The sequence below is a fragment of the Haliotis cracherodii genome, unplaced genomic scaffold (genome assembly GCF_022045235.1).
Source record: "Haliotis cracherodii isolate W230 unplaced genomic scaffold, xgHalCrac1.p SCAF_15, whole genome shotgun sequence".
Taxonomy (NCBI): Eukaryota; Metazoa; Mollusca; class Gastropoda; order Lepetellida; family Haliotidae; genus Haliotis; species Haliotis cracherodii.
The window spans coordinates 21,174,937-21,427,041 of NW_027266270.1; the positions used below are offsets into that span (position 1 = coordinate 21,174,937).

General features: G+C 39.5%; 1 long non-coding RNA gene and 4 pseudogenes across 1 annotated transcript; 2 read left to right on the forward strand and 3 right to left on the reverse strand.

Moving 5' to 3' along the window:
• Positions 1-18,714: 18,714 nt before the first annotated feature.
• On the reverse strand, positions 18,715-39,587 carry LOC139461583 (G surface protein, allelic form 168-like; annotated as a pseudogene).
• A 23,013-nt stretch (positions 39,588-62,600) lies between these two features.
• LOC139462123 (uncharacterized) lies at positions 62,601-64,702 on the reverse strand. Its single transcript, XR_011653013.1, has 3 exons — positions 64,660-64,702; positions 63,435-63,513; positions 62,601-62,683 (listed from the first exon to the last, which is right to left on the reverse strand). It is a non-coding gene; the product is annotated as an uncharacterized lncRNA (long non-coding RNA).
• A 17,448-nt stretch (positions 64,703-82,150) lies between these two features.
• LOC139462367 (uncharacterized) lies at positions 82,151-194,489 on the reverse strand (annotated as a pseudogene).
• Positions 169,091-171,022, forward strand: LOC139462591 (uncharacterized; annotated as a pseudogene).
• A 25,546-nt stretch (positions 194,490-220,035) lies between the features above and the next one.
• Positions 220,036-222,854, forward strand: LOC139461932 (uncharacterized; annotated as a pseudogene).
• Positions 222,855-252,105: the final 29,251 nt, after the last annotated feature.

Consider the following 252,105-nt stretch of genomic DNA (forward strand, 5'->3'; position numbering starts at 1 on the left):
AAACACCCAGATGTGTAACTCGTTACAGGCAGGACTTGGCATGACGCAACTTGCTGGTACATCTACAAAGAAGCCAACAACTCCACGTAATTGGGTGCACCTGCCCTGCTTTGTTTGATGTCTGTAAATGATTTCAATACTGTCGTGATGTTAGTGATAACTTAGTTACATATCTAGTGATCTTGCAAAGATATAGCACGTTGTACACTCCTGCGTTTCCAATGAAATAATTTAGTTAAATGTGTTATAAAGTGTGAGAGAATAATCGAATTTGCATCCCTTATTACATATTCTTACATACCAATAAAGCTCCAAAATATACTCTAAACGCATCCGAATTTTGTACTTTACCCTATGGTATAAAACTATCACACTTTGACTTTATTCTGTTTAAAAGTGTATATAGATGAATTTGACTTTCACTTGAGGGTTTGTAAAAGTCTCTATACCTCGATTATGCCAAATATAAATTTTCACGTTCGACATTTGTAACATTTTGTTTCGATTGACGTTAGGAGGTTGATTTCAGATGTAAATGCTATGTCGATAGAAGTGGTCGATACGCGTTGTTGGTGTGCATCATATTACAGATCGATATATTTCACGATTGTTGTTTGTTTGTTTAACGCCGCACTCGGCAATATATTTCAACTATATGACGGTGGTCTGTAAATAATCGGTTCTGGACCAGACAACCCAAGTATTGAAATCATGAGCATCGATCTACGCAATTCGAATACGATGACATGCATCAACCAAGTCACCGAGTCTGACCACCCGATCCCGTTAGTCGCCTCTTGTGATGCTACTGTGTATAATGACACCATTCGGGAGATGTGTGGCCCGAAGTCATCCGTCATGTTAGCTGACGATCTATGCCCTCTACGATCCCTTGTCGGTCTAGAAATTCCAGATGGTGTAACGTTACGACAGTTCGAGTATTCCAACAGAATGACATTGACCAATTTGGGATTCACCGCACATAACACCTGACTATCTACAATGATGAATAATGTGTTAACCTAAGTTGTGCCAGGTCAACATTACAGAACAACTTGAAGATCACCCAGCTTGGCAATAAATCCTTGATGAAATCACAACATCAAAATTTTAGACATTTTCCTTCCGAATACATTTTCATTGCGAGAACAAAATCTTCATGTATCATCATGGATGCCTCCTGGCCAACTGATTGTTCATGCGGCAAATTAAGTCATTTGTTGAAACAAAGATATGAGCGTTAATTGTTTTTGCATGCATTTTAGGTTTGTTTGAATAGTTTGTATTTAATAAAAAAATGTATTCAAGGTACATGGTACAAGCCACAAAGTACCTTACTTTCAAATGATTTACTGAAGCAACATCAACGTTGTCATTAACAGCAGCAAGTTCAACAATGAATATTACACCATGTACCAAGTGGAAACTAAAAGAACAATGAAATATGACCTTCCTCACAAATGCTACCAGCAAGAATAATACTGGTAAAAAACCCAGAAAAAATATAGTTAAATTAATCCATTCCTTTACTTGGCTTAAATAACTTTTTTGTCGTTTATACTCAACAATTAATTTGGTGCAGTAGTATTTACAATTATGTTTGTTCGCTCAAGTATAGGTTAATATAAAGCTATATTTAAAACGGAAAATGAATGCGAAAACCTTGCATGTACACGTGGTAAGCTTGGCACAAGGCTTCCTGTGATGGTTTCAAAGAACGTGATGCGACCCTTGTTCAGATTGTTTCATCAGGGTTAGAGCATGCACGGCATAACAAATGGTCATATACGGTGTCAGCTGCATGCTGTTACACATGATGGTACTCTATTATTACGTTTAACTGATCGAAATCCCATTGTTACGGCAGAGGCAAAGGCTATACCCTTAGCCTTGCAACTTATGGAACTTTCGAAAGAAACCAGTTTTATCATTTTTTCGGGTAGTTAATCCTGGTTACAGGCAATCAACAATCGTAAAACAGATCATTTGAATTTGTCCGTGGCTAACAGTGACATAATCTTTTGCTGGCTTCCCACTCATGTAGGCATCAAAGGAAAGTCTGAAGCAGATTCTGCAGCTAAAGCTGCTCTTTGGAAATCGGTATCAAGGTACATTTCGATATATTGATCTAAAACCTGTAATTTGCCAATATGCCAGAAATATGTGGCAACGATTGTGGAATAAGCAACTATTAAATAAGCTTCATGCCATACAACCCTTGATTGGATAACATGCCCTTACTGGATTAAGTCGTCAGGATGAAGTTGTAATTCGAAGATGTCGCATTGAACACAATCATTTTAATCATTCTTTTTCAATTGAAGAGAGAGGATTCCTCTCAATGTATTCCTTGTCATAAGTCCTTTGACTATCAAACAACTATTGTTGGAATGTGTGGATTGTCCACTAATTCGTCAACTTTTCTATACTTCTATACACATTATTTCTAAACTTTTCAATACCAAAAGAAACTTAATTTTAGCATATGTGAAGGATATTAATCTGTATAAGATGTGGATTATATATTTTGAAAGTCAGTTTTTACCGTTTACTGTGGTAATGGATAATGGATCTTCGTCATCATTTTTATATAATGTTTTTATATAAAGACAACACATTTTTTCTAGTCTTAACCTTTCAGTTAAATCATGGCACGTCAGCTTAATATGAGAAATACGTCCGAAATAAGGCAGATCGTCGACGATCGGGAATCATTGATGTCTTGTAACCACAGAGCACGGGTATGGTGTTGACAAATCACGATTAGGGCAAATCTGGAATTCAAATCTTAAGATTCTGACGTACACTTCTGCACAGCAAATTGCATAGAATAAGAACAACAAATCATAGACTACCAGATGTACCAAAATGGAGATGGAAGGTCGGTGTTAAATGTGGCAGAATTTGTATATTATGCAAGATGCAATACGCTACATTATCCTTTTCAATGTCACTCATTAATTGCAAAAGGAAAAAAAAAGTCATCCGCAGCATTCCTCATGCGCCAATCAGCAAATTGGAAAACGTATGATCGTCTTCGACATATAAAATATATACATGCGTTATACTGAACCTATTATGTTGTAAGAAGTTTTATTGCATACTTAATCAGTGTGTATACAGCGATGAGTACTGAGAATAAATCTCTTTTGTAAATCTTTTTATTTTGAACTTCTGTATTCACGTGCACTGTGGCAATCGCTTTTGCTGTATTGATCTGACTGACGTGTGTCTGCGATAGCTATACATAAAACGATTATCTTTATAATAATGATGACGATGATCGTGACAGTGATGACACTATCCTATAACGTTAACATGGAGTACATTATTCATGTAAACGCAATACAGTCAGTAACACAGAAGTATTAACAAATTCATGTCAATAATGTATTCATCATAACTGTAGCATACTCCTCAAACCTCGAATTTTCAAGTTTATTCTCGTTCCTTGGATTATTTTCATGTTCCTACAATTACTTCTCATTACTCCAATGATTATCTCGAAATTTCGACTTTTTGAAAGAAACTTGAAATAACAAGAAAAACACTCCTCCCTCTCTCCGGGGATGATGGAATAACTACTATATCTACAGGACCAACTGAGTTCACTGTTCTTCTCTTAAAGCTCTCAATGCGGCAGGCGAACCCATTCATGATCAACAGGCCCATTGCCGAAGCCATATGAAACTCGCAACAACTGTTTAACGAGTAAGCTTTGCTGGGCATTTAAGCGAGACAAGCACAAATGCTCACCTTGCAAAATATCAAAACGATCAGTGGTTTTCAAAAGGAAAACATCTCGAGTTAAGAAAGTATCGGCCAATTCTTTTTGACACATAACTACCTGAAACGAATGGTTTGTTGTTTTACACCGCACTCAGCAATATGCCAGCTGTATGACGGCGGTATGTAAATAATCGAGTCTGGAAAAGATAATCCAGTGAATAATATCATGAGCGTCGATCCAAGGAATTAAGATTGATGACATGCATCAACCAAGTCAGCGAGCCTGACCACCCGATCCCATTAGTCGCCTCTTCCACGGATCTTCACGGGTCAACTATGTATATAAATTACTGATTTGTGTTTATTCTATATGTAACAGGCGCAATAATTAAACATTTACTGTAATTGTTTTGTAACAAAATATTATCAGCAGACTACTCCTGTCAGTGACATCACATCCGTTGACGTTTGCACCTACTAAAAATATTGCTGTCAGATTTCACGATCTTTACTTTCGTTTCCCTTCTCGTCATATTGAACGGAAAATGACAAATGAAACATTTTTCGATTGAGAAGATCGTCAATTTCGCCAAGGCATATATATACGACATCTTCCCGAGCCAAGAGAATTAACTGACTACAAAAGTCAAGTTTCCACCCTTGCTAGGAAACTAGGTTTGTATTATGGAGTTACATTATGGCTGGACTAACGATTCTATATTTCTTCATATTTAGTTCAATAGTTTATTTAACGGTTATCAAAATAGTAGCACAGTGGTTATAAGTTTTATGTAATCATTTTGTACCTGTTAACAAAGGAAATATGAAAAGTAAAATCAAAATCATTCTCATGTATCCCGTCGTGTCTCGAGGCTCTGGTCTTTGTACGTAACACAACGCTGAGCAGAGCTGTAACATAGGCTTAGATATGTCCAATACGATGATGGACAGTCACGACACTACTTGTTTTGCGCACAGATAAGAACATGTATGAAATCTAACTCCCGCAACGAATCTCCTAAAGTAAGATTTATTATGTGGCTTTAAAAGTGAACTGGTGGAAATATGCATGGTGATTGTAAAGAGCCATGTCGTCGTGGTTGAAATAAAATGTTAGCCCTTTTGTCAGTTATGAGAAAGTACAATAGTACGTTGTGTTGGGTGTAGCTAATTTTAACTGTCTCCTTGTTGTAATGTCGACTTTTTTCCCAGCGCATCGGTACAACAGCACGACATATTGGGGTGACACATCAACGGTGCGTGTTGGAAGGATGTCTGCTGGTATGGCTTTGAGTTGACTGCGCAACTCAAACTCAACTCGTGTACAGAAGTCCAACTACATATTTGAAAGCAATCCAAGGTCAATCCATCGTCATTGACGGATTGAAGCTGAGTAAAGGTGCATTAGATACTTGTACGTACCATTTTACATCAGGTCCTTTCTCCTCAACTTAGTTCCTCTGTCACAGGCCAAGATGTTATTATTCGTGACATCTTATAATTACACAGTACATTTAACTTTTAACTTTTAATGAACAAATGTTATGATATGGAAAACTTTCAATGAAATATATAATGTAAACGCCAGAGAATATACAGGGTCGACTATGTTTGTAAACGCTTGTGTTGCAGGGTCCCATTCAATAAAGCGATCGTGGTGTGACGTCAGTCGTATGTCTATGTTATAGTATGTCAATTATGTTAAGTCAAATTCCACAACCTTTCACTCCTTTCAAAAAGTAGTATTACTCGTTTAGTGTTCTGTATGAATGAAACTATGACGTCACTGCATTCTTGCATGAAGCGGTGCAATGTATGACGTCATGAATTTAATGTCGCTGCACGTAAGCACTTAAGAAAAATACGTGAATGCTCACGATTTCAACTAATGGATAAACAAAATTGCTCACACACATTCCGTTATGCACCCACTTGGATGTGTACGTTAAGTACAGTAATGCTCAAATTGTCCTTTTCTTGCAAATGGAATAAGGTAATGAAATGTTGAGAAACTTAAGGAGGAATATTTCATGAGAATTATTTGCTCATCACTTGCTCACCAGCTCGCTTATAAATGCTGGACTGCCTGCCATGACCGCTTTACCTCGTAACTTACAAAACACTTACCACAAACCTGAGACCACATGGAGTTATAAACACCATATGGGCGGGTGATAGCCTTGTGAAGAACGCGTTGATTCGTCATGCTGAAGGCCTTCTGAAGGCCTGACTCAAAACATTGTTTACACTATGCTGTCTTTATGAGTTAGTGTTTTGTTATGTCACTATTTGAGGCATATCATGCACGCCAAGTAAATACCTTATATGTAACATATCATATAGTATGTGGAACTTTACTTGTATTTATGATATTCGGAGTAGATAGAGGACAGTTTGCTCAATGTTTATCTCATCTCGTGACATGACAACACAACTATTTCCAATAGTAGTGTGGGTATTTGATAAGAAATGACAAATGTTCTATCTATTAAAATAATAATATTGTCCGGAAGTTATACTGCAGTAGCCCCAATACACTCGGTGCCTGCCTCAAGTGCTAGCATTATTACCCTGGTCACTGGATCAGTGTAAGCTTGTACCTTGGTAGGCGCTAGTAAGTTATGTAACAGTGACATTTTAAACTTATTCTAACCAGATACTCAATTTTATTGCTGGGTGAACAGGGGGACATTTCGCACAAAGTCACTTGCCAAAGGAGACACCACTGTGCTTACATGTACTTCAGTGTAAGGCAGGACCGAAGCCCAAGACGCTCTGAGGAGACTCGCTGCCGAAGGCAGTCACCAATCCAACTACTCCCCGAGAACCACGTGTCGCCACCGTCATGAATTAATTTTCATTTCACTATAAAAATAGTTCCGGTTTAAAGTGTCATTTCTCTCGAGTGATATAGCATCGTATCATTCACTGAAGTGAAACATTATCAGATAAATATAGTACTTAATTACTAAATACGCAAGCGTCTGCTAAGTACACATGTTATACCCTCTTCAACTCAATTGACTACTTGATTAATCACCTGTTAAATATCACATCTGTGCAACGGCAAAACAGATACAATACAATGTAAATTTGACGAAAGCCATTGAGGTTTAAGAGTGAGTGAGTGAGTTGGGTTTAACGCCGCTTTTAACAGTATTCCAGTTATATCACGGCGTGTCAGCTTAATGTGGATGAAACCCCGAAGCGATGCAGGTCTCAGACGTTTACCACTTCGGTGAAACCCACGAGCACGGGTATGATCCTGACAAACCTAGAAATATAATTGGGGCCAACAGGGATTCGAACCCACAATCATAGGTTTCTGGCGAGCCCAAGGGATGCAAGTCTGCAGTGCGAATCGCGGCGCCTTAGACGACTGGGCCACCCGTGCCACCTGAGGTTTTTGAACGGTTGAAGTTTTGGTTATCACTTCATCAGTCAAGCTGAATATAGCGAGTTCAAATATCATGTTTTTGATAAGTCAATGTCTGTCCCTGGATATACTTCAAAGACCCGGGAGATCAAATAAAACAATACTGTCAATTATACATTATTTATACATTCGCAATATCACTTACCCTTAAGTCTAAGCCAGAAACAGGTATCCAATCACGCAATATAAATGTTTAAACACAGTTTACTGCAAAATAGATACCGGACACTGATAGTGCCCATCAGGATTTCAGTTTTGTTTTAAAAAGCACTAGCTTAAAATGTATAATTCTCATGCATAACTTTAATATCTGCACTTACCTATCAGATATGAATGCATGCGACAGGATCGTTCAAAAGAAATCATAGATTTTAACTGCACTGTACCATTTTTATACACATGTAATACATTACGTTAAGGGGTTCAATACAAAATCTCTATCAACATGTCTTATCGTAGTTAATGTTTTGTACATTTCCGGTTGAAAGTGGCTTGCACTTTAAAAGAAATAAGGCAGTAAAGTAAAAGACGCATTCATGTTTTTCTGTGAAAATATCCATTTTGTCCGGGTACGTACCTTATTTCAATACATTATGTTGAGCAGGGTTGTCAATGTGTAACAGGCCCAGACAAGTCCTTTGCTCTTTGAATAAAGTCGATGATAAAGAATTACGACACCAGCAGTACTTGTGCGCAGCATAGATATGTTTGAAACTGAGAGCGAACCCGCACTATGAATCTTCAAAATTGTCATGTGTTGTGATTTGAATTGTGATTTAAGGCACACAGCGATCACTGCTCAGAAGCAAACCATGGACACTTTTAAGTCGCAGCACGAATTGTCGCGATGTCTGCCCTTCTCATGAGACCACATTATTAAGGGGATATTTGTTTTATATCCCTGAACGGCAATAAGTCACGACTGAAAGATTACGACTGATCATGAATCGTACATCATGTTTTTTAACCGGTTGTGGCACTTTCAATTGCCTTCTTTGTCCTGATAACGTAACGTTATGTTTTTGTACTGTCGCGGGGGATTTCGTTTGTAATTTCTTTGTTCCGCAGTGTTAAACGAATGCGACAAGACGAGTTTGTCGACAGCATAAACAACCTTTAGGGATTACGTTGTTTTAAGAGAATTGAAATTGCCTTTTTGCAAATTTAGTGTGAAAGTCAAAACGAAGTGAGCTTCGTTTTCTTACTCAACATGATATATTATTAATAGCTGACGTAATGGAAGTTTACCGTGTGGCTCAATATTACTGGCAAAGTACATGTGAAATTGCCCTTGTAAACATGTGTCAGGTCAATTTGGTTGGAAAGCGTTGGTTCAAACCACAATGATAAAAATGTACTTAATTGTAAGGTTGTAGTACACATACACAAAACAATGGATAGATTGTAATTTTGTTATTGTTGGTCAGTTATTAAAACCATTATGTAGCGACAACGTAGGAAAGATACTGTTTTCGCAAAGTATGAATATCCTGATAAAGGATGCGTGAGTGAGTGAGCGAGCTTGGTTTTTAATGCCGTTATTCCAGTTATACCACGAGGTGTCAGCTTAGTGCGGGAGGAATACTTCTCGGACCTGCTTCTCGTCGGACTTACTGACAACACGATCAAGTGATATACGTTCGAACAACTGAATCAGTGAAAGGTAACCTCACTCAGTCATGCACTGGATTTCCATGTGCAAGGTTATATCAACTCATCATTAAATATTTATTTTATTCACCCAATGCGGATGACGGATTGCAGATAGGTTGAGCAACAGTCTTGCTATTACTGTCATAGAATAGTTATAATATACTACCGACAAAAATAAGGGAACTGCTGATATGATAGTGAAGGTGTAATGACGACATATCACTGTTAAATAATTTCGAGTGTGTAGATCAATATCTGGCTTGTCCACTTCGCTCGGCGATAAGTGCTTGACACCTTGACGGGATACTGTTGATTAACTTGCGTGTGGTCGCCCTTTGGATTGGCCCCCATTAACTATTCCGCCCGAAGAGCATCCCCAAGCTGAACCACGTTGAAGGGTGCTGGGTCTCTGGCCTACACCCTCCGCCCGAGGACGTCCCACGGATGCCCTATTGGGGACATGCCAGGGGTGAGTCCAATATCCTCATGCCTTCTCGGTGACGACCTGGGCACGATGTGGTCTGGCATTGTAATCTGACATCTGTGACTCGGAGGTAAAACCTCGATTCCTCTGTAAACATGGTGTAACGCGTACAGCCCGTCCCTGGTGTTGGCAAACCCACCCCTGTCTTTGCCTCCTATGGTAAGCGGTTACGGTCACACTCTTCACAGGACGTTCTGCTTTAATCGGGCTGCATAGAGCCTTTTTACGGAAGATGTTGGAATTTGCCTCCCTGTTATTGTACAGAATTTCCTTTGCTACCAGGAGCAGATTTGAATCTTTTTCATAATACAATTAATGTAAAAACACGATATCATCTAAATGTCGTTTTTTAGGTCCGTCACGCCCACTTCTCATTGCGACCCTGCCCGTTTGACAGTACTGGGTCAACAGTCGAGAAATTACACTTGATTTGCCAAGCATTCGGGCAACTTGGGACATTGCCCTCCTCTCGTTATCGTACTAACATTGCGCTATTTTGTCCGTTTATCGAGATGGTATCTCTGAGACATTTTAAGCGTGTGATATATATATTATAATACTGTGGGCATCCACAGTACATGTTTGGTTTCGACCTTGAATACAGAACAAGTGTATTTTTCGTATCGTAATATGTTGCTTTAGTTTTATCGAGAATATACCATACCACATTGCATGTCTTCATAATTTAAAACACCACATTAACATCAAGATATTTTAGATAATCTCCATGATTGATATCAATGATATACCTGTGTTCTTAAACAGATAAATATAAACTTCCCACAATAATCTCACCCAATGCACGATTTACTGTCGGCCACAAGGACAGAGCTGTAAAGTCATGATATAAAATTAGGTTGTTGAGTATTTCAAGACTGAATGTGAGATCACTATGTTAGGTGTACTGATTGTATGACAGGAAAAGGATCTGTTCAGAATATTTACACACTGTATACGCAGACAATGTAAAGTGTATCTTAACGACGAAGGAGATAGCTCCATGAGTCAGCGAATGTGATGGATTTATTACTGTGTGCATGCTGTGAACTAACAGTTAGGTGTAAATGCAGTTGGGTTGGCCTACCCGACAACATAGCAACAACACTAAACTACACTACACTGTCAACGCTGTAACTTGACGACACTGCTCAAATACAGACACTGAAGTGCTCCATTACTGTACCTGACACATTTGAGTTGGTAAAACACAGAGTAGGATATCAGAACTCTCAACAAAATCTTATCTTGCGCCTTAAAGAAACACCTCGGATTTGAGAAATTATTATATGTTGACAAAATCGTTAACTTTCTTGGACAGGAATTAATGAAATAAGATTCGAGTGTGTTGGTGAACTATTTCTTTACAAAAAGCGATAAAAAACAAAACTATTGGTGGTTCGGTCGCGCCTTTTATGAAAATGCTCTCAGGAAGACGGGTAAGCCAAATGGTTATAGCATTGGCTCTTCATGCTGGGTTCGAATTCCAAAATGGTTACAATGCAATTGCAATTCTAACAATTGCATTGATCTTTAAACACATTTATACATATTATGTAGTAGATTTGATTTGTATTAGTCTATGTGCGGCACCAATATTAATTGAAATACGTTAAATTGAATACTACATCTCAGTGCTATAACCGGGCACTTATGAAGACAGGTACTTATAGCATCACTGCTTATTGTAAAGAATTACATTTACACCATCACAAATGTCTGTTAGTGTCCATGCTTGATTGTAGTTGATATGGAATTATGACAGTCAATACTGCTTACACGTTCTGTTGGCATCAGTGTCATTCACTGCCTGCGTAGTGTTGGTACACCGTTGTGTTGGCGACTAAAGAGAGCCAGGAATTTGGACTGTTCATTACATTGTTGAAAATCGAGAAAATATATGCAAGTGGTTATAATCATGAACACGTTATAGCTATAATACTTGTGTTTCGCCTCCAAACGCTCCTCGATTGCTGATGTGGCATGAAGCAACAATTCCTCCCGCACTCTCTCATTGTCTATCATCACGCCGTAACTACCAAATCGGTAAAGCAATTTTTATTTTGAAACAAACCACGTACAACTTAATTGTTACGATTTGATCCAGCATATAACGGAAAAATACATTTGCTGAGTTAATTAGTGAGTATGGTTTTGAGCCACTTTTAGCAATATTCCACGAATATGACAGCAGGGGACACCATAAATTAAAAGGGCTTCACACATTGTACCCGTGAGGGAAATCGAACCCCGGTCTTCAGTGTGATGAGCGAACTCTTTAACCACTTGGTTACCCAACCGCACCACACACTACATGAACCATGACAGGTTAGGCACTATGTTGTTTTAACATTGCAACTCACATTAATTGTTTTGTAAATCACACTGATGGGTACCGTGCCGTCATCCTTCAAACCACGGCGTATATATTCTGCTGCCCTCTTCTGGTCGTGGATCGCTGCAGGTGAATCAACAAAGCAAAATATATTTTGTTATTTCACAGTCAAGATGGACTGGACAGGAGGTGAGGTGAGGTGAAATGCGTCTTTCATGCACGTGTGTGTGTGTGTGTGTGTGTCTGATTGTACAAGATGCAGGATGTATTCTAAGTATGTTCCTTGTGGAAAAAAACACACTATTTTAAAACCCGGTAATTCGGACGGTGTAGTGTCATATGCATAACTAATGCATTATTAACCTAAATGAGTGCTTGACGTACAATGCCGAATTCACGCAGCTGTACATGTTGGAATATAGATCACGTAACCCAGTTCATCATTATAATTAGCAACCACTCATGTCATAGGTGTATGATGACACAATTAGCCACGTTACACAGACTGACCACCCGATCTTCTTAGTTGGCTAATCAAGAGAACCTATTTTGACTATAAATCTCCACAAAGACTATTAAAATAGTTTCGTCCACATTTAGCAGGTCACGACTGTGTACGATAGATGTTGTTGTGAACATAACAAACATAAGCCAAAACTTCTGTCCTCACGATTCTTGTTTTTTTTTTATTATGACCTCAATTCCATTGCGGTCATAAGTACCAAGCATAACATCAATGCCGAATCCGATATGTAGATGTGATTTTTTTATTTCAACTCACTCCTTCAGCGTTGAATGATACGGAGTTTCAATCTCCCACCTTTGAGAATCTTAATTTTAAGAGAACATAAGCATTCTTCTTCTTGTAAAGGGCACTAATGAATTTCTTTGTGCAGGTATATTGGACGATAAACCGTCATATAGTTTCGGCCAAGGTTTCTTGCCGTCGGAACATGCGACACAGGGTGAAAAACAATCATTGTATGTCTCTTTTCACGTATCATATCATAACAGAGTGCGACCATGCATTTAGTATGTGTGACCTCGAAGTGTCTATTGTCCATTAACCAACAGCACTATCTCAGAATATTAACGTTCTTCGAAATGAACGGTATAATAAAAAGCTAATGTATGCTCAAAATTCGTGCTGCTAACATGTTATAATTTGATAACAACACATATGTTTAAAAACATATCTGGAGTTGGAAACCTGTCCAACGGCTTGGTTCGTCTTGTGATTGTCTACTAAGTGTCTACTTAAGTCCATGTATTACTTGACCCTGTTTATTTCTTAACGCATACATGTATTCCCATCTAATAACACGAACCACTGATGTGTTCAGATTAACTGTCAATCATCATCATTAGGCGATCTTTGAAACGTGAACATATGTAAGCATAAGTTTACAGATGCTTATAGAAAGGTGTTGCTAGCCACGACAGCGTTAATGTGCACGTCTTCGTTTTGTTCAGAAGGATGGGTCAAACTGAATACATTATGTCATGTATATGCAGTCACAACTCTGTTGAAATTTCAGGCAAACATTCAAAGAAGGAATTGATCACAACCAATTATTATGATATGTGTATTAATAGTGTTTACATAATTTCACGAATGTATGTATATGCTACGACGTCTTAGCTGGTACTTACGATCTAAAAGTGTCTATCTTAAACTGGAATGTCGCAAGACGGTGCGATATCGTGTTTAACAGAAAAACGGAGACTGAGGGAAAGGGAAAGCTGTCAATATTATCAGTTGATGATCCATCGTATCCTATTTTTTTACACTTTTTGAGTGAAATCAGAATCAGAATTACTCCCCCCATGAGCTGAAGCAATGTCAATTGAGAATTACGAGAGTATATATTATGGACGCATCAATCACTAAGCGGCCATGTTATGATGATTTGTGACGGCGTCGAAACCATATTTTCATCGCCGTGGAAGTAGGAAAAGTGTAATTTCAGTAACAGTGTTATTGTGTTGAAAATATATATAATCTCTTTGACGTAATCAGTGTGTAGTTATTCTTGAATTATCCCTTGTAAAACGTCTGAATGTATACAAGTTTAGTGTGCTTCATAAATGGTGGATGATGAGGGTTTACGCACCCTGCAACCTCCCCCTGGATCCGCATATGAATACCAACTGAACCTATGGAGGCATGGAGATCCAACGCTAGATAAACTGGATTCACGAGCTCCAAGTCACGTTGCGGAAATCAATATTGCGAAATCTAGTCATCTTAAACATCTAGTATTCGAATTCTGTCCTGGAACATACGTTCTTTTTGATATTCACGATATTTATAATTTTTGAAAGAAATGCAGATATCGCTAAGTTCGTGTCATTGACGAGTGCGAAGATATTCTGAAAATGCCCTTGGTCTGTCTTCCATACACTGAGATTTTACGACTCATTGTAAACTAAATACATGTAGGTCGTGAAACGACGTTAAACGTATTGTGTGTGGTTTGTTGCATGTTGTGACCTCGATGTAGCGACACTATCAGGCTATCGGGACCAGCAACCACTACCCTATGTTTGCAAGTGTCGACTTAACACGATTGTGCAGCGATCAGGTGCTGTGACTCAACTGGGTGTGAGGGGCGGATGGGTAACCTAGTGGTTAAAGCGTTCGCTCATCACGCCCAATGCCCGGGGTCGATTCCTCACATGGGTACAATGTGTGAAGCCCATTTCCGGTGTCCCCCGCCGTGATAATTCTGCAATATTACTAAACGTGGCGTAAAACCATACTTACTCACTGATTGTGTGCCATCTTTCCACAATGACATTGGAATGGTGTTGACTGTGCTGTGACACAATAATCACTCACTCCGTTACGGATATTACAGTGCACGTCAGTTTAGTGACCGTCTCTTTTGGTTTGTTTACAAGCTGATGTCGCATGGCAGGAGTACTGCTGTGCTGCGTCAGGCAATAAATACGTATTTTGTTATGCAAATTGTGTGAATGGCGGCGCTACCGGTAAGGCAGGTCATGCTCACCCTTTTCACGAGTACCTGGTGGAATCACTGATTGTCAGTTGCCCATTCGTATAATTTCCATAAATATTTGCCCTTTACGCCAAGTTAGGTCGGTTATTCTGTTGCATTGACAATGTATAAATTTGGTATTGGAAATGTTGCATATTGTGAAGCCTAAAGACAAAAATATGTAAACATGTTGTATTGTTTAAGTGTCTTCTTCAAAGAAAGAAGTTCAGCACACAGAGTATGACATGTTAGCCTAAAGGAATCTTACCTTCATGTTGCCACATTCATGCCTGGACGAGCAGCGTCCAGGGTAATCTGCCACTTACATGTACTGTTATTAATATTTTCAAATAAATAATACATACATATCACACATATTTAAATATGTTTCCACCACTTCCACACAACCCCGAAGATCCGGATTAGAAGTGGTCTTCAGGAACCCATGCTTGTCGTAAGAGGCGGCAAACGGGATCGGGTGTTCAGGCTCGCTGACTTGGGGGATGCATGACATTCCAACTGGGTATCCCAATGGGGTAGGTTAGTTACAGACCGCAGCCATATAATAACAAACAAGAACGTCCACACAATGGAGTCGAAAATGACCTGTGGCATTACTGGTTTGAAATAACATGAAATTCGGGCGCGGCACCCGTCACAAACACATGCAAAGGCAAGAAAAGTGTTCACCTGAAAACACGGGAACATCATGGTAAAAGTCAAAATAGGGAATTGCATCTGACATCATTCTTGCCGCTGATGTTTCAAATGTAGAAATGTCCTTCATATGTCTACCACAAAACCTTGAATGTTGTAAAACAACTTCTGAGCAAGAGCCGAATGATTGAACTGTCGACAGACATAAAGGACGTCAATTCTGATATCCATAAGTTGTATTCATGTTCGAAATGAGATTTTCTGTATCAAGAGGAGACAAAAGGTTTTTAAATTAGATGCTCAGGTGCTAAATGCACGTCAACATGTGTTGGAGTCCGTTTTTTCCATTTCAGAAGGCATCCGTCCCAGTTGGAAACCGTCAAAAATTGTTTTTAAGATTCGCAGGACTATTTGGAAAAACCAGAGCAATACATGTACAGTAACAAAAATAATATCCCCTCTTATGATGCGTCGGAGAAGTCCGATGAAATTCTGATATGAAAGTGCTTGCCTTGCGTGTTTTGAATAACCAAGCTTCATCCTTCCCACCTGAGGATGTTGCTACAGAACATAGGATACGAACAAGTTCTACCAAACGTGCGAGGCCACTTATGATCAAATTCTACCACAGGAATGGTAAATTGGTAGTTGTTCCATGAGCCCTATATGATAATAACAGTACTTCTAATACTAACTGTACAGTTGCATCAAAAGTAAGAATACCACCTGTAAATGATCAGTAAACAGGGTACATCTAACAGTTGAGGGTGCGTCCACGGCCACAGTCACATTTTTTGTCAATCATCCTACTCTCAAGTGGAATGTCTATTTTGGAATGTTTCCGTTATTGTGAACAACCCTGCCAACCACAGCCTGATGTAACATTTTGACATCAGTTTGATTCCTCAGGAGTAAGTGAAACGTGGGTAAAATCCCGTGCTGTTTCTCAATATATGCATGACAGTATCATTTACAAAGACAGAAAATTCCTCACCATAGGCAAAATGTTCAGAATGTGACAAGTGAGGTTAGAATAAAAGCTGACCTGACTGACTGAGACTATATCGTGGGTACAATCTGTAGGGGTATATCACTCACAACACACTTATTTGAAACATGTTATATACATTTCTGATACATTATCACTGTTCAGCTTGAGACAAGATGATACAAATATTTTTTTATATCTTTTACAGGTGTAACACATGTTACTATATTTTATAATGGATGGGTTATTGGATCAAAACCAAGTTCATCATATATGATTAACATCAATCAGGGAACTATTTTTCAACATAAAGCCAATATGTGATGCTAAACCTACTTCATATCGAAAAGGGGCGGTCGGGTAGCCTAGTGGTTAAAGCGTTCGCTCGTCACGCCTGGGTTCGATTCCCGACATGGGTACAATGTGTGAAGCCCATTTCTGGGGTCCCCCGCCGTGATATTGCTGGAATATTGCTAACAGCGGTGTAAAACCATACTCACTTACTCACTCATATCGAAAAAGACTGTGTTTGCAGAAATTTCCAGCAAGATTCACAAGCAAGTGTTGTTTGTATCATTTGGAAGACATCATTCTGTGTCAAAGATATTTATAACTATAGAGAATATTTTTACTATTATTATTTACAGATCAAAATGCAGCAAGAGGGTTTGGGTGAACCTGGCACTGGTTGGGCTGATCATCAGCCCAGGGCCTCTGCCCCCTCTACACGCAGCCCAGGCAGCGAACTCACCCAGAACTTTTCGGAGAATGTGAAGACTCCCCAACACTGCAACCTTCTGCATTACTCATCTTGTCAGAAGAGCTGTATTGAAAGCAAACCCGGGAATTTTGTATTGATGATTTTCCAGGACGCCCTCTATGTATTCTGGGTCATACCACGAATGGACCTCTGTGTCAAAACCACAAGCATGGCGAAGACGGCAATAAAATGATCGAGCCACACCATCATGTCGCTTAAGATACTGTGATTGTTGGGCATTCACTGACAATGTTTTGGACAGTATCATTAAATTCATTTCGGGTGGGAAGTGACTGGTCTTGAATAGCAAACAGAAAGCCTCCTGTTTCACTTTTCATTCCAACCGACCTCATCCAAGTGAAGGACTCTGTTCTTCTTAACTGACTGTATGCAGAATACTCAACGCAGCGGTCGTTAAGAAAGTCTCATCTCTGTCGATTTGATTCGATATGGCACTTCACTTGGGTGACCCTTTGGTTCAGCCGCGGTACCTGTTAGTCGTGCTGTAGCCTGCTGGTTACTACACATCCAGGTTGAGACCTCTATATTTCGCTCAAGTTAGCAATAGCCACCCAAACTGAAGATTCGCCTCGTTACAACACGGTTTGCTTGGATCCTGTTGTAACAAGACGAATGGGCGTTTGGAGGTGGGATAACTATAACTAATGATTCCGTATATTTTATTGTATATCAGTGATGTCCGAAAAAGACACATTCTCACAGACGGAATGTCACCCGGTTAACTGTTATGGTATAATTTAGTCAGTGACACTTTTAATCCGGAGCCTTTTAACTGGAACAGGAGATAATCGTCATAGTCTTGCCACGAACAGAGCCACAACCATTGTGATGAAACAACCAGAAGTATGAGTAATGACACGGATAAGATAGTGTGTGGGATGGAAAACCACCAGAAGCATTGGCTTATCACACGGCTATGATAGTGTGAGGGATGGAATGTTTCTTGAAATTAATCTGGCTATTTGTGCGTGTTCAACAAGGACGACAGTAAGTAGTCACAAAATACACGTTACACTATTTAGCAAAACCCATTAACTCATCTGTGGTGGTGACAAACCAAGAATGAATATGAGAATCATATTCGAAGCCTATACAATATGATTCTGGTACATCTAAAGGACTCCCCAAATACGTGATAATAAGCAAGAAATAACAAATAGCACAACAACATACTGTTAGACTTTGTGAACAGTACCGTTTATTTCAGTGGAACAATCAACAAGCATTTACTCAACACGTCATTAGGGTACGGAACACGTGGGTTGAGTCATGTGAGTATCCAACAGATTATCACGATCGGCACAGCAGCATACAAGCTGCACATATATCAAAACTAGATCGAAAGATCCACTTTTTGACAAACCACAGGATCTGTATGACCACATGTTATTGTCAGTGGATGACCCACGTCATACAAAAGCGGTCATACAAACATTTTTTTACTTTTATCGAAAAGCCTCAATGTAAATAGATTCTTGTTGATACTCAAATCAGTCAACCCGATTCCGATTGACAATTCAACGAGAACATAGAAAAAGGCGATGGAAAAATTTAAATTCAAGTAACATAAATATTGAAACCATAGTTTCACAATATGCAGCTCTGTTGAGGGGTCACACTCCAGGCCATGCTTGTCATGCAGAACAGGCATACTAACAAGTGGCTCCTGTTATTTTGGTGTCGGTGTCAGCCACAAGGTCTGCCTGAGTGGTACCGGCACACCCGTACTCGGTAGGGTGGAGATGGCAGAGAGACACGTCTCCAGGGTAGTCAGTACACTGTCAGAAACGAAAGATATGTTGGAAACTGTCAGTATTTACTCATCAAACCACTTCAAACGTTTAAGTATGGAAATGAGGAAAACCTAACCGAGACATCGACCCAGCCATATGGCACTGAACAGTGTGTTCAGCAAAGCAGTAGGATGACAATCATGACCAGGTAAACAGGAATGGGAACATCTAGTGTACGTTTACTGAAATGGCCTATTTGTAAAATCACAGTGGAACGTCTTCACTAAAAACAAGGCGCAATCAAGTTACCAATATTACAGCAGTTCTACCTCTTTTTCATCACATTTGACCATTGATATCAATGCGTATAATGAGATCGGTTATGTGTTTGATGAACATTCACTCACTTGCAAAATTTGGCGCTAGTGGAAGCGTCTCCCTTGGCAGCGTCGACCTCGCATGGACACGTTGCAGTTAGGGTTGGAGATATATAAACGATATGAAATTAGTTACTATTTCAGGTTGTAACCATCATGTTAATGCGCATAAACAGTGAACATATTACCCTGACTTACTATAATCAGCTCGCCGTTGGCTCAGGTTGCTTCTTAAAGCTTTTGGAATAAGAATAAAACCTAAGGGTTTCATCAAAAGTGTCAATGATTGATTTCATTGATGCGTTGTGGCATTACAAGCTGACACGCCATGAGCCAACTGACATAATAGGATAACAAAGAACCGTTATCGTACTGAAATTATAGCAGATACATTGATAACATTCGATCACAGGTACTGTCGGCCCCCCAAAAGAAGAGTTTAACCATTACTGAAAAGCACAAATATTCACTGAATGTGTTTGGGTGTATAAGTTGCTTCCCTTAGCCGTGCCAGGATCCGCTGATAACTGATTGGACGATTTCATCAGAAACACAGGTCGCTTTTGGATTTCCTTCTGCATTAAACTGCCACGATGTGTAGGCCTGAACCCACGTGTACACTATATACTTTAAGCGTGTTCAGATATAGTATGGATTGTCTTACATTGGTCGAACTATAAAATCGCCATTTTATAGCAAACTGAAATGTATTTTTCAGCTTATATACTAATCTCCAAGAGCATTTTCTGTATTCCGGTCATTGCAGTGGTAATATATGTCAACCTTAAAAGTTTTTTTCTTATCTGAATGGCCTCCGAGAACTTATGTCTTCTAAAATGACAGTTTTTAACATGATCAATTCATTTACAGTACAACAAAATCGCTCTCTGGCAGTGCTGCTCTTACAGCTTCAGAATTCGTTGCAATGGCGCTCTTGGTCTTAGTGCCGTCACAGCCTGGTCATTAGGCTGTTCTCAGGCAACTCAGCTCAGTTTTCTGAGCAGTATAATAATTGCACAGAAACTTTCAGATTCATGTAATCAAATGTACGTTAACAGATATTCGTTTAATGTTAGGAGTTTCAGATAAATAAATAATGCGTTCCTACATATATCAAACGTACTGGAAACGTCTTTACTAAAACTGTCGATCAGTAGGTTCAACCCACTTCCGAGAACTTCAAAGTCAGTAGTTGTGAGAATGATCCGTGTTTTAATTATACATGGAAATATATGCTGGGAGAATCATTTAAATGTTTTGAATTGTTTTGTTTTTGTTTTTGTTTAATGCCGCATTTAGGGCCTGTAAACAATCGAGTCTGGGCTAAAATACATACCAGTGGTTGATACTATGGGTAATGAACAATGGCGTCTGGGTAGATGACGTACATTGAACCAACTCAACTGCTCGGACCACACAATCTATTTGGTTGCGTTTTACCACAACTCCAGGTTACTGGGGACACATGTAACACATAATTTCCTTATGTTGACGAACAATACAGACTAAATACTTCAAATATATACTCCAGCTGACAAACAACGCAAGTAACGACGCCGGTGAATTTGGAAGACATAAACTGTATGTACATTATGTCATCAAGTGCATAAAATACTGTATTAAACTACTCACTATCAACACCAAAAGATTACCTACATGAACAAACGTATCTAACGATATATGGACTGGATGCAGTTGGTCGCATATTTTGGCTTACTAAAATCACGAGCACTACATTCAAATACGGATTTGGATATGTATTATATCCGATGTTGGAAAATCAACCATGTTTCTGTCTTAACTTAACCAACGGGTTTTGGACTGTGACTTTCAAGAATGACACAGCAATATATTTTAAAAATCTAAACTCCCAAGCCTATTCAACTCTTGAACCAGGACTCCACTCAAAGTGCATTGGCTGTAAACCTTAAAGGATATCTCTAACTCGATCCGATATGGTTGTCATAAAATCAGATTTGAGACAGGAAGACATAACGGTGAAGACCCAGGAGAACGAATATGTATATAATGTGTTTTTATTTTGGATTGGATTATGTCGACATTTCTTGTTCGTGTGCCCCAAGTATCCAAAATTAGAAACTCGCTATCTGATGCGCATGATTTCACTAACCCATCTTTACCTTTGCAAGTCTTATGTCTTCAACGTGTTAACGTACGATTAATCATCGAATATATATATATATCACTATGAAAGTTAAAATGTCGCTCCACCTGTAATGTTTAAAAATATACATTTTCATTGATACGCCAAACATCCTGTCTCTGTATGTCTATAGGCATGTGGCCAAAGAGCTTATGAATAACGCATTATATAACGAACAGTATACATATATTTCCATAATATAAAACGTACGTGGATATTTGTGCATCAGTTGCATTTGGAGCATCATCGAAAGTTCTCTGGCAGATATATGTGTCATCAAACGTTGTAAAAAATGGAATCGGGAATTATATCAACATGCATCATTTAACATGAATAGCTATATACAGGTGTATTTCTAAAATTGCTCTCGAAGGAAATATTATAATTTAGTATTTGCATTTGCATTTGTTTGCAAGATGTTGTAGATGTTACCGACGTAGTGGCAGCTTTCTTCAGATCAGCTATGTCGGTAGTGCTGACTCAGGGAGCAGTAGTCAGTGGATAGAGGCATGCGTACTGGGCCTTGTAAGCACTAGGACAAAGAAGGATGAATACTATTATTGTTAGAGATTAAAACATAAGACTAAGTCTGGTATCGTTACCCTCTCCTCAGACGGGCATTTGGACAGACAGGGGAGGAGGGTCTGACTCCATCTTGATGTGAAAACATGGAACCTTAGGCTATCATTGAATTTCCGAGATAGCTACGCCACATCGATGATTCATCTATTTGATACATGTAAGTGCAACTCTGAAAATAGTCTTTGCGATGTAAGCCTTTTTCTTGTTTTTACAAATATGCCCGGGTCTTTTTCTTATGTCGTGTGTATTCGTGAAGTAGTACCCGAAGTTAGCATGACAAACTAACACATCGTCGCAATGATCCTGACAATATAATATTGATTGATGCCATGTTATGTCAGTGAATTCAACGTTACCATTTCAAAATGCTATCAGATACTCTCCAGACAAAACACAAGCCTTTTTATTCTGCAGAACCAGGTAAAACAAGAACCATGAAGCAAATATCTCTACACTTCGCTCTTACTTCAAAAGTCATAAAGTAACTCCAAAGAAACAATACAGGTAGGTAGGTTGACACATGCATGTACTGTGTCTGAAATAACATTCATGTTCCTGGAAGTAAACACTGCCGCATTAGATATTTTTTTGACAATATATTAAATCTAGCTAACTCACGTGCATCAGTAGATATGTCTGCTTTAGCGAAATCAATCTCACACTGGCAGGCGGTGCTCACAGCTAACATTAACACATAAAGTAGTATTGAAAATGTTATAAATGAGTAATGATGATAAAAGCACAGTACGTTTAAAACATTGTTGTGTGATTGCAATGACGTTACCTTTCGTGGCTATTACTGTGGTGGGCATTCGTATTTATTTTGTTTATTTGTTTAAGTGAAAGAGTTAAGCTGGATGATGTTTGTAACATACCACAGTCTCCTAGATTTGTTATCCTAGTCTCTACGCCAGAAGCCAGAGCTAATACAGTGGTGGAACCATCACAGGCCACAGCTGTCTTCCCCTTCAAGCCCGCAATGTTAGCCGTGGCGCCGCCGTGGATATAACAATGTCAACTTGAAAACCACTGTATTTGGTGGAACAATGAATGTCTTTCAAGGGATATATCTAATTTGCGAGATGTGCTCTTCAACACTCTCACCCATGTCATTGAGCAGAATTGTCCCTTTGTTTGAGATTTCGAAAATAGGTAGAGATTACGTACAAATGGCAGCGGCACCAGCAATTTGGTGGGTCTTCCAGAAGTCTTTCTGACATATGCAGGTGTCCGCAAATCCTGTCTCTATATACCACAACATAACACACATGATTTTCAAATCACATCTGACACCATCAAGCCATCAAACCCCAGCCACTTCCTCCTTTAGTGTTAACACATTCTCCATATCTGCAGGTCAATAAATGCTGCCGCTATGCTGCCACAGAAACAACTCTCTACATATCATATCATATCGTATCGTATCGTATCGTATCGTATCGTATCGTATCGTATCGTATCGTATCGTATCGTATCGTGTCATGGTCACCATCAAGCTCCAGGGCGGTCGGGTAGCCTTGTGGTTAAAGTGTGCGATCATCACGCTGAAGACCCGGGTTCGATTCCCGACATAAGTACAATGTGTGAAACCCATTTCTGGTGTCCCCCGCCGTGATATTGCTGCAATATTGCTACAAGCGGCGTAAAACCATTCTGAATCACTCACTCACCATCGAGCTCTCAATCCTTACCCATCTCCTCCCTTCTTCGTTCACCTTTCATGATTGTATTAAATATCTACACATAGGATGACTTTTTTTACACAAAATTGTCTACACCTAATATGTGCAATTATTTGGATTTCTTATTTTGGTGTATTTTAACATGTAATTCAACATACCTCCACTACAAGTATAGTCGCTAAAAACAGTCTCAATGGCTTGGGCGTCGTCAGCTGCTAGCGGACACCCGGGGTCATCTTTCCCACACGTCTCCAGGCAGGTCAGATAATCCGCAAGTGCACTGTGATGATAAAGCTCTAACGATGTCACTCTGTTATAAATATAGGTTCGTAAAGGAGTTATTTCCTCAGAATGCCCGAGTAAGCGGGCATTCCAGCTTAAGTGTGCCCGGATAAGCGGGCATTCCGTGAAATTTAACGTTTTATAAACTTGCCTTTTGATGTGAACACAATTGTGTTTGATGATTGGTTGAAAGTCAGAAATTTGTTTTAAACATGAAAATTCAATGACGTGAATCGGCCATGCAACGTCACATACCGCGTCAACTTTTGTAACCCACTGTTTTCCCACTGAGCTACTGGGGCAGGTGATGAGAATTTGTTCAGGTTATCATATCATGACTCCATCTGGTCCAGGGATATTCACCTGGTTTGAAAAGCAGATACTTCTAATTGTTGTCCGAGATATTGTTATGCGTCAAAAACATTTTTTTGCCACTTTCTTGTAGACCGATACAGTTACTGCGCGGCAATTATTTTTCTGAATAACAGCTTTAATGGCCATGTAAGCGACCAGAATACTGCCTCACAATATCTGAAACACATAAATATATATATGACAGCCTGGTCACCCGATCCCGTCAATTTCGGTTTGACAAAAACAGGAGATTATCAAAAGTAAATAATTTTTGTGGCCTAGATATTAGTCCCATATGATATGATATTGACCACTGTCAGGGAACAATGTCTCACAAGCATCCAGGTCACAGACCCTGATCACCGAATTCATTCAGTCGCCTCTAACACGCAAACTGACATTAAAACATATTCCAGAAGGTTCACTGCGTTCGCAAACGTATGCTAACCATTGTGTTATATTCGTTGTAGCATGATCACGAGAAGTACATGTGGTTTTATGCGTTCCGAATTAGGTTTTATACCACGAGCCGGAATTTATAAAACAAGGGACGCATAAAACCCCATGTACCCATCAGGATCCTGCTGCCACAAACTTATTTTATCGACATGTTTTAACACGACATTGTTAAAGAATTAAAAACAAAATAAAAATTGATGTAAAACAGCTGTTCGATTTAGCTGAGGCTAAATTGTGCTGTGTCAAATGACTTTCATTGACTCGGAAAAAGCATGCGGCCTTTTGCATTGCAGTGGGTTGGTTATAAGGGATTTATTCTGCCTCTCTGAAATCCAAATGCAGCCTGATTTGCTCGTGGCGGGGTATAAGATATTGATTCATCCGCTGAGTAACCCATTTGCCTCGAAGGCGGGATACATTGATATGTTGTCAAAATCACGTTAACCAATTAGATCTCATAATACACTGTACTTGTGCATACAAGGTACCTCGTATATTCCCAGACGTAATATTCGTAGACGATTACTAAGTGAATCAATTGTTACTAATTTCGAAAAGGTGAGCGCATCCTTCCCCACCGAGTTCACCAGTCACAAACACATGCAAAGTCAAGTCAAATGTTCACCAGAAAAAAACATGGTTTAATTTTCCATCAGTTCTCATATATTGTCTTTCTGTCGATAGGGTTGGGGGGTATGCTGCAGTGACACAACTGTATGTTCCTGCATTAGCAAAAGGGTCTCCCATGATCTCAAACGATTCTGGTTCCGTGTGCCATTCAAATTTAATATAATGAGCTCTGTCAAAATAAAACCTGGACCATTCTTTGATCATGAACAGTACACGATCTTCGTATTGTCTTCTGAACCACTGATGCTGTCTATACCAGGCTAGACGTGCCTGATGATGCATGGAAGCCGAATTTGGCGTATCGCTCAACGTTGGGTCCGGATGTTCTGCCTCTTCAACCGGTTGTACACGGCTCTGCCACCAATTGGTCTCAGCAAAGGAATTTTCCTAGCTGAAAATTTGGCAGTTCAGTAGAGATTCCGTTGAGCCACCAGCCGAATATGATCGTCTTGTTGACGTGACGTCACGCGCGGACAACCGTCTCGTGGCAAGTCATAAAAGTGTTGCCCTGTGTTGATAACATTAAAAGATGATATCGCTTTTCGATGAACATTAAAATGTCTGGTAACGTCCGTGTGCACCATTCCTGAATAGCAGATAACGGAACAAGTACAAACAAACCTGAGGCGTTGACGATCGTCACCATTCAGTGCGTCCCAGGTCAACGACAACAGTACAATTACTTCTTTTCGAAAGAGAGTAAATATTTGGAATACAATACGGATTGTGCGAACCTTTGGCTCTATGGTTTGATACATTTAAGACTATCTCCCATTTCATTTATGAATGGTTTAGACGTGAACGCGTTACAGTCTGAACACTTAGTGTGAGGAGTATTCTTGATATTCTTGACCATCTCACTTCCAATGGCATTATGAAATCTGTTCAAGTCGAAATGCATGTAAAACATGTATGTACATATATGCGTGTAATATTGTCAGTTCTAACTGATGATAAATTTAATTAGTCACTGTAATAGCTTAGTGTTTGAAAGAAGCCAACGTAGAACAAAATTTGTAAACTGTTGTTGAAACTAATGTATTATTATCTTTACGTCTCTTAAAACATAGCAGTAGTTTCAATACAGCTAGAGTCTTGTAGAAAGGTAAAATCGCAATATGTCCCTTATCAAACAACCAAACATAAATCAGAGATTTATAATATTCTCATTTCCATAGAGATAAGTTGATGACCAGCTACAATGACTTTACATCTATGTGTAGCAAGGATCTAATGAACATGCATCCGTGTCAACATATCTGATAAACAAACATTTCCACTTAAATGCATATCTGTAGTTAATAACTTTCGCTATAATTTCTGCTTATACTACATACACATGTCGCATGTACATCTTAGGAGAATACATTCACTTCAACATATGCTTCAAGAGATGTTTGACTGATAGTAGTGAAGATATCTGTTCTGTAAATACAATTAATATATAATCTATCTGTCATTGCTTGTAACACCCTTGAAGATCCGGGTTAGAATGGGTCTTCAACAACGCATCCTTGTCGTAAGAGGCGACTAATTATTATTACGGAATCGGGTGGTCAGGCTGGCTGATTTGTCTGTACACAGACGCTGTGGCGAAGATCAGTGCGTCCCTCAAATGTAACACCCGTCTCCATAGCACCGAAGTGTTGTGTCACATGGCCTAAACATAACAATATGATGCTCGAGATACTCCCCAATATGAATGGTTAAATGTGTGGGCGGGGCTTGACCCTCCTTTATACTTAAAACCAAGCGTGAGAATTCTAAAATCCACTTTCATATAACGGATAACATGACAACACCGAGTGTTTCAAAAACGAACTGTTTGCGCAAGTCAACTGCTATTCTCTTTGAAAAAATATTGAGGGATCTTGTAAATAACGTCATAGAATTTAAATAATTAAGATTCTTATACATGTGTTGTCATTCGTTGAATTTAGGGGTTTTGTCGCTTTTAGTTAAGGGCCTCGAGTTGCAGTCTACCGAGAATGAGAGTTATCACCGAAGTTTAACAAGATCGAGTGTTTGTCTGACCGTCGGCGAAGATCAGTGAGCCCATCTATATGTAAATTCAAAATGTCAACGCCAGCGAAAAATCAGTCTCGATTATCTACCGTTTCAGATTCCATTTGGCGTAAATGCCAAAATAGTGATGAAAATTATATGAATGAATCACTGAAAATGAGTGATTTCACCAGGTGATCGCGAACCGCTTAAGAAAGAAGTGCATTAGGTGTGGCGCCCGCCACTCTCTTTTATCAAAAACGTAAGTGTTCATTTGTTGCCTATACTCCTGCCATACGGCGGCGACCTGTAAACAATCGAATCAGGATCAGACAACTTGGTGATTAGGATAAGAGGCAATGATGCACATCAACGTTGTACGAAGCCATGCTGTCAACTAAACCATCAAACATGACCACCCAATCCATTTGAATGCCCGTGAATGAGGAGATGTAATAACTGCCTGAAGAGGTCATAATATGTCACAGCATTGCACATCATGTTGACAAGCAAGTGCCACATTTAGTAAAGTCCTTGGAATGTCTGCCATAAGCATGTTGGAAGCTTGGTGGTGAAACCTTGATTGTAAAGCTTAGTACATGTACAGATGTGTGTCTTTCCGATTAGTGAAAATGGTACTCCGTAAGCTGCAATTGATGGCATATTGTGAGACACTAAGCGAAAAGCGACGAGTGGAAAACCGAAATCACCCCTCTTATCATACAGCATGCAGCAGAGATGCCATGCACAGATCCAGCTGAGAAACTAGATGTGCTTTCACAGTTGTTTCTTTGTTTTCCAATCCCTGTGATCAGATATTCATCATTTTTACGACTTTGCAAACCGTCCCTAATGACTCGATTGATGTTTTTTTCTGTTCGTACGTGTATTTGATTATTTAGCATGGTATATAAAGACATTTTTGTCTATTATTGAGTGATATGTGGAATATTTATATATATCTACACTGTCAATTATTGTGATGAATTGTATAGATCTTGTTCATAGTGTCTGTGTTCATAGAAACACCTTTAGCAATGTATGGAACTGGTCTGTCATGTACTGAAATCATGGAATATCTATATGTTAGTGTTAAGAAATGGTTTTCAGGTCTGACTGCTCTTTAATGCCACGATGATGTACAAATAATATTTTGTTGCAATTTTCACTCATTGAAACGCTAATTATACTCATTATACCAAATATACCTTATTTTACGTGCCAAATTAGTGTGGTTTATATTGATTGCATTGAACTGCGAAAAAGGAAGCAGTCACCATATATACCTTCTAAAAACTATAAATGACACACGACCGCGAATGTAATTAGTGAAAAATACATTTTGGTCAGGTCAGTTTTCAATACAAGTGCATGTTTGCTTGCTCAAAGCACCTGCCACAAACCACTTACGACTTGCTAGAACTCGGTTAAGGCTAAATTCAAGCTCCATTTGAAATAATCTTTAACTGAAAAGTTTTGATTTAATTCTTGTCCAACATGGCTCTGGGCGAAAGGTGTCACAATAATAGACAAGACTGCCCTACAAAGTTGTTGGTTGTTAGGTTACCGAAATTCAGATATAAGCTGCGAAAAATCGTGATCTACTCTGCTTTGTCAGGCGACAACCCTGTGACACCAGCACCTTTCGGAAGGAGAACTGGATGGCCCACTGACAATTGTGATCACAGATCTCAACCCGCTGGATCACGACTTGGACATCCTTGACAACGCGATACGGAAGTGGGACACACACAGGAGTTGCACCGACCATGCAACAATATTTTAATAAACGTGCCTTACGCTGCACTTACAAACAATCAAGTCTGGACCAAACAAACCAGTGATTGATACTATACACAATCATCCAAGTTGTGGGGATATGACGCCACTTGATCAACCAAAGTCACCGAGATTGACCACGTGGTTCTTTAAAGTAACTGCCAGTGTGTAAGGTGTGAAAACGCCATGTAAGCTCATAGTACAGAATAACTTCGCGTGACAAGCAACATGCTTTATTTTGTAAATTATTGCCTCTGAATGTCTGCTCTTAAATATCTGGAAAGAATCAACCAATCATTGGATGGTGACATCTTAAAATCTTGAAAAGCTTGGTGGTGCGCAAAATATCTTCCCATGAAATTTGAATGCAAGTTGCATGCTCGAAGTGGGAACTTCACGATTGTAAAATCGAAATCATCCCTCTTGACATGGAGCTTGGCGCATGGGTTCGAATCTCGAATTCGCCTCGGTGGCCCAGCCGTCTAAGTCGACGCTCTGCAGAGTTGCGTCCCTTGGACACGCCAGAAACCTATGATTGTGGGTTCGAATCCTGGTTCGCCCCGATTATGTGTCTAGGTTTGCAAGCACTAATCCGTGCTCCTGGGTTTCACTGAAGTGGTAAAAGTCTAAGACCTGCATCACTTCGGGCTTTCCTCCCACATTAAGCTGCCACGACGTGACATAACTGGAATAGTGTTAAAAGCAGCGTTATACCCAACTCACTCACTAATAAAAATGGTAAACGTCTGGGTCCTGCATTTGGGTTTCCGCTCATGTCAAACTGACACAGCATCTAGAATCTGAAAAACTGAGTGAAACCCAAGAGTTTACGCGAGCCTACACGTCGAATGTTAGCGTCTCGGAGTCCCATTAAGGCAATATTCAGCTTAGCAAAACGTGTATACTTTGTACTTCTACCGGAATGCTGATTACAACTATCTATTCATTCAGAACCACATAAGACCGAGGTAGAATAGGTCTTCAGCAACCCAGGCTTGCCGTAGGATGCGACTATGCTTGTCGTAAGAGGCGACTACAGGGATCGGGTGGTCAGGCTCGCTGACTTTGTTCTCATGATCTCAACTGCATGGATCGATGCTCATGATATCAATCACTTGATCATATAGGTGGAATATGGCTGAGTGTGGCGTAAAACTACCAACCAGCCAACCAAAACCATATCAAATCGTATAACTTTGAATTCTTTAATAAACAAATGTTACTTCAATCACAAGAAACGTGAACATCGTAAGTAGACATTATTTCTAAGGATGTTTATACTGCAAGATCAGTCAGGACTAAGGACACAAAACAACAGTATTACCCCTCTGAATAGGTTCACTTCATTAGTATATGATTTTCTAAACCTAATATGAACAATCTTTGAAGAATTGTCCGAAGAGGAAATGAGCATGTTCTCATATACCTACAGTACCGTCCCGATGCTATTTCTGATAACGTGTTGATCTCACAAGATGATATATTTAACCTTTTAAACCTAACACTGGCTGATCACATGATCATAACTCATCATACCGTCATGATCGATATGAAGTTTTGTCATTCGAAGAATCCTCACAATTACTTAAAGAAAAAGCGATGAAGATTACGAAATAAGTATGTCTTAAAGGAGAGTATGGCATTGTGATAACAACTGTAGTTCTTAAAAAACAAACATACAAGTAGATTTCGTGAACAGTACCATTTATTTCAGCGGAAAAATCAACTAGGATTAACTCAACACGTCATATGGGTGCGGAACACGTGGGTTGAGTCATGTGAGTATCGTACATATTTTTACGATCGGAACAACAGCCTATAAGCCGTAGAGTTATCAAAACCGGAACCAAAGATGCCCTTTCAGACATATCAGAGGATTAGTATGACCACATATTGTTCGTCAGTGGTTACATGAATTATGTATGGCCCACGTCATACATTGCGGTCATACAAGCATATTCTTTTTCGGAAAACCTAATTGAAAATAGCTTCAAGTCGATAATCAAATAGGTCAACCCGTTTTCATTGACAATTTAACCCGAAGATAGGAAAACTAATGATGGTAATAAAAATCAAAAGTTGGTGACGACAAATAGAAAATTCAAATAAGACACACATTGCCGTCTTTCCATAATATGTCACATCTACATGTAGAAGAGTTCAGAACAAACAGGAGTTTCAAAGTGCCAGCATTGCGGGCGGTTACAGGAACATGTTTACAAGAACTGAAACGATCAGTGACATCGTCGCAAAGGTCGCGTGATCCGCCCCACCTGCAACGAAAAATACCAAAACGTCATTTCTTGAAAAAAAACATATAACAACCGATGCTGAGTGTCATTAATGAAGTATGTAACCAGTACTGTGTACGTTATGTGCTCATAAACTAACTCCAAGGACATAATCTTAATTAGTTTCATAATAATACAAAAGTGATACTTGTGATTGTGGTATGTATCAAACGAAATATCCCACGAGCAAGATGGCTGAAACCGGACATAATTCGGGTCTAGTGTAGGATTACATAAGTGATGTACACACTCCTAGAAATGCATGGTTTTAGGAACGACACTTACACGTGGCTTCGGTTATCTTGGTGTTGGTGTCAGTCAGAAGATCTGCCTGGGTTGTGGCAGTACACCCTGCCTCGGTAGTGGTGGTGATAGCAGAGAGGCAGGTTTTCAGTGTAGTCAGGACACTTTAAGACATAAGTGTTGGAAACTATATTATTTCCCTCAATTAAGGTAATGACCTCTTCAATCTTTCAGATATGGAAATGTCAGAGTAAACGAGGAAAACTGAAAGTCGACAGTGTTGCATGACGGCGGACAGCACGTTCAGCAAAGCAGTAAGATGACAATCACGTGCAGTTTGACAGGAATAGGTATATCTTTTCCATATTTACTATTTACTTAAGAGATCTTTTTGTAATGTCGCATGGTTACTCCTTGACAGCGATAAGGGATGAATTCCAAAATTAATGCAGTTTAACTGGTTCATTGATATGCTATGAGATAATGTTACGTATTCGTTGATGATTCACTCACGTGCAATATGTGGCGCTTGTGGAAGCGTCTCCCTTTGCAGCGTTGACCTCACACTGGCACGTGGAAGTTAGGGCTGAAAATATATCAAGAGTATATGTAAGTAAATTGTTTACTTACTGTCCCAGGTTGTTACTTTGGTGTATATAAACAGGGAAACGAGCTGTGAATATTATGATTTAGACGGAACAGATACCTTGGTCAACATAAACAGGGAAACGAGTTATACATATTATGATTTAGACGGAACAGATACCTTTTTGTATATAAACAGGGAAACGAGCCATATATATTATGATTTAGACGGAACAGATACCTTTTTGCATAATTAACAGGGAAACGAGTTATATATTGGGTTATGATTTAGATGAAACAGATACCTCTGTGCATATAAACAGGGAAACGAGCTATATATATACTAATTTTAAGGAAAGGGTATGGGCACTCGCATTTCATAAAATGCGCATTGATGTCTAAAATCAAGAGCTCGCATTATTTTCATGTCGCATTAATTTCCTGTTTACAGCATCAAGATTTAGACGGAACAGATACCTTGGTGCATATAAACAGGGAAACGAGCTATATATAATATGATTTAGACGGAACAGTTACCTTGGTGCATATAAACAGGGAACCGAGTTATATATAATATGATTTAGACGGAACAGATACCTTGGTGCATATTAACAGGGAAACGAGCTATATATAATATGATTTGGACGGAACAGTTACCTTGGTGGATATAAACAGGGAAACGAGCTATATATATTGTGATTGTGACTGTCGGAACAGTTCGTGTTGATTAGTTTTGTTCAGAATAAAACTCTGGGGTTTTAACCGAAGTGGCCTTTGGTCTGTTTCCCGTCCACTTTAAACTTACACCGCATGAACTAACTGACATAACAGAATCAAGCGCACCGTAATAATCCTGCAATTACAACAGAGCTATATTGATAACACCTGACCATCGGTACCTCTAGCTCTCTAACAGTAGTGTCTAACCATCAAATTTGTTCTGGTTCGTTACAGTATGACTGTTGCAGTTCTTCTCGCCTCTTTCCTTGAATGACAGGTCCAGTGAACGTGGTTTCATGTTACACTCCGTTGATTGGCACTGACTTTGTGGGCGTGTCGGGTTGTGTGCATAAATGAAACAATCACCTGACACATGTCACATGTATTGCTGCGGTTAGAATGTTTATCACTCTCAGTCATTTCTTTCTACCTTGATTTATATAATTGTATTTCATTAAACTATTGTAGATAACAGAAGTTTGCGTTGTCGAATTTAGTTTATTAGGATCGACTGTGTACTTCTTTCGGTTCCTGGAGGTATTCACACAGTTTGCACATCGGTTTTAGAACGAACTGCAAGAGACTTTATTCCTCAATAAAAAGAGACTACCTGGACAATCGCCGATTTGTAGTGCTGCTCTTGCTGTTTCAGAAGCCGTTGCAATGGCGCTCTTGGTCGTAGTGCCGTCACAGCCTGGTGATTGGGCAGCTCTCAGGCAGCTCAATTCAGCTTTATAAGCGCTATAATAAGTACGTAGAAAAGATCAGATGAATATCATCCCAGGCCAGTACACATACATGCATTTAGTTCTAGGATTTTCAGACAAATAAACGATGTGTTTCCACACCAAGGATGTATTTGATGCGTGTATTACTAAAACTGTCTCCAGTCGATTTCTCGAACAATAAGTGAGTTGTTTTATGTATTTGCTTAAAAGGTATAAGTATCATACAGGGACAAATATCCGGGGAGAGTTATTTTAATGATTTAGATTTTTTATTTGGTTGTTTAACTCCACAGTCAGCGGCCATTACTGGGGCCAACATAAAACCATTAGTTGACACTATTAGACATGTTCCATGGCGTCTGGGGCGATGACACTCAAACAACCAAGTCAACGGATCTGACCACACGATTCATTTAGTTTCGATTTAATTCTCTTAATATACATATAGTTCAACTACTTTCAACGTACGTGCATTTTTCTGCATCAGTGTCTGTTGTTGCATCATCGAAAGTTCTCTGGCAGACACATGTGTCGTCAAAATCTGGGAAAAGGGATTCGAGAGTTGTGTTATTTTTACATGAATCATTGATCATAAACAGATGCATATTTCTAAAACTTATTTAGAATTAATTATTAGTAATGTCAATATTTGCAGTTTACTTACTGCAAGATGTTGTAGTTGTTACAGACGTAGCGACAGCCGTCTTCAGGGCAGCTATAGTGGTACCGCCAGCACAGGGAGCCGTAGCCAGTGGATAGAGGCATGCATACTGGGCCTTGTAGGCACTAGGACAAAGAAGGAAACTGATCTTGAACATACAGAATAAAGTGAGACCATTATGAAGCGAATGCTTTATATTTAGTCTGATAGTATTGCACTCGCCTGTTACAGAGATGTGGACAAGACAAAATGGTGTTGTACTTAAACGCCGTGTCTTAACAATGAAAACTTTAGTTTAACTCACGTGCACTTCTTGGCATTATCAGAGATGTCTGCTTTAGCTGCGTCAATCTCACATTGGCAGGCGGTGGTGATGGCTAACAATAGATAACAAGATGGTATTGAAAAAAAGTGTTCATAAGTAATGATAATGTAATGTCAGAACGTTATAAACAATATGTTTTTGTGTGATTGCAATGAAACCAAATTTCGTGGTTATTAATATTGCAGTAGAATATTCCCTATGTATTGTGTGCTTTTGCCCGTAACTAAGGTTTGCCTCAACAATGCAAGAGACGCGATGAGGCAATACAAAGTATGCAGTTAACAGTACTATAATATACAGTTTATGAACGACAGTTTACCACAAGCTGGAGTAGTTAGTGCTTTCATCCTGTTCTCTACACCGGTAGCTAGGGTTATTACACTGGAGCTGTCATCACAGGCCAGGGCTGTCTTCCCCTTTAAGCACGCGATGTAGGTCTGGGCGGCACTATGGACAACATAAAACGATGATATCAGGAATGACGCTGGAAAAATATATACTACAATGTTACTAGTACGGCATTACATGGAGTTTTTTTGTATTTAGCACTCCATGTGTTTTCATTCATGAGACATGATGTGTGTGGACGCAAATAGTGATTGAGTGAGTGAGTGAGTATGGCTTTACGCGGCTTTTAGCAATATTCCAGCAATATGACGCCGGGGGACACCAGAAATGGGCTTCACACATTGGTGGACGCAAATACGTTTCATAATCGAAAGAATGTAAATACATGATAGTATTTTTGGACTAACAACTTTTATATGTACATCATGCATATTTCTTCGTGTACTTAATGGCTGCACAATTTGAGATTATTTGGACTTATTTGGTTCACGATAGTACTTAATCGATAATAACATCAAAGAAAATATTCAAAAAAACTTATCGGGGGCGGTGCCGTAGCCAAGTGGTTAGCCAAGTTCGTCACGCCGAAGACCCAGTCCGATTCCCCACACGGGTACAATGTGTGAAGCTCATTTCTGGTGCTTCCCGTCGTGACACAGCAGGATTATTGCTAAAAGCGGCAATAAACCATACTCACTCACTCACTCACTCACTCACTCACTCACTCACTCACTCTAACGTGTCTTTTCCTTTCACACAGATACAAACCGTACATAATACAACATAATCCTACTCGAAAGGGACCCACCATCTGGTGCTCTGATAAAAGGGATGTGGCTGATTTTGTGTCTTAAAGATAATATATGTTTTCAGACACTGCTTCAAAACAAGCAATTTCTTACAGTTAACTTTCTTTTACAAAATATCTGTTGTCATGCCATCAAGCAGTAAACGCTTTCATATATTCAAAGATATTACAGGTCCCCTAAAAACATTCATATTTCAAATGATCGATTGACTAGCTATATAGTATACTTTGTTTTACCCTTATCAAATGGCATTATGATATATTACCTGCAAACAGCTGCATCACCTGCGATCTGGTCAGTCTTCCAGAATTCTTTCTGACAAACACAGGTGTCCGTAAATGCTGGAAGTACACATACAAAGAAATTGCAGATAGACATGAACATTAAAAAATGCAAAATGTATATTGTACTCTTCCATGCATCTCTTGTATAATCTTTTTCTTAGATATCTATTATATGTAGATTATATTATTGACAACACCGTAAAGAATATATATGTTACATGCATTTTGTAGAACACGTTAGATAACACCCACAAATTGTATAGGTTATAACCTACCACACGATTTATTGTCAAATTATCTTTCCGCATATACCTTTTCCTATCACCCTATGCAACATAAAATATTCCGTTTATCATCATTCTCACAGCGCAAACTCCACTCACATTTACATCTCGTCGTTCATCATGTAACTATTCATTTCAGCATTAATCTTCTGTCTAATCATAATACCTCTCATACTTCACACTAGCTTGCACGTATCTAGATCTTTATTCATCTCACGGAAGACGTTCTCATTTAAGCCTGTGGTCAGGCCCTTTAGCATCCTAACATTCCTTCTATGTTACGCTGACCGCTCAACACTTTATCCACGTTGCCACTTTAACCATATCATCTTTTAATTCCAAAACCGCCCAATGATTTGTGTGCATACACGTCCATCAACACATCGTCATTGCTCATTCAACCAAATATGTATAACTTATAAACTGCAATGATCACTTCATGGTAAGCAATGAAACTCATCAAACTATAACTCCTTCCAGTTATACTCTGCCTGTTCCTTTGCCCAAAACCTCAAATACACATCTTTGCTATCTATATGATCCATTTTTATCTGTGGTCTCGTCGGGGATTCCCCCTCTTCCTCTGACCAATCTGTCATAGACTTATTATATCTATGCAGTTTATATTCTATTGAAGTGTCGACACATACACATATCAACATACATGAACTACAAGTATCTCCGGTATAATCCGTCTCTATTGTCCCGGCGTCAGCAGCAGGTAGAGGACAACCGTCGTCTCCCTTTGCAGAGGTCTCCAAACAGGTCAGGTACGTCTTCAGTGCACTGCGAAAAAGAAACAATTGATTCGCCTGAACATTATACTTGAGCAACCCGTAGATGCATATACGTATGGTTATTCTTCTCGCTATATGGATGAAATACTGAATGTGAAATAAACAAAATGTTGACTAACTCACATGTTTCGCAAATGCAAGTTCCAGTTGTCTGTGGTAGAAAGCAGTGTGCATACAACCCTTTCACGACCTCATATCACAAACTGAAGGTAAATTTTATACATCTATTGAGATCTGGTTTACTACTTTGATAAGCTTTCCGGTGTTCAGCAAAGTTTCGTATTTCGAAGATTATCCAAGATCAGGGAGACCTTCAATAGTCACCACAAAGGAAAATTGTGAAAAAATACATGATATGATCACCGCACGTCACATCGCCTATACAATAAGCATCTCCCAGTGAGAGTTGAAAACATTTTCCCGAACTTGAAGAAATGACTGGAAAGTCAGATAGCCTGAACACCCGATCCGGTTAGTCGCTCTCCCGACAAACATAGTCGCCTTTTGCGGCAGGCATGGGTTGCTGAAGACCTATTCTACCCCGGATCTTCACGGTACTAGAATTAATCTCACGCTTTTGGAAAATGAAATACATCATGTTACGAAATTGAAATCAAAGCTTCATTTTTATACAAAGCAGTGGGTTCTGCATGATCATGACTGGTGTTACTTTTACGAAAGTTTCCTTAACGTTACGCCTGACATCCTATGCCGACACCAATACCAACCTTAAAGTAGAGCTATTTTGTCATTGATACAATTAATGTGTACAGTGAATCGTCATCACCGTAATGGTAATACACTGCGTGAAGTCTGTGGTTGAGTATGCAACATACTTTTACAGACTCACAAACTTATTGTTTCTTTTTCAATTACGACAATATAGATATTTCTTAAGTTCACTTCATCTTTTAGTTTGTACTTATGGCTTGTATTATCACGGAAACGTTATTAAATTCAGTTAGTCTGTTGCTGTATCTGTTATAAATATGGTTGTAGACATATGAACTAAGCATGTACCTGTACATCATATTAGCTTTTCACTCATTTTACAAATGATAAGTAAAGTATGATGTGCAATTAATATGTCTTGTAAAAGGACTTACGCGCATTTCGCACCGTCCGCGGGTGTGCCATATGTAGATTTACAAGAGTCACACGTGGCTGCCGACGTTGGCGGACAGTAAACTGGAATAGAATGTTACATGAGTTTTAGGCTGATAAAAAGTGTATCAAATCACGAAATGCTCAGATCATGATTTTGTCAAAATGTTATGAATAATGTGGACACAATTTATGGATAACGACTTCATGTAATAGCTCCGTTTCGGTACAGATCTTTATACCGTTGCTTGATTGTGTCTACATTGTCGCAATCAACTTCTTTGAAATACCCATTGAACAATGTTATAAGTAGGTAGATTGAGCTGTTTATAACCGAGTCTCACTGTATTCAGAACTAACATGCTCATGTGCAGCATCATTAAACGCACATTAAAATGAACATGATCACTGAACCGATCACGCTTGTAGCCATTGTGGTACAACCTTAGTACCTGATATCACTCATTGCATTTCTCTTCTTTCTTATTCAATAACCAAACATTCTAACACATCAAGGTATACTCTGACTTGGTTGATGCATGTCATCGATCCCAATTACGCAGATCGATGCTCATGATGTCAATCACTGGATTGTCTGGTCCAGACTCGATTATTTACAGACCGCCGTCAAATATAATTGGAATATTGATGAGTGCGGCGTTAAACAACAAACCAACCAACCAATATGCCAAAGGCATATGTCTTGAGTACCATTGTTATAAATTGTTTGTTTGTTTGTTGCATTTCAATTTGCACGGAATTCAGGTGCATTGGCTTACCATGGCCGTTGCCGTGATGCGTTTTGGCGATCGGTTTTATTGTCATCTGCTTTGTTTTTTATCATCAAATTTCCGGACAAGATAATGTTAAATTTTAGAAACTTTGATATTATCCAGATATTTAAATGACAACTTTTCATGCAATGTTACATAGTGTGACGTTTCTTTTGTGGTTCAGTATATATATATATATATATATATATATATATATATAAGTTCATAATTTACTTTTATGTGAAATATATAACGCCTCCAATTATTCATGAATCATACTGGAGTTCATGCTGATAATAACATCACATTTAAAACTTCTTCTAATTCAAGTACATTTAAAAGAAAACTGAGAGACATCGTTGTTTAGAATTGAACGGCCAATATACAGAGACGGTTAGAACAACATCTCATACATTATTCATAATTCAAGATTCAAGATACATTTTAAGTAACTTCCGTAAATGTAAGAAATCAGAGCGAATGAACAACCTACCAAGAAGAAGCATGGTCACGCCAAATTTCAACATAATTGGAGATGTTTGCGTTAGCACCGTTTCTGCGTCTGGACGGAGAGACACTGCGACGGTTATTAGTGCGTCCCTCTATATGTAACGCGTGTCTCCATAGCACCGTGATGTTGTGTCACATGGTCTTGAGACAACAGTAACGTGATCAAGTTAATTCCCAATGTTAAGGTTTGATTGTGAAGGCGGGGCTTGACACTCCTTTAATCTTAAAACCAATAGTTCCTTTTGAGGGAGTGACGGAGTTGTTTTGCAACGACAGTTTGAATTAATAATAAATTATTAAAATCTCGTATTGACAAGGTAATATAAAAAAGCACATGACGAAAGCGAGTGTTTCCAAAACGAATTGTCTGAGCATGTCACTGAGCGTCTAACAGTTGACGACATATCAATTTGGAGAACATGCCATACAACCGAGGGCAACAGTGTCAACTAAGTCACATAAGAAAACATGAAATGTAGACACACAGGTTTTGCAGTGGTATAGTATCTTCAACGATAATTCCCAGTGGATCTAGTATCTCAGTTTGTTATATGAAATGCATCATCAAGTTATAAACAAGTACACTTCTGTCTATTCGTGCAAACGCCAAAATGTTTTTTTTATCTCTTTACAGGCGTAACATGACACTACATGCAGGTACATGTATAAAGTAGCACGCGATCTGTTCTAACGTGCAAGTGTTTCTATTATTGTCTCTTTGAAAGATCATTTTTAAGTCTGGCGAAGATGATCATGTAATTGAAATAATTAACAATTCTTTTCAATTCTTTTAAGGTAGGGTCATATTTAAGGGCTACGTGTTTTAGTCTTCGAATTATTACCGCAAAGTTTAACATTACCGGGTACGTTTGTTTGAACACCGACGACGATTAGTGCGCCCCTCTATAAGTACATTTTAAACGTCAACGATTATCTTCCGAAACAGATTCTGTGGGGTCTACCTGAATAGCGGTACAATTTAAATGACTGGTTCACTGATAGTCAGTTATGAATATTATGGTGTATACTCTACACGAAAGAAAAGTCACGAATGGAACAACGAAATCATCACTCTTGTCATACAGCTTAGTACATTTTGAATTCCCATGCCCAAATTCAGATAAGACACTAGATGTGGTGTCACAGTTGTTTCTTTGATTTCCAATTATCTTGGCAAAGTTAGGTAATAGGAATTCCCATGGGTGCTATCTATGCCCTGATTTGACAAAGATACTGTCGATACCGAAATCAAGGAACGTATTCATTTGGGTGTCTGAATACTTCTGAGTAGAGGTACTACCTGCCTTAACAGACGTTCCACATTCATTACAAATTGTACCAACAATTTCAAAACACACTGCTTGGAAACAAAATGATTATTGATGTGAAAATACCCTCACTTTATCAATGTATCATGATGGATAGTTGTGTAAAGATTTTAAATTGTTTTTTATGGTCTCTGATTCAAATATTCTTAGAGCCCTACTGATCAAATGCAGAGTAGATCCATTGTAGAGATAGTGCCATCGTTTACAAACAACATATGTACTCAATGTCTCCTTCATTTAAATTTTATTTGGAGCAAAAGTGACAAAACCCTCACCTCACCTCTCTCCATTGTATGATTCCGACTACATCATAAGCATGTATTTATGGATAAGGATGAGATGGCGATGACAGCAGATTATGTTTCTAGGTTTGTCAGCACCATGCCCGTGCTCATAGGTTTCACCGAGGTGGTGAGACCTGCAACGCTTCGGGCTTTCCACCCACATTAAGCTGACTCGCCATGACATAACTGGAGGCGTTAATCCAAATTTATTCACTCACTCAGTCTTGGTCAAATTCCATAAATGTCTTTTGCCAATGAGAACCAATTATCTCGACCATTGGTGCATGTGGCATTATTGATTTTTCATACCGTTAGCATGTACAATGTGGAATAAAATAATATTGAATATAATTGGAATATTTTGATTTGTGACCCAGCTACGACCAGTGTTTTCCTGCATGGTCGATATCACTTTTGAAACCAAAATGCCTAAGAAGTGAAATATCTGTGCTCTCTGAATTCCGATCCGAATTTAAACAGCCACAATTTTGTCCATTAATTAGCCTTTGCTGCATTAATCATGACATAACATAATGCAATACGTATGTACATGCACAGTAATACATTTCTGCTATGTTATGTACATCTGCAGTTGCCAATAGTGCCATGATGAGATGTGCCCCATTATTTGGCCCTGCCCTGCCAGTTGCATCTATCTGTTGCATTCATCAACAATGAGGAAAAACGCTGTCTACAAACTGCTGTCATTTTTTTGCGTGTTCATCTTCGCCAATAAAGGCCTTTCCGATCAAACATGGTATTGCAGGCAATTTCAGGTTGGCTGATAACAAGAGTTATCGCTCCCGACATATCATGCATTGCAATTAACCTGCGTTGCAAACGGATTGTTGCTGTACGTATTCAATGTAATCCTAAATAACGTTATAGATAATTACTGACTCTAAGGCGGATCAACCTTCAACTTTGATACTCTAGTACTGTTGACAACTAACCCTTCCACAATCAAACATGAAAATACACATTCATTATGCTGCGGAGGGACCAATTCTAAACCGAAATTCCTATGGGGTAGTTCGTCATGATGATCATGCCACCGTCCGTTGCCATTATGGAATCTTTTATTGAACTTTATTGCTGCAGATAGATGAGTGATATATTAATATTTATCTAAAATACGATCATTAATAATTCATCAAAAGATAAACAGCTCCAGAAAATATGTTCGACACTGAGGCACGATTCAGTTTAAATATTAATAATCTTAGTTTCTGGGTTTTTCATATTATATGACAGCAGTGAAAATTACAGAGGAGAAGTATATATTTTTCATTATATTTTCCAGTTTGTGCAGAGAATGCGTATGAAGAGAAATTCATCAAATGAATTGTCAGGCAACTAATACCCGAGAACCATCGATTGTATTATGTATTACGGGTTTGGCTATGACATCTCATAAATCTCACTGACAACACGAATGCCCCTTAAAACCTCCTCTGAAACATTTGTTTGCTATTCCATTTTTTTGGAAATTGTAAATACTCCTAATCTCAGTGGATCATAAAAGTTCATAAGACAACACGCAAAAGCGAAAGGAACAGCTTTATTGATATATTGTGAACAGGTGAAGTACATGAAATCAACGTTTATTACATGGGACTACACAGTTAAATCATACATTGTCTTGACCGGGAACGTCAGTTGTCTATGTTTGATTCAAAGACATTGCGATTGATTACACACTAAATCAGCGAACACTTCAAGGCGACGCTCTACTAGCATTTTCAAAGCCAGATTTGTGCCTATGATGTTATGATAAATAAAACGAAATAGTTGAAATCTGATGGACTGAATAAACGCAACTATTTACTGATTACAGATGATATTATGTTGAGATATCGGATGGTTAAAGTAGGGCTTTCTATATCAACAAGCATGCACGAGTACGTGGCTGTTTGTTCTAGCCAAGACTTACGTGTCGTATGCAAGTTTTATAGTGCAAGCCGTTTTAACGACACTCAGACAGAGTATACTGGGCCAACCAGTCTTTGTTTTATCCCCTTATCCCCTGTGCGAGGGTGAAACACTAATAATATTAATAATATTTGTTTTGGTTTCACATTCTTTACAAATACCAAACATCAATAATTGTGATACCAATGGCATAACGGAATCCAACCATATGAAGAACATTCACATTACGTATCAGAATATGTCAGTCAGCTATTACAGGGGAAACGGTTTAGAATATAGGGATTGCTTGACGCAACAACTGTTACAGCCCAAGAATGCCACAAAACTCAAAACATTTACCACGCCTCTAGCTTATTTTATGAAGGGCACGATGATGTGATGTTGGTAACTGTACATTTTCAGAAACGACCAGGTCCATTGCCACAAACACACCTCATATAAAACTGAATAATCTTCCTGTGAAATGCATCTTCCGAAGCAAGGGATCCGGAGTTAACTTACTATGAAAACTGGACTTTTATACACACATCAAACAAAAACGACGAGAAGCATTTCCTTCATTAAAAGAAATCTCCGTTTTATGTTTCTGACTATATCATAAGCAAGTGGTCTTGAATCACTATCAAATAGTTATGATATTAGGTGCTTGCAAATAGGTGAGCGTAACCTGCCCGATCTGTGGCACCCGTCACGAATACACGCAAATGTAAGGCAATTGTTCATCTACAAGAACACGGGTAAATTCGGTACAAGTCAAAGCAGGCCAATGCATTGGGCGGTATATCTGTCACTGATTCTCTGATACATAAATACTGATACTGCCCATGACCCCAAGTCAACGGCCCACAGGGTCAAATCTTCCTGCAGATACAGCCCCCACATCACTCCCACATCACCCCACACCTTCAATATTGCATGTAGGGATTGGCTATTTGAACATAATTGAACATTATAAGCATATGTTAAACGTCATAGCCAATATTAGCTTTGCAAATCCGATTTTGACATATTGTCCTGAACCTCTGGAGACATGGATATACATTTATGGTCACCACGTACATGTATGCCCATGAATCAATAAGTGCGATAGTGGTGTACAAAACGTGTAGTGGTGTGTTAAAACGTTACATGTTTTGAAATAATTGAACTTGGTTGTGAATCATTCATTCATATATATATATATATATATATATATATATATATATATATATATATATATATATATATATATATATATATATATGCATGCTTACATACAGGTTATATCTCTATGTTCTGGTGTGGGTTGGTAGCATGTTTGATATCTTTATATGATGTATGATTACAGGACTTTGATACTGTAAGATGATCGACATTATGATATATCTAACTGATAATATAAAAAAGTCTATGAATGGTTGTTTAACTCACAGTATTCCATAAATTGTCAAAATAAGAAAACAATTACGAAGAAATGATTCGGGTAGCTGGCTGTTTGTAATGTTTTTTTTATCCGATTTAGTGATAAACATATACACATGCACCTCACGTCCCTTTGACAAGCAATTAATAGGTGTCCGGTGACGTTATATCAGTTTCCATACATAGGCTTCACACGCAGATGGGTTGTTTTAGCCTGATGTACATACAGTGAATTGTTGGGGAAAACCAATCTAACTTAATTAATTAGGATCTGCACAATTCAAAAGTGCTTCCTGAAATAATTATTAGATATATAAATATTTACTTTTTTTTATAGAGAAGCATGGAATAAGATAATGTTTCGTTTAAACAAGCATAAAATTCAGCTTCCTTTATATTTAGTTTAATTTTTTAAAGGTTTATTAAAATATTTGTAGCACAGTGGTCATAAGTTTTATGTAATAATTTTGTACCTGTTAACAAAGGAAATATGAAACATAAAATCAAAATAATTATCATTATTATGTATCTCGCCGTGTCTCGAGGCTTTTGTCCTTTTTTACGTAGGATAACGCTGAGCAGAGCTGTAACATAGGCTTATCTATAGCCAAGTCTTATACAATGATTGACAATCACGACACTACTTGTTGTGTGCATAGATAAGAATAACGAATCTCGTAAAGTGAGATTTATTATGTGGGGTTGTCTGGTGGAAATAGGCATTGTGAATGTGTCGAGCCATATCGTCGTGGTGTAAATAAAATGTTGCCCCTTTTTCAGTTCAGTTTTGTTCAGTAAAAAGTACGATAGTACGTAATGTTGGGTGTAGTTCATTGTAACTGTCTCATGGTCGTAATTTTGATTTTTTTTTCCCATGTGAATCTGGACAACACTACGATATTTTGAGGTGACACACCAACGCTTCGTGTTGGAAGGATGTCTGCTGGTACGGCTTTGAGTTCACTGCGCAACTCGAACTGTCGTGTATCAGAAGTCCAACAACATATTTGAAATCAATCCAAGGTCAATCCATCGTTTTTAAAGGAATGAAGCCGAGTCGCGAACGAAAAAGAAAATCGTCAAATATGCGGCGTAATTATATGCTATAGTAAAGGTGCATTAGATATAAACTGACGTCCATCAGAAACTTTAACTTTTTACTCTTGCTCAAAAACAACAAAACATACATGCATGAAGTAAAGTGTATTGAGAAGATCAATATATCAACATAATCAACACTGAAAATGACAATCATACCGCGACCGAGAATGACGTCAGAGCCCCCCAAAGTTGGGTGTGGTACAAAACTCGAGCTTTCAGAATCATGGACAATAGGCAGAGTACATGAACAATCGTTCACGTTCAATTACAAGACATTAGTAGCTTGTGTGACCACCCAATGCCTCAATACACGCAAAAACTCTTCCACGCACAGAAAAAGTCATCTGATGAGGTCACGTGGGATTTGACGCTATTCGTCTTGGAGGGCCAAGATCAACTCTTGCCGGTTGGCTGCAGAGTGGGGTCCTTGTCGAACGATCCATCAAGTCCCAGAGGCTGTCTTTGGGGGACATGTCGGGTGATCGTGCAGGCCACGGCAGGCCGTTGACGCTGTTGGCTGTGAGGAAGTTAGTGACAATTCTGGATGTATGCTGATAAATGACACCACGTGGTTGCTGTTGGAGAAATGGTAGGACAACTGGACGAAGGATGTTATCCATGTAAAGCTGAGCTGTTACGTTTCCGATCACCAGCGGTGTCCTCTCCTGTCCACAGATCCCCCCACACACCATAACACTCCCTCCACCATATGATACGACCTCCTGCTCGCAACACGCCGCCGTTCGTTCACCCCATCGGCGGTAAACACGTTGTCTGCCATCAGCCCTAAACATACAGAATCGACTTTCGTCAGTGAACACAACCCTCTGCCAGTCACGTCGTTGCCAACGTCGTACAGTCCAGGTCCATCTTAATCGCAGACGACGATGTTGCGCAGTCAAAAGATGTCCTCTGTATGGTCTAAAATCCCTGATTCCATGAGCCCTGGGTCTCCTGGCCACTGTCTGTCGACTAACGCTGTGATCTAAGGCATTTGTCGCCGATGACGTCACTATCAGGAAGCGATTTCGGAGGAGCAAGGTATGCAAGTACCGGTTATCATGGGGCGTGGTCACCCTGGGTCTGCCTGTTCTTGGCCTGTCAGCGGCAACACGGGAGCAACCGAAGGTTCGTGCAATATGGCCGTGGGTGGCTCCCATCTGTACCATACCCACGGCTCGTTCACGTCGTTCGACTGTGAGTCGTGGCATTTCTTTTGTGTTTTTTTTTATCACTGTGGATTTCTGACTTGCCGTTGCAATCGTTTTATACCCTTACACGCACGTGCATTTGCAGTTGTCCGTGGTGCACGTGTTTTTCACTTTGTCGCGTGTTATCTCGCAAACATGTAACAGACGATTAACATTTTCTGCATACGGTATTGTTGTATTTAGGTTACGTGTTTTAGAAAGACTTCATCGAAAGAAAAAAATACTTTGTCTGAAATTTATATTTTCAGTTGGAAAAGTTTCTTTTGGACGTCAGTTTACTTATGTACCATTTTACATCAGGTCCTTTCTCCTACCTTAACCTATTATTAGTACTTCTGTCACAGGCCAAGATGTTATAAATCGTCACACCTTATAATTACACAGTACATATAACTTTTAACTTTTAATGAACAATGGAAAACTTTCATTGAAATACATATATAATGTCAACGATAGAAAATAAAAAGGGTAGACTATCCGCCGAAACAAATGCACCGAGTGTAGAGTGTAGGGAAAACAGAGGTGGAAACTGTAGGAATGGTCCACTGAAAATCAGTCATGACACCAGGTTTCTTTTGACAAGGGTGAGCATATTCTGCCCTACCGGCAGCGGCCGCTATTCACATAATTTTACAATTTGTTTTCTGCTTGTTATGGAGATCTTGCGATACGGTCACTTTAATGTGTAATGATGCATTGTCAGGCTCCTCAGTGGTACAATTGTATTATAGTATCTGTAAAATTAAGCAAAACTATCTGTAACACACTTCATGCCAGCCACCAGGCCGGCATGTTCAGATTTTAGTCATCGCTGCGCAGGTGCGCCATGTCACGTGTTGATTACGGCAAGAGTCAATGAAAGAAGCGCGGCACGGTTCGCAGGACATGCTTACCCTTTTCTGGAACACCCGGTGTAATCATTGATTTTAGCGAACCATTCAACTTTTTTCACTGCCATTTTGCCTCTTACACACAAAAGAATCTGTGTCGCAGATACTCGAGCCTGATGCACTTTTATATTACTCCCCCGTTGCAGATATGCCCGTTAAATAACTCCCAGCTGATATTACACAGTGTTTAAAGCAAAGCGCGTGCTTATGAACTGCGGGAACTAGTTTCACTGACACATATTGAAAACTCCCAACACCCCTGGGCGTTTTCGATGACATTGCGTGAAGAGATGATAGGTCACTGAGAGGAGCTTATGCACGTTACATCACGTGGCATTGTTTCACCTGTGTATTTTGCAACAAAATTAGGATATTGTGACATGTTTTTAAACTTGTGGTGTAGAGTCCCGTTCCATAAAGCAATCGTGGCGTAACGTCAGTCGAAAGTCCATGTGTAAGTATGTTAAGTATGTTGAAGTCAGATACATGTACCACAACCTTTCACTCCTTTCAAAAATTAGTATTACTTGTTTAGTGTTCTGTACAAATTAAACTATGACGTCACTGCATTCTTGCGTGAAGCGGTAGCAATTGGTTGGTTGTTGGTTTGTTGTTTAACGCCGCACTCAGCAACATTCAAGCTATATGACGGCGGTCTGTAAATAATCGAGTCTGGACCAGACAATCCAGTTATTAATATCATGAGCATCGATCCACGCAAATGGGATTGATGACATGCATCAACCAAGTCAGCGAGCCTGACCACCCGATCACGTTGGTCGCCTTTTTCGACAAGCATAGTCACCTTTTACGGCAAGCATGGGTTGATGAAGACCTATTCTACCCCAGAATCTTCACGAGTCCGGTAGCAATGTACGACGTCATGAATTTAATGTCGCTGCACGTAAGCACTTAAGCAAAATACGTGAATGCTCACGTTTTCATCCACTGGATAAAGAAATCGCACACACACATTCCATTATGCACCCTCTTGGATGTGTACGCTAAGTACATTAATGCTCAAATTTTCCCTTTCTTGCAAATGGAATAAAGTAATGAAATGTTGAGAAACTTGAAGAATATTTCATGAGAAATATTTGCCCACCACTTGCTCACCAGCTCGCTTAGAAATGCTAGACTGCCATGACTGCTTTAGCTCGTAACTTACAAAACACTAAACAGAACCCTAAGACCTCATGGAGTCATAAACACAATATTCGTCATGCTGAAGGCCTTGGTTTGAGTCAAAACATTGTTTATACTATCCTGTCTTTATGAGTTAGTGTTTTGTTATGTCACTATTCGAGGCATATCATGCACGCCAAGTAAATAACTTATATTAAAAATATCATATAGTATGTGGATCTTTACTTGTATTTATGATATTCGGAGTAGATATTCGGAGGACAGTTTGCTCAATGTTTATCTCATCTCGTGACATGACAACACAACTATTTCCAATGGTAGTGTGGGTATTTGACAAGAGATGACATATGTTCTATTCATTAAAATACAAATTTTGTCCAGAAGTTATATTGCGGTAGCCCCAATACACTCGGTGCATGCTCAAAACGCTAACATTATTATCCCGGTCACTAGATCAGTGTAAGCTTGTACCTTGGTAGGCGCTAGTAAGTTAACAGTGACATTTTTAACTTATTCTAACCGGATACCCAATTTTAATGCTGGATGAACAGGGGCACATTTCGAACAAAGTCACTTGCCAAAGGAGACAACACTGTGCTTACAGTGTAGGGCAGGACCGAAGCCCAAGACACTCTGAGGAGACTCGCTGCCGAAGGCGGTCACCAATCCAACTACTCTCCGTGACCGACGTGTCTCAACTTGATCTGGATTGTGACCACGTGTCGCCACCGTCATGAATTAATTTTCATGTCAGTGTGAAAGTAGTTCCGGTTAAAAGTGTTATTTCTCTCGAGTGATATAGCATCGTATCATTCCCTTAAGTGAAACATTTTCAGATAAATATAATACTTCATTACTAAATACGCAAGCGTCTGCTACGTACACATATTATACCCTCTTCAACTCAATAGAATTCTTGATTAATCACCTGTTAAATATCACATATGTCAAACGGCAAAACAGATATAATACACTGTAAATATGACGAAAACCATTGAGGTTTTTGAGTGAGTGAGTGAGTTTGGTTTAACGCCGCTTTTAACAGTATTCCAGTTATATCACGGCGTGTCAGCTTAATGTTGGAGGAAAGCCCGAAGTGATGCAGGTCTCAGACATTTTCCATTTCGGTGACACCCACGAGCACGGGTATGGTGCTGACAAACCTAGAAACATAATTGGGGCGAACCGGGATTCGAACACACAATAATAGGTTTCTGGCGATCCCAAGGGACGCAACTCTGCAGTGCGAATCGCGGCGCCTCAGATGACCACCCGTGTCACCTGAGGTTTTTGAACGGTTGAAGTTTTGGTTATCACTTTAGTCAATCTGAATATAGTGAGTTCAAATATCATGCTTTTGATAAGCCATTGTCTGTCCCTGGATATACTTCAAAGCCACGGGAGGTCAAATAAAACAACACTGTCAATTGTACACTATTTATAGATTCGTAATATCACTTACCCTTAAGTCTAAGCCAGAAACAGGTATCCAATCACGCAATATAAATGTTCATACACAGTTAACTGCAAAATAGATACCAGACACTGATGGTGCCCATCAGGATTTCAGTTTTGTCTTAAAAAGCACTAGCTTAAAATGTATAATTCTCATGCATAATTTTAATATCTGCACTTACCTATCAGATATGAATGCATGTGACAGGATCGTTCAAAAGAAATCATAGATTTTAACTTCACTGTAACATTTGTAATACACTACGTTAAGTGGTTCAATACAAAATCTCTATCAAATGTCTTATCGTAGTTAATGTTTTGTACATTTCCGGTTGAAAGTGGCTTGCACTTTAAAAGAAATAAGGCAGTAATGTAAAAGACGCATTCATGTTTTTCTGTGAAAATATCCATTTTGTCCCGCTACGTACCTTATTTCAATACATTATGTTGAGCAGGTTGGACAATGTGTAACAGGCCCAGACAAGTCCTTTGCTCTTTGAATAAAGTCGATGATAAAGAATTACGACACCAGCAGTACTTGTGCGCAGCATAGATATGTTCGAAACCGAGAGCGAACCCGCGCTACGAATCTTCAAAATTGTCATGTGTTGTGATTTGAATTGTGATTTAAGGCACACAGCGATCACTGCTCAGAAGCAAACCATGGAAACTTTTAAGTCCCAGCACGAATTGTCGCGATGTCTGCCCTTTTCATGACAGCACATAATTAAGGGGATACTAGCGTGATATCGCGGAACGCCAATAGGTCGCGACAGCAAGATTACGACTGATCATGAATCGTACATCATCGTTTTTAACCGGTTGTGGTACTTTCAATTGCCCTTTTTGTCCTGATAACGTAACGTTATGTTGTTGTACTGTCGCGGGGGATTTCCTTTGTAATTTCTTTGTTCCACAGTGTTAAATGAATGCGACAAGACGAGTTTGTCGACAGCATAAACAACCTTTTGGGATTACTTTTTTTTAAGAGAACTAAAATTGCCTTTTTGCAAATTTAGTGTGAAAGTGAGCTTCGTTTTCTTACTCAACATGATATATTATCAATAGCTGACGTAATGGAAGTTTACCATGTGGCTCAATATTACTGGCAAAGTGCATGTGACATGGCCCTTGTAAACATGTGCCAGGTCAATTTGGTTGGAAAGCGTTGGTTCAAACCACAATGTTAAGTAATGGAGAAACCATGACACCAAAGGAATGGTATGATTGTATAACCGGGTAGGCACAGAAAAGCCGAGGACGCGTAACGTCCGAGGCTTTTCTGTGCCTACCCGGTTATACAATCATACCATTCCTGAGGTGGAATGGTTTTTCCAAGTTATAAACCGCTATCCATTAATCTATGTCTTTTTGGAGCTTATATTTACGCGGTATACGGGTCGCAAATAAGCGCGGTATAACGAGACACGCTTTATAACAGTTGTTATCGCGGGCCTCTGCGCGGACTGCACGTGCAGAAGAGGGCTGTACGTGCAGAAAGAACCGTGTGCGTCGTACCACATGGCATTGTGTCGTTGACTGTTCACACGAGAGGAAAGTTTTCGTCTTGTTCTTGACATTTTTATTTGAAAGGTTTTTCAAGTGCATTTTAGAGAAACTACAAATGCCATCCAGCAATCGGGATTTCATGACAGGTTTTACAATTGCTCCCAAGGTTTTACAATTGTAAAACCTGAGGAGCAATTGTAAAACCTGCTGAGTGGTCTTACTACAAAAGAAAGGTCGTCTGGGAGATGGTTACAACACCATGATAGGTTTATAAATGTACTTAATTGTAAGATTGTTGGACACAAACACAAAACAATGGATAGATTGTAATTTTGTTATTGTGGGTCAGCTATTAAAACCATTATGTAGCAACAACGTAGGAAAGATACTGTTTTCGCAAAGTGTGAATATCCTGATAAAGGATGCGTGAGTGAGTGAGCGAGCTTGGTTTTTAATGCCGTTATTCCAGTTATACCACGTCAGCTTAGTGCCGGAGGTATTTTTCTCGGACCTGCTTCTCCTCGGACTTACTGACAACACGATCAAGTGATATACGTTCGAATAACTGAATCAGTGAAAGGTAACCTAACTCAGCCATGCACTGGGTTTCCATGTGCAAGGTTATATCAACTCATCATTAAATATTTATTTTATTCACACAATGCGGATGACAGATTGCAGATCGATTGAACAACAATCTTGCTATTACTGTCATACAAAAGTTATAATAGACTACCGACAAACATAAGGGAACTGCTGAAATGATAGTGAAGGTGTATACGTAATGACGACATATGGCTGTTAAATAATTTCGAGTGTGTAGATCAATATCTGGGTTGTCCACTTCGCTCGGCGATAAGTGCACGACACCTTGACGGCATACTGTTGATTAACTTGCGTGTGGTCGCCCTTTGGATTGGCCCCCATTCTGCCTGAAGAGCATCCCCAAGCTGAACCACGTTGAAGGGTGCTGGGTCTCTGGCATACACCCTCCGCACGAGGACGTCCCACAGATGCCCTATTGGGGACATGCCAGGGGTGAGTCCAATACCCTCATGCCTTCTCGGTGACGACCTGGGCACGATGTGGTCTGGCATTGTAATCTGACATCTGTGAATCGGAGGTAAAACCTCGATTCATCTGTAAACATGGTGTAACGCGTACAGCCCGTCCCTGGTGTTGGCTAACCCACCCCAATCTTTGCCTCCTGTGGTAAGCGGTTATGGTCACACTCTTCACGGGACGTCCTGCTTTAGTCGGGCTGCACAGGGCCTTTTTAGGGAAGATGTTGGAACTTGCCTTCCTGTTATCGTACGAAATTTTCTATTGTTAACAGGAGCAGATTTGAATCTTTTGCATATTACAATTAATGTAAAACAACGATATCGTCTAAGTGTCGGTTTTTTAAGGCCCGTCACGCCAATTTCTCATTGCAACACCGCCCGTTTGACAGTACTGGGTCAACAGTCGAGAAATTGCACTTGATTTGCCAAGCATTCGGGCAACTTGGGACATTGCCTTCCTCTCGTTGTCGTACTAACATTATGCTATTTTGTCCGTTCATCAACATGGTGTCTCCGAGACATTTTTAAGCGTATAACGTCGTCATCAACATGCTTTCGCACACAGTAAACCGTTATTCTTAAAATATATATATTATAATACGAAATAAAAATGGGCATTCACAGTGCATGTTTGGTTTTGACCTCGAATACAGATCAAGTGTATTTTTCGTATCGTAATCTAGATCTGTTGCTTTAGTGTTATCGAGAATGTGCCATACCACATTGCATGTCTTCATATTTTAAAACACCACATTAACATCACGATATTTGGGATAAACCCGATGATTGATGCCAATGATATAGCGGTGTGCTTAAACAGATAAATATACATGTAAACTTCCCACAATGACCTTATCCAATGCACGATTTACTGTTGGCCACAAGGACAGAGCTGTAAAGTCATGATATAAGACTAGGTTGTTGAGTGTTTCAAGACTACATGTGAGGTCACTATGTTAGTTGTACTGAATGCATGACAGGAAAAGGATCTGTTCAGAATATTTACACACTGTGCACGAAGACAATGTAAAGTGTATCGTAACGACGAAGAAGATAGCCCCATGAGTCAGCGAATGTGACGGATTTATTACTGTGTGCATGCTGTGAACTAACAGTTAGGTGTAAATACAGTTGGGTTGGCCTTCCCCACAACATAGCAACTACACTACACTACACTACACTGACTACGCTGTAACTTGACGAAACTGCGCAAATACTGACACTGAAGTGATCCATTACTGTACCTGACACATTTGAGTAGTTAAAACACAGAGTAGGATATCAGAAATCTCAACAAAATCTTACCTTGCGCCTTAAAGTAGCACCTCGGATTTGAGAAATTATTATATGTTGACAAAATCGTTGGACAGGAATTAATGAAATAAGATTCGAGTGTGTTGGTGAACTATTTCTTTACAATAAGCGATGAATCACAAAACTATTGGTAGTTCGTTCGCGCCTTTAATGAAAATGCTCTCAGGAAGATGGGTAAGCCAATTGGTTATAGCGTTGGTTCTTCATGCTCGGTTCGAATTCCAAAATGGTAACAATGCAATTGCAATTCTAACAATTGCATTGATCTTTAAACACATTTATACATCTTATGTAGTAGATTTGATTTGTATTAGTATATGTGCGGCACCAATGTGCATGAAAATACGTTAAATTGAATACTACATCTCAGTGCTATCACCGGGCACTTATGAAGACAGGTACTTATAGCATCACTGCTTATTGTAAAGAATTACATTCCCACCATCACACAAGTCTGTTAGTGTCCATGTTTGATTGTAGTTGATGTGGAATTATGACAATCATTACTGCTTACACGTTCTGTTGGCATCAGTGTCATTCACTGCCTGCGTAGTGTTGGTACACCGTTGTGTTGGTGACTAGAGAGAGCCAGGAACTTGGACTGTTCATTACATTGTTGAAAATCGCGAATTTAATCTAGCCAAATAATAGTTGTTATAATCATGAACACGTTGTAGCTATAATACTTGTGTTTCGCCTTGAAACTCTCCTCGATTATTGATGTGGCACGAAGCAACAATTCCTCCCGCACTCTCTCATTGTCTATCATCACGCCGTAGCTACCAAATCGGTAAAGCAATTTTTATTTTGAAAGAAACCACGTACAACTTAATTGTTACGATTTGATCCAGCATATAACGGAGTATTGCATATTGCTGAGTTAGTGAGTATGGTTTTGAGCCACGTTTAGCAATATTCCACCAATATGACAGCAGGGGACACCATAAATTAAAAGGGCTTCACACATTGTACCCGTGAGGGAAATCGAACCCGGGTCTTCAGTGTGACGAGCGAACTCTTTAACCACTAGGTTACCCGACCGCACAACACACTACATGAACCATGACAGGACAGGCACTATGTTTTTTTAACATTGCAACTCACATTATAAACAAACTTAACGACAGGACCCCTTAATTGTTTTGGTAATCACACTGATGGGTACCGTGCCGTCATCCTTCAAACCAAGGCTGCCCTCTTCTGGTCGTGGTCGTGGATAGCTGCAGATGAATAAACAAAGCAAAATATTTTGTTATTTCACAGTCAAGATGGACTGGACTGGACAGGAGTTGAGGTGAGGTGAAATGCATCTTGCATGCATATGTGTGTGTGTGTGTGTGTGCATGCGTGTGTGTGTGTGTGTGTGCAGGCGTGCGTGCGTGCGTGCGTGCGTGCGTGCGTGTGTGTCTGCTTGTACAAGATGCAGGATCTGTTCTAAGTATGTTCCTTGGGGAAAACAACACTATTTTAAAACCCAGTTATTAGGATGGTGTAGTGTCAATTGCATAACTAATGCCTTATTAAATGAGTGTTTGACGTATAATGCCGAATTTACGGCGGCTTAACATAAAGTAATCCGGTTTATCATTATAATTAGCAAGCACTCATGCCATAGGCGTGTGATGACACAATTAGCCACGTAACAGAGACTGACCACCCAATTATTATGATAATGTGTATTAATAGTGTTTATCTAATACGACGTCTTGGCTGGTATTTTAAACTGGAATGTCTCGAGACAGTGCTATATCGTGTTTAACAAAACAACGGAGACTGAGGGAAAGGGAAAACTGTCAATATTATCAGCAGATGATCAATCGTATCCTATTTATTTACACTTTTTGAGTGAAATTAGAATCAGAATTACTCCCCCACATGAGCTAAAGCAATGTCAATTGAGAATTACGGGAATATATATTATGGACGCATCAATCACTAAGAGGCCATGTTATGATGATTTGTGACGGTGTCGAAACCATATTATCATTCGCCGTGGAAGTAGGAAAAGTGTATTTTCAGTAGCAGTGTTATTGTGTTGAAAATATATATAATCTCTTGATGTAATCAATGTGTAGTTATTCTTGAATTATCCCTTGTAAAACTTCTGAATGTATACATGTTTGGTGTGCTTCATAAATGGTGGGTGATGGGGGTTTACGCATCCCTGCAACCTCCTCCTGGATCCGCATATACCCACTGAACCTATGGAGGCATTGAGCTCCAACGCTAGATCAACTGGATTCACGAGCTCCAAGACACGTTGAGGAATTCGATATTGCGAAATATAGTCAAAATCATCTTAAACATCTAGTATTCTAATTCTGTCCTGGAACATACGTTCTCTTTGATATTCCCGATATTTATAATATCTGAAACAAATGCAAATATCGCTAAGTTCGTGTCAGTTACGAGTGGGAAGATTTTTTGAATATGTCCTCGGTCTGTCTTCCATACACTGAGATTTTACGACTCATTGTAAACTAAATACATGTAGGTCGTGAAACGGCCTTAAACGTATTGCTTGTGGTTTGCTGCATGTTGGGAGCTTGATTTCGCGGCAATATCAGGCTATCGGGACCAGCACCCACTACCCCATGTTTGCAAGTGTCGAATTAACACGATTGTGCAGCGATCAGGTACTGTGACTCAACTAGGTGTGAGGGGCGGAGGGGTAGTCCAGTATTAAAGTCACGCTGAAGGCCCGGGTTCGATTCCTCACATGGGTACAATGTGTGGAGACCATTTCTGGTGTACTCCGCCGTGATAATGCTGGAATATTGCTAAAAGTGGCGTAAAACCATACTCACTAACTCACTCACTGATTGTGTGCCATCATGCAGCGACGGCGTTGTTCGTTGATTATTTACAGTGTGCCGTTGCATTGTTGGAATGTCGCTGACTGCGCCGTGAAACAATAATCACTCTCTCAGTTACGGCCACGAGTGTGCATGTTGTATTGTTTAAGTGTCTTCTTTTATGATAGAAGTTCAGCAAACAGAGTATGACATGTTAGCCTAAAGGAATCTTACCTTCATGTTGCCATATTTATGCCTTGACGAGCAGCGTCCAGGGTAATCTGCCACTTACATGTACTGTTAATAATAATTTCAAATAAATAATACATACATATCACACATATTTATTTATGTTTCCACCACTTCCACACAACCCCGAAGATCCGGATGAAAAGTGTTTTTCAGGAACCCATGCTTGTCATAAAACGCGACTATGCTTGACTTTGGAGGTGCCAAACGGGAACTGGAGCTCAGGCTCGCTGACTTGTTTGATGCTTGTCATTCCATTTGGGGATCCCAATGGGGTAGATTAGTTACAGACCACAGCCATAGTACAACAAACACGAACGTCCACACAATCGAATCTAAAATAACCCTTGATCCTGTGGGATGACTGGTTTTAGATAACATGAAATTCGGACGTGGCACCTGTCACAAACACATTCAAAGGCAAGAAAATGGTTCACCCGAAAACACAGGACCATTATGGTAAAAGTCAAAATAGGGAATTGCATCTGACATCTTTCTTGCCACTGATGCTTCAAATGTGGACACGTCCACCACAAAACCTTTTAAAAGCTTTACTGCAACCTTGAATGTTGTAAAACAACTTCTGAGCAGGAGTCGAATGATTGAACTGTCGACAGACAAAAAAGACATCAATTCTGATATCCATAAGTTGTATTTATACACAATTCGGAAGGAGATTTTCTGTGTCAAGAGGGGACAAAAGGTTTTTAAATATAGATGCTCAGGTGCTAAATGCACGTCATCATGTGTTGGAGTCTGTTTTACATTTCAGAAGTCCGAGCATCCATCCTAGTTGGAAAATGTCAAAAATTGTTTTAAAGATTCACAGGACTATATGGAAAGATGTAACATAGCTGTCCAGCACTAGGGTCAGTGTGCATCGACTTCGGTCACATACAATTGATAAGATTGCTAGACTCAGCAAATATCCTAATTACTTTGTTTGTCAAAGCAGAGATGTATACGATGATAATTAGTTGTTATCTTGTGCTGGACAAAGCTAATTACTGGCCAACTCTGAAATACACAGAGTTGCCATTTGACCACTCGTTAAAAGAAGATAGGATACCCTGATACCCTATAATGTTTCGCTGACCAAGCCAGTGTCTTGCTGACCAAGCAAGCACACGTGGTGTCAACATGTGGTCATTACAAAGCAGATAGCCTGGACTTAAATATACCTTACGCAGCAGGAATAAGAACTGCTGACGTGCGCCACGATGCAAACTCTAGGCCACCACGTCAACCCAGATACCCTTTAAAAGTAGAGGTGTTTGGGACAGACGGCAGACAGCCCGAGACGAGCAACCTCACCAGCAACACAGTGGAAAAGGTCCCGAGAGCCAGAGCCAGGCATAGAACTATCTTGTACTGATGAAAAAAAACTTCATTCCTGAACAAGAAACGTGTTTTGTTACACGTTAGGGGACTCTTTTGGTGCCGCGACCCGGATTCAGGACAGTAAAAACATCAAGTGCAGGGTAAGTGACTTTTGGTTTTCTCTCCATTGCCTTCTCTCTCTCTGGGACCATTTTCTGAACTGTGTTGTTAGGTTTCGTGTTGTGTTTGCTATTAGCAGTAGGTTTTTAAAGGCTTTGAATAGGAATTATTTGGTAGATAAAATTACTTAGTTCTAACATGGCAGAAAGCATCGAAGCCCTATTCAACCATCTGGCTATGCAGTTAGGGAATTTGCACGAAACGATAATGGCTGGTATCAGGCCACTTTCAGTGACAGTAGAAAACCAAATAGGCCAACTATCACAGGCCATTACATCTCAAAGTCTCTCACAACATGTGAGACCATTTGAGGGAGACCCGAAACAATTCAAAGAATGGATTAAGTCTCTGGACAAGTATGTTAGTTTATCAGGAATTCCCGAAGAAAAAAATAGATTTGTAGCTTTTCAAAGTAGCCGTGGCCCTGTGAGTGATTTTCTTCAGCGATACCTACATGACAATCCAAACCATACTTGGAATGTAGTGAAAAAAGAATTAACTTCACGATTTGCTGAGGTCACTGACCTACAATATGCATTTGCACTGCTACAGAAATTAAGGCAAAACAATGAAGAGAGTGTGCAAATATTTGCGGAAAGGCTGTTAGCCTTGGCAGAGGAAGCATATGTAGGGCATGATCAAAATTCAAATGGAGCAATAGAGCGCCAGTTGGTGGGATTCTTTGTAGAAGGATTAAAACATAACTATTTAAAGATGAAGATAATGAGAGATAATCCCAACAGTTTTGCTGAAGCAGTTACAATAGCCATGAAAGAACAAAATCTGAGGAAAAAGTTTGACTTAAGATTAGGAACCAAAGAACGGGTTGATGGAATAAACAGGGCTGCCCATGAGCCGATGGAGGTAGACCATTATCGATCACCTCGAAAGTGCTACAAATGTGGCATGGGTGGACATAAAACCAGAGATTGTAGAGGTGGTAGACAAACAGTCAATGCAGTGAGCACAGAAAATAGACGGCAAGATAAAGGTTTATGCTGGTATTGCAACAGGCCAGGTCATTGTAAATACCAATGCCCGGAGCTTAATCAACATAGGAATCAAGGACGTGGAGACCGTTGCCATCCTTTAAACTAGATAGGTCTCTTCCTGGGGGAACACAGGCGGAGACGAATCAAAAAGGGGAATTATTTACAATCAATTTGGCGGGAAACCCAAACTCATGTGTTGTATCAGTAGGAAGACGTAGGTATAGGGCATTGGTTGATTCAGGAGCACAAGTATCTCTAATTCACCCAAGAGTATATGGAACTTTAAGAGGTGTTTCAAAGTCAACTTCAGAAAACATTTCTTTACAATCAGTCAATGGAAGTCCACTGGCTGTTGAAGGATGTACAACAATACCCTTTAGGGTAGGGAATCAGCTCATGAAACATAAGTTCTATATTGTTAGTGGTATCAACAGGAATATAATTCTTGGACGAGACTGGTTGACTGACAATGGAGTGAGACTGTACTTTGATCTAGGAAGATTGAAAGTAGGTGATGCTTATGTTCCTTTAGAAGAAGACATACAGATAGCATCAATCCTCAGACTAACTAACAGGTCAATCATTAAGCCCCAAACAGTTAATGTGATAAAGGTTAAGACAAAGAAAAAGTCGTATTTTGACACGACAACATTGTATGAGATCCAGGGTGAAGAGGGAAATTACATTAATTCAGAACCAGGATTGATGGTAGGAAACTCACTGGCCAGGTTGAACAAGCAAGGTGAAATACCAGTCATGTTAGTCAATAATACAAATAAAACATTCCGACTCAGGAAAGGATGCATCCTTGGAAAGATAGAACCCGTGCCTGAGGCTAATGCAGTACTGTTAAAAGACATGACAGATAGGATGAACTCAAAAATGACGGAAAGATATAACAGGATAAGTGAGGCAGATATTGATGTGCCTGTGGAGCACAGGGAGGTCATTACCAAGTTGCTCTATAACCATCACAGCAAAAAAAGTGTAGGTTTCCATCTTCCGGAAACCTTCCGGATACCTTCCCATTTTGGATCCGGCCCGGATACCTTCCGGAAACCTTCCGGAAACCTTCCAAAAAAAATGTCAAAATTTGGGGGGTGCATTTTGTTCACTTAAGTGTGAAACACATAAAAAAAATTAACTTGAAAATACCAAGCAATTTGAAGGTTGTTGAAGGCATCTGGAAGGTTTCCGGAAGGTATCCGGATGCAAATTTTCTTCATGACTTGCTTCTGGTAAATAATGTTAGCCTGTGCATTACAGATACCTGTTGTAATATTCTGTGTTATTTGAATGGTAAATATCCTCCTAAAACATTTTTGGAGAAGAAAATTGTTCAATTTCATATTTTGTCCTTTTTGGATGTTAATGGTATTTAATGAACAAACATCAGTTCTTGTATAATGATATCCTTAAATTTCATGTCCAGACTTCCAGTTTGTACTGAGAAAAAGAAAAAGTCATTGACAATGTGCTCACTTGGGCCTTTGGTCCTAGTGAGATGATAATAAGACTATTTGTAACGGTACATGTACCAAAATACTAACTTCATTGACATTTGCCTCACCCTAGTTTTATGGTACTACAGTAAGCTCTTCCACAGTTACTGTGAATTATTTTATTAAAAGGGATTGACAGTTAATTTGACACTGGAGTTGTAACCACTGCACATATATGTGTATTCAAATAATATAACAACGATGTGCTTAATACTTCACAAATATCTCCAGAAATAGTCATTTTAGTTATAATTGCAGAAATACTTTATGAATGACCCCTTCACTGTTGCCTTGATCTTACACTTCAACCCCTCATGAGTTATCACTTTTGAGTGTGAATTTGACCTTCAATATCAGTGATAAATATTTCAAAAACATTTCAAAGAGCTATCCAGCACATAAACCAAATATGCAGTCCTTTGGTAGAATTCAACATATCATTGACCAAAATATGGAAGTAATGTATCCAGTATATGTATAAGAGTTACTAAGACTTCTGTAGAAAAGGCAATTTAAGGGAAAATGAAGTATATATAGATCACACACGACCTTTTTCCAACTTTGACCCCTGCCCACAGGAAGAGTTAGACCACAAACAAACTTTTGTCTGGTTGTGACTTTAATCTTTGACATAACAGATCAATGTGTCATTAGACGTTTTCAGAGCAAAGGAAACATGTGTTATTTATCTTGAGATGCCCAAGCAATGCATGGTTTCATAAGATAAGTGTGGCTATTAAACTGAGGCAAAATCATGAAACATCCCCAATTACACAGCTGGTAAATGAAACATAAGCAACAATCAAATTATCAATTTCTTTTATTCATATGCCTATAGTATATCGCACATTGAACAGTGTTCACATGATGGTTCCTGATGCAGTATGCAATTTCATCCTATTCTTCAATACTCATAACAGAGTGTGATAACTGTTCGCTTGACAGTACCTACGGATTATGTTCACCAGTTCAGATAACTTACTTTCCCTCAATCCTCCTTTTCTTTCTATATTGCCATGGATGAACAGGAACCAGGATGAGGGGATAACAGTTAGACTCTATCTCTGCTGCATTGTGTTAGTAGAATTGTGAACTTTCCATTTGGTGTTTGGGTCCACATTTAAAGACAATAAGTCCCATTTATCATTCCTTTCAAGTGTTTACAAGAATTTCCTGAATGTCCTGGAAGAATTACACTCCAGCTTGGCATTGGTTTGTCTTCTCACATTAGCCAGACCAGCCTTTGTGTGTCCCAGTACCAGTTGGCATACAATTTCTCGGTCGGCCTCCATTGAAATAACAGGACCCTCATCATCGCTGTCTGCAAATCACCTCTGATATCTGAAGTGGTGCAGCCTCTGTTTAGGACTCCCTTGTCTGGTCCTTCCAGACTGTCAACCTGGAGTACTCATCCAGGGATCTCAAGCAGGACTTCAGTTTCTGCAGCATTATGTAAAAAGATTTTAGCAATCAAAAAGAATTGTTGCCACATGTGCTTACAGATAGAAGGCAGTAAAATCACTTAGGTTGTCATATGTGAGTCTTGTTATATGCTAAACATTTAAGATAATCACATCTCAAATCTCAACCAGGCAAACCAGTGACTAATGTTATGAACTCGGTCCAGACAAACCGATGATAACTATTATGGACAATATCCCACATCAGTGTGGTATGATTACATGTGATCAATGAGCCTACTCAATCACAACCTTATCTATTAATTAGGCTTGGAATGCTGGGAATCTTTATAAGAGATGTCATTTAGTGATTGTTTCAACTCATCAACATGGAAAAATATATATTCACAATCCTTGTCATATAGCCAAACTATTGCTGGATGCAGTGTTAAATAAATGATTTGGCTTTAACACTGCTTTGAACAGTATTCCAGATATATCACCGCATGTTAGTTTGATGTGGGAAGAAAGTCCTAAGTGATGCAGGTCTTTGATGAATCCCACGAGTATGTGTATAATGCTGACAAACCTAGCAACATAATCGGGGAGAACCAGGATTTGAACCCATGACTATAGGTTTCTGCTAAGCCCAAGAGATGCAACTCTGCACAGATAATTGTAGTGCCTTAGATAATAGGACATCCGTGCCTACAGCGATAAGGAAAAACAAACTGAAGACATATTTGCAAAATAACCATATGAACCAAACAGAATAATTTCAAAATATTTACCACTCACTGTTGCTCTTCTATGGTCCTTCTTTGCATTGATGCTGCACGGATGACTGTCTCTTTTATTCATCCGGACATTCTACAAACATAAGTAGCATTCACATCACAGAAATGTCCAAACTGTACATGTTGTACATTTGATTCAAATGAAAAGACCCTGGTTGTGATTCCGACTTAGAACTACCCTAATCATAATAATTCATGTCAAACATTCAGAGATGACATTTATCCCCATATTTAACAAATGTTAAAACAATATTTTGACAACAAAGTCAGGGTCATTCAACACATACATTACATAGGAAATAACTTGTTCGACAATGCAGAGAGATCCTCACCGAGGTGAATGTCATTCCATGAATTATTGCCACATTTTCTTGAAATGCAGATTAATGCAATGCAGTATTACTTTTATTTCTAGGCTATTTGTTTGGCTTTTCCATGGCACTGTTTTGACAGAGATCTAACCTTGATATGACACTTTGTTCAGAAATGATATAAATAAGAGAATACTTTATTATTCCAGAGAAAATTTGGGTTACATAGTAAAAGCACAGAGAAACAAGTATAAGATTCATGATTTAAGTTAAATACACTCGACCCGTGAAGATTCCGGGGTAGACTAGGTCTTCAGCAACCCATGCTTGCCGTAAAAGGCCATTATGCTTGTCGTAAAAGGCGACTAACGGGATTGGGTGGTCAGACTCTCTGACTTGGTTGATGCATGTCATTGATCTAAATTCCGTGGCTCGATGCTCATGATATGAATCACTGGGTTGTCTGGTCCAGACTCGATTATTTACAGACCGCCGTCATATAGCTGAGTGCGGCGTTAAACAACAAACCAACCTAAATACACTCATACATACACACACAAACACAACATCCAAACACCAGGGTTAGAAATTGGCACTAGTCATTTTGACATTTTAAAGGTTTTGCTATATGCTATCATTTTAGGACTAGTGGACTGAAAGTGTTAGTTTCTACCGTTGCAAACACTAATCAACTAATGAATTGAGTGGTCAGACTAGGTTGTCATCATACTCTGAGGGCATGGATCTTTGCTGAAAATAACAATCACTAGATTGCCTGGTCCATGTTCAATTATTTACAGGCTGCCATCACAGAGCTGGACTATTGTGAGTGTGATGTTTCACATTACATTGAAATATACCATGATGAATACATGTAGTTTGTATTTATCACAAACAAAAATACTCACTCAATACTTGGTATCCTCCCTGAGGATGTCTGTGAACCTCCCCACAAACCCTGAACATGCTGAAACAGAAAACAACTAACTTGTCTTTAGCCTTTCAATGTTTCAGTGTGAATTTGTTAAAGATTGATAAGCTGTCATTATTCATTGTAATCCATATCTCACTTTCAGGTGGTTCAGGTGGCAACACATGATTGGAATTGAATGCCACGTTTTGTTTGACATGCACTTTGCAAGATTTATACCCTTGGTAACTAACCCTCATCATCAAATCCCAGCGTTATGTTGAGAATAAGGACACGACCCTTAAAGTCCTGCACCTGTAGCTCTTATGCAATCCCAAATAGAAATACCATGTCACAACAAACACTTGATCATAATAATAACAAAGGGTTTCCGAAAACAACAAAACTAAAAGGGCCCTTGACGTTTACAGTAGTAACATGGAGATCAGGAAAATATCTAAATCAATCCATTCCATAAGATCTCTGTATAGAAATCATGGAACATTATGTCTCGAAGCCCTGCTACGTACCTGGCATCTGCAATCTGCTCTTCCTTCCTTCGGCTGTCAATCGAGTTTTCGAAATACTTGACGTCCTCGTTGTGGATGGATCAGGTGGATTTCGACCGGGATTTCCGAGTTAGAGGTGATTGAGAACAATGTATCGATATACGAGGTAAGCATATCGCAATCAAGGTGTACATCGATTACAGGAGGTTTGAGTGTTTGTTTACATTTGTGTTCCAAAATGGCGCCCTCGGCCATACAGGGAATTATGGGTAGACTTGCTTGTCCCGGAATAACACGAGTTGGTCACGAATGACGAGCGGTCATTTCTGCAGCAGTTACGGAAAGAGACGAGGTTGGCCGATTACAGTTCATACAGGCCATATTGGGAGCCGCGGGGATTTCGACAGTGTGTATTAGGAAGTATACCTATGTGGTGTATGGAATATGCGTTTGCCTACCATGCCAGGCAGTGTGACAAGGGATATCCCAGCGGATGTAATATTCCTACAGCAGAAATGTTTCACAACCTCGATTGCAGGGAGCTGAAGATGTGACATATTCAGACAGAGACCATAATACATAGACTGTTATATGGTCTCTGATTCAGGTAAGGAATATGTTAATAATATTGATCACGTATTAAAGTTATTTATCTTCTGTAAGCCACTTATTCTGTTTTATATATGTTAGTAAATGTGTGATTTAATTTTTTGTAGGATAAGCAATTTACCTAACTTATGTTAATCCTTGCTAATGTATATGATGTAGAAATATGTTTGCTTATTTATATTCCTTTATCTAGATACTCTATAGTGACTCATTTTTTTAGTTCATACCGTACCGACTAAACTTACTTTTGCAGGTGTGAATAATCAAGAACAAATTAAATGACAGGAGTTTTGCAACAGTGAACATTGTGAAGTGGAAGATAAGACATTTGAAAGGTATGGATATTTTCACTTGAACTTGTTGAAGAATACCGTGATGACAACTTTATCATGTTGGGAATTTTGGCGGTGGGGTAGCCTAGTGGTTGAAGTGCTGAAGACCAAGGTTCGATTCTTGTCATGGGTACAATGTGTGAAGTCTATGTCAGGTGTCCCTTGCTGTGGTATTGCTAAAAACAGCGTAAAACCATACCCACTCATTTGGGGATTCCGGGTTGGAATTGGTCCCCATCAACCTATGCTAGTTGTAAGAGAGGGTTATACTATAAAGGGAAATAGTACCTCGCCTACTATTGCCTGGTGAAAACAGCACCTTGTTATTTTTTTTACCTTGAGTCTGAATATGCCCGAATACATGAAATTAAACTTGCATGGTCACTTGTAAACACAAATAACTGAGAAATGTTCAAAAAGGTTTACATTAAAAACTAGCATCTACTTTCCGACTCTGATTTGGAGATGCAACTAAACTTATTGTGAAAATATAATATGCTTTGATTTCTTTGAAGTAAAATAAATGCAATTAAACTTGCAAACATAAATAATTGTTAAATGTTAGTCACCTAAAAATAGTTTACATTAGAAATTAGCCTCTGCTCAAATTTACTCATGATTCTGATTGGGAGGTGCAACTAAACTTATCATTGAAAGATCACATGCTTTGAAGTTTTAAGTAGCTTTACTCAGATTAGCTCAATGTCAAGCTGAACCTGAGTCTGGCGAAAATGTCAAGAAACTGGACAACAGGTATACTATATATGTCATATTTATTTTAGTAAGTAGGAAATAAATAGTAATTTTATAGAAATTTCATTTATATATATTTCGGCCAGGAATCAACATGTCTCTCCAGATAACAGACAACAATTAGTAGCCTTTTTTGCCAAAACAAGGTGCTGTTTTCGTTGGAGAAATCAGTGACATTTTGCTGAGGTGCCGTTTTAGCCTCACCCATAAGAGATAACCTAATAGATCAGGTGATCAGGCTCAGTGACCTGGTTCATGGCATCTGACAGTGACCATCTAACAGTGTGGATTGATGTTCACAATATCAATCACTGGATTGTCTAGAATTTTGGGCCTACCTTTAGAATACAGTACCTAACTTTTCAAACAGGTCACAGTATCCTGTGATGTAATTCGTAGTATTCTGTTGCCTGGCACACTGGCAAAACAATGCATTGTGATGTCAGGGGTCATTGGATGTGCATATATATGCTCTTTTCAGTGGTCTATCGTCTCCACACACTATGTTGTTGCATGAGTTTAAATTATTTGTTAACTAAATATTGTTTTAAACATTTATATGTGAACTGGATGGGTAAACAAGCAAAAACTTATTTGAATACCGCTCCAGAATTAGAATACAATATGATATGACAAAAGTACAGTCAAGGAATACAATTATATACATGTTCTTATTATAGAAACTACGTTGTCGGCGCTGTCAGGTCGCATTTTTAGTAGTAATAGTGTACTGCAATATACGGCAAGGAATAGTATTATAAATTTAAGATGCTATGTACAATCACAAAACCTATTGGATAGCTGAATGTAGTCTTCTACTGATTTAAGAATTTCTAAGTTTATTTTTGACGTCCTTTCAGGATTACCTAATAGAATTGAATTTAGATCATATCCCTTAACATAATAGTACATATTCTGTCTTAAATCATTGTAATTTGGACATATGAGAAAGAAGTGAAGTGCATCTTCAGTGTGATGGCCACAGCTACATGCAGGATTATCTTATAAATATTGCCTGCGGATGCACATTTTATAACAAGTGCTTGTTTATTTTCTATATACTTTTATTTCATGTTTTACTTATTACAGTGGTTAAAATGATTATAAATATAAATTGAAACTAATAATGTGCAATAAGCGGGTTATAGCTGAAACGACACCTTAGCAAAACAGCACTGACTGGCGAAATACTCGCCGAAAGCGAAAACGGCGATTATTACTTGACGAAAATGACACCTTTTTTTTTTTTTACCTTGGTAAAATAAATGAAATTAAACTAGGATTGATAACTTGCAAAGACCAATAATTGTGAAATGTTAAAACAAGTTTACAATAGAAATTAGCCTCTACTCCAACTTATCCTATACCCAACTCAATTTATTGTGATAACATGCTTTGAAGTAAAATATATGGAATTAAACACACATCGTCTCATACAAACACAAATGCATGTAGTTGTTAAACGTTGAAACAAGTTTACCTTCGAAATTAGTCCCCTACTCCAATTTACTCACCGACTCTGATTGGCAGACACAGTCACTTGTTGTTAATGTATTTTTCACTTTAAAGTTTAAAGTACTCAATGTCAAGCTGAAACTGTATTTAAGAATCCTAACATGGTGCAATTTTTCACAATGGCCTTTCGATGTGTCATTTGAACATGTTGAAAGGTTTTACAAGGGATATTTGTAACCCAATACTTTCCGTAACGGGCGACAATGCTCGTCTAAAGAGTTGACTAACGCCATCAGGTGGCGATCAGGCTCGGTGACTTGGTTGATGCATGTCATTGATCCCAATTGTGTGGGTCGATGCTCATGATGTCAATCACTGGACTGTCTGGTCCAGACTCGATTATTTACATATAGCCGGAATATTGCTTGAGTGCGGCATAAAACAGCAAACCAAATCATAAGTGTGGGATGAATGATTTGAAATTAGCAAGTTTAATGTGACCTTCAATCACTACAACCTGATCTGAGTCTTGAAAAGATATGACTTTGATTCAGTGAAAATTTGCATCATGATAGTTTCAACTGTAGATACAGTTAATCTGTTTTTTGTACAGTTTCTGTTTATTCAGTATATATTTTGTTCAAATAAGCTTTGCCTCTTCACCAACCCTATTCCTCTTTTGGAATAAATAGTGTCTAATAATTCAAACACCATCACCATCATCCTAGTGAACACAACAAAGAAATGCACATCAAAAACGTCATTATTATTATTTCTGATCTCTGATAAATTAGAAAAAAACTGTTATCCAGCAAGATACATTTTCTTGGTCCTAAGAAGCATGTTACACAGTAAACTGACTCGATAAGTTGAATAGCAGTTGTAAAGGCACAACTGACTAAGCCGTCACTACTCAATTAAGTAATTAACAGACAATTGCAAGTACTAATACCCACCCGACACTAATTGCCCCGTTAATCCCTAGTCCACAATGAGTTGACATTGAGTTCATTTTGCTAATTAGCTGTTTTTAGAGTAGCAAGGTAATAAACATCAAAGGTGGGGCAGGCTTTGATCATGTGTTCTGTAGAAGAGATGATGTCACTTGTTTTATGTTTATTTAGGATTAGCTACATCCCTTGATGCTACCAAGGCAGCCCTTGGGATTATCAGACAGTTTGGCTAAACACAAACTGATGTCTCCCTTGTAGCACACTATGTGTCAGACACAGACTTTGACCACTCTGTGCAGATGCATATCAATGCATAAAGAACATTGGGTAGATGATTCAACAATGCCACACAAGTCAAAGTTGGGTTTCACTGTATTTAGAAACAGACGATGGATCCAAAACTTTATAACAGTAATTATGATTAATTTAAACTTTGCCAGGCCAATATTTTGGCAGATTTGCATGTTATTGTTAATCTTCATTTAGTTAATTTTCAAAAAAGATAGGATGAATGATAAAATATGATAATGAGTCATGAATATTTGAATTCAGATCAGAACAAACAGGGAGGGTCACCCCAAAATGTGAGAGTCTCTAGGGGAGACTTTTGACAAAATGGACAATAAAATATAAAGTGCTTTGCATTTTCTTTCAGTGAGGGTTGTGTCAAAAATGAATGAGAACATACCGGTAATACATGACCGGCCCCTTTTATGTAATATACATAGTTTTTAGTTGATGGTTCAGGTTGTACTTTTCAGTTGAATTTCTTATCACTGTCTATGATGGACTACCAATTAACGGTAGATATTTAATATCCATAATAACTTAGATAAATGCTTCTACAGTCTCATCCTAATTTGTCAAAATTTGAATTTCAATATAGCTTCCATTAATGAATTAATGAATTTGGTGAGAATATCTATTGTCTGAATTCCTAATATACTTTCTTTTGTATTTGGTGTGCAAGGGTAGCCTAGTGAGTGAAACAGTCTCTGAAACCCGGGTTCAATTCACCACATGGGTACAATGTGTGAAGCCCATAGCTGGAATATTGCTAACAAGCTGCATGAAACTATACCAACTCACTCGCTCATTATGTTGTATTTTGAGATCACTTACATGACATGTGTTTTGATAATTATGAATAGTTGCATTTATGTATTTATGTATAAGAACCTATGTAACTTAGTTTTGCATAGTCTTGTTTACCCTTCCTTACATTTTGATGTAATGCAAACACTCAAGCAAAATTCAGGTGAACCTTGTGGTACTGTTTTCGAAGACCGCATACATTTTTGTATTTTCTGAACACTTTTCTGTTTGCAATGGCTTATTTACATGTTCAAAGATTGGTTAAATATCAGTTGCAAGATAAATTGTCAATACCTCACTGTTTGAGAAAACAACTTTAAACATTTGTAAATATGTGTGTGTTTCATAACTTTTGACTAACAAGTTTCTAAAGATGTTATGAAATGTTTCAGGTACCTGGATTTCACAATCTGACACCAGCTACATTTAAGAAGATCTTGCTCACACAATTCAGACAAGGGACTCGCCGGAAGATGAACAGTACTCCTGATAACAAACAGCAGATTCACCTCAGAAAGTGATGATTCTGAATGAATAATGCCGCATCAGTGTGACTAGGTGCTTTTATTATGACACTAATGAAGTCTGAATGAATTTATGCCAAAGCACTGTGACTATGTCCAGGTTGTGTACACCGATGCTGACCATACAAATCTGAATGACTTTTGTGGTTTACTGCAGAAACATAATTGACTTTAGATATTCTTCTTCAATAAAATTCCTCTGAGATTTGACTAATTTGTTTATTTAGAAAATGGCATTGAAGCGTCTGTTCTGTAAGGCCTTGCAAACACCACTGGTTACTTTATGCTAGTTCCTCTTCTTGCTTGATCAAATTTCAATTTGTGATATGTACCAATGAAATGCCATATAATCAATAAATAAGATTTTTTTCCAAAAACATGATTTGTTTTGCTTCATTAGCATAAAGATATATAATACTGATCAGCCATAACATAGGTGCTGAACAAATATGAAATGTACTAATGCCCTGAATGTTTTCCTACTATAAATACTTAACAAAAGTTGTAGTTCCACCATAGTAGACAAATGACATTGATATTTTTTCTGTACTTTATTTAGGTGTTTTCTATGGATGCCATTAGTCTTATGCACCAATTTGGGACAATTGTATTCTGTTTTATATTCCCATGAAACTACACTGTCCCGATATAACAAGTACTGATACCGTTCCAAACTAATCTGTTAATCTCACCAGGGCCAAATGCCAAAGCACATAGCCAATGACTTTCCATTTTTTTCTGAGTGAGAATGCTGTTTTGCCACTTTTAGCAATATTGCAACAATATCATGGTGGCGGACACCAGCAATAAGCTTCACACATTGGACCCATGTCGCAAAACAACTTGTGAACAATGCATGCCCACATATCTCAGTTTGAGGAGGATATTTACCATTAAAATAACACATAATATTACAACAGGTACCTGTAACTTTTTCTTTTTCTCAGTACAAACTGGAAGTCTGGACATGAAATTTAAGGATATCATTATACAAGAACTGATGTTTGTTCATTAAATACCATTAACATCCGAAAAGGACAAAATATGAAATTGAACAATTTTCTTCTCCAAAAATGTTTTAGGAGGATATTTACCATTAAAATAACACAGAATATTACATCAGGTACCTGTAATGCACAGGCTAACATTATTTACCAGAAGCAAGTCATGAAGAAAATTTGCATCCGGATACCTTCCGGAAACCTTCCGGAAACCTTCCGGAAACCTTCCAGATGCCTTCAACAACCTTCAAATTGCTTGGTATTTTCAAGTTATTTTTTTTATGTGTTTCACACTTAAGTGAACAAAATGCACCCCCCAAATTTTGACATTTTTTTTGGAAGGTTTCCGGAAGGTATCCGGGCCGGATCCAAAATGGGAAGGTATCCGGAAGGTTTCCGGAAGGTTTCCGGAAGACGGAAACCTACACTTTTTTTGCTGTGTATAGGACACCCTTGAACAAGAGGAAGATTGTTGACAAGGCAGTAGAGGACATGTTGGCTGCAGGGGTTATCAAGAGACCTAGATCACCATGGAGTTTTCCTATAGTAGTTGTTGACAAAAAGGATGGATCAAAACGCTTTTGTGTTGATTTTAGACAATTAAACAAAGTCACAAAACAAATATCACATCCTCTGCCAGTAATTGATGATATTTTATCATCATTAGGTAATGCATCCTACTTCAGCTCCCTTGATTTGAAATCAGGATACTGGCAAGTCCTTATGGATGAAAATGACAGTGAAAAGACTGCCTTCTCATGTCATCGAGGACTGTTTGAATTCTCAGTTATGCCATTTGGTTTGAGTAATGCACCTTCCATATTCATGGAGCTCATGAACATTGTACTTCAAGACTGTGAAGCTTTTGCTATTGCATATCTTGATGACATTCTCATATTCTCATCAACCAAAGAAAAGCACATGAAACACATTGGAAAAGTACTAGACAAACTGTGAGAACACAGTCTTAAGTTGAAATTGAGTAAATGCAGCTTTCTAAAATAAGAAACAAATTACTTGGGTTTTATTGTCAACAAGGACGGAGTGAAACCAGATATGGGAAAAGTAGAGGCTATAAGGTCAATGCCCCCTCCTTCATCAGTTAGGGAGGTCAGAAGCTTTATGGGAATGTGTAGCTATTACAGAAGGTCCATACCAAATTTCTCGAAAGTAGCTGAACCCATAATAACCTTGACAAAGAAGTATGCTAAGTTCAAATGGTCCACAGAATGCCAAGAAGCGTTTGACTTTCTGAAGAGCAGCCTAACTGTTGTTCCACTCTTAGCATATCCAGACACCAACAAACCATATGTGTTGTATACGGACGCTAGTGACACATGTGTAGGTGCATGTCTAACTCAGGCATGTGAAGATGGAACAGAATTTCTCCCAGGTATTTGTAGTGAAAAACCCATCTATTTTCTATCCAGTAAATTGAGTGGTTCTCAGATTAGATGGTCTACAATTGAGAAAGAAGCTTACGCTATCCATTATGCATTACAGAAATTAGATCACTACTTACACAATGCAGATTTTGTAATTCGGACCGACCACAAACCCCTTAAATACTTGTTAGAATCACCAATGCAGAACAGAAAGATTCAAATGTGGGCAATAGGCATTAGCGGTTACAATTGTAAGATAGAGTATATCGCAGGTACTGAGAATACTTGTGCTGACCTACTGTCTAGACTTCCAAGTCTAGGAGTGAAAACATGACAGTTACTGACATTGACCTAATCCAAGAAGACAGAGTTGACATCAGTGAGAATACTTTGCAGATTAATGCTCTGAATTCAAATAAGTTTGACCCGAAGATATTTGCTAGTTGTGAAGTTACAGAACAGGAATCCCCTGAAAAAGCCAAAGTAGGCATGTCTGGATACGACATGGTGACTGAACAAGCAAATGATATCAAAATTATGGAAGCAAAGAGAGCCATCAAAACAGGACAGGCAGGCAAAGTAGAGCAAAACAGGATGATTATCATAGAAGATATAGTGTACTTCATATCTGATCCCAATGATGATCCCATAATATGCCTGTGGGTACCAAAACAACTTCAGAGGTTAGTCGTTAAACAGTATCATGATGACAATGGACACATGGGCATAGATAAGACATATGATTCTATCAAACAAAAATATTACTGGCCTAAGATGTACAAACAGACAAAAGTGCGGATAATGTAGCACATCTTTTAATTGAAGAGATCTTCCCAAGATTTGGATGTCCCTTACAAATTGTCACTGACAATGGCACAGAAAATGTAAACAGAGTAATGAGAGAGACATTAGAAACACTAAACATAGATCATATCACTACTTCTTACTACCGACCACAAGGAAATGCTAGGGTGGAGAGATTTCACAGAACCCTTCATGATGTTCTGTCAAAAGAGTTAAAAGACGATCTCACGACCGGGGATCTCTATTTGAACCAAGCATTAGCTGCAGTTCGATTCAATATAAGTGAATCTTCAAAATTCTCTCCTTACTTCCTGTTATACAATAGGGATGTTGTGTTACCAATAGATAACCTATTACATCCTAGAAGAAGGTATGCGGGTGAAGAGCAGCATAGGATAGCACTGCAGCAACAACACAAGGCTTTCACATTAGTACATAGGCATTTAAAGAAATCGAAGCGAAGGCAGAAACATTACGCTGACAAAGGTGCAAAGCCTGTTGAAATAAAGGTAGGGGATCCTGTTTACTATCAGCGTCATTAACGGCAAAGCAAGCTCCAAAGTAAGTGGATCCCATACTATCGGGTAGTGGAACAAAAATCCCCTCTTACTTTTGTAATAAGAAGTCAGTTAGATGGCACAACTATCTAAGCACATGCAGGGAATTTAAGGTTTGCTAAAATCGATGAATGGGAGATACCCATATCGGGAAACTATATAGCCCGTCGAAAGGCAACCTTAGTTGTACCTACAGAAAGTAGTGAAACGGACAGCGACGATGACAGAGAGACACCCCTTGATAAGATAGCTAAGAGGTACAGGAAAGAAAGGGATGACTCTTCTGATGAAGATGATATTCCTCTCATGGAATTATCTAGAAGTATGAGGAGCCGGGTACAAAATACTCTTTTAGAAAACAATGCTGAAATAGTAAACAAAAAGCAAGAGAAAACGGTAAGATTTGCAACACCAACAAAGTACAATAGTGACAATACCATAACAGAGAGTGAAACTAGTGATGAAGAACATGATGATAGACCTGAAGACATGGACACAGAAATGATGCAGGTCAATGTTATTGATAATCAAAAACTAGACACGAGAACGGACAGTAAGAAAGAACACAACGCAAAGACAAGACGACTATTAAAGGCAGTAATCAGCCTATTGTAGTTAGGATTCATCCTAATTATTGATGAAACTAAAAAAAAGGTTATTTTCATTCGTTACAGAATCATGACGACGATATTCCTTTTTCTCCTAGGGTTAACCATTACTAATTCGTTAATAATTCGGGAAAATGTAGTATTTAGGAAAATCAAGGACATTTCAATCATGAGATCCCATTGGCTTGTTACATTTGTCATTGACCTTAAACCGTATGAACGACTTATTGACAAACTGGAGAAGGATATAGAGGACGTTATAAGGGTTACAAGTAGTATAATAAGCCACCATTACAATCCTACAAAGAAGGATATTTTTGTGCTATTCAACGGATTAATCAATCCCTTAAGAAGACACAGATCAAACTTAGAAAAATGTTTCAAGACATTCAGACACTAAGCAAGGGTAGATCAAAGCGATCTGTACTTCCATTTGTAGGAAAAGCCCTGAGCTTTCTATTTGGCACGGTATCAGAAGAGGATTTAGGAACCATAGATAAAAATATTGAAATCTTATTTAAAATTCAGAAAGCTTTATCCCATGTTGCAGAAAAAAGTCTCTCCATACTGAACACTTCCAGAGTAGAAATCTCAGAAAATAGACATATGATCAATGAATTGGCAGTTGATTTACACAATGTGGATGTGAAATTCTTAAATATAACTAGAAGTATAGAGGACAAAATGTTAAATTTTGAGCATTATATGTTAGTGTATTTGGGATGTTCGTTGGTTGTCGGAGAAATTCGTGAAATTATCCAGAAAACAATGTTCTATCTACAACATCTTCAGTTACAGTTAAACATCCTTGCACTAGGAAGATTGACACCCAGTACTATCACCCCTTCTAATTTGAGGAAATTGCTCATTGACATTAGTACGCACCTCCCCTGTACAGTACAGTTACCAGGAGACCCCAGTAAAGAGTTATGGCGTTTCTATAGGACTTTAGAAAGTACTACAGTTATATATGAACATAAAATTCTAGTGATTATGAAAATCCCTCTGTTGGACATTAATGGAAGATATGAAGTTTATAAAACCCATAACTTACCGGTTCCAAGAATTGGAGTTAAACTACAATCAAATAAGTTAGGTGATATGGTTGCGCAATACCAGCTCGAAGCCAGTACACTTGCAGTAAATATTGAACGAACAAAATTTGTATTACTTACCTCGGAAGAACTAGAAGTTTGTACCCAACCACTAACTGGTTACTGTTCCATCCAAAGCCCGGTTTATCCCATAAACCTTAGTAAATTGTGTATAACTGCATTATTTGTAAACAGAGAAGATGATTTAAAACAACAATGTCAAGCTATTATCAGGTTGAACTCCGTTTTACCTCTAGCGGAGTATCTGACAGATGGGATATGGGTAATTGCTACAAAGATAAAATTAGTATTCTCGGTTATCTGCCATGACAATGTAGCAGTGACCTCCACAGTACTTGTTGAGCCACCTTTGGGTATAGTCAGACTTAATATCAGTTGTTATGCTTCTAATGATTACATAATCCTACCCCCGTTTTATCGAAAAGAAAATCAGTTTCACATTAAAGAAGACTTCTTTGATGCGGTCAAAGTATTCAATTTGACTAGTCTTAAATGGTGGGAACCTGTTCATTCCACCCTCAGTAAGACAAATCTAACTAAATTACCAGATCAACTGGAAGATCTGAAAACGATACCCATGGATCAGTTATTAAATGAACTGAGGGGTATGCAGAACCAGGTCAAACAGAATAAGAAATCAAAATGGCCTTATGCACTGTTGGGAGTCTCAATTATAATAAGCATAATAGTAACGGTATTAAGTTATAAAAGGTTCAGAAAATGGTTAACCCAGAGATGGAGAGGTAAGAGAGTTACCAGGGTCAAACCCAGTTACGAGATGGCGCCGATGAATTCGGAGGGAGAGGTTTCTACCCGCAGGCAAGACGTTTGTGCTGCGCCAACCCGTCAGGTAGACAACTCGGGACTCATGGTCAACCCAGGACACCAGGTGGCGACGGCTGAGCCAGAAGGCATGGGTATTGCCCACAGAAGAGGGTTATCTTCTGCGCCATTGAAGGACGAGGAGACGTCAACAGAGGCAACAGTCGATGCAGTACGACGTCTATATCCAGCCTTACAGTGAAGGGTAACAAGGTGTTGGTGGGAGATCGAAGGAGTACTCAGAGTGTGTTGTTCAAGTGAATGATGCTGTGACAGTCGTCTAAACGTAACAAGACTTTGGAAGCCACATCAGTGTAAACTGTGTGCTATGTGGTTTTCCATGTGTACAGAGCCATTAAAATCCAAATGATGGTTGACTGTGTACAGAACAGTTATACTCAAAATGATGATGGACATAGTTCTCCTGGGTGTACAGAACTGTGATACTCAAACTGATGGTGGAAATAGTTCCCCATGTGTACAGAACAATTATAATCCAAATGATGGTGGACTTGGTTCTCCTGTGTGTACAGAACTGTCTTACTCAACATGATGGTGGAAATAGTTCCCCATGCGAACAGAACTGTTATCATTGTATTACACTATAATCATGGAGAGTATCCTCCCAGTGGAATGTGTGACTCTGGGTAGTCAACACAGATATATGATTATACATGTAATAATGACTATTGTTAACTGTTTGACTTGTGTACATATATCAAACCATGCCCAGTTGCATGAATTGTAAGTTTATTTAGAGGACTATAACTGTTAGCAATTAATTGGCTCAAATTGTTAAATTGGTTTTGAATGTGTTAAATTGGCTCGTAGAAATCTCCAAGGGATATTTCTAATTGGTAGGGGGCGAGTGTAACATAGCTGTCCAGCACTAGGGTCAGTGTGCATCGACTTCGGTCACATACAATTGATAAGATTGCTAGACTCAGCAAATATCCTAAATAATTTGTTTGTCAAAGCAGAGATGTATACGATGATAATTAGTTGTTATCTTGTGCTGGACAAAGCTAATTACTGGCCAACTCTGAAATACACAGAGTTGCCATATGACCACTCGTTAAAAGAAGATAGGATACCCTGATACCCTATAATGTTTCGCTGACCAAGCCAGTGTCTTGCTGACCAAGCAAGCACACGTGGTGTCAACATGTGGTCATTACAAAGCAGATAACCTGGACTTAAATATCCCTTACGCAGCAGGAATAAGAACTGCTGACGTGCGCCACGATGCAAACTCTAGGCCACCACGTCAACCCAGATACCCTTTAAAAGTAGAGGTGTTTGGGACAGACGGCAGACAGCCCGAGACGAGCAACCTCACCAGCAACACAGTGGAAAAGGTCCCGAGAGCCAGAGCCAGGCATAGAACTATCTTGTACTGATGAAATAAATCTTCATTCCTGAACAACGAAACGTGTTTTGTTACAAAGACCAGAGCAATGCATGTACAGTAACGAGAACAATATCCCCTTTTATGATGTGTCGGAGAAGTCCGATGAAAGTGATATGAAAGTTCTTGCCTTGCGTGTATTGAATAACCAAGCTGAGAGGATGATTCACCCTTCCAACCCCAGGATGTTGCTACAGCACGTAGGATACGAACAAGTTCTACCAAACGTGCGAGGCCACTTATGACCAAATTCTACCACAGGAATGGTAAATTGGTAGTTGTTCAATGAGCCCTATGTAATAACAGTGCGTCTTATACTAACTGTACAGTTGCATCAGAAGTAAAGTACCACCTGTAAATGATCAGTAAACAGGGTACATCTAACAGTTGAGGGTGCGGCCACGGCCACGGTCACAATTTTTTTCAATCAACCTACTCTCAAGTGGAATGTCTATTTGGGAATATTTCTGTTATTGTGAACAAACCTGCCATTCACAGCCTACTTACATTTTGACATCAGTTTGATTACTCAGGAGTAAGTGAAACGTGGGTAAAATGGGTTGGTTTCTCAATATATGCATGACAGTCCAGTATAATTTATAAAGGGAGAACATTCCTTAGCTTAGGCAAAATGTTCAATATGTGACAAGTGAGGTTAGAATAAACGCTGACCTGACTGATTGAGACTATATCGAGGGTACAATCTGTTGGAGCATATCACTCACTAACACACTCATTTGAAACATGTTATATACATTTCAGATACGTCATCACTGTTTAGCTTGAGACAAGATGATTAAGAAAAATATTTTTGATATCTTTTACAGGTGTAACAAATGCTACTATACTTTATAATGAATGGGTAATTGGATCAAAACCAAGTTCATCATATATGATAAGCATTAATCAGGGAACTATTTTTCAACATAAATATGTTTCAACAAATGTTGCAACTGAAGCCAATATGTGTTGCTCGACTGTGACTGTGATGTGTTTGCATCATTGTTCAGCAAGATTCACAAGCAACTGGTGTTTGTATCATTTGTCAAAGATATTTTTCAAACTTTAGAGAATATTTTAAAACTATTATTGTTTACAGATTAAAATAAAGAAATGCATCAAAGAGGGTTTGGGTGATCCTGGCACTGCTAGGCTGGTTGGGCTCATCATCAGCCCAGGGCCCTTTCCCCCTCTTCACGCAGCCCAGGCAGCGAACTCACCCAGAACTTTTCGGAGAATGTGAAGACTCCCCAACACTGCAACCTTCTGCATTACTCATCTTGTCAGAAGGGTTGTATTCTTTGAAGTAAACCCGGGTACTCTCCCAATGTCAGTCAACAATAATGTGAGCTACCAAACCTAAGGCACCGAGAACAATTGGGAGTCGGACAAACAGGTACTTGGGATGCAAGCGTGACATTTAGCAAGCAAGATCCGCATATTTGCCATGTTTTTCCTCAATCTTGTCAATCACACTCGTGTCAAAAGGGACAGAAAATTCAATAATATAAATGATTTCATTGGATTTATCAAAAAGGACAAGAACGGGTTTGTTGGCTTGGATATGTCTGATACTGTAAACGGGCCTATTCCAAAGAATTTTGTATTGATCATTTTCCATAACGCTCTCTCTATATTCTGGGTCATACCATGAATGGACCTCTGTGTCAAATCCACAAGCATGGCGAAGACGGCAATACGCGAAGACGCAATGATCGAACCATACCATCATGTCGCTTAGGATACTGTGATTGTGCCAAAGCTGGGCATACACTAACAATGTTTTGGACAGTCTCATTAAATTCATTACAAAATCTACATTTCATATTTACATCTAATCACACATGGACGGTTTCGGGTGGGAAGTGACTGGTCCTGAATAGCAAACAGAAAGCCTTGTGTTTCACTTTCCATTCCAACCGACCTCATCCAAGTGAAGGACTCTGTTCTTCTTAACTGACTGTGTGCAGTGAACTCGACCCAGCGGTCGATAAGAAAGCCTCATCTTAGTCGATTTGATTCGATATGGTACTTCGCTTGGGTGACCCTTTGTTTCAGCCGCGGAACCGTTCAGTCGTGCTGTAGCCTGCTGGTTACTACACATCCAGGTTGAGACCTCTATATTTCGCTCATGTTAGCAACAAAAGCAACAGCAACAATGTTGCATATTGGTAGCAATAATATCATCCCGTTACAGTCAGCACCATGTAAGTCCATTGACTGCGACAAGGTAAGTTCTTCCAATATTGAATATTCAGTTCCATGGCATCACATAATTAAGATAGGATTTTCATTTCCAGTGCATAACCTATTTGCGACAGCGTGATATTGTCCATGTCTTCATTCAACTTAGTCACACGGACTTATCCGACGTGTGTCAGTTGAATACACATCTATAGCCACCAGGCCAAAAAGAGATGACGTAGACAGTTTTGTGATGCCACTGATTGGCTCACTCAATGCATACGAGCAAGACCGCGACAGAATTCGAAGCATGCTAACAATCAGTTAAGCCACCAAAACTAAAGATTCCCCTAGTTACAACACGGTTCGGTTGGACCCTGTTGTAACAAGACGAATGACCGTTTGGAGGTAGGATAAATATAACTAATGATTCTGTCTGCATATTTTATTGTATATCAGTGACGTCCGACATTCGACACATTCTCACAGATGGAATGTCACGTGGTTAACTGTTATGGTATAATTTAGTCAGTGACACTTTTAATCCGGCGCCTTTTAACTGGAACAGGAGATAATCGTCATAGTCCCGCCACGAACAGAACCACAACCATTGTTATGAAACCACCAGAAGTATGGGTAATGTAACGGATATGATAGTGTGTGGGATGGAAAACCACCAGAAGCATTGGCTTATCACACGGCTATGATAGTGTGTGGGAAGGAATGTTTCCCCAAATTAATCCGGATATTTGTGCGTGTTGAACAAGGATGAAAGTAAGTAGTCACAAAATACACGTTACGTTATTTATTAAAACCCATGAACTCATCTGTGGTGGTGACAAACCAAGAATGAATATGAGAATCATAATCGAACCCTATACAATATGATCTGGTACATCTAAAGGACGCCCCAAATATGTGATAATAAGCAAGAAATAATAAATGGAACAACAACATACTGGTAGACTTCGTGAACAGTACTGTTTATTTCAGTTGAACAATCAACAAGGATTAACTCAACATGTCATGAGGATACGGAACACGTGGGTTGATTCAAAACTAGAAAGAAAGATGCACTTTCAGACAAGTCACAGGATTTGTATGACCACATGTTATTGTCAGTGGATGACCCACATCAATCAAAGCTGTAAAACAAACATTTTTTTTACTTTTGACGAAGAGCCTCATTGTAAATAGATTCTTGTTGATACTCAAATCAATCAACCCGATTCCGATTGACAATTCAATAACAAAAGGATAACATAGCAAAAGGCGATGGAAAGTAACATAAATATTGACGCCATAGTTTCACAATATGTCAGAAAGGACCTTATATAGAAGGGCTTGGAACAAAGAGGAAGTGCCAGCACTGTCGTTACAGGAACATGCTTACAAGAACTGAAACGACCAATGACGTCATCGCAAAGGTCACATGATCCGCAGCACTCCCACCTGCAACGAAAAAAGAAGAGGTCATTTCTAAAATGTAGATCTTTAGTGTGCTATGTAACAAGGACTTTGTACGTCATGTTGGTATAAACTAACTCTAAGGATATAATCTTTCAAGGTTGACCCGTCACTTATTTCTACAAAAGTGATATTAGTACTTAGGTTTATTTCACATGAAATGGCGTACCATGCGAAATGTGATGGCTGAATACGGATATACGAATGCAGCCCTGTTGCGGTGTCACACTCCTGGACATGCTTGGTATGCAGAACAGGCATACTAACACGTGGCTCCTGTTTTGGTATGAAAATGAGCAAAACCTAACATCGGCCCAGCCATATGGCACTGAACAGTGTGTTCAGCAAAGCAGTAGGATGACAATCAGAAAAACAGGAATAGGAACATCTAGTGTACGTTTACCGAAGTGGCTTATTTGTAAAATCACAGTGGAACGTCTTCACTAACAACAAGGCACAATCAAGTTACCAATATTACAGCAGTTTTACCTTTTTTTCATCACATTTGACCGTTGATGTCAATGCGTACAATGAGATCAGTTATGTGTTTTATGAACATTCACTCACGTGCAAAATTTGGCGCTAGTGGAAGCGTCTCCCTTGGCAGCGTCGACCTCGCATTGACACGTGGCAGCTAGGGTTGGAGATATATCAACGATATGGAATTAGTTACTATTTCAGGTTGTAACCATCATGTTAATACGCATAAACAGTGACCATGTTTCCCTGATTTACTATAATCAGCTCGCCGTTGGCTCAGGTTGATTCTAAAAAGCTTTTAGATTAAGAATAATACCTTAGGGTTTCATCAAACTTGTCAATGATTGATTTCATTGATGCGTTGTGGCATTATAAGCTGACACGCCATGAGCCAACTGACATAATAGGATAACAAAGAACCGTTATCGTACTGAAATTATAGAAGATAAATTGATAACATTCGATCACAGATACTGTCGGCTCTCCAAAAGAAGAGTCTAACCATTACTGAAAAGCACAAATATTTACTGAATGTGTTTGGGTGTATAAGTTGCTTCCCTTAGCCGTGCCAGGATCCGCTGATAACTGATTGGACGATTTAATCAGAAACATAAGTCGCTTTTGGATTTCCTTCTGCATTATATTGCCACGATGTGTAGGCCTGAACCCACGTGCACACTATATACTTGATGCGTGTTCAGATATTGTATGGATTGTCTTACATTGGTCGAACTATAAAATCGCCGTTTTATAGCAAACTCAAATGTTTTTTCAGCTTATATACTAATCTCCAAGAGCATTTTATGTATTCCGGTCATTGCAGTGGTACTTTAATATGTCAACCTAAAACGTTATTTTCTTATCTGAATGGCCTTCGAGAACTTATATCTTCTAAAATGACAGTTTTTAACATGATCAATTCATTTACAGTACAACATTGTTATGACGAACTCGAAGGGAGGGTATTCCTTAGTGTAAAGTGCCTACCTGGACAGTCGCTTTCTGGCAGTGCTGCTCTTACAGCTTCAGAAGTCGTTGCAATGTCGCTCTTGGTTGTAGTGCCGTCGAAACTGGATGATGGCGCAGTTCTCAGGCAACTCAGCTCAGTTTAATGAGTGCTATAATAATTGCGCAGAAACTATCAGACTCATGTCATCAAATGCACGTAAACTGATATTCGTCTAATGTTAGGAGTTTCAGATAAATAAATAATGTGTTCATACATATATCAACGATGTACTGGAAACGTCTTTACTAAAACTGTCGATCAGTAGGTTCAACCCACTTCCGAGAACTTCCAAGTCAGTAGTTGTGTCTTCATTATACATGGAAATATATGATGGGAGAATCATTTTAATGTTTTTTTAATGCCGCATTCAGGGCCTGTAAACAGTCGAGTCTGGGCTAAAATAGAAACCAGTGGTTGATACTTTGGGTAATGAACCATGGCGTCGGAGTAGATGACGTACATTGAACCAACTCAACAGCTCGGACCACACGATGTATTTGGTTGCGTTTTACCACAACTCCAGGTTACTGGGGACACATGTAACACATAATTTCCTTATGTTGACGAACAATACAGACTAAATACTTCAAATATATACTCCAGCTGACAAACAACGCAAGTAACGACGCCGGTGAATGTGGAAGACATAAACTGTATGTACATTATATCATCAAGTGCATAAAATACTGTATTAAACTACTCACAATCAACACCAAACGATAACCTACATGAACAAACGTATCTAACGATATATGGACTGGATGCAGTTGGTCGTAAATTTTGGCTTACTAAAATCACGAGCACTACATTCAAATACGGATTTGGATATGTATTATACACGATGTTGGAAAATCAACCATGTTTCTGTCTTAACTTAACAAACGGGTTTTGGACTGTGACTTTTTAAGAATGAAACAGCAATATATTTCATAAATCTAAACTCCCAAGCCTATTCAACTCTTGAACCACAACTCTACTAAAAGTGCATTGGCTGTAAACCTTACAGGATATCTCTAACTCGATTCGATGTGGTTGTCATAAAATCAGATTTGAGACGGGAAGACATAAAGGTGAAGACCCAGAAGAACCAATATGTATACACTGTGTTCATTTTATATTATGTCGACATTTCTTGTTCGTGTGCCCCAAGTATTCAGAATTAGAAACTCGCTATCTGATGCGCATTATTTCACTAACCCATCTTTACCTTTGTAAGTCTTATGTCTTCAACGTGTTAACGTACGATTAATCATCGAATATATATATTACACTATGGAACTTGAAATGTCGCTCCACATGAAATGTTCAAAAATATATATTTTCATTGATACGCCAAACATCCTGTCTTTGTATGTCTATGGGCCTGTGGCCAAAGAACTTATGAATAACGCATTATATTACGAACAGTATACATATATTTCCACAATATAAAACGTACGTGGATATTTGTGCATCATTGGCATTTGGGGCATCATCGAAAGTTCTCTGGCAGATATATGTGTCATCAAAAGCTGTAAAAAATGGAATCGGGAATTATATCAACATGCATCATTTAACATGAATAGCTATATACAGGTGTATTTCTAAAATTGCTCTCGAAGGAAATATTATAATTTAGTATTTGCATTTGTTTACTCACTGCAAGATGTTGTAGATGTTACCGACGTAGTGGCAGCTTTCTTCAGATCAGCTATGTCGGTAGTGCTGACACAGGGCGCAGTCGTCAGTGGATAGAGGCATGCGTACTGGGCCTTGTAAGCACTAGGGCAAAGAAGGATGAATACTATTATTGTAAGAGATGAAAACATAAGACTAAGTCTGGTATCATTACCCTCTCCTCAGACGGGCATTTGGACAGACAGGGGAGGAGGGTCTGACTCCATCTTGATGTGAAAACATGGATTGGTTGGTTCGTTTGTTGTTTAACGCCGCACTCAGCAATATTCCAGCTATATGACGGTGGTCTGTAAATAATCGAGTCTGGACCAGACAATCCAGTGATTGAAATTATGAGCATCGATCCACGCAGTTGGGATCGATGACATGCATCAACCAAGTCAGCGAGCCTGACCACCCAATCCCGTTAGTCGACAGTCATCCTTTACGGCAAGCATGGGTTGCTGAAGACCTATTCTACCCCAGAATCCTCACGAGTCTCTAGGATATCATTGAATTTCCGAGACAGCTACCCCACACCGATAATTAATCTATTTGATACATGTAAGTGCAACTCTGAAAATAGTCTTTGCGATGTAAGCCTTTTTCTTGTTTTTACAAATATTCCCGGGTCCTTTTCTTATGTCGTGTGTATTTGTGAAGTGGTACCCGACAAAAAACAAATGTGACAATATAAACTTGATTGGTGCCATGTTATGTCAGTGAATTCAACGTTGTCATTTCAGAAAGCTGTCAGATACTCTCCAGACAAAACATAAGCCTTGGTATTCTGCAGAACCAGGTAAAACATGAACCATGAAGAAAATATCTCTTCACTTCGCTCTTACTTCAAAAATCATAACGTAACTCCAAAGAAACAATACAGGTAGGTATGTGGACACATACATGTAGTGTGTCTGAAATAGCATTCATGTTCCTGGAAGTAAACCCTACCGCAATAGATATTTTTTGACAATGTATTAAACTCACGTGCACTTGATGGCATCAGAAGATATGTCTGCTTTAGCGGCATCAATCTCACACTGACAGGCGGTGCTTACAGCTAACATTAACACATAAAATAGTATTGAAAATGTTATGAAAGAGTAATAATGATAAAAGCACAGTGCGTTTAAAACATTGGCGTGTGATTGCAATGATGTTACCTTTCGTGGCTATTACTGTGGTAGGCATTCGTATTTATTTTGTTTATATGTTTAAGTGAAAGAGATAAGCTGGATGATATTTGTAACATACCACAGTCTCCTGGATTTGTTATCCTGGTCTCTACGCCAGTAGCCAGAGCTAATACAGTGGTGGAACCATCACAGGCCACAGCTGTCTTCCACTTCAAGCACGCAATGTAAGCCGTGGCGTCACTGTGGATATAACAATGTCAACTTGACAACCACTGTATTCGGTGGAACCATGAATGTTACAATAGACTCAGATGAACTTATTAATTTCTGTTACGTCTTTCACGGGATATATTTAAGTTGCGAGATGTGCTCTTCAACAAGTATCTCAACCTCATGTCTGTGAGCAGAATTGTCCCGTTTTGGAGATGTCGAAAATATGTAGAGATTACCTACAAATGGCAGCGGCACCAGCACTTTGGTCGGTCTTCGAATGTCTTTCTGAAATATGCAGGTATCCGTAAATCCTGTCTCTATACAACACAAAATAACACTCATAGTTTTCAAATCATATCTGACAACATCAAGCCATCAAACCCCACCCACTTCCTCCTTTAGTATTAGCACATTCATCGGTCTTCCAGAAGTGTTTCTAAATATCTGCAGGTCATTAAATGCTGTCGCTATGCTGCCACAGAAACGACGCTCCACATATCATATCATATCATATCATATCATATCATATCATATCATATCATATCATATCATATCATATGATGGTCACCATAAAGTTCTGGGGCGGTCGGGTAGCCTTGTGGTTAAAGCGTTCAGGACAGGACATGGTATTCTTATCTTGACAAATGTGAAGATCATGAAAACATGCTTCATTAAAGTTCAGGGGCGGACGGGTAGCCTAGTGGTTAAAAGACCCGGGTTCGATTCCCGACATGGGTACAATGTGTGAATCCCATTTCTGGTGTCCCCCGCCGTGATATTGCTGCAATATTGCTACAAGCGGCGTAAAACCATACTGAATCACTCACTCGCCATCAAGCTATCAATCCTTACCCACCTCCTCCCTTCTTCGTTGACCTTTCATGATTGTATTAAATATCTACACATAGCATGACTTTTTTAAAACAAAATTGTCTACACCTAATATATATGCAATTATTTGGATTTCATATTTTGGTGTATTTTAACATGTAATTCAACATACCTCCACTGCAAGTAGAGTCTCCATAAACAGTCTCAATGGCTTTGGCATCATCAGCCGCTAGCGGACACCTGGGGTAATCTTTCCCGAACGTCTCCAGGCAGGTCAGATAATCCGCGAGTACACTGTGATTATAAACCTCTATCGATGTCACTCTATTATAACCGAATCCATTCAGTCGCTGACAACTGACATTGAAACATATTCCAGAAAGTCCATTGCGTTCGCAAACGTATGCTAACCATGACATAATATTAGTTATAACAAGATCACGAGGAGTACATGGGGTTTTATGCGTTCCGAATTTGGTTTTATACCACGAGCCCGACGCATGCGAACGCATGAAACTTGACATTGTTAAAAAATTAAAAAACAAAATTAAAATTGATAGAAAACAGCTGTTCGATTTAGCTGAGGTTAATTTGTGCTGTCATGTGGCGGCATACCAGAAGATGAAGATATGCTGATAGTCAAGTAATTAAATATCAATAACTATGATTTCCAGGGGTCTGGTATCACGTGCATGTAAAAGGTAGCCAACAACATGATGACACCTGAACTGTTATGTTCATGCTATTCTCTCAAAATATATAGGGGTCTTGTAAATAACGTCATAAAATTTAAATATGTAAGATTCTAATACATGTGTTGTCATTCGTTGAATTTAGGTGTTTTGTCGCTTTTAGTTAAGAGAGTTATCACCGAAGTTTAACAAGATCGAGTGTTTGTCTGAGCATCGGCGAAGTTCAGTGAGCCCCTCTTTATGTAAATTCAAAATGTCAACGCCAGCGAATAATCAGTCTCGATTATCTACCGATTCAGATTCCATTGGGCGTAAATACCAAAATAGTGATGACAATTATATGAATGAATCACTGATGGCACCAGGTGATCGCGAACTTCTTAAGAAAGAAGTGCATTACGTGTGGCACCCGCCACTCTCTTTTATAAAAAACGTAAGTGTTCATTTGTTGCCTATACTCCTGCCATACGACGGCGACCTGTAAACAATCGAATCTGGATCAGACAACTTGGTGATTAGGATAAGAGGCAATGACCCACCTCATCGTTGTACGAAGCCATGCTGTCAACCAAACCATCAAACATGATGTGCAGATGTGTGTCTCTCCGATAAGTGAAAATTGGTACCTAAGTAGACTCTGTAAGCTGCAATTGATGGCATATTGTGAGACACTAAGCGAACAGTGATGTGTGGAAAATCTAAATCACCTCTCTTATCATACAGCATCCAGCAGAGATGCCATGCACAGATCAAGCTGAGAAACAAGATATGCTTTCACATTTGTTTCTTTGTTTTCGAATCCCTGTGGTCAGATATTCATCATTGTTACCACTTTGCAAACTGTCCCTAATGACTCGATTGATGTTTTCTCCGTTAGTACGTGTATTTGATTATTTAGCATGGTATATAAAGACATTTATGTCTATTATTGAGTGATATGTGGAATATTTATATATTTCTACACTGTCAATTATTGTGATGAATTGTATAGATCTTGTTCATAGTGTCTGTGTTCATAGAAACACCTTTAGCAATGTATGGAACTGGTCTGTCATGTACTGAAATCATGGAATATCTATATGTTAGTGTTAAGAAATGGTTTTCAGGTCTGACTGCTCTTTAATGCCACGACGATGTACAAACAATATTTTGCTGCAATTTTCATTCATTGAAACGCTAATTATACTCATTATACCAAATATACCTTATTTTACGTGCCAAATTATTGTGGTTTATATTGATTGCATTGAACTGCGGAAAAGGAAGCAGTCACCATATATCCCTTCTAAAAACTATAAATGACACACGACCGCGAATGTAATTAGTGAAAAATAAATTTTGGTCATGGCAGTTTTCAATTCATGTGCATGTTTGCTTGCTCAAAGCACCTGCCACAAACCACTTATGACTTGCTAGAACTCGGTTAACGCTAAGTTCAAGCTCCATTTGAAATAATCTTTAACTGGAAAGTTTTGATTTAATTCTTGTCCAACATGGCTCTGGGCGAAAGGTGTCACAATAATAGACAAGACTGCCCTACAAAGTTGTTGGTTGTTAGGTTAGCGAAATTTCAGATATAAGCTGCGAAAAATCGTGATCTACTCTGCTTTGTCAGGCGACAACCCTATGACACCAGCACCTTTCGGAAGGAGAACTGAATGGCCCACTGGATCACGACTTGGACATCCTTGACAACACGATACGGAAGTGGGACACACACAGGAGTTGCACCGACCATGCAACAATATTTTAATAAACGTGCCCTACGCCGCACTTACAAACAATCAAGTCTGGACCAAACAAATCAGTGATTGATACTATACACAATCATCGAAGTTGTGGGGATATAACGCCACTTGATCAACCAAAGTCACCGAGATTGGCCACGTGGTTCTTAAAAGTAACTGCCAGTGTGTAAGTTGTGAAAACGCCATGTAAGCTCATAGTACAGAATAACTTCGTGTGACAAGCAACGTGCTATATTTTGTAAATTATTGCCTCTGAATGTCTGCCCTTAAATATCTGGAAAGCCTCAACCAGTCCTCTGATGGTGACATCTTGAAATCTTGAAAAGCTTCCCATGAAATTTGAATGCAATTTGCATGCTCGAAGTGGGAACTTCACGATTGTAAAATCGAAATCATCCCTCTTGACATGGAGCTTGGCGCATGGGTTCGAATCTCGAATTCGCCTCAGTGGCCCAGTCGTCTAAGTCGACGCTCTGCAGAGTTGCGTCCCTTGGACACGCCAGAAACCTATGATTGTGGGTTCGAATCCTGGCTCGCCCCGATTATGTGTCTAGGTTTGCAAGCACTAATCCGTGATCGTGGGTTTCACCGAAGTGGTAAAAGTCTAAGACCTGCATCACTTCGGGCTTTTCTCCCACATTAAGCTGCCACGCCGTGACATAACTGGAATAGTGTTAAAAGCAGCGTTATACCCAACTCACTCACTCACTAATAAAAATGGTAAACGTCTGGGTCCTGCATTCGGGTTTCCGCTCATGTCAAACTGACACGGCATCTAGAATCTGAAAAACTTAGTGAAACCCAAGAGTTTACGCGAGCCTACACGTCGAATGTTAGTGTCTCGGAGTCCCATTAAGGCAATATTCAACTAAGCAAAACGTGTATACTTTGTACTTCTACCGGAATGCTGATTACAACTATCTATTCATTCAGAACCACATTAGACCGAGGTAGAATAGGTCTTCAGCAACCCAGGCTTGCCGTAGCAGGCGACTATGCTTGTCGTAAGAGGCGACTACAGGGATCGGGTGGTCAGGCTCCCTGACTTTGTTCTCATGATCTCAATTGCATGGATCGATGCTCATGATATCAATCACTTGATCATATAGGTGGAATATGGCTGAGGGTGGCGTACAACTATCAACCAGCCAACCAAAACCATATAAAATGGTATAACTTTGAATTCTTGAATAAGCAAATGTTACTTCAATGATAAGAAACGTGAACATCGTAAGTAGACATTATTTCTAAGGATGTTTATACTGCCAGATCAGTCAGGAATAAGGACACAAAATAACAGTATTACCCCTCTGAATAGGTTCACTTCATTAGTATATGATTTTCTAAACCTAATATGAACAATCTTTAAAGAATTGTCCGAAGAGGAAATGAGCATGTTCTCATATACCTACAGTACCGTCTCGATGCTATTTCTGATAACGTGTTAATCTCACAAGATAATATATTTAACCTTTTAAACCTTACACTGGCTGATCACATGATCATAACTCATCATACCGTCATGATCGATGTGAAGTTTTGTCATTCGAAGAATCCTCACAATTACTTAAAGAAAAAGCAATGAAGATTACAAAATAAGTATGTCTTAAAGGAGAGTATGGCATTGTGATAACAACTGTAGGTCTTAAAAAACAACCATACAAGTAGATGTCGTGAACAGTACCATTTATTTCAGCGGAAAAATCAACTAGGATGAACTCAACACGTCACATGGGTGCGGAACACGTGGGTTGAGTCATGTGAGTATCGTACATATTTTTACGATCGGAACAACAGCCTATAAGCCGTAGAGTTATCAAAACCGGAACCAAAGATGCCCTTTTAGACATATCAGAGGATTAGTATGAGCACATATTGTTCGTCAGTGGTTACATGAATTATGTATGGCCCACGTCATACATTGCGGTCATACAAGCATATTTTTTTTCGGAAAACCTAATTGAAAATATCTTCATGTCGATAATCAAATAAGTCAACCCGTTTTCATTGACAATTTAACCCGAAGAGGGGAAAACTAATGATGGTGATAAAAATCAAAAGTTGGTGACGGCAAATAGAAAATTCAAATAAGACACACATTGCCGTCCTTCCATAATATGTCACATCTACATGTAGAAGAGTTCAGAACAAACAGGAGTTTCAAAGTGCCAGCATTGCGGGCGGTTACAGGAACATGTTTACAAGAACTAAAACGATCAGTGACGTCGTCGCCAAGGTCGCGTGATCCGCCCCACCTGCAACGAACAATACCAAAACGTCATTTCTTGAAAAACAACAACATATAACAACCGATGCTGAGTGTCATTAATGAAGTATGTAACGAGTACTGTGTACGTTATGTGCTCATAAACTAACTCCAAGGACATAATCTTAATTAGTTTCATAATAATACAAAAGAGATACTTGTGATTTTGGTATGTATCACACGAAATTTCCCACGAGCAAGATGGCTGAAACAGGACATAATTCGGGTCTAGTGTAGGGTTACAGAAGTGATGTACACACTCCTAGAAATGCATGGTTTTAGGAACAACACTTACACTTGGCGGCGGTTATCTTGGAGTTGGTGTCAGTCAGAAGATCTGCCTGGGTTATGGCAGCACACCCTTCCTCGGTAGTGGTGGTGATAGCCGAGAGGCAGGTTTTCAGTGTAGTCAGGACACTTTAAGACATAAGTGTTGGAAACTATATTATTTCCCTCAATTAAGGTAATAACCACTTCAATCTTTCAGGTAAACGAGGAAAACTGAAACGTCGACAGTGTTGCACTAGGACAAAGAAGGAAACTGATAATGTACATACATACTAAAGTGAGGCCATTATGAAATGAATGCTTTATATTTAGTCTGATAGTATTGCACTCGCCTCTTACAGAGATGTGGACAAAACAAAATGGCGTTGTACTTAAACGCCTCTTTTAACAATGAAAATTTTAGTTTAACTCACGTGCACTTCTTGGCATTATCAGAGATGTCTGCTTTAGCGGCGTCAATCTCACACTGGCAGGCGGTGGTGACAGCTTAACATAAATAACAAAATGGTATTGAGAAATAATATAAATGAATAACGCCAACGCCAGAAAAGAACCAGTCTCTATTATCAGCCGAAGCAAATTCCACCAAACGTAAAAGGCTAAAATGCAGTTAAACTTAAAGAAATAGATCCCTGAAAGTCAGTGATGACACCAGGTGTTCGCGAAAAGAGTATGCATGGCATGCTCTACCGTAAGCACCGCTACTCACAATGTTCATGAAAGTAAGTGTTTTTTGTATCCTTACGCTGCACAGATATACTCCTATCATTCGTCTGCGGCCTGTAAACAATTGGAACTCACGAGTGTGAAAACTGTGAAAACGGGAATCTAAAGCTTTTATTGATTCTCCAAGCATCATTTAAAAAAAACAGATGCATATTTCTAAAACTTCTCTCAAATTAAACCTTATTATAAATTAGTTATGCCAATATTTACAGTTTACTTACTGCAAGATGCTGTAGATGTTACCGACGTAGCTGCAGCAGACCTTAGAGCGTCTATGGTAGTACCGCTTGCACAGGGTGCAGTGGTCAGTGAGTAGAGGCATGCGAACTGGGCCTTGTAGGCACTATGAAAAAGAAGGATGGACAGTTCTTTAACTGATATTGTACACACATAATACATGACACCGTCATGAAACGAATGTTGTGTATGACTTATTCTGGTGTTATTTCCACCGCCCCTTACAGACAATTTGGACAGACAGAGGAGGACGGTCTAACTGCACACTGAGGTGAAAACGGAATTCTCAGACATCAGTTGATATCCCGAAGATATACCCTGCACCAGTCAACAAGTGAGTAATGTTTTTGATAAATGGAATTCTGCAAAAATATTCTTTTCAATGTAGACATTTGTGTTGTTTCGGGATCGTACAATTCAGCAGAGTAGATATTTTTGTCCTTCTTTTACATTGTGTGTATTCATCACGTTGTAGCCAAAGTGGGCGTACCAAATTAATATTTCGTCTGAGTGATAATGGCAATCCGTCTAAAATAGTTTATTTCAGTGCCTGGAATGATGTATCCATTTTAATGTATATTGGTTTAGATGTGCATTATAAGTTGCATACGGTCCAAGGGGGACAACTCTTGGTGCATTGCGTGAAAAACGAAAGTGGGAGAAAACTGTCGATGTGTTGCGTTGTAAAATTAAAGCTGTGTTCTGCTGCTATAAAATGGGGGACATGCGGGTTAATCCAGGTCTGATGGAATGTTTAACAACCTTTTGATTCTCCTTGTCACAGATGAAGCTGTAATGTGTACCCTCGTGGGTAATCGTGGCCGGCCAATTTGATTGATGCCATGTAATGTCTTAGAACTCCACGTTGTCATTACTGAATAAATCGAATCTCCTAAATTTTGTCCTTACTTAAAAATCATAAAATAACATCTAAGAAACAATACAGGTATGTAAGGTTGCCTGCTGACTTGGAATTCAGAATTATGTGACAAGTTAATGTCAAACGTTCCTCTTCTAATAACGTGGTGAACAAGTATGGTGAAACACTATACTTGCTGTGCTTTAAATTTGTTTGTGTGTAATGGACGCTGTGGCACCCATGACAGGAATGGGGATTTCAAATCTATTAGCCACGGTTTATCAAGTGGAATTGGTGCAATGTAATCTCCTCTCCTGACTTGTGTTTATTGTGTACAAGGTTCGGCATTGTATCTCTGTCAGAATCTATGTAATTTTCCACGCGTGAAGATCAGGCTTAGAAGTAGACTTCAGCAACCCATACGTTTCGTAAGAGGCGATTAACGGGATCTCATGGTCAGAATCGCTGACTTGATTGATACATGACATCGTATCCCAATTGCGTAGACAGATGTGATCAAACACTCGATTGTTTACAGATTATTTATTTATAGCTGGACTATCGTCTGGTGCGGCGTTAAAAACAAACAAACAAACAAAACTGGATCATTCATGTGACAACAAACAAAACATACTGTGTCTGAAATTACACTGATGTACCTCGAAGTAAACACTACTGCAAGAAACGATTGATTTAATAACCTCGTGTTTTGACAATGAAAAGACTTTAGCTTAACTCACGTGCACTTCTTGTCATCATCAGAGATGTCTGCTTTAGCGGCATTAATTTCACACTGGCAGGCGCTGGTGACAGCTGACAATAGATAACAAAATGATATTGAAACTATTATTGATGAGTGATCATGATAACACTGTCATGTGATTCCAATGAAGTAACTGTTCGCGGCTATTACTCTGGTAGGCATTCATATAAGCGATGTAAGCCGTGGTGGCGTTGTGGATATATCAATGTCAACTTGATAACCACTGTAGTTGGCGGGAAAATGGACGTTACAAAGGCAAATGTGAACTCACTCATTTCTGTTACCTCCTTTACCACATATATTTTATCACGGATATTTAATTATGAAAAGTGACATTCAAGAAGTATCGCTGTATAAGGAGAATGATTCAAAAACATGTATAAATTACCTGCAAACAGCTGAAGCACCGCCCGTTTCTACGTCGGTCGCCCAGAAGTTTTTCTGACATATGCAGGTATCAGTGAATACTGCAATTATAAAACACAAAAGAACACACACTCCTCATGATAATTCATGATCTGGCACTCTCAAGCACTCAATCATCAACCATTTCTTCCCTTCTTCACCAAACTCTGATGGTACCATTTGAATCTTGTACAATACATGTCTTTTTTTTTACATATATCATTTTGGTATATTTTCACATATATATCAACTTACCCCCACTACAAGATGCTGTGCCATAATCAGCCTCTATGGCATCGGAATCAACCTTTGGTAGAGGACAACCGGCTTCATCTTTCCCAGACCCCTCCAGACAGTTCAAATATGTCCCTATCGCTCTGTGTAAGACACATGGTATTGAACATTCTAGTTATTCCAATGAAACAGTATAAACAGACATGTATTTTTTAATCTAAACATGCGCTTGGTGTTTCATTCCTTCATATGTGTCGTCTTCTTATAAATGACTTTTAGTTACACTTCAAATACTTTAAATGTAAATATGAGATATCGGCTATGGTACTGTCCTTTTTAATAAAAAAGACAACATATCACATATCCTATTCACAATGTAGTTGACATATTACTGATGTGGTGACAGTCCGATTCTGAACATAATACTATCATTTCAAACAGAACACCATGGCGACACAAAACCGAACACACGACAATACCTTATTATGACATCACTACATCGCGATGAATCATGTGCGTCACATAATGATGAAAACCAGCGAAGATACGAATAATAATTGCCCGCTAGGGAAATACGACCACACAATCTACATCCCTTCGACATCTTGATATCATCTCGGCAATGGAGCCTGAAACTACGATGAGAAGCCATCTCAATAAACTGAACCGTGCCAGCACCACACCACTACATCACAACACTATTTGGACCACACCAATACATTACACCACTATTTTGACTACACCAATACGTCTTCAGCAACCCATGCTTGCTGTAAAAGGCGACTATGCTTGTCGTTAGAGGCGACTAACGGGATCGGGTGGTCAGGCTCGCTGACTTGGTTGATGAATGTCATCGTATCCAAATTACGTGGATCGATGCTAATGATATCAATCACTGGATTGTCTGGTCCAGACTCGATTATTTACAGACTGACGTCATATAGCTGGAATATTGCTGAGTGCGGCGTTATATAACAAACAAACATCACAACAATATTTGGACCACACCACTATATCAAAACACTATTTGGACCACACAAATACATCACAACAGTATTTGATCTCTCTCTTATTGTAGTGCCAATGATCAGAGATCGATACTTAGACAAAAACAGATGTCACTAAGAAGTTAATATGCATTTTGTTGAAGGGGCTGCTTTTTCAGTTAATATGATATCTGACATAACTTTGACAGTGACCATGACAATAGTAAATGAAAACGGAAAATGTATATCGACAGTATATACTATTCTTTATATATGATTTCATTGTTGTACACTGAATTAAATTTTGGTCTCTTATGATGTTGTTTAACCTTGGATGACTTAACATTGTAACCCTGATCTCTGACGAAATTAAACCAGTGCAAAACGAAATATTTTAACATAATTATCGGTTGATGACCTAACTGACGAATACAACTGATCACATTTTTCTTTGAACTAATGTCATCTGTGAAAGGATTCTCTAAAATATAAGTGCCTCCTGTATCACTTACATGACCCCTGTCCCAACAATATGCTGCTTCAATACAATGACTCTACCATCACACTTTACGAGCCTACATTCTGATTACTACACAAGTGGTATCGAACCTACATCAGACCATGATCACTCCGCCACAGTGATGTATTGAAGGGATAATAATGGAAAGCGAACGTACGAGAAACAATCGGCAGTGATCACTGAATTCGACAATTCAACCTCCATTGCAAATATTAGACTCACACGATGCCACATCCCTCATCACTATCACTAGTACGAAAGAATTAGCCTTTTTCTCTCTCTCACTTTCTCGAGTTTAAAAGAAAAGAGATCTACGTTCGAAATATCTCGATTGGATATGTAGAAGATTCGCCAAAATAATCTATACGTGATATACATACATGAAATTTTATGCAGTAGCCTCATTAAGTTAAAGTACACTTACGCGCATTTAGCTGCATCGTCTGAAGCAGCACCATTGGCTGTACCGTACGCAGTTTTACAAGCGGTACATGTGTCCGCCACAGTTTCGGGGAGGCAGACTGAAAACACCAAAAAAGGAATTGAATGTATTATGTCATAACAATGTTATGGTGTGTTTGGTGACAACAATACAAATCCCAGACAGTTTATTGCGTACGCAAAAGTATGCTACCCTTGACACACATCAATGTATACGAATGCATACACGGTACTAGCGGATACAATATAATCTCGTCTAATTTGGAAAAGGCGATTTTTATGTTTCTTATTTTGGAGAGGATATTTCTCAATGGACACGTTTTCCCGTCCCGTCAATTCAAACAAATTTCATAAACATAGAACGGTTTAGTTTTATGTTGTCTTTCTGCTGAATTATCATTGTTGAAGTATCCATCTCAAAGTTCTGTTTGGAATAATATAACCACTTATGTATAGGTGTATATTGAAGGACATCTTTATGGACAATGATCTTTTACGATGAACATTTGTTAATGATATTCATGCTATTCAAAAAACAATTCTAAATCGATTTGATTAAAACACATATTTTTCTACGCGATCGCATCTATCTGTTATTCAGCATTTATCTAGCAGAGAACAAAAACCTAGGGGATATACAGTGCAAAGTCATGTAAAAACACTTTAATAACAAGGTACTAGATATCTGACTGTAATCGTTGGAATTTATAACGTTGCATTTTGTATGCTTTCAAAACTTATTTCGTTTTAATGAATAATAAATGTAAACGTGTAAAATGATGTAAAAGCATGATCAATCACCAGGGAATGTGAATATAAAACATACTCAGATCTTGACATATCACAATTGAATAGTAAATAGAGATTATTATCCGAGCATGCATCTGTATCGTAAATATCATATATTGGGGGGAAAGAATGGTCCATGCGAGCCTTTTTCTCTTTCCTTTGATATACTATGTATGTTTCTCCTGTATGAATCCTGATAGAAGTGGGTTGGTCGGAAAAGGGGTACGGTTCGAACACTTACTTTAGGATCAGTATATAATAAATAGCACATTTAACGACGGTTGTCAAATACACTGTTTATCACAGCTCTTGATGCGAGGGTATTTACGTCGCTGATAGATTTGACTGTCTAACTGCCAGTTGTATAATACAATCTGTTCATGTCATACGAGCTGAAGTAGGCCTTATTATAGGCTTGTCTTTTTCTGATAAGCTACAGGTTTGCATATATTCGTTTAAGGGTGACATTTGCGATACGATTATACATTAGTTATCTAATAGCTTAGTATATGAAATAATCCACCTAGATCAATATTTGCATTACTTTTGTTGAAACTAAATTATAATATTTCCATCTCTTCAAATCTGGCAAATACAGCTGGTCATATAATATGGCAATGTGGCAGTGAGTGAGAACGCGTCTCTCTCATCAGAGGCTTATGATATTGTAATTTCAACAGAGATTGATGACCAGCTTCAGTGACTACACAGCAAATTGTTTAAAGGAACAATTGGACATGCATCGGTGCCAACGTATCTATTAAAGAAACATTTCTGTTTCTTTTTCTGTAGTTTGTGATATGCAAGAACGAAATAACGTTTCCCAATATGTATTCATCTGAGTTCCAGTATATATGATGACAACAATATACGTGGAACCGGTGTTTTAGCAGCATACCCGTTCTGTTTAAACCATGTGTCATCGGAATATCTTTACTGCAACATCGGCATCAAATGGTTCTTGAATGATAGCAGTGTCCACCCTTTGATTAATATTTTAATAATAAAATACATCTGCGGAATAAGTAATAACCACGGCTAAAATGGAAGTAATAGTGTATTCTGTTAGAAAATGTGTTTCAAATGTATGAAGATCGTAAATATCCAATTGATATATATATACCGTCTGTCGTTGCTCTTTGAACTTGAATCAGTCTGAGTATTATTACTTTTATAATTCATAAATCAACACATTAATTTCTAGTCTATTCTAGTCATTAACTGTCTAGCATAATTGTTATTAATTTGAGCGATTAAAGGACCTACCTAGAAGAAGAACTATCACACCAAATTTCAACATGACTGGTGATGTTTGCCCGAGAACCGTTTCTGCGTCTGGACGGGGATACACTGCGAATGAGATCAGTGCGTCACCCTATTTGTAACGCCCGTATCCATAGCACCGAAATGTTGTGTCACGTGGCCTGAACATAATAGTAATATGATCTCAACAATTTCAATAATAAACATTTAGACATGGGATGGAATTTGATGGTGCTATATCCTCAAAATATTTGCTGATATCAATTGATTAATATAGTAAATCATTTTGACAATGTGTTAACGCCACAATGAATCGTAAAACCAGATTCAATAACATTAATCATGAAGCAACATATAAAATAGTGTTTACGAATCATGAATATGAAGAAACTGGATGTTTCCAAAACAATTGTTTGTGCATGTCACATGCACACGTCGATCAGATGACGGCATACCAACGTGGAGAACATACAGTACAACCAAGGGCAACAGTGTCAACTGCGAGGGAGACAGATCATAGGGAGATATGAGACAAAGACACGCAAGATGTCCGCTGATAAAAGTACTAGCAATGATTCCCAAGGGATCAGTGTATCCATTAGTCCGTTGAATCATAACACCAAGTCATAGACGAGTGCACATGTGTCTGTCACACCCCAAAAAAATCACCCAGATATGTAACTCGTTACAGGCAGGACTTGGCATGACGCAACTTGCTGGTACAGCTACAAAGAAGCCAACATCTCCGCGTAATTGGGTGCACCTGCCCTGCAGTGTTTGGTATCTGGTGAATGATTGCAATATTGTCGTGATGTTAGTGATATAACAAACCACAAACATACAGTATACAGTGTCAAATAAGAAACGCAACATTGCTCACAAGTAACGGGTTTTAGTCTTGAATAGTTTTATAGTTAAAAACCATTTTGGTTTATAGTTGAGCAGGGTTTTTAATGTTGTTATTCTTGTATTTTCGATAGGATTCGAATGTGGGTGGAGAATATCAGATCTGTTTCTAATGAAGTTATGAAAACATGCCTTTATTACCTTGGACTTGCTGGTAAAATGTTTTCATTACTATAAGAACTCTGCTAAAAGTAGAGTCCAGTGTAAAGTAACAAAGTAACAATCTGAATTCATGATGCTGACTTTTTCGGGATAATGGTATTGTATAAAGGAACTACATAAGACCGAATCCTGCTGGGGAACCGTGCAGGTAGCAGAAGTATTGTAAGTCCCCGTGGTCCTTAGCATGGTGGCCTAACTTTGGTTGCTGGCGATGTATAGGCATTTTTTTATATTGTGTTATTAAATCATAGTTTATTCGTTTACATGCGGTCAAACTAGTTCTAAATAACCTAGTTATTTCTACTGTCCTTCGGCTGTCCTACTGTCTAAATGTATTTGTTGTTAATGGTTTGCTTTATCTCGTCACGATATGGCTGAAATATTGCTGATGTGACTCACATACTCACCAATAAGACTGAAATACACATAAAAGCTTTGTTGTGTTGTCTATATAATCGTTTACAGTTGAGCAGCCTTTTCCGGCGTGTATCTGCATCTGCCTTGTCGGTACACGCTGGCCGACAGGATGAATATGGCACTGCAGTTCCGAACTAACTAGCGAAAGACTGGGGAAAGACAACAATATACTTTCTGTCCGAAATACCTGGCTGGAGACTGACTACAATACCATTTCGTAGTGCATGTACATGCGTAATTTGATGTCTGTTGTCGAAACTAAGCTACATATATTAATTACAGTTCTGCCCTTCATACCAAATCGATAACATCTAACATACCATGTGTTAATCTAAATGATACACGACTTTCTAATATTGGTAGAATAAATTGGATAACTAAGATTGTTAGTGGCTGTACCTCGAAGGGGGTTGAAGTAGTGTAAAAGGGTTGTCCCCCGGAGATGGTAAGTAAGTCTACGTCATTCACAGTATATTTATTACTACCACGTTTTTAATCGCGAATATATGTTCTTTTAATTCGGCTAAATTGACAATAATCGCCAACACCTGGTTGGGGGCCATGCAGGAAGCTCAAGTACTGTAAGTCCCCATGGTCTCTAGTAGGGTGATCTACCTTCAGCTGCTGGCTATCTAGCTCTATTTTATAAGGTATTGTTCTGTATAGTAATGTATTTTTATGGTTCCACGCTAGTTTTAAATCATAATCTGTGATAAGTCTAGTTATTTTACTGTCCGTTGTTGACAGGTCTTTATAGTTTCCATGTATTTACTACATATACCCTTTGTAAGTCACGATATGACTGAAATATTGCCGATGTGACTGAATTTTTTATGTCACTCACTCACTGAAACACGAATTTTTCAAAACTATTACACGTTTCACTATCTTACGTTTCCAATTAAATAATTAAATAATGTAGTTAAATGTGTTATAAGTTTCAAAGTTTTTGAAGAGAATAATGGAATACGTATTCCTAAAGGTATATTCTTACCTACCAAAAAAGCTCCCAAATTAACTCTACAGGCATCTGAATCATGTACATTATCTTACATTATAAATCTGTCACACTTAATACTGTTACAGAGAGTATATAGAAGATTTTCACTTACTCATAAGTTTTTATTGTTTCATGATTCTCTAAACTTCGATGATGCGAAATATTGAAAATTTTATTATAAATTGTATATTTATATACTTATCCTATCTCACACTATGCATCTCTGTTTCTTCTTTCGATTCTGAGTGGAAACGTATCTGAAATAAAAGTTTCCAGCTTCTAAAGTTAATTAACCCTGTCATACCTCACATCGTCACGGTCACCTCCCAGATCTGGGTCATGCGCGCTATGCATGCTGGTTGACCTTCTTGCACTGATCACGTGTCTATCCCAGTCAACTCATTCTCTTTCAAGAGCATATAGACTAAGGAATTGCGATGTGGGGATGGACGGGTGGGCATATAACGTGTGAGATAGGATAAGTATATAAATATACAATTTATAATAAAAATTTCAAATTTTTAAACTTATCCTATCTCACACTATGCATTTTATCCCACGGTTGGATGGTGGGGCGCAACTCCCTTGTCTATAGATCACAACCGTAGGATATTTACGAGGAAGCTGGAACTTAACAGTGGTACAATACTTAATACAGTAACACAGTTAAGTGTCGTAAGACAAAAAACAAAAAAACAAAAAACAACACACAAAAACAACAACTCGTAGACAGGATAAGAAGAACACTCTCGAAGAATGTTGAGATCCTGATACGTGAACAACTGAAACACAATAAGTCGGGTACAACATGTGTAACATGTTTAAACGTAATCAAGCGTAATTGCATGTCTAAAACGAACAAGTACGACTTATATTCGAGAGAGTATACATCCAGTCGTCGAATCTACAAGACGGGGTATTCCTATCTCCAGAGGACGATAGGTTGGACCCGCTCGGCATCTCTTTTATCGCTTCGTCAAACCCTCAATCATGTCAGTGATTGAATCGATGGGTAAAAAACGAGAAGAGGAAACGATCAACAATATCCACAAAAGGATCATCGATCCGTTACTCAACACACATACCTAAAGTAGAGGTGTTTGAAATAAGGGATCGGGACACCGAAATCGGCCGCGTCTAATGACGACTTCAAGTTGAAGACCAAGGTCTCTACAGACGAGTGATTATACCCTCCAACCGGATACTCAGTCTGGGAAGCCCGAATGAATACAATAAACACCAATAATCATGACAAATGTTTATTATAAATAGAGATGGATGTAATGTAATGAAAATCTGGTTATACATCTCCCTATCTGCGCAGGTGTGTCTTGGAGATTTGTTGTGCGAGTACCAAGGGTCCGAACTGGTGAAGGCCTTGAACGTCCGTCACTGAGATGTCTCGAAGGTAATGGGATGCGAACACGGTATCGGATTTCCAAAAACATCCCTCCATAATTGCGGTCAAGGAGCAATTACTGTGAAGTGCCATGGTGGAAGCGACAGCACGGGTTTCGTGAGGATTAGATGCGACTGGAGCAGGTAGGCCAGCGAAGGTGTAGGCTCGAAGGATCACTGAGCGTATCCAAAACGAGATTGTGGTACGGGATACCTCCGTAGTAGCTGCCGCAGAGAGTGGGATGAATAATCTCTTACGTAATCGACGAAGTGGTTTCGCTGCTTCCAGATAGATTTGAAGTGCACGTACCGGACACAACGATATGTCTTCGTCAGGGTTTAAGAGGGCAGTCAATGGTGGGATACTGAATAGTCGATCGGGTTGACCAGGGAGTTGATTTTTGGCGATGAAATCCCATCGTAGTCCCAAAAATACTTTCCCATGTGCAGTTCGTTCGAAACGCACTCTGTTGACGTCTAAAGCGTGAATTTCACTCACTCGAGCCGCCGTTGCAAGGGCCAGAAGGAAAACTGTCTTCAAAGAAATGTGTTCGAAATCTTTCTGGGCGAGAGGTTCGTACTCGGCCGACGTTAGATGGCGAAGTATGATGTTTAGATCCCAAGTTGGTGGTCGAAAACGTGATGTTTGGTCCGCCAACTTGTACGATCTGATCAATGATTGTAATTCGGCGATTGTTGAAATCTTAGTGCCCGTTGTAGTTGCGATGACAGAATTGATCGCAGCTAAATAGGTAGCTAGAGTCGAACCTTTTAGTTTACGAGATGATTGAAGAAAGTGAAGGTATTCAGCAATTTGTTGCGGGGATGCCGTGGCAGGTGTGGAAATGTCATGTGAATGATCACAAAACGATTCAAATGCCTTCCATTTATGGTCATATAGTGCTTTAGTAGATGACCTGTGCGCCCCCGCAATGGTCTTGGCCACTCGTTCAGAATAACCCTTAGCTATCAATGATTTCTGTAAATGCGCCAAACGCATAGATTGAGGGTTGTTGGCGACGGATGACGGAGCTGAGAGTGTGGTTGATGCAGAAGATCGTCCCTTAGAGGTAGATGGTAAAACTTTCTGTCTGCGAGACGAATGAGCGTTATGAACCAACTGCGTGTTGGCAAGTAGGGCGCGACCAAAAGTAGAGTGAGGCGATTGGTCGTTAATATCTTCTGTAGAACCCGATGTAGAATGCCGGTTGGGGGAAAGGCGTAAGCATGTAGTCCTTCCCATGGGATTGCTAACTCATCGTGGTCCCAGGCTAGGGGGTCTGGGATAGGACATACGAACCGGGATAGCTGAGTATTGAAGCGGGTTGCGAAGAGGTCGACGTCTGGGCACGGAAATAACTGGCAAATCCACTGAAAAATCACGGGATGTAGACGCCATTCCGTGGGAGATGGTTTGTCGGGTCGGGACAGGGAGTCGGCTATGACGTTGGCGATGCCGGGAATATGTCTCGCTCGAACTTGAATGTTGAGTGAGTCGATCAGTTTGAAGAAGTCGAGTGCTAGAGATAGAAGTGACGTTGACTTGGTGGATCCCATCTTGTTTATGTACCACACGACCGATAGGTTGTCTGACTGAATCATTAGTGTGGAGGACTGAAGGCGTGTTGACCAATGAGACACTGCCAGAATCACTGCTTTGAATTCTAGATTGTTGATGTGAAGCTGGCTTTCTTCTAATGACCACCGCCCTGCCACTTGTAGGTCTTGGCAATGAGCTCCCCATCCGACGGTTGAGACGTCGACGAACAGGTGGAGGGTCGGGCTGAATGGTTGCAAGGAGACTCCTTCGCAGACATTTGATGGAGTTAACCACCATTTGAGGTGTGGATGTAGATGGTTTGGAAGAGATATTAGAACCTGACAATCGTCGTCCTGAAGGAAGGGCTTGAGGAAGCACTGGATTGGCCGTAAGTGAAGTTGACCTCTCTTGGTGAGGGCTTGTGCTGATGTTTGGAGACCGAGAAGTTGTTGCCATTGACGTAAGGAAATTGGCTGTTTGAGTGCCAATGGAACGAGGCGTTGGATTTTCTCCCAACGATCTTGGGATACAAACATCTTGCCCAGACTCGTGTCGAAGAGGGCTCCGATGAACTGGAGACGTTGTGTTGGAATAGTTTCGGACTTTTTTGGGTTGATGATCCAACCTAGTTGATGAAGTAGGCGTTGAGAGAAATCGAGGTGATGAAGTAGAGTTCGAATCCTTGTTGGCTTGAATGCAGTCGTCGATGTACGTTTCGAAGACGATGCCTCGAGTGTGTAGGAACTTGACGATGGGTTTTGTGAGGCGAGTAAATAGCCACGGGGCCGAAGAAATTCCAAATGGGAGCACTCGCCATTGGTAGTGTTGGCCTAGGAACACAAACCGAAGAAAATAGCGGTGCTCTGGCAGGATAGGGACGTGTAAGTACGCGTCTTGTATATCTAGGCTGATCATGAAGTCGCCGGGATGAATAATCGTTCGTAGAAGAGCGATTGATGTCATGCGAAAGTGTGGAGGAGTCTCTAGGTATAGTTTGTTGAAGGTTTTCATGTTGAAGATGAGACGTAGTTGAGGACTGTTTTTCTTGGGAACCAGAAAAATTGGAGAATAGAACCCTGGTGTCATTGGCTGAGTGCCCAGACACTCTATTGCGTTCTTTACAAGTAACGTGTTTATGGTGTCTATGAGAACTGGAAGTTGTTTGGCTGGATACAGATGTTGAGGCGGTTTGCATGTCGTCGGAGGTGTGGTGGCAAGAGGTAGAGGATAACCTGTTTGTAGGAGACGAGACACATATGGGTCGTCTAGGATGGTCCAGTTTAAAGCGAACGTGCCTAGTCTTCCGCCTACGGGAGACGAGAAAATCGGAATGGCTGGAGTCGGAAGGTCCCAGTCGTCCTGCTGTTGTAGTGAGTCATTTGTGGTTAGTGTCTCCTGGCTTAGGAGAGTTAGTGTTTCCTTTAGTCCCTGAAAAGGAGACGGTGCGTCCGCCTGATTTCCCTCCTCGCTGATGTTGGCGTGCTCGGCCACGGCCACGAAAAGAAGCAGACCTTTTACTCAAAACTTCTCTAAGGTCTTGTTGAGAAGGAGTAAAGGTTGGTCGTCTTCTGTCTTTCCTTTGTTCTTCCAGTTGATTTTTCTGGAGACGAAGTAAGTCAACAGTGACTTGCAGGGAAGTGTCTCTTTGGACTTCATGGGCGACCTCCTGTATGCGCCCAGCAAAAAGGGAGGGTGTTGACCATGGCATTTGGTACAGCCTGTTCTTAAATTGATCATCCCATGAGCAATGTTGTAACACCCCCCGTCTACGAAGAGAAGTGATAGATCCCGCATGGTGAGCAAGGAGGTCTAGTATAGCTGTCGTTTTATCCTGGATGAGGGTCACAGCACCTCGAATACAGGGTTCTTCTGTGGAAGATGCATGAGCTAGAGCCAACGAAAGTGCTTCAGTTGCTGATGAAATAGTGGAGACCAACAGCAGGGTCCTTCGAGCAGTGGTGTCGAGGTGAACGAGGTCCCTGTCATCCACTGAAGAAGCTGAGTACGGACGCTTAGGAGCTAATGTTGCAATGTCACCATCTAGTTCGGGAGAAATCGTAGACAAGCCATGAGTCCCTGCATCCGCCAATACAAAGCTTGGAGATTGAAGCCGATCACGAAGACGGCGAAAGGATCCAAATGCTTTGTCTAAATTGGTGGCCATATCCTGTAGGACTGGTCTCGGAGGGAGTGTGATGTTCGGCGACGAGGCTGAAGGCACAACAAATGATGATAAAGTGTCCTCCGTTGAAGTGCTTTTTAACAATTGTAACTTATCTGCTATCCAGATAATAACAGTGATCGGATCCGCTATGTCGAAGCTCCCAGAAGACGAAGCTGGGGAGGTATAGTGGTCTGATGACTCTGATTCTGGTGGTTGATCCACTGAAAGGGATGTAGTGGGTGTCGATGCAGATAGAGGTACCGTAGTTGGTACAGCAGGTGCCTGTTGGGGAAGACATACTGCTGTTACAGCCTGTAACAGAGAACGAATCTGTTCTGCTGGAATAGCAGAAAGTTCGCTAGGGATCCAGTAGATCTCTGCCTATCTTTAGGTGAAGGACATCTACTTACGGTAGCTGATCTGAGTGGTCTATCTCTATGTCGCCGAGGAGAATCCTCATGACGAGAAGAGGAAATGTAGCTTGACCGATAAGGTCTGTAATCTGGATCATGAGGATACCCATGCCATGGAGGGTGGGGATCCCTGTAGTGTGGGTGTCGTTCCAACTCATGTGCGTAGGCACTATATGAAGTAGTGTTCCATGGGTAATCACCACGTTGATGAAAATCAAAAGTGTGAGGGCAATCTCTTAGTCGAAACTCCGGATGGGTGAGTGAAGGAGAAGATCGAGACATGTAGGATGAATGGCTAATAGACTCGTTGTAGCGTTCATCCTCCGAGCCTAGACGTGATGGGTCTGAATAGTCTCTTCGTGAGACATGATAAGGGGATGAGCGATAATCCGCTCGCCTGTCATAAGACGAGTAACGATCTGTAGGTGAACGTCGCATATTCGAGTCTCTCGAATGTCTCCGTTCCTTGGGAGTTTTATGAACTCTCGTGTCCCGTTGAACCTCCTTTGAAGTGTGTCGATACTCAGGAGTCCGTATGTCCTTCGAAGTTCGGTTCGATGATGTTCCTTGAACCTCAGAGGTTCGACGAGGCTCGAATCTCTTTTGTTTGTCCGAAGATGTACGATTCGAACGTGACTGTCGCACCTCGGGAGTACAGCGACGTTCGGAGGTTCGACGATGTTCGAATGTTCGACGAGGTTCGGATGTTTGACGAGGTTCGGAGGGTCGGTTATGTTCGGAGGTTCGATGAGGTTCGGAGGTTCGGGGGTCTAAGTTCGGAGGTTCGGTGTTCGGAGGTTCGGTGTTCGGAGGTTCGAGGTTCGGAAGTACGAGGAACCTTAGATGGTGGGATGTTCGGTGAATCATCTCGGTGTCGAGAGTGAGAAGTCCGTTGGTCCCAGTCTGAATGCCGATCCCCCGATGATTGCACTGAATAAAGTGCACTGACTGTCGATGCTAGTCGATCCCGGGACGAATGTCTATCGTCTTGTGAATCCTCTCGGGAATGGGAGGTTCGTGAACCTTGATCCGATGAGTCGTCATACGACTCCTGGTCTTGAGAGGATCGATCCTGCGAAGATCGTCGTATGGGAGATTTCGAACGACGGACCAAACTTATAGGGTCGACCGAGGTACCAGTACCATGTGTACCCTCCGAAGGTAAAACAGTAGCGAGCTCCATGTTAGTCGTAGAACACGACTAGTCGAAAGTACGAACCTCGGTCGGGTTGGATACGTTGGCTGACGTAAGCCGGTCATCCAAACTCGTGTCTGACGAGAGGACTCGTCGAATGTCCGAGTCTCGGAATGTGGAGGGTACGTTCGGCTTTGAAGGTGGATTCGTGGATACCTTAGACATGTCGTCTGTGAGAAAAGAGTCAGAGACCCCCTCATCGTCTAACGAGATCATGGGACCAGTTTGATCCCTAGTATTCTGGCCCGCCTGTGAGGGTGATCGGGCCGATCTCGCTTTCTTGACCGGTGTTTTCTTGGCTTTCGTGGATTTTTCTGCAGTCTTAGAGAGACGATCTGACACCCGACGCCGACATTTATGCAGGTACAGTTTGAAGGCTTCATCTGGTAGATCGGAGCAGAGCTCGCAACGCTCTAAAAAAGTGCATAATCCACGACAATCCGAACATTGGGCATGAGGGTCAGACGGAGAGAAAACACGTCGGCACAAAGTGCAGACAGGTCTCCGTGTGGACTGCTCGTCCATTATGATGAATAACTATCCCAAACAGGGATATAAGTAAAATTGCAGGCAATTAGACGACAAAAATATGAAGATCGCTTGCAAGCGAAAAGAAAAACCCAAAATGGATTCCTGTAATAACAACACGTCACTACTGCGTGGCGATTTGAAAGAGAATGAGTTGACTGGGATAGACACGTGATCAGTGCAAGAAGGTCAACCAGCATGCATAGCGCGCATGACCCAGATCTGGGAGGTGACCGTGACGATGTGAGGTATGACAGGGTTAATTTACTTTAGAAGCTGGAAACTTTTATTTCAGATACGTTTCCACTCAGAATCGAAAGAAGAAAGAGAGATGCATAGTGTGAGATAGGATAAGTTTAAAAATTAAATTGTACACAAGAAGAACAAGGAGACAAATACTTCTTGAATATTCAACAAGATAGGAATTCCACGCTCATATGTTGGTTGGTTGGTTGGTTTGTTGTTTAACGCCGCACTCGGCAGTCTGTAAATAATCGAGTCTGGACTAGACAATTCAGTGATCTCCTTTTACGACAAGCATAGGTTGCTGAAGAGCTATTCTAATCCCGTTATGTAAAACAACAGAGCCAACATCAGCAGGAAAATGTTGAACAATTCTTCATGAGCTGGTATGATACAAATCTGATGATACAGGTTGCTGAAGAATTTGGCTTTGGTGTTAAAGATCAGTTCAATTATAATCTAGATGTTTTGTAGATAATGATCGCGAGGAGTCAAAATAACCATCCGCCTTGTCTCAGTGGACAGGATATCCTTACTTTTTGTGTGAATAGCTGGCGTTATTAGTGACTTCCTGTGATCCATTGATATAATGTTCGTCTCTATTTTGCCTTTTACGCCCTGTGGCATTGCATAATCGAAACCGCCGTCACAAAGCTGGAATATTGCTGAGTGCGGCGTCAAACAACAAACCAACCAACCAAGCATAATCGAAACTGTTTTTTTTCTCTAACGTTCACATTCGATATTTGTAATCATTTGTTTCGCTTGGCGTTAGGAAGTTGATGCAGTTGTAAATGCTATGTCGACACACGCTGTTGGTGTGCATCATATTACAGGTCGAAACATTTCACGATTTCACGTCTGATATACGACCCATTCAACATTTAGACGCAAGCAACGAGGGTATCTGTTGAGATACAGCGTCACTACTTTATTCAGAGGGTGTGAATTATTAGTCACTTAGTGTGATGCTAAAACAGAAATAGGCATGCAGTAAAATTAAAATTGATATTACAATTAATATACTCTTCAAAACAAGAAACGCAAAACGGATATTTGTGGCCATAAAAGCAAAATTAGCGGACCAAAATGTGCAACATGAAGAGGTTTCATATGTTACAGTGTCAGTGACAAATTTCCCGGGTCAAAATGATCACAAGGACATGTAATACATTAGCCGGGAAACACCTACGATTCCGAAAAACGCACCCAGTGTATTAACACATTGGCCACGCACTGCACGTGCAGCAGCACTATGAACGGTAATAAAGAGCAGGGTTTTTGATTGCCTGGCATCTGCGTTAATCGATAAGTGACAGTTCAACAACATGCCAAGATTAACATGCCGTCATAGGCCGCTTGCAGGCAGGGGAATCCCGATCAGCTGTAGCCAGAGTTTTCAATGTAGCGCCCAGCACCATCACAAGGCTATGGGATCGGTTGCAAAAGCAACATGTGACCGGCCAAAGTCGGGACGACCAAGAGTAACCACCCCCGCCCAAGATCAGTACATCCGACTGCGCCACCTACGCGAAAGGACGACCACAGCCACCTCAACCGCATCCAAAATACCCAGTGTGCGCAGAATCTCAAACCAGACAAAATCGTTTAAGAGCAGCAGGTCTACGAGCAAGATGTCATGCTCGACGCGTCAAACTGAGCCGACAACATCGTCAACAACGACTGCATTGACGTCGTCAACACAGGGTATGGTCTCAGCTGCGATGGAGAGATGTCTGGTTCAGCGACGAATCAAGATTTCTCCTCCGTTGAGGGGATGGAAGAGGACGGGTCTACAGACGTCGGGGAGAACGTTAAGCCGGAAACTGCGTACAGAAAGTGGACAGGTTTCGTGGGGGTTGGTATCTCTAATCATGGCAGGACAGGTTTGGTCCATATCCAGGGCAATCTTACGGCTCAAAGATACATTAACGAAATTCCCCAACCACACGTCCTCCCAATTGCAGCCAGACGTGTATTCCAGCAGGACAACGCTCGACCGCATACAGCACGGGTCACAAGAGCCTGTCTACACAACAACAACGTTGATGTTCTCCCCTGGCCCTCCAAATCCCCGGTTTTGAGCCCGACAGAGCACCTGTAGGATGAAATGTATAGACGGCGTCAACCACAACCAAAGACGTTGCAGCAGTTGGCCGCCATCGATTCCAACGGGGGACATATGCGTTATTGATGATACCTGACCTTCACTTTGGACTGTTCCTATATGCCGATAACTGAGATGACTACAATCACCAAGTGTTCTCTCCACAATATTTTGGCTTAACCTTGTACAGTTCCTCGTATAAATGTTTTTTCCTACCTCACACTAATCTGGCTTTGCTTTTCTCTTTTTGAAGAGTATATTATCTGAAAACGTCGCTTGGAAAATCACAAACTTAATACCACGCTTGTTGTCAATGGCGTTGGTCAAATGAATACCAACACATTCGCGGATTAGGTGTTGTCCCCCTAAGACCTTTTCCCCCTATTCAGAAAAAAGAATGTTGTTTGTTCGTTTAACGCCGCACTCAGCAATATTTCAGCTATACAACGGTGGTCTGGAAATAATCGATTCTGGACCAGACAATCCAAGTATTGATATCATGAGCATCGATCTACGCAGTTGAGATAACCATGTCACCGAGTCTGCTCACCCGATCCTGTTAGTCGCCTTTTGTGCTGTTACTGTGTCAAATGACATCATTCGGGTGATGTCAGGCACGCAGCCGTCCGTCCTGACAGCTGGCGATCTATGTCCTGGACGATCGCTTGCCTTTCCAGATATTCCGGATGGTGTAACGTTACGACAGTTTCGAGAATTCCAACATACTGATTTTTGGGATTCACCGCGCATAACACCTGACTATATACAATACTGAATAATGTGTAGACCTATGTTGTGCCAGGTCAACATTACAGTACAATTTCAAGATCACCCAACTTGGCAATAAATCATTGATGAAATCACAACATTAAAATTTGAGACATTTTCTTTTAGAATACATTTTCATTGCGATAACAAACCCTTCATATAACGAGGTTGCTTCCAGACCAGCGACCAACTGTATATACACGCGACAAATAAAATCCTTTATAAAACCAAAGGGATGACTGTTGTTAACTGCGTTTTTTGTGTGGTTAAGTTTTGATATTTTTCATTTAAGGTATATAGTAAGAGCCACAAACTTCCTAACCTTCACATGATTAACTGAAGAAACAGTGTATTTGAAAGTTGAAATAGTTAATACATAAGTTGTACAATGAATATTACACCCATGTACCAAGTTGCAAATATACGAACAAAAAATGACCAGATGACATACATTGAACGCCTCTGACTGACAGAGAACATACGAGCACAAATATAATGATATTCCAAAATACAATAAAAGCAACCAAACACATTTATTTTCCATAATCATAAGAAATCATTCCTAAAAGAAGAGTCCATTGTATAATTCCGACAATAACATGACCAGATAAGTATTCATCAAGGGTGTTCTCAGACAATAGAAAACACCTGTAAAAAGCACAATATACTTCTTAATTGACGATAACGTCGGTTCAAAATATCATGCTAACAATTGGAATCATAATTTTGAAACGATTTAAATTGTCTGTCACAGTAATACATTGGCGCAAGCTGTCTTAAAAACAAAATATTAAGAGTCACAAGTTTAATGAAAAAAATCTGGTTTTGAAACTGTACCTGAAAAAAATTATCTGGTCTACATACAAAATATGATAATGTAATCCTCTCGGCTGAGGGGGCCTGAGTAGTGTTGGATGCATATCGATCCGTTGTTGTTTAACAGTGTTAAGATCTTTCGTATGACCTTATGATTGTTTACAAACCACCGTCGTACAGCAGGTCCTCGTGGAGTACTTCTGTGCGGCGTCAGGCACCATACAAATTCTAAATGTAATGCAAATTGTGTGAGAGGTGGGTGCAAGCAGTATGGCTGGACATGTTTTATATTTTTGCAACGTCGGTGTCATCGATTTCAGTAATCCATTCATTTAATGACTACCACTATTTGCCTTTTACGCTCTCTGACCGGAGAGCGGAGGGTCGGGAGTGCGGTCTCCGGCCCTGTCATACCTAAAGACGTTACAGGAACGTACTTGTTGTTACCCTGCCTGTCGCTCGGCATTAAGGGGCTAAAATGAGGATTGTCACAGCTCAGAGTCAGTATACTGTGTCTGTGTCGGGCATTCATATTAAATAGTAAAAATAGTTTTCAAAGACAGCATACATCATCACTCAAAGGCAAAAGAAACATCATCATGAGAGTATCCACGCATCACGCTCATGTGGGTTAAGCTATAATTAATTATGTAGCTGTCCGCCTTGGCCTGAAGAGTGAGTGAGTGAGTTGGGCTAATCCCGCTTTTAACAGTATTCCAGTTATATCGCGGCGTGTCAGCTTAATGTGGGAGGAAAGCCCGAATCGATGCAGGTCCACTTCGGTGAAACCCACGAGCACGGGTATGGTGCTGACAAACCTAGAAACATAATCGGGGCGAACCGGGATTCGAACATAGGTTTCTGGCGTGCCCAAGGGACGCAGCACTGCACGGCGAATCGCGGCGCCTTAGACGACTGGGCCACGTGTGCACCCTGGCCTGAAAATGTTCAGCGATTTAGATATTTTTCTGCTAATAAATTACAGTAATCTATTAATAAGATGCCGATAAGGAACATGAATCACGCCAATTTGCTGTTCCACTTCTGACACTTGCCAAGCATGACACAATTACAACGCATTATTTTCACGTGTTTATATTCAGGCTGTTTGTAATCAACATGACAACGTCATACCTTTAAATGTGACTGTTATTTACAAAAAACAATAGATTTGTAACATTTATAATATAATTATGTATATGAGCATTTGCATTTTACATTTTGTTCAAGTGCCACACTGCTACTATAGATTACATGTATGAAGCAAACGATCTTCAGGCTGTTTAGTGTCGTCGATTGCTGAAACATGTTGACAAAGCTCAAGGGGTGAGCAACTTCCCTATATACACAAATGGCAAAGCTTGGAATTGCATTGGTGCATAACAAATGCGACTATGTTCAACAATTATTTCAGTGAGGGATTTTCAATTTCGTTTGCACGGTGAAGTATGCGTTAATATAAATGTATATTTAAAACGCAAATGAATGCAAAAACTGTACTGAACACGTGGTAAGTTTGCACATTGCTTTCTAGTAATATTTCAAAGAACGTGATGCGACCCTTGCTCAACAGTTGTTTCATCAAGCTTAGAGCATTCACGCCCTTGAATATATTATCAATTCTATTATATTCAGATCAAAATAACATTTGAAGCAAAGAAGGTTTGGGTAAGCCTGGCACAGTCAGGCTAGTTGGGCTCATCATCACCTCATCGCAGCCTAGACAGTGAATTGAACTGCTCCCAGGAAGCGCTGCCTGGTCAAACCCACACAGAACATTTCGGAAAATGTGAAGACTCTCAAAGACTGCAGCCTTCTGCATTACCGCATGTTTTCCTGAATCTTGTCAATCATATTAGTGTCAAATGGGACAGAAAATGCAATGATAAAATGATTTCTTTGGATTTATCAAAAAGGGCAATATCACGTTTGTTGGCCTGGATACGTCTGAGGCTGTTAACGGGCCTATACCAAAGAATGTTGTATTTATCATTTACCATGACGCCCTCTTCATAATCTGTGTCGAAGTCACAAGCATGTCGAAGACGGTAATCAAAAGAATCAAGCCAAACCTTCATGTCGCTTAAGAGTCGTGTTTGTGACAAATTTGGGCTTCCACTGACAGTCTCATTAAATAAATTGCATAATCTACTTTTTATTTTTTCATGTTGATGCAAAATCACATATTTGCGGTTTCGGGTTGGAAGTTTTGGTTTGGTTTGTTTGTTGTCTTACACCGCACTCAGCAATATTCCAGCTAAATGACGGCGGTCTGAAATAATCGAGTCTGGACCAGACAATCCAGTGATTAATATCATGAGCATCGATCGACGCAATTGGGATCAATGACATGCATCAACCAAGTCAGCGAGCCTGACCACCCGATCCCGTCAGTCGCCTTTTACGACAAGCATGGGTTGTTGAACACCTATTCTACCCCGGATCTTCACGGTTCTCAGGTTGGAAGTGACGGGTTATGAGCAGCAAACAGAAAGCCTTCTGTTTCACGTTTAAGGCCAGCCTACCTCATCGAAATGAAGGACTCTGCGGGGTTGCTGTTCCTCTTATTTTTCTTCTTCTTCTAATTATTATTAACATCATTTATCATATCAACTAATATAATGTACCATGTCGTTGAAAGATAAATGCAAGTAAATATTGTCAACAACACTGACTTATTTTGTTGCCGTAAAACATAACATGAACTCCTACCTCTCTTCTCACAATTAGGTAAATGTGACCGAGAAACATTGATTTCGTTTGTGCGGCTTCATCTAATTTGAACAGTACCTGCAGACATGAGCAGACATTAACCATACCGGGACACGATCACACACGCTAAGATCACAGTCTCCAAACACCGAACAATTCTAGTTGCCGCTTACGTTTGTTTGTTGTTTAACGCCACACTCACCAATATTAAAGCTATATGGCGAGGGTCGGTAAATAATCGATTCTGGACCAGACAATCCAGATATTTACATCACTGGCATCGATCCACGCAATTGGGATACGATGACATGCATCAACCAAGTCAGCAAGTCTGACCACCCGATGCCGTTCGTCGCCTCTTCCGGCAAGTATTGGTTGCTGAAGGCCTATTCTCTCCCGGAGCTGCACGGGTCAGTTGCCGCTTACAATTGGTTTGTTGTTTAACGCCGCACTCAGCAATATTCCAGCTATATGACGGCGGTCTGTAAATAATTGAGTCTGGACCAGACAATCCAGTCATTGATATAATGAGCATCGATCCATGCAATTGGGATCGATGTCATGCATCAACCAAGTCAGCGAGCCTGACCACCCAATCCCATTAGTCGCCTTTTACGACAAGCATAGTCACTTTTTACGGCAAGCATGGGTTGCAGTAGTATAGGTAATGGGGGTTCTGGCTCACTTCCACTGGAGCAGGATTCATATACCTATACTGCTACTACAGGGGGAATTTTTTATGTGTAAATGACTATGCGATTCAACGATAGTCATGATTTGTATTAAACGAAACATCAATATTAATTAATAATGAATAAAATTTACTATAGCCCACGAGGATATTGGAAAGGTGTAGGAGCAATAAAAAAATTAGCCACCGCGGCTAAGGTATCTAAAGATGTAGCCAAGGATTGGTTAAAGAAACAAGCGATGTGGCAAATATATTTACCGGCACCGCGTTATATACCGAGGAAGAAGTTTGATATTTTTACAACGAATGAAGTTCATCAGGCTGACCTCTTGTTTCTTCCTCACGATAAGGTAAAACGCAAAACGTATAAATACGCTTTAACGGTAGTGGATGTGGCTAGTCGATACAAAGAGGCTGAGCCATTAACCTCGAAAGATTCAACAGAAGTAGCTAATGCACTAGCTAATGCAATATGGCCTAAGCTATTTCAAGTAGATCCCGGTCGAGAGTTTATGGGATCGGTAACTAAACTTTTAACAAAGCACAACGTCAAAATCGTCCGTGGTGAAAGAGAGGCCCACCGTAGTCAAGCTATCGTCGAAAGATTTAACCGGACTCTAGCGGAACGTTTGTTTGGCTATCAGTATGGGATCGAAATGAAATCCGAGCGATTGAGATCAACCGAATGGGTGACACGATTATCAGCCGTTGTATCAGCGCTGAATAATGAAGTGACGAGATTAATAGGGAAGAAACCATCCGATGCGATTAAAATGAAATCCGTGACTTCCGAATCTTCAGCACCGAGGAGAGGCAAAGAACAAAAACTTCCGGATAGAGTAAGGGTAAGATATTTATACCAGGCAGGTGAACTCGAAGGAGGCCTACGTCGTGCAACCGATCCCATATGGTCCCTTAAGACGTATAACATTAGTCGATTGGTTACGAAAGAAGGAGAGCCTATTCTTTATTATCTTCAAGATGGACCGGGTAGGGCATTTGTACGAGAAGAATTGTTCATAGTTCCCGATGGTACGGTATTACCACCATAACCATAAGCATAGGTAGTTACACCATCATTATCAATCCATCTCTTTGTATCTAAGGGGGATAATGATGTCTTGTTCATTCTTAATCCATATATCCTATGATCGTAACTTCTTAAAGAGTTCATCTCGTGTTTGAACGTTCTACCGTTGAATAATGATTCTTTATACTGTTCGTGTTTGATATGCTTTTTTACAACATACTTCTTAACACCCTTGGCTTTTCTTATCTCTCCATTATCGGACTTTTTTATAGAATACATCTTAGGTCTTAATCCTACATACTCCGCTATAGGAGTCCCAGCACATTCATCCTTCATCTTACCTAACACCTTTTTATTTACTACGCTGTGCAGTGGATTATCTTTTGGGTAATCGCTCGTGTCGTACATATCTATTTTTTCTGCCATATCTTTATACACATCCTCGGTTTGTATTTCCATCAACAAAGAATCTGTGTCGGTATATAACACCTCGCATCTATCGCCGTATTGCTTCTTAAATTCGTTGTAATAAAAGTCATACATTAAGTGTTTTGACAAGTCGAGAATACTCATACCGACGTACACCGGTCTGTTGAATTTTATATTACTCTTTTGCATATGCAACGCGGCTAAGTCGTTATCGAATATCTTGCTTCTGTTAAAAGCCGGACTGGCTATAAGTTTCCTGAGTCTTTCTTCCTCATTAGATCTGACTAATTTAACATCAACACGCTTCCTTAGATTCTCCATAGTTTATACCGTAATAATACCGAGTTATTCATGAGCTTATACAGATTCTTTTCGAAATCGCTGGTGGCTATCTTTCTTAAATCTGTGTTCAGCCTTATATAGGGTTCCATCCAAGGGCTTTGATCAAACTTTAGAACTCTGTGTATTTTCTTAAGTTTCATACCTAACGATAGATACAACTGGAGATTTCTGTAGTGAACTATATATTTTGTCTTATCCATCAAATTTGGTACGAGTTTTTCTACGTTAGCTAACCTACTATTACCCATCAATGAACGTTGATATTCCGACATCCAGTCTTTATTAACCATTAATCTTTCGGGAGCTAGCGGATAACTGTTATGATCTTTATGTAAGGAACTCGGATATTCCAAGTCAACTTCTAGTATGTACCCTTTATTCTCATCATTATTATTGATATCATTCACATTGACCCATTCAAAACCACCAGTGGGTAAAGGTTGACTCATAGCCCATCCGTACAAATTGTTAGCGTCGAGATATAATATATGCGTGTCGGGTTTACTCGGATCGTATCCTTCAACTAATTTATTATTAGCCTTAGAATACCTTTTCGCTGTCATCGATATACCCCCTCTTAATCCTTTCTCAATAAACAAGTGCATATCGTAATCTGTGAGTAGTTTTAGTTCTACGCCGGTCTTCTTCAACAATGCATCCCACGATAGTCCGGGACTGGAATAGTACCATGCCGGGTCCAAGCCGTATTGTTTTAAACACGTCTTTCTAAATATCTCGAATATATCGGCGAGTAACAGTACATCGGTTTTTAAGTACAGATCGTGATAATCGCCTAAATTCTTACAACCTAATTTATCCCAGACCGTCAGAGCATAATCGGCATCTGTTATTCTAGATTCTGTTAAGTTACTATAGAATGATTCGAGGGGTGGTAATTCAGTTTCTTCGAATCTAGACCAATCATCCATATATTCATAAGGATATACACCTTTTCTCAGCAACAAATGACGAGTTATCTTATCGGTATATTGATTTGTTATAGCGAAGTCATCGGGATTGTTCGCTTCAGCTAAATTGTCCAGGGAAGATAACAGAAACTGTACGGAGTCTATGAATCTAAGCCCATTACTTTGCTTTGTTCTAGATTTCCCATCCTTGTCCCTATAATGTATAGGTTTAGTCAACGAGAACGAAATGTATTTTTCCATATTGTTAGGAATGCACGTTAAACCGCCGTCGGTCTTTGAGATAGCTTGCATAATGAGATGTGAATCGTATCCTCTAAGGTTATGAAACACAACGGGGATGGGTATTGTTTGAGCATTCATTTTTAGTTTCAAGTTACACTCGTTATGAGCGGCTCCCCGATAATTACCCGTGACGTGACAATGATCTCTTACGGAATCCCCATCCAGAGGTTTATTACAAACGTGACAACTCGTTGACTTCTTGTGGGCCCTCCAATCATCTATCGTCAAGCGCATGGGTTTCTTACACGATAATTCTTCCCTGATTATTCTCTCTTCATTTTGTAAATATTCTAGGAACTTTCCCGCTGCATCGGGACCTCTGTAAATCACGGGAGTGTTTGTTTTCCCATCATACCTTACAACTATATATCCAAACCCACAAGGAATATGTTCTTGAGTTTTGTACGTAAAACTATCTTGATTATTGCGTTCAGTATTTTCTATGGGCTTGATAAGCGCTTCGAAGTCGGCGTAAATTACGTACGGTACTGGCATTTGATTACAATAATGTTCAAATTTTAATATATTTTTCCCCTCTTTAGGCATATCGATCCTGATAGCGGTCTGTCCAACACCTCTACAGTCTTCTTTATGCGCTTCTAATAGATCTTGTCTGCTGTACCCATGCAGGCATCTTTCGCAGAAATATTTCTTTTCCTTATGTTTTGTTTGATCGTATAGCACCCTGTTTAAACTCTTTATCCACGTATAATGATATTTTCCATCTTTTTCGATCAGAAATGAATTGATTCTGGGAATTTGTTCCGGAGCGGAGCTTATCCTGTGTACAACAATTCCTTTAGAATGTCCGAAAACATTTATAGCTAAATTATTTTGCTTTTCCACCTTATCAATTTGTGATATTGGTGTAGGTTCGTCTATACCATCGAAGTTGAGTCCATCGTTTTGGGGATAGCTAGAAGGTCTATCCGCATTTTTGTCTACGGGGAACAATGCAGATCTTATCATCATTCTTAAACAGTCATCGGATTTATTTTTTACGTTAATTATGGCTTTTTTCTTCTTATAATACGGGGGTAAATCTATATAAGATCCACCTTTGAAAGGCATGTAATTCGCTATATCTAAATATAAACTATCGATTCTATCCACACCCCAACCCAAACCTCTATTAGTCCAGCGTTCTAAAGTTTCCTGTATCCTCTGAATTGATGTATCTAATGATGCATCTATAGTATCGGATTCGGTTATAACTTCTTGATTGCTACGGAAATATGGTTCGGTATATTCGGCGCTATCGTCTGCGTTACTTTTACTCAATGTCATTTTAATCGTCAGCTGGTATTTTATACTTTGTAAATCATCTAATTCCTCGTTAATTTTACTCGATATGATGGGCTTAATATCGTTAACATCCATGTTGGAATTAATCTCCATCTTCCAACCTGTTAGATATTTACCAACGCCGGCGGATGTGGGTACAAATATTAATTCTTGTTGTTGTTGATTATCATCCTCGTCTTGTTGATTATTATCTAGTAAAGCGATCAATTCAGCTCTTCTCATTCGAGAATAACCTCTCAGCCCACTGTTTCTCGCTCGAACTCTGAGTTCTCTAACAGTCTGTGGTGGTTCCAAACCGAGTAAGGTAATCAATTCAGCTTTTCTCATTCGAGAATATCCACGTAGACCACGTTGCTTTGCCATAGCTTTTAACTCTCTGACAAAAACCATTGTGGTTGAATGGTATATGCAAAATGGTTCATTTGTCTAATTGGTTGTTTTCATATATCTAAATACGTATCCTCCCCAACCTATTCCTCTCATTGATGTAATCTCTCTTCCTAGCATAAATAATCTGATTCCTGACCCTATCAGCACCGTGTTTCTTACATAAACAATAATGACCTTTGACCCCTATCCCGCATTCAGAACACGTATAGTTTATGTGTCCACGCTTGATGTAATAATTGTGTATACCGCAGTAAACATCAACACAGCGGCGGTTACATAGAGTCGTCTTCCCCATGAGTGTAAACTTGCAGTTATTCATGGTATATACATCTATCATATCACTTGTCTAAATGCAAATTACATCTACACTATTGTATAGCTGAAAATCAATACAGCAGATAACCCAATAATAATAAATGCGACCTCTCGGTCTTTCTGAGCCTCTGACGGTGTATAAAACTGACTCATTGTTGGTCTAGGTATTGGGTCGAGTTTTTTCCCATAAACGAGGTAGTATTCGTGCATGGCGGATTCGACATCCTTAAACGTTTGAATTGAATGTCCTTCCTTAATCAGTTTTTCATGAATAAAGTCTAATCTCTTCATTCTCTGCTGCGTATATTGTAACTGAGCTGCTTGGTATTGTTCTAATGCTTTATTATGTCGTTTACGCTCCTCTTCAACTTCTTTAGCGTTTGATTCCCTCAAACTAGAAAATAAATAATTACTCCCCGAAAAAGCTAGAGCATTAACAACAGCTCCACCGACCATCATCGCAATTGATGCCATATAATATAAATATTCAAATGTTTATATGAATATAAATATTCAAATGTTTAATTACTTCATTATGTCTTCCGGGATAAGTCCTTGTTTGATGAGCATATCCTTCGTTGCCATTGCTAATCCAATATCCAGAATCATCATACCTATATCAAATCCATTAAAATCTAGCTTGGGAGGTGTGGCTTTAGTAATCATTTTAGCCATACGGGCATAGCCAATGGCCAAGCCGGTGACCACCGCTGAATGATACGTTGCGTTTACCAACATTTTACCGTCTGTAACTGGAGTAGTCATGCTTCTTATAGCATTATATGAGGACTAACCTCTAATTGAACTTGTTGTTGCGGCGGGGGTGACGTTTTCTCTTCTCCGGTCTTATAAAAGAACCATACAGCCGCTATACCAGCAACTCCTACTAGTGCCCATGTTTTAATCGGATTTGAATTATTTATTAATTTTGCTTTGCGCGCCAGCCCTCCCTTCCTTCCTGCGGCTATTTTTTGGGGGTTCTTAGTAACTCTGGGTTTCTCATTCACTGGTGGTTCCTCATTCACTTGTTCCGCAATCTGTTGTTGCGTTTCCGCAATCTGTTGTGGTGTCACCTGTTGTGTCTCCATTATTATTAAGTGGGCACGTATGTTTAAATTGACAATACCTAGCCGTTATTAAAGCTGTGGTGAGCGGAGCTAAAAACATTCCGAATCTATGATAAAACTCGCAGCTCACTGAGCTTATAGCGTGTTCGATGAATGGGTCTTTCTCTAGAGATTCGCATAAATACATGCGATGTTCTGCCGGGATGGGGAGAAACGTACTAGCTACGACTGTGTATAGTTGTAATATAGAAGACCCTATAGTTTTAGTCATGGTAGCTCCCAGTCTAGACTCGTAACGCGCGTACAGTTTTTAATCTCTTCGTCGGTCATGTTATCAATTTTTTCGATGGTATAATTTTCTCCCAAATATTGGGAACATTTTCCACCGGCTACCAAAGCCGCGAGTCTTTCTCTATGTTTATCTAAAGATTTATCTACATCAGGCTCTTTGAGCATTTGTTCGATGAGTTCGTCGCATTCCATAATGTAATACCTAAGGAGATATTTAAGTCTAACATAATATAATATGACGTATCCAATACATCCCGTAATAATGAACTGTTGCGAAAGAATGATGATTTCGAACCACATTTTATGTAATATTAACCGCTAATGTTCAATTTGCTATATTTTGCTACATTTTGCTATAATTTTGCCATATTTGCCACAATTTTGCTATAATTTGCTATAATTTTACTATAATTTTGCTACATTTTGCTAAGCAATTGCGTAAGCAGCTGGTTGATCGGTTTTTAAAACGAGTTTACAGTGCTTCGTTGCAGCTAACACTTTTCTGACTTTGTCACGTTCATTCTTGGTATAAATGACGTCATTTTCGCGTAAACATTCCTCGAATGAATCTCGGTCTTTGCAATGAAACAGCGCTACCCATTTGGTCTGCTCTCTGAGATCTTTCAGGACAGAGTTGTATTTTTGAGTAAGTACCCAAACGCTATGTTGAGTATGCCGTCCGGAGAATGCTAAATATGAAAGCATATCCTTCTTTTTTGTTAATTCTTTACTCGCGCTGCAGTCATCTATTACGAAAAGGGTTGATTCTCCTTTGTATTTTTCGTGACATACTCGGAGACAGTCTTGTAAACGATCGCCCGGATCGACTCTGTGTATTCCGTCGTCATTCATTACCCAATCTCTCGATAAGTATGTTTTATTAACGCTTATAGTCGGGCACAGAATAATAATATGATCGAAAACGTCCCGATAATGACTTTCTAAAATATCTAGAATAAAGGCTGTTTTTCCGCAGCCCGTTTGCCCGCATATGATAGCGCAGTGCGGATCTTTAGGTAAAAGATTATCAATAGATTGCTTGCACGAATCTCCCATTTTGTATATTAAGTTGCGCATCCATAATCACGTACAAATATATGTTTAATTTACCAGCCGCTTCGAAGAGCTTCGTTATCTGTATGGTGACACCCTCGCTAGCATTTTCTATTCTCCTCCCACTGCTGTGTAATTGGTCATCGTCCGTTGTTCGCATGTCGAGCCATAGCGCATACTTCGAGGTGAGGTATTCACCCATCGATACACTCCCGAGAGACAGATCTTTCACGACCGCGTTAACTTCCAGAGAACGTTTTATAGAAGGAAGTTTTTTAATCTCATCCCACTGGTGATACGATAGCATTCCTTGACTATATAGTTGATTAGGAACGCCCTCGATAGTCAATTCTACTTTTGTAATCTTGGGATTGTAGAACTTCTCGGTATTTCTTTTAAACGCATCGGAGGGGTCCTCGAACAACATTAAAATACCTTTCAACGACCTCGTGGGGACGTTTAGATTGATATTCCACATCGTATCTTTTTTGTCCCTCGTGATCTTTCTGTGTCGCAGCACGCGATCGTACAAAATGGCTAAACTTCCCGAATACTGGTTCCGAATTTGTCTGGCTAATTCGGGATCCGTTATCATATCGTACTCGAGCGAGATATTGTCAATGGAATAGCTAGCATCTTCAGCAGCTCTGATTACTCTACCGTAGTCATTAAAAGTGAGTTCGTATTCTAACCTATCACCTAGGGATGCTTGATAAAAAGGCATGTGGGAATCTATTAATTCAAAGTCTAGGGGAATATAGAATCGGTTACCTAATGCGTCGGCAACGGCCTGATCTTTTACGACAGTACCATCACCACTAGAAGCATCTACGCGCAGTCTCAATGTGTTCTTATTACAAATACCTTGGTACTGTAAGTTTTTCCGCTCTTTATCCGTTCTCCAGAGATCCATGTAACAATAGTATACATCGCTATCGTCGATACTCAAAACCTCATTACCGCTAATTTTAATGGCGATTTTCTTAACGATAGCACGACCTAAGTTCTGAACCGGCTCCCTGTTAACGTCGGCAGAATTCAAAACAATCGTAAATGCTAGTCGGACAGTTCCCGGAACTAACACATCGTGTGCGCCGAGATTAGGAAAGCGAACCAGAAGCGTTTGATTCTGATCGATGGTACTAGGGTTATTAGTTATAGTTACAGACTGACGAATTGCCTTGACCCCCAATGGATCTCGAAGTCTGCGTTGTGGGTTTAACTTGCGTCCGTATTGCGAAGACATTGTTATATTGAAAACATGTACCCTATGTTTAATATAAAAATGACTAATTTTGAACATAATGACTTTGATCTAAATAACATAACTGATACTAGTACCATCGAAGAGGGTACTGATGAAACCAGCTTTATGATCCCAACCGTAAATGATGAACTTTTACAATCAGCCGTTGATGATTATTACGATGCATTAAAAGATGATAAAAATTATGTTATCCCAATAGGTCGTGACTATTCAAAGTTTATGCTAGATAGTAAAGGAATATTGCGAGTGCGTGACTCTCCGCATATTGAGCTTATGCATTATAGTACTCGTAAGCCCCTAGCCTTGTCTACTATAGCCGGCAGATACAGCCGCGAGTTTGTTCGTGATAAATTAGGTTTTGTAGAATACGGACGACTTCCCGCGAAGACTACTAAGGCTCTTCAGACTATGAGGAAAGAACTCATTAATACAGATGATTTGGAAGCAGCCTCGATGGTGGCCTCGAACGGACTCGGAGAAATCTTAGATACCTATTACGATAATTCAACGTTACAGGTACCACATTCGGAGTTCAGTATTAGGGAATTACGAGGTCTTGACAAGGCAATGCAAACTATGCGTGGAGAACTCATCAATAATACAGCCAAGCTATCCGAAATCGATAAACATATAGCTCAAGAGAAAACAAAACTCGAACAGGCGGGTGATGAATTCAGTAGACGCCGCGTTGCTGAAAGATTGCGTAACCTAGAAGAGGAAAGATTGGCCCGCCTCGAAGCAGCTTCCAGTAATAGAAAGGCACTTCGTTCGCAAATCAGTCGTATTTGAGAAACTATCGATCAAGTCCTCAACGATGACACTACACTGGCCGATAAAATTAAAACATTGTTCAGAGAACAGGGAATAACAATTGCTAGTATTTTAACCGCGTTGGGATTTATTATATCGACTTTGACTCTCTCGTTAACAGGTGGCACAGGTGGTAGTACACCGCCTAACGATAAAAACGGTATAAGAGAGTGGATAAAAAAGCATTTAAAAGCATTAGGTTCAGCACTGGGAAAGCTAGCTGAGAAAGCCGCGGCCGCACTTCCCGGTATAATAGGGAGTGTTGTTTCCTGGCTATTGAATTTATTAGCTAAGACCACCACTTGGCTTAGTCAAAACTTGTGGGGGTTGATCGTAGCAATTGCAGGGCTGTTGTACGTATTCACTAAGAACTATTTAACCACCAAATCAGTTCGCTAAAGACTATTTAACCAAATCATGAGTAAGCCAACCGAGACTCCACCCACTACAAGCGCTGTTTTTTCATCGATATGTTGTTGATTTTTAGCCGCAATATGCGGTGAAACTTGTACATCAGTAGATGTTTGTGCATTAAAAGATGTTTGCGGCTTGACTATTCCCTTTTCACCCGTGATCGTCTGAGTTATTAATTCGACGTTCATATCTGAATTTATACCTGGTTTTTGTTGATCGGTAGCGATAACAATTTTATTATTATAACCGATCACTTGACCGATCTTAAGTTCCATATTACTCGGAGACATGTATAGTCCCGGTGCATAAACAAAGTCCACTTTGGATTGAGTGTACTGTAATGCATCTTGAAAACGCTTTATAGACGATGGTATGTCAACTGGTGAATTAATGGCGTCCTCCACGTTTGAGACAAACTGTTTTTGCGCATCGAGCGCCGTCCCAGAACCGATAATGGACGTTCGTGTTTGCGATTGCGCACCGAGAATTGCCCATACATAAGTTCTTATCGATTCATTAACTCTTACAAATCCTGGGTTAGTAAAATTATTTTCCGTTTTATCATTAAGAAATTCATTCCAAGCGTCTGCGGTATCGTTCATTTGTATAAATTTTTTAACAATGTAAATTAAACCACTCTTAAAACTCATAATATCCCCTCTCCAATCGTTACTATAAAGTTCCCAGCCATGATACCAATGACCGACTTTATACCGATAATCATACATTCTTGAGTAAAGTTTGCTGGCCTGCCGCAACTTATAAAAATTAAGACCAGGTTTATGAAGTTCTCTATATACATAATCGCTTTCTTCTTTGACGGATTTTTTTTCCTCTGTGTAAGGAACACCTAGACCATGGTTTGCTCCTTTAATACGCCAATCTTTACTCGTAGAAACATTAAATTCCTGACAAATACGCTCATACGCGGACCTATCATAATTATTATTTGTGGAATTCCACGCTCGATCCTGCGGTAATGGGGCACTAATTTCTTTAAGTATACGTCTAATCTGATAGTACACGTGAAATGACATAACAGACTTATTCAGTTCAAATCCTGGAGCGTAAAGAGATACGCCACATCCCGTTGTGGCACACCATATGGCAAGTTTAACTGATTCTGCCAAAATTGCATCGGATTGTGAAACCAATCGTGCACCATTTTATCGCTAGTTGCCGTGACTCTGTATTTTTCAAAGATATCAGGGAATTTAACTAAAAATTCAGCACCATAGGCAGTTACTATAATCGATTGATTAGTAATGTAAGTTGATTTCATATTTAAGTTATGATATAGTATCATTGTATATTTAATATGTATGTTACACTCCCGGGAATAACAAATGGCCAGTCTATTGAACTGCTTCAAACTATCGATAACTCGGATGGACAACTCGAAGTAGCTCTATGCGATGTAACGTATTACCAACGGTGGACCAATATAAGTACTGCGAGTGGAAATAATGAGATATTTATAATAGATGGTCAAAATAGAATTAATAGAATTATTACTATACCTGATGGGTATTACAGCATAAGCTCACTCAATGATGAATATTTTAAGTCTGATGAGGAATTTTATAATACTACTAAAATTAGTATCACACAAAATGAGGCCACTGGGGCAGTGACAATCATCAATGGAAACACAAATATACTTATTTGTGAGAACTTAGCATACACACTTGGATTTAATCGGACAATAACATTACCACGCGGCTCAAAAGTGATTGCAAGTATTAACAACTTACCCGATTTAGTTCCCTATAAAGAGTTGTTCATCCATCTTGATCAAATAAGCACGACGGATAATATTCAACTAGAAAGTCCTTCAACTCTGCTCAGAAGTGTTCCAGTGAAAGATGTAAAATACAATAGCTGTAGAACGGAATCTTTCTCGTTATTACAATATAAAAAATTGAAGCGTGGTATTATTTCAGACCTCAAAATTTCTGTATTAGATGTAAAACACCAACCTGTACATATAGGATACTTAAGTGTAACACTCCATATTATAAATAATGGTTGATTCCATATTTAAGTTATGATATAGTATCATTGTATATTTGATATGTATGTTACACTCCTGGGAATAACAAATGGCCAGTCTATTGAACTGCTTCGTACTATCGATAACTCGGATGGACAACTTGAAGTAGCTCTATGCGATGTAACGTATTACCCACGGTGGACCAATATAAGTGCTACGAGAGGAAATAATGAGATGTTTTTATTAGATGAAAAAGAATATATTATTAACAAATCCATTACTATACCTGATGGGTATTACAGTGTATGCTCACTCAATGATGAATTTTTTAAGCCTAATGGAGCTAGTCTCACACAAAATGAGGCGAATGGGAAAATAAAATTAAGCGATGGAAAAACACGTATAAATATTGGTAAGAACTTAGGATTTACACTTGGATGGGGAGGACAAGTAGCAGTTTTCAATGCATCAGATCAGGGACTCTATTTACCCGATTTAGCTCCCTATAAAGAGCTGTGCATCCATCTTGATCAAATCAGCACGACGGATAATATTCAACAAGAAAGTCCTTCAACTCTACTCAGAAGTGTTCCAGTGAAAAATGAAAAATACAATAGCGGTAGAACGGAATCTTTCTCATCTTTACAATATAAAAAATTAAAGCGGGGTATTATTTCAGACCTTAAAATTTCTGTATTAGATGTAAAACACCAACCTGTACATATAGGATACTTAAGTGTAACACTCCATATTATAAATAATGGTTGATGCATCAGGCCCTGGAACGATAAGACAATGTAATACAATTGCGCTTTCCAATCTCGGAGACACAGAAGGATTCTATAAACCCGGTACCAATGGTAAGTTATACGCTTTACACTTACACGATAATGTATACAAGCGGAAAGAAGTCACATTCGCGGGTAATCTAGAAGATTTAAGCGATGTCGACGTTAGTAGACTCCTTAAAACCACTCCGTACAATATTATTTACAACAGTGAGAATAAATGGACTATGGTCGAAGCAAACATCAAGTGGCTACTGAATATCGTCATTACCCCACCTTATGCGATGATGGGTAAGGGACATAATTTAACTAAGATAATAAATAGTGGTATCATACTCGCGGCCTATATCCCGTCAAAACGAAAAAGTGTGTTAGTCACTCCCCTGCCAGAAAAACCAGGTCATATGTTATATAGTCGTCCGGCAATCCAAAATGTTAGTTTAAATTTGGTTACAGAATTCGATAATATTAAAGTTAACTTGAGTGCAATACCTAATATTTCTACGCTTATTATTGAAGTCTTGTTCGGAGATGCACCGGTAGATGCCTTCGAAATATTACCAGGTCTATCGATTAAATGGCTCAAGAAACACGAGCGTCAACGTTGCAGTATTATTCATGTCGGTGCATCACCCGTTACATCCCTCGAGGGGGTTCAAATTATTAAAAGTGGTAGTATTTCTCTTTCTAAGATATTCTTGCCGTATAATATACATTTGATAAGGTTGATGTATACTCTCAAAACATTTAAGCAAGACCAATTAAAGACTATTATATATTCGTAATATACACTATGAGTTTATATCCAGCGCTCGATGAAATGATGGAAACTGTTGATGGATTTCGATTACATCAAATAAGCGACATAAAACATCGAATAGAAAAGGATAGGGAGTTGAGACTTGGATTGTATAAAAAGTATCACAGAGCCGTGAATGCTCTGGACGGAGTTGACACCGCGCTTGTAGCAGCTGGCATGGGACTCGGTGTAGCCGGTGTCGGTTTACTATCAACTATAATCGCCGCGCCTATCGTGCTCGGCATGGAAATAACCGCCGGAGTCTTGGGACTGGCAGGAATAGCGATAAAATTCATTTCTCGTAGGTTGCAAAAGAAAGCATTAAAACACGATAGTATTCGGATACTCGCCGATGCAAAGTTGAACAGCATCGAGAATCATATTTCGACAGCAGTGGCCGATTGTAAGATATCCGAGGATGAGTTTCGTTTAGTGCTGTCGTAACTCACCAAATACAATGAAATGAAGCAGGAGATTCGATCAAAATCTCGTAAGACCAATGGTATTAGCGAAGACGAGAAAAAAAAGTTCATAGAACAGGGGAGGCAACAAGCGCGTCAATTATTCCGTGCCAAAACCAAAGAACTGGTTGGAGATTAAAAATGAATTGCTTACTATCGTGTGATTACATTTAGACAAATGCTTACATAAATATATAATAATGGAAAAAACTATTAAATGGAGAGAATTACCACAAGGTTTTTATTATATCAGTGATGTCAAACCAACAAAATACGGTAATCAATTGTTTCTTATCAATTTACAAAAAGAGTGTAGTTATATAGTCTGGTCTCCTAGTAAAATGAAGGAAGAACTTAATAAAAATGTTGAATATCGCTTTATCGATAAAAATAATGAAGAATATTTTTATTACCATTTAGACTCATCTAAAGCAATGATTGGACCCAGGTATTGGTGAGCTGGAGCTGAATCTCATGACTATCGTTGAATCGCATAGTCATTTACGCATAAAAAATCCCCCCTGTAGTGGTGGTATAGGTATATGAATCCAGCTCCAGTGGAAGTGAGCCAGAACCATCATTACCTATAAAAATTTATATCATTGGCTCCAGGTGGTGGTGAGCTAGAGCCAATTTAACTGAATCTTATGACTATCGTTGAATCGCATAGTCATTTTGGCATAAAAAAGTCCCTCTGTAGTGATGGTATAGGTATATGAATCCTGCTCCAGTGGAAGTGAGCCAGAACCCCCATTACCTATAAAAATTTATATCATTGGCTCCAGGTGGTGGTGAGCTAGAGCCAATTTAACTGAATCTTATGACTATCGTTGAATCGCATAGTCATTTTGGCATAAAAAAGTCCCTCTGTAGTGATGGTATAGGTATATGAATCCTGCTCCAGTGGAAGTGAGCCAGAACCCCCATTACCTATACTACTGTTGCTGAAGACCTATTCTACCACGGGTCTTCACGGGTCTACTATGTAGTGATTTGTGTTTATTCTGTATGTAGTAGCATGTAATTATGTATACATTATCAAGTGTAATTTAAGGTCAGCTCTTATTTTAATACCTAAGTCTTAGCCCTAGTTCAACCACCCAATCCATCCTCCTTCATTATTCCAATAGCACCGTCATCCTTGCGCTTGCCTTTCTAATGTTTCTCTGGTCCCTATTGTCTAGCCCGAGACCCTTACTTTTAGTGACAGGGCGCATTATGGGACTGGTCAGTTTGAATTTACACTTGTATTTGACTCTGCATTGAAGCAAGTTCTCAGTTCATCACTGACATAATTCAGCCATTGTCACAGGTGTGTCCCTTGAAATCAAATGATGTATGATGTTGTGACATCATAGGGCACAGTGCCAGACACTTGGTGAATATAATTATATTTTATATGTATTAATGTTGACATGTACTTAAATTGTATGTTACGTATTATTGTATGTATCACTACTCTCCTATTATTGATAAGCTATGTTTGTCAATTTATTATATGACAAATGTTCTTTAATATTTAGAGTAAAGTAAAATAAAACTAACTACGACTGACCATAGCAATGTATGTGATCATATAAGATTCTAATATTTGTCAATAAGTTATAATGTAATATTTTATTTGTATGTTTAGGTATTGTGCATATTTTAACTCAGTGTATTTATTTCCACGGGGCCTCTGTTCATTCATTCTACTGTATTAAACAACTGGCATCTACAAATCAGCCTGCGTTTGCGTGCTTCATTCACCAAAACCACTCCGACTACATGTATGTAACAGGCGCTATATTTCAAAATTACTCTAATTGTTTTGTAACAAAATATTTTAGAAGCATGTGCACCGCCAACTCGTTGTCAACAAATATTTTCCTAAGCTTTTCATGTTTTTAATCAAGGTGCTCACGTGATCTGATGCACTTTACGATGTAAGACCCGTTTTATCACAATATAGATCTTGATTATCGATCAGATCGTCTTGACTAGGCGCCATTATTTTGTTTGAAGCAAGTGCAAGTGATACGAGAGGTGGGTTCTGATTGGACCATAGGAGGGGCATAGAAGGGCCACAAAGCGTAATAGCAACATGTGGCGCTACGATCGAGGTCAGGAATTCCAGCCTAGTTCGGCAAGGGTGGAAACTGGGCTTTTAGAGTCAGTTAACTCTCTTGCTGGGGTAGATGCTATGTGAAGGCAATCTAAACTTTGTTCATATTAAAATAGCACTAAGTTATGCTGAGGTCGGGCGAAGCGCGCCATGTTTGATTTTCGTACGTCAGCGAGCATCACACGTCAAGGGGTTATTGTTTTTGGATATCGTAAATACTCAACAAAAATACTTGAATTTAGGATAGGTGAATATTTATAAGTCATTAATTGTTTCCTGTAGATTTCATAGAGTGACACGTTAGATTGACCAGAACGTTCTTATATCTGCAACTGACATGATGACCTCTAAATGTTTATTCTGTTTATTGTTTGGATAATAAATTTACTGAAATGGTGCGTTCTGTTTTTTACCGATAGAAAAATCGAATTTATACTCATTTAGAATTAAGATATCAGAGATATGATAACAAATTTAACGATTTAAATAGGTTCCTAAAATGAAACGCAAACCACCTCGAAAAACGTAATTAAGGAAAGATCAAGAAAAAATATAAGATTTGTGTTCGCGTTGGTCTAACTTTAAACTCATCGCACACGCAAGCCTGTTACAGGTAGATCAGAATGACAGTATGCAGTAGGCAGTGTTGTTGTCTGACCTTTTAAAGGCTAACGATACGTATGAGAAGTCGTTTAAACATTGTCTGGTTCTTCTCTGATCCCATCTCCAATTACAGGGCTTTCCATTCAGTAATCGTGTGTCCTCAGGTTTACAGGAGGACATTTCCTAATGTGACTGATCAGTGGCATAAACTATGTCCGATACAATTCCTATATCCTTATTTATTGTACCACATCTTCCTTTGCTGTTTTCGGGAAACAATAAACTTGCCTGAGGATGTGTTTGTGACGAGTGCCACCGGTGGACGAGGTAAAGCTGACATTTGCTGAACACTTGGTATCCACAGTACTCACACTATTAGATAGTGATTACGAAACGTATGCTCATGATATGGTCGGAACCGTATGTATGTTACAGCCGTGGAGCTATACATGTAGGGAGAAACATGTACCTCAAGGTATTTGTTATCACCATTTGTAAGAATGAGTAACAAACAAAGAGCTAGAGCACGATACATGACACATCTTCTTTTTCCAAGATAAAAACAAGACAACAGCGTTATCTCTGTCCCCCGCCATGGGGCACATTAGAATTTTGTTTGTTCATATAGTAGTGAATATATACTATAAAAAAGGTCCTATAAAGCCTGAAGGAGACATAGGTATTTGGGCCGTTTTATTGAACAAACAAATATAAAATGTGGAATTGATACACACCAAAAGGCTCTCTGGACAAAATAAAAGTATCTTCAGTAGTTTCTGAGAAAACGTCCCTATTACACCCAGTATGTATCAAGTAGAATACCATGGAGCAAGGACCGCAACTCTTTAAAAAATAATTACGGCACCGAGTATTTCTTAGGTTTCTTTCATTCATATAATTTCAGTAGTTTCTGAGAAAACGTCTAACCATTGCAGACACTACGCATTAAGTAAAATAACATGGATCAACTCTGTACAAAATAATTTTCGTGACCTTTTTACGAACGCAGTCTTGACAAGTATCTCGCATAAAGGCATGGAAACTTTCATTTATGTAACTTCAGAAATTTCTGAGAACACTTGTCCCCATTTCACGCAGTATCCACAAATCTGAAAAGTACGGAACATGGGCCATAATTAACGCTGTCAAAAATGAATATAGGACAACAATTCTCGAACTCATTTTAGATCATGACCAGGAACATCAGTGTGTAAAATTTCATTTCTCGTACTTAAATAGTTTTTGAGGAAACTTGTACCCTTTGAGAAGCGGGTGGACGGACGGACGTACGTATGGGCGGACCTACGGACGGACGAACTACATCCCGATATCCCCTGCTCCACTTCGAGGTGGGGGATAAGAAGAACTGAAGTACCTACCGACTTTAACACGACCTCCAAAATGCGGTATCTGACTGGATAAATCAAATAGTTAAAAAAAACGCCAACGACCGTATTTTCAGATGCGAAGCAGTCAACATGCTGTAACAAAAATGGATAGACCGGTCGATTCTGTAAATCAGTTTGAGCTAAGACATTTAACATATCCTTTGTTTCTCACGTGTATTCAAAACAATATTCCCTTGAGTTGTGTGCATTTCAAATGTACATGTATATGTAGTAGAGAGTATAAATTATCAAGAACCTAAATACATTTTTTTCAGAATTTAAAGGTATTGATAAAGTAATATTAAACGATCTGGCAAAAGCTGAAAACTCACAGTTGCTTGAGATACTCATTTTCAGAACCCATAGTCATTTATACTCTGTATAGTCCAACGAATCTCCGTTTGGTGTGTATACAAGTCTTACTGTATATCGTTATGTTTTAACTTTCTTGACGACATTGACTGCCTATTTTGGACACTTGTACATTTATGTGAAACTCACGCATTTTGTCTTTACATGTTTTTACGTTCAGAAAGTGTCACTTACACGATTTCATTTCGACTTGAGAGTTACTTTGCTTGTGCAGAGGTGAGTTGCGTGTGGCCGTTAACATGTGCAGACAATTGTAAGGTGCACCGAGGCCTGATCCTGTTGATCTACCAAAGATAATAAACGTATAGATTACACATTTCTGTAACCCTACAGGCGTAACGCACAGTCGAGACTGTTGCAAATGCAGTGGAGGGCCCGACATATCTTTAAAGAACTCTGGACATAATATTTTTCGTTCTACACATGACGAACGACGGGGAAAGAATAGGTCTTCAGCAACCCATGCTTGCCTTAAAAGGTGACTATACCTGTCGTAAGAAGCGACTAATGGGATCGGGTGGTCAGCCTCGCTGACTTGGTTGATTGTATCCCAATTGCATGGATCGATGCTCATGATGACGATCACTGGATGGTCAGTCCAGACTTTATTACAGTCCACCGTCATATAGCTGGAATATTGTGCGGAGTTAAACAACAAACTAAATAAGAAAGCATGACGAACGATGCAAAGTAGATAATATACAACTACAATCATGTATAGTACTATTATCGATACCTCATGTGAGGCATATCAGTGACAATTCCAATATGTGAGGTGAGTTATATTGATTTGTTTGATAACTAGGGTTTTTGAATTCAACATAGGATGGTTATTGAACACTTTCAAAATACACAAAGTAACACTCAATGTTCAAGAACAAGGTATTTTACAATAAATAATCCAGAGACATTAAAGTCTTGGGAATGATTGTTTAATAAGGGCTTGTGTCGTGTCAGTCTCATATTTCTCTTTTGAATGTACAGATCTCGAATAAATGCAGCTTAATACACCCTTGGGGAAAACGTGAACAGCAGGTATGAAGGTGAGATATTATCTTCAGGTATCAATAAATGTAATAGGGTTATTCTGGTTGACTACCTCCTGCAGGTAGCGTCGCTGATAAACCAAGAGACAAGGCATATAGCGTGCCACAAACTTAAACTTGATGCATTTGTGGTCGGAGATGGTAACAGTTGTTGAAATGCGATCTAGGGAAGTCTGTGCACCGAAAGAGACACACAACAGATTGCGATCTTTGTGTTAAGTTGAGCAAATTGCTAATGCAAACCGCTTGATGTCTTTTTATGTCTGACAAGATAGTCTAAATACAATCGTTTGCGAGACATTAAGTTGCTAGTGTAAACAAAGATGACGTCGATCTTTATTATGGCAACGATAATGGTAAACGATTTGGTGAAAGTAGATGGAAACATAACTGGCAATGTAAAGTACATTTTACAAACTTTAAATAATCAGAAATGTTAGGTTGTTAGGTTAGCCTCATAAGCCCCACCTGCGTCAAAGTGTGTACTTGATGATTTAGTAGCAGATGACTTTTTCGACCTGGTTGAAGAATCGCAAAGATTCGTACGCGAAGACCTTGGAGACATTGATAGTTTTCGACCAGAAAATGGAAATGAAAACACCCTGAAGAAAACTGAAAACAATTTAATAACAGTGAAAATCTACCTGGCTGTCGCATTCAACGTACACAGGCAAATTGAAGACATTCACTCAAATAACGTTTTGTGGAAATTTGTGACAGGTGTGGTAAAGGTCCATGGGTCGGAAAATGAGGCGAATTCCATCATGGATTTTGACCAAGCATTGTCAGATCGCTCGAATAAGCTAACTGTGTATACAGAACAGGATTCTCCTCAATTTACCAAACTCCGCGAAATTATCAAATAAAAAACTCAAATCCCTGAAGAAGTGATATGGCTGGGAAAATGCTCAATTTAGCGTGAACTGCTATTTGCTCATTCACTCAAAACGGTTTAACTCGTATCAGTTGATGAAAAGTGCATTTTAGTTTTCAAAATGTATGTTTCAGTTTCAGTAATTCCTTTTAGGTTTCGACTGTCAAGGTTATTGTTTGTCTGTTGAACAAATCACTCCCATTCCTACCCATATCAATCTTTCTGTTACTTTGAGTGAGTGAGTATGGTTTTACACCGCTTTTAGCAATTTTCCAGCAATATCACGGCGGGGAACACCAGAAATGGGCTTCACGGATTGTACCCATGTTGGGAATCGAACCCGGGTCTTCGGCGTGATGAGTGAATCTGTTACTTTGAAGGTCTGATACTTGCGGTGCTCGGTTAAAGAACTGATAGCTGGTTAACCTAATGATCTGCATACTAGATACACGTCAATTAAGTACGATCAATTGTATATGTTGTATACCATGAAGAAGATATTTTATTCCAAGCAAAAAGCTCTCGTACGTAGACAGGAGCAACGAAACTTTTCAGTTCGTGAAATTGGCGTTTATTTCTGTGGAACAACCAGACATGTACATATGATAACTGTACCCGCCATCAAGGCACAAGCACGTAGATTGAAACATGCATCCTTCTGACATTCAGGAAATGAAGTAAGAACTGGTCCATGCATATACTATCATCATCGAACGAATTATTGTGTATGCGTGTACAACATTTACAACGCATTAAACAATCACAATAGCAACAATATATACCATGTGCATGACCACATACCGCAGTTCCCCCGTCATGGACAGTGATCTTATACGTAAACTGGTTGATTAGTTTGAATCAGGGAACGTATTTGTGTGTGTCTGTGTGTGCTGTCCTTTGTATTAGTAATATACGCCTAGCAAAGATTTAATTAGAATTAGTGTGTGTGTGTGTGTGTGTGTGTGTGTGTGTGTGTGTGTGTGTGTGTGTGTGTGTGTGCGTGTGTGTGTGTGTGTGTGCTGTCTTGGGTATTAGAAATCAATGCTTTACATATAAGTACTTAGAATAACGTCGAAACGTAAAATAACTTTGCAAGCCGCGCCTATAAACAGAGGAGTGTCTCGCTAAAGGAACCTGTTGGCTAAAACTGAAACAGCCAGTGATGTCAAAGCAATAGTCGCTAACATGAAGCCGTACTATACATCTTACGTAGTACAATAAGATCATACTTTAAAGCTAATGTGCGGAACCTGTCTTCATGAAAGTTACGAAAGTTGAATACTACATCATTAACTCGTCTGAGAACAAGTACTTATATCATCACTGCTTATTGTAAGGATTACATTTACACCACTAAATACAGTTTCTTAGATGGAACTGTCTCATACATAATGGACGCTGTTTGATATATATAATCAAATATAGTTAAGCAGCTTATGGTCATGTGTAAAACCCTCAGTGGATTGGCGTCAGCGCTGGCGTCTCACTTCGTCAATCTCGCACTGACGCGTGGTAGGCGTGAGGTTGCCTATGTTTGGTTACTCGTTGCTGATTGCTCGTGTTTTAAACACTTGTAAATATTATTGTTAGCCCAAATTTAATTTGAAGAATAACTTTGTATTCATGACGCATATATACATACAAAGAAAAAAAAGTTAAGCACAGCCTAATATATTCCACACAGTGGCAAATAATCGGCATATATATCGCAAGAATGTCTTTTAATTCCATTAGTCGGAATTTTGGGTATAATCACACTGTTGTAAGCCATTTAGTCGAGAAACATGCTCAGACCGGTGATGTACAGGACAGTCCCAGATCCGGAAGTCCTCCTGTGACGACACATCGCGAAGACAGGAACCTGCTTCGTCTCATACACATATAATCCTTTTTAACAAGTACTCAGCTGGGTTGCACAATCGTGGTTTCAGCACCAGAACCGTTAGGAACCGGCTGAAAGCAGCAGGACTGAGGGCTAGACGAGTCATGAAGCGTCCCTTGTTGTCACAACAAAGCGGCTCGTTAAGTATGGTGTGTTTGTGCGATAGAACTGGAATATAAGAACTTGGAGACTTATGAAAGAACGAGAGATTGGAGGCCTACACCCCAGGAACATTCAACCGACTGTTGAATACGGCGGGGGCACGGTAATGGTTTGGGGGTTAATCTTTCATGATTGCCGGTCGGGTTTGGTCACCATAAAGGGCAACGTAACAAGGGATCAGTACATCCGGGACGTTTTGAGGCCAGTCGTCGTTCCTCATTTTGACACCCACCCTCTTGCTACTCGACTTCAGTACACGGATGACAATGCCAGGCCTCATCGTTCACATGCAGTCGTGGATTATATGAGGGACAATGTAATAACGACTCTGACCTGCCAAGCAATGAGCCCAGATTTGAACCCCCTTGATCATGTTTGGGATACTCTGGGGCGGCGCATACAGGCACGAGATTTACGCCAATTGGATTGCATTGCATCAAGAGTGGTTGTTGTTGACTCATCCACAGATCCAACGTCTGACTGGAGGCATGTGACGTAGGGTGGAATGGGTCATCCGGGCACGTGGCGGTTATACCTGCTACTGAGTGAGTGAGTGAGTTAATGCTTTACGTCACATCGGCAATATTTCAGCCATATCGTGACGAGAAGTTAAACAGTTTAACACATATATTGAAACTAAATAAAACCTGTCATCGATGGACAGTAAAATTACTAGAATATCACAGATTTGTATTTTAAAACTAGTATACAACCATTAAAAGATATCCTATATAAAAATAGGCTATAGATCGTCAGCAGTTGAAGGCAGATCACCATGTAAGGGTCCATGGGGACTTACAGTACTTTTGCTACCTGTATGGACCCCAGCCGGATTTACATCATCCCCTCAGCTGTTGGCGATTATTGACAAATTTAGCCTAAGTTAAACGAACATATATACTATGAATAAAAACGTGGCACACATAAATATACTTTGAAAGACGTGGTCTCACATACCCTCTCAGGGGGACAATAATTTTACACTACTTAAACCCCCTTCAGCTACTGAACTGTTTCACGTGTCATGTTTCATGTTAAGTAGATACTTTAAGGAACATTTTCACATGAAACATCAAACCTAAACTCGTTTACTTAATCCTGCAGCTCCATACTTGTTTGAGGTATTGTCTAAGATCAAAAACAGTTACTGTGTTTCCATGATGTTTTGGTCAGTAAATGTCAATCACAACTCACCAATATCTTTTTTATTTGTTGTCAAAGTTTTGTTCTATCCGATGACATTGGTATCGTGTAACTCCTGTGGTCAGTCATTCCATGCCATAATTTTTGCCATGTGTCATGGTTCAGAAATAGGGGTGTGCTGAACATTTTTCTTTGTATATATATATATATGAACTTGTTCTCGTCGCTTGACTGACTTAAACCGTCCATCTAAGCCAGGGAGGGCCCATTAAGCTGGTATTTTAAATAACGACGGAGACTGAAGGAAAGGAGAACCTGGGAATATCATCAGCTGATGATTCATGCTTCCTGTCTGCACCAAAACTTCCTCTTAGCTGATAAAAAGGTAAACATGGGCTTAATTATAATGAGCAATCTTACTCTATTCTTTGTTTTTGGGGGCACATCATCCAAGAACATAACGTTGATCAATATTTGGAAGAACAGTTGAGGAAAGTGTCATGTGTAACTTTATGGTAAATTCTTCAATTAAAATACGAATGACGCAATATTAGCAATTTTAGAGTTGCAGCGCCATTATCAATTAAATCCAGCATTACGAGTATCTATATATTATGGACGCATCAATCACTACACAACGAAATTATGATATTTACTGTCGACACTGAAATGACGATGTTGTTGTGCAGTTAATTTCTTTAATTAACGCCAATAAATCTTCTGAATGTACACATGTCTATGTGCTTCATAAATTGTGAGTGGTGGGTGTTTACGCACCCCTGCAACCTCCTCCTGGATCCGCATATGAATAACAACTGAACTCATTGATGCCAGGAGCACCAAAGCTGTACCGAGTGATTAGCTCCATGACATGTTTAGGAAATCTATATCGGTCATAATCATATCACACATCTACTATTCAAATTCTGTCAAGTACTAGTATCATACGCCCCCTTTGACATTCTCTATATCTTATATCCGAAAAATGACAAATGTCGCCATGGTGTCAATTACGAGCATGAAGATTCTTTCAGAATGTGCTGTGGCTCTCGTACATATAGGGCGATTTTACGACGCAGAATAAACTAAGGGGGTTTGTGAAACGCCCTTAAATGCTCGGTTGTGGGTTGCTGCGTGGTGCCAGGGCGTGCGAGGTCGTGGAGCGAATAGGCTTCCAGGAACCGGCATTCACTACCCTATGCGAGAAGGTCTCAATTAAACACGACAGGGCGATGTTCAGGCGTTGTGACTTTACTGATTGTGTGTCATAATGCCGTGTCATAATGGTTCGTGGATTATTCGCATAATCTCTATTTATAGCTTGAATGGTGCTCAGAAGCTCACGAACGTGCACGTCAGTGTAGCGACTGTTTTCTTGTCTTATTGAAACGGTGTATATCGTGAAAACTTCACATAAATTTAAAAACACGTGTAGTGCTGTTTAAGTGTTATCATGGCACGGCACAAATAATAGACTTTGTCAATTTGGCCAAAACTTTCCACACTGATTTTGAGTTATAAAAGTGTTTTACAAGTGGAAAGAAACTCATTTGCGTAAGTAAACCATCGGGAACATTAAGCAAACAAGGATTTGATGAGTTTCATGACAATGCAATTAAATGGTTATGGCGTTCTACTTTTCATGTAGGGAATCTTTCAAACAAACCATTCTGAAACAGCATTGGCTTGAATCCCTTGAAGTAGCAAAAGATTTGTACTGAAAGCAAAATGTTCAGTATTTGAAAAGGGTGTTGACAATAACGGTGACCTGACTGAGACTAAATATCGTTGGTTGTTTGTGGGAGTATATCACACACTTAGTAACCCATGAACTAATTACAACTGTATGACAGTTTAGTATTAGTGCTTCATTGACTGTTGATGTATTTCCCCTTCTTTATTGTTCTATGCTAAAGACAAATTTTGTTCAAAAACAATGTTTCATACATTTCTTAACTCAGTTTGAGACAAGCTGTGTGTTTGTGTAAATCAGAAGCGCCTGTTATGTTAAAATAGCAAGTGACACTAACATTTCATCTAAGGCGGAAAGAACAGATCTTTACAAAATATAAAACCATGAGCTTGAACATTTTTTTATCCATATAAAAAACACTTGAAAGTGGTACTGGTTTTGTTGAAACGTTGAAGTTGATACGTTTTTCCCTGAATATATATTGTCTTCAATGCATCACAAACCTAACAACCCCAACTCTCCATGCCTGGTGGACAAATGGAAAACACCACTGAACACGAGACTACGCTCGAATTTAAATCTGAGCGAGGAGTGAATAGGACAGGCCAAAGGTTTCAGCAACCACAGTTCAAAGGCGTCTGGCTCCTGATGAGAATAAGATTAATTTAGTACCCGAAACGGGGAATTCCTCGTACATGTGAAAGTGATAACAGAATAAACACACACAGTGCTAGATATAAACAACATAAAACAAAAACCATCAAGGTACAAAGTATCAACAATCTTATCAAAGACGAATTCTGGTTGGGATAAATCGTGGCAAAAGGGATCGTCGACCAGATTTTTATTTGTCTGGTGTTAAACGCCGAACGCAGTTCTATTCAAGCTATATGGAGGCGGTCTGCAAATAATTAAGTCTGAACAAGACAATCCATTGATTGATATCATGAGCATCTATCCCAATAATAATAACCTTGATCCTTTTGCGCAACGTGAGACAACGGATATTCTGCACTGAGATACTCTCTATTTACTTCCGAAACTGGAAGCAAAGACGGACTCAATCGTTGATTAACTAATTGTTCCCTAATTCCCAAATTAATGTCATCACTTTCTTGTCGAATAGTAGTAAGGAATGTGAGACGATCTTACAGTATTTTCAATGCAATAAAAATATGTCTCTCTACATCTTGTATTTTTTCGGTGACTTGTTTAATATCGTCACGGTTTGTTTCACTACCCGTGAGATCAGATGAAATGCGTTCATAAATGACGACATTTGACAAACTTGCACCGAAAAGCACGAGCAGCGTGTGTGGCATGCAACGACAATATTTTAACATACTGCTCCAGTCCTTCGACTGCAGCATGAACCAAAATGCGAACGACTACTAGAACCATTAAATGGAAGAATTGCTCGTTTCGTGAGAGAATTCTGGTGGAAAATGTTAATACGGGGAGTTAACATTTTTATGCCTTTATCGTCATAAAACCTCTTGTTCGGCCTGCTCTATATAATCATATATCGCCGGTATAACAAAGCAATGTGTGGGTTTCACAAAAATCCTTATATTTGGACCTGTTGCCCATTCCAGATAAATCAGGCAATATACATTCAATTGTATGAACCAATTTGTTCTGCGAAATATCAATACGCAACGTATGTACAAATATGTACTCCCCATCAAAGTCAAAATTCCGTATGCACAGACTGACTTTGTTTCTCGATAATAACAAGCTCCATCAGCAAAAATGAAACCCATACTGGTTGAAAACGACTCCTGGATTCTAGAATTCAAAGAAATACTTTCATAAACATAAATATTAACTTAAAATCAATATTATGTATCATCAATGTTTCGTAGAAAAGGTGTGCATGCATTGTGAAACCTAGTAACTGTCGACTGCATTCATATAAGTCTTTTCCTGCAAGAAGTAACCGACTGTATCTTTAAAGTATCATAAAAATGGTCACAAGTAGGTAATGGTAATCTCACACTAGTAAACGTGCGAGTAAGGAACTTCAAATTAAGGTAAAAAGTCTGTATCAACATGTAGCATCACAACATTTTTCCTTATGAATAATAATTTACGTCTCAGCAACATAATACTGAAACTTTCAGATCTCATCACTGTATTTTGAATGCTCCTCATTATATGGAAATATTTTCAACGTCAACGAGGGACTGTGCGGCCTGTAACTTCCCGTAGAAGTAGTAGTAGAATGAATATACGAAATCTGACACAAACATTAGCAGAGTTTAGTTAGTAACCTGCGAATATGAATTGATTTTTTCAATAGAAACCAACACATGACTTGAAGTAATCTGAGTAACCTGAATATACATACACACATATACATGAAGCATAAAAAAAAGCTAACAAAAGGGGACCTTTCTAAATGAACTCACTTCAAATTTGAAGGCAACGTAAGTTTATCCCTTACAAAGAGTGTTGATCAACTCATGTTGATCAGGTTGTACGTTTTCTGAGAGCGACTAGATTGTTTGATTGTAGCCCTTCTGGTGTGTCCTCGTGTTCTTCTCAATTGAACACTGACGGTGAAAGATAAGCTAAGAAAGTCACGAAATGGCCCGTGTTATAGCTCTGCGATCTTTTGTCTGATGTTTAGGGAGATCATACATTTTAGAAAACTGAAGTGTAAGATTCTGTATGCACCTTGTAAGAGACGACTAAAGTGAACGTAGGGTGATTACAGTGTATTATCTGTGTGATTGTGCGTGATTATTGGTTCATTGTATGGTGCTACGTTTCGATAAACCTTGAACTTTTGCGAGTTGTCAGTGACTTCACTGCCATTATTCAGTTCAGTCGTCCAGTTCGTGCTTGGTTCTATTCTACCGTCATGTTTCTTGAGAATGAAGCGCTTGGCAGATGTAACATTTCGATCAGCAGCCTCTCTCCTCCTCAGACATGTCCGCCAGACAGCGGGCTCTGTCGCTAACAATATCTCTACTGGAGTTGCGTGTTTTGTGGGGTGAGACAGCAATCCTGTTATATTCAACCTGATGTTGTTAAAAAAAATAACTGGGTGCTGTCTCCGCGCACACTTCTCAAGGAGCAAACCGCCTCGAAGACGTGAAACGTTCGTAACACCTACGCATACAGATTGGATTGTCTTGGATATTAAAAAAGGATTATGCTTGAGAAGTTCTCCAATTTTAGACCCGATGACTATTAAATTTGCACAAGCTTCTTGCTGCTTGGAAACTAAAGCATTTTCAGGCAGTGTCTAAAACTCAGCAGAGCAAACTGAGAGCACTGAGAACCAGCACATTTAAAAAACAACAACTGTAGAGCCATTAGACTGTAGGCCCAAACATTATAGTTGAAGCAGGGAGACGTACTTTTGCATGATAAATTACAAAACAGAACCAGTCAACCAGAAGCTTTTACCGCTATCACACTGAGCTCCCAGAGACTTTGTGGTGATATATGAAACCTACATTTATCTTGGAAAATATCAGCTTGTAAAACATCTTTTTTGCGAAATGTCAAACACCATTTGAAAGGCGTATAAGGTTTATTAATATGAAAGATCTGTTTATCAGATTATTTAATCAAAGCATTTATAACTTATTCAAGATCGTTTTTAATACAAAATATTCAAGCTTACATGCATAACCTCAAGATTAAGCAGCAAGGAAGCGAAGATAATGACGATTTTCGGCAATTTTAAGATTTCATAGTTGAGCTATCCACTATCTTGTTATCCCCCGCCCAACAAAGTTGGCGGGGGATATAGAAACAGGCTCCGTCCGTCCCTACGTCACGTTTCGTTTCCGGAGCATAACTCAGAAACCGTTCAATATTTTTTCATGAAACTTTGCAGGTCTGTCAAGTACATGCTGAACTGGTGTCTTTTGCTATTTAGAAATTTTAGAAAAAGTTTATTGTTAACGTTTCCATGGCAGCAAGATGGACTTAAGTTTTTTACAATTACCATGACAAGTTCCACCTCGGTTAAAAAAGCTTAGGGTTTGTTTAGATTTAATTATGTCATAAATTCTGCAACAGGGGCGGGGGATATAGCCACGTTAGTGGCAAACTCTTGTTTCTTTTTTATATTCATTGTTAAAGTAATAGGAAGATGATTGTAAAAAGAATTTTAAGTATTTTCTATCATCACATTTTCCCCGACAATGGTGGCTTTCCGCTCGGTGTCATGAGGAAATAGCTCAGTTTTTGAAGATTTGTATAAATAACACATGCGAAGATTCGTTCGATGTTTGGTATCGTTAGAAAGCTCTGATCATCAATGATATTGCTGTAACCTCGCTCAGAGTATTGTCGTAGTTGTAAAGTGCGACTTTATAAGATATAAATTGGATTCTAATGACGTAATCAAATATAATCTTTCGTGATGGGTCAAAAGCAAGCACCCGAGGCAGCCAATGAATCACAGCAATGGGTACCGTCCTCATGTATGATATATTTCAGATGAAGACAAAAGTCTTTGGTCAAATCGTGTTATTTTGAGCGTTTTGAGCGACCTAAAAATATGGAACTTAGTAGACATATCGTACAAGGTTACGACCTGTGACAAAGATTTCTCATGCATATTCGAGGCGACAAAATTTAATGCCAAGATTTCATTTGCACATTACACGATCGCACAAAAAGATGAACAATGTAAATCAGATGTAATTTGACAATTTGATATATGTTTATTGATTATATTTATTACTTTATTTAATTTATGTACGATTTGCTTAAAACGTCATTATATTGCTCTTTGACATATTCGATATGGACCCGTTGTCAAAGCATGTGCCCAGATTATCTTGTTTCAATAACATTGAAATAGTTCATAATTTTAAATCTATTGATACAGAATGATAAATTGGTAGGAAATACGTATTTTTCCGACTTTGTGAAAAGTGATAGATTTAATGAATGAATGACATGACCTTTCGGTTCATGAAACTATATTATTATTTATTTTGACCTGTGGTGTTGAAAGAGTTAACGAGGGGAGTACTCTGAAGCTTCACCCTGTTCAATACCAATCTTAGTGTGTTGATACATTCACCACGCGTACAGCTTAAAATATACTGCAGGATGCAACAGCCTTCTTATATATATAACTATCGCTGAGAGACCACATTTGTCGGCCTTGGGTCTACGGGCCGATGTCTATTTCAAACACACGATTTTTAGGTCATTTCTAATGGAAAAAGAATTTGTAAAGGCCATGATGTAGGTATTTGGATTAAAGGAACCGTGTACGTGGAACCAGTGCTAACAACTACCAGAATCGATTCCTCCACCGACACAAGGAACACAAGGACCCAACCCACGCCAAACCAGTAATGGGGTCCTCGAGACACATGCCACCCTGGGTACCCATAGGGCTCCAAGATAATGTGAAGTCCTGTGTAACATTGTCAGCTGTGTTCGCAGTGGTGTGTTGGGCAAAAGGAACACCGTTCACGCATCCAGTGCCCTCAAAAACAAGAATGCCTTCCTCCACCGACAAAGGGGCGCAACCCACGGCAAACGGGTTGCCCAATTTAGGCGCCTTTTACGACCAGCAGTGGGGTGCTGGGAACACATTCTACCTCGGGTCCCCATGGGGTTCAGGTATGGACCGTCGCTATATAAGTGCAATATTCTTCGATGCGGCGTTAAACCCCATATCACCTCACCTCTTCACAAACAATTAAGGTAGAATTATGTTCCCAAATTAAAGTTTGAAACTTGCACACACACGCTATGCAAGTTTCAACTAAAATAGCTAGGGCCATAACTCTGTAACAATTTAATTGACGGGATCGGTTAGTCAGACTCGCTGACTTGATTGATGCATGTCATCGATCACAAATGCGTGGATCGATGCTCATGATGTAACTCACTGGATAGTCTGGTTCAAACTCAATTAATTACAGACCGCCGTAATAAAGCTGGAATATTGCTAAGTGCGGCGTAACACAACAAACCACAGATCAGCACCGGTTCTGACAATCATCAATGACAACGACGATCTGATAACACTTAACATATCTACACCAAGATCTCCGGATGTCATACCGCTCACAACTAAAGTTGTCAAGGACTTCCTAACTTTTGCTCTTCCAGATGAGGCTATTCAGCTCTTTAAGTCTAAACACAGCCTTGGCATACATGTAACCAGTGACCAGGAGATCTGTGTGCAAGTATTTAACACAGCCTCTAATTCTATCGGCGCGTTTCTTGCTCTACCAGTGTCGCATCTTGGCACAGAATACACAGTTGTCACTCTCCGTGAATCAAATGTTTGCCTATTAATGTTTGTCGCCACTGAAGATGATACGGATGTTACTGTCAACTTCCAGATTGCACAAGGCAAGGTAAACTTTAACAATGTTAACTACCAGTCAGAAGACACATTAGAAATCACCCTTCAAACATATGATACTCTGCAGCTACAATGCTCAGTAGATCTGTCAGGAACGTATGTGACAGCTACAAAACCCGTTGCAGTCTACTCTGGATCTGACTACACTGAGGTTGATTACTACCAACACTATGATGGCAAAGACAACATAGTAGAACAGATGCCACCAATCACAGCTCTGGGATCTATGTATGTGTTGCCACCGTTTCCAGATCTACCCGGCACATATCAAATAAAGGCTGTAAGCATCAGTGATAACAACTCCATTAATGTAAGCGGGAAAACGAATAAACTGGAGAAAGGACAGGTTTTTCTCAGGAAATTGATTCCTGACAACATACACATTATTACATCTACCGATAACATTTTATTGACAGTCATTATCAACAACTTTGGCTATTATGGAATACAAAGGAAGACGACGGTTGATGGCAGCTTGACGGTAGTGTACCCTGAGGATAAACGTCAGATTCTAATGTCACTGGGGCGTACGTTCCGGTTTAGAGCCATAGCTCCAGCAGGCAAAGCATCCATTGAATATATCTGGTTTATTATTGTAACAGATAAGACCTGTGATATCCGAGAAAGCTCCATCGCCTCTAAAGATAATTTTTCAGATTATGGTGTTGAAATGTTTAATTTTCTACCAAAAATAAAGGAGAACGTAGACAAGGACCTTGTCACGCTAACTGGTTGTCCAATATATTCTGGGACATTATGGATGAAGGGAAGGGAAACGGCGTGCATGCTGCCTTGGCGAGGCAACTATGTAAGTAAACACAAGAGGTTTCACACAGGACCCACATTTTTTATGCCAAAATGTTTATGTACAGAATCAAAAAATATATATTACTCGATATAAGAACTATCTGTGACTTTGTTATATACGGATATGGATGATAAATATACCCTGCAAGCATCGAAACGTGATATTAGATGTATATTTCATATTCCATATAAATAATCAACAGATTGATTGTTCAAAGTTGGCACACATCATTGTTATTGACCCAGGTTCCACATGGCACAAATGGAACTGTAGATGTTCAAGGTGAAGGTTCTCAACATCGTGTACAGCCACCATTCGAGTTCAAAAGTGATTGTCATCGTCATCCCATCGAAACAATCACATCCCGAATTGTGGCCTAGTGAATGTTCACACACACTCTGCCTCCAGTGCTTATGCCAACTGTCGGAGGTTCTGTGGTTGATTGGGTTTCAATCTCGAGACCTGGTGGGACAGGATCTGGATGTTGTGATTCCTGAAAAGGGCTGTTATCAGTCTTGCCGTATTAGGTCAGGCGTTGTCTTGTTGGAGAATTACGTTCGCTTGTTGTATAATGGAAAGTACGTGTGGCCGAAGAATCTAATTTGTGTATCGTTGTGCCGATACATTCCCTTGAACTTGATCCAAGTTTGTTCGACTAGTGTAGGAGATAGCTGCCCACATCACCACACTAAAACAACCAATTCTGTCTACCTCCTGTATGCAGCTTAGGGCGTAACGTTCACCGTGACGCCTGCAAACACGACGTCGACCATCCGCACGGCGATGCATAAAAGGTGAATAAACCAAACTTGTCTCCATCACAGTTGTATCCATACACTGTGACGTTGACAACATTGACGCCGCAGGTCCTTCAAAATGACACCTCGAACTGGTCGTCTAGGGCCTAAACGGTTCCGATACGTAGGGCTAATATCCTATGCAATCCTGGTATTGCTAAGGGGTCGTGGGGTAGCCGCGTGGCTAAAGCGTTCGCTCGTCACACTGGAGGGCAGGGTTCGATTCCCTACGTGGGTACAAAGCCCATTTCTAGTGTCCTCCACCGTGATGTTGCTTGAATATTGCTACAAGCGGCGAAAAACCATAATCACTCACTAACTCATAGGTTTTGCCGAAACTGTAGAGAGGACCGTTGTTCTTTCAGGAAAATGACGTAGTCGGCTGGAACTGTCCTGTACTCTAGTAGTGATATGTAGTAGACCAGATCTGGGAAAGTCACGTGTTGTCCCGTGTGTCTGATAACGAATCCACTGCCTTGTGATGGTGTTTGGTGCAACGTGGAAAACCTTTGTATCAACCAAGTCAGAGAGCCTGACCACTCAGCCACATAGCGACGAAACGAAGAATGAATATAGCATGCATCTCATGCGGAATTTGTGCAGGAAGTTTTAGTAAAATTTTCGAATTGCCCATATAAGGCACTCATTCATCATTGCACATTATTGTCTTCCAATAAGTGTATGTAACTGTCAACATTATTAGCTAATGGTCAGTATAATCAACACAAAGTACCCTGTTATCTCACGGTAACTTGCTTCCTTGATACTGGTCTATCAAAGTTGGTTAGTTGGTTTGTTGTTTAACGCCGATCTCAGCAATAGTCCAGCTATATGACGTCAATCTGTAAATAATCGAGTCTGGACCAGACAATCCAGTGATTAATATCATGAGCATCGATCCACGCAATTGGGATCGATGACATACATCAACCAAGTCAGCGAGGCTGACCACCCGATCCCGTTAGTCGCCTTTTACGGCAAGCATGGGTTGCTGAAGACCTATTCTAAAGTGGAGCACTGCAATAGTTTAAACGTCCTTTTTTCACAGTGTCTAGACATTTCCCAACATGTCAAGGATTGTGAACTCTAAATGAATATACTACTGGTAATTGAACTAAAACCTATTCTGTATTTTCTTAACTGGTATGTTCAAGGATACATAGTGCCGCCCCCTTTTGAATTCTAGGATAACATAGGTCCAAAGTATCATATATGGTGGCGTCTTAACGAATGGTGATGCTCTGTGACTTGGTTGATTACGTGGAATCGAACCCAACGGCGTGGATCGTTGCTCATTATATCAATCGCTTGATTGTCTCTTACATCTCAAGTGTGTTTGAAACAATACACCAAACATTTATTACGCCTCAATATTACAGATGGATTCATGAGGATATGGTAAACATAATATAAACATACATGTACGTTTTGATTTTTTAAAGTTTTAAACCGCACTCAGCCATATTCCAGCTATTTGACGGCGGTCTGTAATTAATCGAGTCTGGACTATACAATCCAGTGATTGACATGAGCATCGGTCTACATAAATGGGATACGAAGACTTGCATCAACCAAGTCAGCGACCCCGACCCCGTTAGTCACCTCTTTCGACAAGCAAGGTTTGCCGAATATCAGTTCTAACCCGGATCTTCACAGGTCAAACGAATATGTGGCAATGGTATCTCCTATATGCGCAAACGATTTTGAATTATTACCTATTCGGAAATGTACGTGTACAAGGTATATAATATTTGATTCAAAGTGACATACAGTGAAACCCCATGCATTGTGGTTACTACCCAGAGAGACGGGAAATCACTTGATGGTCATTTTTGCTCAATGTTTTTTTTTATATATAACATAAACATGCAGTATTCAGTCAGTGGTGTATGATTTCAGAGATCGTGGGAGAAAGATGTGGCCGACGGGGCTGAGGGGTTCACCATCTGCAACAGCACATACTGGAGGTTGTATCTACTTCAGCGTGGATTCTCAGTCCGTGTCCTGTTTGATCGTGTGCATTGGTTCGTCAGCCAGTGTTGTGTGCCCATTTTGTTGTGAAGGGACCTTGATTGATGTTCTTTACCCTGGATCAAAATGGCTTGGAACTGTTCCACTACACAATATTTTCTTCCCGTTTGTAGTTTGTATTCGAATATAATTAAGAATTGACTTTCACTTTGTGTGAGTTCATTGGAGTATGAACCTTCATAGAGTGAGGGACAAACTGTATGAACGTCGGAGCTATCTTACGCAGCACAAAGTGAAAGTCCATTCTTATAATCTTTTATCCCAATTTCTTACCTCAAAGGATGTAAGCCAAGATCTAAACACAATTTTATTTAGTACGTCTGACTTCATATTTACACTGACAGTCAAACAACAACCAGCTATGTCGCGGAATAAAATAGTTCCCCCCAAAAAGAGGTGACATGAGCCTATGGATGCAGAACTTGCTCTGCAGAAACATCTTACGCAACACATGTGTTCATATAATATCAGTTAATATCAATGAACTACCTCAGTAAGTCAGCCACAATGACAGCGCGTCTTAATACATTTACATCAAGTACAAGACGTCAAAATGGCCGACACGATAAACGTGACGGGAGCTAGGATTTCCGAAGTTGTTAATGAACCTGTGGCGGTTACATGTGTTAGTCATCATTGATCAACTGACCGATTATTGAAAGGTGATTAAAGATGCGTCAAACAGACACCAAAGTAAATTCGTAGATTGCTGGAGACGGTCACTGTCAGCCTAGACACAGATCGAGGCGATACTGACGATAGTTTGGATGTGCATTTTTTCGTGTGTTCATTAGGATGGGCCGTTACGAGGAATTTCGTGAACGATCATGCAAGTCAAGCTCTCTTCTCTTCAAGTTTCTCAATGTATACTGAAATGCTGAGACCAAGATTAAAGGTTCCAAATGATCAGAACTAATGTTTATGTATGTTTTCGTGCTAGGGAATTCCCAGGGGTTTCCCCAGGAATGTGGAAGTAGTCCGTCAGTGTTTACGTCATTTCATGAACACGGTCTCATGAAAAACGTATGAACGTCAAATCGTGTCGTTCACACACTTATGAACGTCAATTTCGCGGTCATGTGACGACCTCTCGTCCAATGGAAAAGCCGTATATCGTGTAAACATCAAATTAAAAGAAATATTAAGCAATAAATCCATAAGGTGCATATATGTCCAAGTTACTATTTTACGACGCTTCAGCAATTTGTCAGCTACATACACGAAGCAATGAGAAATAAACAGGCTGGGAACAGGTCATCAATACGTGACTCTTATTAAGTCAGTCATGTTTTGTTTGTTTGTTTGTTTGTTTTGTTAAAGACATCTTGTTTCTATCTTCAATGATCAATAAAGACAAATCTTCAAATAAATCTTCTGTATATCTTCAACTCATCAATCAAATCTACATTTCACATGTCAGACATTTTTCCATCCAACACGTGACAATTAACGGGAAGTAACTCTTCCAATATAAAAAGAATAAATGAAGTGCAAGCTTACAAAACAACACTGACACTAAAGTTTAAATTCTAACATGTTTGTTGTTGAACGCCGCACACAGCAATATCCCAGCTATATGACGGCGGTCTGTGAATAATCGAGTCTGGACCAGACAATCCAGTGATTGACATCATGAGCATCGATCCAAGCAATTAGTCGTCTTTTACGGCAAACATGGGCTGCTGAGGACCTATTCTACCACGGATCTTCACGGGGCGTCAGTCATGTAAATAGCATTGCCTTGCTATGATAAAACAAGTGATCAGTTCCATCTCGTAGTTCGTACAAACATTATTCCTGGTCATAATACAAGCATGTCCCTGGCTGCATATGCTTGCCCTACGAGGCGATCGCGACGTATTGGATCAGGTGTTCAGACTACTGAACTTGTTAGATTGCGTGTCATCATGCCGAATACGTGGCTCTTATTTAGTCAGTCATGTTTTGTTTGCTTGTTTGTTGTTTAACGCCTCACTCAGCAATATTCCAGCTATATGACGGCGGTCTTTAAATAATCGAGTCTGGACCAGACAATCCAGTGATTAATATCATGAGCATCGATCAACGCAATTTGGATCGATGACATGCATCAATCAAGTCAGCTAGCCTGACCACGCGATCCCGTTAGTCGCCTTTTACGACAAGCATAGTCGTCTTTTACAGCAAACATGGGCTGCTGAAGACCTATTCTACCACGGATCTTAACGAGTCGTCAGTCATATAAATAGCATTACCTTGTTATGATAAAACATCAAGTGATCAGTTCCGTCTCGTAGTTCGTACAAACATTAACCTCATGATACTTCCTGGTCATAATACAAGCATGTCCCTAGCCGCATATGCTTGCCCTACGAGGCGACTGCGACGTATTGGATCAGGTGTTAATACTGAACTTATTAGATTGCGTGTCATCATGCCGAATACGTTTCTCGTTATATCTACCACTGCTTTGTTTGACTCGATTGTTTACAGGAAGTCGTCATTTAGCTGGACGTTGTCATGACATCAGAAATGGTGAAACACTTCAAGCCCAGGTTAGGAACAGTAACACGTGCCCATATGTATACAAATTGGACAACTATTATCTGAGCAAAGCGGTAGTAAAATCTTGTTAGTTTACATCAGTGTAGGAACTTATGGTAACAGAGGTGAAGCTGATCTGATAATTGGTTTGATACAACAAAAGACATTGCCTCAAATGGTTGTAACTTTCATTGGAATTATAAACGAAGATGTACACACTTGACGGGTTCCCTGAATTCACCAGTACAATACATGTGTTCTATTGATTTCAGTGACCCATTCATTTATTGTTCACCCGCTATGTATTTTGCATCTGTTTCGGCTAATAATCGTTATTGGTTATTTTCTGTCGTTGACGTTTTATGTTATAAAATACCAAAAGCAATGAGAAATAAACGGGGTTTATAACAGGTCATCAATACGTTGCTGACAATGATCATTTCCATCAAAGAAATGCGACAGATAACAACCCAATTTGAACCCAAATATATGGGCATATTTGACCCCAAAACAAACAAAAGCAGAAATGTTAATAGGAGAAGCGGACTCAATGAATTGCAAGGACTGCTACAGCAGTTACGCCGATTTTGTTGCGGAAATGAAGCCACGATTTGAAGCAGTCCTTCCTGTGCGATCTAGGACATACCTAACTTGGTCAACAATGTTTGTTTGATTTTTAAGGTTGCACTCCAATATTCCAAAAGTCGAGTGACAATCCAGTGATTAACATCATGAGCATCGATCCATGCAATTGGGATACGATGATATGCATCTACCAGGTCGGCGAGCCTGACCACCAGAACCCGTTAGTCACCTCTTACGACAAGCATAGTCGCTTTTTAACGCAAGCATGGGTTGCTAAAGACCTATTTTACCCCGGATCTTTAGGGGTCTCTCTCGTATGTACGTATAAATTGTTGCAGTCATACTAAGCTGAAATACCGCCGATGTGACTTTAAATCTTAAATCACTCACTCACTCTACAACAACTCCTCAGTAGCCGAACCACAAAAGGCTGTGTCTTGACATTGAAGAATGATCATGACTGTTTTTGAAAGCGAGCTTTCTACACTCAGAAATTATACGCCCTGACTCGTGGCAATATCTACAATTAGGCTCTGACGAAAATGCAGAAGAGTCTTTAGATCCAACTGGAGTTGAACTTGACTTTTTGTCAACAAACTCAGAACCAGACTTTATAGAACTAGATCTAGGAGGGGATGAACTATCCTTTCCTGATTTGTAATCCTGCGAACTCCTGCCTGTAAACCGTGACGGCTTAAAACTATCCCTGTGAGTTAAAAAAAATAATGAGCACCCTTGGTAACTGATCAACTTTCTGCTCATCAAGATATGTTACGAATGTCGGTTGACACGCAAGCGACTGAGCTTGTCGTAGGAGGCGACTAACGGAATCGGGTGGTCAGACTCGCTGACTTGGTTGATGCTTGTCATCGATCCCAATTGCGCTGATCGATGTTCATGATATTAATCACTGGATTGTCTGGTCCAGACTCGATTATTTACAGACCAACTTACGTAAAACCAGTAAAACCAACTGCCGCAAACCTCAAAATCACCTTTGACCTCGTGTGTGGTACACCACCTGTAAAACTAGAGTTTCCTTCACCCTTGCAAACTCTCCAAAAGTAGGGCAGTCTGTTTTCCTGGCATACCTATACTTTTGCCTGTAAGTTTCTATTCATAGGCTTTGTCGAAAGGGTCGATTAACGGGATCGGGTGGTCTGGCTCGCTGACTTAGTTGATGCATATCATTGTATCCCAATTGCGTGGATCGATGCTCATGATGATGTCTGGATTGTCTGGTCCAGACTGGTTTAATTACAGACCACCGTCATGTAGCTTGAATATTGCTGAGTGCGGCGTTATACAACAATCCAACCAATCAACCATCATGTGACTGGACGCATATTTGAGAACATTTAGAACATGGCTGGCTTGTAATACTGGTTTGATAGTTTTTTCATCCAAGTTGAATATTACTCATTCAAGTTTGTAAGTAATGTTAAATTTAGTATCTTTAGAGGCGTGTCCATATTTCATTTCTGTTATTTTATCATTCCAAACCAAATCATGATGTAAACCTAAAGCAGATTTATGGTATATATTTTTATGACTTGTGAACAAGTTACCTTAGATCAAGTACGCAAATGTGTTTTGCAACTGTACATGTATATGTATATTCCTAAAGCACCTGTGTAGGTGCGTATGCGTATCTGTATTTTAATTAACAGTTTGCAGGTACAGGTTACTGTAATTTATTGCCCATTTCTAATATCCTTTATATAAAGGGTTTTACCACGAGTGTTTTAATATGGAAAATACTGACACTGTCACTTCAGATGAAAATCCGATCTATTTTTGACTGAAACCCAGCATAGGTTTTTAACGAGAAGTTTTCGTCACATGTTTACCAGAAATAGAGCCAAACACAAATGGATGACGCCACTAGAAGCATGGACACTAACGACATAATGATAATGATTCTGATGCAATGTTTCCTGAAATGATTTTGGATATTTGTATGTGCTGATCAGGGATAACAGTTAGTATTCACTGACTAGACGTTTCACTACTGGGCAAAACCCATGAACACATGTATGGTAGTGACAAATCAAGAACCATTATCATTGCAAATCAGAGATTCGAAGCCTTATATCTTATGACTCTACAACACCTCAGGGAAGCGACTATCAACAACAAATGGTGGCGCCTTGGCGCGCGTGACTGGCTTACTAGTGCCACCAAAAGTATGCGACAACAATTGCAGGTCTTGAAAAACAAACATACAGGTAGACTTCGTGAACAGTACCGTTTATTTCGATGGAACGACCAACAAGGATTAACTCAACACGTCATTCGGGTACGGTTTGAGTCATGTGAGTATCCTACATATTTTTTACCTTCGGAACAACAGCATATAAGCCGTAGAGTTATCAAAACCGGAACCAAAGATGCCAGGAGTTTGGAAGTGTCAACATTGAGGGCCAGTACATGTACAGGAACATGTTTACAAGAACTGAAACGACCAGTGACGTCACCGCAAACGTCACGCGATCCGCAACACTCCCACCTGTAACGGAACAACAATAGGTCATGATATAAATATAATACATAATATAAGCCGGTGTTCAGCATTCTTATTTTAATATTGAATATGACTTTGTACGTTATGTAGGCATAAACTTGCTCTAGGAATATCGTGTATATTGTGTGTATAAGTCTCATATTTCTACAGAAGTTATATCAGTGATTTGGTTTGTTTCAACACATGAAATGCCGTACGATCATGATAGAACTACGTTTCTAATCTAGGTGCATATAGACATGGAAACGAGCCACATATTCGCCGTTGATGTTCAGAATAATACCCTCTGGTTTTTACCGAAGTGGTCTATGATCTGTTTCATTGAAACTTCCTGGCCACTTTATGCTGAAATATGGTTAAATATTGTTGTTTGTTGTTTAACGCCGCAATATTCCAGCTTTTTGACGACGTTCTGTAAATAATTGAGTCTGGACCAGACAATTCAGTGATTGACATCCTGAGCATCGATCCACGCAATTGGGATACGATGACAGGCATCAACCAAGTCAACGTTAGTCGACAAGCATGGGTTGCTAAATACCTATTCTACCCCTGATTCATCACGGGTCTCATAGGTTAAAACGCATCTTTATTCTCCTGTATTGCAATACAGAAACAATTAATACCACCGAACCACAAGTACCAATGGCTCTCTGATAGTAGAATATAACTATTAGTAAAACACTCAAATATATTTAAGTACTGGGTTTGGCCAAGATCTGCAAACAATTTATTCCAGAATGTCGCCAGAGACATACATCACTTATGGATTTTCTCGTACATTAAACTCAGACACTGTGAAAAGGCGGAACCATTGTTCAAAGAATCGAAGAGACACAACTAACGTACATGTACATCAATGATGGCGTGTTTTGCATTAAGGACTGTATTCCTTAATGTAAAGTGCCTACCTGGACAATCCCTTTCTGGCAGTGCTGCTCTTGTTGTTTCAGAAGTCGTTGCAATGGCGCTCTTGGTCGTAATACCGTCACAGCCTGGTGATTGGGCTGTATGAGCGCTAGAATACATAGTTACGTAGACACGGTCAAAGGAGTATCGTTACTGGCAGGTAAACTGATATACGTTTAATGTTAGAATTTTCAGATAAACAAATTAAGTTTTCCTTCAAGGATGTATTGTAAACGTTTTACAAAACCTGTCAATGGGTAGGCTCAAACTGATTTCCAGAACTATGAGAAGTATCATCTGTGTCTTCATTAAACAGGGAAATTCTGTATATGCGGGAAGAGATATGGATTGTTTGATTGGTTGGTTTGCATCGGGGACGATGACACTCAATCAACCAAGTCAACGGATCTGACCACAGTATTCATTTAGTTTCTCTTTAATTCTCTTAATGTACATATAGTTCAACTATTTTCAACGTACGTGCATTTGTCTGCATCAGTCCCTTTTGGTGCAGCATCGAAAGCTCTCTGGCAGACACGTCAAAAGCTGTAAGAAGTGGGAATCGCGAGTTAGAATAATTTTACATCCATCATTTATTATGTATGGATGCATATTTCAAAAGCTCCTTTCGTATGAAACACTATTGGCCATGTCAATATTTGTATTTTTTTACTTACTGCATGATGTTGTAGATGTTACCGACGTAGCGGCTGCCGTCTTTACATCGCTATGGTGCCAACACAGTGAGCAGTAGTCAGTGGATAGAGGCATGCGTACTGGGCCTTGTAGTCACTAGGACAAAGAAGGAAACTGATATTGTACATACATAATACAAACGGAAAACGGAATTCTCAGACATCAGTTAATATCCCGAGCATGTACCCTGCACCAGTCAACAAGTGAGTAATGTATTTGATAAATGGAACTCTGCAAACCTATCCTTTCCAATGTAGGCATTTTCGTTGTTTCGGGGCGGTACAATGCAGTAGAGTAGAGATTTCCTTTGATTGTAGAGATGTTTTTGTCTCATTTATTTTACTGCTCTTCTTTCGTTGTGTGTATTCGTCACGTTGTACCCAAAGTGGGCGTACCAAATTGACATTGTGTCTCAATGATAATGACGTTTTGTCATTTCAGGATAAAATAGAGTACTTCAGTGTTTGCGTGGATGATTTATCCATTTAATGACTATTGGTATAGATGGGCATTTAACGTAGCATATGGTCGAAGGGGAACACCTCGTGGTGCATTGCGTGCAATTGGAAAGCGGAGTTGTCCAAGGGAGACAACTCTTGACGTGTTACTCCAGGTTGGCTGGAATGTTTAACAACCTCTTGATTTTCTTCGCCATTGTGGAAGCAGCTTTGTTTAACCTAACATTGTTCGCTCCTTCGATAAGTGATCCATACATTATTTTGTACAGAATGTACTTACTCACTATGGTATATACTGTTCTCTGAAGTTTATTTTTGAGGTTGGATGTTTGGTCGTTAGAACTTGACGTCAATTTGTTACAGTTTCATCCTACTGTCGAAAAAGGTATGTTGGTCGATGGGTCGATCTTTGCTTTTCAGTCGGTTATATACTTGCAGGCTTGGTATTGCAATTTGAGTTGGCGCACGATGCTGCTAACCATCGCGGGCCATGTTGCATACTGACACCCGGCAGTCCCCCTTTGGGGTCTTGTCATTAATGCTTGTATGGTTTGTCTAGAAATGTTGAATAATTGCAAGTATTGAAATTTGGGTGGGCTCTCGATGTTGCTTACCCTCGCGGTCCATTATGCATATTGACATCCGGTACTCTTTGGCTTACCCTTTGGGGGGACTAGTCATTAATGCTTGTATGGTTTGTCTTGAGATGTGTGCATCCTCTTGAGTCTTGTACTGTCTGTTCTATTGCCGTCGGGGCTGTAGTTTGTACAATTGTGTTTAATGTCCAGGCTGTTAGTTATTAAAAAAAACCTACTAAATTTATTGATGCCATGTTATGTCTGAGAACTCCTCGTTGTTATGACTGAATAAAGCGATCTTACTCAATGTTGTTCTTAAAGCAAGAAATAATTTCCCCTCTCTCCCCTGTGAACATTCATGCTTATAATTAGAGACGCCTAATGGGGTCTGGTGGTCAATCTCACTGACTCAGTTGATGCATGTCATCGCATCCCATTGCGTACATCAATGCTTATCATGTCAAAAACTGGATTATCGGGCCCAGAATCAGTTATGTACAGACTACCGTCATAAGGTGGACTATTGCTAAGCTTGTTTGTTTGTTTGTTGTTTAACGCCGCACCCAGCAATATTCCAGCTATATGACGGCGGTCTGTAAATAATCGAGAATAAGTGCTCCGCTAAACAACAAAAAGACTAACAAAAACGGATCATTCATGTAACAAGAAACAAAACGTTCTGTGTCTGAATTTACACCCATATTCATCGAAGTAAACACTGCCGCAAGAAAAGATTGATTTAATAACCGCCATGTTTTGGCAATGAATGAACTTGAGCTTAACTCACGTGCACTTAGTGGCATCAGAGGAGATGTCTGCTTTAGCGGCATTAATTTCACACTGGCAGGCGGTGGTGACAGCTGACAATAGATAGATAACAAGATGGTTTGGATAAAATCATCAATAAGTCATGACAATATAATCTCAGTACGTATAAAACATTGTAGTTTGAAGGCAATCAAACGACATTTCGCGACTATTAATACTGCATTCGTATTTGTTTAATTGTAAGCGAACCTTTATGCCGTTCTGCTATTGGTCCGTGCGTGTTAACATGACTAACTATTATGACTCAACGCATAGTGAAAGAGTTAAGCTAGATGATGTTTTGAACACACCACAGTCTGTGCTTCCGAGAGCTGTTATCTTGGTCTCTACGCCAGCAGCCAGAGCTGCTACAGTTGTGGAGTCATCACAGGCAAATGCTGTCTCCCCCTTCAAGCACGCAATGTAAGCCATGGCGGCGCTGTAGAAAAAACAATGTCAACTTTACAATCACTGTAGTTGGCGGAAAAATGGACGTTACAAACGACGAAAGTGAACACACTACTATATATGTTACCTTTTTTACTAAACATATTTAATTTACGAAAATGTGCTTCCATCATCATGTCTACAATATATTCATATATGAGGAGAATCGTCAATTTTTCAAGATATTAAACAGCATGTGGTGATTACCTGAAGATGGCTGCATAACCAGCACTATGATCGGTCTATCAGAATTCCTTCTGACATATGCAGGTGTCCGTAAATGCCGCTTCTATACAACACAAAAAGAGCACACTACACAGCAAATAATAATCTGGCAACATCTCCCAACCCTCAACCATATATATAAAATAATAAACTCCACGTTAGTCCAACATCTTCTTTATATCAGAAACTGATATAAAGAAGATTTTGGACTAACGGAGACTAAACGTCTTTATTATTTTATTATATACATGTACACCGAGTGAACATTTGCCTCATGTTTGTATATATATTCGTAAGTCTAGGGAACATAAGAATGTTTTAGGTTATTATTATGGTTTATATATATATATATATATATATATATATATATATATATATATATATATATATATATATATATATATATATATATATATATAAAAACATACTCCCGTGTTTTTCTTTGTTTGTTAATGAGTGCTAACAAGTGTGGCTGAAAACACGTGCTGTATTATGGCCACGTGACCAGTTGCACATGAAAGAAAACTTTTGCCACTAAAGTGCTGTGCATATAATGTTGATCGGTTCACCTGCACACAGGTGTTATCTGAAGACAATACGTGGCCATTACTGTTTCAATACACAATAAGGGCCCACAATGAAAACTGGTCAAAATGTTAAAATTTTAGGATTGTGAAGTTTTTAATTTGGTTCGGTATATATTTGGAACTCTCCGGCTACTTTCAAATGTACAATATATGATATGTTACCGGTTATTCTCATTTGACTCAATGTGGTTGAAAAATGACGATGTGGAGTCTGTGCATTACACTATAATGTCACACAATGACAACTTGACATTGGACGACGATAGGATCTTATGACATCACTACATCGCGAAGAAGTACCTGCATCACATTATTTCAATGACGTATTACCAGTGACAATACGATAAAAATTCACATAACGGCAATGAAACCTTGGCAAACTACGGTTCTTCGACATCATGAGTGAGTGAGTGAGTTGGGTTTAACGCCGCTTTTAACAGTATTCCAGTTATATCACGGCGTGTCAGTTTAATGTGGGAGGAAAGCCCGAAGTGATGCAGGTCTTAGACGTTTACCACTCTGGTGAAACCCACGAGCACGGGTATGGTGCTGACAAACCTAGAAACATAATTTGGGCGAACCGGGATTCGAACCCACAATCATAGGTTTCTGGCGTGCCCAAGGGACACGACTCTGCACAGCGAATCGCGGCGCCTTAGACGACTGGGCCACCCGTGCCCCCTCGACATCATGAAATCAACTCGGAGTTAGGCAGTTCGCCCCTATGATATTAAAAGAAAGAGATATCAAGACAAAATATACCATGCAAGCACCACAGCAATATATCCGAACAATATTTGCAGAACGATGGTTTAAAGGTGTGGGTTTGTGACCACATTGATGGCGCTCATCACTGACTGCTTGTAGTGAATGAATGTCTACAGACAGATATGTAGAATTCTCCAGACAGGTTAAATATGTCACTATTACACTGTGTAAGCGACATAATATTTACATTATTATTCCTATTGAACAATAAAAATAGACACAAATTTTGTAAACTAAACATGAGTGACTGAGTGAGTGAGTATGGTTTTACGCTGGTTTTAGCAATATCACGACAGGGGACACATTTGGTTGAAATAATGCTGTTGTTTAGTCAGAGCGATTCAGTGCATGAAACATTAATATCACCACAGGACAAGATTGATAAGACAAGATCCGGACACGTCACAATACGATATAATGACATCACTTCATCGCAATGAATAACACGCGTCACATAATATTTATGTCGTTATGACCAGCGAAAATACGAATAATAACAAAGATTCGGCAATAGGGCAGTTCACCATTAGGACACTACGATGAAAAAACATTACAGCAACCGTGCTAGCACCACATCACAACAGTATCTAGAAAACTGTACAACATTCTGTTCAGTCCTGAAATTGGATTCCTGACGGCGCCCATCAATGGTCGTTTATTGTAGTGCCAATGAACAGAAATGGATATTTTGACTTAAAGAGATGACACGAAGATGTTGATTATGCATGACATCGAAGGGCTGCGTATTTAGTAATAACCGCATGTGCCCCTGGCAGACAATGTGACAATCGTAAGTGCAAAAATAAATGTTGGAAAATGCAAGTTGATTGGGTGACCGAACTGACGAACACAAGTATCCTTTTGTTCTCACCTTTGAAATCAAGTACTTTGTGAAATTGATTACATATTTTAAAACATGAGTGTCTCCTATATCCCACGTATGACCTCTTCCACGGCAAACTCTTGTGTCAATACTTGATACTACCATGTCATTTTCGAATCCCGGATTCTGATTAGTCCACATGTTATATCGAATCTACTCCATGCCATGATTTTGTTGATGGCTCCGACACGATTGGCTCCGTTACGGCGAAGTATTACAGGGAAAATAATGGGAAGCAAACATAAGAGAAATAAAACCAATCGCCACTGAGCACTGACACTATGATGGAAAAATGGAAATACATCTTAAACCTCAAATTGAAAATAATTGAATAATTCATACGTGATATATAAATATGAATTCTCATGAAGTGTTGACTCACGCGCATATTGCTGTTTCATCTACGGCAGCCGGCTTGTCTGTATCATACGTAGCTTTACAAGCAGCACATGTCTCCGCCACAGCTGTTGGGAGGTAAACTGAAAACAAACCAATGATGTAATTGAAAATACTTAATTCATGACAATGGTATGGAGTGTTTGGCGACTTGAAAACAAATAGCAGAAGGTTTATTGCGAATGAATGACGTATGCTACCCTTGGCATACATCAATGTGAGCATCTGCTCTACTTTGCTCTATCGTTTGACTTCTTTGAGATTATGTTCTATTTTCTATCTCACATATAAATCCCGATGAAAGTGATTTGATTCAAACACATGGTTTGAGAAATAAATACAAATCCTAGACGCCAGTGAATAACCAATCTCACACCATGATTAATCGCAAATAAATCACACAGAAACACATTATGTCATGAAGAGAATATTTAACGATAGGTGCAAAATATGCTATATACCTCATCACGTCTCGTGACAGGATTTATGTCGCTGACAGATATGATTATTTCAATGGCAATTGTATAAAAATGTATGTTCCTGCAAACAGAGCTTATGCATGGCCTTATTGTATACTCTTGTCCTATTCTTACCAGCTGCGTGGTTTATAAACATTTACAACTATGCGTGTACAATAATACACAATGTATTCGTGAAATGTTTATAGTAAGCGAACGACGCAATATTGGATCAATATTGTTATTTATTATAACCTGTTGACATCGATCACGCCATTAAATGCAGCTTTAAGTTGGTAATGACAGAAAGGGAAGATGTGTCCCTTAAAACCTAACCAGACATGCATGTCACACAATATTGATTTTTTGTCACTGACAGATTTATGACCAGCTTCAATAACTATACATCTACGTTTCTTTAAACGTTTAAAGGGCAACTAAAGTTACAAACAATTTGTAATTTTACAGATTTTGTCAATTTCCGAGACACAATAATTCATTATATTTTTAGAATGTATTTGAATGTCCAAGTAAAAGTGACGAAATCACACACTCCGTAATCATCTTCCAAAACAAAACTAATAGGGGGCAGGGTCTTCATATTAAATTGTGGTCAAGCATTTGTAATTAAGTATGTTCCGACTATATGAAATATGTGCTTGTGAATCATTATCAAACAGTGATGATGCCAGTGAAATGTCCTCCATGTGTCTTAGGCCTTGGATGTTGTAACACTTATCAAACAACTTTTGAGCAATAGCCGAATGAGGGTTTTTTAAATCTTCGTCGAAATTCGCCCGACTTCTGTACCTCAAAAGTTATGAAATATAGAAACCAATGGATGAAGTTGCTGGAATATTGATTGACAGAAGGGGAATCCTTACTATTTGTCACTCTGAATGTTTATGTAAGGATCAAAACATGAAATAGATGAGGCGCTTTTTAACAATTAGTTAATTATATCAGAACATCGATAATCCTGAAGCTTAAACCTAGTGGCCTAATTCCCTTTTGCCGTGTGAGCAACACAGTGGTGTAGATATCTAGTCTGAGACAAATATTGAAATAAACAAAGTTATGTTTGCCCAATTTATGATAATTATACGTAAAGGTGTATTCTCCTGTTTCGAAATGTGTTTCTAATATTCGAAGATCGTGATGTTCTATTCATACTTGATTGCTAGGAAGACTTAACTTATTCTGAATATTGTAACTTTTATTATTCGTAAATCAAAACACTAATTTAAATTGTCTGACGGAAAGGTTATTAATTTAATAAAAATAAAACCAACAAAACCCTTTCCATATCTAAAAATCTCTAAAAACAGAGTCTGTTGTACGATTCCGATTACATCATGGGCATGTGATTATGAACCACTATCTAACAATACAAGGTGTTCGCGAAAAGGTGAATCTATCCTGCCCCACCGGTTGCACCCATCACAAACACATGTCAGGATATCCAATTGTTCACCTGAAAAAAATTGGGAACATATGGTACAGGTCAAAATAGGGAATTGCATCGGACATAATTTCACTGATGTGTCAAATTGAAAATGTCCCCTACAAGTCTGCCATAAAATGTATTGAAAGCTTTACTGAGGCCTTGAATTTTGTAACCTTGATCAAACAACATCTGAGCAACAGCTGTATGTCGCTCTTTGAATTCTTGGTACAAAGAGGATGCACGATTGTACCTAAAAAGTTGTGGAATGTGGAAACCAAGCGCTCGAGCTGCAGGAATATTGCTTGACATAAAGGGAAAGCTGACAAAGGAAAGTTAAAGTAATCCCTCTTGTCATACATTCTTGTGGAGAGTGTTTTGTCACTTTGAATCTTTATGCATATGTCGAAATATGAAACAGATGAAGCGGTCTCTCTGGTCTCTTTTATTTCTAGTTCAGGTCGGTAAATCAATGGCAGGGAATTGGCTATTTGAGCAATGAAGCAAAGAAACAACTTACCTAGAAAAAGCAGGATCACGCCAAATTTCAACATGATGGTGTGTTTGTCTGAAGAGTCTTTCTGCGTCTGGACGAAGAGACACGGGGGCGTCCCCCTATATGTAACGCCCGTCTCCATAGTCCCATGATGTTGTGCCACATGGCGTTAACATAACAGTAACATGGTCAAGATAATTGGATATGGAGGTGAGGCTTGACTCATGTTAACTAAAAATCAAAAGCTCCTAGTTTGCGATCAAATCTTGTAGAATTAAAAAAACAAAAACATTTAATGAACATTCCAAAACCGAGTGATTCTAAAACTAATTGATTGAGCATGTCACATGAACACGTTGATCAGAAGACGTCATACCTATAACGTGGAAAAGATGCAATACAACCGGGGGCAGCAATGTCAACTAAGAGGGAGTCAGATCACCAGGAGATATGTCAGAAAGGCACGCAGGTTGTCCAGTTACGGGTCACGTCATGCCGACCTTTCTCGAACTTTTACCGACCAATCTCGTCGTGTCATCTTGATGTGGAACGAAAGACCGAATTGATACAGGTCCTAGGGGGTAACCGGGATTCATATAAGGTTTCTGGCACGGTTAAGGGAATTCTAGCAGTTTGACGAATGTCCCGAGATTAATAACGGGGTTAAGGTGATCGAAGCAAGAATATCATTTACTTGCTAAACAGGAATTGTGATTTTGGAAGAAAGGACTTGCAATTGATTAATATGATAGCCTTGATCTATGTTGATTGATGGTCGATCTGGAGCATGGAAACTGACAGTTTCAGTGGTAATGAACAAGAAGGCATTAATATTTAATATGTGCTACCACTGAATTCTCTTCCACATTTCATTTATTTGAAAATGTATTTTATTAATGTCTTAATCACAGCGAGAACCGCCGTCATGTAGATGGAATATTGTTGAGTGCAAACAAACAAAACAAACAAAACAACGAGAACTACCAAAGGAACCTTCACTGTAAACACAAGCAAAACAAACAAAATGTAATTGTTTTATGTTAATAATATTTATATTACGCATATTTCCACACCACTCAGGGGCATACTCAAAGTGCTATTATTACCCATGTAACTGGATCAAAGTGCACTGAAGAATCATTCTCTGCTCCCTGGGGACTATACAACCCACGCTGCCTATTATGCGCTAGAAGTTTAACAACCACATTGCCATCTCATTCTACCGGGTGAACACATTATGTGATTAAAATATACTCTGCAAAAAAGAGTGTAATGTGATGTATGTGATGTGGATGTAATCCTTATTTATCATATTAATAATCAATATATGGTCATCGATTCATCAAACATGGCATACACTGACATTAACAAGATGGCGGTCATCTGTTCTCAATATCCTGTATGTCCCAAACTGACTGGCATCGTCGCCCAGTGGAGTCAGTCAGATCCGGAATTGTGGCCTGGGGGATGTTAACCTACTCTTGTGCAACTGTCGGAGGTTCTGTGGTTGTTGCTGACGTGCTCGCAGTCATTGAGCCAGTGCATCCCATAAATGTGTTCGATTGGGTATACATATATATAGAGGTTATCACGCGAGTGTGTTTGGGGTTGGTAAATATCCTGCATTTGGAATAAATTTATTCCTAATACAGGATATCTACCATCCCCAAACACACAAGCGTGATAACCTCTTTATCATATAAATCTTTAATTCTGTGCTTGAAAATCAGTTTCCCTCTCTCACAAACATCACCGAAACATTGCGAGTTTTCCTGTAATGCGCGCATTAATATTTATTACATCACAAGGCAAGTGATGTGTCAGTCAGGCAGTGACTATAGCCAATTTAGTTCCAACTGAAATCTGTTTCTCATACACTGGCGAAGCGACATTTACGCAAAACAACAATGTTTTTACATGCCTTTCGCGGCAATACATTGGTCTGTTCGCTGGAGTAACTGCCCTTTGTCAAATGGAAGCTACTCTAACCCTAGTCAATGAGACATCACGGTCACGTTCAGACGTTGTTGACAGTAAGGCTGTCATGTCATAACGTTTAGTGCTGCCAGATGCACACACGGCGACAAAACGAAACAAGGTAACAATTCAAACATATTTCGGCCAAATCCAACTATTTACATTTAGTACTAACTACTAAATGACTTTATCGCGCGTATCCAAACCATGGGCTAATTACGTCTGTAACCCAATCACCCCTCGTAACTCAATCACCCCCGTCCACCACTCGGCACCGTGCCCGGGGAATAATTCCGCGCAAGCATCATCCCGCCCTTTGTTAGTCCGTCATTCGCGAACAGCCCTTCTCCAAGTACACACGTGTGTCACTGTATCTAATCGCCTTCGCTTTGTACGTTTCCTTTGTACCCAGTCGCGACCGTTTCGCCGATTACGCCTTCAATACCATCTATTCCAACACTCGCCGTATCGCATTTACACAATCGCGACCGTTTCGCCGATTACGCTTTGAATACCATCTATTTCAGCACTCGCCGTATCGCATTTATTCCGTTCTACTCCCGAACTTCACCCTCGGGACAATTTTACGCTTGTGGAACACCAACTCACCACCTCGACCTTTCGTGATGCCTCCCAAGAGAAGATCAGCCGCCAACCACAAGCTTGTGAGGGGAGCCAAGCAGGCCAGGACAACCAGGAGACAAACCCCGGGAGTACGCATTGTACAGGAGGCAACAGCTGATGGTGAGTCTGCCAATTACGGAGATATCGAAGGTGGCAACAGAATTAACGTGCAATCGGCGCAGCTTGTAAATGCCGCGCAGGCTACCAACTCGGCTACCCAGGTAAGCGAGCATCTGGAAAAAAATACTCCAGTTGCTGGAACATTCAGCGCCCGGCCCGGTTAGCGCAAACCAACAGGTAAGGCTTGGTTTTAGTTCTCCCGCCATTTCGCCCAACATAGGGAGAATCCCCGATGCTCACAACGAGGCCGACGGTGACGCGGCTTGGCCAGCCAATCACATCGCAGGATACGGGGATTCCCTATCCTTCCGTGCGGATGGAATAGACGCGCACGTCAAACAACAGGTGAGGGAAAAAATCTGGCGTGGCGAGTATGTCGACCTCGGCACAATACTACCAAACACCGAGGGAAGTCACGAGGACGGTACGATTACCATGGCGTACGACTCCTCATGTAAGGTAATTTTTAAACCAATAAAGCAGCAACCAAAGCGCCTGTCCCTGGCAAGCTGGACTTCAGCTTTCCACATTTTCATGTGTATATATGTTAGTAGGCACTCCGAGGTCCGCACAACCCAGGGATTGCTGTCCTACATGGAAACCATAAGAACGGCGGCACTTCGATTCGGGGGGGACGCCTGGTCAACCTACGACCAACAATTCCGACACAGAATGTCAAGGGACCCCTCACGACGCTGGGACAGCATCGACGGGGAGTTGTGGCTGAAGTACATGGTCACACAGCCGGTACGACAACCAGAATCAGGCGGACGGGGCGCAATGACACACGTACAGGGAGACATCGCCAGTCAGGTATGCTGGGATTTCAATAAATTTGGCTGTAGCAGGGTCAACTGTAAGTACACTCACAAATGCGGTAAGTGTGGCAAACATTCCCATAGCCCTAGGACCTGCTTTCGAGGGAATGGGGTCCAACCGACCCCATACAAGCCCAATCAGCCTTTCCCTAACAGAAAACCAGCCGTCAAGGCAGGTAAATTCAATGGCCCCTTCCCCCGTGGATCTCAATGAAATGGCACCCTGGTTACGCCAATATGCTAGGGTCAGTTACAAAGATGCAAATTATTCATGGGTAGGTTTTAGCTTTGGCTTTAGGCTCGAGTTCCAGGGAAGCCGCACGGGTCGCCTGGCACGAAACTTGCGATCAGCCACGCACCAAGACACGGCAGGCTACGTGAAACAAAAACTACAAAAGGAAGTCGACCTTGGCAGGATGGCGGGCCCCTTCAAGGACACCCCCCTAGACAACCTCCAAGTATCCCCAATAGGCCTGGTGCCCAAGAAGCAGCCAGGATATGGTCAGCACCTGGGTAAGCATGCAGAGGAATTCCGTCTAATTCACCATCTATCCTATCCCAGGGGTAAATCTATAAATGACTCTCATAGACACAGAGGCCTGATCCGTCGTGTACGCCAGATTTGATGAAGCCACCAATATGGTTCAACAACTGGGAAAGGGAGCACTACTAGCAAAATTCGACATTCAGTCGGCCTTTAGAATTATACCAGTCCACCCATCCGATTTCGAGCTGCTAGGCATCAGATTCGAAGGTGAGTTCTATTTCGATAAATGCTTACCATGTGGCTGCTCCATATCTTGCGCCATATTTGAAACGTTATGTACCTTCTTGCAATGGTGCTTGCAATCGCATCTTCCAAAGTGTCAGATCATGCATTACCTGGATGACTTCCTAACGGGGGGCACAGCAGGCACCAGCCACTGCTCAGACAACCTCAACGGATGTGTGAATACACTAGAACAGCTTGGGGTTCCTATTGCGCACGACAAGACGGTAGGCCCCACAACCAAACTGACATTCCTAGGGCTGGAAATCGACATCATTGCAATGCAGATCAGAATCCCAGAGTCCAAGATCAAGGAGGCAACAAGGGAAATCCAAGACATCCTGTCAACATTTCACCACATTAGGATTACCAGCTGGGTCAAGGAAGACCTACAAATGTGGTTAACATTTCTTACGAGTTATAACGGCATTTCAGTGTTTCAGGACCAACTGTGGGTGGACAGCGATTTCCTCCAGCTGTTTTCAGACGCAGCGTGTGGCGCCGGCTTTGGGGCCTACATGCAGGGCAAATGGTTTAACGGCGCATGGCCACCCCAGTGGGTGACGGATGGAACCACACGGGACTTGACGCTCCTGGAGCTGTTCCCCATCACACTGGCCATCCAAATCTGGGGCAAGCAACTCGCAAACAAAAAGGTCCTCTTTTACTGCGACAACCAAGCCGTCGTAACAATAATCAACAAGCAGTCAACCAAGGCCCCCAGAGTGATGAGCCTACTCCGTCGCCTAATCCTGCAGTGCCTCCGATATAATATTATGTTTAAGGCAAAGTATGTATGTTCCACTGCTAACACTATTGCCGATGCTCTCTCGAGGTTTCAGCTCAAACGCTTCCGAGAGGCAGCACCAGCCGCGGACCAGAACCCAACACCTATCCCGTGCAACATATGGCTGATCTGAGGCAGGAAGCCGGCAGACTCCTACAACAATCTCTGTCTACAAATACATGGGCCACTTACCAAACAGGCATCAATGCCTTGCACACCAGCTACAAGAGTTTGGATGGTGGGATCCAGCTACATGGCCAGGGCACGGCAGTACTTGCTCCTGAAGGGCACCAGTACGAACCAACCGAGGATGCTATGGCTGGCACGAGGGGGGATCAGTTGGAAGGAGCTGGACACCATTCTAGATGCACAGGTCAAGGCGACACGGCGCAGCCCCAGAGCCCTCATCATTCACCTGGGCTCCAACGACCTGTGCACGGTCAAGGGCAGCCAACTCTACCTTGACATGGTGGCATCAATCCTTCGGATACAACCCCAGCTTCCTGACACCAAGATCATCGTATCATCAATGCTGCCCAGGTGCTACTGGCACGATGCCAGGGACCCACTAAAGATCGAGGGGATGCGGAAGAATATCAACCGCTCGGCGGTACAATGGTGCCACATCCCAAGATCCTGGCATCAGACAAGACATGGTACGCCTGGGAGGGCGTCCACCTCAGTGACAAAGGACTGTGTGTGTTTGCGGACAATTTGTTGCATGCCTTGGCGCTTGTTTTGCGCCAGTAAGGATATTATCTCCACAGGTTAGTGTTTCCTTTCAGTACATAGGCAAGCCGGGCAACAATGTTATCTCCGCGTATCGCGTGGCCGTGGTGTGGGGTAGAACTCTGGTGCTTTGTGGCGGGGTTCTTGTGGGCTACGCTGCTAGTAACAAATTAACTTGCTTCCAAATTAATACTCGTGCTTAAGGCTACCTGCTTTTCAGCGGGAACCTTTCCGGGGTTACCTGCTTCTCAGTGGGAAACTTGTTTTTCCCGACTTTTCAGCCGGGGAATCGTAAAATAACATACGTTGGGGCAAACAATTGCCACGTATATGGGCCCGGCGGCGGTATACACAATAAGCAGCTAAGTAGCCCACTAGTACCTGCACACCCTCGGCCATTTAACCCAATCTCATCTTCTGTTTTTATTATAGGCACGGGCATCCACGGCTCGGTGGCCCGTGCCTCTCCTTGGCATATCACAGGATAATTTAATTTGTGGAAAAGTTTTCAAGCCGCAGAGGTCGACAAGCACAGATATGGCTACTGATTCCGCTTGGCTTGGCCTAGTGCCCTCGCAAAATTGTTTCGAAATTTATATCTCCAAAGTTGCCAAAACTTATAAAATGCCTTAGGTACGCCTCAGTTGCACACTGATTTTCAGTATATTAGACTGTTCTTTTGATCATGATAGCAATTATCCCTTTAGTTTATCCAGATTCCCGATGGTTAATTCTGACTCGATCGCCGAATGACAAAGGCGACGCCATGTTTGTTTATAAACACTGAAAGCAGTCCCTGCTTGACCTTTGATATTTGCATCTCTATCCGCATGTGACCCCAACGGATATCGTTTTTATCCGTTGGCTTTATCCCGGTCGAAAAACCTACCCATTATTTGATAAATATATATATATGTGTGTGTGAGTGTGTGTGTATGTGTGTGTGTATGTGCGTTTTCTATCTCCATGTTTACAGTTTCTTGAAGACAATGACTGCGTATTTTGGACTCTTGTTCATTTATGTGAAACTCATTTTGTCTTTACATGATTTTACGTTCACTGGCTTCGGAGAGAGTATCTTACACGTTTCCGTTTTGACTTGAGGGTTAAGTATCTTGACCATAGGAGAGTTGCGTGTGACCGTTAAAATGCGAAGACAATTGTCATCTGCACCGAGACCTGATCTTATTGATCAAGCGAAGATAATATGGTAAAACACGCGTATGTATTGTTGTGTTAATGTTACCTTATCTGAGGAAATTCCTTGACAAATCCAATATGTCGTTTGAGTGTTTTGATTACGTATGCTTTTTCAAATCAATATTATTATGGTTAATGAACATTTCTAAAGTACACTCAGTAAAACACAGTAAACAGCAACATAATATTCTACAATAAATAACCCGTGAAAGTATTTGGAATCAGTGTGTCTTTTTAATCAGCTTGTGTCATGTCAGTCTTATGTTTCTCTTTTGAATGTACAGATCAAGAGTAAATAAAGCGTAAGTACACCCTTGGTGAAAACGTGCACAGCAGGTATGATGAAGCGATATAATCATAAGGTAACCATAGAGATAACAGGACCGTTCCTGGTTAATACCTCCTGCAGGTAACGCCACTGATAAGCAAGGATACATACAACTAGCCAAATACGTTCACTCGGCGCAACAGTTGTAAATATAGATCTTGGGAAGTCTTTTCATTGAAAGAGTTAGTGACTGAGTTACTTAAAACTTAAGGTCGCAACGGCATTAATTCATAAAGTGACGAGAACGAGTTGATAATATTATATAAACAAAATTATATTTAAAAACAAATTCGTCAAACATATTTTGGCATAACAGTATAATCTACAACTGTTTGAAAGACACCAGTACCCAAAGATAGGCCACCTCGCTGGGGATCATGGGGACCTCAGCTTCCTGTATGATACCCCAGCAAGATTTACGTCATCACTTTAACCACCGGTGGTTGTGCACAATACTAGCCAATATTACGAAAAGCTCGCTTAAGACACTGGTTGATGATAGTGACATCGATTATAATAGGAATTACGTGTCACACAGGGGACAGTCCGGTAACGGTACCTAAACCTCCTCGGCAGAGCCTTGTCTTCACACCACATTTACAAACCAGCAATTAGTTATTCACATACATGTTAAAAATTTATGATAAAGACCAACTCTTTTCAAGTAGCTCATGATCAGATGCCCCGTTACAAGGGAAAATATATCTTTTAGATTTATTGTTTGATAAAGTGAATACCTTGCAATTGCAAAGTCCACACAGTCCAGTATTATAATCATCACAAGGATACATTTAGGAGGTTCATCCTTAACTGTTGCAGATGTTTTAACCGACTGTGGCCAATACGACATCGCCGTAAAATGACCTCATCATGTCTTGACTGACAACCCAAGTAGGTATGTCGATGGTTGCTCTAAATTCTTGAAGTTTATTTATACCTACCTGGGTGTACCACCTCTATTGCATGAGTATAAGTTTTCCCCGAGTATAAGTTTTGATGTTTGGTTTAAAATCGCTGCACGCGATAACGAGTAGAGATAAGAGATCGGCTTTTGAGTTACCTGTTTATCCATGGATTACTAGAAACAGACACAAAAAAAGTCCTCGCTAATAAGTTTAGCTCAATACAACCAGAGTACTTACAAGATTAACAATGCTCCGTAATCACTTACGAACGAAACATGAGTTCGAATAACCCCAAATAGCAAGACGATCCGAAAATGGGTCTAACGATTACTGGAGGTGAAGACACATGATTTTGAAACGGTTTTCTGCGTGTGCGCTAACGTCGGAAAGGGCAACCTTTCCAGGTCAGCCTTGGGAATACAATAACCTGGAGAGCTTGGCAAAGAGTGTTTCTTAACATAGGGAAGACTCGAACCTCAAACTTACCACTTAAGCAATACGGGAGATGTATGTATCTAATCAAAGGGCGGATCATAAGCTATCTATTGGTATCAACCAGATATGGTTGAGGTGGCAAAAATGACCAGACGTACATGAGAAATATCTACAAGTACTAGATAACCCCGCTACTGTGTGAAAACACATTTTCAACACATGATTAAGGTAGCAAACATTTTTGAGATAACATATATATTTCGATTAATTACAGACCGCCATTATACAGCTGGAATATTGCTGATTGCGGCGTTAAACAACAAACAAACAAACAAAAAGGATTTACAACCAGATATGGTTGAGTGACCATACAACATGACCATACGAACATGAGAAATATCTAGAAGCACCAGATGATCCCGCTAATTAGTGAAACAACATTTTCAACACATAAATAAGGTATCAAACATTAATGAGAAAACACATGATATCAATACCTGATGAAATTGTGCCATTAAATTACTAGAGAATAACATTGACGTATCATGGGATCACTAATTCTCTAACAAGAAAAGGTTGACGCTGGACAGCGATAACTGTCGGACTTTGCAGAAAGGTTAGGGAAGACGGATAATTAATAGCTGAAAAAGAGCGGACAATGGACCATGACTAGACCCGGTGATATTGTTCAGGTGGATTATGAAAGCTTGGTGGTTAAGAATGATATTCTGGGGCTACACCAAATTGATGTATGGTCTCAAATGATACTTCCTGTTCACGCATACCATAAACAAATTGACATGATAAGATAAAAGGCACTGTTATAAAAGAGATTTATTGATAACACCAGACCACAGGTACCACCGGCTCTCTTAATAGAGTTTAACCATTAATCATTACACAAGGAACAGTCACGCTTGGATTTCTTCCAACATTAAAGTGCCACGCCGTGACTTGGCTGAATCTTTGTTCACACAACGCCCGTTCACAAGATGTACATGCATCTCCCTGGGACACACTTGTCAAAAGCTGTGAAACAGGGAATAGGAGAGTTGCAAGTTTTAAAATATTTCTACATGCATAATGTACCATGAATTGATGCATATTTCTAAAACTCTTCTCGAATGAAACATTATTAGTTATATCAATATTTGCTTTTGCATACTTACTGCAAAATGTTACTGAAGCAGGACCAGCGGTAGTGGTAACACATTGACAAGTGGTAAGTGAGGGCATGCGAATTGGGCCTTGTAGGCACTGTGAAGGACAAGATATGAATATACAAAATTAATTACTGATTACTCAATTGTAAGAATGATATTCGGTAAAGCCTGTATCGTAAATGTATCCCAGTAGATTTCACCAGTTACTGGAACCAACTTCAGCAAGTCAGACCTCCTCGCTGTAGGATTTATAAAACATTTATTCATTATAATAAGGACATGAATATAGGTAAGTCCTGATTGTTCTTTTCTTCTACGTGTAAGATCAAGAAAGTAGCTTAAAGATGAGTTTAAATGAATAACATACTTTACATATATTTTCAGAATTACAAGGGTACACGAGGCTTAATTAATAACTCAGATGGACCTTTTGGCATCACTGGAAATGTCGGAATTAGCGGCATCAGTCTTACACTGGCAGGCTGTGGTCATGGCTTATAATATAGGTCAGTGATATCATCAGTACATATTGTAACAGCAGATGTAAAGCATTTCATACAAAATTATACAAAGCTGCATTGGAATGGAAAGTTATGTAGCAAATCATCTACAGAGTATTTAAGGATGAGAATCAATGGATGTCAACTTCATTATAAAGAGGAACACTACGTATATGCTTACTCTTTCATCAGGTGAATAAATGCTATTTGTGTTGTATTTTCCCGTTTTTGCCCGGTGCTTAAGTTTGCCTCAACAATGCGAGAAAGCAACACTAAGTCGGTAGTTTACTACAACAAAATATAGTCGATATTTTATAAACCACAGTTTACCACAAGCTGGAGCAGTCTCCCACCCTGGTCTCTACACTGGTTGCTAGGGTTATTACACTAGAGGTGCCATCACAGGCCAGGGTGGACTAACATTTAGTCTCTGAAATCTTATATTACACAATATCCTTCTTGACTCTAAAAAAAATTACAAATTCCCTATGCTGACTTCAGGAATGGAGCTAGCTTGAACTGGCTAGACTTGCTTTTGTATGCATTTCTAGATTATGTTTTTTTCATAAAAAAAATATATTCCACGGTCATGGTGCAGGACTAAGGCCAGGGCTGTCTTCCCCTTCAAGCACGCGATATAGGTCTGGACGGCACAATGGAAGATATAACGATGATATCACGAATGGGGCTGAAGTAATACAAACTGCGGCGAAACCGCATAATCGGTGGTTCGAGAAGGGAGCTAACTCCGTTTGCCTATTCGAAACTTCTTGTTGAGAATATGTACTACGTGAACAAACCCGCATTACGAACTGCTATTTTGTCTATTTAAAATAAGTATTATGACTTATGTATGTACAAATGCTATGACGATACAGCAGAACTCACTTCTACGAACATCGCCAAACTTGGGGATCATTAATATTCATAAGTTATTCCTTTTATGGAACAAGTTCTGGGAAAAGTTTGAGGCTTGTATCATGTCCGAGATGAAGTAAAGTGTAGACATATTTTCAAGCTTATATCGCCACCAAAACTTATACAGGAAAAAGTAGAATGAGTGGTGTTGCCTCTGTAAATTTAATTTGAAGAAGATCTAAGTTTCTTGCTTTGTAACTATTTTTAGAAAAAACTAGGGAGGTCAGCTATGATGACGGTATTCAAACTTCAAAGCCTTTGTGTGCCTTTTGTGGAATTAACGGCACACTAAATAATTTAAAAAGATATTTCCATCAATATTACAAAATGAGAATAATATATATCATGTCATATACCCATGCAAAGTAATGACAAATGTGAGCCCAATAGCCTAAATGACTTAGTCAACCCAATGAAGCCCAGCGATTTATAAATGTGGGCCCACCTGTTTCGATTACTATAAGACGGGGAAAATGTGAGCCCACATTTTAGAAAATGGTTATAAGTAAGCCAAGCTAATGAAGCTTAGCGATTTATAAATGTGGTCCCTCCTGTTGCAATCACTATGACGGAAGAACGTATACCCACTAGACGATATACAAATGTGGGCCCACTTGTTTCGATCACCATATATGACGGGAAAAATGTGGACCCACATTTTAGAAAATGGTTATCATCACTAAACCAATCTAAGAATATGTACGGATGGAAACATAAATATATAATGCATTCAAACATTTAATTAAAAATACGTTTACCTTAGGGATAAGGCATTTAATAGCTGGACCAACAACGTACAGCGTGACTGACGCCATTTCTCGCAAATACGAAAACAACGGAGATAGCTCCCGTTTGAAATTAGAATGACCTCCCTTTCCTAATATGAACCACTGATAATGCGGTTTCGCCCAAACTGCAATGTTATCAATACTGCTGCACACGAAGTGTTGTGTATTTAGCACACAGATAAATACAGTGTTTCTCTTCAAGTGACATTATGTATGTGGACGCAGTAAGCTTCATTTCGCAAGAATTTATATGTAGGATACAATAAATGGACTTACAACATATATTAATATCATACATAGTTTTTTTATGTTATTTAGCTAATGATAAAGCTAAAATGACAACTATTATAAAGAATATATGTTTTGAAGTTATGTATTCAAACCTGTAATGCCTTCCAATACAGAATGCAATAGGATCCCACTTCAAACGTTTTCCATAAGTGACCCACCATTAAATATTCAGGTTAAGGGGTGTAGGCTGGGGCTGAGGTGTGTTTTTGATAAGATAAGATAAGATAAGATAAGATAAGATAAGATAAGATAAGATAAGATAAGATAAGATAAGATAAGATAAGATAAGATAAGATAAGATAAGATAAGATAAGATAAGATAAGATAAGATAAGATAAGATAAGATATTTTATCGATCATTACTTCAAAACGATATGGTGTACTACGTCAACGCCAGAGAATAGAAACAGTGATCATTTGGCGTTCATTTAAGAATGAGGTGAAATGGGGTTTAACGTCGCATCCAAGATTATTGCACTTTTATAGCGACGTGCATGCACATGTATGTGTGTGTGTGGCTGCTTGTACTAGTCCGGAATGATGCCGATTTATTGTGCTAGCACACTGATATACCATGCCGCAGTTTAACATGAAGTCTCGCATACACTGAACCGAGTTTGAAGCTAGATTTCCCGTTCAATACAGGAGTTTATAACTGTGATGTTTGTTAGACTCGACATCTTATCTGCAGCAGCACATATTTTTGCCCTTATGGGCCAAGTTGCACCTTGAGAGAAAAGTGGTCGTATCATCAGCTAATAATATTGTATTCATGCGCCACCTTTACGCCAACTATACGTCTTTTTGTCAACGTTGAAATTACATAATGCGCAAAGTTTAATTAATTACAACTTACCAAAGGAGACCCCGTATTTACCGTTTTTATTACAATGTTAATTTGCAAAGCGTATCTAACATCGTCATATACGTTTTGAATACACCCATTGTAATAAAAACGGTATCTAAGTGGGACTCTTATCCTAAGGGATACATATGTCAACATACTTCCACTACAAGTATCTCAGGAAAAATCCTTTCCTATGCAGTAGCTGGAGGGCACCAGGTGTAAGCCTTCCCAGACCCCTCTAAACAGGTCAAGTACGGTTTAATTGCACTGGGTTGATTGGTTGTTTGACCATCGATCCACGCAATTGGGATCGATGACATGCATCAGCCAAGTCAGCGAACCTGACCACCCGATCCCGTTAGTCGCCTCTTACAACAAGCATAGTCCCCTTTTACGGCAAGCATGGGTTGCTGAAGACCTATTCTACCCCGGATCTTCACAGGTCAAGTGCACAAAGAAAGATAGACAATTGATTGCCTCCTCAATTTAGGGTTGGGAATTGGACCAAAAAGTGTATTGCGATATATTGCAATATTTCAAAAACATATTGCAATATTATTGCAATATATTGGGAAATAATTTCTACCAAGAGAAAAACTTTTTTTTATATCCCTTTGACAAATATTAATATGAAAGCTGCACTGTTAACAATTTTGTCAAAATTATGAACCAATGTTAATAATTTTTACTATTATTTTTATCTACAATCAAATAAAGAGTATGAAGTATTTGTTTTGATTTGATAAGGTAAGACTATACATCATGGCATATACATGTCAGTCACAGTCTCCAACCTTTTTTCAATCACATTTGAATAAAGTTAACTCTATGAAACAGTTTGAAAAACAATGAAACATTAACATTAGCATTGACATAAATTTGATAAGAATTATACATCATGACAAATTCATTAAATGTCAGTCATTGTCTCTCATCAAACATTGTGACAAAAATAACACTCAATGTCAAAAGATACAACTGGTCAAATTTCAAATGTTTAACCACTGCCAGTTTCTTCAACCCAAAATGTCCTCATATTTTGGATTTTCCCTTATTGTTAGGCACGATGTCAAAGGCGTCCGCCATGTTGGATGAACGATCAGGGGAAGTAACTCTAGTTCCAAGTTGTCAGCAACGTTCGTTCCCGATGATTTCCGATTGTAAAATTGGTTGTGTTTGAATAATGAGGGAAAAACCGATACGCCAAAAACGTATCGCGATACGTATCGTGATGAATTTGTATTGCAATATACCGGTATACAGATAAAACCGCACATCCCTACTTCTCATTATACTTGCACAGTGGATTCCGGGATAGAATAGGTCTTCAGCAACCCATGCTTGCCGTAAAAGGTGACTCTGCTTGTCGTCAAAGGCGCCTAACGGGATCGGGTGGTTAGGCTTGCTGACTTGGTTGATGCATGCCATCGATCCCAATTGCGTTGATCGATGCTCCTGATATCAACCACTGGATTGTCAGGCCCCCGTCATTCGGCAGGATAATTGCAGGGTGCGGCGTTAGGCAACAAACACACACTTACATTTTTAATGCCAATTTTGTGATTGGTGTGTGCTTCATTAGTTTCGAATTCATTGTTCCATTATGTAATTCCCTATTTTGACTTTTTCATCTGAACGCTTGAATTGTGTTGCGTGTGTTTGTACTGATAAAGCAAATGCGTTTGTCGTTTGTATTTACAGGTTTATTAAGCACATGTGAGAGTGAGCTCGAGCATTGGCGGTATCATGTATTGTGATCAAAGCATATGTAGTGAAACATAGCAAACACAACATGCAAAGGAGACCATCCGACATAAAGCCATTTCAAATGAGGCACTGTCACATAATCCCTAAACCATACAAACAGTATTGTGTTCTTGGAAAACTGACAGTATTTATTACATCATGCACGAAAGAATATGCACAATTGCAGCGAAGACAATACGTGTCAAATTATCTAAGATTATCAGTTCTAAGTTGCTCTTGCTGAACAGGTGATATGCTTTCTGAGACGTCTCATGATAACATGGAATATTGTAGTGCACTACAGATCAGAGCGATTACATGGTATTATTATGTTTCTCTTCAGAATAATAGTAAGCTCACATGCCAAGCGACTAGATTGTTTGATAGTAGCCCTTCTTGTGTATCCTGGTTTTATTCTCGATTCAAAACTAACGGTGAAAGATACACGTATGAAAGTAACGCCGCGAAATGGTCCCTATTACAAGCCCTGTCGTCGTTGTGATAAATACTTTGATGTAATGTTGAGGGAGATCGTGCATTGAACCAAACTTATGTTTAATATTTTTGCTGTTTGACCACAAGTTTTATGATAAGGTCAGCAGTACTTGTCAATTCTGTGGAGTCTTTTATTAATGGGTGTTTGGGCCGAGACAATAAAACTGTTCCCACTGTGTTGCAAAACGAACATATTTCATGAACGTTTTTCTTTACTTTCTCTTATCTCTGCACTTGTCACAGCAAGTCAAAATACGATATTTATTTAGTTTTAAGAATACAGTAAAATAGTTACTGTGCCCCTTGATTGTCTCATTTGTGTGACAAACACTTACTTTTGGATGACAATTGTGGGAATTGCGGGTGCTTTCGGTCGGACGGGTCATGCTTATCCATTTTGCGAAAACCTGTCGTCTCCAATATCAATATTCTATTTATATCATTTTCATTTTACGCCATTCATTTATTTTTTGTTGTTTTATATTTACGCTTTCGTATGCAACATGTAGACATGACTGACACGAGTATGGAATGATTACATGGTTCATCGTGTCTCAAAGTCGACAAACGTGATTGTTTCCACTAAATTAAGTTGCTATTATCGTTGTGTAAACGCTGTGTAAAAAAAGACTTTCAAGAATCGTAATGAGACGCCATAAACTGATCTTGAGTTAGCAGTGACGTCACTGCCATTATTCAGTTCATCCCTTCAGTTCGCGCACATTTGACTCGGACCCGTGATGATCCGGGTTTGAATAGGTCTTCAGCAACCCATGCTTGCCGTAAAAGGCGACTATGCGGGGTTAAACAACAAACAAACCAACTAACCATCATGTGACTCGACACATATTTGAGAACACTTTGAACACGGCTAGCGTGTAATACTGATAGTCTTGTCATCCAAGTTGAATATTACTCTTTCAAGTTTGCAAGTGATGTTCAATTTAGTGTCTTTAGAGGCTTGTTCGATATCTTATTTTTGTTATTTTATCATTCTAAACCAAATCATCATCTAAACCTAAAGCAGAGGTATAGTTTATATTTTTTATGACTTGTGAACAAGTTACCTTAGCTTAATTACGCAAATTTGCTTTGCAACTGTACATGTACATGTATATGTATATCCCTCAAGCACATGTATACGTGCGTATATCTGTTTTTTCATTTACAGTTTGTAGGTACATGTTACTGTAATTAATTGCCCATTTCTAATATCCTTTATATAAAGGATTTTCCAACGAGTGTTTTAATATGGAAAGTACTGACACTGTTACTTTAGATGAAAATCCAAGAGCCAAACACAAATGGATGACGCCATTAGAATCATAGACATTAACAAGATAATGATAATGATTCTGATGCAATGTTTCCTGAAATGTTTCCTCGGCGCGGGTGACTGGCTTACTAGTGCCACAAAAAGTATGTGACAACAATTGTAGGTCTTGAAAAACAAACATACAAGTAGACTTGGTGAACAGTACCGTTTATTTCGGTGGAACAACCAACAAGGATTAACTCAACACGTCATTCGGGTACGGAACACGTGGATTGAGTCATGTGAGTATCTTACAGATTTACACGATTGAACAACAGCATATAAGCCGTAGAGTTATCAAAACCGGAACCAAAGATGCCCTTTCGGACATATCAAAGGATTTAATGACCCCATTTTGTTCGTCAGTGGTTACATGAGTTATGTATGGCCCACGTCATACATAGCGGTCACACAAACATTTCCTATTTTTTCGGAAAGCTTCATTAAATTTTTTTGATGTCGATACTCAAATCAGTCAACCCGTTTTCACTGACAATTGGAAACGAATATAGGAAAACACATATTAGTAATACAAATTGAAGCTGGTGATGGAATATTGAAATGAAACAGCAAATAAATACAGATTGCATCAACCAGCATTTTACAAAATGTCACAAAACATCTATGTATAAATGAACGGACAGGAGTTTGGAAGTGTCAACATTGAGGGCCACTACATGTACAGGAAAATGTTTACAAGAACTGAAACGACCAGTGACGTCACCGCAAACGTCACGCGATCCGCAACACTCCCACCTGTAACGGAAAAACAATAGGTCATGATATAAATATAATACATAATATAAGCCGGAGCGCAGCATCCTTAATTTAATATTTAAAATGACTTTGTACGTTATGTAAGCATAAACTTGCTCTGGGAATATCATGTATATTATATGTATAAGTCTCATATTTCTACAGAAGTTATATTAGTGATTTGGTTTGTTTCAACACATGAAATGCCGTACGAGCATGATGGCTGAACGAGGATATAATGCGAACCTAGTGTAGGGTTACAGTAGTGATGTTCACACTCCTCCATTTCAGTGGTCTGAGGGACTACATTACTTACACATGGCGCTGGTTGTTTTGGTGTTAGTGTCAGTCAGAAGAGCTGCCTGGGTGGTGCTGGCACACCCTGCCTCGGTAGTGGTGGTGATGGCAGAGAGGCAAGTCTTCAGTGTAGTCAGTACACTGTTGGAAAAGAAATAATATAAATACGTTGGAAACGATCATATTTTCTTCCCTAAAGTATTCACTAATTCAAATGTTTAGGTGTGGACATGTCAGAGTGAATGAGGAAAACGTAAACGTGGCACCGGCCCAATCATGTGGTGGTCTAAATTTGTCTATTTGCAAAGTCATAGGAGTACATCTTGAACGATAAGGGGTAAATTCCAGTTCCCATTTCACTTGTCCATTGATGTGCTATGAGATAATGTTACGTATTGATGATAATTCACTCACGTGCAATATGTGGCGCTAGTGGCAGCGGCTCCCTTTGCAGCGTCGACCTCACACTGGCACGTTGAAGTTAGGGCTGCAAATATATCAACAATATAGAACTACATTTCAAGTTCTAACCTTGGTGCATATAGACATGGAAACAAGCCAAGCCATATATCTCCCGATAACAGTTCTAACAGTAACAGTTCGCTGTTGATTAGTTTTGTTCAGAATAATACCCTCTGCTTTTCACCGAAGTGGTCCATCATCTGTGTCATTGATACTTCCTGTCCAGTTTACACAACATCGGTTAAATGTTGTTGTTTGTTGTTTAACGCCGCATTCGGCAAGTTTCCAGCTTTTTGACGGCGGTCTGTATATAATTGAGTCTGGAACAGACAATCTAGTGATTGCCATCATCAGCATCGATGCATGGAATTGGGATACGACGACATGCATCAACCAAGTCATAGGGCCTGACCACCAGATACCGCGAGTCGCCTTTTACGGCAAGCATGAATTGCTGAAGACCTATTCTAACCCGGATTCATTACGGGTTTCATAGGTAAAAACGCACCTTAAAACTCCTGTGTTACAATACAGAAACAATTAATACCACCGAACCACAGGGTACCAATGCTCTCTGATAGTAGAGTCTACTTATTCGTAAAACTCTCAGATATTCAAAAGTTGTTCTTGGGTTTAGGAGTTTCCTCCCTTATGGGACCTTTACACAGGATGACGACCTTTGTGTCTCCCGTGTCTGACCATAAAATTTGCCAGGTCGTCGTTGGAGGCTCAAAGGAGGCGAATGGTTGCCTAGGTCGTTCCAATGTGGTACAAAGGAGCTTCAGACATCGCCATAGGCGCCATGGTCGCAGTCAATTTTTGAACATGTTCAAAACAATCGCACTAAGGTCGCCGAGGAGATGCTCAAAGGTATAAACATGATTGAAGGATTTCGCCAGAAACATACAACAATAATGGATTTTCTCCAACATTAAACTGAGCTACTGTGAAAAGGCTGAACCATTGTTCGAACAATCGAAGAGACACGTGCATATACTTCGAATATATGATGGCGTGTTTTTTATTCGTGTGACAATAAACACAACGTTTTACAGCAAGGTCCAATATTTTCTTAAAGATTTTTCTACAAACCTTTTACTACAGTGGTACTTCGATATAGACATGTACATAGTTTTCCTGTTATATAAATGAACTTCAAGAACTTAAGTGTTGTGAAATGACAAATGGGACATGATCATACACAACCATCTTTAGTACAACATGGTTATAACGAACCACAAGGGACTGTATTACCTAATGTAAAGTTCCTACCTGGACAATCGCTTGCTGACAGTGCTGCTCTTGCTGTTTCAGAAGTCGTTGCAATAGCGCTCTTGGTCGTGGTGCCGTCACAGCCGGTTGATTGAGCAGTTCTCAGACAACTCAGCTCAGTTTTATAAGCGCTATAATAAATACGTAGAAACGATCAAATGAGTACGTAAACTGATACTTGTTAATCAGAAGGCTAAACCCGATTTCCAGAACTGTAAGCCAGTAGTTGTAAGTATGATCTGTGTCTTTATCATGTAGGGGAATATATGCGGGAAGAGGTATTTCAATGTATTGGGTTGGTTGATAGGTTGTTTGTTTAACTCCGGCCTGTAAAACAATCGCCAATCGTCTGGGCCAAAATGAAATAAACAGTTGGTGATACCATGAATGACCCATGGTGTCGGGCTCGATGGCACGTAATCAAACACTTCAACGGGTCTGACCACCGGATCCATTTAACTGCTGTTTACCACATGTTGAGTTTACGGGAAATATGTTAACCCGTATTTCTCATAAGTATACACATATCTAAACAATAATCCACTTACGGCCATTTTTCTGCATTAGTCGTTTTTGTGGCAGCACCCTGCACAGTCAACAAGTGAGTAATGTATTTGATAAATGGAACTCTGCAACAATATTGTTTCGGGACCGTACATTGCAGAAGAGTAGAGATTTCTTTTGATTGTTAGAATGTTTTGGTCTCATTTATTTTACTACTCTTCTTTGTCGTTTACGTTGTGTGTATATGTCACGTTGTACCCAAAATGGGCGTACCAAATTGTCATTTCGTCTTAATGATAATGGCAATACGTTTTATCATCTGAGGATCAAATTGTTTATTTCAGTGCTTGCGTGGATGAGTTATCCATTTGATGCATATTGATATAGATTGGCATTTAACATAGCATATGTTCGAAGGGGTACAACTCTTGATGTGTTACGTGGTAAAACGATAGCCGTGTTTTGCTAGCTTTTGAGGGAAAGAGGCTTACGTCAGGTTGGCGGGAATTTTCTTGATTTTCTTGGCCATGTGGAAGCATAATGTTTTAGCCTAACATTTTTCCCTCCCTCGATAAGTAATCCATATTTATTTTGTACAGAATTTACTTACTCATTATGGTATATACTGTTCTCTGAAGTTTATTTTTCAGGTTGGATGTTTGGTCGTTAGAACTTTCCATTTTGCACAGTTACATCCTACTGTCAAAAACAGGTCTGCTGGTCGATGGGTCGATCTTTGCTTTTCAGTCGGTAAAGTACTTGCAGGCGTGGTATTGCAATATGGGTTGGCTCACGATGCTGCTAACCATCGCGGGCCATTTTGCATACTGACACCCGGCAGTTCCCGTTTGGTGGACTAGTCATTAAAGCTTGTATGGTTTGTCTAGAGATGTGTACATCCTCTTGAGTCCAGTACTTCCTGTCCTATTGCTTTCGGTCCGTAGTTCGTACAATTTTGTTTACTGTCCAGTCTGTTAGTTATTCCGAAAAAATCTTTTCCTCCGTCATTTCATAAATAGAGCCGTGGCCAGACTACCTTTGTTGGTGCCATGCTATGTCTATGATTTCGCCAATCTCAGGCAGCTCAGCGCACTGTTATACGCACTAAACACAATCGTGTACACTTCATTTCCAATCAATGTAAAAAACAATAAAACACAAATGCTCTGGACATTGAGTACATCTTTGGGATAAACTCCATAAAGTTTGAGTAGGTCGAAAAAAAAGTGCAATCAAAGTATTACGATACGTATTTGCAGGATGTAAATGAATTTTGGAGATAAATGCCATGTTTCACCATAGGCGCTATCCATCAAGTGTTTGTGGTGGGTGCATATGTTTAAAACGACATGACGAAATACAATGAAATAACGACATGAACTCACTTGGACTTCGAGTACATAGTTATAAAAACTTGATGTTCAGGGAACACCTCTGCGGTGTGACCCAAGAGACCTAGTTTAGTGCTGATTAACCAAGAGTCATATTCGAATCTGAAAGGACTAAAGGACTCTGACGCACATCTATGCATAGTGAATTGCGACGGGTTAGGACAACATATCATACAAGAAAATTGTTTGATGGCACATGCCAAAGAAACTTTTGGATGTAAAGACAGAACTAATTTTTATACCATGCAACGACACAACAGACAAAAAACATAAGGCATTATAATAATAATCACTACAATAATTTCTGCAATGTCACTCAATGAAGGTTGAAAGAAAAAATATCGTCTACAGCATTTCTCCTGCACCCACTAGCAAATAGAAAAGCTCATAATCTGATTGTCTTTTACATGTAAAACACATACCGGGTAAAAGGGTACATTCATTATGATATTAGTATATTGTGTATGTCCCACTTGTATAATTATATTTCTTATTAGCTGTGTAAATGATGCATATGCCCATTTATGTTATTACGTTGATTAATAAGAAAACTCTTATTAAAGCTCAAACTGCTGAACTCACGTGCATTTGTTGGCTTCTGTAGTAATAGTCGCTTTAGCAGTATTGATCTGACACTGACATGTGTCGGCGATAGCTAAACATAAAATAATATTAATGTTTTAACGATGACGTGGTCCTATAACATAGTGCACATTCTTCATGTAAACGTAATGCAGTAAGTAATACAGAATTCCCGTCCATACAATGTCAATAATTTATGTTCAAAACTTGTAGTTGGTTTGTTGGTTAACACCAAACTCAGCAATATTCCAGTTATATGACGGCGGTCTGTAAATAATCGAGTCTGGACCAGACAATCCGGTGATTGATATCATGAACATCGATCCACGCAATTGGGATACGATGACACGCATCAACCAAGTCAGCGAGCATGACCACCCGATCCCGTAAGTCGCCTCTTACGACAAGCATAGTCGCCTTTTGCTGTAGAGCTATTTTTTCCCGGCTCTTCACGGTCCTCAAAACTTGTAGTATACTGTATGGTAAATGGAAGGCACGGCTCATATATTCCTAAGATAAAACTGAATGATCAGATATCACCGGTGATGTGTATTGTTGTCAATACAATGCATACCACCAGTTATCCAAACAGTACTAAACTATGATATAGTTTGACATTTGCTTGGTCTAACGGGTCTTACAGCAGTTTCCTACATTACTTTAGTGGCATTGTTTGTGTCTCAATGAGTAAATAATACAATGTTACTTCGAACTATGAAACATGATATTTTTCCAAAACCATAAAGCGTAAAATCCATGTGTAGGATTATTTATGTATGGATTACTTGCATTCAAATTACAAGAACTGGTTTGGAGCGTCACATAACGTAATCACAAATAAGTATGTTTTAGTGTTCGGCAATGTGACTCCTTGGTTTCGTGCGACTACATGGCAAAATATGTAAGCAACCTTAGTGTGAGTTAATCAAGTTAAAAATTAAAGTCACATGAATAGTAATTCAGCGATATTGTGACTAGAAAAATTATACATTAATGATATATACTGATAGACAACAGAACTCGCTGCTTCAGGTCAAACGTTAGTGTTCGTTAGAATTTCATTATACAACTGACAAACGATCATCTCAACACACACACACACAATCATTCCAAATACACTATGACCATACACAACACAATCAAGGTAACATTCCATACTTACAACTGACAACTTTACCGATACAATTCACGCGCTATCATAACAACACCAGAGCTTCCAGAATGAGAGTTATCGCGCTTACATCAATACATATATGTATATATATATATATACAATATTAAAACCTGCCAACGAAGGACATCAAAACATCTAGACCATCACAGACTTATTTGCAAAACTAGCATTTAACAAAAAAAAGGATATTACCATACATAATAAAACAAAATAAAACATCTCTTGAACAACTAACAACCTCTGCCAAAATCTGTCTTCCAATTTATAAAATGTATTAATCAGCTCTATTTCTTTTGAAACAACAATCATTAAATGGGAACAAATATTATATACTGATCCTTTGGGGGTTCTCCCAGCACAAGAGATACAAACTAGGGATCCTCACCTTTAAATACATATCATGTGTATATGGCCAATACGAAATCGTCGTAATATGACCCCTTCAAATGGACTGACAACCGTAGGTGTAACCGTTAGTTGATGTTATTACGCGTAATATATTTATACCTACATACAAATATGTCTCCCATTTCCATAAGAGCTCTGATGTAACATCTATTTACAGGCTCAAGCCAAAAATTAGCTCGTTTCTAACATACGGCAGTCTGTTGTTCCAAGACCTGTCATTCGGGTCTCTACACCAGCAGCCAGAGCTGCTGTAGTAGTGGACGTATCACAGGCGACAGTTGTCTCCCCCTTCAAGCACAGTATGTAAGCCTTGGCGGCACTGTAAGGAAAGCAATGTTAACGTGACACCAACTATATTTGATGAGATAATAAATGGAACAATATTTTGTCAATGTTTCTTAGTTTGGAATGCATTATACTGGTGGACCTATTATTTACATTTCGTTTAGTTGCCTCTGTAACTAGATATATATTAAATATACTATGAAGAATGGTCATTTAAAAACATGTCACGAATTAATTACCCCAAACTGTCCATGGAACATGGGATGGGAGGGGTGACAGCGATGGGACAGTGTACGCTCACCTATTGGCGAACACCTTGCATCATCACTATCTGATATTGATTAGTACACTTATCCGTATGATATAGTCAGAACCGTACAATGGATTCTGCTTTGAGTGGATAATTCTAACGATTATTGAATAGGTTTTGCCGCTTTTAATTATTAGACATTTGAATTGATTACCTGCAAATAGCTGCAGCATTTGCACTTTGGTCCGTCTTCCAGAACTCTTTCTGACATTTGCAGGTTGCTGTAAATACTCCCTCTGTACAACAAAATACACACAGTAATAAACACAAATCATTATCTTACATTAAATACTGGCTTCCGATTGGTTAAGGAGTGGGCAGTTATGTTCCATCTGTGAGCAGGCTACACACTTCATGTAGGCCGCTGAGACATGACAGCTTGGGTTACATAGGTTCACACAGGGTTCATCACATGTACACCATATACCCCTCGAGATAAGTTGACAACTTAATTATCTCGGCAACATCAATATCTCAACCCTCCGATATCGCCTCCCTACTTCCGCCACCTCTCATGGCGATACTAAAACTTTAGACATATCAATTCTACTTAATACACGCATGTGTTTGTATTCTATCACAGTATGTCAACATACCCGTACTACAAGAAGAGGTGCCATAATCACTCTCAATGGCAGCGGCATCAGCAGTTGTTAGCGGACACCCGGTGTCAGTCTTCGCAGACGTCTCCAGGCAGGTCAGATATTCCGCGAGTGCACTGTGAAAGGGAAAACAATCGGATACACACATGCAGGACACCGTCAATGACATAAGCAGCGTTGATAAGTTGTTCGAGGTGATAAACACCATCTGGCATGAAATTGAGTTTGAGTTCATTCGAGGACTGCACAAGTCAATTCCACACAAGGTATGGTCATGAAGTGGCGTCTACACGTTACGCAAAAGAGATTTTCAATGATATAGGGACTTTTCAAAGCTTATTTTATAACTATTTTTGAATCGTACGAATATCACTGGAACGCGCCTGTACCCTTTCAACGGAAAAAGTAGAGCTTAAAAAATTCGTGATGTGTACACAACATTTCACGACGACATGTTGAACAATTTATGAGTTGTGAGCTAAGGCCAGGTGTTCACAGTGCCGATTATGGCTCCCGTTTGAGATCAGACAGCGCTACGACACAAAAAGTGAAAAAGTCCGATTACTATCCTCAATGATCTGGTGTGTCCTATCATTGTCTGAACGAAGTAGAATACGTGCGTAACAGAGTCTTACGGATCGGGAAAGGTCCAGAGAGGTCGGGAAACTCGGATTACAGTCGTGACTGTATCGTGACAGATTCTGCTGTATCGGATAAAAATTGTAACAATGTCCCGTGTTGTCTGGACGGTGGTATGTGGATCGGGACGCTATCGTGATGAACGGGCATTAATTGTTCATTGTCGTTTCTTGTCGATTGAGTCCAGATTGCGTCCAGATCTTTGCGTCCAGATCTTGCCGAATGCGAATCGTCTCTGTCGGTTCACTGTCCGGTCACTGTCTGATCTGTGTCGGATCGCATTCGGGAGAATCGGGACGCTGTCGGGACAGATTCGGTCGTTTTTTACCATGCGGAAGATACAAATCGTATCAGTTTCGGACTGCGAACGGGACAGTCCGGACGAATTCGGCTGAATCTGGACGCTTCCTGAACAATATCTGATTGTGAATTTCCCGCCACGAATCACTGGATCCTGATCAGATTTTGACAAATTGTTATCGGGAATGACACTATCGAGGACGGCAATAATAATCCTGAATGTGTGACTGAGCCCTTAGGAAACGATCCACACTCTCATTTGACCCGGTTTCCAACCTGTTGCCCTTAAGCGGCTAAATGTAACAAAAGCAAATCGTGAATAGCCAAATCAGCCAGTTCAGGGCAACACAGTCTTGAACGGATTATGAGTTATGCTCCGGTAACGATTCCTGACGGACGCAACGGACCGTTTCAACATCCCCCGCAAAACGCCGTGATACCCTGGTCAGCAATACTCAACTGAAAGATGTGATCATTAATAACGTCGTTGAACTACCACAAAATATCTTCTTTTTAAAGATAGAAAATGAAAGTTTGTAAATTATGATGTTGTGTTTAAAAAATAAGTTGCTTATCAAACGTATCCGAGAAACATTAGAGTAATTTATAAGGTGCATTGGAGTAAATTACCTACTCACAACCCAGACAGCCAAACGTGATGTAGAGGAACGACAGTTTACGACATCAATTAGATATTGACGACTTACCTGCATTTCTGTGTAGCTGTGGCGCCGGAAGTATCTCTTGCAGTCTCATACGTACCTTTACATGAAGTGCAGTCGGTTGCAAACGCTTTAGGACTATAACCTGAAGGAAACACATCAGATAAATTAGTCGTGAAAGGATGTCTAACAACTGTTTAAAATATGGTTAATAAACAATTCCTACGAATGAACTCGAATCGGCATACACAGAACAGCCAACAGGAGCTATACTTTAACAGATGTTTGCTGAAAATAGTACAATTCTCGATCGTTATTTATGAATAGATTTTGTTCATTTAAAAAGTCTGTGTCCTTATGTTAAACTCTTCTCCTACATGTACAAGTAATATCTACTACAAAAAGTGATCCACGCTGTGGGGATACTTTGTTTACTTTTATTTGTTTTTTCATGACGACAAATAGTGCTCGTTTCCGGAGCGGAACTAAAAAGATGTTGAATACTTCTAGAATGAAACTTGTTGTACAGGTCAGCCTTGGGGTAAACTGGTGCCTTTTGATCATGTTGGATTTGTGTTAATTGTATATTGTTTTTCAGTTTACATAAAGACAGTTTGGAGTTTACTGAAAATGAGCATGGTAACACGTTGTCCGTGACTCAAACTGTTGCTTTGTGGTGGTTACCAATACAACTACAATGTGTGGGGTCAACTTTCCCTGTTTAAATCACAATTTGTGACATGCATTGAAGGCATATTATAACAGTTGAGGTACATTTTCTATCAGTGTTCATTGTTGAAAATGTTTAAAGGTGGCAGTATATATAACAACTGACTTTCCAACATACAGACTATTTGTAGTATATAAGTTACATTTTCCTCAAATATATAACGTCTCCAAACATCTATGAATCAGACTGGATTTCTAGTATTCACGATAGTAATAAAGTATACATCAATTTCACGGCTTGCCACGATTTATAATTCAAGTATGAAAAGAAAACATATTGGAAATATTTTTGTTAAAAATTGAACATCGATTGTACAAGATCGAACACAGCTCGTCATTAAACTGCCTATGATTGCTGGTGACACTAAAATTTGTCTGAATACTGTCACTTATATTATTCATAACTCAAATTGATAACATGTTAAGTAACTCACGTAAATGTTAGATACAAAAGCAAATAAACAACTTACCCAGAAGAAGCACGATCACGCCAAATTTAAACATGACTGGTACTGTTTGCCTGAGAACTGTTTCTTCGTCTGGTCGGGGAGACACTGCGAATAAGATCAGTGCGCCCCCCTATTTGTAACGCCCGTCTCCATAGCACCGAAATGTTGTGTCACATGGCCTGAACAAAATAGTAATATGATCTCGACAATTTCAATAAAAAAACATTTGGACATGGGATGGAATTTGTGGGAGCTATAACCTCGAAATATTTGGTGATATCAATTGATTAATAGGGTAAATGATTTTGACAATGTGTTAACGCCACAATGAATCTTGAAACCAAATTCAATAACATTAATCATGAAGCAACATATACAATAGTGTTTACAAATTATATTATGAAGAAACTGGGTGTTTCCAAAATAAATTGTTTGTGCAGGTCACATGCATACGTCGATCAGATGACGGCATACCAACGTGGAGAACATGCAATACAACCAAGGGCAACAGTGTCAACTACGAGGGAGACAGATCATAGGGAGATATGAGACAAAGACACGCAAGATGTCCGCTGATAAAAGTACCAGCAATGATTCCCAGCGGATCAGTGTCTCCATTAGTCCTTTGAATCATAACACCAAGTCATAGACGAGTGCACATGTGTCTGTCACACCCAAAAAAACACTCAGATATTTGTAACTCGTTGCAGGCAGGACTTGGCATGACGCAACTTGCTGGTACATCTACAAAGAAGCCAACAACTCCACGTTATTGTGTGCTCCTGCCCTGCAGTGTTTGGTATCTGGTGAATGATGGAAATATTGTCGTGATGTTAGTGATGTAACAAAAAACAAAAATAAAGTATACGGTGTCAAATAAGAAACGCAACATTGCTCACATGTAACGGGTTTTAGTCTTGAATAGTTTTATAGTTAAAAAAACCCATTCTGGTTTATAGTTGTGCAAGGTTTTCAGTGTTGTTATTCTTCTATTTTCGATAAGATTCAAATGTGGATGGAGAATATCAGATCTTTTTCCAATGAAGTTATGACAACTTGCCTTATTACCTTGGACTTGATGGTAAACTGTTTTTCATGATTATAAGAACTTCGCTAAAAGCAGAGTCCAGTGTAAAGTAACAAAATAAATCAATCTGAATTTATGCTGTTAATTTGTTCAGGATAATGGTATTGTATAAAGAAACTACATAAGACTGAATCCTGCTGGGGAACCGTGCAGGTAGAAGAAGTATTGTAAGTCCCCATGGTCCTTAACATGGAGGCCTAACTTTTGTTGCTGGCGATGTATAGGCATCTTTTATATTGTGTTATTAAATCATAGTTTATTCGTCTACATGCGGTCAAACTAGTTCTAAATACTATAGTTATTTCTACTGTCCTTCGGCGACAGTTTTTATACTGTCCAAATGTATTTGTTGTTAATGGTTTACTTTATCTCGTCACGATATGGCTGAAATATTGCCGATGTGACGATAAGTCTTAATTCACACACTCACCCATAAGACTGAATTACACATAAAAGCTTTGTTATGTTGTCTATATAATCGTTTACATTCGGGTAGCCTTTTCCAGCGTGTGTCCGCATCTGCATCTGCATTTTGATTACACGTTGGCCGGCAGGATAGATATGACACTGCAGTTCCGAACTTACTAGCGAAAGACTTGGGAAAGACTACAATATCCTTTCTGTCCGAAATACCTGGCTGGAGACTGACTACAATACCATTTCGTAGTGCATGTACATGCGTAATTTGATGTCTGTTGTCGAAACTAATTAATAATAAGCTACATATATCAATTACAGTTTGGCCCTTCAAACCAAATCGATAACATCAAACATATCATGTTTTAATCTAAATGATACAGCTGTGCCTGAAACACGACTTTTTAATATTGGTAGAATAAATTGGATAACTAAGATTGTCAGTTGCTCGAAGGAGGTTGAAGTAGTGTAAAAGGATTGTACTCCGGAGATGGTACGTAAGTTCACGTCATTCACAGCATATTTATTACTACCACGTTTTTAATCGCAGAATATATGTTCTTTCAATTCGGCAAAATTGACAATAATCGCCAAAACCTGATGGGGGGTTGTAAATCCTGCTGGGGCCCGCGCAGGAAGCTAAAGAACTGTAAGTCTCCATGGTCCCTATTATGGTGATCTACCTTCAGCGGCATGCTATCTGTAGCTCAATTTTAAAAGGTATTTTTCTGTATAGTGATGATTTTTTTTGGTTCCACGCTAGTTTAAAACCATAATCTGTGATAAGTCTAGTTATTTTACTGTCCGTTGTTGACAGGTCTTTATAGTTTCCATGTATTTACTACATATACCCTTTGTAACTCACGATATGGCTGAATTATTGCTGATGTGACTGAACTTTTTAAACTCAATCACTCACTCACTCACTCACTGAAACACGACTTTTTCAAAACTATTACACTTTTTACTCTCTTACGTTTCCAATTAAATAATTAAATTGTGTAGTTAAATGTGTTATAAGTTTCAAAGGTTTGAACAGAATAATGGAATATGTATTCCTAATGGTATATCTTGCCTACCAAGAAAGCTCCCAAATATACTCTACAGGCATCCGAATCATGTACATTATCTTATATTATAAATCTGTCACACTTTGACTTGATAGGGTTAAAGAAAGTATATAGAAGATTTTCACTTACTCATGAATATTTTTTTTATATAATTCTCTAAACCTCGATGATGCGAAATATAAATTATACACAAGAAGAGCAGGAATATTCGACAAGGTAGGAATCCCATACTCATATGTTGGTTGGTCGGTTGGTTTGTTGTTTAACGCCACACTCAGCAATATTCCAGCTATATGAGGGCGGTCTGTAAATAATCGAGTCAGGACTAGACAATTCAGTGATTAATATCATGAGCATCGATCCATGCAGTTGGGATCGATGACATACATCGACCAAGTCAGCGAGCCTGACCAGTCGATCACGTTAGCCGCCTTTTACGACAAGCATAGTCACCTTTTACGGCAAGCATGGGTTGCTGAAGACCTATTCTATCCCGGAATCTTCACGGGTCTTGCCGCTTACGACCAGCAATGGATGCTGGATACGCCATGCTAATCATCAGTAGACAGAATTTCAGTTGTTGTTGGCATACGGCTAATTTTCATGGATGGATACCACAGAAACCACATACTTCAAGATTACAGGGTGAAACGATTGTACAATGCATGGATACGGAAAATCAATTTATGGCCCATTCTTTTACACTGCATGGTCTTAATCTGTTTGACACAGCCATGCACCACACTATTCAAATGTTAGACTTCTATTCTGCACGATCAATGTACAGATTGGCAGCACTCGCGTCACACGTAACTGATTTGATCTCAGTTACAAAATGGCCCAGTCGAAACGAGATAAGTGCATTTTACACGTAATGTTACAATGCCACATTGGAGGCAGGTACTTCATGTGTATGTGTTTCTTTTTATGTCTTCTGTAGGGTATTTTTGTTATAATGTTTTGCTGTATGAACAACACTGATAGTTTTCCAATACAGTTGCTTAAGATTTGTATATAGTCACATTTGAATTCACAAAACAACATCAAGGTAAACTATAGTAAATTGGTGGACATACATGTTTCTCTTATACAAGATGTGAATTAGTTTCTTGAGTGGTGCTGACGGTAGGATGTTATTTGCGGGTTATTAAATATATAATGACCCACTGCATTGACATTGATATTATGTATACAATAGTAACACTGTTTCAATATTATTACTGTTAGTACCTTGGTAAATCATACAAGTTTTCAAACAAGAGAAAGTAGGTTAATAGCTGAATGCAAATGAAATCTTAGCCCCTTACGTCCAAGTTGGAGTCGATTGTTTTAGACATATTATGTTTGTATATTTCTCGTTTCACGTCGCACTCAACTATTTTTCAGCTATGTGATGGCTGACTTAATAATCGAGTCTGAAAATTTCAGTAAGCATTATAAGCATGGATCTACGCAATTGGGATACGATGACATGTATCAACAAAGTCAGCGAGCCTGACTACACGATCTCGATATTCGCCTCCTACAAGCAAGGGTTGCTGAAGATCAATTCAAACCAAGATCTTCAAGGAGCGTATACATTTGCTTGCAGCCGATGTGCGGTAAGCGTCACCGTCTGTGAGTGCATCAGCGGGATTATGATTGCCCCCTTTCCTTTAACGCGCTGTCTTTCACTATTTGTCCCTCCGCGATGTATTATACGCTTAATACGATAATATTTCTTCAGAAGTATGCATTTTATATAGTTTGTAAAGAAAAATGTATATGTTCGTGTCTTTCTGTGTGTAATCGTGGTTACGTGTGGCTATTTAGTAAGAAGATAAAAATCAAAGAATGAAAAAAACTCAATTACTGGCTTAGTTTTGTACACAGTCATCCTAAACGGTACACGACGTTGCCTGTACACTCAGACTCCGGTATATCGATTGCAAGGTATAACTGATCTGTTGCTGCACAACGAATGTAAAGACTTGGAGGCCAACACGGCACAGCAGCGACATTGATAAAAAGCTAAATTCGGGGGGTTGTGCTTGGAGTTTGTCTGGAGAATGTATATGTTTTAGCAACAGCCGGAAAACCAGATATTTGTTTCATCTTTTCACGATAACCACCTTGCCACCCACCCCTCTCCCCTTGAATATCAGATGGTCAATTCCTTATGGACATTATTCAGTTGACCCGTGAAGATCCGGGTTAGAATAGGTCTTCAGCAACCCATGCTTGCCGTAAAAGGCGACTATGCTTGTCGTAAAAGGCGACTAACGTGATCGGGTGGTCAGGCTCGCTGACTTGGTTGATGGGCACGTCATCGATCCCAATTGCGCGGAACGATGCTCATGATGTCAATCACTGGATTCTCCGGATTAGAACAAGCAGACATGCAACGAACATGTTTTGTTTTTGTTTGTTGTTTAAAGATGTAGACCTATTCTACCCCGGATCTTCACGACACGTGAGCATGCACGTCGATAGATATGTGCAGTATCTTAAACTCAACGTTTATCACCCTTTTACTACACCGTCACGAGAGGTGCGTGAACATGCACGTCGATAGATATGTGCAATATCTTAAACGCAACGTTTATCCTCCTTTTACTACACCGTCACGAGAGGTGCGTGAACATGCACGTCGATGGATATGTGCAATATCTTAAACGCAACGTTTATCCTCCTTTTACTACACCGCCGAGAGAGGTGCGTGAACATGCACGTCGATGGATATGTGCAATATCTTAAACGCAACGTTTATCCCCCTTTTACTACACCGCCGAGAGAGGTGCGTGAACATGCACGTCGATGGATATGTGCAATATCTTAAACGCAACGTTTATCCCCCTTTTACTACACCGCCGAGAGAGGTGCGTGAACATGCACGTCGATGGATATGTGCAATATCTTAAACGCAACGTTTATCCCCCTTTTACTACACCGTCACCTCTCGTTATAATGACATACTCCTTTGTCAGTCAGTAGCTTTAGTTTTAGTTTTTAGTGTTCAATATTTATATAGAAAATATATATGAACAGCATACCTAATGTTAAGTGGCTGTCTTCTTTGGCATTTCTTATTGTTGAATACATATTCAGATGAGCCACAATGCCGTGGTACTATTTATGTTATAATTTACTGGCTTTGGTTTGTTGTTTTACGCCGTACTCAGCAACATTCCAGCTATATGACGGAGGTCTGTAAATAGTCGTGTCTGGACCAGACAATCCAGCGATTTACATCATGAACATCGATCCACGCAATTGGGATCGATGACATGCATCAACCAAGTAAGCGAGCCTGACCACCCGATCCCGTTAGTCGCCTCTTACGACAAGCATAGTCGCCTTTTACGGCAAGCATGGGTTGCTGAAGACCTATTCTACCATGGATCTTCACGGGGCTAATTTACTGGCATATATGAGGAGCACTGAAGCGTAAAGTACAGCTAATTTGTGAGCCAACGGCACTCCTATTATACTTCCTCAACATTCTCTTTCAATTTAAAAGACAACTTCAAAACCAAATAAATAATCCATAAACATACTGTACATTTAGGAGTCACACAGTACTTATCATTCTTTCGCAAAGTGAATTCCTAAATGTGACTTGACATTATTGTTGTTGATCCGTTAGTGTTCTTTGAATAATTAAAAGCACTAACTGCGTTGACGCATGTATTTTTACATTATCTGCATACGTTAACTCTAAGATGATAGTCACAATAATTACATAATGATAAAACAATAATTACATACACAATTTTATTTTTGTTGGCAAATTCGAATGCAACAAATAAATTTTGCAAATTCCTGAGGCGTGTGTCATTGTGTCGGTGAAAGAAGTGATATATCAATTTAAAGTACAGTCATATTGGGTTCAGGAAACACAGTACGATCAGTTTATAGTTTTCACAATAGCCTACGGACCCCACTTCGCATTGACGCGGCGAGTAAATTACGCATCAGAAAATAATGTGAAAAAACACAATGCGTTACATTACCATTATCATCAAGGAGCGCACGTCTTTGTATTTTCACACACCCAGGATGTTATCTGTAACTTAAGATGTTACTCAAAGCTATTCAGCATTGAATGCATGTCATTTCATGACCTGCCATGTGTTGGTTCAAGTCAATATTCTCCCCGTCTATAACAAAACATGTTTGTTATTCTGATATTGTTATGGATGTCGACTGTAATTTTAACCAAGAGGCTCTTTATTTATGGAGGCGCCACGTTGTTCAATCGAGTGAGCATTTTCAGAGGCAGAAACAAGCATAGGCAATTGTGCACACTTGTGAAGATCGGTAATGAGAGGAGAGGATATGTCTCGAATGACGTGCCAAGGCGAGCACATAATAGTAATTGAAGGGGGTAAGCTTCATGCAGATGACGAGGCTGATGTCATAAACTTAAAAGTCTTGTTTGCAGACCTGGGTGACTCGGACTCGCTTATCATTTCAACCAGATTTATATGGTTATTACGAACAACATGTAGGGAATTTATTCAATTCATATAACATATTTGGCTGTCAACGAAGGACACGAACATATTTAACAATGATTTACTATTGACACTCACACCTTATCAGTTTAGTACTTAAAACATTTAACAGATGAAATAATTTACAATATGAAGAAAAAACATTGATGAGGTCTATTGTTTCAAAAACGATGTGCTGTTTGTTTTGTTTTATGGTGCATGACAAATTTCCCCTGTAGGTGTGAGTGAGTGAGTATGCGTTTACGCCGCTGTTAGCAATATTCCTGCAATATCACGGCGGGAGACACCTGAAATGAACTTCACACATTGTACCCATGTTGGGAATCGAACCCGGGTCTTCGGCGTGACGAGCGAACGCTTTACCCACTTGGCTACCCGACTGCCCCTCCCCTGTATGAGTAGCACAACAAAAAACGTTTTACAAGTTGTTCCCAAACAACACACAGGAACATATTTTCAATCATTCAATTTTTAATCTAGTCTAACATATATTATTATCTCCATTTGATGTTAGATACAGAATCCCCATTAGATACCAAGCACGTAAAACGTAGAGCTAAATGTACCAGCTTGTATGAAGACCAGCACAAAGATATTGACTCATCAACACACGTGTTCGAACCCAATAGGGTATACTGTTTCTCATTGTAGTCTTTGCTGCATGATTTATGTTCACAGTTAGACATGTAAACAATATCCATTCGTCTAAATACACCAGTCCTAAAATATTCCTCCCAGTGGGTGAAGGACCCTTTGCATTAATAGCAGACTGAAATCTGACCTGTCGAACACATTTTTTTCGGTTTCAATTACAACCGTCCTCAGTCTGCCTACACAGATAGGATCATTGTCAGGGTATAGCTAAAGTATGTGTTATCCCTGACAACATACTTGGTTGTAATCAGTTTGGCTTCGTCGATTTAGACATTACCCAAGCATCGAGCGCAGTGCATTTGCCACATGAAACGTTAACTAAATGCTTCCTTTACACACTCAGGCTGTATTTAGTAATTCAGATTGTTTATGGTATGGTAACCAACTATCACACATACATATTTACTAGACCGCCTAAGTCGTGTAGGGGATACTCTCCGAGCGTCTGCGACATGCATCAACCAAATCAGCGAGCTTGACCACCCGATCCCGTTAGTCGCCTCTTCCGGCAAGCATGGGTTGCTGAAGACCTATTCTATCCCGGTTCTTTACGGGTCCAAATGCAAATATAAGGAAGTAAACACGAAGGTGTAAATTGCAAATGGATATAGTTTTGTACACACAAATATGGTGCGGAGATATGGTGTACAAAAGTAAGAAAAAGCATTGCAATCATACACACTAAATATTGTAATTATACTTTGAAAATATGATAAAAATGTTTAAATACTGCTGTTTTAGGTGAACCTGGAAGAAAGAGAATGTATGAACTTAAGACTTCCTTTGGGTAGCTATCAAAAGCATTGCTATTTCATGCTATGTAAACATGATGAATTAGGTTATGAAATTTGGGTTTCATTTGTTAGATATATATTGGTTAGTTATGGCTTTGGTAATGTATGGTTGATGTCGGACACTGTGATGCTTTAATTTATACATTTGAGGAAAGAACAAGAAGAAGCATTAAGATAGTCCTTTTTGGCCTGTTTGCTTATCCTTTTTCCAGTTTGTAATGCTATGTAATGTAAAATCTGAACAGTAATGGAAATTAAATACTGTTTAAAATCAAGAACAAGAGATTTGCTTATGCAGGAATGGTCAGATTGTATGTCCAACTCACCAAGGATAGATTTACATTGCACCTACAAATACCTACTATAACCTGAAAAATATATATCATCGATTAAAACTGTAAATTTAAGAGAGCTTTTACAAAAATGTGATGTTGTTCATATGATTTTAAAGTACATAAACATAGAATGTCTAGTGATAATGACTTTGCTGACAGTCTATGCAATTTCTGTAAAGAAGACTTAGGTAATGGATACCATGCACTATTTATATGTCCAGTTTATACTAACTTAAGGTCAAGATTTTGCCCTTGTATTATAATAAATATTCTGCCATGCACAAGTTTTATCGTTACTCAGAACAAATGACGACAGCAGTTCTCTAGCTCTCTATCTTGAAAAAATGTTTAAAAACTTAGAAATTCCAAAGCCAATATAAATTGACGCGCTCTGTCACAATGGAACACATGGAAGTTTAAATATATATATTTAAACAATTAACATGCTGTGGGCTAAGTGAGTAATGGCTAGGTGAGAAATGGCACAGGCAAATTGGCAGTCCAAACAAACTTGAATCAAATCGTTAAAGATCCTTTTTTGTTTGTCATCTAACGTGTTATGACTCCATTTTGCACTACATTCAGTTGAAGGTGTTTTCTAATGCATCATCACCCGTTGTGTCAACTCTTTGGCTCTAAATGTTTGAAGTAGCTGAATTCCTACAATTGGATCCCTATTGTTCTTCTGATCCTATTATTCATGGGTGACCTTAACCTGTGTAAGCTGCACACCAACTACGCGTGTTATCACATGTCGAAACTGTTTTGATTTTCATACAGGAATTACCCAATCTCTCCTCGAAACGAACCTTAATCTTTGCGACTACGTCAGTTAGCAAGCTATCACCCGCTGTGTGTTTAGGGGCATAACATACATTCTTACTTCAATGAAGCAATTATAAATACCTACAGGTCCGGGGTAGAAAAGGTCTTCAGCAACCCATGCTTGCCGTAAAAGGCGACTATGCTTGGCGTAAGAGGCGACTAACGGGATTCGGTGGTCAGGCTCGCTGACATTGTTTCAAGCATGTCATCGTATTGCATCAATTGCTTGGATCGATGCTTAAGATATTAATCCCTGGATCGTCTGGTCCAGACTCGATTATTCACATACCGCCGTCGTATAGATGGAATATTGCTGACAAACAAACAAATACCTACAGGTTATGCTACAATACACATAACAGTAAATTCTGATCGCACATCAATTTGCCTCATGAATAAATACGATACAGACCATAATATTTGTTTGTTTAAAGCCGCACTCAGCAATATTCCAGCAACATGACGGCGGTCTGTAAAACATCGAGTTTGGACCAGACAATCCTGTGATTGACATCATGAACATCGATCCACGCAATTAGGATCGATAACTAACATGCATCAACCAAGTCAGCGAGCCTGACCACCCAATCCCGTTAGTCGGCTCTTACGACAATCATAGTCACCTTTTACGGCAAGCATAAAGAACTATTCTATCCCGGATCTCCACGGGTCCCAGACCACACAATATTAACTCCAATTAACGTTAAGTGTATAATTCCAGTGAAAGTATTCAGATTTTTCCACCAGGTTTGCAAGGAAAATTCCTTTTCATCTTCTTCCGAAATTTCTATAGACTTACAATTTGTATGGGTTGACATGTATATGCACATGTTTAGCAGTGTTCAACAAGCCAGTTATTTAGTGTACACATTTCACAGCCACTTCAAACACCTTAACACTTCAATATAAGATAGCTTCGCAAGAAATCGCAAAGTACAAAGAAGCGTAGGTTTATTTCACAATTTAACATTGTTCTATCATGACGTCAATTCTGGAGATTCGAACAAGCGCTCGAAACTTGATGATGTTATTTTTGAGAGGGAAGAGTCGAGTGAGTTGTTCCCCATAGATGTAGCTGGCCAACGTAGATAAACGAAATGGCCGAACGATCGTGTCCAAAAGTGGGAGAGTAAAGGGACAGATAATCGACGTGAGAATTATGAGAATACATGTATGCGTGAAAGTTGGTAGGTTGGTTTGTTATTAACGCCGCACTCTACGGTCTGTAAATAATCGAGTCTCGATGAGATAATTCAGAGAATGATATCATGAACATCTATCCACGCAATTGGGATTGATGTGTAAATATTCGAGTCTGAACAAGACAATCCAGTGATTTAACATCACGGGCATCGATCAAGGCAATTGGGATCGGTGACATGTATCAACCAAGTCAGCGAGCCTGACCACCCGATCCCGTCAGTCGCCTCTTCCTACAAGCATAGTTGCCTTTTACGGCAAGCATGGGGTGCTGAAGACCTATTCTACGTTGCTGAAAACCAAATATAACAACGTCATTCATAAAATGGACTTTTCTGTCATTTCCTAGTTCGGATTCTATTCAGGCAGTCATTTAAATATAGTTAATATTGTTAAAACTTACATTTTATTAACATCATTGAAGAGGCTGTTCATAATATTGATATCCCACATAAGAAAAATACGACTTGTTGTTTATCGTACATTAAAACACTGCAGTGAGAATAAACAATTTATTCCATTTAAACAATGTTTATTTTCTCTGCAGTCTTTTTCGTAAGATGAGCAACTACTACTCCCACTCGTCATTTATTTCTTAATGATCCACGCAATTGGGATCGATGACATGCATCAACAACGTCAGCGAACCTGACCACTCAATCCCATTAGTCGCCTTTCACGACAAGCATGGGTTGCTGATCATGAAGACCTACCGGGATCTTAACAGGTCTCCACGCAATTGGGATCAATGACATGTATCAACCAAGTCAGCGAGACTGACCACCCGATCCCGTCAGTCGCCTTTTACGACAAGCATAGTCAGTCGCCTTTTAAGGCAAGTATGGGTTGCTGAAAACCTATTCTACCCGATATCTTCATCTCTGTGATAAAGTTTTAATACTGCTGACTGGCATTAAATATTAGTACACGCACACTCAATCAATCGTTCCTTTCATGGACATTTTGGAAAGATTATAGGTCCACTGCAAGCTATGCCTGTCGTAAGAGGACCCGTGAAGATCCGGGGAAGAATAGGTCTTCAGCAACCCATGCTTGCCTTATAAACCTCTAGTGACGTCACTCTATTGTCTCGACAGGGTCTTCTTTTACCGACTAAACCTCTACTGGTAGTTTACCGGGCATTCCCAGGGTAAGCCCCGGGCTTTCTGCAAGAAATCCCGGGAGATTTTCTACTAAAAGACTGGTATTTGTCCCGAAAAATACCCTCTGTATTGAATTACCTTTCTGCATGAAAAAACAACAACAGAACATGGCTCAACTATTTATTGATATTAGAGGAAATTGAAATTGAGCGTCACAGTTCGATTTAGTTTGTCTTCAGGTCATTGGTCATCTGCTCTTTTCGGATCAGCTTCTTCAAGTGATGGCGTGTTCATTTTTTTCAACATACTAAATACTAAATAGTATGTCAGAGACCGTTGCCTTTTGGTTGTCAGAAGTTCTCTTTGTAATTTCGAACGGCGTCGCTCCGATGTCCTGAAACAAATTGTTCAGATTACTGAAATTATTACACATACAGCATACAAATACAATTAAAAACTATTACAGATTCCAAAAACACCAATATTACCATATATATCATAAATAAAAAAGAGCATCGTACTGGTTTGGAAAAAAATATTTCTTTGATATGTTATGACTTTTGCTGAATAACAATTTCTTATTACTGCAGGACTAAAATGTTTATCAACCTACCGGTAATTTCGCAAATCATTTGTTCATCAACGTCACCTTGATACAATCGAGTGGCTGCCGTGGCTCTCAAGGAATGGTTTATCTTCATGCCCTCAATACCAGACGTCTTGCAGAGTCTTTTGACGGTAACTTGTAAGGTTATTTCACGCTCGGAGAGTGGATCTCCTAAACGGAATTTAAAGTCATCACTTTCTATGTCTTCTTCAGCACAGGATGCCGATTCTCTAAAAACTGACTGCGTCAGAAATACATCGTTGTTGTCTGCGTCCATCCTCTTCAGTGGAATTCATTCGACAGGCTTGAACCACGTGCGCTCATTGTTACAACGGGCCTGAATGACGTGCGTCACGTGCAGCCATCGGATGTACTCCCCGCGTATTGCAGTTAAACTCTCAACAGTAAATATCAATGAAGTCATGTTAATACCAATTAGTAAAATTATTTCTAATTCATATTATTTGATCAGTTCATAAGTGAGATCAAAAATTTGCTCTCGGTTTCGTTTGGGAAGTATGCCCTTGGCCTCGGGAAAGGGGGTCGGGCCTATCGGCCCTCCCCCCTTTCCCTCCTCCGCGGGCATACTTCCCAAACAAAACCTCGGGCGCGGTTTTGATCCTACACATTAAAGGCGAGGATGCTTGTCGTAAAAGGCGACAAACGGGATCGGGTGGTCAGGCTTGCTGACATGGTTGACTGCATGTCACTGTATACAGTCGCGTCGATCGAGGCTCATGATGTCAATCACTGAAGTATCTGGTTTAGACTTTCAGGTCAAATTAATGAAGCTATAATATTCTTGAGTATAATTTAAACAAGAAACAAACATGAGTGCAGAATCACTCTACTGTTATGGTTATTGTACCTCGCTTCAATCAGTTATACACAAATGACGCCCTCAAAAAACTCTGTGCACTGTAAGAGACAGCAATGATCGTAAAATCGTTTCAAGACCTGGGATTCCCTTTTCCATAATAACAAAACACCCGTGAAGATTCGGGGTGGAAGAGGTCTTCAGCAACACATGCTTGCCGAAACAGGCGACTATGCTTATCGTAAGGGGCGACTTGCGGGATCGGGTGGTCAGGCTCGCTGACTTGGTTGATGCATGTCATCGATCCCAATTGCATGGATCGATGCTCATGATATCAATCATTGTATTGTCTGGTCCAGACTCGATTATTTACAGACCGCCGTCATATTGAATATTGCTGAGTGCAGCGTTAAACAAGAAACACTCAAAATGAGTTGTAAGCGTCACTCATGCGCCATTGCGATCATGAAAATAAGACCAGAATAAGCACCTATTTGATGCTAAAATGGAGCGATGTTAGTGTGTGTAAAACACACATTACTGCACTCTTCCCTCTTATACTCTATTTATGGTATGACTCGTTGTAAGATAAATGTTGTCCGATAGCCACTCGTGTAATAATTGATGCGTGATGATCCGGAATAGAATAGGTCTTCAGCAACCAATGCGTACCGTAAGAGGCGACTAACGAGATCGGGTGGTCAGCCTCGCTGACTTGGTTGATGCATGTCATCGTATCCCAATAGTGTGGATGGATGCTTATGATGTCAATCACTGGATTATCTGATCCAAACTCGATTATTTACAGACAGACGTTATATAGCTGGTTATATAGCTGGAGTATTGCGTGTCCATGCACGTCGCTACATAAGTGCAATAATCTTGGATGCGACGTTAAACCCCAATTCACCTCATCCATTAATACCTCTGCCACTAACGTTGCTTAGTTTTACTTTTGGATGATGACTAGAATTTTGCCTTCGTGTCTTTATATTTGAAATATAGCAACATGAGTTCAGATAACGTTTCAGAACAGATCCTTTCGCACATATGTAAACAGGCGACTTAATGGTTCGGGTGGTCAGGCTCTGTCATGACCTGGATGATTGCACGCCACTGTGTACCACCACGTTGCTCTGATTGCAGGCCACCATCAAAAGGCTGGAGTGTTGCGTCCCATTTCTAGCAAAATACTGAATTCTACAGTACTGTCATGGTTATTTTACGTCACTTCAATATGACACACACTTCGTCACCAAAGAAATTCGCATATTGTATTACAGATCTAGTAGTAGTACTACAGAAGTAGTGCTAAATATTATTTGACATGGCTCCATTGTCTTTGTCCGGGCATTAACTATTGTACCGTCATATAATTTCGCTGGACATATATTTCTGTCCAGCCATGTCGAATAGCGTTGTGCCTAATAATTTACGAGATGTAACGTATCAACGTTTATCAACAAACATGCTCAGAGTTAAGTAACAAAGCGTAAACCACCACTCCGAAAAATCGACCCGTGAAGATCCGTGATAGAATAGGTCTTCAGCAACCCAAGCTTACCTTAAAAAGCGTTAAAAAGCGTCTATGCTTGTCATAAGAGCCGACTAACGGGATCGGGTGGTCAGGCTCGCTGACTTGGTTATTGCTTGTCATCGTATTCCAATTGCGTAGAACGTTGCTCATGCCGTCAATCACTGGATTGTCTTGCCCACACTCGATTATTTACCGACCGCCGTCATATAGCTTGAATATTGCTGAGTGCGGCGTTAAACGACACACCAACCAAATCGTAAGAGGCGACTAAATAGATCGGATGGCCAGGCTCGCTGACATGGGTGACTGCATGTCATTGTATACAGTCGCGGCGATCGAGGCTCATGATGTCAATCACTGGAGTATCTGGTCTAGACTTTCAGGTCAAATTAATGAAGCTATAATATTCTTGAGTATAATTTAAACAAGAAACAAACATGAGTGCAGAATCACTCTACTGTTATAGTTATTGTACGTCGCTTCAATCAGTTATACACAAATGACGCCCTCAAAAAAACTCTGTGCACTGTAAGAGACAGCAATGATCGTAAAATCGTTTCAAGACCTGGGATTCCCTTTTCCATAATAACAAAACACCCGTGAAGATTCGGGGTGGAAGAGGTCTTCAGCAACCCATGCTTGCCGAAACAGGCGACTATGCTTATCGTAAGGGGCGACTTGCGGGATCAGGTGGTCAGACTCGCTGACTTGGTTAATGCATGTCATCGATCCCAATTGCATGGATCGATGCTCATGATATCAATCATTGTATTGTCTGGTCCAGACTCGATTATTTACAGACCGCCGTCATATTGAATATTGCTGAGTGCGGCGTTAAACAAGAAACACTCAAAATGAGTTGTAAGCGTCACTCATGCGCCATTGCGATCATGAAAATAAGACCAGAATAAGCACCTATTTGATGCTAAAATGGAGCGATGTTAGTGTGTGTAAAACACACATTACTGCACTCTTCCCTCTTATACTCTATTTATCGTATGACTCGTTGTAAGATAAATGGTATCCGATAGCCACTCGTGTAATAAGCGTTGCGTGATGATCCGGAATAGAATAGGTCTTCAGCATCCAATGCGTACCGTAAGAGGCGACTAACGAGATCGGGTGGTCAGGCTCGCTGACTTGGTTGATGCATGTCATCGTATCCCAATAGTGTGGATGGATGCTTATGATGTCGATCACTGGATTATCTGGTCCAGACTCGATTATTTACAGACAGACGTTATATAGCTGGAGTATTGCGTGTCCATTCACGTCGCTACATAAGTGCAATAATCTTGAACGCGACGTTAAACCCCAATTCACCTCATCATTAATACCTCTGCTACTAACGTTGCTTAGTTTTACTTTTGGATGATGACATAGAATCTTGCCTTCGTGTCTTTATATTTGAAATATAGCAACACAAGTTCAGATAACGTTTCAGAACAGATCCTTTCGCACACATGTAAACAGGCGACTTAATGGTTCGGGTGGTCAAGCTCTGTCATGTCCTGGATGATTGCACGCCACTGTGTACCACCACGTTGCTCTGATTGCAGGCCACCATCAAAAGGCTGGAGTGTTGCGTCCCATTTCTAGCAAAATACTGAATTCTACAGTACTGTCAAGGTTATTTTACGTCACTTCAATATGACACACACTTCGTCACCAAAGAAATTCGCATATTGTATTACAGATCTAGTAGTAGTAGTGCTAAATATTATTTGACATGGCTCCATTGTCTTTGTCCGGGCATTAACTATTGTACCGTCATATAATTTCGCTGGACATATATTTCTGTCCAGCCATGTCGAATAGCGTTGTGCCTAATAATTTACGAGATGTAACGTATCAACGTTTATCAACAAGCATGCTCAGAGTTAAGTAACAAAGCGTAAACCACCACTCCGAAAAATCGACCCGTGAAGATCCGTGATAGAATAGGTCTTCAGCAACCCAAGCTTACCTTAAAAAGCGTTAAAAAGCGTCTATGCTTGTCATAAGAGGCGACTAACGGGATCGGGTGGTCAGGCTCGCTGACTTGGTTATTGCTTGTCATCGTATTCCAATTGCGTAGAACGTTGCTCATGCAGTCAATCACTGGATTGTCTTGCCCAGACTCAATTATTTACAGACCGCCCGCCATATAGCTTGAATGTTGCTGAGTGTGGCGTTAAACAACAAACAAACAAACACAAAACAATCCTCACTGTAACAATGTGAAAGAGTAACATCAACATCAACGAAGGCCCACGTGGTTACATTTAAGGTTCACGAACAATCCAATTCAATGATGGTCGTGTGAGTTATTGACGACGTCATGAGAAACGCCATCGACGTCACCATTTGCTCAAGGTCAAGGTCACAGCGATGAATTTGTGATGATAATAACAATCGATTTCATCTTAAGCTCATCATTCTGGACAACCTGCTGAGGATCCGCATTCACACCCAGTTGAGTCCCCTTACTTTCGTGCCTTGGATGTGCTTAGCAGACATGTACACCACCAAGAGAACTTTTGGGACTGGGAATGATTCTCCAAAATGCATGGCAGTAGATCCGCCAGTTGATTATCGACCGTCTTTTACTGAGTATGCGATGTCCAGGAAAAACAACCTTCCAGAGGCTTGAGGCGCCCCGATTCGATATTGATCACATTTAATTTTAACCCCTTTAATCGTTTGATAAGATATGACAACATTCCCAACACCTCAAAGCGAGAGAACCTTTTTCTGTCTCGATGATCTGCCGAAACAGTGTATAAGCAAAATAGTGGTTACAGTCATGAATGGATCACAGAAAATCAGTGATGACACAAAGTGAAACTTAATGCCCCTTTACACAGGGCTGCGACCTTTCTGCCACCTTTGAGTGATCAAAAACCGGCCAGGACGCTCAATGGTCGCCTAAACCCAGAAAATAATGTTTCTATGTAACTACTCCAGCAGTTGTTCAGCAGTAAGAGCTCGAGTTGTTCAGCAGTAAGAGCTCGAGTTGTTCAGCGTCTGCAACCACAATGAAACACTGCAGGTACACGCCCTATATTTCTAGGCAAGCTGAGGAGGCACTACAGGTAGCTCAAAGGAGGCAGGAAAGAGGCAGAAGGATTGCCATGGTGTCTCAAGGGGTGCCGTGGTCGCCGAATGAGGCATGGCGGTCAATGCACGCTGCTGATCGCCCAAAAAGGGCAAAGGGAGGCAGATGCGTCGCCCATGATTGACGGGAAAATATTTCAGCAGAACGCATCTGTTAGGCGACCATTTGGCAACCATTGGGCGACCACTGGGCCTTCATTCTGCAAAGGCGACAATGCTTGTGCCTCCCTGCTGCCTCCTTTGAGACACCTTTGAGCAGCCAGCCTCCTCGGCGACCTTTGTGCGACTGTTTTTAACATGTTCTAAAATTGACGGCGACCATGGCGTTCATGGCGATGCCTGAACCTTCTGTGTACCACCTTGGAACGACCTAGGCAACCATTCTGCCTCCTTTGAGCCTCCAACGACGAACTGGTAAATTTTATTGTTGCACACGGGAGGCACAAAGGTCGCCATCCTGTGTAAAGGCCCCATTAGCAAGTTTGTTTGTATACACTCTTACCATTAGGATTTTGTTTCATATTCTCCCACATCAAAGCCCTTGATCCCCACATGCTAACATGGGGTTAATGTGTTAATGTGCATACGCCTTGTAAAATGTTGTGATCCATAAATCAAATACATTAGTGATATTGTGTTCTGTTTTGTGTTTCCGCTGGGTACCTTTTCATGATATCAATCACTGGATTGTCTTGTCCAGACGCGATTTTTCACATAGCTGGAATATTGCTGAGTGTTAAACATAAAACAAACCAACTAACAAACTTGTTCATTATTATCATCCAGGTGATTCGACGTCTTCATGTACTGAAGATGCGGACTGTCTGAACTCTGGGACATGTGACACAAGCAGCTCTCCCTATACCTGTATTTGCACCGGTGGCTACGGTGGAACAACTTGTGCTGATGGTAGATCAACAGACTCACTGACAGCCATTATCACAGGTACCATACAAATTCGTACCTATTGTCATTTTTGACGTAGGTTTGCACAACCTGGAATGTTATCAGTCTGAATTGAAGAAATACATGCCAGAAATAAAACAGTCTGTGTTACAAGTTGTTTCGCAAGCCAATAATGTGCCAGTATTAGCAGCCAGTAATGTGCTGAACAAAACAGGCATCAGGATGCATGTGATCAATGTAATGGCGCGCAATCTGTTTGTGTTAATTTCTGGCATATTTGTGTGCGTTATATTTAACATAACGGTATAAAGCCCGTGTATGCTTCTTAAAGTAAAGTGTTGAGACCAATAGGGATGCCAGAAACCAAAGTTCGCTGGTTTAAATCCCAGGTTTGCTCTGAATATGTTCCTTGATTTGTCAGCACCATAATCATGCTAATTGGTTTCAGTTTAGGTGGAAAACGTTAAAACCCATAATGATGACGGGCTTTCTTCCCAAGTTAAGCTGACGCATCGTGTCATAACTGAAATGTTGTTCAAAGCGGCGTGAAACCAAAGTCCCCTATTCACACCAAGGAAACATAGAAGAATATTACACAAAGAGAGAACAGCTCAGTCAGTCTTTTGATGAAAGACGACACACAAAACATTCAATTGTTCTTCAATTTCTTGCGACAATCCGCATGTTTTGGTCGCTTTCAGACAATCAGAACAATACACCTATTACAGTCAACGAGCAAATCATGGAGAAATTTCACCAAATGCAATACATTTACAATATGATATTGCAATATATTTACAGTCCCGATATGTACTACTGACGATGCCTGCAAGAATGGTGGGGTTTGCAACAAGGCAGTCTCGCCATACGCTTATGCATGTGTTACTGGTTACACCGGCAAGGTTTGTGGTATGTATTCATCTGCATCAGTACAGTCGACACTCTTCAGAATTGAGGTGTTTATCGCTTATTCGTCCACAGTAGAGTCTTATTGTTGGTTCCTTTTGACGGACTTAACTTAAGATGATTATTTGAATAAATTACACATTAACTTGTACCTTTGAATTGACACAATATTAATCAAACGAGGATCAGGTGTCAAGGAGGGAAATCAGCATCATTTCGAATATGGTGTTTTGTATTCTCAATTGCCAAACGAGTGATGTGGATCGGAATTAAGTTATTACATTCACGGATAACTGATATTTGAAAGCTCTGCATAGTGTAACCTTGATCAAACAACATTAGAGCATGAGTTTTATGACGCGTACGTTCTTTGAAATCTTCGTTGAAAGAGCATACGCGATTGTACCTCATCAGTTGTGAAATGTAGATCCCAAAGGCTTGAATATTGCTCAGCATTAAGGATAAGTTGACAATTTAATGAATTGAAGTCATTCCTCTCTGAATCTGAGATATTCGCAGTTCAACTTGTCACCTCGAAGATGAAAATCTCAGATATGCATACAAAATGTTCTGTGCCATAATGACACGTCAAGCTCTAACGAAAGTTGATGTTCCGTCGAAATACATTGTGCAGTTCAAGAACTAGTGTGAACTTGAACATATATGGAGAATGGACCAAGAAACCATTGGTCATCACGCGTTGTAATGCAACAACTTGAACTGACCCACACATGAAGGGTTAGCAATAAATAGCATCATTATCTTCAGACGGTTTAATTGTAATCAGTTACCGCAAGGCATATACAATGTGACCATACTGTTGTCGGTGAATATTTCTATCTGGATTTATACACTTGGAGTCAGTGTTAAATGTTTCTGTAATTACTTATATTTGGTTGGTTGCTTGCGCTGCATTTAGAAATAATAAATCCTTAACAAGGCCGCCTATACATCTACATGGCTGGGTCACATTCATCTACAAAGACGCCGAGTCTGAGCACCCGATCTAATTTAGTCGCCTCTTACGAGACACAATAGATTGGTGGACCTAATATATCCCAGTGATGTGTCATTGTTTGATTCTAATATGTTGAGTAGCCAACAATTAGTTAAGGCAAATAATCAAGTTTTGTCTGTGTAGTCAATGCATTGTCCTCAGAAATCTAACTTCCATGTTTCAAGAAATAGATGTTTCAATTCAACAAAGACACGCCATTCTGTCAATAAAATCGACAAAACACTTTCATATTCATTAGAATATACGAGTGTCCCCTGGATTGCTATATACGCTAAATAGCAGGAAAAGGTCTGCACTTGCTTGTCGTCATGCACAAGCAATACCGACAGTTTTAGAGAACGATCCCGTTACCTGTCTCTTACAACAAGTGTAGATTGCTGAAGGGCAATTTAATCTGGGTCTTCACGGGGGCTGTGGGAAAGTGGTGGAAACACTCTGTAAAATACTTCTGATATGTAAGTACTATAATTTGAAACTGATCATGACACATGTATATACCAGATAACCCTGGAAGCTGCTCCTCCAGGTACGAAAGCGGCAAAATGCAGGTAAGATGTATAATTGGTTTTGTGACAAATACTCTGTCTTGCAAAACTACGAGGAAATCTGCACAGGAAAATGAAAACGCATTTCGGCGTCCTAATTAGATAGGTGCCACAGAAACAATAATCTGTCTTTTCTGACCTCGACCTTTGTTAACACGTGTGTTCTGTTCACGGAAACTTTACTCACTATCTTCACCCTGCTGTATGAATGTATGTGCAACTAATAAAACTGAGTGGTCATGAGAACCGCGCAATCGTCAGTCTGTGCTACTGGCGAGCAGCTCTAGCTGCTACAGATTGCCCAGGAACGCATCTTCCATTTACAAGATACAAAACACGTGTTTAATTCAATGAAGAATAAGGATACTGTTGGCAAAACTGACAATTCTTTTAAAAGGTGCCATGCTAATATCTCACTTAAGTAACACCACACATGTGTCTATATCTATGTAACGTCTTCACGATATACGTGTAAAGCGTTACCTTTATAGGAGAAACGTTCAGTCGTGAACACTCAAATGCGTACCTGAGTGGGTCATTATTATTTCACGTAAGAGTCAGTAACATTCCAACTATACCCTGGCATAATGTTAATAATAAACGAACAACGTCACCGGGGCATGATGACTGAATCTCTTTTTTTAATCGACACGTCATGCATAGGGTGGTTGGTGACAAAACCCTTTCAATATTCATCAGAAATATCTACCAAGAGATGATTGAACAATTCCGAAAACGTGAACGTACGTGTATCCTGCCACACCGGTAGCTCCCGTCACAAACACATGCAAAGGCAAATAAAAAAATACGGGAACATATTGTAAAGTGAAAATAGGTAATGGCATCTGACATAAGTTTTGTCCCTGATGCATCAAATTTGGAAATGTCATCCACATCTCTACCATAGAGTGTTTTTTGAGGGCTTGAATGTTGTAACCTTGATCAAACAACTTCTGAGAAAGATTCGTATGTCGCTCCTTGAAATCTTGAAAGAAAGAGCATGCTCGATTTTACCTTTAACGTAGTGAGATGAAGACTTCAAGGGCTGGAGCTGCAAGAATATTGCTCTTGTCATACAGGTGGAGAGAAAACCATTAGCGCCGCGATATCGACCACGCAGGACACCACAAACAGAACGTTTAAGGTCGTTTCACAAACCACTTAGTTTACAAAGCGTTGTAAAATCTTACTGCCTTAAAGACAGACCAGCATATGTTTAAATAATCTTCGCTCTGAGGTGGCGACATTTGCCATCATTTCGGATGTAATCCATATAGGGAATGTCCAGTACATAATTCACATACTAAATGCTAAAGACGATTTTGACTTTATTTCACTTATAAACGAGTTGATACTGCGATGGAGTTCCTGGCCTACACATGTTTAATTGATATGCATATGCGGATCTGTACGGAGGTTGAAGGGGTGCGCAAACATATAGTACCCAACATGTTTGAAGCACACTAAACATTTATGCTGTCAGAGGTTTTATAATAAGCACACAATGAGTAATAAGAGTAAGTAATCCTTACCATGTTTATATGAAATCTGCTATAGCAGAGTCTATTGTATAATTCCGACTACGGATAGGGCTTGGGAAGGGAATTGAAATCGGAGAGGCAAATATTGCTGCTTTAGCTTATGCAGATGATATCGTTCTATTGGGAGAACATGTAGCAGACTTGCAAACTCTCTTATCAGCCCTGAACACATTGTGTATACATCTTATTATCTTCACACCATCAGAAAAATCCTAGATTGTCCACTTTAGAGGTCCTAGCATTCCAAGGACAGCAACAGTATTCTAGAGTGGTGATACCGTTTTAGGCGATGAACATTCGTATCATTATCTCGGTGTGCTTTTAACCGAACACCTAGACTATAACGCAATGGCTTATTGTGCGGCGAAATAAGCAAACACATTTAAAGCAATTGATGGTATGCCTTTTAACGTTTATACCAAACTATACGACACTGTGGTATGGTCGGTTTTAAACTGTGCCGGCAATATGAGGAACGACAGAGTATTCTGCAGTCAATGCTTTCCACCATCGGGCTATTTGATTTTTCCGAGGACTTGGAAAATATGCACCAAACATTGCAATAAATGGAGAAGTAAGTTGGATCGCACCATATATCAGATCATGGACAACAGTCTCAAGACACTTGGCCAGATTTATCAACATTCCAAACAGAAGAATAACCAAGAGGATATGTGTGTGATCAAGCAGCTGCAAGAGGAGCTGGAATGTTAGAGTGACGTCATGTCTAGAGAGAATCGACCTGGGACATTTGACAAGCATAAATACCCAAACTGAAACAAAGTTATTTGTTGCAACGGTGCAAGAACTCCTTATGTTGGAATATAAGTCTAAATGGAGGGACAAATGATTGTTGGAGAAAGGAAACCGTGAACGAAACAAACTAAGAAGCTACAGGTTGTTAAAGAAAGTCAATAGCACAGTAAAATACGTGGAATATCCTCTCAGTGTTGCTCACAGGAGCTCCCCAGCTAAATCCAGCTGCGGAGTGGCCCCATTTAAGATAGAGACTGGACGTTACACTAACATACCACCAGAAGAGAATTTGCTAGATTTGAACATACCAGCTGGAAGACGAGATCCATGTTTTACTTATCTTTATACGACGACGCGAGGGCTGATCTTCTGAATCACCGTAGTCTTAAGTTACGAATTTTAATAATTACTCTTATAGTGAAAGGTTTACACAGATTTTATCAAATGTTGATATGATTTCTTGCGTGGCCAAAACCCGCCATAACATTTTAGCAAATCGACGTTCCATTAATATCTACCCTCGATACAAAATTCCTGGTTGCACTTGTTGTTTCAATCTTAGCTAATTGATAGTTTTAGTAATACATCCCGTCATTTGTTCAAAAACCTTCATTTTTATCTTCTCAATATGAGGAAGGTCGGTATCATTTGAAAAACTAAGTATGTAGTAAATGAATATTAACTCATAGTAATTCTGTGTTTAAGCGTCGATCTCCATTATAAAATGTGGTTGCCATAAGACGGAACACACATATATGTACATTCCCTGATTCAAATTATTCGAATTTCTGAAATGTCTAACACATGTTTCTACACATAAACGGTGTGTGGTCATGACCATGGCGTTAACGTGATTGTTAATGTGTGAACGTTTCTCTAGTTTATCAGGCGCTGTAAAATTTGTAGCCATTCAATAATTCGTTTGATAATTGTAGATTTTGTACAAAACACGTACGTCAAACTAACATCAGGCAACAGTTATCCGATTTCTCCAAAGTCGGAAGCGTCCATGTTTAAACCCTCATGGTGTGACTGAATGACGTGTAGAGTTATCGCATGTAAAATTATGGTTGTTTAATAAAAGGCATATGCACTTTTTGTGTATCATGTACCTATGCATAATTGATTATTGTATGGATTTTTATGGATTACCAACATACATTCATCAAAGGGTCAGTTCTGAATCGTAGCATAAACAAATTATTTATCTGAATTGACGTTTATTTAGCATTACTTGCTATCAGTCATGGAAATCGATCACCATAAGTATCAAAACCTTGCACTGCAAAGTTAAAGAATATTTGAAATGGGTAGACAAGGAGCAACTTGGTAAACAGACACATGGACAGATATGCCCGGATAGCCGAAAAAAGAAGAAAAAGAGTGATACTGAAACAAACAATTAGAAAACTAAAAAAGCACTTTACAGACGGATGCGGATGTGATACAGACGGATGAGGATGTGATTTGAGACATTTTGAGTGAGTGAGTGAATATAATTTCACGCCACATTTTGCATTGTTCAAAATAGGGAGACACCAGAAATGACATTCGTGCATTGTAACACTTTTGGGATTTGAACCCAGCACTACGAGCCAACCACTTGTCTTACTAACTGTCCCTGACATATTTTGATAATAAGAGCGACCGAGCAGTCTATATATTCGTTTTAGTTCGCCCTCGGGCTGTCATAAACACACATGATGTAATTGATGCGTGGAAATAGTACCATGCGTGAGTAATCCATATTTGTGACCATCTCTATTTCAATGGGAGACACCGCCCCAATTTGCTCGCTATGTGGCGCAAATGTACTAGTGGTTATATGTCACAACCGGAAGTCAGCTTTCAAAGTGGCTCGTATCGAAGATTCACTCGACCGTTATCAGCTATGCCAAGATACTGCTCTGTTCCGGGTTGTAAAAATAAGATTGGAGGACATAAATACCCTTCAGACCCCGACCTGCAACAAAAGTTGCGCGTGGCGGTAAGAAGAGTTGATGTTCCAACAAAGAATCTGTGGAAGCCAGGGACAGGCGACGTAGTCTGTAGGGCTCACTTCACTGATGATGATTTCGTGGATACACTATTAGGTTCGTAAAAACAGTATTATTTTGTCTGTTGAGAATGATAAATAATTATTAGTGCATGGTTTTCTTACTGTTTTTTTTTTGTATGTTGGCAAAGAAAAGCGCAAAAGCAGAATATATTAGCCTATAACAAATATCGAATAGCCAATATCCTCATGATACTGGTAACTGGGCCCTGTTGATCAGCTGTTCATTCACAGACCCAAACATTAATGAATAGGCCTAAACATTTGATTGTATATTTATTTATGTATGTTATTATGTAAACAATCTTTCTTTTATTAACTATAACAACGAAGTAAATTTATTCATAGACAAAAATATACATGTCAAAATGTGATTTATTAATATTGAATAGCCAATATCCTCATGCTTCTGTTCAGCAGCTGTTCATTCACAGACCCATTTTCCTTAGTAAATATGATTAAGTTTCTGCTTGCATAAAGCAATGTAAAGATATTTCTATAATCAGAGCTCCAGATAACTTTTTTTGAGCAAATGAGTTTTTATTCTAGGGTTTCTATTTTAAATGGGTTATAAGTATAACATTTTTCATAGGGTAACCAATATTATTTCAATCATCCATTCATGACTCTATTCGGATTTTCCCAAAATTAGTGAACATTTATCATTAGATGTATATAACTGTACTTAATATATAGGCTTGACTCAGATAGTAAATTAGCTCATAATTGTGTTTCGGAAATTAGCCCTGTTTTACGATTGCTGAAAAAGCTTCATTGGGTATTAACGCATGCTGTTTTCATACATTTGAGTTTTTCCTTAAATGCATGCGTTTTTGCACACAAGATAATCAGTGTGTAATTGGGTTTTTAATATTTTTGGGGAGTATTTTACACAAATGTGCAGCTTATCTGTAGCTCTGTATAGCGTACACACACATTTTGATAATGAATATCATACAAAAACAACCATGAATGTGTCTTCAACTTGTGTATTGTTGATTTATGCCATGTTTGCAAGTGAATTTAGATATTATTATTTTGGTTGATTCCTTGTTAAATGTTTGTTCTTGTTGCTTTGTGTTAAATTCCTGTTTTTAAGGAGCCATACAAACGATGACAAGCCTGAAGCTTCCGACAGAAGAATTACTCAATGAGGCCTGGGAAACTCAGTTTTGTACAATTTTCTATTATTGGTAAACTCTATAAGTAAATCACTAGAGGAATTTGAGGTGGTTCGACATGTAACATTACTTCATTGTTGTTAAATTTTCACCTGCATTTTCATATAATTAATAAGACTTATAAAAAATTAAAAGCTACTTGCTTATTTTCTTAATTCTTAAGAGGAAAATCACCTCAATATGCATTTGTTTTCATTTCAATAAATTGAAACCTTTCATTTTTCTGTAACTTACGTTAAATGTATTTAACATAAGGTGAACAAGGTCGTCTCCGGGCAGCTGCGGTTCCCTCCATCTTCCCACATACATCATGCACCAGTACATCAGCACTACCAACTCGACCAAAGAGGGCACATCAACTCCGGGAAGAAGAACCCAACATAGCTATATTGAATGTGTCGTCGGAGGTGGAAATCGGTATCGGAGAGGATTGTGCTATCACAAGCCCAAGTAGCTTGAATGAGCCTCTTGAAACATGTAAAAGTGACTCTCAGTCTACTCAGTGCAGTTTGTTAGGAAGTTGTTCCATAGAAACCTACATAAAAAATCCCAAAGCTGTTTTGTACTTCGCTGGTTTCCAAGATTATGACCATTTCATGTTTTTCTTTCACTCGCTTGGTCCAGCAGTTTTTGAACTGAACTATCAATGTGAACTCTTGCACCCAAAAGACCAACTGTTCTTAACTCTAATGAAATTAAGACAGGCCAAGGATGACATTGAATTAAGTTTCTTGTTTGGCATATCATCATCCACTGTTTCCCAAATTGTAATAACATGGATCAATTTCTTATATCTCCAACTGAAGGAACTACAGATATGGCCATCAAGAGCAACCGTTGATGATCACATGCCAACAGATTTCGGTAAGAAGTTTAAAAACACTAGAGTCATTTTGGATGCAACAGAGATAACATTAAAGAAGCCATCTCATGTTGATGCTCAGAGCATGACATGGTCCAGCTGTAAACATCAAAGTGAGTGAGTATGGTTTTACGCCGCTTTTAGCAATAATCCAGCAATATCACGGTGGGGTAAACATCAAAACACATTGAAAACCATGATCGGTTGCACACCCAGGGGAGCAGTCTCATTTATTAGTGAATCTTTTGGGAGTCTGCGAGTGACAGACAGATCATAGAACAGTCTCCTTTACTTAACCCATCACATGGTATGTTTGAAAAACAAGATAGCATTATGGCTGACAAGGGCATTATGGTTCAAGACTTATTTGCAGCCCAAGATGTTCAAGTAAACACCCCAACTATGTTAAAAGGCAAGTCACAGTTAGAACCAGAAGATGTTGTTAAGGATAGAAGAATTGCTTCTAAAAGAATCCATGTTGAACGTATAATTGGTCTGAGTAAAACTTTCAAAATTCTGAAAAAAACATCTCCCACCAAGTAAAGTGGATTGTTTATGTTTGTTTTGCTATTTCAAATTTCAGAAATTCCATTGAAAATGAATTTGCTTGAAGCATCTCTTCTTTGTGATATCTGTGACTGAAATTTGTAGTAGTAGTAGTAGAATTTTATTCAGTAGTGTGAGTTAATGAGAATTGTTTTACACCACTTTTAGCAATATTCCAGCAATATCATGGCGGAGGACACCAGAAATTAGCTTCACCCATGTTACCCAAGTCGGGAATTGAACCCGGGTCTTCGGCGTGAGGAGTAAACACTTTAGCCATAAGGCCACCCCACTGCCTTATACAGTAGTAATATAATCGGTATGGTCACATGGCCTATAGTACAGTTTTTCGTAATAATAAGTGGTCATGTGAGAGCTCGTAATTTGAAAACATGTTTCATATACAGAGCAACAGATTTAAGGAGATGTACAGTTCTTGTATTTAGCTTATTGACCATTGAATGAGTGTTGTTAAAGCTATGAAAAGGTAATTTTAATCACAGAGTACCTTGGGCATATAAACCTAATATGATACTCATCTTCAACAAAATCTAAATGAGAATCGGTCTTCAGCACCCCATGCTTGCCGTAAAAGGCGACTAACAGGCTCGCTGACTTGGTTGATGCATGTCATCTATCCCAATTGCGTGGATTGATGCTCATGATGTCAATCACTGGATTGTCTGATCCAGACTCGATGATTTACAGACCGCTGTCATATAGCTGGAATATTGCGGCGTAAAACAACAAACAAATAAACCAACTAAATGACAATATGTATATAAAGTATTAAAGTTACCTACATTTTCACATTTATGGAGCTGAACTGAATTCATTAAGGCTTTAAAATGTGACTGGTGGTGTTGAAAATTCAATTTGTAAGGTAAAGTCTAACACGATCGTAAGATTCTAGCGTGACTGATGGTCGCAACTTCGCTCAACGAATCCCGACGACTTAGACAGGGCAGTCCCCATGCTCTCATGATCTGTCATTAAAGGGAAGGGTTAAACGTATATATATTCTCACACGCAAGAGAAACGCAAGTGGTTTTAAGCAAATAGGTAACAAACACGGAACCATAAATTGATGCGAGTTTTAGCATGTAGTGAAGCCTGATGGTGTTATCAATATTTTTTGTTGCATTTAGAAGCCCCGAATAAAAACGCAACGTTAAAAACGAATCGCCAAAACGCACCATTTCAATGAATATGTGGGTATCGCGAAATCGAAAATGCACGAACTGTCACGAACTGTAGTGGGTATAAAACTGTGGCCGATTCTGGGACCTACCACTAATTGGTCAACAATGCCACGCCTAACTCAAATGCAGAGAAACCAGGCTATCGGACGTTTTGAAGCTGTAGAGTCTGTCCAAGATGTTGCCCGTCATTTCAACGTTAACATAACCACAATTTACCGTCTCCTGCATCGGTACAATGCTACACAGACCACAGATGACCTTCCTCGGAGCGGTCGTCCTAGGGTCACCACACCCCAACAAGATCGGCAGATTACTGCACGTGAAAGTGCTCGACAGACCATAGGAACACATAATCGACATATTAGCCGGGACACTGTGATCCGACGTCTTCGTTCCAACACCCTCAGATGTCGCCGACCAGCACGTCGTCCTGTTCTCCAACGACGTCATCGACAAGCACGACTTCAGTGGGCTCAGGGTCATCTCAATTGGCGTCATCGTGAGTGGAGGCGTGTCATCTTCTCTGATGAAAGTCGCGTTTGTGTCTCCCATGCAGACGGAAGAGTCAGACTTTGGCGGCGTCGAGGTGATCGTTTTGCTGACAGAAACGTTGTGGAAAGGGAACCATGGGGTGGACCTAGCGTCATGATATGGGCAGAGTTTGGACTTAATGCAAGACTTGGCCCCATGTGCTTTCTGAATGTTGGTCAAGGTCGGGGACACGGCGTCACTGCTCAGCGGTATATCGACCAAGTGATCAGACCCCACGTTGTTTTGAACAACAATAACAACACATTTTCCAGCAAGACAACGCTCGTCCCCATGTTGCCAGAGTTAACATAGCCTTTCTGCAACAACACAACATCCGTGTTCTACCGTGGCCAACCCTCAGCCCTAATCTGAACCCCAACTAACACTTGTGGGATGAGGTTCAAATGCGTCTGAACAATGTGCGCCAAGTCCCTACAACTGCCGATGAACTACGCACAGCTGCTCTGGATGTGTACAGGAGGATCCCTGGGGCCTTCACAAATCGTCTGATCCACTCAATGTACAGGAGATGTGTGGCAGTGATCAATGCTAATGGTGGTCACACCAGGTATTGACTAACATTTTGGGTATTGACCCGAAACTGTGTAAGCCCTAAACATTTGAAAAAAAACAATTATGCCATCCGCCTTTTAATCCATTAAACTGTCTTCAGTCAAATTTTTGTCAATTTTGCCCTTTTAATATTTCTTGCCTTTACTGTTGAAAATAAATAACATGTATACTGCATACTCGACTTGCGTTTCTTTTGCGTGTGAGTATACATCAGGAGTTATTCTTTTCCATTAGGGCATATTAACATATAAAAAAACCCAGAAGTAATGAAATTAAACAATATCAATAATTCATTTATAATTTAAGATTAGATACAACTACACATAATCAGCTCCAGCAAGGGATCGTCACGTGCGTGCCTTGATAAGCCGATGCCGCGCAGCCATTGAGAACCGATTTGTCACATGTTTGTTCAAACAATGATTTCCTGTCTGCTTATATTTCAGGTCTGAAAGATTTAAGTTAGAGTGTAATCGTATTTGGTGCATATTATCTAGGACAGCTTTACCATGTACCTTTCGATAAGACCGGTAACTGTGACATAACGTTACTGTGGACACAACCCGATACACTGTAAACAAATATGTAATTTGTTTAATGTTTTCGAAATACATATTCGAAATGCATATACACGTTTGTCACAAAGCTAATGTAATTTAAAGAATAAGCCCCTACAAGGGTAGCGAAACAATACTTCTATCTGTCATGATACGGATGACGGATGACGTTTGGCAAATAAAAAGCTACCACAACCAATCTCGTATTTGCACGACGAGATCAATAAATCACGACCATGAGTCAATATTCGGACAATATTCTTTTTATAAATCAAAAAAAAAATTGAACTTTAGTTTTGTAATTGTATGTTTGACAATGCACATTTAATAGTAAATATATTTTCAAGCAACTGCTTAAACATTTAATACCCAAACCTTATTGCCACACCAATTAACACACACTAGACTGATATAGCTGTCGGTATTTTGGAATATGTTTTAGACATATGTCTACGCCTGACTTATTAATATCAATATGAATTGTATGTGTTCATCACTAAAAACTGACGAAGAACTGTCAAGTTACATATAGGTTGTTAATGCGCCGGTATTATTTTCATTGTAGGGAAGATATACTTCTGTTGCAGTCTGCCTAATACTGGATTACTATTTTCCTTCTTTCTCTATCACACCACGCACACCATATATAATATGCTAATAGACCGAAATATCATGCAAGGCTGATTGTTTTTGCAACACAAGTGAACACTGTTGGCCCATTTGGTTAGGCGTCGAAACCCGTTGTGCAGAGAAATAGTCATGGTCGGATGTATCAGAGAAAATGTAAAATATTGACCTGTTTGAATTGATTCGCGAAAAATGCTGACGGATCTGACATATTAATCTGAATCAGCCTTTTCTGTGGAAATTTGACACGGTCAGACATATCTTCCTCTTACGCATAAGCGGGTATAGGTCTTAACACACATCATACAGCTATACCTACTTTTCGTTACAACCTGACAGGGGAGCAATGTCGTTATTTGCAGATAAAATACCCCCTCGTTTCCATAATTATACGAATTCTCTGCTAAAGCCAGTGTCCTTTGTTCCGTTCCGACTCCATCATGAGCATGCGTGTATGAATCAACGGTAATCACTTGGTTATTTGATTTATTCCCTTTTATAATCACTATATTTAAAGACCATGGTAAATAGAAGATTATGTTTGAAGAATCATGATGATTGACAGGAGGAGTGGCTCTAACACAGATGAGTTATGTCTAACATTGGCTTCCATGCAACATCGCCTCCGTGGTCTAGTTGGGGAGTGTCTGCCCGGTGAGCGGAAGGTATATATATAATTCATTGTCTTAATGATGTAAACCAAGATATACTATTCCATAACATGCACTGTGAGTAGGTATCAACAGAAATCAGTCACTGAAACATCTGTAGAAACGAATTTTCTGTGATACAACAAACGACAAGAAATGTTATACACACTGAACCAAAAATGAAAGGTCCGATTTATAAAATGACTACACTTTATATTCTGTCTGCAATTATCCGAACAGTTCATTGAACATTTTCAAACGTTAAAACCACAATCCTAAAAACATGCAAAACGCACGATAGTTGCACGAGTAACGTGTCGTACACGTGAATGTTAGGGTGACTGGTTATCATTGACTGCAATTGTTAGAACACACGAGAAAACACTTTCTTTTCCCCACGAATACCGTAAAACAAACGCAAAAAATCACCAATAATGTTCTAGATAGAACCATCGGAATGTCACGCAGCCATGCGTACTGTAGACGTTGCAGTACAAGTTGGTGCGTCCGTGAGGTCAGTAAAACGTCCGAGGGAGCGTTTCAATGCACCTTGAGTAACTACTAGTCATCCGAGGAGTGGACGTCCACGTGTAACAACATTAGCTCAAGACCGCTATATTGTGACGACACATTTACACAATCGTTTTCTCACAGCAACTGTTACTGTACAGACTACTGAAGGAACCCATAAAAACATAATCAGTGCTCAAACTGTGTTTTGCGACAATATGGTCTGAGAGCCAGGAGTCATACGTTGGGCCAGTTCATACCCAACGTCATCGACGTCAACGTCGAGTGTGGGCTCGTGCACATCTGCGTTGGACATGAATCACTCTTTTGTGATGAATCTCTAGAGGTGACGGTTGACATCGGGTGTACAGACGGAGGGATGAAGTTGTGTTTGTGTTTCGGAGAGAGATCGTCTTGGTTGGGGGCGGTCGGGTAACCTAGCGGTTAAAGTGTTCGCTCGTCACGCCGAAGAACAGGGTTCGATTCCCGACATGGGTACAATGATTGAAGCCCATATCTAGTGTCCCCCGTCGTGATATCGCCGGAATATCGCTAAAAGCAGCATTAAACCATACTCACTCACTCGTTTTGGAGGAGCTGGGTCTGTAATGGTTTGGGCGGGAATTGCACACGGTCATCTCAAAGCTCTTGTTCATATTTGTAGAAATCTGAATGCGATGCGCAACATTCTTGCTCAGCATGTTGTCGCCTACTTCAACGCCAACGCCAACGCCAACGCCAACGCCAACATGACGTTTCAGCGTGACCATGCCACAAGTCACACCGTACGCATCATACGATACATCCTGCAGGCTAACCACGTGGATGTCATGCCTTGGCCAGCCAAAGGTCCGGACATGAATCTAATTGCAATTGAACATTTATGAAACTCTTTGGACAGACGTGTAAGACGACGTCAGAATCAGCCTCAGAACATCCGGGAGCTTGCAACTGCCTTGTTTGCAGAATTGAATAACATTCCACAACAATAAATCCTGACATTAGTGATGTCAACGAGACGACGATGCAGAGATCTGATTGATGTTGACGGAGGCCCAAAACGGTTTTGATAATGTGACTTTCAGTTGTGATACCGTTTCCATAGTATCGTCAGCCACACCGTTCTACAGATGTTTCAGTGACTAATTTCTGTTGATACCTACTCACAGTGCATGTTATAAAATAGTATATCATAGTTTACATCATTATGACAATGAATTATATATATATTACCCCTTGTTGATAATGGTTGAAAGGGACGGGACAGTGGACGAGCGCGCTTGTAAACGGGTAAGGGGCACATGAGCGCTCGTGCACTCAGCACATCGCCGCCAGATGGCCGTCATACCAGGTTTCAAAATCAGTGCTGAAATATTCATTTCAGTGTGTGATCGTGACATATACACAAAGACGATACAAGTCTTGCTGTCAGATATCGACTAAACGCAGCAACATAAACAGGTTACTCTTCAATTATTTCAATAAAGAATTTCATGAAAAATAAAGAAAGCACATGTTTGTTTTCCTTCAGCTGTATACTTTCCATGTAGTTTTCATTAGAACGTTTGCTTCGAATCTGGTTTGTATGAACTTACTTCAACAATATATAACTTACTTACAGCAGGCTCCCCAACTGACGGTTTGACTATTTGGAAAACACATCAAACTACACCCTCTCCAAATTACCCATCTCCTTCATTTATGTCGTTGATTAAATCCACTATTTCCATGGATATTTTTCTGATCATATCGACAGTATTTCTAGTATTTATTTTACTTTTAGAAGAATAAAATAAGTCAATCGACCGGTTACGTCACTGGTTTTAACATTTGACAAATTCCTTTCCTTGTCATGAAATTATGGTTTCACAATTCTATCTTTGTCCCCGAGACGTACGTTAACGGCAGGAAATCCTTCAACAAATTTTCGGATTCAGCGGATATTCCTTACTTATCATTTACTGTTTGATTTTGACTATTTGCACCTTCAAACCCCGACACAATCTATATATATTTCGGGAAAAAATTATATAAGTTGGCTAATGGCGTTTCGTTTAAAACGATTCCTTCCTTCAGCGACAGCTGCAGGTTTTTTTTATTGTACTTCAACTTTGTGGATTCACTTTTTCGTTACCTTTGACATAATTCATATATTAATTGCCATCTGCCATGAGACGATAATGATGATGATTCCCTTATCTAGATAGGTTATTTTTGTCCGTAATTTTTCATGTTGTAATGGTTTTGTTTTTACCATTTTGCGGACCAGTTATTTATGAGTGTTATAAACCCTTGTAAGTAGGGTACAGTGAGAAGATCAGACTATAAAATGGTTACGAATTTGAAATATTTTATCATATTAATTCTCCTTCACAAATACCGAATTACAAGGAGCAAGTTCATTTCTACTTATTACATCTCATTCTTAGGACAATATTGAAATAATTACTTTTCTGTAGAGACAGGACCTGTGTTTAGAATTGGGTTCTCTCATATGATGGTCATATGATGGTCACTTGGTTACATTACGTTACATTATTCTACTATTGTGTATCTTCTATATTACTTGCTGCGTTCAATTACTATCGGTGTTTTAATGTGTGCTCTCAGTCCATTCCACAATAATTATATATGTTGTTCGTTTTGGTGTTATTAACAACAAAGGATTTGCAGAATGTTGTTAGTTTGAATTTTATAAAAGTTGAATAATGACTGTACTGTTGAAGCAGTCCATTGGTTTGTGCGATTTGTTCGTGCTCATAAATATCTTTTTTATTATTATATTGGTCCACGAAAGTGAACATGTAATGAGTAGTCCAGAAATTCGATTCCTGCCGTTATGATCCTTATATGCAGATATGCACATGCCAGAAGACTATTATTGTTTATATAGTCTTATTTTTACAGACAGAAGTCTGAGCTGCAGATGTCACATCTTTATATGTATTAATATTTCTATAGTTAGTATGGTATTATTCACTTGTTGATCGTGAATTACCAGTATTTTTAAGTGTTGTAGATGATGGCCGTCCCCATTCTATAGGGCGGAGAGTCAAGTACTTCCCACGCTGTTGTCTGGTCCACGCCAAATAATTAATCCGGTTTCTGGATACACGATTGCTGTTGATGGTGTACGCTGTCCTAGCACCTCTGCCGCTGAACACAGACCGCAAGCCACAGAGGGTTATCCATATCTGTCAGCACTCCCGACGTGTACATCTACAGGTGTTCACGACCCCCACATACAAGCTGTGACTCTATCGGCATACATCTTTAGAGAGCGACCAGTCAACACTCAAGCAGAGTTGCCATCCGGGGCCAGAATGTGTGCTTAGACCGAGTGTTCAGACATTAAGTTTTCGGTTTAGGATTCAAAAACGTTGGCAAGCGTTTCGCCAATTGACTTTTCGAAACAAGAAAGGAGCCAGTGAATTCCATTGAGACCAGTGACAAATGAACTTTTGTGAATGGGGGTACCATATTGTGGCCACGTGCAGTGACATTTGGCATTTATGCGTCGCTATTAATCAATTCTACATTGTATTTGAATAATATTTCATGATGATTATGCTTTGTGGTTTATATGAAGTAACATAGGATCATTTCTCTTATTCTTTGGCATGTAAATACATTTTGACTGTTCGAGTATTCGCTGTTTTCCGATCTTTACAAAAAAATTGAAATTGGTTACAATTTAATATATGGAATGATCGATCCTGTTTTACTTCTAATGTGTTTATTGTGATTGTATTTTACATCTCAGACCTGAACTCTTGCTTATGGCATCCGAGCTGTGGGCAGCTCTTGTCCACAGGCGGAGGATGTTATAAGGTTAAAAATGCATCTCCAAAACATAAGAAAATGGTAACAAATAAAACCATTAAAGCTGCAATGAGGAGTTGCATTAGATATAGTTTGTGACAGAGAACTTTTAGTTCGAAAGGAATCAATAGATAAAAGGCATTTCACATTTATCACAAGGTATTCTTGACATTTCATATTTATCTTTGGATCGGCTCAAAGTTATCGTACATCAGTTAATGAAACGAACAGAGAGATTTAAAGTATATTTCATTTGGAGCATCTGGAGCGAGTCACAAAATCAATAGAGAGATGAACAATCTGGCACGTAAACTTCTGTATTTTTCCGATTACGACCCACATGTGTTGACGGTCAGATCTAACTTTTAACGAATCAAAATGAGGTATTATGACATGTGATAAAGACAGGTCAGGCCCGAACACTATAAAATGATACTTTAACATTAGGAGAGGAGAGCGCGGTTTGCAATTGATCGAGTCGAAACCCGATCGTTCTAAGTTTTCCCCATTTAGTTACGAGACTGGCCAGTCTGATCCTGACCTGTATTGATAGATGGGCTGAGAGTAAGTAAAACTATGTGAGTATAAAGCTGGTGTTGCGTTTCTTTATTATACCAGTATGAATGCTGATAGAGACAACTTTGATTAAGCCACGCTAGACCAATCACTCTTTGACGGAGCCGAGCCGCTGCGGACAAGGCGAGTGGCAAAGTCATGGCGTAATCGACCATGATGACCAGGAACGGCAATACATTTAGTTACCGTAGTAGGGTCGCACTTGACGCCCGAAAGCAGTTATGACAGTATCCTGTCCCACCAGTGGCAAACGTCACAAGCATATGCAAATGCAAGTCAATTGTTCACCTGGGAAAAAAACATGGGAACGAACATATTGTACAAGTCAAAATAGGGAATTGCATGGGACATCATTTTGTCACGGGTGCGTCAAATTAGGAAACTCATAATGCAGTTTAGATTTTATGTTATGTGAAAAATGAACTTTTGGAAACTTTCATGTTGTGTTGTTCTTGAGCACCTGTCGCAAGTTGTAACAAGAACCATATGGTGAATGAAGATGACAGGTATTTTTTTTTAGAATCGATTAGCGATACATTCCAATTGCAAGTAAGGTTGAAGATTGTTAAAGATCCGTCCGCTTCAGATAAGTTTTCCACCCACATGTACTATTACTTACTATTGCTTACTAAATGGATCCTGCTGTTACCTAAAAAAGGAGTGTATGTGGGACTTTTCCTTTTCATTTCATCATTGTTACCACTTTACAATCCGCCGTGTTGTACGTGTATTTGATTACTTAGCATTGTATATAAAAACATTTTTGTCTATTATTGAGTGTTATATGGAATATGTATATATTTCTACTCTGTCAATCATTGTAATGAATTGTATAGATCTTGTTCATAGTGTCTGTGTTCATAGAAACTGCTTTAGTAATGTATGGAACTCGTCTGTCATGTACTGCAATCATAGAATATCTATATGTTTGTTTTAAGAAAGATTTTCAGGTCTGACTGCTCTTTAATGCAAATAATATTTTGTTGCAATTTTCAATCATTGAAACGCTAATTTTACTTATTATACCAAATACAAACAAATGTAGGTGTTTTTGTTTCCTTTTCGTTGACACGCCGTGATATAACTGGAATACTGTTAAAGGGGGCGTTAAACCAAACTCACTTAACCTTTTGGTTGATACAGTGCTTTTAAGTGTCAAAAAAATTGTGGTTTATATTGCTTGCACTGAACTGCAAAAAAGGAAGCAGTCGTCATATATACCTTCTATCAATGTCACACGACCGCGAATGTAATTAGTGAAAAATAAATGTTGGTTGGGCAGTTATCAATAGATGTACATGTTTCCTTGCGCAAAGCATGTGCCACAAACCACTTACGACTTGCTAGAACCGCAATAATTCGGTTAACGCTAAATTCAAGCTCCATTTGAAATAATCTTTAACTGCAAAATTTTGATTTAATTATTGTTCTACATGGCTCGGGGCGAAAGGTGGCGAAATAATAGACAAGACTGCCCTACAAAATTGTTGGTCGTCAGAAAGGTTACTGCCATTCAGATATAAGCTGTAAGAATTATGATCTCCTTTGCTTTGCCAGGCGACAACCCTGTGACACCAGTCCCTCTCGGAAGGAGAATTGGATGGCCCACTGACAGTTGTGATCACAGATCTAAACCCGCTGGACCACGACTGGGACATCCTTGACAACACGATACGGATGTGGGACACATGCAGGAGCTCCACCGACCATTCAACAACATTTTAATAAAAAAACGTGTTTTATATGGTGCATTACGCCGCACTCACAAACAATCAAGTCTGGACCGAACAAACCAGTGATTGATACTATACACAATGATCCAGGTTGTCGGGATATGACGCCACTTAATCAACCAGTGGTTCTTTAAAGTAACTGCCACGGGTGGCCCAATCGTCTAAGGTGCCGCAATTCGCTGTGCAGTGTTGCGTCCCTTGGACACGCCAGACACTTCGGGCTTTCCTCCCACATTAAGCTGACACGCCATGATATAACAGGAATACTGTTAAAAGCGGCGTTATACCCAACTCACTCACAAAATTGGTAAACGTTTCGGTCCTGCATATGGGTTTCCGCTCATGTCAAACTGACACAGCATCATCAACTTTAAAACTGAGTGAAATCCTAGAGTTTACGCGAGCCTACACGTCGAATGTTGGCGTCTCGGCGACCCATTAGGCATTATTCAACTTAGCAAAACGTGTATACTTTGTAATTCTACCGGAATGCTGATAATAGACAAGTAATAGACATAACAAGTAGATTTCGTGAACAGTACCGTTTATTTCAGCGGAACAACCACCAAGGATTAACTCAACACGTCATTAGGGTACGGAACACTTGGGTTGAGTCATGTGAGTATCCTACTGATTTACACGATCGGAACAACAGCATATAAGCCGTAGAGTTATCAAAACCGGAACCAAAGATGCCCTTTCAGAAATTTCACAGGATTAGTATGACCACATGTTGTTCGTCAGTGGTTACATGAATTATGTATGGCCTACGTCATGCATGGCGGTCATACAAACATTTCGTATTTTTTTCGGAAAGCCTTATTGAAAATAGCTTCATGTCGATAATCAAATAAGTCAACCCATTTTCATTGACAATTTAACCCGAATATAGGAAAACTATATTGTTCGTAATTAAAATCAAAAGTTGGTGACGACAAATAGAAAATTCAAATAAGACACAGATTGCCGTCATTCCACAATATGCCACATCTACATATAGAAAAGCTCAGAACAAACAAGAGTTTCAAAGTGCCAGCATTGAGGGCGGTTACAGGAACATGTTTACAAGAACTGAAACGATCAGTGACGTCATCGCAAAGGTCACAACTGCCCCACCTGCAACGACAAAAAAACAAAACGTCATTACTTATAATTACTTAAAATAAAACATATAAAAACCGATGCTGACAATATTTTGTTGTGTGATTGCAATGAACCCACATTTCGTGGCTGTTAATATTGCAGTAGAATATTCCCTATGTATTGTTTGCTTTTGCCCGTAACTAAGGTTTGCCTCAACAATGCGAGAGACGCGATGAGGCAATACAAAGTATGCAGTTAACAATACTATAATATACAGTTTATAAACGACAGTTTACCACAAGCTGGAGTAGTGAGTGCGTTCATCCTGGTCTCTACACCGGTAGCTAGGGTTGTTACATTGGAGGTGCCATCACAGGCCAGGGTTGTCTTCCCCTTTAAGCACGCGATGTAGGTCTGGGCGGCACTATGGACAACATAAAACGATGATAGCACGAATGACGCTGGAATAATATATACTACAATGTAACTAGTACGGCATTACATGAAGTTTTTTTTTGTATTTAGCAGTTCAGTGTTTTCATTCATGAGACATGATGTGTGTGGACGCAAATAGTGATTGAGTGAGTAAGGTTTTACGCTGCTTTTAGTAATATTCCAGCAATATCACGCCGGGGGACACCAGAAATAGGCTTCACACATTGGTAGACGCAAATACGTTTCATAATCGAAAGAATGAAAATATATGATAGCATTTTCGGACTAACAACATGTATATGTATATCATGCATATTTCTTCATGTACTTAATGGCTGCACGATTTGAGGTTATTTGTACTTATTTGGTTCACGATAATACTTAATCGATAATTACATCAAAGAAAATGTTCAAAAAAACTTGTCGGGGGCGGTGCCGTGGCCAAGTGGTTAGCCAAGTTCGTCAGGCCGAAGACCCGGGTTCGATTCCCCACATAGGTACAATGTGTGAAGCTCATTTCTGGAGCTCCCCGTCGTGACATAGCAGGATTATTGCTTAAAGCGGCAATACACTATACTCACTCACTCACTCACTCTAACGTGTCTTTTCCTTTCACACAGATACAAACCGTACATAATACAACATAATCCTACTCAAAAGGACCCACCATCTGCTACTCTGATAAAAGGGATGTGGCTGATTTTATGTGTTAAAGATAATATATGTTTTCAGACACTGCTTCAAAACAAGCAATTTCGTACAGTTAACTTTCTTTTACAGAATATCTGTTGTCATGCCATCAAGCAGTAAACGCTTTCATATATTCAAAGATATTACAGGTCCCCTACAAACATTCATATTTCAAATGATCGATTCACTAGCTATATAGTATACTTTGTTTCACCCTTATCAAATGGCATTATGATATATTACCTGCAAACAGCTGCATCACCTGCGCTCTGGTCAGTCTTCCAGAATTCTTTCTGACAAACACAGGTGTCCGTAAATGCTGGAAGTACACATACAAAGAAATTGCAGACAGACAAGAACATTAAAAGATGCCAAATGTATGTTGTACCCTTCCATGCATCTCTTGTATAATCTTTTTCTTAGATATCTATTACATGTAGATTATATTAATGAGAACACCGTAGAGTATATATCTGATACATGCATTTTGTAGAACACGTTAGATAACACCCACCAGTCTTATAGGTTATCACCTACCACACGATTTATTGTCAAATTATCTTTCCGCATATACCTTTTCCTATCACCCTATGCAACATAAAATATTCCGTTTATCATCATTTTCACAGCCCAAACTCCACTCACATTTAGATCACATTGTTCATCAGGTAACTATTCATTTCAGCATGTACACACTCCATTAACCACTCGGAATTAGAATAAAATCTGCAATATCAGCTTCGAATATTAAACTCCAAGATATAGCTCCTACTCAACTTTTCTCATCTCCTCATTGGCAAATGGTAAAGCCAGAGGTAGACCTGACATTAACCAAACTTAAGAAATCCGATACTAACCAATTAATATACCAACAAGAATACCATCAACTAAGAAGCAATTATGACACTTATAAATCTATATTTACAGATGGATCCAAGGATGGTGGTGCAGTTGCTAGTGCCACTGTCATTGGATCCAGAACAATCTCTTCACGTTTACCTGATAACAGTTCAATATTCACTGCAGAAGCAAACGCCATTTTTACAGCACTTAAATATATCGGTAATCAATCTAAACATAACCAATTCATACTGTTTTCAGATTCTCTTTCATGCCTTCAGGCAATTAAAAATATGTCTTCAACACATCCACTTTTAATCCAAATTCTTGAGTTATTTAATGATCTTGCTACTGGCCAATATGACATCGTCTTTTGTTGGTTACCAAGCCATGTTGGTATCAAAGGTAACACAATGGCCGATGCTGCTGCTAAAGCAGCCCTCAACAAATCTGTGACACCACTTCTGATCCCATACACTGATTTTAAACCCATGATTCGATCCTACATCCGAGATCTTATGCAACAGAAATGGGACGCCCAAGTAGGTATCAATAAATTACATGAAATTAAACCAAATATCGGATATACCTTCTTGGGGTGTCAGTCCAGATTTGAAGAGGTCATTATGCGACGATGTCGTATTGGCCACAGCAGATATACTCATGAATATTTACTAAAAGGTGAGGATCCTCCGTTTTGTATCCCTTGTGATGAGAGAATCACCGTCAAGCATGTCCTGCTTGACTGTGTTGATTTTTCCATCACAAGGGATAAATATTTCAATGTAAAAACAATTAAGGACCTTTTTAATGATGTTAATTCTCGTTTAATATTATGTTTTTTTTAAAGAAATAGAACTTGTCCATAAATTTTGATGTGCTTAATGTATTATTCTATTAATTGGTAGTGCTAATTAATAACTTAGATTGTGAGTGGCTGTACCCTCGAGGGGGGTTGAAGTAGCGTAAAATTATTGTCCCCCTAGGAGGGTATGTAAGTCCCCAACCATTCGTAGTATTTTTATGCATACCAGACTTTTAAATCGTAGTATATTTGTTAGTTTTATTCAATGGCTAAACTTGCATATAATCGCCAGCGACTGAAGGGATGGTGTAAATCCTACCGGGATCCATGCAGGAAGCAAAGGCACTGTAAGTCCCCATGGTCCCTGGTGTGGTGATCTCCCTTTAGTTACTGACGATCTCTAGCCCATTTTTATATTGTGTTGTTCCTTACTACTTAATGCTTTTAACTGTTCTGCAACTAGTTTTAAATCTTATCTGTGATATTCTAGTTCTCATACTGTCCTTCGATGACAGATTTTTATAAAGTTTAAATATATGTATATTTCATGTCTAATTTCTCGTCACGATATGGCCGAAATATTGCCGATGTGACGTAAAGCATTACCTCACTCACTCACTTACTCCATTAATCTTCTGTCTAATCATACTACCGCTCATACTTCACACTAGCTTACACGTATCTACATCTTTATTCAGCTCACGAAAGACGTTCCCATTTAAGCCTGTGGCCAGGCCCTTTAGCATCTTAAGTGCATTCCTTCTATGTTACGCTGACCGCTCAACACTTTATCCACGTTGCCACTTTAACCATATCATCATTCTAATTCTAAAACCGTCCAATGATTTGTGTACATAAACGTCCATCAACACATCGTCATTGCTCATTCAACCAAGTATGTATAACTTGTAAACTGCAATGATCACTTCATGGTAATGCAATCAAACTCATCAAACTATAACTCCTCCCGTCTGTCTGCCAGTTCCTTTGCCCAATACCTCAAATACACATCTTTGCTATCTATATGATCCATTTTTATCCGTCTACATTATACATTGTTTGGATGACAAGGCACCAGCAGTTGTCTGTGGTCTCGTCGGGGATCCCTCCTATTCCTCTGACCAATCTGTCATAGACTAATTAAATCTACGCAGTTTATATTTTACTGCAGTATCAACACATACATAATACAACCTACATGCACTACAATTATCTCCGGTATAATCCGTCTCTATGGACCCGGCGTCAGCAGCAGGTAGAGGACAACCGGCGTTTCCCTTTGCAGAGGTCTCCAGACAGGTCAGGTACATCTTCAGATCACTGCGAAAAAGAAACAATTGATTCGCCTGAACATTGTACTTGAGCAACCCGTAGATGCATATGTGTATAGTTATTCTTCTCGCTATATGGATGAAATACTGAATGTGAAATAAACAAAATATTGACTAACTCACATGTTTCGCAAATGCAAGTTCCAGTTGTCTGTAGTAGAAAGCAGTGTGCATACAACCCTTACGCGACCTCATATCACAAACTGAAGGTACATTTTATACATCTATTGAGATCTGGTTTACTACTTTGTGAAGCTTTCCGGTGTTCATCAACCAAAGTTTCGTAATTCGAAGATTATCCCAAGATCAGGGATACCTTCAATAGTCACTACAATTGAAAATTGTGAAAAAATACGTGATATGATTACCGCACGTCAAATCGCCTATTTTGTCATTGATTCAATTAATGTGTACAGTTAATCGTCATCACTGTAATGGTAATACACTGCGTGAAGCCTGTGGTTGAGTATGCAGCATACTTTTACGGACTTCACGAGTTCATTTCATCTTTTAGTTTGTACTTATGGCTTGTATTCATTGCTATATACTAGTATCACGGAAACGTTATTAAATTCATTTGGTTGGTTGCTGTATCTGTTATAAATGTTGTTGTAGAAATATGAACTAAGCATGCACCTGTACATCATATTAGCTTTTCACTCATTTTACAAATGATAACTAAAGTATGATGTGCAAATAATATGTCTTGTAAAAGGACTTACTCGCATTTCGCACCGGCCGCGGGTGTGCCATATGTAGATTTACAAGAGTCACACGTGTCTGCCGACGTTGGCGAAAAGTAAACTGGAAAAGAATGTTACATGAGTTTTAGGCTGATAAAATGTGTATCAAATCACGAAATGCTCAGATCATGATTTTGTCAAAATGTTATGAATAATGTGGACACAATTTATGGATAACAACTTCATGTAATAGCTCCGTTTCGGTACAGATCCTTTTCCGTTGCTTGATTGTGTCTACATTGTGGCAATCAACTTCTTTGAAATACCAATTGAACAATGTTATAAGTAGGTGGATTGAGATGTTTATTACCGAGGCTCACTGTATTCAGAACTAACATGCGCTTGTGCAGCATCATTAAACGCACATAAAATGAACAGGATCACTGAACCGTTCACGCTTGTAGCCATAGTGGTAGTAAATGTACCTGATATCACTGATTGCATTTCCCTTCTTTCTTATTCAATAACCAAACATTATAACACATCAAGGTATACACGACTTGGTTGATGCATGTCATCGATCCCAATTACCTGGATCGATGCTCATGATGTCAATCACTGGATTGTCTGGTCCGGACTCGATTATTTACAGACCGCTGTCATATATAGTTGGAATATTGCTGAGTGCGGCGTTAAACAACAAACCAACCAACCAATATGCCAAAGGCATATGTCTTGAGAACCATTATTATAAATTGTTACGATACGGTATCGAAACTGTTTTTTTAAATCAATGAGGTGTAGTATCCCAGGTTTTTGTTGAAGTTTCATTTCATACATAATGCCCTAACCTAAATACGTCACACTACGTATGAGAGCATCAAGTGTTCCTGTACAGTTTGATTTTCAGGTGCTTAGGATTTTGTAAAGAGCATTCAGCAAAGAAAATAGTCGTCATTTCTTTATTCTTCTATTTTTATTTGATTTGGTATACAAGGTATAATTCCTTTGTGCATTGTTGCAGTTAGCTCCTTGTTCTAATCTAATGTTTCAGTCTAATGTTTCAATGAAACTTATTACCTGTTTTTCTTACATTAAGCCAAAAGAATTTAAAGAATTCAATAGGGAAACCATCTTGTCCGGGACTGTTGTTGTTGTTTTTCATATATTTCACTGGGTTTATCCGATTTATCTACAAGGATATATCGCCTAAGTCAGACGTCTGAACTTTGTTTGACAATAATTTGACGTCTTTGACAAGTTCTCCATTAGAGGAGCATAATTTCTGATGACAATTCTATTAGATATTGAAAGATCAGAAAACAATGCCTCACTTATAGATTGAAAATCATCTCTCATTTTTCCGTCTAACTCTTCAAATTGATTTTTAAATCCTTTCATTTTTTAGGTAAGATGAAAATGATACAGACTTCCCTCATATTTTAATGAAGAATGCATTGTAACCCCCATTCACTTCTTCTTGTATTTTCCTCATCCTTTGAGTTATGTATATCTTGCACAGGAATGTTTTTACCCCATAAGTTCATGAACTCTTTTTTCGTTTATATTTCCCCACCAGCGCCCGACAGTTAGTCGAGATTATGTGAATTCTGTTATCCATTTTCCGCTAAAGGTTCATGGTAATAAGTTGGTTTTGTTTGGTCTTATGTGTTTGTGCAGAGCTTACTGAACTGGACATTTTCAAATACTTAAGAATTGACCTTCACTTTGTGTGAGTTCATTGGAGTATGAACCTTCATAGAGTGAGGGCCAAACTGTATGAACGTCGGAGCTTGCGACGACGTTCATACAATGTTTGGCCCTCACTCTATGAAGGTTCATACTCCAATGAACTCACACAAAGTGAAAGTCAATTCTTATAATTTTTATATCACAATTTCTTACCTCAAAGGATGTAGGCCAAGATCTAAACACAATTTTATTTAATACGTGTGACTTCATGTTTACACTGACAGCCATACAACAACCAGCTATATCGCGGAGTAAAATAGTTCCTCAAAAAGAGAGGTGACATGGGCGTATGGATGCACAACTTGCTCTACAGAAACATCTTAAGCAGCACGTGTGTTCAAATCATATCCTCATTAGATGAGAAAGGTCTGTAAAGAACTACCTCAGTAAGTCAGTCACAATGACAGCGCGTCGTACAAGTACAAGACGTCAAAATGGCCGAAACGATAAACGTGACGGGAGAGATTTCAGAAGTTGTTAATGAACGTGTGGCGGTTACATGTGTTAGTCATCATTGATCAACTGGCCGATGATTGAAAGGTGAATAAAGATGCGTCAAACAGACACTAAGGTAAATTCATAGATTGCTGGAGACGGTCAATGTCAGCCTAGGCACGGATCGGGTCGACACTACGATTGTTTAGATGTGCATTTCATCGGTTTTTAGGCCGCAGCGAGGATATTCGTGAACAATCATGCAGTCACCCTCTCTGATATTTCTCAATGTATACTGAAACGCTGAGACCAAGAATAAAGGTTCTAAATGATCAGAAAGAAACGCTTATTTGTGTTTTCGTGCTAGGGAATTCCCAGGGGTTTTCCCAGGAATGTGGAAGTAGTCCGTCAGTGTTTACGTCATTTCAAAAACACGGTCTCGTGAGAAACGTATGAACGTCAAATTGTGTCGTTCATACACTTATGAACGTCAATTTCGCGGTCATGTGACCGCTCTCTCGTCCAATGGAAAAGCCGTATATCGTGTAAACTTCAAATTAAAAAATTATATTGAAATAAATCAATTCAACATAGTGTTCAGAAGACAAAGAAAGGTAGCTTTGGTTGTGCATGAAGACTATCCATATATCAGAACAATGTAGGCCCTAATGAACCCCAGTGGACCAGTGTCAAAATATATGACATGTGTCAATGGGATACAGTAGTAATAGTTTACGTATTTTGGAATATAAGTACATCTACTACAAACAGTGAATTAGATGACACTAATACTGTGCTCGAGTAAGGCGTTAATTCATAGCGATCAGCATGTCCGACCGCCATCCGTTTTCGGAGCAGAACTCTTAAACCGTTGCGAATTTCTTGTTGAAACTTGCTATATATAGGGCCCTGTTCCTCAAGCCAACCTTAGGGCTAAGGTGATCGGAAGTTCTGAGATTTCAATCTTAAGCCTTAGTTAAGGGTAGCATACTGTTCTACGAAACAGCTAAGTTTAGCTGAAGTTACGATCAAAACCTCAGGTTGATCCTGCCCAACCTTAACTCACAATTCACAAGACCCGTGAAGATAAGGGATAGAGTCTGGACCAGACAATCCCGTGATTTACATCATGAGTATCGTTCCACGCAATTGGTGTGAGTGAACATTTAACATCGCATCAGCATTATTTCAGCCATAAAGCGACGAGACCAAGTTGATACATTCACAGATTGTTCATTAATACAGAGTTATATTTAAACACAATTTATGAAACATACTTGAGCATACAATATTTAATACCAAGTCATGAAACAAGTTTGAGCATAAAAGTAACCAAAGCTAGGCCACCTCGCTGGAGATCATGGGGACTTACAGTACCTCTGGTTCCTGCATGATACCCAGCAGAATTAACGTCATCACTTCAGCTGCTGGTGGTTGTGCACAATTGGGATACGATGACATGCATCAACCAACTCAGCGAACCTGACCATGCGATCCCGTTAGTCGCCTCTTACGACAAACAAAGTCGCCTTCTACGGCAAGCATGGGTTGCTGAAGACCTACCCCGGATCTTCACGGGTCAAACTGCAAATGTTTTACTTAGTGACGTAAATGGAATATGACCACAACCGACATTGATACACATGTTTGAGAATTATCCCCCAATAATTCGACACTTTCAAGACATATGTGATGATCATACAAATTTATACAGTTGAGGCATGTTTCGTTTTCGTCTTGCTTTTCGTTCCGTTATTGGATTCATATCTTTGGAGAACTACTCCAATGTGTTGACGTCACATTATTTATTGTTTAGTGTGTTTTCCTTTAGGAGGAATTAAATCGAGCCCATAATCATATGTACACACAGATATCAAGCAACACATAGGCGTGCAAAGAAGGTTGTAAACAATGTGGTCGAAGTGCTCACCGTTTATGTTTAGAAATTATATTTGATGATTTTCATAAATCGGGACTCACAAATTATGTTAGAAATAGATAATAACGTCCCAAACTGTAATGCTTTTAACAAATGTCGAGTAATGGTTTCAGAAGACGATGTCGTACAACATTACGACTGCAACCTCAGCACTAGGTTTGGCACGCCTAGTTGAGATCGAGTTGAGGTTGCTTTGTGAAACGGGCGTAACATCAGATTAAGCTTACCTTAATTCTAACCTCAGTGGTAAATGTTCGCCTTACCAATGGTTCTTTTAAGGAATGGGGCCAAGATCAGTCTTGTGCAGAGCTGGTGCCATTTCGATTTTTTAAAAAAAATTTAAACATATTTATGGAACAAGTTGGACCTATATCAAAATCAGGTTCCTGCTCGTTTCCGGATCAGAATTTATACCTTTCAATGTTTCGATTTGAACACATTGCAACACAGATCAGTCTTGTGGTAAGCAAGTGCCTATTGATGATTTGGATTATTAATTAAATTTTGGTATAATTTTAATATTGTTTTCATGACGACAAGACTGAAACTACAAATGGGGGTAGTGCTCGTTTCCGGAGCGGAACTCAAAAACTGTTGAATATTTCCTGAATGATTGATTATTTGTTTGTTGTTTAACGCCGCACTCAGCAATATCCCAGATATATGACGGCGGTCTGTAAAAAATCGAGTCTGGACCAGACAATCCCGTGGATGATATCACAAGTATCGATCCACGCAATTGGGATACGCAACTTTCTATACAGATCAGTCTTGTGGTAACATGGTACCTTTTGATAATTTTGGTTGGTTGGTTTGTTGTTTAACGCCGCACTCAGCAATATCCCAGCTATATGACGGCGGTTTGTAAATAATCGAATCTGGACCAGACAATCCAGTGATTAATGTCATGAGCATCGACCCACGCAATTGGGATCGATGACATGCATCAACCAAGTCAGCGAGCCTGACCAACCGATCCCGTAAGTCGCCTTTTACGACATGCATAGTCACCTTTTACCGCAAGCATGGGTTGCTAAAGACCTATTCTACCCCGGAATCTTTACGAGGATGATAATTTTGGATTTGTGTTTATTTTGTATTGTTTTTCAGTTTCATAAAGATATTTTTGAGTTTTCTGAAAATGAGCGTAGTGTCACGTTGTCAGTTACTCAAACTTCTTCGTGCAACAATGCTGCTTTGTGATGGTTACCAATACAACGACAATGTGTCTGTTCATCTTTCATCTCTTTCATGCATTGAAGGTATATTAAGCAATTTCTAGATGATTGAGGTCCATTTTCTATCATTGTTCCTTGTTAAAAATGTTTTAAGAACCCACTGGGCACGTAGCGATCGCAATATATAAAGCAACCGACTTTCCAACATACTAACAGACTATTTGTAGTAAATAATGTACATTTACCTGAATTATATAACGTCTCCAAACATCTATGAATCAGACTTAATTTCTAGTATTCGTGATAGGCATAAATTATACTTCAATATCACGCCTAGCCACGACTGAGATTCAAGTATGAAGAAAACAACTGATAAATATTTTTGTTTAAAATTGGAACATCGAGTGTGCAAGATCATCGACAGTTCGTCATTAAACTGCCTAAAATTGCTGGGAACGGTAGAATTTGTCTTATTACTGTGACTTATATTATTCATAACTCCAGCTTGTCGTAAAAGGCGACTAACGGGATCAGGTGGTCAGGCTCGCTGACTTGGTTAATGCATGTCATCGATCCCAATTGCGTGGATCGATGCTCATGATATTAATCACGGGATTGTCTGGTCCAGACCCTATTATTTACAGACCGCCGTCATATAGCTGTAATATTGCCGAGTGCGGCGTTAAGCAACAAGCCAACCAACAACCAAATCATAACTCAAAATGGATTACATGTTAAGTAACTGACGTAAATGTTAGATACCCAAGCAAATAAACAACTTACCCAGAAGAAGCACCATCACGCAAAATTTAAACATGACTGGTAATGTGTGCCTGAGAACCGTTTCTTTGTCTGGACGGGGATACTCTGCGAATGACATCAGTGCGTCCCCGTATTTATAACGCCTGTCTCCATAGCACCGAAATGTTGTGTCACATGGCCTGAACATAATAGTAATATGATCTCGACAATTTCAATAATATACATTTAGACATGGGATGGAATTTGAGGAAGCTACAACTTCAAAATATTTGCTGATATCAATTGAGTGATAGAGTAAATGATTTTGACAATGTGTTAACGCCACAATGAATCTTAAAACCAAATTCAATAACATTAATCATGAAGCAACATATACAACAATGTTTACAAATTATATTATGAAGAAACTGGGTGTTTCCAAAACAGTTGTTTGTGCAGGTCATATGCATACGTCGATCAGATGACGGCATACCAACGTGGAGAACATGCAATACAACCAAGGGCAACAGTGTCAACTACGAGGGAGACAGATCATATGGAGATATGAGACAAAGACACGCAAGACGTCCACTGATAATAGTACCAGCAATGATTCCCAGCGGATCAGTGTCTCCATTAGTCCTTTGAATCATAACACCAAGTCATAGACGAGTGCACATGTGTCTGTCACACCCAAAGATCATCCATATATGTAACTCGTTACAGGCAGGACTTGGCATGACGCAACTTGCTGGTACATCTACAAAGAAGCCAACAACTCCACGTTATTGTGTGCTCCTGCCCTGCAGTGCTTGGTATCTGGTGAATGATTGAAATATTGTCGTGATGTTAGTGATGTAACGAACCAAAAAAATAAAGTATACGGTGTCAAATAAGAAACGCAACATTGCTCACAAGTAACTGGTTTTAGTCTTGAATAGTTTTATGGTTAAAAAACCCATTCTGGTTTATAGTTGAACAGGGTTTTTAACGTTGTTATTCTTGTATTTTCGATAAGATTCGAATGTGGGTGGAGAATATCAGATCTTTTTCTAATGAAGTTATAAAAACATCAATTTATTACCTTGGACTCGCTGGTAAAATGTTTTTCATTATTATAAGTCCAGTGTAAAGTAACAAAGTAAAACAATTTGAATTCATGCTGTTGATTTTCTCAGGATAATGGTATTGTCTAAAGGAACTACATAAGACTGAATCCTGCTGGGAACCGTGCAGGTAGCAGAAGTATTGTAAATCCCCATGGTACTTAGCATGGTGGCCTAACTTTGGTTGGTGGCGATGTATAGGCCTTTTTTATATTGTATTATTAAATCATAGTTTATTCGTTTACATGCAGTCAAACTAGTTCTAAATAACCTACTTATTTCTACTGTCATTAAATCGTAACTCACACACTCACACACTCATATTAGACTGAAATACACATAAAAAGCTTTGTTGTGTTGTCTATATAATCGTTTACAGTCGGGTAGTCTTTTCCGGTGTGTGTCTGCATCTGCCTTGTGGGTACACGTTGGCCGACAGGATGCATATGACACTGCAGTTCCGAAATAACTAGCGAAAGACTGGGGAAGACAACAATACAATTTCTGTCCGAAATATCTGGTTGGAGACTGACTACAATACCTTTTCGTAGTGCATGTGCATGCGTAATTTGATGTCTGTTGTCGAAACTAAGCTACATATGTTAATTACAGTTTGACCCTTCAAACCAAATCGATAACATCAATCTAAATGATACACGCTTTGACTGAAACACGACTTTAACATTGGTAGAACAAATTGGATAACTAAGATTGGTAGTGGCTGCACCCAGAAGGGGGTTGAAGAGGTGTAAAAGGATTGTCCCCCGGAGATGGTACATAACTCCACGTCATTCACAGTATATTTATTACTACCAAGTTTTTAATCGCAGAATATATGTTCTTTTAATTCGGCGAAATTGACAATAATCGCCAAAACCTGAAGAGGGGTTGCAAATCCTGCTGGGGCCCATGCAGGAAGCTAAAGAACTGTAAGTCCCAATGGTCCGTAGGATGGTGATCTACCTTCAGCGGCTGGCTATCTGTAGCTCTATTTTAAAAGGTATTGTTCTGTATAGTGATGTATGTTTATGGTTGGTTGGTTGGTTGTTTTTTTGGTTTAACGCCGCACCCAGCAATATTCCAGCTATATGACGGCGGTCTTTAAATAATCGAGTCTGGACTAGAAAATTCAGTGATTAATATCATGAGCATCGATCCACGCAATTGGGATCGATGACATACATCGACCAAGTCAGCGAGCCTGACCAGTCGATCCCTTTTGTCGCCTTTTTCGAAGTATGGGTTGCTGAAGAGCTATTCTAATCCCGTTAGGTAAAACAACAGAGCCAACATCAGCAGGAAAATGTTGAACAATTCTTCATGAGCTGGTATGATACAAATCTGATGATACAGGTGGCTGAAGAATTTGGCTTTGATGTTAAAGATCAGTTCAATTATTATCTAGATGTTTTGTAGATACTGATCGCGAGGAGTCAAAATAACCATCCGCCTTGTCTCAGTAGACAGGACTTCCTTACCCTTTTCGTGAATACCTGGTGTCATCAGTGATCCATTGATATAATGTTCATCTCTATCTTGTCTTTTGCTCCCTGTGGCATTGCATAATCGAAACCGCCGCCACATAGCTGGAATATTGCTGAGTGCGGCGTCAAACAACGAACCAACCAACCAAGCATAATCGAAACTGTTTTTTTCTCTGGCGTTCACGTTCGATATTTGTAATCATTTGTTTCGCTTGACGTTAGGAATTTGACGACACACGCTGTTGGTGTGCATCATATAACAGGTCGATACATTTCACGATTTCACCTTTGATTTACGACCCATTCAACATTTAGACGCAAGCAACGAGGTTATCTGTTGATTCAGCGTCACTACTTTTTTCAGAGGGTGTGAGCTATTGGTCACTTAGCGTGATGCTAAAACAGAATTAGGCATGCAATAAAATTAAAATTGATATTACAGTTAATATACTCATCAAAACAAGAAACGCAAAACGGATATTTGTGGCCATAAAAGCAAAATTAGCGGACCAAGATGCGCAAAATGAAGAGGTTTCATATGTTATAGTGTCAGTGACAAATTTCCCGGGTCAAAATGATCACAAGAACATGTAATACATTAGCCGGGAAACACCTACGATTCCGAAAAAAACACCCAGTGTATTAACACATTGGCCACGTAATGCACGTGCCGCAGCACTATGAACGGTAATAAAAAGCAGGGTTTTTGATTGCCAGAGTTTTCAATGTAGCGCCCAGCACCATCACAAGGCTATGGGATCGATTTCAACAGCAACATGTGACCGGCCAAAGTCGGGACGACCAAGAGTAACCACCCCCGCCCAAGATCACTACATCCGACTGCGCCACCTACGCGAAAGGACGACCACAGCCACCTCAACCGCATCCCAAATACCTAGTGTGCGCAGAATCTCAAACCAGACAAAACCGCTTAAGAGCAGCAGGTCTACGAGCAAGACGTCACGCTCGACGCGTCAAATTGAGCCGACAGCATCGTCAACAACGACTGCATTGACGTCGTCAACACAGGGTATGGTCTCAGATGCGATGGAGAGATGTCTGGTTCAGTGACGAATCAAGATTTCTCCACCGTTGAGGGGATGGAAGATGACGGGTCTACAGACGTCGGGAAGAACGTTTAGCCGGAAACTGCGTACAGGAAGTGGACAGGTTTCGTGGAGGTGGTTATCTCCCATCATGGCAGGTTTGGTCCATATCCAGGGCAATCTTACGGCTCAAAGATACATCAACGAAATTCCCCAAACCACTCGTCCTCCCAATTGCAACCAACGTGTATTCCAGCAGGACAACGCTCGACCCCATACAGCAAGGGTCACAAGAGCCTGTCTACACAACAACAACGTTGATGTTCTCCCCTGGCCCTCCAAATCCCCGGTTTTGAGCCCGACAGAGCACCTGTAGGATGAAATGTATAGACGGCGTCAACCACAACCCAAGACGTTGCAGCAGTTGGCTTTTGCGTTGCAGGCCGAGTGGGCTACAATTCCCCAGGATGTGATTCGCATACTCGTCTCTTCCATGGGCAGGAGATGTCAGGCCGCCATCGATTCCAACGGGGGACATACGCGTTATTGATGATACCTGACCTTCACTTTCGACTGTTCCTATATGCCGAGAACTGAGATGACTACAATCACCAAGTGTTCTCTCCACAATATTTTGGCTTAACATTGTACAGTTCCTCGTTTAAATGTATTTTCCTACCTCACACTAATCTGGCTTTGCTTTTCTCTTTTTGAAAAGTATATTATCTGAAAATGTCGTTTGGAAAATCACAAACTTAATACCACGCTTGTTGTCAATGGCGTGGGCCAAATGAATACCAACACATTCGCAGATTAGGTGTTGTCCCCCTAAGACCTTTTCCCCCTATTCAGAAAAAAAAGATTGTTGTTTGTTTAACGCCGCACTCAGCAATATTTCAGCTATACGACGGCGGTCTGGAAATAATCGATTCTGGACCAGACAATCCAAGTATTGATATCATGAGCATCGATCTACGCAATTGAGATAAGATGTCATGCATCAACCATGTCACCGAGTCTGATCACCCGATCCTGTTAGTCGCCTTTTGTGCTGTTACTGTGTCAAATTACACCATTCGGGTGATGTCAGGCACGCAGTCGTCCGTCCTGTCAGCTCGAGATCTATGTCCTGGACGATCGCTCGCCTTTCCAGATATTCCGGATGGTGTAACGTTACGACAGTTTCGAGAATTCCAACATACTGATATTTGGGATTCACCGCGCATAACACCTGACTACATACAATACTGAATAATGTGTACACCTAAGTTGTGCCAGGTCAACATTACAGTACAATTTCAAGATCACCCAACTTGGCAATAAATCATTGATGAAATCACAACATTAATATTTGAGACATTTTCTTTTAGAATACATTTTCATTGCGATATCAAACCCTTCATATAACGAGGTTGCTTCCAGACCAACGACCAACTGTACATACACGCGACCAAAAAAATCCCTTATAAAACCAAAGGGATGACTGTTGTTAACTGTTTTGCATGCGTTTTTTGTGTGGTTAGGTTTTGATTTTTTCCATTTTAGGTATATAGTAAGAGCCACAAACTTCCTAACCTTCACATGATTTACTGAAGCAACAGTGTATTTGAAAGTTGAAATAGTTAATACATAAGTTGTACAATGAATATTACACCCATGTACCAAGTTGCAAATATACGAATAAAAAAATGACCAGATGACATACATTGAACGCCTCTGACTGACAGAGAACATACGATCACAAATATAATGATGTTGCAAAATACAATAAAAGCAACCAAAAACATTTATTTTCCATAATCATAAGGAATCATTCCTAAAAGAAGAGTCCATTGTATAATTCCGACAATAACATGACCAGATAAGTATTCATCAAGGGTGTTCTCAGATAATAGAAAACACCTGTAAAAAGCACAATATATTTCTTAATTGACGATAACGTCGGTTCAAAATATCATGCTAACAATTGGAATCATAATTTTGAAACGATGGAAATTGTCTGTCACAGTAATACATTGGTGCAAGCTGTCTTAAAAACAAAATATTTAGAGACATAAGTTTAATGAAGAAAATCTGTTTTTTTTGCAACTGTACCTTAAAAAAAATATCTGGTCTCCATACAAGATATGATAATGAAATCCTCTCGGCTGAGGGGGCCTGAGTAGTATTGGATGCATATCGATCCGTTGTTGTTTAACAGTGTCATGACCTTTCGTATGACCTTATGATTGTTTACAAACCACCGTCGTACAGCAGTTCCTCGTGGAGTACTTCTGCGCGGCGTCAGCCACCATACAAACTGTAAATGTAATGCAAATTGTGTGAGAGGTGGGTGCAAGCAGTATGGCTGGACATGTTTTATATTTTTGCAACGTCGGTGTCATCGATTTCAGTAATCCATTCATATAATGACTACCACTATATGCCTTTTACGCTCTCTGGCCGTAGGGCGGAAGGTCGGCAGTGCGATCTCCGACCTCGTCATACCTAAAGACGTTACAGGAACGTACTTGTTGTTACACTGCCTGGCGCTCGGCATTAAGGGGTTAAAACGATGATTGGTCACAGCTCAGAATCAGTATACTGTGTTTGTGTCAGGCATTCATATTAAATTGTAAAACTAGTTTTCAAAGACAGCATACATCATCACTGAAAGGCAAAAGAAACATCATCATGAGAGTATCCACACATCACGCTCATGTGGGTTAAGCTATAAATAATAACGTAGCTGTCCGCCTTGCCCTGAAGTGTGAATGAGTGAGTTGGGTTTAACCCCACTTTTAACAGTATTCCAGTTATATCGCGGCGTGTCAGCTTAATGTGGGAGGAAAGCCCGAAGTGATGCAGGTCTCAGACGTTTACCACTTTGGTGAAACCCACGAGCACGGGTATGGTGCTGACAAACCTAGAAACATAATCGGGGCGAACCAGGATTCAAACCTAGGTTTCTTGCGTGCCCAAGGGACGCAGCTCTGCACAGAGAATCG